Below are 268130 nucleotides of genomic sequence, written 5' to 3' on the forward strand. Positions count from 1 at the left end.
TTGTAACTTGCTTGACGCAGGTGAAGCTGGCGGTTGTTGCGGGCGCTTGGCCCGTTGTTGATTGCGATCCGTTGTCAGTCCACAACCGACAGACCATCATCCATCACCACCATCACGCAGAGACGCTTCCTCTCGTTCTCACACCCACGTCACTACCTAATTCTCTCTCTTTTCCTCACCCTTGGCATCGTGACTCCAAGTACTGATTCTTTTCTGCCCAAATCTGCCCTGCCACAGCCCACATTTCTGTCCGTCCCTTATCTCCTCCTTTCATCCAACTTTGATCTCCCACCATCCGGATAGACTCGCCGAAAGACACGTACCGAATCGATACCTCAACGATCCAAGAGAGAAAAGTCTACGCTTCACAGCCCTCTTCTATGGCTCCTTGGAGGTCATGACCCCATCAAACCTAGCGGGCTGCCTTCTCCAGATCACCCTCGCCTGAGGTTCCACGTCTGGACATATCAACTGGCATCCAGGTCCCATCTCGCAACCCGCATTGCTGGCACCAATAATCCTCACCGGGAGGTAAACGACCAAACCGCCACCAACAAGCAGCAGCGAACAAGCTTCAGCTCAACAAGCTCCCTCACCTCGATCCATTGTTTTCTCTCTCCCTGCCTCCCTTTTGACACTAATCTACACCGCCTCCCAATCCAAACCGAATCGTCAACTTCTATTCAGCCCGCAGAGGTGCTACACTCAATTGCCACTCGCTGAACAACTGGCTCCCTCTTCTTTGGGTCCATTTACATACTCCGTGTGTAACATCACCGCCCCTTCTTTGTTTGCACTACAACCTGCGCATCCCAAGTTGTTCTGCAACTACCCTTTCACCACAGCCCATCGCAGAAAAGCAGCTGCCAATCATTACTCCTTCCTCCCCCAAAACGAGGCAGGCGGACTGTTACTGTCCTGAAATTCTTACATTGCCCTCCAAGCTTCCACCGCTCCCCAGGATCACTACTCTGGGTGACGAGGCAGAAACACCAACCAAACCCATCTCATCAGTCTAAGGCATCGCCATGCCGCGGAATCCTTCTCCGCTGAGGCGGCCACGGGCGCCTACTATCACGCTGGATACTTCAGCCGTAAACGACCAAGGTATGACGCCATATTGCATTCCCTCCCTGGACCGGTCATGAAATAATCCTTCTCCCACCGTGGTCAGCCGGGCCAAACTAACCAGGATCGCGTTCGAATTACAGAAGACGACCAACATCAACACCAAATCACATCGTCACCGTCTTCCTCAGACCATGGCGACGAAATCAATAATACGTTATCAGTGCCCACGAGGAAGTCACGGTCCCAGTCTTGGGATTCGAACAACACGACACTAGCAAAGTCGAAAACAAATGAAGGCACTGACAAGGACGCTGCACACCTTTCGGGCTCTCCCAAAGGCTATGACGCAAATCCGGACGAAGCCCTGGCACCGAACCCAGGCGAAGAGGCGTCTTTCCGTGTTGACAACAACCCGTTTGCCTACACACCTGGCCAGGTTTCCAAGCTCATCAACCCAAAGAGTCTAGATGCATTCGTGGCCGTTGGAGGTCTTGTTGGCTTGGAGAAGGGTCTACGGACAGACAGGCGCGCCGGTCTGAGTCTCGACGAATCCCGGCTTGACGGCAGCATCAGCTTCGAGGAGGCCGTCGCTGCGGGAAAGAAGCTCCCGTCGTCCTCGGACGCTGTACCAACGGATGCGCTTCAGCAGGATGCTGCCCACCACGGCGACGGTGCCGGCAAAGGCTTCGACGACCGGAAGAGAGTATTTGGGCAAAACATCCTGCCAGAGAGGAAATCGCTGTCACTGTTGCAACTCGCATGGATTGCGATGAAGGACAAGGTTTTGATTCTTCTGAGTGTGGCCGCCGTCATTTCTCTTGCATTGGGATTGTACCAGACTTTTGGAGCAACTCATCACGGAGATGACACGGCCAAGCTCGAGTGGGTTGAAGGTGTTGCCATTATCGTCGCCATCACGATTGTCGTGGTCGTCGGCTCACTCAATGATTGGCAAAAGGAGCGTCAATTCCGGAAGCTCAACCAGAAGAAGGAGGACCGCATTGTCAAGGTGATTCGATCCGGAAAGCCCGCCAACCTCTCGGTTCACGATATTCTCGTTGGAGATGTCATGCTTTTGGAGCAGGGTGACATCATCCCTGTGGATGGTATTTTCATCGATGGGCACAACGTCAGCTGCGATGAATCGTCTGCAACTGGAGAGTCTGATCTGATCAAGAAGGTACCGGCAGACGCCGTCATGAGGGCGCTGCACGAGGAGGAAGTGAACCCCAAGAAGCTTGACCCTTTCATTATATCTGGAGCGAGAGTTCTGGATGGCGTTGGAACGTTTTTGGTCACTGCTGTCGGTCAGAACTCAAGCCATGGCAAGACCATGATGTCCCTCCGTGACGATCCTGGAATGACTCCTCTCCAGCTCAAGCTGAACATTCTTGCGGGCAAGTTAATCCTCTGATCTTGCTGGCCAGTGTGCTAACAACACTCTCAGGTTACATTGCGAAGCTCGGCAGTGGTGCCGGTCTTCTCCTTCTTGGTGTCTTGACGATCGAATTCCTGGCTCATCTTCCTAACAATAGAGACTCACCCGAGGAGAAGGGCCAACGCTTCCTGCAGATTCTCATTACATCCATCACCATCATCGTCGTTGCAGTGCCTGAAGGTTTGCCCCTGGCCGTCACTCTTGCCCTCGCCTACGCTACAAAGCGGATGACCAAGGAGAACAACCTCGTCCGTCACCTGCAGTCCTGCGAAACGATGGGTAACGCGACTGTCATCTGCTCTGACAAGACTGGTACACTGACGGAGAATGTCATGACTGTCGTCGCCGGCACTTTGGGTACTGGCAAGTTCCGCTTCGTTGCCTCTGACGATCAATCAACCGAGACCGGCCAGGAGGATGGGGAGTCGGACGTACGTGTTACTGGAGATGACAAGAAGTCCCAAGCTTCCACCGAAGTACCAATGTCCAAGCTTTCATCCGCAATCGACGCGGACTTCAGAGATCTTGTCAAGCAGTCCGTTGCGATGAACACGACTGCTTTCGAAACGGAGGAGAACGGAAAGCAGGTATTTGTAGGCACGAAAACCGAGACCGCCCTGCTCGACTGGGCTCGCCGATGCTTTGCCCTTCAGCAAATTGCCATCGAACGCGAAAACTGCCCTGTTCAGCAGCTCTTCCCATTCAACTCGAAGCGAAAGGCCATGGGTGCCGTTGTGCGCCTCCCGAACAACAAGTTCCGTTTCTTCGTCAAGGGCGCCCCTGAGATCCTTTTGGGACAATGCACCAGCGCCGTCTCCGACCCTACGAAGTCCCCTACGACTGCCTCAATGGCATCGGATCAGCAGGAGCACATCCGTCAAATCATTACCGACTACGCCCGTCGCTCCCTCCGCACGATTGCCCTTGGCTACCGCGACTTCGAGCAGTGGCCTCCCGAGAACGCTCGCAAGGAGGAAGGCTCCCAGAACATCGAGTTCTCCAGTATCTTCAAGAACCTGACGTGGCTCGGTGTTGTAGGTATCCAGGATCCCGTCCGTGCTGGCGTTCCGAAGGCCGTGGAGGACTGCCGGACCGCCTCTGTCTCCGTCAAGATGGTCACCGGTGACAATGTCGAGACGGCGAAAGCCATCGCCAAGGACTGCGGCATTCTGACAGAGAAGGGCAAGGTTATGGAGGGAATCGAGTTCCGCCGCATGGACGAGCGTGAGCGTGTCAACATTGTTCGAGATCTGTGTGTGTTGGCACGATCTAGCCCCGAAGACAAGAGAATTCTGGTCAAGGCTTTGCGAAGTTTGGGCGAGGTTGTTGCCGTCACTGGCGACGGCACGAACGATGCGCCTGCGTTGAAGTCTGCGGATGTTGGGTTCTCCATGGGCATCACCGGAACTGAAGTCGCCAAGGAAGCCTCCGATATCATCTTGATGGACGATAACTTCTCGTCAATCGTCAAGGCCATGGCGTGGGGCCGAGCCATCAACGATGCTGTCAAGAAGTTCTTGCAGTTCCAGATCACAGTCAACATCACTGCTGTCGTTCTCACCTTTGTCACCGCTGTGGGCAGCGAGACCCAAGAGCCCGTTCTGAACGCCGTCCAGCTTCTCTGGGTCAACCTCATCATGGATACCTTCGCCGCCCTCGCCCTCGCTACCGATCCTCCTACCGAGAGCATGCTCCACCGCAAGCCCGAGGCTAAGACCGCAGCGTTGATCAACACGCCCATGTGGAAGATGATTATCGGCCAGTCCATCTACCAGCTCATCGTCACCCTGATCCTCCACTTTGTCGGCCCCAGCTTCCTCAACTACCCTACTGGCCAGCAAAAGACGCTCGTCTTCAACGTCTTCGTCTTTATGCAAATCTTCAAGCTGATCAACTCCAGACGCATCGACAATAACCTCAACATTTTCGAGGGCATTACCAAGAACAAGCTCTTCGCTCTCATGATGTCCATCATGGCCGGCGGCCAGGTCCTTATCGTGTTCGTCGGCGGCGCCGCGTTCAAGGTCGAGAAGCTCAATGGACCGCAATGGGGCATCTCCATCGTCCTCGGCATCATCTCCATCCCCGTCGGTGTCCTTATCCGCCTCTTCCCCGACTCGTGGTTCGTCGCCATCGTCAGTCCCCTTGCGTGGGTGTGGTCCAAGATCCCCAAGTGGAAGCGCAAGAAGAAGACGGACGAGGAGGACAGCGAGCACCTAGGCGCCGGCGGCGTCAAGGATGCCCTGCTCGAGATCAGAGACGATCTCGCCTTCCTCAAGCGCATCAAGGGAGGAAGAATCAGCCAGATCAGCGAAGTTATCATGAAGCCCCGCGAGTACCGTGAGAGAACACGCAGCCGAAGCGGGTCCAGATCGTCGAGCAGACATAGCGCGTCGCCGATGAAGGCCGCCCTGGGCATGCCCGGTATCTTGGCGGCTAGTGTTGGAGGCTTGTCGCCTGTTGAGCGACCGGTGTCGCACGACAGCCGGAACACAGATGGAGAACGCGATCAGGAGGATAGTCGCAAAGACTGAGAGATTTGAGAAGAACCCGGGGTAGGTCCTGGCCACCAGGACCTTCCGCGGTGAGCCTCTCAATTTGCATTGGGTGCCCCTTCGGTGTGAGGGGCATCCAGCCCTGTTTGTCTATCTGAGCGTGTGTTGGCTTTTTTGTTTTCTTCTACCCTTCAATGTTACGAATGACCCGAACCGATCGAGATCCGACCTGTACTCTTGCCCTTATTTTCCTTGGACCGATCGAGAGATACGACATAACCACCCCCTGTACGATAAATTTTACCATCAAAACCAAAAGATATCCACACGCCTGATAGACCCGACGATCGTGTACGGTGCGAGACCGAGAGAAAGAGAAATAGTTAATCCAATGATACCAATCTTACATCATTCAATGACTTTATGCAAATCACGCAAGTGACTAAGTGTGTAGGGGGCAGAGAGGTGTCCCATCTACAATTATCTAGTCGAAATAATCCACTTGTATATAAAAAAAGACGTCTGGGGAGATAACATACAACGTCACCTCCAGCGAGTAGAGATGTAACAGATGTATGTATATTTACGTAGGTGGAAGGGAGAACAGCCGGCCCCCCTTATATAAACGACCAAAACACCACCGAAAAAGGATATCAACATTGACAGAAATAGCAAAAGAGTTCACCCCCCCGGTGCTGAACTGGGGGCTACATCTCTGGCGCTCATGCTGGGAGTTTTTCTGGGTGCTCAATCCGGGACTCGAACTCGGGTACTCGTATGCGCTTAGCCTGTCGTCGAGTAGGCTGGTTGGCGATTTTGATTGTCGACCCTAAACCACTCCACCACCCAGCCAGTTTGACCTGACCCGTCGACCTAGACGGGCGCCTGCTGGCTGGTGACTGGAATGGACTTGGAGGGGTATATGAAGGGCTTCTGCCTGCCTGGTGCGTATTCTGGTCGGGCGGGCGGGAATGGAAGATTATGGGATGAAGGTTTTGGGCAGGTACGGTTGGCTTCGCCGTGCCTGCCCTCCGGGTACGGTTGTCGGGAAGAAGTGGTCAGCCTATGGGTCTGAGGTTAGAACGTGGGAAAGACACCGCGGCTGTGTAAGTGCGTATTTGATTTACCGTGTCTTTCTTAGCGGAGAAGTGATGGCGTGGTGCTTTACAGAATTAGATATTTCCCCAGGTAGTAGTGCTCTTAACGGCCTACAATAAGACTGCCAAACAAACATCAAGTACTCCTTCTACTTTCATTACTAGCAACTCAACATCATATATACGCAGCTTCTTTAAGGTGCAAAGGGGCGTTCATTAAAGAGAATATCTTTAATATGACTATTGATTCTATGCTCTCCATATTTGAGAGGACTAGGTAGCTAGCTAGTACCTCTAGACTATAGTCCTGCTCCGTTGTGGTTGACTATATAAATCAACAGGATATCACAGGCTGAAGGATCTTTCTTACCAAACGCGTCATTGAGAAGTTCGAGTCGGTTCTTTTAAGATGGAGGGACTTGAGGTGATTAGCGTGGCAGGGAGCAACTATAGTTCTCTGCGATGGGCGAAGGCGGCAGTGAATCGAAGCATGAGTACACCCTGACGGTCTCAATTTGGATGTGATTCACCATGGAATAAGCGTCTAGAGGCGTCGGTAGGCCCATGGTGGCCAAAGGGGCCTACCTGTTTCGGTCTGCGAGAGATGCCATCCTATTCATAGAATCCCAGGCCAAACCCCCAGCAGAGATCCAACTTTTGTCATCCAAAACGAGGATATGCTTACATTGCTGTAGAAAAGATGGGTTCTGTGGTATGGCGGCTGGCTTTTATCAAATTCGACTGATCAGGCGAGAGGTCCCTCGGCTAGATATGTCATGTGAAAGCAGAATGCATATTCCGAGTGATGGTGTAGTTTTCTGAGCTCCTCCTCCATGCCGTCAATAAGGTCAAACTAAATATTTTCAAAACTCAAACTCTGGCCAACTTTGAATCTCAGCAACAAGATCTGCAAAATCCTCATCTCCCGCCTCTGCCCTCTCCTTGAACGCTGCGTAATTCTCCTCAGCCCACGCAAGCTCATCGCCAGCCGATGGTGTCGGGAAACTGGCTTTCAACCCGGCGATGAGCTCCCCGGTAATAAAGACCGACCTCAGTTCCAGATCCTGAGGCGGCAGCTTGCCTCCCTCATCTGCCGTCTCCGGGTGCACGATTTGAGCCCACGCGGCTCGGATCTCGTAGCATAACGAGCTGAAGTCCTCCTGCGTCCGGGAGGATCCCCGGCGGACGCGCCCGACGATGCGGTTTGATATGCGCTGGGGTTTGCGATTTGAGGATTAGTAGATGTGATTGTCTACATACGGAAGAATGGGGTCTCACTTGTTTCCCGCCGACGTAGGTTGGGGTATTTGATGAGTCTGTGAAGATGACGTTGATGAACATTCTCGGGACGGTGAACTTGGTGCTGTGTACTGCGGTGATGGACTCGGCGAGCTGATCCCTCTGGCCTTGGCTTAGAGGGGTGGCGTGAGATACCTCGTAGAGAGGCATTGTGTGCAAGTCCCGTCAAATGTTGCTGGATACAATCACGTCTTACTAGAGCTATGTTCTCTTCTTGGTTGAAGGGTTACGCTACTTAGAAAACTTCACGAAGAGGATGTTTTGGGGGAATGGGATAACGACTTTGGGTCTGTTTCGTTTGACACTAATGAAGATCATATGTAATCATCCATTGGGAATTACGCCGCGGCTGGCAGCTGACAACAACCCCGCAGAAACCCTTCCGACGCACAGTACGGTCGAATTCGGGGAGAGTAATCACAAAACCGCAAAAATGTGAAGATGTAGAGTGTTTCCATCGCAGAGATGATTTTCGCACCTTGAATATATGCACGATATGAGCTTTATTCCTGGCGACAGTGAACGTCATAGAGTGTGATGCCCCTCTTGTCCATAGCTGCGCGGTTGACTTGGATATCATATTTCAGGGCCACTTTCATTATAGCTGTATCAATAGTACTACAAACAACCAATATCCACGGAAATATAAGAGAGAAAAAGGATGTCAAGATTTCACTTCAGCCCACCACTCAATAAGATGCTCTGGCCAGTCAAATATCCAGTCTTACACAGCATCAACACAACATTAGCACACTCCTGCGGCGTCCCAAGCCGTCCGACAGGAATATTCTTCACATCACCAGGCGTGCCCTCCACGCGCTTCTCATCGGGAATCATTCCCGTGTCGCCAATCATAGCCGGCGCGACGTCGTTGAGCGTGACACCGTCCTTGGCATGCTTGGACGCGAGGTTCTTCATGAGGCCCGTCATGCCGGCCTTGCTCGCGGCGTAGTGACAGCCGTTGATGCCACCTCCAATAGCCGAGATGGACGACACAAAGACGATGCGGCCCCAGCCCTGGGAGACCATGTGCGGCATGGCGAGCTTGCACAGCAAGAAGGAGGCGCGGAGGTTGATGTTGATGGTGAAGTCGAACTCTTCGAGGGAAATGTTTTCCAGGTAGGGGTTGGCTTTGTTGTTGAATCCTGCCGTGCCGGCGTTGGATACAAGTATATCGGGGGTGTGGCCGTGTTCATCCATGATATTCTGAAAGAGTTTTTCGATGTCCGTGGCGGAAGACATATCCACTACATGGCATGTAACGTCAGTGTCGTCGCCTGTTGAGTTCCGAAGCTTAGTAGCGAGGTCTGTAATTTTGGCCAAGGTCTTCTCGGATGAACATGTCAGGGCTAGACGCGCGCCATTTTTGAAGAGCTCTCGAGCGCAGGCTCCTCCGATTCTGAGGTTGTCAGGTACGAACTCGCTGAAGGAGGTTGTCGCCTCAACTCACCCACCAGAGGCACCCGTGACCAACGCCAGTCTGCCTCTGACTTCATTATCCACATGAGCCATGGTGACCGATTGGCCTCCACTTGAGCGACTATTGAGGTCGAAGCCTCCTAAGGGATAAAATCCCCGAGGTATTCCACCGTGATATGCTGATGGCAGTTCTTGTTCCTTGTCGGTTGGTGTGGTTGCAGCTGGGAGGTTATGCAAGGGAAGCTGGATTGTACCCCGCCATCAGTTGCCCCACTGTAGCTTTATTACCCCGCGATCTCTAATGATGTGAACGGCAAAGGGAACTCAAAGAGCTTGTGTTTCCGATTTCGGATGATATCGAGGAGGGTGTTTGGTGGGAGTAAGTAGCCGTAATTAGTGTCAAGTGTGCAACGTCTTTCATATGAGAATTGAACTTCAGATTCTCACTTTAGTATGTGATTCCAGACTGAAACATTCAGATGGAGGCCCAGCATTCTACCTGTCAGCCAGGCCCTTTCACATCGGAAGTAGTATGCCTGGTCGACTCGGAATGGGCTGGCTGTCTCATATTCCTCATGGAATTTGAGCAACTGTCTTGTTGTAAGAAAGTCTGCCTTGTCTCTTATGCAAGTGCCCCATCCTACAAACAACTCCGATGTAAGACTGTCCTTTTGGCAATGGGATCAGACAGTATGAGCTGCTGGGGGACACTTGTCCACAAACAGGCCGATACTAACACGTTGGATCTGCGGTGACTGACCGCTCCGTGATGGTGTCATAATCCACGTAACCTTTAGGTAATCCCCAGTCCAAAAAGGTGTCCATGAGTTGCTTGGTCAAACAGGAATTGAAGATGGGAAGCTGGGCGTTGGCCCCTTTAATGTGGCTTGAGAGCACCGAGTGGATCTCAAGCCCCACTATTCTCGGGACAACTGCCACAAATCCCAGTGCTTATTCTTATCGCACCAATGGAAAGCTTATCGTGTGGTCAGCCTTGCATTTGGGGGGAGGGCGCCACAACTTTTTTTTCTTACAGCTGTCCTCTTCGCCAGGACAGGTAATCCACTAGAAGGTGCCCTGCCCGAGAACGACCTGGACCCAGTCTGGGGGGGAGAATGGTACCGAACCCAATAGAGGACACCTTCACGAATCTCCATTCAACGACGCTCCGTTGTTCATATTTGTGCTCCTGGGTCGCCATTGTCTCGAGGAACCTTTCCTTCTTTTTTTGAACTCCTCTTTTGTCTTTGGGTTTTCCTCGCTCTCTAGATTTACAATACTCCTGCGTCTCGAGTCTCATACTGGGACTTGTCTAACAATCCGTGTTAGTTTCGACCTCTGTCACTCCCACACGAACCTGCCTAGACGACCCTCCACAGCGCCATTGGGCGCAAACCATACACGATGGCGCAACGAACATTCTCGCCATTGACAGTAGTCCTTGGCTGCGTCTTCTTCTTTTCCGCACACGTCTTTGCCGTCTCCGCCGTCCTTGGCGTTGATCTCGGTACCGAGTACATCAAAGCTGCCCTCGTCAAGCCCGGTATTCCTCTCGACATTGTCCTGACCAAGGACTCGCGGCGCAAGGAAATCTCCGCCGTCACCTTCAAGCCTCTCCAGAGCGGCCCCAAGTCCGGATCCTACCCCGAGAGACTCTACGGCTCCGACGCCATTGCCCTCTCCGCCCGCTTTCCTCACGATGTCTACCCCAACCTGAAGACCCTCCTCGGTCTCTCCGTCGACGACCCAATTGTCCAACAATACGCTGCCCGGCACCCAGCCCTGCAGCTCGAGAAGAACGAGGCGCGAGGAACCGCTGCTTTCAAGAGCAAGGTCTTTACCGAGGAAGAGGAGGCATGGCTGGTTGAGGAGCTCTTGGCCATGGAGCTGCAGAGCATCCAGAAGAACGCCGAGGCTGCTGCTGGAGCTGGTACCTCTGTCCGCTCCATGGTCCTGACGGTCCCTCCTTACTTCACAACCGAGGAGAAGCGCGCCATCCAAGCCGCCGCTGATCTCTCTGGCCTCAAGGTCCTCAGTCTCATCAGCGACGGTCTCGCCGTTGGTCTCAACTACGCCACTTCCCGCCAGTTCCCCAACATCAACGAGGGAGGCAAGCCTGAGTACCACCTGGTCTTCGACATGGGTGCCGGTTCCGCCAAGGCCACTGTCATGAAGTTCCAGGGCCGTACGGTCAAGGATGTTGGCAAGTTCAACAAGACCATCCAGGAGGTTTCCGTCATCGGCACTGGCTGGGACAGGACTCTGGGCGGTGACACACTCAACTACCTCATTGTCGACGACATGGTCGCCCAATTTGTCGAGTCCAAGGGTGGAAAGAAGATCTCTGCCGATGCCGACAAGGTCAAGGCCCATGGCCGCGCCATCGCGAAGCTGACCAAGGAGGCGGAGCGTTTGCGCCATGTCCTCAGCGCCAACCAGCAGGCCGGCGCGAGCTTCGAGGGGCTCTACGAGGATGTCGACTTCAAGTACAAGCTCACCCGGTCTGATTTCGAGAAGATGGCCGAGACACACGCCTTTCGTGCTGAAGCCGTTCTCATGAGAGCTCTGACGGCTGCTCAGCTGGAGCTCTCTGACCTGACCTCTGTCATTCTCCACGGCGGCGCTTCCCGAACACCCTTTGTTCAGAAGCAGCTGGAGCAAGCCGTTGGTTCCGCCGAGAAGCTTCGCAGCAACGTCAACTCTGACGAGGCCGCCGTATTCGGTGCCGGTTTCCGCGCTGCCGAGTTGAGCCCCAGCTTCCGTGTCAAGGAGATTCGCATTTCCGAGGGCGCCAACTACGCCTCTGGCATGAAGTGGACCAACAACAAGAACAAGCTCCAGCACCAACGCCTGTGGTCTCCCGTCTCCCCTCAGGGCGGCGTTCCCAAGGACGTCACCTTTACCAACCACGAGGACTTTGATGTCACTTTCTACCAGTACATTGAGGCTGCCGAGAAGGATGTCAAGGTTTTCTCTACCAAGAACCTTACCGCCTCGGTCGCGGAGCTGAAGGAGAAGTACTCCTGCGTTGACAGCGATATTCACTTCAAGGTCGGCGTCAAGCTGAGCAGTGAGAGCGGCGAGGTTGAGGTCACCAAGGCTACCGTTGAGTGCGAGGCCGAGGCCCCCGAGAAGGAGGGCTTTGTCGACGGCGTCAAGAACCTGTTCGGCTTTGGCAACAAGAAGGGAGACCAGAAGCCTCTTGATGGAGAGGAGGACGAAGAGTCTTCAACCACGGGATCTGAGTCCTCTACTACCGCCTCGACTAAGACGGAGTCTACCACCGCCTCCTCGTCGCCCGTTCCCAGTGACGCAGCGGCCGATGGCAAGGAGCCCGCCCTCAAGAAGAAGGAGCTCGTCACCATCAACGTTGAATTCACCCTTGAGAAGGCCGGTGTGCCTGAGCTTTCCCGTGAGGAGCTTGTCAAGTCCAAGGACCGCCTCAAGGCCTTTGAGGCTTCAGACAAGGCCCGCCGCCTGAGAGAGGAGGCTCTCAACCAGCTCGAGGGTTTCACCTACAAGGTCCGCGATCTCCTCGAGAGCGACTCTTTCATCGCAGCCTCCACCGCCGAGGAGCGTGCCACTTTGGAGAAGAAGAACAGCGAGGCAAGTGACTGGCTGTACGAGGAGGGCGCCGACGCGTCCCGTGATGAGCTCAAGAAGAAGTACAAGGAGCTTAACGACCCCGTCACCAAGATCCAGAAGAGAAGTGAGGAGTCCGAGAAGCGCCCTGAGCTCATCAAGGCTCTCAAGGAAGCCCTCAACTCCACGCAGACCTTTGTCGGCACAATCAGGAAGCAGATTGAAGAGTACGATGAGTGGCACGCCTCAGCAGCCACCGAGTCTTCTTCCAGCACCTCTACCGAGACCCCCTCAGCAACTCCCTCTGGCGACTTTGACGGTCTCGAGGACGAGGACTCAACCGGCAAGGAACGCACGATGGAGGACGTCGTGAAGGAGAAGGGCCCCGTCCCGCCCCTGTACAAGCGTGAGGACATCGAAGTCGTCGAGGACGTCTACGAGACCACCAGCAAGTGGCTCAATGAGATGGAAAAGAAGCAGGACGCCCTTGCCGCGACTGCGGACCCCGTCCTCCTTGTCAAGGATCTCCAGGCCAAGCGTGACAAGCTCGACAAGGCGGGTATGGACCTGGCGATGAAGGGCGTCAAGAACATGGAGGGCAAGACCAAGAAGGCAAGCAAGGCTGCCAAGGCGGCTAAGAAGACAAAGTCCACCGCCACCGCCTCGACCTCAGCGACCGCCTCTCCCGAGGACGGCAAGAAGTCTACTACCACCATCCCTTCCAAGAGCTCAACCGCCGGTGAAGCCCCCGCTGGCCGGACCGTCGAGCTTCCCGGTGGCGGAAGCTACGTTCAGTTTGGCGGCAGCGACGGCGACACGCCCAGCGAGGCGGAGATTGAGGAAATTCTCAAGAAGTTTGACCAGTCTCAGCAGGCCCAGCAGGCCGCCGCCAAGGAGCAGGAGCAGGATGATGCGCTGGAGCACGACGAGCTTTAGAGACACTTGGATGGATTGTAGATTGGGGGAGAGAGTTGAAGTTTTTTTTGCGCATACCATACCTAGGCGTTTCTACAGATGAAATGAAATTACAGACAAATCAAGATGACTGTCAACTTGCCTTTCAGATCGTGACTGTCTTCTCGTGCGGGCTGAGTGACAACGAGGCGGACAACGTCATGAACGTCAGTTTCGCCTCAAATAGTACGTTTCTCCTACCTCGATCTCGACGGATCCCGCTGTTCACATGGTCCAGCAGCAGCAGCAGGAACCCTTCACATCGTGCCACATGAGAGTCGAGTCAGGCAGCTGAATATCCGAGGACAAATGGCCACGAGCAAAGCAAACTCGGCCATTGAAGCGCAGAGTTTTTGCGCAATCGCGAATAATCATCGGTAACGGTGAGCCAGTCCTTCAATCTTTTCAACATCATCAAACGTTCTACAAAGGATAGCACCGCCACCTCATCTTGCCACCGCCCGCGTCGTTCCCCGAGTGCTTTACGTTCGCAATCTCATGATCAGAAGGTTGTCCCAAGCTCGTTACTACGACAGTGGACGAGTAAACAAGACAAAACCGCGAGAGAAGCAACGGTAACACGACCAGCATCGCCCACTTTGCCGTCGGCAGAGCGCATAAACTGATCCCGTATCACCCGACATCTCGCCGAAAAGTCCAAAAGTCACATGGACTGGATTAAGCCTTGCTTGTATCGCTCCGGGGAAGAAGAGATGTGGCTCCCGAATGTAATTCCGTCAGCCTCACGCGATCCGGTGCAATCCTCGGACGTTTCCTTCCTTGTAGAAAGACTATTTCTACGTGGCCGAGGCTACAATTTGTTGTACATTACACCTCTCGCGTGGCTAGCTCCTTTTCCCCCCTAGGTCTCATCATCGCAGTCTGTCACCATCATCACCACGAATACATCGTGGCGGAGCCCCAAGTCTGGTGTTTGCCCTCTCACCTTCGACGTTCGGTGTACACCAGTGTAAGGCGAGACCCCCGCACCCCTTGTGATGAAGTCTCACTCCAAACTGCTCATCACAATCTCTCATTTGAGTCACCATGGGTATGATGAGGATGTAAGGGAGAAACTGGAGGGCTACTGGCAAAAGGTCCAAATACACAGAGAACGGAACCTCATGACCAAAAACTCGGTAACATCAACCCGTCGACTTTCTCTTCCTCCTGTGCTATCTTGTGCTTCTTCCTTGTTCTTCAAGACAATCAAGAAAGGTAAAGACGGGTATCCGCACAACCCGGCTTTTTCTACGTCCCCGGCCGCCGCCCCCAAGGTCCGCGGAGTGACACATGTTGCACTCTCATGTAAGGAACGGTAGAAGTAAGGCGACAAAGGGGGGTAGGAGAGAGGCAAAGGGAAGTACGCGAGAGAGTTAGAGAGGTTGAGAAAAGAGAGAAACAACAAACAAGATCGTGTTGCAACATCGTCACTGGTTTCGTTAGCACCAAGTCTCGGTACGAAACAAACATACCGCCTTGTCGACACTTGTCCCTGGAAAAAAAAGAGAATCAAACATTCGTAAAAGCAAATCCAGATGCATTCAAGGATAGGATATATATATATAGAAGGACAATATCCCTCTCCCCCGTTTCCAAAAGAGAACATCTCTGGCATCCTCATCCAGATCAAAGGTCTTCAAACTCTGAATTCAACACCCGCCAAACATCTGACAACACGCAACGATGATCCCCTCCCTTGCCGTCCCACTGCTATGGTCGACATTGGCACTCGCCATCCCGACCGGTCCTCAACAACAGCAACACGCCGAGCTACCAGACCTCGAACGCCGCAGCACCAGCACCCTCACGGTCTCCGCCCGATCGAACCCGGACTTCATACTCGACGGCCCGGCCGCCCTCGCAGCCGCCTACGAGCGGTGGGACATGCCCGTTCCGGAGTCCCTCGCCAACCACAACATGTTGACTCGGCGCGAGGGATACGAATGTAAGTTGCCCCCTCTCCCCGTTCTCCCCGTTTCTATCCTTTCCTATCCCTCGATGTCGGAAACGCACTGAAGGTACATGCAGAGCTGACCTGTACATACCCAGCCGCCGTCGTTGCCGCAAAAAGTAGCAATGACTTTTACTGGCTGACAGACGTCTTCGTCGGGTCGGCGATGCAGAAGATGCCCGTCATCATCGACACAGCATCTTCCGACTTGTCAGTCCCTTCCGTCCCTCGAACTCTTGAAATCCCCCCAACTTACACGATGAAACAGCTGGCTGATGACCTCCGACACCGAATTCGGCGACGAAGCCGTGAATGGCAAGCCCGCGCTCTACGACCCCGCAAAGTCGGCGTCGAGTCAAGAGGTCCCTGGCGCATCTTGGGAGTCATCGTACAGTACGTTCTCCCTTCATCCCTCCCCACCAAAAGATCCCAACTAACACGTAACCACTACAGTCGACAAGTCCACCAGCTCGGGCAAGGTGTACTTCGACACCGTCGGCTTCGGCCTGGTGACGGACAACAACCACTTCACCATCGCCAACACAACAATCCAATCCGCCGTCAACGTCGCCCCGCGGTGGGCCATCGAACCCAAGATCAGCGGCGTCATGGGTCTCGCCAAGAGTAAGCCCTCGTCCGTCAAGCCCAGCATGCCGTCCATGCTCGATCGTCTCAAGCCGGCGCTGCACTACGAATGGATCGGTATCGACATCCGAGCCAATTCGAACAAGGGCTTCTTCTCCTTTGGATATGCCTTGGGCACAGTGGAGACCAACGAGCCGCCCGTGGACGACGACGAGCACTGGAGCTTCGAACTCAAGGGAACGCGGACGAGCACCATGGACAGCAAGCAGTGGAACGTGTTCAAGAAGCGTACTATTGCTACCATCGATACTGGAAGTAGTTTTGTGCTTCTTCCTGGCGACATGGTTGCCAGTTACTACGCCGGCATCCCCGACTCGGCTCACGACCCAAAGCTGAAAGCCTGGGTGTTCCCCTGCGCCTCGGCCGCAAGCATTCCTGACATGCTCTTCCTTACGGCAGGTGACTACGTGGGCACGATTCTCAAGGAGTCTATCAATCTTGGCCCTGCGCCTGGGAGCTCCGACATGTGCTTTGGTGGGATCCAGAAGAGTGAAACTGATCGTTCCATATTTGGAGGCGTAGCGCTCAAGAGCATGTTCGTCCAACTGAATTATGGAGCTTCAGGAACCTTTGTCAGCTTTGGACAAAAGAGTTCGTATGATGTTTGCGCGACCACGACAGCCTGTCAATCATAGGAGTTCGAGGCAAAGGCTACTTCGTTAGCCAGGGTCGGAAGAGAGTCCAATATGTCATCCCAATGACGTTCGTAGAGATCCTCAAGGTGTCGGCTAGTTAGAATAATCAGTTCATCCATTCGCGTGCACAGTTCTGGCCAGAAGAGAACCACAAAAATGAGATGCCGCGTGCGCGCAGATGCACAACTCTTAAAAGAATCCGGAATTTGCACAAAGTGAGGCTTATCGTGTAGTTTGAAACCCCGAGGATACTGTGACTAGGCAGCCGTGGAAAATGCTCACTGTGCATCCCAAAACGATTGAGGCAATGTAGAGGTGAATTTCCACTTCTTCGTCTGGTATATACAGATATCCCTCTTCTCTCAGGGACGTGCCATCAATGACCAGAGGCAGCCAATCCATCTTGGATTGTCCGCTCAGGCATGCTCAAACTCCATAAACTTGGTGAAAAATGCGTAACCACTCAGGCTCGCAAGAGAAGAAAAGCCAACTGCAAAAACATATCGGGGTGCTGAAGAATCCATGCTTCCAAGTCTAGGAAGCGCTCTGGGAAATGTAGCGAGCGGCGCCCCGTCACGGGTTGTGGTAGCCGGCATGGGTACATGCCAAAGGTAAACCCCCTTTCAGTCATGCTCAAGCCGAGAGTGCAACATTGCTACTATAGCTTGGTGAAGGCGTTAAATCGAGGAGTGCGGGTATATGCGAGAATGAGCTCGAGCCAGTGCAAGTAGTCTGGTTGTGCAATCTGAAAGGGCAAGTCTACCCTCATGCCTGGTCACGGTCGCCGTCTGAGTGAGCAGAAAGAAGCAACAGTCAGCATTTCCATGATCTCAATTACATGTTTGGCTGGTGAATTTCTCGGTAGTGGCGGTGGTGCTGGAAGAAAGAGCAGAATTGGGCGGGACGTGGTATCATGGGTATTTATATGGGTTGTGTGGGAAACATGCAGCGATCTAGTGTCGGGGTGGGTGGTCGTCAAGGTCATCCTTGCCGACAAATTCGTATTCACCTTCGCTGGCAGTAGGCGTGGGCGGCATGTTCGCCGAAGACGGGGCATGAGGCTGGTTCTGGCGCGCCGTACCTGGTCGTGACCTGGCCTTCTCTTGGGCTTCCTTTGACAATGCTGGTGCAGCATCTCCCGCGGCAGCAGCAGGCTGTGTTGCGGCTTGCTTGTTGACGTTGTTGTTCTTCAACCGCTCCTCCATCTCGCGGATGCGACGCTCGAGAGCTTCAAGCTCGCTTGTCTGGCTCTGGACATTCTGCTTTCTGTAACGATTTTCTTAGTTTTCTGACTTTACGCCTTTTGGTGTAAAGCTGTATGTCGTAAGGTGAAACATGATTCAGGATGATGCGGCTCTACATACCGTTGATCAAGCTTCTCGTCTGTGACGGGTTCGTCGAGGCGGAAGATGTCGGCAAGCTCCTGGGAGAAGGAACGAGCAATGGTACTGCGCGACTGCGGGTCAGCAACGCATCTCGCACGGTTTTTGTTAACTGAGGCGGGCCGTTGGAACGCACGATTGAGGGCGGCGGCCATTGGGCTGCCAGTCGAGGTCGAGCTCAGCGTCGGTCATGTTGTGCGCCATTTCGTATGTAGGAAGAAGCTTCGGATAGGCAGAGGAGATGAGATTGTGAGGTTGCGAGTGGGAGAAAAGAGGACTCGCAATCAGGGACTGGAGACGGTTGGGTTCGTGGTCGACCAAAAAGGGAGGATGATCAGCGGTTAGTGGTTGACAGTGTCGACAGGGTGCTTGTCACACCGATGTGGTAATCCAAGTAGGCGGGTAGTAATGTATGGTGGATAAGAGGCGGTAAGGCGAGTTGGCTATGCAATGCTCTAGAAGCAAGATGGAAGATGTCGAACAAGTGCGTTGGTGGTTCTGTCGCGAAAGATGGATGGAGTAAGGCACAGGCAGAGAGGGGTATCTTTGATGCGCCGGAGAGAAAGACCTGAGAGCAGAGCTGAAGGGAGGTGGGCGAGTATTTGTTTCGTCTGTGGTTGTCTTGTCTGCAAGCGGCAGGGAAAGGGGGATCGGAGATGGTGGGAGAGGTGGAGGCGGGAACTTGGAAGGGGAGGAGGAACAAGGAAGTCAAGTCGGGACAGGAACGGCGGAGGCTTTTGGATGCGGGATGGACTTGGACTTTGTAAGGTTGAGGGAAGCAACAAGAGGAGAGGCGAGACAGGCGGATGTGGGCAAACCTGGTTTGGTCACGGTCCATTCAGATGGGGTCAGATCAAGACAGCGCAAGTTGGAAATAAGGAGGGGAGGACTGAGCAGGAGAGAAGTCAGAACGAAGATGTAAGACAGGGCAGGTGTGGTGCCTGACATCAGGGCCATCATCTGGTGGTGCGCATCATTTTTCGTTGGCACACATGGAGATCACAGGCCGGGAAGGGGAAGGGGCCAGGTACGGGCGGCACACACATGCGGACACAGTAAGGAGGGAGGGGCCTGGAGACGGTGTACCGGATAATTACCAATTATATCTGCTGCAGGTTCATGAGAAGGCGCAATGAGGGAGGGCAATGAACGGAAGGCTCGCCATATCATGTTTAGGTACCTCTGGTATAATTGTAGGTACCTACCTTCCTTTTACCTCACACATCTTAGAACCTAACGGGACTCTTTGAGATGATGACACTTGAGAAAGGTATCTCTCTGTACAAGTACCTCGCCTTGAGAATGAGGAACCAGTGTGGTTGAATTGCATCTAAAGGAAGGAGGCAAGCGGGTTGCGATTGCCCCAAGGTAAGTGGACGGAGTCAATCCGGAGGTTGGATAGACAATAGGTACGTCGGGGGCTCCGCAGTCTCGCATCAGGAAATCAGGTACCTCGAGTCCTGCATCTGCTCCTGCTGTCTTTTTGGGTCCTATGTCCTATGGTGGAGCGTGCAATTACCAGGTTGCCATCTGTAATCAGCTGCAAAGGGAATGGTCTCGAGACCCAGTCAATTGGGCGCAGAAGGAGTGTTCATGCGACCCGACCGGGACAGGCGATCCAAATCTAAAAGAGCACCTACCTTACGCTCCCACCCTCTACGTAGTGAGGTACGCAGTACTCCGTACGGATACACGCACTGCAAGTTGCATGGAAGTGCATAAACCAGGCTCCTGACACCTCAGCTCCTCTCTTGATGCTTGCTTGCCCACGCCTGGCCAGCGGCAAAGTTGGGAACAGGCTTGACAGGCGACCCCCGAAAAAGCCAGATGGTTGCAAAGCATGAAGTGGAGGGGGCATGTTTGAGACCATGTAGCAGCCTCGTCAATGGCTGAACTCTTGCGAACACTGACCTCGAAATACACCTCGAGGCTTGGTTTGGCGAGTACTGTCCATACTCCATGTCCTACCTGGATTGGAGGGCTCTCAAAGTAAAAGAACGCTAGTACATAGAGCACTTGCCACATGAGAGCAAGAAAAGATGGGCATATTCTATCTTGATGGTGAGGGTATCCGACACCACCATGCATACTGCAGAGTATCTATCCATCCCTTGTCTTCGGAGGACCTATGCACCTGCAGCTGGCCTGCATCCATCCATCCATCCGCCCACCCCGGCCACTAATTAAGATAGACGACAAAGGCACGCTATCCGTACCTGACGACATCGGCTTCCAGGTCGGAGCCAACTTCCTTCCTTCCTTCCTTGGAGGCTTAAGCCTTGAGCGCCTTCCATGTGCAGCTCTCCACGACCCTGGAAATCCCACCTTCACCACTTGTCACTACGACCAACAGGGCAAGGTCATTTGCTCTAGGCCCCTCGTTCACTTCCTCCGTTACTTTCTCCAAGATAGCTTCCCGTCTCCCTACCTCACGGATACCTAACCTCAAGCTAAGGAACCTGTGGAAGCAAAGAAAGGTGCTCATGATACCAACCGACTGTCGGTAACTGCTTCGCACCTTACCAGTACCTACTTACCTTAGGTACTCCGTATACGGAGTACAGTGAATGCCTATGCGGCATTACCTTAAGGTAGTGCACCTACCACCTAATGGCCGGAATGGACATCACGAACCAAGGTTCCTTACGATCCTTCCCTCCTCCACGAACTCGTCCGAGTCTTGACAGCTAATTTACCTAGCATTACGGAGTAGGTACATTGGCCTGCCGTGCCTGCCTTTCATTTCATCCCACCAACATACATACCATACCTTAAAACATGCCTTTAATCCCCATCCTACCACTTCTCCCCCTTCATGCCGGCAAAGTTACAAGCTTCTTGGGTCTACGCTCCAACTTCAAAGTTGAAACGAACCAAATGATCCGGTCCATCCCTCTTCACTTCTCGTCATATCCGTCTTTTTGGGGGGGTTCGTCAACCAGTCAGCTGTGTATTGAGTCTCTGGATCCCGCTGCCATATGGTCTGCGTGTTTCTATGGCTTGTCATTCGTCAGCCACCACATGACGTTCACGTCTGGCTTACAGCCGCATCATGTGCCGCTCCTTTGTTCAAATGAGACCCTGGAACTAACATTGAACAAGGCATTTCTAGCATTCTTCGGCTTCCCAATCAACGTTCGACCAAGTCATGCTCACTACCCCTCGAAAACTCGATGCACGCAAGCTCGCACGCGAACCGCGCTACCACCTTACGGACTAATCACTTCTCATCTCCATCAACCCCTCCAAAATCCAATACCAATTCCCCTTGTCGCAGAAAGAGAAGGGGAAAAGGGGCATTTCGTGACGCTGCCAATTTCGACATGACATCAAATTTCGGACCGCCCTAGTCAATTTGACTTCCTGGTCAAACACCCCCAAACTTGACCAAAGCGCCTGGGAAGTCCCGCCGTAGCGCCCAGCCGTCAACGACTGGTTTAATCTCATCAGCCCGAACCACTTCCGAGTCCATTCCCACTGCCAGCCCCTTGACGTGTCCGACATCTCGGGCTCCGGGCTTGGGCCCCGGCAAAGGACTCAAGAAGCTCTTAAACTGTATCCCCGCAACCGGCCTTTGCGTCTTCAAATTCATGTACGTAGTACGCGGGTTCTTAGGCGCAAGACCAGGGAATGGCGTATTCCTGTCAAAGTGGCAGCCAGAGTGACAGCGACATTGACGCTCATGCCAGTATCCATCACAGCGCTGACGCCGATGTCTCCAGAAACCAAGAGCGCGAGTAATTCATCAAGCGAGTGACAGATTAAAGGAAGCATCCACTCCGTATGCACAAAATTATTATTACGTTGTCATTACTACCGAAATACGATAGACGGCAAATGAGTCGACCGACGAGTATGCGTACCGAGTACAGACCGCGATATTGCATTCCATCAACGAATAATGATTTTATTCTAGCGTCAGCCTCTCTGGTGGCGGTCGACGAGGCTCAACTAGTGTTGCCATCGTCAAGACCGTAGGACAAAAGCCATCGAAAGATCCTTCTGTATTACTAGGGCTTGATGCTCAGGCCTTCGTGCGACGAGAACACTTCATCTCAGCCCAGCAACCGTTGCCCTCAATCTGCATGACATCGGGCCTTGAAGAGTGACCTCTAGGGCTGGATTGACTGCGGGCCAAGACCCAAGGCAAGCCGGTCTTTCGCTTGGCTCTCGAGCTTCCGGCGCATCATGAAAGTGGAAACACGGAGCGAACGATACTAAGCTGTGCGTCACAGCCCTACAGCATCAGATGCGGCTGTCTTCTTCGGACAGGAACACTATCTGTGGGCCTCTTGGCGGGCGAGAGTTGTTGTTGCAACATTATTGGGTCTTTGGAGACCGTGAATATCGAAGCAACGACCGCTTTGCTGGCGAATGAAATTATTCGCACAGCGATGACTACAGCAGTCGGGTTGAGAGCCACTTCCATCTCACAGTTCATACCCCCGGAGAACTCCGCTTGCCTTCGCACATGGGCTTCAATACCTAGTAGGCAAACCAGCATGGCAAAGACCATTAACTGGAGCAAGACGTGACTGGGCTATGACGTCTGAGGGAATCACAATGCCTATGGGCCACATGCACTGGGACGATAACCTTTGGGCCGGTATCATTGGGACGTCAGGACGTGATCATGGTCTATTTGACGACGCAGCAGATGTACGATCAACTCCGTTCCATTTGCGGTGCTAAGCAAATCCGATCCCTAAGGCCCAAGGTATAATGCTTCATTGAGCATCCGAAAAGCCTCCTGACTAGGCAGATATGACCAAATCCGTCCCTGATTCCCGTTGCTTTTTGTTTTTGTCGTCACGCGTTCCACGTTCAATGGCTGAGCGGGTTTAGTCAGTACCACCGACGGCACGGGCTGGTGGTGATTGTTAGCTTTGCTGCTCCTCCGTAGATTTCTCTCGTAGCACTATGGGTTCGACATACTGTAGATCTTCATCTTGCTGTGCTGGACAACGGGCTTAATGATGCCCTTCTCCTCGAGGTCGGCAAGACATCTGCGGGCCAGGGAGCCGTTGATCTTAAGACGATCGACGAGGACGGCGACGGTCACCAGGCGGTAGGACTGAACATCCTTGTAGAGCTTGTCGGAGGTGGCCTTGTCGAGGATGACGGCGTGCTGGGCCTTGTCCTTGACCTTTCCCTTGGACCTATAACGATGGGTAAGTCGGTTGGTCGATGGATGAGAGAGGCAGTGGCGTCCGAGGGTAGCGTATCGTTGGGGGATATTTCGACAAGTTCTTTGTGCGTGTGTGCATAGGATCATACGTACCACTATCGGGACGAGGTCAGCATTCTATCACTTCAAGACACATTCATGGGAACACGGGGTTTGCGACGAACCTTCTTCTTTTGCTTCTTAGCTCCTGCAGCTGGCGCCTTTACATCCAATTCAAGTCAGCATCGTGATCTGGCCAAGTCGCGAATTTGTGCGTCGCGCACACGGGAGGAGGGGCGTCGTTTCGCGTGCGTACCATTTTGTCTGATTTGTGATGTCGTCGGTCGGAATACCAAAGGCACCTAGGTCGTCGGGAGTAGGAATTTCAATTGTATGAGGTTGCGGGAAGAGGTGCCACTCCAGAACCACCCCTCCAGGCCTTTCGGTTGGAGGGTTGGCCAACCCTAACAAATTGCACGCGGGCGGGTCCACTTTGCCTGCTGTGAAGGCTCTGATTGGGTGCACACCACCACCATCGCGGGTTGAAAAAATATTTCGCCCAGTGGCCCAGCGAAGAGGACCAGAGCCCGGACCAAAAGCCCTTGGTGGTTCCGTTCCTTGTGCACCAAAGTCACGGTTTTCGAGGAGCGAGCTGGCAAAAATCGAAACCCACTCTGCGGCGTACTTTCGCACTTGGACAACTTCAACCCACGACCACCACATTTTCCCACCCCAAGCCTTTCTCGATCTTCCTTCCCAACAAGGTCTACTAACCCCCCAAAGGTCGAGCGAAAATGTCTGACGGCGGCGATATCGAGGTCGAGAGCGTGGGCAACTACGATGTCCTCCCCAAGGACGTTGTCAAGGAGGTCGGCAACGTCAAGCTCTTCAACAAGTGGGATTACGATGTTGAGGTCCGGGACATCTCTCTGACGTGAGTCCACCTCCCAGCACTTTTTTTTTCTCTCTTTCTTTGCGCAGGAACGCGATTTACAACGACAATAAGAGAAATACCATTCAACGGAGGACTTGCAATTGGAAACTTGGGACTTGGAGAATTCAGGAAGCTAATCGCGAACCGAATCGAATAGTGACTACATCTCCCTCCGCAACCCCGTCTATGTCACCCACTCCGCTGGCCGCTATGCTGTCAAGCGCTTCCGCAAGGCCAACTGCCCCATCATTGAGCGTCTCACCAACTCCCTCATGATGCACGGCCGCAACAACGGAAAGAAGCTCATGGCTGTCCGCATCGTTGCCCACGCCTTCGAGATCGTATGTCACCCACCCTACCGAGACCGCACCCACAAGCCAAAAAACCTCTTTGGCCAATCCGACCTGCAGACACAATGAGGAGGTATAACACACAAGACTAACACATGCGACTACAGATCCACCTGATGACCGACCAGAACCCCATCCAGATCGCCGTCGACGCCATCGTCAACTGCGGTCCCCGCGAAGACTCTACCCGTATCGGTTCCGCCGGTACCGTCCGTCGCCAGGCCGTCGATGTCTCCCCCCTCCGCCGCGTTAACCAGGCCATCGCCCTCCTCACCACCGGTGCCCGTGAGGCCTCTTTCCGCAACGTCAAGTCCATCGCCGAGTGCCTTGCCGAGGAGCTCATCAACGCCGCCAAGGGCTCCAGCAACTCCTACGCCATCAAGAAGAAGGACGAGCTCGAGCGTGTCGCCAAGTCCAACCGGTAAAGGGTTTTCGTTACTCCCTTTTGTCTATGGTGTTTTACCCCTCGTGGAAAGGGCTATGAAACTCTGCTGCCGGGATTTGGAGAGGCGTGTGTCTGGGGACTGTGGGTGGTTCTTGTCTTTCTTTCCCCGGGAAATAGTGGGATAAGGCAATAATCTCTCATGCTCGTTCCCCGTGAACACGCTTGGTTTGGAGAAATGAGAGAAAGGGGAGGAGGGAGCTAAGAAAGGGCGGGCAACAAAAACGTGGAGGAGACCTGTTGAAAAAATGGGGGTTCCATCTACAACCTCCCCCTTTTCCCTATTTCTCTATCGAGACGTCAAAAAACTGCTTTCTGGGGGACAAATCAAATCGGAGGCGTGGTATTACATAACAGGGCAATTCAACGTCTTTTTTCTTCAATTCATGAACGAAAAGAAAAGCGGTGTCTTGCGCTGGGTGACCCTTTTTGTTTTGCATTTGCGCGCGTTTCGGGGAAATGGGGGAACGCAGCTGCTACGGCATCTTGTCTCTTCACGGCTTAAAAGGTGGTTTATTCCAATAAAAGCCGAAGCTCGTAAGAGCAAATGAACAAAACCCAGGCGTTTCCCCACGGTGTCTAATGTGAGATGAGAATGATATTTCCCTTTGCTTCCTCCCCAGTATCGTCGCCGTTGACTGTATGAGATGCCCACCCTGGGTGACGTCGTAACGTCATAGCATGTCACTGCTTCGTCCTCCGCCATAAGTACCTTGTGAATGCATGGGCGAACTCGACATGTCCATGCCGTCTTGACGAAACTACCAAATAATATTAAGGGACGTTGGTCCAAAAGCAGAAAGCCATCATCATGGGGTATCGTAAACCATCAGAGATCCCTCATCTCGACTAGCCAGACCCCATCATCAATCATTGCTAAGCCAGGCGATGATGCCTTCCCAGCCTTCTGTTCTCTCCTTTTAAGCGGCCAACCTCCAGCCAAGCATCACTGTTTCATCCTTTCCTCTTCAAAGGATGGGCTTCTCCTCCTCGACATCCAACCGCATAAACATACCCTTGTGCTCGATCCCCTCCTCCCACCAAGTCCCCATCTCCTCGTCGACTCGGAACCCAAACTTCTCCCACGCGCCAACCACGGCCGCCTGCGAGTGCACGCAGACGAGCCCCCTCCACTTAGGCACCTCCTCTGCGCTGGTCGCCCCGATCGCCTCGAGTCCCATCTCCTTGATACTGGGATCGAAGTAGCTCGGGTGCGCACGCAGCCACGCCAGCGCCGTCGTGACCAGCAGCCTCGCGATCCGGTGTCCCCTAAACTCCTTGACCACGGCCAGCCGGCCCAGCTTCACGTACGGCTCCCGCCCGTCGTGCAGCGCCGTCGCGCGGTCCGGCGCAAAGACTTTGGTCGCCGACAGGCGCCTCTCCTCGCCCACGTGCTCCGCCGCGCTCTCGGCCTTTTCCTCCACGGGGTTGCTCGTCGACTCTGAAGATTCCTCGTCTCCTCCCGCTTTCTTCTCCCCGTTCGGCGCAGCCTCCCCCGCTGCCGCCGGATCCTCCTTCAACACCCCGTCCCAGTAGACGCCCCCGTCCTTGGGGTGCGGGGCGTGGGGAAATGGCACGAGGCGGATGGTCCCGATGGGCGTGCTGCGGGTGCTGCTGCGGCGGGGCCGGACGACGTTGCCGGCGTCGTCGAGGACCTCCTGCTCGACGACTTTATTGACGGACGCGTACGAGACCCAGTGGCAGGCGCGGCTGTCGTCGGCGTCGAACTCGTTCTCGGCGGGGACGCCTTGTTCGGCGACGAAGACGGCTTCGCGCACCTCCATGGCGTCGCAAATCTCCTTCGGTATCGTCGCCGGCTGCTCGTCGTGCGGCGCGCCGCGTATGTAGGCGTCGAGCCGGGTCGGCTCCAGGAGGGACACGAACGGTGTTCCCATTGTGAAATGTGGGGGTTTGAAGGACGGCTGTGGTAGAAGGTATTTGGTTGTGTGCGAATATAGGACGGTTTTGTTTCTTCCTCGGTGGTAGGTATGGAGATGAGATGGCGTTCGATGAGATGTGTTCTGGAAGCCGGTTCTTCTCCTCTCTCAAGTAGTGTTGCCGGTTGAGTTTGAAGTAGAGTTGTAGTCGGATGAAGTAAAAAGTGTCCGTTTTGACTTCAAGGCAGCAGCTGTATGTTTTGCAAAAGGTCGAAATTGCATTAGTGTCGAGAACTGCAACGCAGCGGTCTCATCTTTTGATGCAAGGAAAGGCAGACGTATTATGAGAGGTTCGGGCAGCTACCTAACTAAGGGTAAGGGTACGTGCTCTCTACGAAGTACTTCGTGCACCTCACCAAACAATTCGTTTGGCAAGACCCCGTGGAAGCCAAAGAAAAAACGGGGAACGGTACAAGCACCGCCACCCACTTTCGGGTCCGGTCGTCATCTGGCAGGGCCGGACGGTCATCTGTCTGTGTGACGCTTTCCCTTTTCACTTGTCTCTCCCACCTCCCACCATCCTAGACATAACTCAGGCGCGCAAAGCCAAAGGAAATACCCATGGCCAGACCGCAAAAACGTATCCAGCCGTTCATCGGCCGGCGCTTTGTGTGGGTTACCCCCCCGTGGCCCCCAGCCCTTTCCCATCGCCCCCCCCCCCACCACCCACGGCGCAAAATGACGTTGGTAGGCACTCCTCCCCGGCTCCCCGGGTGGCGTTGGCGGGTGTGGGTACCCTTGGGACTGAGGTGAGCTCTGGGTGTCGACAGCCACTTCCAGATCTACCATGCCACTACGTAAAATACCAGACATATGCTTCCCAAACATGCTGCACATCTCCTTTCTTTCAGGGTCCTTACTTCACGTGTCCTCCCGTCTCATGCTCGATCTAGAAGCTCCCATTGGGCAAGGCACCAAGATCGACGGTGGTAGATCCCTAAAGGCCCTTCTAATATGTCCCTTGATGAGACGGCGGCAAGCTTATAGCAGACCGAAGTAGGTAGCAACCCTGCCATCCATGGCAAAACTTCATTGAGGACAAGAGGGGCACATCTATCCCGGGCCAATAACGAAGTTTCTAGATAGAGGGGCAGCTTCTTGTTGTCTTGGTAGCCATCTGCGGTCCAACAAAGCTTCCAACCGTTCCATGTCAAGATGACATGTCAATAAAGCTCAAACCGATCAGATTGTTCATGCCGCATTATGCGTGCTGCTGCAGTTATGTAAAATCTTCAGAGAGCAGCTCGGAGCAGGCAAGGCCTTGTATCAATGTCACCTAGATGAGGGCGGGTTTTTTCATCTCCACTGCTATCGGCATGACCACCATCATTTGGAGAAAAGGTGATGGAATGCGCCGATAGGGATCCTGATTCTAGGCTGATATGGTGACATCGGCATCGTGAACTACAATCTAGGAGAAAACAGACATTGCCCTGATTCACCCAGTTCCGACGCCTTGGTTGCGAACAAAGTCCAAAGAGCTCCAGCAGTTGAATGTGTCAGGAGTCTAAGATGCCTGTTTTGTGGGTAGCGATGCCAGAATAGTACGTAGGTAGTACCGTCGTGTGAGTACCGTCGTGTGAGTACCGTCGTGTGAGTACCGTCGTGTGAGTACCTTCGTGTGAGTACCTTCGTGTGAGTACCTTCGTGTGAGTTGGCGACAAGAAGCCTGGATCAACTTACAGACACCCCTCGCTAGGCTTGATCTTACTCAGCTGCAGAGGTTCGAAGTCGACCGGAGATGCGCTGCGAACTATAACATGGAGCCACGAGGGGTGATGATCTACAGTTCAAAGACATTGTCGGGTCGGATGTGGCTTCACAACAAAAAGCGCAAAATGAGGCCAGAAGAAAACCCTTAAAGGATACTCATCCAGCCATTAGCATCCGGCCGTGGAAAGCTATGCACACGTAGTCGCAGTCAACCAACAATACAGTGACCGGGCCATGCAACTTTCGAGCCACTCGAATTTCGATGGCGGAAAGCACATAGGTACCTGGTAGACATAGACGTGTATGAAGAGTCGAAGCGACCATAGTATATCTATTTTTGATAATGGGTTTCGCAAGTGCGCAAAAGCAAAAAAAGTCCTCGGCAGCAAAAACGTATTGCCGTACTGCATTTTTTGTCGCAGCGGTCAAAACGTTCCGTATAAAACTCCTTGCCCAAAGAATATCCCGTTCGCTACTCAGATCGAGAAAAAGGCTGTTTATGCGGTGACCTCGACGCTCTGCTCAACGCCGTCGGCGCTGCCAGAGTTGACCTTCTTGCCAGTCTTGGAGATGGTCTGGAGGACCTTCTCGTAGGGCAGGCTCTCCTCGGCGATGACGGTGGCGGTCTGGCTCTCGAGGGAGACTTCGTACGACTTGACGCCTGTAATTCGGACAAAGCTTTGGTCAGCACGTGTTCTTTCGGCAACGGGGCGGGAATCTGTGGGGAGGGGACTAACCATCCAGCTTCTTCAGGACGCGGTCGACGGCGCCGGAGCAGCCGCCGCAGCTCATGCTGACGTTGAACTTGTAGGTGTGCTCAGCCATTGTGTCGGTTTTTGGTGGTGGTGTTTGGAAGGACGTCGAAAGATTGGAAATTCGGTGGGTTGCAGGTGGGAGAGTTTGCGGTATGGCGTTTGGCGGGGTACAACAGAGCTATTAAGGAGGGGCAAGGAAAGCTCCAGTCGTTTATAATCCTGAGTGGTTTACGGGTGATTCGCTTGTATTACGAGAACTTGTTGAAGAAAGGGGTATCTTTAAGTCAAGAGTAAAAACCAGAGAAAAGTCATCGGCAGACCGGAAGAGATGGTGGCCATCTGGACCGAATATATATCTGTCCTCCTTGGTGCTGCCAAATCGCATTATTAATTCCCATAGAAACCGCCCGTCGATGGCGCAAGAGAAGGCCGCGCAGCACGCTCACTGACATCCGAACCCCCCCCCCCCCCAGTAGCCGCTAGCGCCAAATTGAACCCGACCACACCCCAGAGGAAAGAGTCCCCGTCTCGCTTCTGAAACTTGCTCACCTTAGCCCTTTGCAACTTCCAAAATGCTCTTTTCTGATTCTCTCTCTCCGAATCACCCCCCTGAAACAGAGAGGGACCCCCCCAATTCCCGCCGTGAGGTACTGAGCGAGCGCATTTCATTTCAGAGCGACAGTGACAGTGATGCAGGTGCACAAATGTATTACAAAGTGAGGTAAGGATAAGTACCTTACGGATACAGACCCTTCACACGTGAGATGTCCCAGGATCCAGGGAACGTCTCCGTTCTCACTCTTCACACCTAGCAGATCGTCCTTGCTTCCGCCCCCTTCTCTCGTTCCGACCTTTCATGGATGTCGCGTGCGGTCGAACCCGCAAGTTAGTCTGCTCGCGCTAGGACAGGGGTCCGTGTACATGTTGAAGACGACTGCAAGTTGATATCGGGCTGATACGTAGTAGTATGGTAAGAATAAACGAGTTGGGCATCCTTTGTTCAATTCTCTTGTATGGGTATCGGTGCTCTATATCTCTAGGAAACCATCGAGGGCAACAGACCCTTTATCTAGATAGGCACACCCAGTTGATCGCTGCGGGCTACCTTAGTTCGCCCCAGGCTGTCGACGTGCCTGATCACCATCTGCATCCTCATCGCCGTCAACCAGAGGCGGCATTTCCTCATCCGTGCTTTCCGCCTCATCGTCGACGGTTGGCTCAGCCGGCCAGCCGCCGGGTATCATAGACGCCAGCAAGTCAGCAAGCCGCTGCACCACGCCAGCCGATGGAGGCTGCCCTCCTTCCCCCTCTAGAAAACCGTCATCGTCATCGTCGCCCTCACCTTCAGAGAATGCTCCCTCCCATGCATCACCAAAGTCGCCATCGCCAGCGTCATCGTCGTCTTCGGGGAACGCGCCCATCATTCCTGCCATAGCACCAGCTCCTGCGGCCGCGCCGGCTCCAGCGCCCCGGGCATCTGCTCGCTGACGCTGTCTGCGAAGCATGTTGAGGAGTGCTCGCTCTTGGGCGAGCATGCCTCCACCCTGCCCATTGTCTTGTCGCCACGGCATCCGGACTCCCTCACTCGTAAAGATGTTCTCATCCTCCAGAGGTGGGAGCGGATCGAAGGCGTAGTTTGGCTCCTGGGTGAGAATGGCCCTTGGGATGCCACTCAACAGGGCCGGAGTATCTTCCAGCCAAGTCCATCTCGCTGTACGGGTTGTTGCCGGCATATCCTCGGGGAGTGTCTCTGTCGGCTTCTTCGCAAGCTTGACGGCCTCTTTGAGCAAATCGATTGCTTGCGTATTGTTCCAAATGTCCTTGGCCTGGTGAACGTACAGCTTCGTCCAGAACTCGCGCTCGTCCGTGTCAGGTCGAACTCCCCACAGAGGAGGCGGCGCTTCCAGGTTCAGCGCTTGGAATAGGGCACAGTATAGCCACGGCAACCGCTCCATGCCGGCCACTGCAGCCATTTTTGCTCCCTCCGCATCGCCCACCTGAAGCTTGGCGAGAACCATTGTCTGCTTGATGTAGGTATCATCCGTCTCGTCCGCCACAAATTCGCCAGTGTTGAGAAACTCAATGAGCCACTGCGCTTGACGTGCTCGTATTGCCAGAGTATGAATGAAATACTTCATACCATAAGGATCATTAGGGTTGAGACTGAAGAGAAGCTTGGCCCACTCTAGAGCCGTCCTATACGTGCCCTTGCGGATGAGGCTCTTGAGATACGTATATCCTGCCAGCCAGAGTTCGCGGTTCTCGGGGCGGCGGAAGTCCAGTCGAGCCTTGCCCTGCTCCAATTTCTGTCTAAAAGCGGATGTCGTGGATCGACCGAATGTGAAGAGTGCTCGCTCGCAGAGGTCTGCAGCTAGTGACTGATTCTGGTCCTGAATGGCAACCTTGCTTACTTGGAGCAAAGTCGAGATGTGATAGGGATACCGCATCAATAGATTCACCATCTGCATGGGGTCGCCAAGCTGAACGCAGCTGAAGAACATGATCTGAACGTTGTCGTAGGCCTTCTCGTGGACAAAGGCGAACTCGGTAAGACCATCGGCGCCTTTCCTGATCTCCTTCATGACCAGGCCCACGGCAGTAGCGCGAGGCCACGTATCCTTGCCTTGAATGAATACATTACGTCGCAGCGATATCTCAGGCAGCTTCTTGCGTGGGTCCCCCCGAAGCGCCGTCTCCAGATCGACCTGCTGAGTCGGGCCTCGTTGTCGGCGCGCCGCCTCCTGCTCGGCTCTCTCCTCATCTTGGGCAGCTTGGATGGCCTCCTTTCCGAAGAGAGCTCGCATCTCGTGGATCGCTCTCAGGTATTGAGTGTTGATCTGCAACAGGTCGTCGATATCGCGGCTGCGTTGGGCAAGGTTGTCCGAGGCATCGGTGCTTGCATTGCGGGCTATATTGAGCTCCTGAAGAGCCCGATCAATCTCATCCTCCTTGTCGTCGGTTGGTTTGGGGGATTCGTTCTGGGTCGCAGCCTTCTTGGCCTTCTTCTTCTTTTTCTTGTTCTTCTTCTTCGCAGACTGCGGCACTACCTCCGGCTCGGGCTCCGGCTCGTCTTGCGCATCATCAGACTTCTCCTCGTCGTCTTCATCATCGTCATCACCGCCGAGAGCTGCAAACAAACTCTGTCGGGGCTTGATGGGCGCGGGCTCGGGTTCCTCTTCGCTGGACTCGTCTGCGGTGGCCTGGGCTTCTTGGAGCTGTTCGAGCTCCCGCTGCTTTTGCAGCTTGCGTAGCTGACGGCTTGACATTGCGCAATGATTCAATCGGCGCGAGCTTCTCAGTGGTGAGGTAAGTAATGGAGGGTAATTATTGTTGTCGTGGGGGTTTTTTCTTCAGAATTGTTTGCCGACAGTGGCAGAAGTCTTGTGTGCCTACTAGAGGTTTACAGGCAGAGTGCGTCACGCCGAAAACGTGTCTGACTGATGTGCATGACGTCTGGCGGGGTGTGGCGGGGCAAATTTTATACATCAGTCCACAACCTATCTCCAGTATCCGCACCAGCGACCTATCTCCGGCACCAGCAGGGCAAATACACTTGAGAGGTGTCCGATCCAATTGATGTGAGACTTTTTCAAGCCGGGTAGTGTAATGACCTAGCTTTCATGGCTTTGTCCGCATCCTTCACTTCAGATTCTGCCAACATTCTCACAATAGGTTGGGTGAATAGGTGCACTTGAGAATTGGTGGTTGGCGTGATTGCATTCGATGATGGAAGACCCAGAGTCTATCCATGTCGCCTGATTCTAGGTTCTACCACCAAAAGAAATCCTCTTATTCTCGTACCTTCTCCAATTCTGATCGCTTGAATTCAGGCCATCAGGGCACTCATGCTCCCTTTCGAATGCCAGGTAGAAGACCTGTCTCTGCTATCATATCGTGTTGTTCCGGGTTGTCCCCCGATCCAACGGGTAAACGAGAAGTCAATGCTAGCTCCCCACGCCTGATATTCCCTTTTTGTCGTCACCGCGCATTCGTGAGACCGCAGCTCCCATCGCTTACGGCTACCACTTGCCAAACTCCTTCCGATCCCATGCGTGTCAAAATAGCAGTCCTATGATTCCTGCCCATCTGGCAAAACCAATGCAGAGGACTTGCCTGCCCAGTGCTCCATCGCCAAGGGAATCCGAGAAAAATCGAGAATCGAGGAATGATAATACATCGTATAAAGTGTTGCATGATTGGCATGTCTTGAAAGGACGCATGCTCCATTCAAAAATCGAGTTACGTCCATTAAACTCGTGAGTCCTTCGCCCGATCCGAAATCGCAGTGTCCGGAGACATAATGCTCCAAGCAGCATGCGGAGCGGTTCGCGATGCCCTGGTTCAAGAGGCGTCTAGTTCGCAGCCGGAGACGGGGCACCTTGGCCACCACGACCACGGTAGCTGCCTCTTCCACCACGACCGCCACCAAAGCCACGGCCGCGACCACGACCTCTGCCCCGGTAGCCTCTGTATCCGCCGTCGACACTGCCTTGACCGAAGGTCTCCATATTCTTGCGTTGTTCCTCGCCGCGCCATTCACGGCCGCCGGGCTTCTGACCGTTGTTGTCTGCCCGATCTTTAGCCTCGCTCGAGATGTTGTCGAAGAATGATCGGGTCTTGTTGTAGGCAATCGGCGGGTTTGTGCCCGCGACCTCGGGAGCAGGCACTTCGGCTGCAGGTCCGTTGGTAGGAGTCTCGTTCAGAGGGGATCCAGCGATCGCTTCCTTCACCAGGTCGTCCTTGTTGAACTTCGCATTGGCTTGAGCAAAGTCAAAGTCCGCATCTGGGACGTCGACCTTAGCCTGGCCCTGACCCTGTGCCGAACCTTGGCGGCCACCGCGGCCACGGCCCCGGCCGCCTCCTGGCTGAGTTGTTCGGGCGGCGTTGACCCTCATTTCATTCACCTTCTTAGTCAAGTTGTCCATCGCATTGCCATTGCCCTGGGGGGCGGCCGGAACTGCAACGTTGCCAGCATTCATGTTCGCCATAGCCAAAGCGACGGCGGCCTTTGCTGCCTCAGTCGCATCGCGGACAGAAGCGGCGGTCGGCGCCGCGGCAGCCTTAGGAGCAGATTGCGCAGCGTTGCTATCGTTCACAGGCACTGGGAAGGCCTTCGGCATAGAGCCAGCCAGAGGAATGACGGGCTGGACGCGGCCGATGTTCTTCGGTCCTGTAGGCACAGGAAGCTCGACAGGCTTGGTGGGGCCAGCTGCGTTCAAAGACGCAGCAGTTGCCTTGACCTCTGCCACAGAGGGCTTCGAGTCGACAGGGGGCGTAGGAGCGGGTGCCTGAAACCCAGGCGGTGGTGCCGTCTTTGGTTCGCTTGGTGCACCTTGGGCGGCCGGGGTGGCGGGCTTCTGCTTGTCACCAGCAGCGCCAATCGGTGCAGGCTTTCCATCTTGAGGACCGGGAGTGCCACGGTTCTCAGGAGCCTGACCAGGTACACCACCAGGACCGTGAGGTCCGCCAGGGCCCGCAGGTCCACGGGGGCCGGGAGGGTAGTTGTTGTAGTTGTTCCACTGTTCAGGGCCGGGAGGGAAGCCTTGGCCCGGGGGACCGGGAGGGAACCATCCTGGCGGAGGAGGATAGGGCATGCCGCCCATGCCAGCGGGAGGAACGGGACCACCGCGGCCAGGACCAGGGGCGGGACCCCATGGGCCAGGTGGGGGATAAAAGTTGTTCTGGAAAGGAGGTTGACCGAATCCAGGCGCGGGAGGCGGCTGGTTGTTGGGTCCCTGGCCAGGACGAGGACGAGCCTGTAATGCGCATCATAATTAGCCATGTTTTGATACATTGTATCAAACAATTTGAGAAGAAGTGACGCTTTGATTCAGAAGGAAGGCAACGGAAATTTCGACATCGTGTAAGTTGCGCTTTTCCGACAAGACGATAAAGATTTACATCCGCAATATTTCATCATAAAATGCGTCTAGGGAGAGTAGGTACGCGGAAGTAATACTTACGTTGACAATGGCAGGGTCCTCAGGCATGGCAGGAGGCTTGTTCTCCTTGATGCCTGGGTGGTCTTCGATCCTCAAGTCTTTGACATCGCTGCCACGGAAAATGATGTAGTCATAAACCTGGTCGGAGGGTGCTATCTCTTCTTCGGGTCTGTTCCTTCGACCCTCGGTTCCGAAGGAGCGAACATTCTCGAGCGAGACGGTAGACTCGTCTGAGTTGATCTCGTGAAGAACGCCGACATATCTAGAGGCGATGAGCAAGGGGACTGGGGAGCAGTGCAGAGTCCTCCAAGTCCTTACCGAATGTCGCTCTTGGAGATGAGGGAGATGCGAGATCTATATATCCGTGTATGTGGTCAGCAAGGATGTCGAGCGAAATTGCGCTTGAGATTGGGAGGGTCCTCAGGTCTTCGTACCCTAAGAATTCTGACATCTCGGTTATGAGGGTTGCGTAAAAGACGCAACCAAGCTTTGAATTCGCGTCTTTGGGAGAATGGAAAGGAAACAAAAGTCAAGCCGCGAACCAATGCGCTCCTGGAGAAAAGTAAATACAATGCCGGGAAGAGGACGCGCAAGAGGAAGGAAGATGGTATTGAAGGTGGTTGGGGTCGTTGAGAGAAGAGGAGGAGGGAGGGCGAAGCAGGTAAGGTATTTGTGTGGAGGAAAGGTTTGATGGCGAGAGGTGGGAGGACAGCAAGCAGAAAGCGAGAGGCTGAAATCCCCACTTCTCACCGCATTGGGTTGGAGCCCTCCACCTTTGCTCGTTCCTGCCCTGCACCCCACGGCTGAACCTCGGTGGAAGAAGCTCCTGAGCTAAAGAGGTACATTTATCCCCTTAGGTACCTCAAGGTAGGTAGGTGGTAGGTACCTTACCTTGGAAGGTGGCCCTGGCTGTTGCTCCTGCCAGGAACGAGCTTCTTCTTCTTTAAGGTTCTTCCGACTCAATCAAAGAGGGGCATGCGACGTTAGTCACAAACAACCTAGATATTGCTGCCTCAACCCAGACATTCCATCTCAATCGTTGCATAAGGTAGGTTCATCGTATCACAGCATTCGGACCACACTTTTCTTACAATTAACAACGAAACTTGCCATCCAAGCGCATGCTGCAAGCTCTTTCAATGTCATGGACACTCCGAGGCCATTTTACTACTGTTAACATACAAACCTCACAAAGCACCATGGAACATCGGTTTGCTGCAGAAGTGCATAAAGAAAAGAGCTGACGCACACCTCTCATGGTGGATGGGAGTTGCTTGAGAAATTGTATAATTGCGCTAAGCCTATGCTACCCTTGAGGCTACTTGCTCTCTGAATAACCTCCTCGTATCTCTGTCCTTTGCGCAATACGGAATCCAAGTTAGACTTGGTTCGACAGCCCTAGCTACTCAAAAGAATTCCCGCTAGTCTTTGGCAGCCCAAAACCGGCAATGAAGGTCGATATTCTTCATGCATCGTACGTCTTTGTTTCCTTCCAGGTGTTCTGGCCACCAATAATGACCTCGTCGAAAGCCAATTCGGCGTATTCAATCCATAGTCAGCACTGGCTTTTACCAACTGCAAACTCTGTTCCAATGCAATAGAGACATATAAAATGTCTTCATTCCACCTCCTCTTTCTGCCCCTTATATCGATTGACTTCGACAGCATCTCTTTCTTCTCTTGTTCAACGCTGCCTAAGCTTTGTCTTCGTCCGTGATCGTTGTCTCGTCGCCCTCTATCTCAAGGATAATTTCGTCAATGATTTCTCGAGTCCAGTCGTTGAGGCTCTTCGGGTCTATGTGTTGATTTGGATCAGTCTCGGCCGAAGCATCGTTCCCAAGTGAGAAGATGCCCCTTCTGTCGTCCAAGCCGATAACATGTTCTTGGTGAACCGGTGCTCGCTCTTCCCACGCCGCATCTCCAAGTGCCATGTGTGTTCGGTCCTGAACGTTGCGCTGTCTTGGAGGAGGCAGACACTTGTTGTTCAAAGCCCTGCGACTCGCGTCCTTATACACCGAAAGCGTCGGCCATTCAGCATATCGATCTTGTGCCCTGTCCGTCGTCTTGGTGTACTGAATGTTCCAGCAAGGATCAGCTCCATACAATGGATTGGCAGTGGCTAGATTCGGCTTTGCATCGGAGGTCGGATCTTGAATCGAGGCTGGTTCTCTGTTGGAAGTATGGCCTGAGCCGCCGCCTTCCTGTCGCGCCTTCTTCTGTTGTTCTGTCTTCAACCTGATGACCTGTAACATGGCGGCGTTTAGTCGTATCTTGCGGTCTTTCTCGGCTAGTACAACTTCCAAGTACTCCTCGAATGTGGCAGGGGCAGCAGGCGACTTGCTGAAGTCAAGGCGTTGCATTTCGAGCTGCACTCTTGTTAACGCGTCCGTCAACTCCGTTTTGGGGCTCCGCCAGACCTTAGACTGGCAATGACTGAGTACGGCTTGAGGGGGCACTTGAAGAGGCACTGGGGCAAGCTTCGTTAGTTGTCTCCTATCGGCTGCAGGCCCCGTTGGTGCGTTCGGAGGGGGTCGAGTGTGAAAGACGCGACTGTGATAGACTGGGATATGATGCAGCTGTATCTGGCGTCTTCGGTCTGCTGCTGGAGCTGTGGGCGTGCCGGGGGGTATGTCGTTCTTTGATGAATGGATGTGGTCTTTGCAATTTTCGACGCCGTCAAAAGCAGAACTCGATGTCTCTGTTGAGTGTTGGCTTGTGCTGGATGAAGCTGTAGGGGAAGACGGGATGTTTATGACCTTGGGCTGGACTTTCCGGCTGCGTTGTCGCCGCAAGGAAAGTGTCTCTCGGTTGGAGGGCATGATGGTCCTGTTGGCGTTCGTGGAGCATTTTGCCAGTCCAAGGTGGAAAGGACGTCCCGGAATAAACTCCGGAGTGGCACCCAGACTAGTCATTTTGGACGCTTTGAAGGGCTCTGAGAATAAAGTCTGCTTGTCGGCAGTTGGGCGAGAGCGATGCTGCTATGCTGCTGAAAAGCTATTGTCGGTATGTGGAATAACGAATGGAAAAAGTGTTTTGCTCACGCTCAGAGAATGAAATTCTTTTAATCGTACTCGTAGGTGATGTGATGTTAATCGGCGATGTTGTGTAAATGCGTGAATGGATGGTGAAAGTGATTGAGTGCTCACTCTCTTGGGGAGAGGTGGATCACTCGAACCACTAGAACTGGGGGGATACTCGACGGTGAAGAGTTAGAAGGAGAGGTAGAAATCAAAGGGTTGGAGCCGGAGGCAGGGCAAAGGAAGGGAAGATTCGTGGACTGGAGTAGTGGGAGGTGGGAGGTGGGAGGCATGGTGTGGGTGCACCTTGACTAACGGAAGGCAGGCACCTTCTCACGCACCCTCTCTGTATCGACCAGGCGGTCAGCCAAAGGCTGTTCTTCTTGAACCAACTTTGAACAGTCGTTTTGGTACTACAAAATGCGATCACAATAAACAGGGCATGACCTGTAAAGATTCACTGGAAACTCAGGACCCAAGATCCTTCGAGGACCTCTCGACCTCTCGAGGACCATCTCTTCTTGTTGCGACCAGATACAAAGGCTCTCGAATAATTGTTTCGTGGGAGCACTCGACAGAAATTTCTCGGCAGAAGATGAAGTTGCGAGAAAAAAAGACCATGAGGAGACAAGCAAAGACAAAGCCAACAGCAACTCCAAACACTGCGGTGTAGCATGAGTTACACTCGGCTGGGTCATCAGTGCGGTGGATTTCTGAGTGAAAGGGGACTGTTTTGAATACTTGGCCCCCAATATCCTAGGGCAAATCAGGACCGAGGTCAAGGTTGTCCTGAACAGTCCACCTGGTCTCGAAGGCCGCATCTTCAAAGTCCGTGGTCGCACAACGAACCGTCTCGAGAAAGATCAAAAGTGACATGATTAAGGGAAACACCAGAGGCCCCAGAGTCAGCATGAACAGATCCCGATGCCGAAAATCTCCAGCCCCAAGCCCTATAGGGGGGCAAGCAAGGTCCTCAAATTCACTGTTAGTTGAGGTGCCATTTCGAGAACCCTGAAGGGACTGTGTCCAGGCGGCTTTGATACGAGAACCAAAGGTCTTGGAAACCTTAAGGCGTCTTCTCAAGATGTTAGAAGTATAGTAGAATTCTGTGAACTACTGGCTAAAATTTCTATAGCAAAGCCATTTGCCCCAATTCATAGACGAGGTGTCGTCACGGGCGGCCAGGACTGAATGATGTTAGTTATTTGTGCCGTTTAAAGTGATGCGCCCGACCTCCATGCATAGAGAAGCATTATGCACCTACAAGGTACAAACTCAAAATATGCCAATGCATCAGAACCCCACCCATCCCGAGGCACATCGAGCGGCCGTGCAGTAGCTTCTCAACAACTGCTCCGAAATCCAGCACCGTTGAAGCCCTTCCTATCCCAAGCTTCCCGGGCAGACACAAAAAGTGCATTTCGAAATTCCCAGCGACGACCCCTCGTCTTACTCAGGACAATCAGAAGCCATGGCAGCCAAGATCACGCTCAAGCTGAGCAACCGCTGTAAGTGATTCCTCGCAAGATACACTCCGTGTTGAATGCCCTGAGAAAATTACTTACACGTGTTTCCACAGCACCGAAGCAACCGATCAAGAAGCTTCCCGAGTCTATCGAAGTCCCTGCCGATGCCACCGTCGAAGATGTCAAGCACCTCATTGCTCGCCAGGCAGGGTTCAGCGACTTCAACCGCGTCGGTCTCTTCGACCCCTCGACCCAGAAGACTCTGAAGAACCGCAAGGCACAGATTAGCAGCGAGGAGGCTGTTATCTCTGCCGGCCAGGTGTTGGTCAAGGATCTCGGTACGCTGCTGTCCAACGCCCAGTCCCAGACAGAGGCGTTTGAAAAGAACATAGACGAGACATCGGAACTGACTCCTTTCTCTGCGCAGGACCCCAATTGGCATGGAGCACCGTCTTCGTGATCGAGTACCTCGGACCCATCCTCATCCACATCGCCGTCGTCGGCCTGCGGCCCTACATCTACTCGGGCCCCGGCGCCAAGAAGGCCCTCTCGCCGACCCAGCTCCTCACCCTCGCCATGTTCCTCGGCCACTTCCTCAAGCGCGAATACGAGACCCTCTTCGTGCACAAGTTCTCCGCCAACACCATGCCCCTCCGCAACATCTTCAAGAACTCCTTCTTCTACTGGGCCTTTGCCGGCCTCCTCAGCGCTTGGCACGTCTACTCGCCAACCTCACCCACCGCCCTCGCCCGCAACGACGCCGTCGACGTGATCGGCACAATCATCTTTCTTTTCGGCGAGGCCTCCAACGCCATTGTCCACCTCAACCTTGCCAGCCTGCGCTCCCGCGGCGGCACCGAGCGCCAGATCCCACGCGGCTACGGCTTCTCCCTTGTCACCTGCCCCAACTACATGTTTGAGATCCTCTCGTGGATCGGCGTCATCATCACCAGCCGCAGCTGGGCTGTTGCCGTCTTCATCATCATCGGCGCTGCCCAGATGGCCCAGTGGGCCAAGGGCAAGGAGCGCGCGTACCGCAAGGAGTTCCCCGAGACATACAAGAAGAAGAAGTTTGTCCTGCTGCCCGGCATCTTCTAGATCGTGGGATAGTCTACATTCAATTGTATAGCTTGGTCGCGCTGGCTGTACCACAAGCTGCCGACTCCTTTCACGAGATGATATCATGGCGAATGGTGACGTTTGACATGTATTAAAAAGAACCTAGAGATATTTAGTACGGAAAGGCGTCAAAAGAGGAGGGTAAAAGTTTCCAAATCATCAAACTTTGTTGTTCATATTTCAGTCCGTTTCGTGAATAGGTCATCATCGTCGTTCAGTCGTAAAAAAGAAAGGTATCATGTCTGTCAACCACCGCCAAAAGCAAATCACAGTGTCGAAATCGATGTCGTCTCAGACCCCTTTGCGCGGCCATTCGTCCCAGTGCTCGACTCCGCCTCAGTCAAACTCTGACTCTCCGAACAATCCTCATGCCCCCCATCAATCTCCATATCAACAAGCCCTTCATGCTGCTGCTGCTGCTGCTGCTTCCTCATCTTCCCCTTACCATCACCCTCCTTACTCACATCACCACCATGCCCGTCCTCTCCCATCCTCACATCCCCCTCCCCATCCCCGACCTCACTCCCGCTCCAGCTCCCACTCCCACTCCAACTCCCCTCGCTCCCACAACTCTCACACCCGCTCCCGCAACTCCCCTCCCTCACGAGCCGTAACGTCTCCTCGAGCACCAAGAAATCCCGCTCCAGCACCTCGGCCCAGTTCTGCACGTTCCCCAGCTCTTTCACCCTGCGCGCCGCGTCCCCCGAGAACTTTGCCAGCTTGTCGTTCTCTTTCCGCAGCGCCTCCGTCGCGCGCACGACGTCGCGCTCCTGCTTGTCGAGCGCCGCCGCGTTGGCGTGCAGCATCCGCGCGCGGGTCTGCAGCTCGCCGTCGAGCATGTTGCCGATGGAGGCGACGACGGCGGCGCGCGCCTCGGAGATGTGATGTTGTTGGTCTGGGGAGGGGAGGGTCTGGTGGAGGGGTTGTTGGGGCGGTGAGGACGCTGATGCGGCCGCCGCCGAGGTGGAAGAGGCGGGGGCCGGTGGTGATGCATGTTGCTGTTGTAGTTGGTCTTGTTGGGCGGCGCCGATGAGCACGTTGTGAGGGGCCGCGGGGCCGGAGACGGAGGTGTTGGAGGACTGCGAGTGCTCTGCGCGGGAGGCGCTGGATATGCTGGGGTGTTGCGATGTTGAGGTCGTTGATGAAGACGGGGCCGGGGGAGGCGGCGGCTGCGCGTTCCTCCCCGACCAGGATGACGATAGCGAGGCGAACATGACGGCGGTGAGTTGTTGAGTCCTTCTGGTGTACGGTATATGGTACACGCGCGTGTAAAACACTCACGCGCAGATAGGGCTGCCTACTTCTGGATGAGAATATAGGAATGGGCTCTTGCGTGTACCTTGTAGGCTTCCGGTTCCGTGGTGTGGATACGAAGAGAGCTCTCGAAAGGATCGTGAGCTAGGCAAGTGTGGGAGAATATGCGGGTGGCGGGGGAGAAAGGTAAGGTAATCTGCGCTTCTGCGTAGCCACGTAGCCTTGGATCTCCAAGACTTTTGCGCGATCTACCTACCTAAGGTACAGCAGGGATACACTAGAGGAATCACCGGCGGTGCCTCGATCAGGTAAGTCGTGGTGACGGCGAATCAGAGGAGGGAACGGGATCGGCTGATAGCTCCCCGCATGAGATGGCGGGGTAGTGGGGCCGGTCGGTCCCGGAGGATCAAGTATGAACTACACGACGTCCTATCCAGGCTATTCTTTGAGACTCGACAGCTAGAGTGTTCCCCTATAGAGCCTAATCTGTTGACCACATCGAGTCTCGCGCGCGGTATAGGAAGAACTTTGACTTCAAACAAGCCCATCCATTTATTGTAGTCTCACGTCAGCGCTTGAGAATCATAGATTCCCAATTCGTCTTTCTGTCCCACTTGAAAGACATGATGCCGGTAGCCGGATTACAAACGGGTCTTTGGTATGAGGCGTACCTGAAATTGGCAAGACTAGCAGCTGGACTACTATCACGTTGACGTCGAAATGTCAACCCAACGGGCACTCGCCATTCAGATAGACAGTTTTCTCGGGTTAGGACCTGATGTGGAATAAAAAGGACTCCTTTTCTCTACTCACATACCTCCTTGTCTTCTATCTTCTATCTTCATCGGCCTACCTTCTTTTTCGTTCCCATACCTGATCGAGAACTGTGAAGCTCATAGTCTTTCGAATCAATACCGCCAACATGGTCTCGCTTTACAATGCCTCCATCCCCATGATGCTCAAATATCTGGGCAATCTCAAAGTCATCCTCACAAAAGCTGAACAGCACTGCATCGCCAAAGGCCTCAACCAAGAAGAGATGATCAAGTTTAGACTCATCGAGGATATGCGAAGGTGAGCTTCAACACTCCCCAGCCCCTGTCTCTCTCACCCAACACCCCCCTTTTCCTCTAACACATCTCTATTCCAAATCCCCATGTCGGCAAACAGATGTCCCAAAAATCTCCAGCTAACCAAAACAACCCCCAAATGCAGCCTCGACTACCAAGTCCAATCGATCTCCAACACCGCAAAATTCCTCGCCACCCGCGTAGCTCGAGCCCCAGACACCTACTTCCCCGACGACGAAACCACCTTCCCCCAACTTCAGTCCCGCGTCGACGCCACCGTCGCCATCCTTGCCGCCCTAGACCCGGAAACCTCCATGCCCGCCGGCCGCGAAGACGACGAGATCCTCATGGAGACGAAAGCCATGGGAATTTTCCGCTTCACGGGCTACTCGTACGTCGTCCAGTACGCCTGCCCAAACTTCCACTTCCACCTCGGCTCCGCCTACTGCATCCTCCGCCATCTTGGGGTGCCCCTGACGGCCTTTGATTACCTCGACACGCAGCGGGACTTGTTTGTCAAGGTTGAGGAGAAGAAGCAAGAAGAAGCCTGAGGAGTCGTCTTCATAGAGAGGTGCAGGCCTGTTGTTGCCGGCGTCGGCGAGGATTGCATCTGGTTTGAGAAGGAAGCAGCCGGCCTGATGAACCACTTTCCCTGTCTCGTGATCCGAGGGACATGTGCCTACGCCGACTCCCAGAAGAACGATCGATGGCAATGCTACGCCTCGGCCATGGCCGCTGCGTACGCTCAGGAGCTCTTGACCTACGTGTCGGTCGCGGGAGTACAGGAGACCAAGAGAGCACTAGACGTGCTTCACTTGGGTCACTTCTTGCTTTGTTCACTGGGATCAGACTAGTAACGTATAAGATTGAATGATGGTGGAATACGTTCCGACTGTGAGTAGTTGAGCAATAGATACATGACGCGGAGAGATCACGATTGTAACAACAACTGCCAGAACATGGCATGGTTGAGTGCAGTTAATTTTCACTCGAAATTAGAGTTCTGATTAAACGACTTCCAGAATCAGACGTATTTCACAGCCAAGACTTATTTCCAAATCCAGATCGTTCTTGATGGCGAAATAGAGGTATTTCTAACTTGGGAAAATATGAGATCTACCTAGTTCAGTCACCACAGAAAACCATGATGGGTTGTGCCATAATCTCAAACAGCTAAGCTACATCGACTTCGTCACGAGAGCCTTTCAACCTCCTCAAGCAATGTCTTTGCAGCAAGCTTCCCGAGATTGTTTGACGCTAATGGCGAATCGCCAGTAAGAAGAAGACGATCTCGGTGAGTAGCACCAGAAATATCCTTGTTGAGGACCGTGACACCGAGATTGCGGAGACGCTCGCCCACGAACCATTCCATCTTGCCAGGGATATATCCAATATCAACATTGGCGCCCTGATCCAAAGAGTCCGGAAACACATCTACTGCGTAGCCGTTGTATATGAACTCACTTCCCTCTGGCTTACCAACATCGGCAGCAAGCATACTTGCTGGACCGTGACACAGAGTTATGAAGAACCTCTGACTGTTGTGAGCCCATCGTAGGACTTTGCCGACAGTCTCGGAAAAGGGGATGCCGTTCAGGACCCCGTGTCCACCGGGAATAAAGACAGCGAGATAAGGAGTATCCTTGGTGAACCCTTCACCCCACACGTCGTGGAGGTTGAGTGGACTACGGATCTTTTCTTTATACTTATCAAAGATCTCCTTCACCGCAACATCCTCTTCCGGGAAAGCCCACATCTCAAACTTGACTGGGTCTCCCGAGATTGTCGCAATATCGATATCGAAACCAGCGGCGTCAAGGTGGATCATGGGCAGAAGCATCTCTACGGGGTGGTTTCCTGTCGAGAAGAACTCGCCACCGGCCATCTTAAGATATCGTTCTTGAGTTGCAATGAGGAGTACTTTCCACTTGCCACCGTTATAGGCGTTGGGATAGTCGGCCCCATCAAAATCGGTCTTGGGCGATGTGTACTTGGTCAAAGAGAAAGGCGATGGAAACCAGGCATCCGCCTCGGCCCGATCCCGTATAGGAGCGCGATCTGACGCGTTTGACATTGTGGGTGGTGGGACTTTGTTGAGCTTGTGGGGGCAACTGGAATCTTTGGTAAACTTTTGAGATGAAGGCGAGAGACCTAGGAAACCAGGAACCAAGCTTGTTCGAAGGGTAGGAAGCCTGCTTCTTATACCCGATTACCACACAATTGGGTTTGCTTTTACGACCATGATCAGAAGGAATCACGATCACTACCTACCTTAAGGTTTGTAGTTGAACCTTATCATACCACTATGCCGATACGGTTGAGATAAGTGCCCGTAGTGGGCATCACGTGGTGACGTCATCGGCCACTATGTGCCGTAGTTCGAGAGAGGGGTGAATATACTGCCCGCTTACATTGTCATGTAAGTCAGATGGAACCCCCGCGTCTTCGGACTCTAAAGTCAGCCAAAGTACACGAAAGCCCGCAACCTCCGTCAGAACTATACATCACAACAGTACGGCGACCCTTCGAAAGCCTCAGAGAGTTTCATCAGCCTGCCAAAGACGTCGTCAGCGTAAACTTAGCGTATGTACATTGTTAAGGCATAGCCGGGTATTATTCTAGAAACTTAAGTCATTTAGGATCCCGTTCTTTTAAATATGCTTACCCTTACTGGTTTGTTAATACGAGAGCGGATAGGATCCCGAGTTGTCCGGTAGGTATGGTCGTATAATAGAGACATAGGCGTGTTTCGTCCATAATGCTTAGCTCGAGCCAAAAGACATACGGTAAAGGGCCACAAGCTGCCTGAATCACATGTTTTCTCAAAGTCAATCTCAGGGTGAACCTTTTGCTCGTTACGTTTGCCTATCTGCTAATAGGCCAAATCTACTATACAGCTGACAGCCATAGTTGATGTGTACGCGTGGCACATGAACTCGTAGCGGCCTTTTCTCTGGTGCCCGCGCTCCCCATATTCTGTATGCAGGGAGATGGCATCCACTTTGCTTCGTTACTATAACATTACATGCGCCCCTTGACCTGCGTAGTGGTCCGAGACGTGTTCTTTTTCAAATGAGTGTATGGCTACCATCCGTGAATGAGTCCGACCGTGACGCCAATGCTATGCGCGAATGAAGGAATGAGACAAAATGCGGTGCGGTTGTTGGTCATCCAGACCACCGTATAAACAAAAAAAACAAGATGGATCTACTTTGATTGCGATCCGTACTTTTTGCCCCAAAATGTCCGGCGAATCCAAGGTGTAGTGGCTCTGCGCTTCGACTAGAAGGCAACTTTGCTACCGTTGAGTCGGAGTGGCACCGGGCCAGGGCCGAAGCCGTTAGGGCTAATGACTGATGATGGTGTCATGGCACCGCCATCGGACGAGAGCGATGACATGGAAGACATGGTGAAACTAGCGGCCGAGCTGTTGGTCATCGTACCGTTGCGAGACATTGAGAGGCCACCCATAGATATGAGAGCGTCCGCGCGCTCAAAAACGCCGCCATTGAAGGCCGAGGCAAAGGATGCACTCTGCGGAGTGGAAGGAACTGTCGCCTGGACAGCAGGGCCCAAAGCTGCGCTCTGAGGGGTCATTGGCAACTGCATGGGTGCCAAGCCTGGGCCACTGTTCGGGCTGAACATGTTGGAGTTCGAAGACTGTCGTAGCAAGTAGCCCCAAGGCGACTGAACAATGGTATCCGTTGCTTGCTTCATGGCATGTTGGATAGGACGTAGTCGGTTCCTGGTATCGGGTGGAAGTGGAAGACTGACTTCACTGATCGCCTTGCGAATGTGATCTCCAAATTCATACCACGAGTCCATAAAGTTGCTGATCAAATTTCTGAAGGCAGGTTGGTTCATTAGACCAGGCTCTTTGAGTTTGATTAGTGACAGGCGACTCTGCAGCATCTCCGTCTGCTGCAGTGCCGTGCTGCATCTGCTAATAAGAGCCTTCCACCACTTCATTTCGTGTTCGGGTGCACGACGTCCCATTGCCCTCTTCGCGAGGACCGACATGTGATGCTGGAAAGCGGGTAAAGTGAGGGAGACAACCTTTGACGATTCCCGCAGGGCGAGGAAAATTCTCTCAAAGTGTCTGTCGTCCTCGGTGAAATCGGATATGCCACGCCCCCCCGATGAGGCCGACGCAAACGATTCTCCTGACCGTGGCGTTGCGGAAGTGAGCATTGCTGTACGGCTTGCTACGTTTCCAATCATACCGTTCATGCCATTCATACCGCTGATACCGTTCAGGTATGGAAGGGGCACGTCTGTCGCAACTCTGAGGTTGCTCGGGTTGTGCATAATAGGGCCGGGTCGTGGTCGCTGGGCCAATCCAAGCCGGTCAGCGGTAGGCGTTATGGAGTTGTCGCGCGAATGAGGTTTGATCGTGTCGCTCATGTTCATGGCCCGCGTAGGGGGCTTGGTCAAGCCAGCCTCTGGTGTCAGCGCGGCAAGAGTACATCTGATCTCCATAATGCTATTATAGATGAGCATCAGTAGAGTGCGGATGTAGCGCGGATCTCCGTTATCGATAAATGAGTCGATATTGCCGGCGAGAAGGGTGCAGACATGTGTATAGGCCCCAACCAGAGTCTGGCAAGCCCGGTGGACGTTCTCATTGTCGCGGCCCGCCATCTCGTCTCCCACCACCATGGGGTCGTGCTTCTGAATCTCCTGCTCCAGCTCCTCCACATGCGAATTCGTGTTATAGAAAACAATCTCGAGACTAGATCTTTTGGAGGAGCCATCGCTCGTCAAGCTCATGAGCATCTGGATCATGGGATGAATCTGAAACACGGCATACAGGATGCCCTTGGCGGCCTCGAGAATGGGGTCGTAGAACTTGGACTCGCGTCTGCGTTCAGGGAGAACAGAGAGTCTTCTGACGTAAATCGGACGCTGGAGAAAAGGTTCTGCAGGGCTGTTGGGGCTCTTGACCGACATGCTGGGGGGAGGCGGCTGCATGGCACTACCATGGCTCAGGCCTCTGTAGTGACTGAAGCGGTTGTTGGCCTGGGTCTCGTCCAAGGTGCCGAGCTGAGTAGCCTTCTGAGATACCACGCCCATGCGTCTTGCTCGAGATTCGGGGCGTTCTCCGCGAGTTGCCTGCAATAACGTCTCTGAGTTGCTTCGGAGTCGCTCGTTGACATTTCCTATGGTCAACGGCATAACACCAGGACGGCGGACAGCTGTGTTTTGCTGAGACAACCCTCGGTAATGCGACCGATTCGGAATAGGTGGAGGCCGAATCAGGTTCGGGGATCGAAGATCAGGCACATCGGTACCATTGACCTTGATAGGAAACCGACCGCTCACAACTCGCTTGATCGGTGGCATACGTGGGGTTTCCACGCCTTCGCTGGATTCTTCACCGGCTGTGTCTGACTCTGCACGACCGTTCATGGCATGTTGTCTTAGAAAGCGCTTGATGTGTGCAGTAACAGCCACCTCGGTGACTTCGCTTTCTTTCAGATAGCCCTCGTTTGGGGGGCTGCTTGCTTGCACCTGCAGGACCTCGCGAGGCGGAAATGTGATTGGGTTGCCATCGAATTTGAGTACCTGCAACGAAACCATGTCGGACAAAGCAACAGGCAGCTCTTCGATCCGGTTCTTCTGGACGGAGAAAACCTTCAAAGATGCAAGCTTGACAATGTCAGGGGGAAGAGCACGAAGCTTGTTTTTGCTCAGATCAAGAATCTCGAGTGATCTCAGATCGCAGAGCTAGTGGTATTGGTCAGAATCTGCCAGAGCCCCAATGATGTATTTGCCAATAGAGAAATACTGACCGGCAGCGGAAACTCCCTGATCTGGTTGTTCCGCACATTGAGGTATCGTAGAGATGTACATTCGGAGAATCGAGCTGGGAATGAATTGACCTGGTTGTGCGATAGGGCGAGACTACAGAAACGCGTTAGAAAAGGAGCCCAGAAAGACAAGAAGGCATGCGAGGTGTACGAACCGCTCCAACTCATTCTTGATAATATCAACAACCTCGTCTGGGAGTTTCTGAATGCCCTTGCGGCTCAAGTCGATGGTGACGCCGGGTTTCAGTTCGTTGCTCACGGCACTCGCTTCGGCGGCCTGCGACTCGTTCTCGTGAAGGGCACTCTGCATTGCATCGCGAGCGAGGGCGATGACTTGGGCTGAAGTCATGGGCGAGGAAGCCGAGAGGCTCGCGCCGGTGGAAAGATTTCGGAGATCCTTGGGCATCGGCGGGAGGGGAGGCGGGGGAGGGATGTTGCCGAGTGCTGCATCTTTCTGGAGTTGTCGTCGACCTTGGGCGGGATTCTCGGGCAAGCCGCGAGGCATCGGCGGCCCCGATGGCCTGTCTGGCCGTTCCATTCGTTCAACCATGGTGAACTGCCGACGATCGACAAAAGAAGGCTGGGAGAGGGCGAAGAGTGACGGTTTTCTATTGTTGTCGCAGACTCGAAGGTTTGGGTCGACTGCAGCGTTTCAGGGTCCCCTTTGAATGTTGGATGGTCGGCCGTGGGTTGGTCGGGACCCTCAAACAATTGGAGACGGAAGCCGGGAGTTTAAGCCAATGGACTTTTGGAACAGGACAGGCTGAGCTGCAAGACGCGCGAGATCATCATGAAGAGTCGAGCATTCGTTGAAGTAAGTCGCGACGAAATCGGTGGGAGCAATGATGTTTTTTTTGCGGGTAAGGTAGGCCAAGGTTGGGTAGGTGTGCGGTAGAGGAAGAAGGAGGTGGAGGCGGACTTGTGCGATTTGGAAGGAAGTCGCCAGTCGGGGACGAGCGACCGAAGATGGAGCCGAGCCTCCCAAGCGCGGTCAACAGGAGTTGGGCCCGGCACACCTCGCACAGCTAGCAGGCCAGACAGACGGGGGTATCCGTACCTAGAGGCTAGGGTACGAGTACAGATCCTGCAGGCGTGGGTGAGGCAAAGTTGGGTTTCTTCGAATGACTGCAATTCGGACTGGTAAAGTAGTTGGACGTAGTTGAGTACTGTAGGTACCTTGGGAGCCTGCGGTGTAGAAATGGCGACGATGGCAGAGGTACGGTAAGTCGGGGTTGGTTACAACTTGCTGGAGGCGTCGGCAAAAGGAAGGAGACATGAAAAAAAAGAAGGCAGGCAAGGGCTGGCTGGTCGGGTACGCGGGTGCCCTTTCCCTTTTCCTCCAGGCTGTGTCTCTCGTCGCTAGGATGGGTGTTTCCTTGGAAGCAGAATGGAAGAGGAACAGAAGACTGTAAAGGCAGGAACGTTGAACCCGACAGGAACGGAAAAGAAGAGTGGAGATGTTGTCAGGTTGTGCTACGATGAAACTGACATCTTGCCAACCGGAGCTTCTTTTGGGAGGTGGTGGTGGATGGGCAATTGGGGAGAAGGGATGAGGATTATTTCGAGGTCTACGGAGTACATACTACGTACGAGGATACGGGGTACGGAGTACCTAGGTGGTCACTGTTGTCATTCGCTGGCTTCACGCCCCCCTTGGGGGAAGTCTAGAGTCGGAGCCGCACGCCCTCTGATGTTATTTGGGGACCAGGGGGGAAACAACCTCAGCCAGTGGGAGAGAGAAACAGTATCCGTAAGGTGCTAAGGTGTTGTCCTCCCTCGACCAGTTACCAGTGACTCCAGTCTTCAATCCAGTACTCCGAATCTACCTGGTAACGTGCTAACCAATGACCACAAATGGCGACGAGAATGGGGGACCAGATCTCAGTCAGTTGGGCGGGAAGGAAGCCAAAAAAGGGGGCGGCGGGGTGGAACCGTGGTGGAACTGCTTCTTTCCATTTCTGGCTCCGGTCGTGGTAAAGATAAGCAGGCACGGCAGGGCACGCTGCAGGCACTTTCTGGGCCTCACATGTGCAGAATGGAAGACTAAGGTACTCCATACAGTCAGATATCCGTCTGCAGAATCCAGACCGAGGTGAGCAGAAGCTCTCCCGTACTACGGATATCTATGCTAAATGCTTAGCACCTTGCCTTAGGTCAGGTAAGGTCAGTGAACCAGCTGCTTTACACTTTGAGGGTCTCTTTTGGGGGTCGAAGCTTGGCGCACAGACTGCTGGCTTTAGCAGACTTCCATTGCAGAGGCTTGTGCTTGTCGGATAGATGTCAACATGAATAACCAATGAGGGGGGATATCAACACTCGAGTTTATGGTTGGGTATGGGGGAGAGCGGCTGTTTGGTGAAGGGCACGCGAAAGGAGAGGCACGCGACTGGCTGGAACCTGGGACATTGAGCACTGGCAGGAGGGAAAAGGAAAAGATGGAAGGAAAAATAAAATAAAATAAAGGGAAAGGCGGGGTGTGTAAAAGTGTAACGGGAGGCGAGAAGGAGGGGGCGTGGATTTGATACCTTGCCTTACCTAGTTTTAGTAGGTACTACGTACTCCATAAGGTACCTCACCCACGCCAAAATGCTTCTCCAAGTGAAGGCAGGCACGCCGCACTTCCACCATGAGCACCTTACTGTGAACGCAGTAAGGTAGGTAGGTAGAGACTTAGGTAAGGTACGGATACCTCCATAAGGTAGCTTTGTTTCGTAGCGCACCACAAATGCCAAAAATGCAAGGCACATGGACGCATCGCGGCTCGCGGTAGCTTGACTTTTCTTCCTCCCCTTCTTCCTCCTCCTCCCCCCAGATCTCGCACGTTGCACAGTGCTGCAGATGCGGACGGGCGGGAGGACTTGACCAAAGCGCATATGACAGTCTGACAGAACTCTCAACATATCCCCTCCCTCTCCTCGACTAATACTTTTGTACGTAGGACTGACTAACTTGCCTCATGCAGCACATTGTTCTTGTCCCTGCCGCCTCAACGAAACTTTTCCTGACGACATGGTCAACTCGGGCATCAACGTGACACGCCTCGTTTGAAATAAGGCATCGGGTGGCTACACACAACCACCAACTGCACATGGGCCACACACCATGATCGATGTCGAGGACTGTGGCCAGCTGTTCCAGGACACTCGGACGCTTCCACGAACGACTCTGCTGCGGCTTGATGTCACGCCGAGAAACATCTCTCCCAACTGTGCAGATTGTGTGTCACCCTATGATACCCAACAGTCAAGAGACCAGGATCACACCTCGCTCTTCAATGCTCCTTCATCGTACCGATACTCTGTGCGAGACGTATCGACTGGGCCTCTGGGAGAGACAGATGCGGCACTGGCACTGGCGCTGGTGGCCTGCCGCTTGCTGGTCAGAGGTCTAGAACAGATCAAACGGGAAACGACCGGGGCGCACACCCAGACAAGCCAGACTCCCCAGCCCCTGGGAGTATTTCTGGCGCAAAAAGGGCGAGAAACAGAAACAAAGCCAGGGTGCTATTACCGGGAAACGCAGTTTGCACAAGAAAAGTCTTCCGTGTCAGCGTCGCATTCCATTCAACCTCCCACGCGGTTTCTACAACATCTTCTCCAACCCCATGATTTTGGCTTGCTTCGTTGAATCTTATTTCCAAGGGCATGCGGCATGTCTTCGTTTACGGTTACTTCTTCCAAGCTACAGATACACTTACGTAGTACAGAGTAGCAGCCTCCGCACCTACAGGCTACGCACCCTGCCATTTTTCAGTCTCCGTTCGCCCCCACATTCACCCGCACTCAATCTCGCCATCGAATGATCCCTGGCGGCCAGGTTTTTTGTTGCTGAGATGAACTTTGAATCAAGAGGCGCGACAGGCTAGCCTAAGGACAATTGGAAACGAACACATCCAGTTCGCTACTAGGGTGTTACAGAGTCGGGATAGTTCGTATCAATCCACGGAACCCGAGAAGCGATGACGAGAAGGGGAGAAGCTCCAGTATTGTACAACGTGGTTTCGTACGTACATATCCGTACGGAATACGGAGTACAGAGCACAGGCACTTGGGTCTGTACTCTACGACGAGCTATTGGGCGCATCTATGTGTTGATCGGGGTGGTTCTGCTAATATCCATCCGTAGTGTAGGCATCTCTCTCGGTATCTGCATCTGCATCTGCATCGTTGAGATTTAAGCTAAGGCAAGAATAAGACTCCTCTTGCAGATCTGAGGCCGTGTGTTCCAACGGCCTGTCAGACATGCCGCCCAGCGTCAATTCCAAGGCAAAGTCTGCTGGGAATAAGCACGGAAATCCCTTCCAAGTTTGCCTTTCGCCTTGCCCTTGCTACCCACAGCGCTCCTCGACCACGGTCATGAAGACCATTAGCCCCGCGCTTCTCTTCACTACTGTGTGGAAAGATCATCGTCCGGAGGTAACGATATTGGAGATCCGGCCCTCGTTTCAATCCACCCAATTGGGTGGTTGCGGCATTCCCACAGAATGGGACCAAATTCACGACAGGCACACACACACCTTGGCACCGTGCCAGATACCGGCGAATGTTTGTGTGCGATTCATCACAACGTGGCCCTGAATCAGCGAGCAATGGCCCCCATTCCGTAACACTGACGCTTAGCCCGAGCGAGCCCACCGTGGGAGTCTGGGAGAACCTTCACTGCTTGGGAAAAGCGCGCCCGCTGCACAATGCGCCGTCTGTGATCCTACCGATGCTGGCCTTGGGGTCGACTGTTCGACAAAGAGGTAGCGTAGGTATCCCGCCGGCAATGATTATTTCCTGCTGAGTCCTGACCTCCTACGTGATTCCCGTTCCGTGCTATATCGAGTAATAGTTATGTTATACGGGGTCAAGCGTTTTTCTCTCCATCCCCTGCCTTGCCTAGTAGTCCTCAATGTCCCAGCTGGACGGGAAGGGGTGGCCCGGGTTGCGCAATGTTGACAGCAGAGCATCATTTGCGAAGCTTGCTGAAATAGGAAATGGCCGAGAAGTTTGGTCTGGAGACTGGGGACTGGTCGCTTGTTTCTCATTTTGTCTCTACCTGTGCAAACATCACCCCTCGAATCGCCTCATATTGACCCCGAGTGAAGCGGAAGCAAGTACGCGGAGCACTCCTGTCAATTGTATCCACAGCGGCAACGGTTACCCCGTTCACCTTCTTACTTTACCTGCTCCGTGTTCTGGTCTTGGCGACTCCTTCCTGCAGTTGTCCCTGCTTCTTGTTACGAGCCGGAGAAAAAGAAAGGCAATTATCCATTGATATTCAGGGAATCAGCCTACGAAGTATGTCACCCACGGTCCGATGATCTGTTCCGCTTCCTTCGCCAGGCCTCAGAAGTGGGTGATGAGTCCCGAATGCCCAAAAAAGTGGGGGCGGGCACGAGTACGGAGTATAGTACCCATATCTGTAGGTTCGTATGTGCCCTTGAGTCTCGACAACAAACGCAGCAAAGGAAATGTCACTTCTGCCACCCTTGCAGCCTTAGGCCTCCATGCCATTGGTCAGCCCTGAGATCCATTTCTGAATCTGTTGTCCGTTCGTAGCTTCGTTCCATGAACCCGGTCTGCATCTCCATGCCCTTGCTTGCCTCTCTTTTGAAGAAGCACAGCCACGCGTGACAGCAGCCACTTGGTCTAGGTATCCGTACGTCTATCAGAATCTTTCGGAATTCTCACATCGACCCAATTGATCGGTTTATGGTCTGCCTGTGCGCACAAGGTACACCCACTGATAAAGCCGAAGTTCTCGCTCCGCTTCCCGTCTGAGGGTATTCGGACAGGCCGGCTTTCCAAGGCCCACCAAAGGCCTGACGCCTGACGGACCACCTCCGGACCCGAGCTCGATCATGACCACATCCGGCCCTCTTCTTGGTCTAGTGCAACCTTATGCTTCCGTGCCCTGCAATAGAAGCAGTCCAGAAGCTCGGCCAAGCATAACCCCATCGAGACTAAGACACCAGTCCTGTTCACGTCAGGACGACACCCCTCATCAACTCTCGACAACGCATCGCCATCATGCCTCCTCTGTCGCGCTCCAACTCATGCGTTGATATAGACTTCACTCTCAGACGCCAGTTCAACAAGTCGACTTTCAGGTGAAGAACTATTCCTCGTCCCATCGCCGAGTTCACAAATTACATTCATGGCACGTACCCGTGATCACGCAACACCGACTGACAAATCCGCCACAGGCCCCAACAGCGTGAAATCATCGTTGCTGCCCTGGACGGTCACGATGTCTTCGTTCAGGCCGCGACGTCGTTCGGCAAAAGTCTTTGCTTCCAACTCCCTGCCTGCATTGACCAAGGGAGTAAGTACCCGAAACTGCTCCGAGCTCGCATGCACGCGTCGTCGTCAACTAACGTGATCTCACTGCGGCAGTCACCATTGTCGTTTCGCCACTGCTCAGTCTCATGGTGAGGGGTATACCTTACAGCCTTACTCAAGCGCGACAGCTGACAGCTCCGTCAGATGAATCAGGTTGAAGCACTGCGATCGGCGGGCATCGATGCCAGCTCCCTCAACAGCAACACGCCGCCCGCTGAACGAGATCGCATCAATCAGGATCTCGCTAGTGGCCATCCGCGCATCAGACTACTTTACGTGACACCGGAGCTATGCTCAGGGGATTCCTTCAGGAGACGGATCAAGCTGGTCCATGAGCAGTGTGAGTTGGCACGCATTGCAGTCGACGAGGCTCATTGCATCTCAGAATGGGGTCACGATTTTCGGAAAGACTTCAAAAAGCTTTCATGGTTTCGAGAGACGTTTCCCAAGGTGCCCATCACATGCTTGACGGCAACAGCAAATCCCACGGTTCGTCAGGATCTGCTTAAGACGCTTGGTCTCCTAGAGCAACCTGAAAGGCTGAAGAGTTTCGTCATGACTGCTCATCGGCCCAATCTACACATTGAGATCCGATACACCAAAGACCAGGAGGACGATCGCCTATCTAACTTTCTAGCTTGGATACGTGGGGTGTACGAGAGGAGAAAAACAGAGCCGCGCAAGTCAGAGTTGGAGGCCGGTGGAGAGCGCCTGGACAACGTCTCTGGAATTATATACACCATATCAAGAGATGAGTGCGAGTCACTTGCGGCGGCACTCAGAGACGAAGGTGTAGGCGCGATGCCCTTCCACGCGAAGCTTACCAAGGAAAAGAAGGAACAAACGCTGGCCCGCTGGGTAAACAATGAGCCTGGCTACGATATTATCGTGGCCACGACAGCCTTTGGCATGGGCATTGACAAGAACAATGTCCGGTTTGTTGTACACTGGCGGTTGCCCAAGTCGTTTGAAGGTTACTACCAAGAGGCAGGCCGCGCAGGCAGGGACGGGAACGCAAGTTTCTGTTTTCTGTACTACAGCCGAGAAGACTTGGAACGCGTACAGAGTATGATCAGAAAAGGGAACCGCGATGGATCGAACTGGGAGGCTCAGGCCAAGAGCCTGCAGAAACTCGCCCTTTATTGCGAAGACACAACGGCCTGTCGGCATGCGCAGATTTGTAGATATTTTGGCGAGAGCGAAACGCCAAACTGTGACTTTGCCTGTGACTGGCACAAAGATGCCCAGGCTCTCCAGAGGCGGATGATGCGCGGTTTGGCGGATGAGGAATGGGTCAGTACTCAGGCTCAGATTGGCGAGTACGACGGTTACTACGATGAATACTGAGGATGAGGATGGTTATGGTCCAATATGATACCCCGCTACCGGCTGCCGAACAGCAAAAGGAAACAATGAAATACATGATTGATGAGACGCATTTTACCGCTGGCCTGTGGCAGACTTACGGAGACTTAAATGAATTGGCGGTGGAAGTTTCACTCGATGGGCTTATTATCATGATTCTAATAATTCCCCATGTTTTGGGACCTACATATCCAAGCTTACAAGTGTTGAGCTTCACCCTGGTGGGAGTTGACGATCTAATTCTGAGGCTAAAGTCACTAGTCCGAGGTTGCGCTACAATTCAGGACCAGCAATTATTAATGACGTCTGGATGCATCAGGCCAATCACCTTAGGTGCCAGTTATTAAACTGGAAAAGGCCGTCTAGAAATCCGACAGAGCCACGGTTGACTATCCATATTCAGTTAGATACTAATGATTTTGGAGATATTGAATACCTTGTCTGCTTGGTAAGTTGGTAAGTTGCCCGGCTCAAAGTCATACTTTTTCCCACCGAAGCTTCCGGCTTAGCTCCCGTGCCGGGTCGAGGACGGCGAGGGAAGGACTGGGACTGTCGTGGATGTACCTACGTACCTCGGCCGAGGTCAGCTCCAGCAGACGGGGGTTGCATTTGGAATAATGACCCTGTTTACGTCAATTTGTCACATTTTTTTTTTATGACGGATGACGGACGATGGTTGATGGTTCTCTTCTTCATCATTCGCAGATTGGACACCGGAGAAAGAAAAATAAACCCTGCAAGCTGCAACAATTGCGTATTTGGGGAGATGCCCGCCGGGCTTCAGCTGTACGGTGCTTAGTTATCAAGCCCAATTCCACGGCTTTCTCCAGCGGGGACCCCTTTTTTTTTGTTGTGAACATGGGCGCTTGATTGGTGATGATTCATCCCCATGCATACCTATTCCATTTTCTGTTCAACAACGCTTTTGGACAACAGCACCACCTCACCACACTATTCCGTACTCCGTACACTACACTAAGCCTACAGATACAGATACACATGTCACACACACGCATCCATCCATTGTTCTAGAGCAGCCATAGGAATACCTACCCTGACGTGTCGCGCAACCGACCAACCCCGGTACGCTTAATTTGAGATCTCCCCCAATCCACAGACTCACTCCCTCCCGACTCGCCGAACAGCAACAAACGCCGCCGAGGTCCTGGACACGAGAGAGAAGAAAAAAACTTACATCAGCTCCATCCCACCATAAACCCATTTCCGCGTCCGTCGTGCCACACACGTGTACATGCACACACGCACCATACTATAAGCTGCATTTGTCAGATACCGGTAGCGTAGGAAGTTGCGCATCTAGAAGCATATAAGACGTCACTCAAATCGGCCCCACCACCGTACATATCGGAAATCGATTATTTACTCTGCCCCCCTCCCCCTCTTCCTCGCTCTGCTTCCTTCGCCCCGCGATTCAGCTCCCCATGCAAGCCCTCTACCGCACATCTACCGCAGCAGCATCACGAGCAGCAGCAGCAGCAGCAGCAGCAGCAGCAGCACCCACACGACTCGTATCCATACAGAGGCACCTCTCTTCCACAGCGCGCACCATGGCTCCCATCACAAAGGAGACCGACTACCTCGTCATCGGCGGCGGCAGCGGCGGCCTCGCCTCGGCGCGTAAAGCCTGCGGCCAGTTCGGCGCAAAGGCCCTCATCGTCGAGGGCGCCAGGCTGGGAGGAACCTGCGTGAACGTTGGGTAAGTATACCTCAGTCTCTCTCTCTCTCTCTCTCTCTCTCTCTCTCTCTCTCTCTCTCTCTCTCTCTCTCTCTCTCTCTCTCTCTCTCGCTCTCTCGCTCTCTCTCCCTGTCGGGGGATTCAAGCAGAAAAAAACAATAAACAAATACAAGCAAGCTCATGCTAACCCCCCCTCCTCCTTGCTACAGCTGCGTCCCGAAAAAGGTCACCTTCAACGCCGCCGCCATCGCCGAGACGATCCACCAAGCCAAATCCTACGGCTTCTCCGTCAACGAGACAGCCCCCTTTGACTGGCCCACCTTCAAGACCAAGCGCGACGCCTACATCAAGCGCCTCAACGGCATCTACGAGCGCAACCTCAAGAACGACAATGTAGAGTACCTCCACGGCTGGGCCAAGCTCACCTCCCGCAACGAGGCAGAGGTCACCCTCGACGACGGCACAAAGACCCTCGTCAAGGCGAAGAAGATCCTCGTCGCCGTCGGCGGCAACCCCACCATCCCGCCCACCATCCCCGGCGCCGAGCTCGGCACCAACTCGGACGGCTTCTTCGACATTGAGAAGCAGCCCAAGAAGGTGGCCCTCGTCGGCGCGGGCTACATCGCCGTCGAGTTCGCCGGCATGTTCAACGCCCTCGGCTCGGAAACCCACCTCTTCATCCGCCACGACACCTTCCTCCGCACCTTTGACCCCCTGATCCAGGAGACCGTCACAAAGGAGTACGAGCGCCTGGGCGTCAACCTGCACAAGAAGTCGCAGCCGACCAAAGTCGAAAAGGACGCCGACGGTAAGCTCACAATCACCTACAAGGACGCCGACGGAAAGGAGACCTCTGAGGGCGGCTTCGACCACCTCATCTGGGCCATTGGCCGCACGCCCGCGACAAAGGATATTGGCCTCGAGGAGATTGGCCTCAAGCTCAACGAAAAGGGATACATCCCCGTCGACGAGTACCAAAACACAAACATTGACAACATCTACGCCCTCGGTGACGTCACCGGCCAGGTCGAGCTGACCCCCGTCGCTATCGCTGCTGGTCGTCGTCTGGCCGAGCGCCTGTTCGGCGGCGCCGAGTACGCAAAGGCGCACCTCGACTACTCCAATATCCCCTCCGTTGTCTTCTCCCACCCCGAGGTCGGTAGCATTGGCCTTACTGAGCCCCAGGCCATTGAGAAGTATGGCAAGGACAACATCAAGGTCTACAAGACCAGCTTCACCGCCATGTACTACGCCATGATGGAGCCTGAAGAGAAGGGCCCCACCGCCTACAAGCTTGTTGTCGCCGGCCCCGAGGAGAAGGTTGTCGGTCTGCACATTGCTGGTCTTGGCAGCGGAGAGATGCTCCAGGGCTTCGGTGTTGCTGTGAAGATGGGCGCGACCAAGAAGGACTTTGACAGCTGTGTTGCCATTCACCCAACTAGCGCCGAAGAGCTGGTCACGCTGAAATAGAGAGATGCATAGAGAGAGGTCTAGTAAGACTTAGAAGAGGAGGAAAAGATACCAATTCGTAAAATTTCAACTTTAATCTCACGCCTTGTCCTTGAACGCCAACGCTCTTCGTGAGGTGGTTCATCAATTCCTTTTCATCCGAAACGCCGCCAGCTATGGCAAATGTCCATTTTCCTGCCGCCTAGCCCTGAAGTAACATTGGTTGTCCTGTGTTACCACAATTCATCTGTCGATATTTGGCCTGAGACGAATGCCTGAGAATTCGTGTGCTGTTTGACCACGAATGTAATGCCGAATTCCAAAGAAATCATATGCTCGCTTGTGTTTTGGCGCAACTTGGTTTCCCCTACAGGAATACTATGCTGACGAGGCCAGTCGCAGAAAGACCAAGCACAGTGAAGAGAACGGCATGAGGAGCAATAGCACCAGCAGCGCTGGGCTTGGACTCTTGGGGGCCATCGCTGTTACCTTGCGTCAGTCTAAAATTTCTAACGATAAGTCGGCAGGAAAGTACTTACGTCGGAGTGGCTGACGACGGCGCTGAGGTAGCATCAGGGTCGGGGCTACCTGGAGCCTCCGGGGTCGAGGCAGGGGTGGCGCTCGTAGTAGAGGCCGAGGGCAGGTCAGCAACCTTGACGCCGATTTCAGCGCACGTAGATGCGTAAGACTTGTAGGCCTCCTTGAGGTTGTCGCCCTGGCAAACGCTGGTCAAGTTGCCAAGCATGGCCGACATGAAGTCGGTGCACATGTCATCGATCGAAGAGACCTTGGGCTGCTGTCCAACGGCCGCGAGAAGGCAGGCAGGAGGGCTTGCGGCAGCCGCAATGTTGACCATGCCAGCAAAGGCTGCGATGCAGAGTGTAGGCTTCATTGTTGTTGGTGCAAGTGTGCGTAGCTAGGTGTCTTTTGGGTGTGAGGTGGTTTTCGTAGGAATTCTGGTCGCCAAAGGAAATTGCTGCAAGACCAAGAAAGAAAGAAGTCAGCGTCTACCCGCAAGGAGAGAGTGCATTAGACGGACTCTCCATGAAGATTGTTTTACATACCAAGGAAGCATACAATCTTTCTGTTTGTTTGGATCGATCTTAGGAAAACCCGAGGGTGAGGCAGAGCTGAATGAGGGTGTGATGAAGCAAGGTGAAGTTTGACGATGCAGTGGTGGCAGCAAACCGTGGTCGTGTAAGTGCTTCACCGGGCAATTCTCCAGGAAAGACGGAAGGAACCCCTGTGGGTGGAGAGGGAGATCGACGGGAATGGCTCCGAGGCAGGTGGTATTTCTGGGGAAGGAAGGGACCGGTGGGTGGGGCCGGCGCGAACTTCTTTCCTTCTGGAACAACTTCAAAACACCATTCTGAGATCGTCTCTTTCCTGTCCACAACACCAAGCTGCCAGCCCTCTTCGGGTGTCACGATCGACTCAGTCCTCTACATTGGATGGAGGAGGCATGGACGTCTTGTCTGCCAACAGCAGGAATGACTGGCCCAATTTCGATATAGAAGGGAAGGTAGGACCGGTCGACGTCTTGTCCCGCCGGCAACTCAAAACCACCCACCGACGGGCTCTGGCATCCACTATGTTGACACTGACGATATCTTCTGGACCGTTCTGGCCCACATCACCCGTTGCGTTGTCTTCATGATCAGTAATATTCGACAGATCAGAAGGGCCAACGACCGGAAGACCCTTCTTTTCCAGGGCCTTTCAGCCGCAGACAACTAGCCAACCGGCAGAGGAAGCCCTACTCCCTCTTGATGATCAATGTCAGTCTTATTCGCATCGTCTCAAACCCTCCCACTCCTGCCGCCAACCTAAATAGGTGTGCCGATTGTCTGTAGATGATTACTTGTACTGCTTGGCAGCATAGAAATATCGCCGGCAAGGCGGAATTAAGTTCGAGTCGAGGGACTCGTCATCTCATCAGACAATCACATTTGGTGGCCGTGTTTGTCCCATCCACTCGGCAATCATGACTTTGACTTTTGACGCAGACTTCAACACATGGATACGTTTTTCTCAGCCTCCAAGTCCGATAGCTTCCCGTCGGCCGACGTCTCTGAAGGCAACTGATGGCCCGGCGCCTTGGCTCGCCGCCGCTGTCAACAACTGCATGCAAACTCTCATCGCCCATCTTTGCAAACAAGCGGCACCTTGTCAGTAAAAGTATAAACGGCCTTTCCGCCTGAACGGCGGCTCTGTGACAAAAAGACTCGTATGATGGCTTCCTGAACGCCTGGATCCCTTGCATTGGCCCTGCCAAAACGAGATCTCAGCAACGTCTTCGTGAGCTGTGACGTTTCTTGTCTCGAAACATGAGATGAGTTTCGCTTCGTCCACAAATAAACAGCGAGTCAGTAATGCCGCCTCGAAGAAGCTGAGCCTCTCAGGCCACTCTTCGTTCTCGTCTACTGACCATGCACCAACAAGAACACATTACAGACATCAAAGCCGTGGCCGTTAAACAGGCTACCCTTTCCTGCCTCCCGGCGTGTGGGAGGGTATTCGAACCGCTTGTATTGTTCCATTACGACGATGCCGGCGCAACGGCGCAACGGCGCTTACTCGGCTCCCGCCCACTCACACTCAACATCGGGACTGCCCCGAGCTGTCGGGATTCACCGCGGCGTAGATACTGAAACCCACCACACGAAATGCCTCTGGCACACAACACGCCGCGATTCTAGCGGAGACCGCACTTTTCCCACATGCCGTTGTCCACTTCACCGGAAGATCCATCTCATCACGATTTTCCGTCGTTCTGCCGTTGTTGTGTTCGTCGCGGGAGGAGACTGAAATGTTTGGCAGTATCATGGCCAGATAGTCACCGATCGTGTTCAAGTTGCCCAGAGAGCACATCAAACAGCGGCTCGGGGAGCGCAAGTGCCTCAACCAAGCGGACCCAGAATGCAATGAGGCAGCGTTTCCTCCGTAAACAAACCGACCTTCTCACGATGAATCGTTTGCCTGACTAGTCTGTTCTGGTCATAACTAGTAAATGGGTCATTCGGAACATAGAAACCCGCACAGACAAGTTTGTCATAGCCAGCTCGTGGCTCTTCTGTTGTTTTAGACGACCAACATGGAGCAACACGGGGCTTGACCAATGGCCTCGCCGCTAGAATTTCCTAACGCGGCCTAGGAAGAGGCTCCCAAGAGGTCGGTGTTCTGTCGTCTCATGGCCACAGCGGCTACGCCTGGCCAAGCTTTCCTGGACAAGTCTCTCGAATATACGACTTTCGGAATGCTACACGGCTAATTAAGTTGGATGCTATTGGATCACACGAGCATGGCTATTGCACTGCTCTAGCATCAGGCTATTTGAGGTCCTTAGTAGAGTTTGGGGCTATAGCTGACTGGCAGATTCGGACATGAACAGCTATCCACACCTTTTCCGATGTACGGACGAGTCATTGATTGTACACCTCTCGGCAGGCATACACAGGTGTTCTCGAATTTCCTCTGGATTGCCTTGACGGGCAGAGAGCACGGCTCGCCAGCCCTTTGAAGGACATATGTATGCATGACCTAATCCACGCAGCAAGGCTCCGCGACCCGATTCGCCTTCCCCGGATTCCCCTGTGGGTAGTCGCAAGGGCGACCCATCGACGGGTTCAAGCCGTTGGGCTTCGCGTCTCGCCCTACCAATCACACCACTGGATCTCACAGATCCGTGGGCCATCTTGCAGCAGAGCCTGATGTTCTGAACGGCCTTCCTTGCGGCGATCAACCAGCCCTTGAACTTTGAAACTTGGCTGTTGGAAGTTTAACCTCCAAACAAGGGGCTCGCAAGTAGATTTCTTCACCAGTCCATCCGTGGAAAGTCTATGCTCGTCCCAGACAGCTGGCATCGAACGAGGTTCACAATGAAGCATGCCTCTGTTCGGGTGGCCATCCGCACCCTTACCGCACACGCATGACCCCGGGTGCCCGTTCTGGATGCCCAGTCCGTCTCTTTCTTCAGACTATCTCGACAAAGTCGTCTGGGGACATCGCTGAAGAGATCAGACAGCAGTGGAAGGACCGGGATTGGGTTCGCATTCGTAGTGTGTGTCCAATGCATCAGAGTTCTATGGGCTATGTCAAGCACATACATACGTAGGGGACCACCTATCAGTCATGGTCCATCCTGTCACCCTTCACTCCGGTCTTCTATGTCGGACTGTGAATATCTATTCCGCCCCCCCGCTGTCTTGAGGTCCATCGAGAGGCACCCACGACCTGAATGTAACCATCGGCAAAAATGGCGGACACAAAGGTCGCTCAAACGGCGAGCGTGACCATCATGCTGATGACTTTTATCACGCTGACAGTCGTGATGAGGACCTTTGTACGAAGTGTCCTACTACGGAGCTTGGGCTGGGATGACAGTGAGTATCAACGACTGATGAACTATCGCGACTATCATGCTGACCATTTCTAGCACTCGTGCTCATCAGCTGGGTATGAAGCCACGATAGAAATTGGGAGGAAATTGCTTGCTAAACATGAACAGGTTCTCGCCATGGCACTATGCAGTGCAATTCTTGCCAGTAAGTTGCCACCATTTTTGAAGGCTGGAGAGGAACTTCAAACTAATCTCGAATAGTGACCGGCGTGGGCTTGGGCTCCCACTTTCAAGACGTTTCGAAGTCAGACTTTGCCGAATTCCTAAAGGTAGAAAACACCAAAAGAGACTTTCCTCGATCCGCACTGACAAACCATCTGCAGTTCCAAGTCGTCACACAACTCACATACATCTGGGCATTTGTGACCGTAAAAATGTCTTTCGCAGTTCTTTACCTTCGGCTGCTCCCTGATCAGGTCTACCAGCGCATAAACAAGTTTCTCATCGTTTTGCTGCTCGCAGAGGGAATTGAAGAGACTGCCGTCGTCATCTTCAGATGCACTCCCATCGAAAGAGCTTGGACACCGTCCGTACCAGGAACATGTCTGGATTTGACCATCTTCTACTACTCTGCTGTAAGTTTGACTTGGAAGGGAGGTAATATGAAGTGGTGCGCGCCAGTCAGCTAACTCGAGCCAGTTCGTCATCAAACTATTGACAGACTTGGTGTTGTTCATTCAACCAATCCCGACTGTCTGGAAACTGCAACTTCCGATGGCAAAGCGAGTCGGGGTCATCGTTATGTTGTCCCTGGGTTTATTGTGAGTTCCTGTGATCGCCTCCATCTTCGGGACAAGCAACTAACAGGATTAGGGTCTGTGTCATTTCCGTCATCAGAGTGAGCTACATCAATGCTTTTGACCGCGACGTCACTTGTAGGTCATTTTCACTTCCCGTTATCATTCACTAGCTAATTCTCGTAGTCTTGGTCGCCGACCCCTTACTCTGGTCAGAAGTCGAAGTCTGTGCCTTGATCATTTGCTCCGGCGTTCCATCTTTACGACCGTTGATAGCCCGTTTCCCTGTCCTCAATAAGGCCCTCGGCCTGTCGACGGGAAAATACTCCAAAGTATACTATCCCAATCAGCGAACGACGATAGGCGGATCGAAGCCATACTTGGGCCAAAATGCGTATGCACGAGCAACGCAGGGGAAGGCCGGTGGAAAACTCTCCGTCAGCTCGAGTTCCTACGGGACTTCAACACGTGCGACTACTGAGAGTATGGAGAATATCCTACCCCTGGACCTCGACAAACCATCATTAGCACACAGCGTAGAGATGGGCATCATCAAGGTGAAGAACGACATTCCTTCATCGCAACTACAGATGACACCGTCACAATACGTGATGGAAGATCCATACTTCCCCGCGGGACGGCCAATGGCCAGGCGGAAAAGTCGAGGGAACATCGGAAACATCCGCGACGGCACAGGCTGGATATCTGATGATTGATCGCACCCGAGCGTGACGACGCTTGAGCAGGCTTCTTGATGGTTTTTTACCTAGTACATACGCAAGCCACTGGAAGAGCTTCGGCGACTACATTAATGTATATAAAACAAGCACTTGGCATAGAGGCACGCCAACTTTGGCTGTCTACGGCCCCCTTTTTTGAGGTCGCTGCGCGATACATTGCCTACAGTAGAATAGGCCAATTCACTTCTTCACGAGTTCAAGATTTTCAATTCCTGGTGTTTCCTAGTCCAGCGAATTTTATCCGTTTCTGGGCATTCTTGCCGCTACTTGGTGATCCGGAAACCGCACAAGGCACTGTCGGCGGATCGCAAAGCGGTCCGGATGTTCTATGGGCTGTCAAGAGCTTGGTGTGAGCAGTTTGTCTCTTCATGACACAGTCTATGCGTGAGAGATCCGACATTTTCCCAGGCGGGGCCGGGGGGGGGGGGGGGGGTGGGGGGGTGGTGGGTGGGGGGGGGGGGGGTGGGGGGGGGGTGGGGGGGGGGTGGGGGGGGGTGTGGGCGTGGGGGGGGGGGGGGGGGGGGGGGGGGGGGGGGGGGGGGGGGGGGGGGGGGGGGGGGGGGGGGGGGGGGTTGGTGGTTGTCAATAAGGCAGGGAACACGTATAGGCCGGATATGCCGTGAGGCCCGGCGTGGAAAAAAGCTCCGGCTATTGACCATTACAGAGCAGATCCCGGACCCGATGAACGCCGGCCTTTGAACTCGCGTCTTTGGGTGTTACAGATGCAGATGAGCCTTCCCTTGCCCTCTAGTGTGTGTGTCTCTGTTTGACAAGAAAAACAATTGCACAATTCTTGGCCAGAGATAGATAAACATGGGATGAATGAGTCCAAACCGATCGTAGAGTGCAATCTGCTGTCATGTTTGGTCATGTCTGACAGAAGTAAATGGGCGATTGGGTTGAGATGCCACAGTAAACCTTCCCATCTTTTGCCTGCCTCGACTATGAAGACAGGGTCGTAGGAACAGGGAGGTGATGATATGCAGACGCAAAGTCAGGCGCCGATCGCCAAGGTCCCCGAGGGTTACGTCTCTTAATATTGTCCATATCGAATATGGGTATTTGACGCACGAGAATCGGATTCTTGAATTGGTCTGGAAACGTGAGAAGCGTCAGACTTGTGGTAAGTCTAGAACACGGCCAAGAGTCGGATTGGCTGTCACGCCCCCCGCCCTCGACTAGATGCTCTCTAGCTTTCTTCCAATCAATTGCTTTGGTATGCCATTAGGCTTTCTGGCATCTCCGTCTTGGCGGAAGTCACGATCTGAAGCGCCCTCACCCGCCACCCGCGCGCATATCGTGAAAGGCAAAAGAAAAGGTTGGTAGAGATAGAAAGGCCTGGCCCAAGAACCTTCTCACACGTGGTGACCTATCCTCACAAGTGGCCGTGTACACTGCCGAATGTTCACAAGTCATCATGTTTACACTTCACTTGATTTTCCTATCGTGAGGCTACCTAGCTGCGAGAGGCCACCAAAGGCACGAGGAGAAACGATTCCAACATGGGGGCGTCTCGATTGAAGTGAAGAAGGATCCCTTGAGGTTCAGCCGGGAAGATTGCGTGTCGACCCTTTGATGCTGTGGAAGTAAGCTCTGCAATGATGCGTTGACACTACTAGCTTGCTTCAAATACTTGACCGGCAGTTGGTTTAGTTTTGGCCGTTGGTTCCGATGGCAGTCGTCGATCTCGAGAAGGCGCCGTGTTGTTTTGCCGATTAGAGTTGGAAGGCAAACAAACTCCAAAAAAGCAGTCCGGCATAAATTTTCTGTTGTCGATTGTCGGCATGATATCTATCACCAGGCAATCGAAGGCAAAGTCCGGTCGAGGTGCCTTATTAAGAGGAAAAGTAGAGACCTTCGGTGAAGCAACCTCGGTCAGAGTTCTTCACCGAGGAACTCCCCCGCGAGAAAGCCGCGACCAATCACAACCGGCCAATGAGAAAACCCCTGATTTCCATCAAACCTCAGGCCAAAAGCATGCCCTAGCCTGGACCGTGCACTTTTCCCAGCTTTTGCCAGTGGGGTTAGCGAGCCCGCACAAACTCCAAATTTGCCAGGTGCTGTTTCTCGAATCTCCTCAACCTCCCGAAAAAAGTTCATTCCCGACAACCTCGACAGTCAACCACCCAACGCCGGCCAGCCACCAGTCGATTGCCCCCTGAGGAACCATCAGGTTAGTTACCGAAGCGAGACAGCAACTGCGGAAAATTCAAGAAACCCTTTACCTCGACGACGATATCCCACGATCTTCCAATATTCTTTTCGCTGGTTTTCACCATCCGTCAGCGCAAGAAGAAAGGCATTTCGCGATATCCTCCTTGGTGGGCATTGAAGAAATACTTCGCACCCCCTCTCCCAATCCAGCACCCCTCTTCAAGATCATTCGTGGTCACCAAGTTTCTTCTTTGTCACTCGTCCACCACTTCACCAGAACCCATGGGCTAACTTCTTCTCCATGAGCAGCATAAGCAATCATGGGTATCTCGAGAGATTCCCGCCACAAGCGCTCCGCTTCCGGTGCCAAGCGCGCCTACTACCGTGCGTAATACAATCGAAAGCCCGTATGCTCTAATCAAGCATGCGTTCTGACCTTTCTGCTCAACAGGGAAGAAGCGCGCTTTCGAGGCCGGTCGCCAGGGTGCCAACACCCGTATCGGCCCCAAGCGAGTCCACACCGTCCGCACCCGCGGCGGCAACCACAAGTACCGCGCCCTCCGCCTCGACTCCGGTAACTTCGCCTGGGCCTCCGAGGGCTGCACCCGCAAGACCCGTGTCATCGGCGTCGCCTACCACCCCTCCAACAACGAGCTCGTCCGCACGAACACCCTGACCAAGTCCGCCGTCGTCCAGATCGACGCCGCCCCCTTCCGTCAGTGGTACGAGGCCCACTACGGCCAGAACCTCGGCCGTCGCCGCCAGCAGAAGCAGCAGGCCGCCGCCGGCGTCAAGGAGGAGGAGACCAAGAAGTCCAAGTCCGTCGAGAAGAAGCAGGCCGAGCGCTACGCCGCCGAGGGCAAGGTCGAGAACGCTCTCGAGAAGCAGTTCGAGGCCGGTCGCCTGTACGCCGTTGTCTCCTCCCGCCCCGGCCAGTCCGGTCGCTGCGACGGATACATCCTCGAGGGTGAGGAGCTCGCCTTCTACCAGCGCAAGCTCCACAAGTAAACGTATCGCCTTGTTTACCAGGGTGGTCCCGTTTGCTGCGTGAAAGCCATGTCTTAACGATACAGCGTCGCGCGTTGTGGGCGTGTGGATGTGGATGGGGGAAAAACTAGATAACTGTGACTTTCTCACGGATCACGTTTACGGGAATGAAAAAAAACATTTTATCGGGCTCTTAGGTTGTTCTTGGTGTTGAACAGGTTTTGCTTTTCTCGTCTGGCGAGCCATCACGGGGCGTGATTAGCTCACAATGAAATGTAGGCTCGGAAAAGCAACTGAGTCCACAGACGGATATGGGTTATTAGGAAGACTCAAAAAGACTATACCACCAAGTTTTTGCCTGCCGTAATCACTGTTCACCTGTTGTCATCCACTCTCCTGATTGCCTTGTGATGCTTTCTGTATTTGATGTTGTAGCTGTCAAGTCTAACTACGGAAGCTTGAGTATGCGCCTTGAACCCCTTCTCCGTGCTCACCTAGCAGCTGGTCTCTGATACGAGTCTTGTATAAAAAACCGGATGGCTATTAGCCAGTTTCTCCTGGCCCGTCTAGGCCGGCATGCTTCTGCTCACTCCTACAGCGTGTTGGTTCTCGGGATATCAGAAACCGGTGACCGCCTCAAGGGTCTGTCTGATTTATCGATGCCCGTACTTCTACCAGCTGGCTGCCCAGATGTGCATTAGGCCAGCAAACACACGCAAACCTCCATACTCAATGGGAAGCTATGATTACTTTGTACATTAAGATATTCAGAGAATTCTGCTTCTGGGTTACCAGGATCGTATTCCTCACAGACTGCCTCAAGCAAACTGTCGCTTGAGGTCTGTCCACTTGCGGTTGAGCGTCTCGTGCTGAGAATTGATCTGTAATAGAGTTAGTCAAACTATCCTTCATGGATTTCATTGCGGCGTGCTCTTACCTCGGCATACTGCATCTTGGTCTGCACAAGCTCCTCCTCCAGCTCCGCCATCTCCTTCTCCAACTTCTCGTTCTCCTCGTGAACCTTGAGGTTACGCTTCATGAGATCCTCTCGCTCAGCCTTCCATGCGTTCTCGAGTTCTTCAGGCTGCTTTTCGATGACGTTTCGCAGCTCACGGACCTGGCCCTTGAGACTCTCATTTTCGTCCTTGAGTTCTTCGTTCTCGACCTTGGTGTGGACCAGCTCAGTTGCGAGAGCAGCCTGTTCACTATCGTATGCTTCGACACGCTCCTCGAGCTTACGGACCTTGACGGCAAAGTTAATATTGGCAGTCCGCAGCCCTTCCAACTCGGCCTCACGGTCCTTCTCAGCCTTTGTCTTCTCCTCCCATTCGGTTGTGTAGGTCTTGAGAATCTCGGGAGTGATATTGAGATCACACGCATCTCTGACAAGTTGATCGGCGCGGTAGACTTCCTTATCCATGCTGGCGCTTGAGCTTCCAAAGAAGCCGTTCTCCAGAATGCTGCCTGCGCTCGGTGCGGTATCGATGTAGGCGTCAAAAACCTTGTCTTTGAGGAAGACCGTCAGTTGCTGCATGTCCGAGATGGCAAGCAAGTTGGAGGCGTTCTTTTGCATCAAGACGATACCGAATCGCAGAATAGCTGAGAGACCTTCAGACAGAATCAGGTCGTAAATGCGTAGTACCAGTTGCAGGGGGAATCGATAGGCGAATAGTGTCAAAAACCACTGTGTGGCGTAGAGGTGTGGTGAGATGCTGCGGCGGCGCAAATGACAGTACAAAGCTGGCTCGTAATCCTCAAGCAAGCGCTCAAAGATGTACAAGTTCTTGTGAAGGCCGGGCATGTCCTGAATAAATAGGTCGCGCAGGTGGTAGTGGTTCATCAACCGGACCAGCAGGCAGAAGGCTTCTTCCTCTGTCATGTTGAACAAAAGGGGCATAATCAAGAAGTTCATGCCTTGAGCATAGCCAACACCCTCGTCGAACAAGGCATACGCCTTGCACACGCCAAAGAGGCCCTCCTGAAGCCCGGCAGCGGCGGCGTACTTGGAGAAGCTGGTTCTCGCACCCATGTCTCGTCGAATCGTCTTCTCCAACTTCTGGAGCATGGCAGTATCCTCCTTTTGCTTCTTTTGTCTCGCCGCCGTAGCCGCCTGCTGCGCCTTTAGGACCGTCTCCGCACTCTTCTCATGAGGGGAAGGCATGCCATTCGCGGCTGAGTGTTCCGAGTGGACAGATGATGAGGAGGAATTGACAATGTCGTTCTGAATGCTGAGAGTACCGTTGCTGCTCGAGCTGACAGTGCTATGACTGTTCCTGTTGATTTCCTTGTCGGTTCCCCTGGCCACTAGCTCTCTGTACATGATCTCGAGCTCTTCATTGTTACTCTGGGCCAATACTTGCCAGACTACTCCACGGATAGCGTTAGGAATACCACTGGCAATGGCTTTGTTCAGTTCCTCGGCGCTGGTCCGCTGAACAACCGCCGGGCCTTCGTAAACAACGGACTGCCAGAGATCCCAGTCTACCTGGGAGTCTGACATGTCCGAGGGTCCAGCCGATACACCAGATACTGTTCCTGGTGCCAGCGCCGGGTTCGGGGTCGTTGGGAGAGGCGATTTGGGGGCTTGATCAGCTCCAAGCTCCTTGTCGGTTCCATTCTGGGCGGGAGGTGTGATTAAACCCAATCCCTTGGGGGGCGGCACAGGTTTATCGTCGTCGGATGGCAGCGTGACGCCGGCCTCTTCCCGTAGTCGAACCATCTTGAAGCGGTCCTTCAGACTGTGTCGCGGGATGCCGCCCTCTTTCTCTTCGTCTAACCTGCCCAGCGACATCTCTGGGTTACTTGTTAACGTTGCGATGGAGCTGGCTGTGTTTCGACGAGGAGAGGCCTGTGGAGGCGGTGAGGTCTCCTTCTCCTTGCTTGTGCTGTTTCGAGACAGCCAGGAGAAGGGGCTGGTGAGCTTCCTGGTCGGGGGACCAGGGGGTGGTGGTAGGGCGGCAGAGGAAGCGGCTTGCGGTGGGGGTGCAGCTGGGACTACGGGAGATTTGGCAGGCGATGGCTCGGCTGGCGGCGACCATGGCATGGATGGGAGGGCGCCGGTGATGCTGCTAATGGATATTTTCTTGGGCGGCAGTGGCTTCTCTTCGACCGGGCTAATGGCTTTCGTTTCTTGGGTTTAAAATTAGCATTACTGTCAGACGTCAATTAATTCATGCAGCCAAACAACAAACCTGGTTCCTCATGTGGGGCAGGGTGGTCGTCGTCGAGCTTGACGTCGTCCAGATTTGAGGTATTGGAAAGTCGATGGGATACGGGGGAAGCTTTGCGCTTGATATCCACGTCCTCATGGTCGCTCACAAAGTCCTCGTCGACAAAGTGATCGTCTGGTGTTGGTGAAGGCGGAGCTGCTGGTGCTTCCACCCTGTCCTCTTCAGTGTGCTCCTCCTTTTTCGGGGATTCAGGGTCCGTTTCCTCGGCGGGTGGTGGTTTGGAGACGGAGGGCGTTCTCTGAGTAAGAGAACGCACCTCAGCTACCTCGGCGACATCGACAACGGCATCTTCGAAGGCATCCTGCTGCTTATTCGGTCATGTCAGCGAGTGGTTCTTCTCCTGTTTGCACTGCGGTTGCGGCATGTGGTCGAGCTTGGAAGGCCCAAGCAGGTATGTGTGCATCAAGGGAGGATGAGGGGAGCGTTACATTCTCCTTATCAGAGTCGGAGTCGGAGTCAGTCGAGAGTCTCTTCTCCTTGGTCTCTTTGGTCTCCTTGGTGACTTCAGGAGAAACGGTCGCGACAGGCTCGTCTGGCTGGGACATGGCGAAATGAAGAATCGTAGGTCAACTTGCGCTGACCTATGTGGGTGTGTGCGGTATGGTGATATAGCTTGCGTCCAGGTCGAGGTCGGACTGTTTAGAGGACCTAGTTGGTGTCCATGGAGATGGGGGGGGACTGCAGCACTAGGCAAATCTGTAGACTGTGTCGTCTGTGCTGCTGAAGAACACCTTGTGATACGGGTGCTGCAGTCTGGATCTCGTAACGTATGATGCAGGGTTGGTTGCTGGGAACTGTTTTCGTCGTTGTGTGTGTGGTTGTTCGTCTCTGAGCTTGTCAGGACGGAAGACGGGGAATCGAGAAGGCGAGTAGGTCAAGGTCGAGGGTCGAGGATTGACAGTCGAGGATCGGTTGTGGCGCGCAAGTCGTGCCTCTCACTCTCCCTTTTTTTTCTTTCCTATTTCCTGGCTGGGGGGGCACCGGGCATGGGGGGATGGGATGGGGAATTGAATTGAATGAATGAAGCTGCCCGAGCCTCACCGCAGATGGGGGGGACCCCTTTCAGATGTATCTTTTCTCTGATTCAACGTGACACAGTACTTAAGCTAATCCACCTACCTGAATGGGACCTGGAAGTAGACCCCCGAACGGTGGCTGAGAATACTCAAGTCCCGTCCGTATTCGCCCAAATAATCGACCCTCAGCACTCCTCGAGGTCCACCACAGACGAACGTTCAATTCTAGCGTACGGAGTCCAGTCAACTTTTGGGGGCCAGGGGGAGGCAAAAGGTGAGGGACCGGGCCAACCACTGGTAGCTTAGCGCGCCGCTGCGGAACGGGATCGCTCTCTGTTTCGGGGGGGCTGCACGAGGGGGGCGTCTTGCAAAGTTGCAAGTCTGGATGCCGTGAGTTCCTGAGTTCCTCACCCGGAGCGCAGGACAGTGGGCTTGCCAGCCCCAAATGCCATCAATGACAGGGGGCTCTCCTCTGAAAATGCCAGCCAAAAGGAAATTGCTGGGATCGACACGGCAGGGAAGCTGATGTTTCTTAATGATTGCCCACCACCTCCCACACCTTTTCCAGCCTCTTCAACGCCTTTTGCTGCCTCTGTCACTCTCGCTAAGTCACTCTTATCAGGTGCGTGTCCAGAAAGACATGTCAATATGCGATAATAATATCAGATACGACGGCACTGTCCCAAAGCTTTCTATCTTGGGACGGGGAGTCTCCAATAGCATCTCGTTATCCGTTTTGGGAGCTTCAATCTCGTCAAAACGAGAGCTTGAATTGCCCTTTCTGAGTCATCCCGATTCTCGTCCGATCTTTGGAAGTTTGGGGCATCCTTTACCTCATCATCTCATGTGAGCAATAGCTTAGAATGATATGAACTTACTGTTCAGCCGTCGCTACACAGTATTATTTGTTTATCTGCCATCTTGGCTCTTTGTTTTGTGGATGTGTGCGCGTCTTCCGAGACGACCTTGTCTTTAAAGAGTTTCGTTCAGTCCAACAGCCGCTGCCCCTGCAGCACAAGTTTCTTGGATGGCGTGGAAAGTTGGACTGGCTTGATGGTTGGCCATCCGAGGCAAAGCATTTGTGTGAGGTGGTTACTTATTCAGTACTTGCTCTTTACCACTGTTTGGCTGTGTACACTGAGTAGACTCTTGGTAGCGCCAGCCTTTCCCCGTTGGAACGTTATGATCTGCGCATCTCTCGCGCCGTTGCAATCGGGGGTAGATCTTTTCAACCCCTGGTGCCCTTCCCCCTTTTTCCAACTCTAAGAAGGCCGGCCGCCCGCCCGCAGACCCGGCGTTACGCCGCCTGTTTGTTGGTCGGGTTGCACCCGGGTTCGGGGGACAACGACACCGAGGCCGGTTTCCTCACTCATCGTCGGGGCTCAGTAGTCACTATGCTTCTGATGCCTTCAGGTCGGGTTCGGTCAATTTGATCCGAATGTTAACATTGGCAGCTAGGTATTCATACTGGGTCTTCCTGGGTCTCAAATGGCTCGTCTGGCATGCCTGGCACGCTTGGATCCTATTTTTACCAACCTCGGACCAAGCACCGGTTGGTGTCTTGGTGTGGATGAACTGGAATGCAACCCAGGCCTTTTATATCGGCTGCCCCAAGTCTTCTGTGCAAGCTGAGCCACAAGCATAAATGTCGCAGGTCGCGGGACTCGTCGTAATGAGAACCTGATGAAAACAGATGGGCAGGACTCATCACATTTGTGACTTGACGTTTGATATTTTCGCGGTGCTCTACTTTCGATGTCGATCCAAACACTGTCCATTCATCCCTCACTTACCTAAAAAAAAAAAACACCGCTTAATGTCACTTCTGATATATCGTGCTCGAGACGGGGAGATCGTTGTTTTGCCCGGAGAGTTCAATCTGAAGAGCCAGATAGATACTCTGGTTTACATTTTCTCAAGCCCTCTATTGGAAAATGAGATTTGAGGCCCAGCGTAAATCAACATCTGCTCGGTCAATTGAGGCTTTAAAGCCCCAATACCTTACATTGACACGTGCATTCTCGGCAGACCAGCCACGTGGAGGAGCGACAGCCTCTGGAAATCAGCATGCCATGTGTTGGCAGTGACTGAGTTGTTTGACGTGAGCTAGAAGTGCCTTCCGGCCATCACAGGTCTATTACGAGAGGAGAGCAGTTGTTAGAGTTCTGCGTGAGAAATCTGTCGAGGAAGGCATTACTTCCCAAAAGGCGATGGAGAAATTTTCTTTCAATCTACCGCTGGCCAGACCCTCCGACTTTTGCGCATCATCAACACTGCACACGTTTATTGTCATCGTGAAGTGGGGATAATAGTCTAGTAAGGAGATCCAGACTTTAGAAGCCCCGTTGCTAAGGTATTAAGAGTCCACTTGTTTGACGCTGAATGCTGTCATAAATCTCCAGTACGTAAAGTGCCATCATGTAAGGAAATGAAATTTTTCCTTTGCCAAATGTACATTCGCAAAGGAACCTTATACAACCTTCGTGTACCAGCATGAGTAAGATTGGTGATTGGGCAAAATGAAATGTACATTATCTTGCGGATTGTAACTCATTCATGATCTGATTGTGTTGACTTTGTGGTAGGCATCAGAACAGCATTACGATTGTGTTGGCCTGCCTGCCTTGCCATGCCTTACCTTAGGTAATGGAAGGTAAAGGCAGAAACTGGTTCCAGAAGCGAGTAGAATATTGAGATTTATTAGGTACCTACGGAGTACTGTATGGAAGGTCACATCTGCCCGGTCGCCTTGCGGCGCGGTACGTACCTTTGACAAAGATGCTGTTGATGCCGCCTCCACACTACCGCCTGCGTCCCGCCAACAAATCTAAGTTGAACCGTGCACTCTCCTCCCCGCTATCCTCCCGTCATAGGTAAGGTAGGAACGAAGATAGACAAACAACCGCGGTCACTGTGTCTACAGATAATTAGCACTGCTCATGATGTGGATGAACACGGGTAAAAGACAGTGCGAAGCCTGGGGAGGTGTCCAGCCCAGCAACTGCCCGCCTGCTCCTCCCACCTTTGGTTGTCTGACCGCTCGCAAGGCGGCAGACCACCACCCGTACATGACCTCCAACCAAACAGTGAGTGAGCCGTGCCTTACGCCTAGCAAGCTGGCAAAGCTACCTCTACCTACCTTGCTATTACGCAAAGGGCCCACTGTAACCGCACCTACCTTTCCTTGCCGATTTGACATCTGCAACTTCTTTTTCCACCTCACTCTCCAACATCCCATCCCGCCTTCCACCTTACCTTCAACACTAGGCACTCGTTGCGATCGACGGCTTGATCTCACCGCCTGCTACTCGCGAGGATTTTACGATCTTGAATCTGAGCGACACGCACTTTTAACAGGACGACCCGAACATACATTGCTTGGCAAAGCTATTGTCACGGAAGCCCGTGAGGACGACCTGCACCCGGCCTCGCACTTCTGTGCCTTTCTACCCCAAGCTTTCTCGTCATCGCCTGGTCGATTTCTTTTCACGTTTTGACCACACACACCAGACCGTCGACCTCTTCCTCTACACGACTGTATAATACCGTAAAGGGATACCCTCTTTTGCGACGCGTCTGTTCCGTTCGCGCAAACGTCTACGAGATACCCGGCTGCGCTATCTAGACCTTCAAACTCCGACGCGGGCTAGCTAGCAAGGCTGCACATATGAACCTGCGGCCCTGCCGCGCTCGCCCACGATGGGGAAGATAACGAAGCAGATGCAGCCCAAGCATGCCGAGACTTTGGTAAGCCATCTCTCTGCCTGCTCTTCTCTTCTCTTCTCCTTCTTGTTGTACAAATCAGGCCAGTGTTACTAACCATTTTCCTAGTCTCCATGGCTCAAGGACTTTGTCACATCGGCATGCTCCACACCCTTGCCTCTCCTTCCAAACCACCTCCACAAGTTCCCGACAAGATGGCCCTACCCGAGAGGTGATTTATACCACTGGATCCCTCTTCTCAACCGATTCGACGACATCTTGGACTGCTTCTGCACCACCTACAACCTGGAACAGGGCCCCCAGAACCGCGATTTCGGCCGCGATCTGCTCCTCAACCAAGGCGCCAAGACTGAACAATATGGCGACCAGACCTGGGACAATGATGGTCTTGTCAAGCTGGGCTACAATGCAGATGGAGATAGGCAGCTGATCGAGGCTGTCCTCAAGTTCACCCGTATACTCCTGCAGCACTGCGGCAACCGAAGCATCTACTCTAGTAGCATGGTCCTGAACAAGCTGCTCAACACTACAGTTCTGTCGCTTCTTCTTGCAACTCTGCAGGTCAGCGCCGAGTTGGCCCAGCGCTACCAAGCTTCTGTCAAGAGAATAGGAAGCGCCTCCCGCACAGTGAGCACTGCTCTGCTGAGCAATCACTACCAGATCGACCTCGACCGCGTGAACAGCGTCGCTCTGCCCTTCGCCAAGACTCCGATCGTCAGTCTTTCAGACTCGCTGGCTACTGCTACGCCCACGTCGAGTGCCAAGGGCAAGGAAAAGCCTCAGGCCCCGAGCCATAAAAACGCCGCAGCCATGTTTGCCAACGACTTGGGGTCTATTCTTACACCCGACAATGGGCGCTGGAATGGATGGGGAGATATCAAGATCACCTATACCGTGGCGTCGATCGCAAAGGACCACCCTGTCTCGACGGCTCATGATCGCATTGGTTCCAACATGCCCTCTACACCGACCCCTCTGAGGCGCAGCACGACAGCCGGCTCTCAGCATAACACTCCAAGATCCGCTCGTCAGGCCGGCGTTGACGAGGCTTCGCCATTAAGTACACGAAGCCCCATCGTCGCCAATGACCATACCAAGTCGAGTCAGCGAATCTTCGATTTGCCGCAATCAGTCGTTGCCTCCACGCCCATCTACGAGCTCCTTGCACGATGTCCTGCGGATATGCCCGCCTCAGCCAAATATGAGATTCTCAACCGTCTGAGAGTAGCCAAGGCTCTTCTTGGGGGTGCGGAGTCTCGACAGGAAGCGCTTGCCGTCCGTCTACTCGCCATCACAAACCTGGCCTTCATCCATCCGGAGACGATCTTCGTCGAGAAGGTTCTGCGTCATGACAACGACGAAACACGACGCTATCAGTTGGCTTATCAACTGGCGGAACTAATTCACCCGCCGGCCGATGGTTCCATTCAAGTACCGCTGTGGCTTCAGTCAATTGTCTTGGGCCTCCTTGAGGTCATCTCAAACTATGCTGCAAGATACCAAGATGTTTTGTCGGCCCTGAATGCGAATGTCAACCACGGAATTCTCTTATACGTCATCCGAAAGGCTGTCGCAGGGATGAAGACCAGTGAACCCGACCGCGGTATTCATACCACGGAAGTCGACGAGTGGCGTACCAGTCTTTTCTCTTTGACGACTCACCTGGCCATGTCTACTAGAATAGGAGCTGAGATGGTGACGGCCGGACTGATGGATATTCTGGTGGAGATTCTTAAAATCAGGTCTGACGTCGCCCAGCGCAATCAGTCCATGATTCTGGCTTTCCTCGACGGACTGATTTGGACGTATCAGAATGCGTTCCAATCGTTCTTCAGCGGATCCGGTCTTGATGCCATCTCCGAACTCCTTGTCACAACGGTGGCCGAAGCAAAGCAACTTGTGCAAGCTGGACAGGGCAACACACCTGAACACTATTGCCAGGTTGTTGACTATGAGATACCCTACAATCAACAGCAGACCCTGAAATGGGTTCTCAAGTTTGTCCATCACATGATGACGAACTCTTACACCTATGGCGGAAACACTGATCGACTTCTCCGTAACCTTGTTGACAAATCGGAGCTGTTGGCCAGCTTGCGAGACATCATGCAGAATACTAAGCGCTATGGATCCGTCTTGTGGACGACTACTGTCACGGTGCTCAGCGACTTTATCAACAATGACCCTACAAGCTTCGCTGCCATTTCTGAATCTGGAATCATCGTCGCTTATTTGGAAGCCATCACTGGCCATCCAGTTACCTCTCAGCCCACCATCGCACCTTCGCAGGACGCTGAGGAGCAAACGGCAGACACCGCTGATCCTGGTGACAACAATGGTGAGAACAACACCGATCGAGACAATAGAGACCGCGACGAGGATGACGAAGGCAGCCCTGAATCCTCTAATGCTTCCATTCAAATCGACGCTGATACTCGGCCTCATCCGCCTCCTGAGGAAGAAATTGCCCAATCACATGAGCGTCGCCCTCTGGCTCAGGGCATCTTGCCAACATCCGACGCCATCAATGTTGTCCCACAAGTTCTCAACTCCATTTGCTTGAATAATGCAGGAATGAAGATGGTGGCCTCCTCTCGCGCTCTTGAGTCGTTTCTCGAAATCTTCGAGAGCCCTGCCCACGTCAATACCATGGAAACCGACCCTCATCTCGCTAGCAATGTGGGCGCCAGCTTTGACGAACTCGCCCGGCACCACCCTAACTTGAGGCGTCCGATCTCGAATGCTGTGATCGACATGGTTGCTAGGGTCAGATCCTTCGGTATTTACAAAGCCAAGACTGCTGGCTGGGGCGCGAAACTGTACATCAGCGACGGTTCACAGAACCCTCCTTCAGCGGATGAGAAGTACAAGGACCTGGTACTGCACCCTACCACTGAATTCGGTACAGAAGGCAAAGGAAAGGGGAGGGGCGACAATCTTGACGTCGAAATGTCAGATGCTACGGAAATTACGGCGCAGAAGGGAGCTCTGGGTTCCGATGAGCCGTCCACGTCTGCGACAGCTTACAACGACATAACGCCCTACGTCTATGCCTTGTCAAGCTTCCTCTCAGCTTACCTCAACAACAATACGCTCAAGGCTTACTTCATTACCCATGGAGGGCTTGAGCTACTGCTAGACGTCGCAGAACTGCCCAGTTTGCCGCATGACTTTTGCGACTCTCACGCAGCCCGAACCCTGCACCTGGTCATTTCTCAGCTTGTCGAACAGTCTCCGGTTCTCGGCTTGCCCTCCCTACTCAGGCGCGCACAGGCTTCGGTCGATACACTCAAACCTTTGGCTGAGTACAAGAATGACTCTCCCTACTTTCACCCTTTCCTCGGCCTCGACGGCAGAATGACCCTCGATGAAGTACGCAGCCTTGACCCGTCGGTGCAAGAACGCATTTTCAATGGCAACAAAATGGTCAAGGCACTACTTACTGCGCAGTCGCTGATCAAGACACTGTATGAATGTTTCACCTCTTCGCCACGCTCCAACTCAGTTCAGCTGTATCCCATCAATGTCTTTGACTACTATCTCGAATTAGTCAAATCACTGGGGCCGCTTCTGAAGGCTGTGCTGGCAGAAGAGGGTGCTGGGCATAACGTGCTTCCTCAACACTGGTGGGCTAAGCGGCCAGCTCCTGGGAGTGACGTTATGGTTTCCATCACCGGGGCCGCTGGAGTTCAGAGTGTTGGCGAGGGCGAAGGCGAGAACGAGGCGGCATCAGCCCCGGCCGAGCCGTCGGATTCTGCGCCTAGTGCTGCTGTGCCTGCTACAGCTCCTGGCACCCAGCTCAAGACACCAACAAAACAAGAACAAGCGACGTTCCGATACAAAAACTACGAGACCCTTCGCATCCTACTCCACTCAATGGTTCCGTCGACCTTTCCCTTCTTCCAGCAACTTGGCAAAGCTCTCTTCCCAAGACGTGAACGCGATGCTTATTCACGTCCAAAGCACATTGATATCGCCAGAGAATTGTCAGGGACGATCCTGGCGCAGCTGGCTCCTTCTGTTGACCCTGCTGAGCCTACAGGCAAGGAGTACCACTACTGGATCATCATGCTTCACACATTGACAGAGATGTTGATGGACAATACTCGAGCATCAGGGGAACGTTCATCGGTCCAGGTCGTCATCCCGGTGCTTGTTGCTTTCCTTGATCAGGGTGGTTTCCAGGTTCTCACGACCATGGTGCGTCGGTTTTCGGCCGAGATCTGCAAAGACGCTGGAGACTCAGACGTAGGGGCCACTGCTAGCGCTCGTGTTGCCTCGTTCGGCCTCGGAAAGATCTTCGAGTTCTTTGCTGCTCTTGTCAACGGTAAGAACATTTCCGACTCGACCGCACAGTTTGGCCTCCTGCCTCGTTCAGCCGAGAGACGCCCAGACACGCCGATATCTCATCAAATTGTTGTTGAAGTGCGAATGGCTGTTCTCCCGGTCATCCGTGAGATTTGGGAGTCAACACTGATCGAGAAGTTGCGACCGGAGGCAGTAGCAAAGGTGATTGAGATCCTCAAGATCATATCTGCGGGTGACCAAGAACCATCTCGGAACACCCCGGCTGTCGAGCTGTTCAAGAAATCGACAGTCTTGTTCAACTGGCAGGCCCATACCCCTCTGATCGGTCTGCTTGAAGAGGATGGGGCAGACGTCGAGTTGGCCCGCGAAGCTGTCTTCAGAGCCAACTGGAATCAACCTTCTGCAACGGAGTACTGCCGTTCTCACAAGGCTGGCAAGGCCGGTCAAAGGAACCCGGTCCCGCCCGAAGATGCTTACAATCCCGAACGCCCTGAGCCAACAAACCAGACCAGTCAGTCGGACAACACAGCGCCAGTACCTGCTGCACCCGCTGATGTCGATGCTATGGCGGTTGACGTGGCGCCGGAATTCGTCACTCCGGAGCTGGACCGTCTGCTCGGTGATGCCGTACTGGGCGACCTGGGAAACAGAGCATCTGAGTGGAATGGCAACAGCGACGGACGTCCTGCTATAGCTGGCGAATCCCAAGCGAGGCCCGATGCCTCCACGCCAGCAGCTACCACCGAAGAACAGGCCCGCGCTAGCACCGAAACTCAGACGACAAGCAAGGAGAAACTCGACGAAGAACGATCAAAATTGCGAGGCAATCTCATCGACAGGTCTCTCGACGTTGTCAGGGCTCATCCCCACTCGGCCATCGAGCTGTCTGAGCTAATTAGTGCCATGGTATTCCGCCAGCCGAACGACGATGCTCGGGATGAGGTCGGTGCGACTCTGGCAAATGCGTTGACCTCCTTGTCATTCGACGACAGCGAATCAAAGTCGAATGGCACCAGCATTGCTGCTTATGCCCATCTTCTGGCTCTGCTTATGCAAGAGAAGAGTTTCTTCAAATGCAACATTGACACTCTGAGAGAGAAGGTGGACGAGTACATATCTTTCCTCGACTTGAAAGGGTCGTCGACTTCAAACAAAGAGCTCCCTCCCTGGATTCCGTATATCCTGTTGATCGTCGAGCTTCTGCTGTCATACGATGAGCAGCCTATTGAAGCGCAATGGAAACCTCCAAGCAATGATAGCGAGACGATTGCGCCTGCTGTGCTTCCTCAACGCAACTTGATTGTTTCTGCTGAACAGCGAAATAGGCTTCTGGATGTAATTCTGGAGCTGCTTCCCGGCCTCGGGAAGGAGGAGACACTCGCAACCTCTGTACTTCGTGTCATCGTCATTTTGACACGTAAGCCCGCCATGGCGCAAAAGGTTGGAGACAAGCACAACCTTGGGAGGCTGTTTGCCATGGCCAAGCAGCTTGCGGGTGTTGGTTCAGCACGATTGAAAGAAAGCAAAACGACTGGCAGCATCATGTCTATCCTGAGACACATTGTCGAAGACGAGGAGACACTGAAGCAAATCATGCGAGCTGAAATTCGTAACCTATTCGACAACCCTCAACGAACTCAGAGAAACCTGGATCTCAGCACATACCTGCGTAACATGGCGCCTCTTGCTTTGCGGTCCCCGGATCTATTTGTTGAAATTACCAATGAGATGACCAAGCTGTCTCGTTGGACTCCTGGGAGCGAGGGTAGCAGCCGTGCCCAACAATTGGCACTCAAGGAGCCCGACTCTGGTTCCAAAATCAAAGCCCACGAGGAAGAGGCGAGCGTCGAGCCCGCTGTGCAGGCCACGGAGGACTTGTCTATCCATGATGTCAAGCAATCCACAGAAACGGACGACAAGGAAATGGCAGACGCGCCTAAGCAAGTAGCTGAGCTGAAACGGCCGGTGGTCGAGAATCCCCACGGCATCATTTACTTCCTCCTGTGCGAGCTGCTCAAATACAGAGAAGTGGATGACAATGAGCCTCCACAGGTCTCGAAGGACATGGAGAATATTGCGCCATCAGGAAGCGCTCCCACAGAAAGCGCTTCTAAAGAGGCAACGCCAGACAACCAGGATGCAGCCGATAACAAGGACAAGGATAAAAAGTACACAAAGCCGGTTTTCAGGGCCGAGGATCATCCTCACTTCATCTACCGGTGCTTCCTGCTCAACTGCCTCGCAGAGCTCCTCCAGAGTTACAATCAGACCAAGGTGGAGTTCATCAACTTCAAGCGTAGCATCTCGTTGCAAACGAACACGCCCGTCAAGCCTCGATCGAATGTACTCAACTATCTCATCCACGACCTCTTGTGCCAAGGCAATCTCAGCGACAATGCAGACAGCATTGTATCAAAGAAGAAAGCCGCCACCTCTGCCCAAGCCCAACAAGTTCTCGTTGCGCTCGTAGCCAAGACAGGGGAAAAGGTTATTGACAAGACACGAGATCGCTTTGAATACGACGACGAGCCCGATCTGCTTTTTGTTCGGAAATTTGTTTTGGACACTATTCTCAAGGCATACGAGCGCGCCGCCACACCCGAAGAGCCTGTTGACACTCGCTACCTGAAGATGCAGTGTCTCGCCGAGCTGATGAACCATATCATTGGCGAGAAGGACAAGGAAACGACATCTCAACGGGCACTTGACTCTCCCCAAGGACGATCGCAAGCACAGTTACGCAGGATGATGTACGAAAAGGGCTACCTCGACAAGTTGACTTCCTCTATCGCCGAAGTCGACCTGAGCCATGCTGGCGTCAAGAGGGCCATTAAGTATGTCCTCAGAGTTCTGCGCGTTCTGACAGATACCGCCAAAGAACTGAGCCGCTCCCATGTCCTTCCCTCGACATCTCTTCCCGAAAACGCCGAAGACGACATCATCTCGACATCTTCAATGTCTGACATGGATGACGATCGCGAAGAAACGCCGGATCTCTACCGTAACTCTACTCTTGGTATGCTCGAGCCTCGTGGAAGCGATGACGAGTCCGACGATGAGGACGGTATGTATCATGCACTGGACTGAACTTGCATGCCATTACTAACTCAAGTTGTAGAGGACGACGACGAAGAGATGTACGACGATGACTATGGCGACGAGCTTGATTATGGCGAAGAAGAAGTATCGGATGATGGTGAAGATGGCGTCAGTGACGAAGACGAAGAATTGGGTGAGATGGGTCACATCGAGGGCCTTCATGGGGATCCTGGTGTCGTTGAGGTCATCATGGGAGACGAAGATGATGACATGGATGAGGATGACGATGACAGCGAGGATGACGAAATGGATTCTGACGACATGGATGAGATGGAAGAGCACCTCGACGTTGTGGAAGAGATTGTCGACGAAGACGGCAACCCTCTCGAGGACGATGGCGCCTCGGATTGGGAGAGTGAATCAGAGGAAGAAGAAGAGGAAGACGATGAAGACATTGATTATGAGGCGGAAGCCCAGGACCGCGAAGAGGCTCACGTTCATGGCATGGAGTCTGAGGACATGATCGAAAATCTGGCCCGAGCAGTCATGGACCCAGAAGACTACGACGGCGACGACATGGATGACCTTGGAGATCACTACATTGATGATGGTCGTGATGAAGATGGTAGGTTCAGACAGCTTGGCCTATTCTTCTGCAATTTTCTAACACAAGCCGTAGACGATGAAGACGATGATGAAGACATGGAAGAAGACGAGCTCATCTATGACGAGGCCTACCCTCGTAAGTTTTTTTCGCTGTCCACGAATGCTACGATTGCTAACACTCATCTAGATGACCACCAATCCTCCAACCTCCCTTCTGCTCTCGGATGGGATACTTTGGTCGTCGAGCCATTCGGAGGCCAGCCTCAACACGCTCATCGCCATCGTCATGGACACCGTAGCCCATTCCCCCCTGGTTTCATGGTTGGCGGTGGCCGCGATCCTCTGGGCGGTATGGTCTCCTCCATTGATGCAGTCTATCAGCAGAACGAACAGCTGACAGGCCCTGCAGATTTCCGAAGCTACTTCTCTCCCCGCCACAGACCGAATGCCGTGCCTAACAATGCCGACGACGGGGTCAATCCTCTTCTGCGCCGAAACGGCCAGGGCCGTGAAGCATCACCCCGCCCTGCGCCGGGTTCTGGTATGATTGGCTTGCGCCTGCCTCCTGAAATTTTTGGTCCGGGTGTACAGCATTTGTCTAACAGCCCAATCGCTATCCTCAACGATCTCGTCGCGTCTCTTCCGGTCATGCGACACGGTCAATCTGCCGTCCACTTGTCCATTACTCAAAATGGACGCGGCGAAGTCAGGGAGTACCATGTTGCCCCTCGCGAATCTCGGGCAGACAGCCGTCGTGAGACGACTTACCACGAGCCTCAACAGGCCGTCGCCTTTACCCCCGAATCGACATTCGAGCGTTACCAAGAAGAAGCTCGCATGGTTTTCGGCGGGGCTCACTTCATCGAGAAAGCACAGAAGCTTGTCAATATCCTTCTCTCCAAGCTGGTTCCTCCCGCAATGGAGTATGAGAAGAAGCTCAAGGCCGAAGAAGAGGAGCGACGTAAAGTGCGAGAAGAGGAGCGCAGAAAGTTTGAAGAGGAAGCTCGGAGGCTCTTGGAGGCCAAGGAAGCCAACGAAAAGGCAGCCCGTGAAAAGAAAGAAGCGGAAGAGCGCGAAGAACAAGAGCGTGCCGCTGCGGAGGCCGCTGCTGCTGCCGGAGAGCGTGATTTGGCATCAACCCAAGAAAGCCACACTGACAGTGCTGGCTCGCAAGCCATGGAAGGGGTCGAAACACAAGAGCCGTCTGCGACCCTGGCCGAAGACACGGCAGACGACGCTAGTCGCGTCATGACAACTATCCGTGGAGAGGAAGTCGACGTCACTGAACTCGGTATTGACCCTGATTATTTGGCGGCTCTACCAGAGGAATTCAGAGAAGAAGTCATCGCACAAACGGTCAGCACCAGGAGATCTCAAGCTCGAGAGGAGGCTGCCACTGGCGAACAGGGTGAAGTCTTCCAAGAGTTCCTCGACGCTCTCCCGGAGGATCTGCGACTAGAAATCGTTCAACAAGAACGTCAGGATGCGCGCCGGCGAGAGAGAGATGAGCAGCGCCGCCAGGCGACAACCGCGGGCCAAGACCAGATCGCAGTGGACATGGACCCGGCAAGCATCCTCTTGACATTCCCTCCTGAATTGCGACAGCAAGTTCTCATGGATCAAGGAGAGGACATAATGGACCACTTGCCTCCTGAAATGGCCGCTCAGGCCCGTCTGCTTGCCCAGCAACACAGCGCTCACCCTGCTGTCACAGGCAGAAGCCCTCCTGTCGTTGCTCGACGACCAGGTGCTCCACCTGTCGAATCGGGAGAAGCCAACGAGAACAAGGTACAGCGGCGGACAGTTGTGCAGATGCTGGACAAGCCAGGAGTTGCTACTCTGCTTCGGCTCATGTTCATTTCCCAGATCGGCTCCATCCGCAACTACCTCTTCAGTGTTCTGGCCGATGTCTGCGAAAACCGTCAAAATCGCCTCGAAGTAATCAGCACCATTCTCTTGATTCTACAAGAAGGAAGCACAGACATGGAAGCTGTTGAGCGCAGCTTCAGCCAACTCTCTGTGAAGGCCAAGAAGTCTAAGGATAAGGACGCAGACCCCAAGACCCCTCAGAACCTTAAGCGGACTCTGACGTCGCTGAGCGCTGCTGTGCATCAGCAGTCCAACTCGGAGATATCACCACTCATGGTCGTCCACCAGTGCTTGGATCTGCTGCAAGATCTCTCCACCAAGAACCCTCACATCCCCATGCTCTTCCTGACAGAGCATGAGGCGGTTGGATCTTCCCTCAAGCGTACACTCAGCCGCAAGGCCAAGGCCAAGGACTCCAAGGCCCACAAGTATGCAATCAACTCACTCCTCACTCTTCTCGACAGAGATTTGGTGATGGAGAGCTCGGTGGTTATGGCCTACCTCGCCGATTTACTGAATAAGATTACGGTACCATTGGCTACGATGGAGCGACGCCGTCGGGAAGCTCTAGAGAAGGCTGCTCGGGAGGCCAAGAAGAAGGCAGCGGAAAGTGCAGCGGAAGCCAATCCCGCTTCGGCCTCAGCCGCTCAACCTGCTGAGAACGCAATCCTCGAGACTGCCGCCGACGTGGAAGTCCAGGAGCCCAAGGGTGAAAGTGCCGAAAATGCGAAGACCACCGACAAGTCGACAACCCAGAAAGCGCCTCGCCAAATGCAGGTTCCGATCATTCCGCCGCACAATCTTACTCTTGTGATCAAGATCTTTGTTGCTCGGGAATGTAGCTCCAAGACGTTCCAAAACACCATCTCAGCTATCAAGAACTTGTCTGCTATTCCAGGCGCCAAGGCAACATTCGGACAGGAACTGGTCCGCCAAGCTCGTGTCTTGAGTGAGAACATTGTCGCGGATCTCGATGAGCTGCTTCCTCATATTGAGAAGGCTACGTCGGGAACCGAGATTCAAGGTGTTGCGCTTGCCAAGTTTTCTCCCGGTGCTTCTGAGCAGAACAAGCTCCTCCGTGTTCTCACGGCGCTCGACCACCTATTCGACAACAAGAAGAAGAGTGACAAGGCAGATGAAGATGCCGAGACCAGCATCAACGAAAAGCAGGATCTCGTTACTTCACTGTACCACAACTCGACCTTCTCCATGATGTGGGAGAAACTGAGCGCCTGTCTCAGCGCTATCCGTGAGCGGGAGAACATGGTTAACGTAGCAACGATCCTTCTGCCACTGATAGAATCGCTCATGGTCGTCTGCAAGAATACCGCTATGAACGACGACTCACAGACTCAGAACCAGACAAGCAAGGAGATGCTGCTATCAAGCCCGCCCCCGGAGAATCGCATGGCCGGCCTCTTCTTCACCTTCACCGAGGACCACCGTCGCATCCTCAATGAGCTAGTCCGCAACAGTCCGAAGCTCATGTCCGGAACGTTTTCGCTTCTGGTCAAGAATCCAAAGGTTCTCGAGTTCGACAACAAACGCAATTACTTCAACCGTAGTGTGCACAGCCGTTCCAGTAACAATCAACGGCCGTCGTTCCCTGCGTTGCAGCTCTCAGTACGTCGCGAGCATGTCTTCCACGACTCCTTCAAGTCGCTTTACTTCAAGACCGGCGACGAGATGAAGTATGGCAAGCTCAACATTCGCTTCCACAACGAGGAGGGTGTCGACGCCGGAGGTGTAACCCGCGAGTGGTTCCAGGTCTTGTCCAGGCAAATGTTCGATGCCAACTATGCACTCTTCATTCCGGTCTCCTCTGACCGTACCACATTCCACCCCAACAAGTTGAGTGGCATTAATGACGAGCATCTCATGTTCTTCAAGTTCATTGGTCGCATCATCGGAAAGGCCTTGTATGAGGGTCGGGTTCTCGACTGTTACTTCAGCCGCGCTGTGTACAAGCGTATTCTCGGCAAGTCGGTATCCGTCAAGGACATGGAATCTTTCGATCCGGATTACTACAAGTCTTTGGTGTGGATGCTCGATAATGACATCACGGACATCATCACAGAGACGTTCTCGGTGGAGGACGATGAGTTTGGCGTGACTCGTACTGTTGACCTTTGCCCCGGCGGTCGTGACATCGCCGTCACCGAGGAGAACAAGCATGACTACGTGAGATTGGTGGTGGAGCACAAGCTGCTGTCATCTGTTAAGGAACAGATGGAACACTTCTTGAAGGGTAAGTCTGATTACCCAAGCAAGACTGGAAAAAGAAGACATTTTGCTAACTATTGTACTAGGATTCCATGATATCATTCCCGCGGATCTCATCTCCATTTTCAACGAGCAGGAGTTGGAACTTCTCATCTCCGGCTTGCCCGACATTGACGTTGACGACTGGAAGAGCAACACGGAATACCACAATTACACTCCGTCATCACCGCAGATCCAATGGTTCTGGCGAGCGATCCGTTCATTCGACAAGGAGGAGCGCGCCAAGCTGCTGCAGTTCGTGACTGGAACCAGTAAGGTGCCTCTCAATGGATTCAAGGAGCTGGAGGGTATGAATGGTATCAACCGCTTCAACATCCATCGAGACTATGGCAACAAGGAGCGCCTTCCCAGCTCGCACACATGCTTCAACCGTACGTTATCCCTTGGAACCAAGTTTGAAATGCATCCACTAACCAATTGTCACAGAACTTGATCTCCCTGAATACGAGAACTACGAAATGCTTCGTCAACAACTCATGAAGGCCATCACAGCAGGAAGCGACTACTTCGGCTTTGCATAAGAAGGGAGCGAGCAAAGATAGACAGTTTTGCGGTCACGTCAGCATTTGCATTATGGATGGTAGGCGACACAGGACATTGGAATGGGGGAGACGGGCGTGATTTTTGAGTGGGAGGGCATTGTGAATAAATGCCGAACCACATGTACATACTTATGGCGACTCTCTCGGCCTTGGCTTAGGAAGTACCAGGTCAGGTCTGCTTGCGTTATCCTCTTTCGATTTTGAGGCCTTCATATTACGAATCGTCGGTTGGTTCTTTGCGGAGTGCAGGCCGCTTGGAACTTCAGCTGGCTGATGATGGTATGGAGGTCCAGTATGTAGAGTATCCAATTCGAAGCTCGTCAGATGATTATGAACACACGAATGTTCAGGGGAAAGTCCAAATAAACACTCTGTGTTGGTTCCGTGACTTATTCTTGGGTTTCAGGCTGTGGGCCAAAATAGAAATATTCTATAGGTAGTTGGCAGATTGAACAATAGACAGCACGAAACTGATGCATCCGGGTCATGCATTGCAGCCATTATCGGTGATAGTCCGATCCTTGATCCACTTCGAATTCTATCGTCAAAATGGCTGAGTCTAATTCAAAAGGTGCTCTGGTCGTTACATAGTAGAGGGAAGCATTCTTCTTTGGGTATGCATGTTGGCTAATCGCATTCGCCCATGGATCAGGCAAGGTAGGCAGCTAATACAGAGGCCTTGAGAGGCCAAGGTCTGCCAGTAAAGCAAGAGCCGAAGACGGATCCATGCCTTTCTCCACATAATATTGACCTCTCAGGGATTGCGGAACACTGCCGACAAAGCACTAAGTTTTTTTTTCGTACTTTTTTTCCCAAGCAGTCTACTCCGATCCCAGCCGGTGCGAATACTCAAGTGGACAGGCACACGATAGACCCGACCCGGCCATTACTCACGGTAAAAGCTGTTCACATACTCTTTGCTCTTGCAACCCCACGTAAAAGGCAATCCCGCTGTCTCACTCAACCGCATATCACCACCAGAAAGGCCTCCCCAATCGACCTCGACCATAGTGTGTGTGACACCGCCACACCGACCGACCGATAGCCATACCCCTCCATCGTGACCCCGCGCTGCGATTCGATTCGTCCAGACAGATCCGACAGTACCTTAGCCTGCCAAACCTCAGCAAGGTGCCGCAGCAACAGCAGCAACTCCTTTATAGTCGGCCGATTGCCCCTCCTCGAAATCCTTCTTTCCCTTTTTCTCCCCTTGTCGTCACACATCGACCGGTCTCATGGGGGATATGACAAACGACATCAAGCTCCTCAAGGGCAGCAGCCATGGGGAATTGTCCGAGAAGGTCGCTCAGCGGTATGAATCCTCCGTGGTATAGAGGAACGAAGCAAGCAGAAGCGGTCGCTGACGTAGGGTTGCGAATAATGCAGACTGGGCATTCCCCTTGCGAAGACCATGAGGTAAGCTTTTGCCTCTATTCAAGACCTGGTGCCCTTCCGGCGCAGGCGCGACATTCTTTGGAGAACAAATCTAATTGACCGCTTTTTTGCGCCTTTACAGCTTGAACTACTCCAACCAAGAGACGAGGTTAGCGAACGATCCCTCGAACCCCGGCAGGCTCCGGTCGTTGAGTGGCATGTAAAGCTGACTTCTCTACTGTGTCACCGTTGGCGAGAGCGTCCGCGACGAAGATGTCTTCATCGTCCAATCCAGCGAGCCCGGCAACATCAACGACGGGCTCATGGAGCTTCTCATCATGATCCACGCCTGCAGAACCGCGTCTGCCCGCCGAATCACCGCCGTCATCCGTCAGTCTGCCCTCCGAACGATCAATAGGGATGTCGCATTGTTGGGGAAGGACGCTCGCTGACTAGAGATACACACACAGCTTGCTTCCCTTACGCTAGACAGGACAAGAAGGACAAGAGTCGTGCTCCGATTAGCGCCAAGCTTGTCGCGAACATGCTGCAGGTTTCCGGCTGCGTAAGTCCTCCGAAATTCTTGAGGGGGAAGGAAAGAGAGACGAAGCACAGAGGGAGAGAGCATCTTAAGCTGACCTCATGGGCGCAAACATAGAACCACGTCATCACGATGGACCTTCACGCCTCGCAGATCCAGGGATTCTTCAACATCCCCGTCGACAACCTGTACGCCGAGCCGAGTGTCCTTCAGTGGATCAGACAGAACATGAACGTCGAGGACTGCGTCATCGTCAGTCCCGACGCGGGCGGCGCCAAGCGTGCCACCGGTATTGCCGATCGCCTGGAGACCGGCTTCGCCCTCATCCACAAGGAGCGCCCGCGCCCCAACGTTGTCGGCCGCATGATTCTCGTCGGAGACGTCACTGACAAGATCGCTATTCTGGTCGACGACATGGCTGACACTTGCGGCACCCTCGCCAAGTTCGTATAATCCTCGTGACATGATGTTTTGGCACCACTAACAGTCGCCACAGGGCTGCGGAGACTCTCGAGACCGGCGGTGCGCGTGAAGGTACGTCGTCTTTAGTATCCATAACGTGAAGAGCCATGCACTGACAGTGAACGAAAAAAAAAAACAGTCATCGCTATCGTCACCCATGGCGTCCTCAGCGGTAATGCCGTCGAGACGCTCAACAAGAGCTGCCTGTCCCGCGTCGTCGTCACCAACACGGTGCCCCTCGGCGACAAGATTGAGCGCTGCCCCAAGCTGCGCGTCATCGACATCAGCCAGGTCCTCGGCGAGGCCATCCGCCGCACCCACAACGGCGAGAGCGTCAGCTACCTCTTCAACCACGTTCCCGTCTAGAGAGGGGTTCCGTGATGAAGGGTTTAAGAGTTTCAGTAGCAATTCTAGCAGCAGCAGCAATAGCCTCGAGGATTTTCACATGGCATATTGGGGGAGGGGTTTCCTTTTCCAAATTGGGGTGGGCGTACGGTACAAACGGGCATTTTGCGGGTTTCCTTTTTCAATCCGGCAGGAAGACCTGCTTTTAGAGAAAAGTTCGGCTTTACCGGCAGATTTAAAATAAAAGAACGAAATGGATTCTCTACGAGAACGCTTACGTGTACATGTGATGTCGCTAATTTTCCATACATGAGGCGTGACATACCTTGGTTCTGCGGTCATTTGGCGGCGCAAAAGATTCACAGGGTCCGGTGGGTCTGCCTTGATACCAGCTCTAGACCAAACGTTGACAGCCCCCGCTCCGGAAGAGAACGAAAATCTAGACAGTCCAACCCCAGAATCTTGTGCGGGGCAGGGCTGAGATTTCTTAAGAGGCTCATAGGTACTCCAGTAGTGTCTTCCGGAGATGGATAATGAACATCAGAGTAACGATAGGCTGATTGGTAGGTGGACATATGGCACGAGCAAGTAAGGTATCAATCTTGTTTAACATCATAAAACAATTGCTGGTGGTATTTCGCGTGTCAAAAGGATGTGCATTTCCATTTTTGAATGCCCTATTACATTCATGATGTTGACTGAAAACTTGTTTCATGACATGAGTTCCCAGTGCCCCATTTCCCTTTTTCCACGCCAATGCAAGAAAACCAGAAGACCCGAGTAATCTTTCACTTTTTTCATGATTCCCAACGCAACACCGCCGCCATGACGACAAGTTTACTTGCGCATGGAAGAGGCACGGCGCTTGCGGAGCTCGGCCTTCTCGGTCTTGCGCTCGGCAACACGCTTGGCAAGGACCTGGGCGTATTCGTTCTGGATAGGGGGTTAGTATGACTTGAAGCATCAAGATAAGATGTATAATGGGCAAACGTACGGCCTCGTCCTTGACCTTCTCGGACTGGCGGCGCTTGAGGGCAATGCGGTGGCGCTTGTGCTGGAGACGCTGGGGGGTGACGAGTCTCTGGATCTTGGGAGCCTTGGTGTAAGGCTTCTTGCCCTCGCCCTTGGGCTGGACCTCGCGGCGAATGACGTACTTGCGGACCTATAAGTTGCAGCAAAGAATGCCTCATTAGCCACTTGCAAAGGGTATCTGTGATGTGTATAGCATTGGGATTAAAGCCCGACACATGCTCCCACCTCTTCCTTCTCTCTCCCTCTCTCGTTTTCTGATATATCTGGCGCACTTTCTCAAGGCATTCAACAGATATCGTCTGATGAAAGAAGTAGTTCGAAGGCAGAGGGGAAACACGGTCCCGTCTCTCACACTCTACCTGGTCCGCTCGACCCTCCGCCGCAGAACCAGGTAGGCGATGACGAAGTGGCTGTTGGAAGGGTGGACCGCAACAGGGAGCACACATACATCGTCATCCTTGGTGAGGCTGAAGAACTTGCGGATCTTGGTGGCACGCTTGGGACCGAGGCGCTTGGGGTGGACGACGTCGGTGAGGCCGGGGATGTCGGCCTCGCCCTGCTTGACGATGGAGAGGGCAAGGACGGAGAGGTCCATGCCGACGATGCAGCCGCGGACGGACTTGCGCTTGCGCTCACCGGTGCGGCGGGGGCGGTAGCAGGAGTGTCCCTCGGAGAGGAGGAGGCGGACACGGGTAGGGTGCATGACACCCTGCTTCATCGGGAAACCCTGCTTGTCGTTGCCTCCGGTGATGCGGAAGATGTAGCCCTTGAACTCGTCGCCGACGGAGTCACCGGGGACCTCAGCGCCCATGCGCTTCTCCATGAAGACGCGGAGCTTGCGCTCATCCTCAATGTCGATGAGCTTCTGGCTGCCATTGGCAGGGTAGGAGATGTTCAACTGTGGTCAAGAAAAATGGTCAGCAACCTTGAACGTGACTTTTCCACCCCCTCCGAATATTTCCAAATATTCGGCGCGGTGATCAGACCGCCAGCGATTTCGAACTCGACGTCGTTGATATGGCAATTCCATCGCGTTCGATTGTATCGCTCTCGTCTGTCGGGATATAGTGTTATCGTACCTTCATCTTGCCGGCGTTGGGTGGTGCAAGTGTTGTCGACTGCGGCTGGGCGTTGGGCGTGGATTGTTCAGTGGGAAGGAGGAAAAGCGGAAAGTTACTCTTGAATTTTCGAGAATGTGTGCGTCGCTAGAGCCCTGCTGCAAAAAAAATCCCTAGGCCAATCACAGGCCGCGGGAAGTTCTTTCGGTAAGTTTTTCCATGGGCCGTGCTTAGACAGCCCCGTGTCACGTGTCTATCCTGTTTAGGAAGGTACGCGGGCCGGGATACGTACCCCCACCACAGCCTCCGTTTTCTGGGCAGGTTCAGATGGACGACTCCACACTGTTGTAGCGTCGCGCTTCACGATTCGCGATCAAGACATCCGTATATCACGAATAAACGTCGTTGCTGTCACCCAGGCAATCTCCCAATTACGGCTCTGTATCATTTATATCGCCAATTAAATCAACACACGACATCTACTCTCGACAATGTCATCGGTCAAAATCTATCCTCCTAAGAAGGGCTCCTCAGCTTCAGAAAGCCCATTGCCCCCACTCATCAAGACACCCTCTGGACTTGCGCTGCTTGAGATGCAAGGAACTGTCAACGTGCCTCATTTCAATCCCGACGAGGAATCCAGCAAAAAGGAGCCCGAGATTTCCATTGGCAAAGTAACATTCCCTGACTATCACCCCGAAACGCAGGAAGAGGGCAGCACGGCCTGGATGAAGCGCGTCTTCCTCTATGTCGGCCAGCATCAGAGACTACAGGGCGAAGTTAAGAAGCTTCCGAAGGCCATGGCTATTATCCGGCGGAGGGGAGGTGCCACTACTGGCGATGAAGGAGAGGCTGAGGAGGAGCTCGAGATTGCTGAGATCGTCAAGTACAAGATCATGTTTGGGAACCGACCAGAGCCCGTTGGTACGGAAAACACATAAGAGACGTCTTCGTTATCGACGGTTCGAGGCCACCGGAGCGATCTTTGAAGAATGACACCCACACCGACGAGGCTAGTCATGATGTGGTGAGAGGGCAATTGTTGCCAAGGACGATAGCGGTTGCGGCGTTCATCCTGTCGTGTTGCTACGATTCCGGACCAGGAGAACTATGACTGGCACGGCAGATCCCTTGCCGTCTATATTTCCGTGACGCTTGTTCATTGCGGCGGCTCCGGTGCCATCATAGCCGGTCATCAAACGTAAGACTGGTATGCCACCTTGGTCAGTCTGTGGCAGATCACCTTTGACTCATGAAGCTCTCAGCAAAGGTCGCCAACCTCACATTCATCCCCGCTACATCTTGGTCAGCGTGATCATCAGGGACGCATCTCTTAAGCTCATGTGTCTTTGCGACAGAATGACAACTACGGCTCACAAATCATACTGCTGCGGTTCGAGGCATTGGTAGGCTGCGGTCAAAGCGACGAATGAGACGCGCATCAGCTTCCCCGGATCTTCGGCAATTGCATCTTTCTGAGCAACATCATTCGAGTGCCGCATTTATCACTGGTTGTTTGAATAAGTCACGTTGGCTCAAGTAGCATCAATGATTCGAACGTGTCGACTTCTTCTGCCTAAGTACCTTGGTTGGCGGTGCTTCATGGTAGTTATTCTCATAATCAGCACCAGTTGTTTGCTTGTTGGATAAGTCACAACAGGTAACTGGCGCTTGGTCTACCAGTCTGCGAATTTCTTGGTCGTTACCCGTCTCATCCATTGGGTTGCGTGCTTGTTGGTCTCCTTTAGAGATGCAAGTCAACACGGATCGCTCTGATCGCAATTTAGTCGGAAGAATGAGACCCTACTTGCATTTAGGCATCTCTCCTTCAGAACCGCATAGTCAAAAGTCCCTGTGTCATCAAGCAATGAGGCGATGAAGGATTTTGGAATGAGACGAACAACCGAACAGAATGTAATTCGCTGCCGCGAGGTTGTGAGGCGACGGCCCGTCGCAACAAACACCTCCAAACATGCGTCGGCAAACAGACAATTTATTCCAAGGCATGATTTTATTGGTCTCGCTATTCGCTTCCGGAAGCATTGCGCAGCAGGCTTAGTCGCCCTGTCAACTTTACTCTGGTTTGAGTTCAATTATGAGGGACTCCGCGGGTTATACAAACCAGGCTGACTGAAGTGGGTATCAACGCTAGTGTTACTATGCCCATTGTCTTCGTCACTGTCGATGAGCTTTCTTCACATCGATGACCAGTTCAATTTCTAACAAACATGCGTTCCAAGCAACCTCATCCCAGTCTGGCACCATCGCCTTCAACAAGTGTCATGGATAGCCTCGGCTCTCGCCGAATGCTCGGCCAAATCAATGGACTTAATAGCGGCCTCGACAATATTCGTAGAGGTCGAGGTTGTTCTGACAGTCAGGGATTCTCCACGCCTCCGCACCGGCCGTGAGGGGACTCTGGAGACTACCCGAGGAGGCTATTAGGATAAATGCTCACAATCCAACTCTAATTTAACCGCAGACAGCCTGATTGAACGGTTCCCCATTCTGCCCCAGCAAAAGATGGAGAAGGTCATGCCAGGGACGATCCCTGAAAGCCGCTAATTGAGAGCACCATTGGTTCTATCCAACCGCGACCACCGCGTCTTTGGTTCTCACCGGAATGAGCTCCTCTTCCAGCGCACTTGTCCCGGTACCCACATCACGGGACTTGACCTTTGAATCCCGAAGCCCTTCTCTCTTCCAACCAACGCCGTGTCACCTAGGCTTGCAGGTCTTGGGACCAAGGCGCCGGTACATGGTCAAGCCGGGTTCCTATCCCTTAGAGGGCGTCACCCCACGGCGGCAGTCCTTGCTAGCTTAGTAGCTCGGCACTGTTGCATTGGATGATCTGGAGATTGCTCTCGTCCGTTCGCCTGGAAATTTGGGGTAATCATGGGGAAACGGAATCGCATCGGGGGCCGGATCTTGCATATATGAATTGCGTCGCCCTCGTTATGGAGTGTTCCTATTGATCTCACCTCGTCCACGCCGGCCTCGGTCTTCCAAGATAGGTCCTCTCGTTTCTCGTTCAAGTTTCATTGTTACCAGACGGTCAAGATGCATATCCAATCACTCACCGTTCCCCTCCTGGCGGCGTCCTTGCCCCTAGCCTCGGCTCAGCTTGACTACTACGCGAAGAAAGCAGGCTTGCTGTACTTTGGTGCTGCAACTGACTCCCCAGGACAGCGCGAGCGCGCTGGTCTGGAGGCATCCTACGAGCAGTACGACGCCATCCTCGATGATATCAACGAGTTTGGCCAAACAACCCCGACAAATGGGCAAAAGGTTGGTGTTGAAATGACAGCTTGTTAGTAAAGGATTCAAGTTAACGTCTCACTCAGTGGCTTTTCACCGAGCCCTCGCCGGGTGTTTTCAACTTCACAGAGGGCGATATCGTGACCTCCATCGCCGAAGAGAACGGCCAGATCCTCCGTTGCCACGCCCTTGTCTGGCACAGCCAGCTCGCCCCCTGGGTTGAGAATACAACATGGACGCCCGAAGAGCTCACCGAGGTGATTGTCAGACACATCCACGAGGTTGCTGGCCACTACAAAGGCAAGTGCTACGCCTGGGACGTCGTCAATGAGGCTCTGAACGAGGACGGCACATATCGCGAGTCCGTTTTCTACAACGTTCTCGGCGAGGAGTACCTTAAGTTGGCCTTCCGCACCGCGGCCGAGGTCGATCCGGCGGCGAAGCTGTACTACAACGACTACAATCTCGAGTCGGTCGGCCCCAAAAGCGAGGGCGCCAAGCGCATCGTGAAGCTGCTCCAGGACGACGGCATCAAGGTTGACGGCATTGGCATGCAAGCTCACCTCGTAGCTGATAGGGCGCCTAGCCTGGACCAGCAAGTCGAGGTCATTCGCAGCTACGCCGAGCTCGGAGTCGAGGTTGCCCTCACAGAGCTGGATGTCCGTGTCGAGCTCCCGGTAAATGAGACAAACCTGGCGTGGCAAAAGGAGGCGTATAAGAACGTAGGTTTACCCAGTCACCCACCCCATCTTCGGATGCATTCAAGACGCTAACTAATTCGTCTATAGTCTACCAGTGCCTGTCTTCAAGTAGCGGCTTGCATTGGCATCACGATCTGGGATTTCTACGACCCCTTCAGCTGGGTTCCCGCCGTCTTCCCGGGTGAAGGTGCTGCCCTTCTCTGGTTCGAGGACTTCAGCAAGCACCCGGCCTATGATGGCGTTCTCGAGGCATTGAAGAACACGACTGCGGCTCCCTGTAGAAGGAGGCGGTCCTTAGGGTCTGGCAAGAGCAAGAAGCTGTTTTAGTTAGTTGTATAGGCGAAGGGGTGTCGGGTGAGCTTTGTAACAAGCGTTATTGTCGAAAGCGTAGCTGGAGCAAGGCAATGAAGGCAAGAGTCGGTTGGGTACGCGATTAGCATAGCGTTCTTGGCATCAGCAATAGCTAACTCCGCCATAATGACAAGCCTTATCGGCTTTGAGAAATCAGAATGCAGTGTTTAGTCTGATGTGGACAATATCCAATAAGAAAACACCTTATTTCAGTCCATGTGGTGGCTTTTCCCCGGCTTTATAGGCGCAAAAGATCGACCTCAAGGGGGTCAGGTTTTCGAGAGAAACTCCACGATGCGATGTACTTTCGAACCATGCGGCACACGCAATGTGCCCCAGGCACGCATTCAACTCAATATGGTAATTTCGATACGACAACCGCGATGCAATTAATTCAGCCCACACTTTGTGGACATTTCAATCACCCGCCTGGGTCAATTGACTCCGATCGCCTTAGTCTTACATCAACAACAAGCCAACAGATCCAGCTCCGTACTGTTAAGTGCCAGCTACTCTTATCATTGTGTCAGAGAGCTCTTGGGCAGGGGCACAAGTTTATTTTTCATGTTTCTTATTTATTTTGTTCATGTAACACCTTCGCGGGCTATGGGAAAAGGACTGCCCCTATGTGCTCTTGGCTCACATCGTCAGACAGTTGAGGGTCCTCTTCAAATAAGGTCTCGGGCCGAAGATGGATCTCGCCGCTCGCACTCCGCATATATAATTGAGCCTTGAAGCCGCGTACTTCGTGGCCGTTAAAGTTCTTTTGTCGTCCACTCACAAATTCAACGTTGAATTGTTGTATCCTCGTCGTCTCCGGTGGTAGGCCCGGATATTTAGGATGTACCCCTGGCGTAACCCGACCGTCCATATTCAATTCCACCCCGTGTTCTATTTCGATGATTCTCCGAGCCAGAGCGCACATGCCGTCCCTATCCCACAAGTTCTCTCGGGGCGCGGCGAGAAGTTTGAGAAGACGCAGGGCCTCTAGTCGGCAACCCAGGTCCCTACACCGCTGTGCGCAGAAGAAGAGCGGCGCGATAAAGCCCATTTCGAAGGCGGGGGCCGTTTTAATTCCTGTGCTGTTTTGTTCGGCGGCGGCTTGCGCTGTCTCCTCGACGACTTTGCGGAAGTCGTCGAGGAAGTCATCGTAGCCCATCTCGGAACGTACGAAGGCGTTGTTCAACCAGATCAGACAGATCCGATATCTCGCTAGAGCGAATGCGCGCGCGAATCCCGAGATTTTGGATGTCGTTTGCCCCCGTCTGGCTTCGAGGTCTGTGAACATGCCGTACCACTTATTTAGTTGGTTTAAGACTGTGTCCTGTTCTTCTAGGAGTTCTGACGGTACTGGAACATCTTTCTTTTGTCCTACGCGATATGTGTCACCGCGGCGGATAGTCTGCAAGGCTTGGTTGAAAACGTCGTCAATCATGGCTTCGGCTTCGGAGAAGGTATTGAACAAGTCCGGTATTGGGCATCTCGAAATGCTCAGATCGAGCATATCCGATGGTCCGCTCCCAAAGAAGAAGGGCAACGCGCTCAATCTTCGAAACAATGGCGTGAGGTATTGCCTCACCCACTTGTACGAGGTAGAGTCGGAGCTGGCGAGTATGGCAGTGCCGTGAGCGCAGTGACGGAGGGCAGTCTCCCGATTGGACTGCAGGAATTCTATGCAAATGAAGAGGAGACAAACCAGCAGCACCAGCCCCTGGTTCTCCATGACGGTCAATTGGTTAATTGCGGCGTTGTAGTGACGCAAAGCGAGGGCGTTATCCTGGATCTGCTCGCTCCCCACGTCAAAGGGGCTACCCTTAGCCCCGGTGACGCCCTCGTACAGCGAGCTGATGGCGAAGATGGAATGCCTCACCGCGGGCTCGTACCGGCTGAATTGAATGACAAGATGCGTCCAGAAGTAAGGGTCGGTGGCGCCGGGCAGGTTCGGCCCAACAATTTCACAAAAGAAGTGCAGCGCCCTGCTCTCCTGTCTGGTGATGCTCGGGAACATGCTCTGGGCCCTGAGCAGCCGGGGCTGATCTAATTCGGCGACTTGGGCCGGGTCCACGTAGCCATCGCATGTACGGCCGGTGCTGGAGCACCGTATACACTCTGGCTTGGCCTCGTCACACTTGACTTTTCGGACCCTGCTCCGGTGGTGGTGATTGTTAATAAGGAATGCAAACCTTGCCGCATGGAAGGGGGGGTATGAATCTATGCGGGGTGCCTACTTGCAGGTAATACAGCCGGTCCTTGTCTTGCGACTGCCTTTGCGGGCCATCCTATGATGTGCGGAAAAGAGAAGACGACGTGCGCGATCTCGCTCCTCGACGACGGAAGCCGATTGAAAACGAGATGTGTTCCTCTTCTAGTTCCTTCCCCTCATTTGACTTAGGCAGCGAGCTGTTTGACGTGAGTCGGGAGCTGAAGGTTGAGGCTAAGCAATGCCAATGTAGTAGTTCTAACAGAAAGTTCCGCGAACCAGTCGACAAGAATGAACCAATCAGCAGAACGCATACAAGACATGCCTGTTCTTGGCGACGTTGCGCACCAACGTAAACGGTGCAAATGGCCCTACTCGGAAGGGTGCGGTGGTATCCTGGAGAGTGCTGGCGCTCCGGCCTCACCTTATCGCAAATAAGGTGAAGGAGAAGAGTGCTGGTGTGGGACTTCCAGGGATAAGTACGAACTCGCCAACGATGTCACCCCTGGAACTTTTGGGGCACAGTAATGAATTTTGAGTGGCAAGATTTCTGACCAGGTTTGGGTATAGGGAGGGTATCGTTCGCCAAGAATGATCGACCAACGAAATAATCTGAATCTTTGTAGGAAGTACGCATTTGGTTGGCAATTTCAGCCCTACCGCTGAAGACTCGTGTTCTCGAAAGGAGGTGGACAAAGGACACGGTTGAGATGCCCTTACCGGCACCGCATGCAGGCGGCGTAGCGAGGTATTTAGCGTAGAATCAGCTGCCAAATGTACCGGCTGCAATGCGAATGAGTGAATTAACTAGATGCAGCAGGTCTCAGAAAATTTGAAATGGCCATCAATCCTCTTTGTGATCTTCTTTCAACGTCTCGATTTTTACCAAGAGGTGATCGCAGGCGAGACAGCCCATAAACTCGTTTGGGGACGATTTTTTATTTGGTTGAGATGTACGGAGTAGATTCAGTTCTTTCGACTGAATAAAGGGTGAGACTCGAAGGACCTGGGACAACAAGAAAGCGAACCGCAAACTTTGACGGCTCTAGACCTCGAGTGCGTTTACACATGTATAATACCTCAAATACCCATCAATATGCAGGCTTAGATAGACACGAGCTCTCTTAAATTTTCGGCGAACAACACCTTTCCGAACGGGCAAGGTACATTTATAAGGGAGTCCGGGTTAGTTGAATTTGAGCTACCAAGCCTGTAGCAGTGATTTGAAGGACTTCCTTGTCCCAACGGCAGGAAAGCAAAGAAATATCGAGTGCTTAGTCGTGTCTGGGACAGTTTCCAGATTATATCGAAAGAGGTATCATTACGTGCTCCTATATAAACCATAAGCTTTTGTTCTCGTTTTATTCTTCCTCCTCATCCTTCCCCCTGAAGATGGTTATGCCGATGCCTCAAGCTGGCCAGGCTTCACGCGTCCCAGACCATCCTTTCCATAGTAGTCCATGGGATACACCCCTTTACCCCAATCATCGCGCACCTCTAGCGCAACCAAGGCCTCGTACGGCGTCAACAGCGGCCGCGGGAAAGCGTAGCCCCAATCGATGCTCAACCGCGGGCACGCGACCTGCACCCAGCACTCGACGTCGCTCATCATGGCTAGCTTGCCCGGGAAGATCTCGCTGAGCAGCAAGTTCACCCACGGAATGCCGCGGTCCTTGAGCCGCTTCTCGATGAGGCCCATGGTGTGCGGGTTCCCCTGGCGGCCGAGCGAGCCCAGGATGAGACCCCACTTCTTGGCCGTCTTGGCCGTCCGGATGGCCGTCCGGCGCAGGTCCTGCATCTCGTCGTGGCCGTACGTCTCGCGCGTCAGCTTGCGCGAGTACGGGTCGTAGCGGTAGGCCGGGATGGTTGGGTTGTGGATCATGATGCTCTCGAGATGGAAGCGGCCGTCGCCGAGGTAGAGGATCATGTCGACCTTGTCGTCGTCGTGGAGCTGCGGGCTCGTGCAGCCGAGGATCTCGCCCTTGCTCAGGGGCGCGATCTGCGGGACGAGGACCTTGAAGCCGGCCTTTTCGAGGGTGCCGCGCACGCCGTGGATGGTGGCGTTGAACTGGATGGTGCCGACGACGGCGACGGTCTTGCCCGAGGCGAAGTTGCGCTCGAGCGAGGCCAAGAGGTGGGAGGTGTCGATGCTGATGTCGACAAAGACGTAGAGGGTCTTGATCTTTGTCACGTCGACGGGGATGAGGCAGCTGTGGGCGTAGTGGACGAGGAGGTCGCAGCCCATGGCGCGGGCGGTGTAGTCGTCGATGCAGCAGGCGCCGTAGGTGACGTCGCCCATGATGAGGGTCTCGATGCCGGGGCAGAACTCGGTGAGGATGTCGGAGATGGTGGTGGCGAAGAGGAGGAGACCCTCGGGCATCTGCAGAGCGACCTTCTTGGCGCCCGAGGAGCGGATGCGATGGATGGTTTTGGGAATCTCGAAGCTGTAGTTGGAGGGGAGGATAGAGATGGCGGACTTGAGTGCCGGATCATTGAGAATCTCAGGGGGTACTTGGTTCAGGAGACGCGGGCCTCTTCTAGGTTGTGCGACTATGAGAGGTGAGAATGAGAATGATTATGCTGTTGCTTCTCATATGAGGCGTCGTGCGTGCTCACCTTGGATGGACTTGCTGTCCTCGATAGACCCGTTGGGGCTTCCATTCTTGGCCGCAGTCTCGGCTGCTGTTCTCCTTCCGACGAAGCGCTTCTTTGGTTGCTTCAAGACTGGCTGAGCCGCAGCCTCCTCCTGGCGATGAGCCTCTTCAATATCGGCGGCGATGCCCAAGTCGGTTTGCGCCCGATCTTCCTCCATGGCTGAGACACTTATTCTGCTTCGGCTTGCACTTCAAGTAGGGGTCCGCTTTACAGCAAATTTGATATTTTTGTGACAGGGGGCTCTCATATGAAGCCAAAAATCATCAGACAAGACGCAGGCTACTTTTAGTACAGGGCTGTCTGTCGTACCGTGAGTAAGTGAGTCTCGTTGAATTTGCCCCGCGATCTGGTGCTGTTGCCCCGCGAAAAATTCAGTTAGAAGAATGATACGATAAGATGGTGGGCTAAAAGGGTACATGCAGGTAGTGAGGTGGCCAAACGTCCTCACGCCTATTGGCTATAGCTCACATGTGGATTCTCACTGGCTTTCAGTGAGCTCATAAGTCTTGAGAACTCTGAGAACTCATTTGAGAACTCATTCTCACATTATGAAACCATTCCACCAGCTAGATATTTCATTTTAGTTCTCATGACTAATCGGTGTTGCGAAAGGTATGTCTGGGTCCAGTCTTTCTCAACTACCTCAAGCAACAGAGGCATATATACATGCCTCGCAGAGCGTTTCGAGGTGTTCAAAGAAAATGGAAATCATTATTCGAAGAGTTCATTGTCCTCGTACGAAAGAAAAGGTATGTTTTCGAAAGTGTCTCTCCACCAATGTCGAATCAACAGCGAAGAGTGTATCAGATCAACAAACATGAAAATGACGGGAGATATCTTGAATATTGCAGCATCCTTGCCTTACCTTACCCCGCTGCATCCCACCATCAGATAAGGTAAGCGGTAGCAGGCCCACCCGTCGACGCAACGAATGATGCCTCCTCTCCCACTCCCGTCCGACGTCCAACCCATCCAAGAAACCATTATAGCTTGCATGAAAGATCGCCAACCTTTCACACCCTACAGTCCTCACGAAAAATCATCCGAACGGCTTCATCTGCTCTGCCACGTGGCCAGCATACTTTCTCCCTCCCTCTCTCCAAGATCAGTCCACACAACCAACCCCTACCCAGGGTTCCCGCGCCTACATTGCATAAGTTTCTCATCCAAATCCAAACATATCCCTCCCCCAAAAGGTTCCATCTCACCGTATCTTCAACAATATGGCGATCGCGGTATGGCTGCCCAACACACCCCCCAAAAAAAGACCACGTGTCTCTGCAGATGACTTACTGATGCGGTCCCCTCTTCCTTTCGGCGTGAACAGGCTGTCGGTCAAATCTGTTCCACGGCCTCTCTGTCCCACAACCTAGAGCAGTGCGTGAGGCTCGTCGCCAAGGCCGCTGTCGGTGGTGCCAAAGTACGTCCCATCTGTCCGTAACAAAGGGGGCGTCGATATCAAAACACTCGTCTTGTTCCTTTCCTCTCTCTCACCGCAATCCCATCCTGCTGCACATGAGACCTGCAATGCAAATGCAGCCTGAAGCACAAAAATGGCTTCATGTCTGCCTCCTGCCCACCCCCACAGCAACACCACCAACACCAACAGGCGCCGCTCACTGTATTCTTCCTAGGTCCTCTTCCTCCCCGAAGCCGCAGATTACATCGCCTCAAGCCCGCAAGAATCCCTCTCCCTAGCTCAACCGCAGTCCCAGTCCCCCTTCGTCCTCGGCCTCCAGGAAGCAGCAAAAACCCACTCCGTCGCCGTGAACGTCGGCATCCACGTCCCCACAACAGACGCCCAGAAGCCGGCCGTAGCCGTAGACGCCACCACTACCACTCCAAAGCTCCTCAACCGTAGCCTCTGGATCAACGCAGACGGCACCATATTCCAAGCCGCAACCTACGACAAGCTCCACCTCTTCGACTACGGCGCCCTCCGAGAAAGCGCAACAGTCCAAGCCGGCCCCTCCCTCACGGCCCCATTCCCCACCCCGGTCGGCCGCGCCGGCAGCCTCATCTGTTTCGACCTCCGCTTCCCCGAACCGGCCCTCGCCCTGACGCACCCGGGACCCAAGAGCCCCTTCCTCCCTGACAACAACGGCGGCCACGGCCCCGCCCAGATCCTCCTCTACCCTTCCGCCTTCACCATCCGGACGGGCCAGGCGCACTGGGAGACCCTCCTCCGGGCCCGCGCCATCGAGACGCAGAGCTGGGTCGTCGCCGCGGCGCAGGTGGGCGCGCACAATCCGAAGCGGAGCAGCTACGGCCACAGCATGGTCGTTGATCCCTGGGGCCGGGTCAAGCTGGAGCTGGGCGGCGTGGACGCCGATGGCAGGGCCGAGGAGGGCGCCGAGGGGGCCATTGGCTTTGTCGATGTGGATTTGGACGAGTGGGCTAAAGTCAGGGAGGGTATGCCGTTGGCTAGACGGACGTGAGTTGTGTTTCTTCCCTATCCTTTCCTTTCTCTCTCTTTCTCGTCATCTTCCCCCCCCCCTCGCCTCCTTCTTACTCACACCGACCTCCATCTCTTACACGCCCACTTGAGGCTCAAAGTTTTCTCCATGTGAATAACACACCCCTTCCCCCTAACCCCTCCCCTGGAGGTGCTGTCATTTTTTCTCTCTGGGCAATGAGCATTCCCGTCCCCCCCCCGTCACCTAGGATGCCGGGCCCCTCTCCCATCGTGTACCAGCGGGATGGTTTAGCTGATGACCTGAGAGCAGCGATGTGTACCCTGAATTCTGAAGGTCCTCCTTGAGGGTGGGCGTGTGAGCTGTCACATTCCCGGAAAGCAGGGTCAAAGCTGGGATCGCAGGTGTATCCGTAGAGTTACTCGTACTCCGTACATACGGAGTACGCAGTACAGATAAAGGTATTACAGTACAGACCGGTATGGAGAGGGCCGCGGGTCTCGGGAGAAGGGAGGGGGAGTCTAGCAAGCCTCGCCGCCGGGGAGAGGCGGGAGGGAGAGAAGAAGAAGCACGGGTGACCGGTACGGGCGAGTCGAGACGAGCCCTGAGTCCCTGACTGTCGGTAACACCGCAGTGCAGGTCCTTGAGGGCTTGAGGCTCTTTGTGGGAAAGGAATGCTGCAGGGATGAGCGTCCCAACCACTCGGCGCGTCTGTGGATATTCTAGAAGGGTAGCCGCAATGTTCCATAGATTGGGGGCGCCGCCGGTCGAAATGATCAATAGAGATTAGTGTGTAGAAAAATTCAAAAAAGAGGTCCTGGGCTGTATGGGAGTATCCGTACGCACTTTGGCACGAGAGACCGCAAAGGTTACCTTGACCTCCACAAGCAAGACAGGGCCCGTGTTTCGCAGGGTAGAAAGATGAGAAGAAAGAGAGAGAATGACAAACCCACCCCGGTGAGACCCTCACCGAGACAACAATCTCCCTTGGGAGATATGATATTCTGAATCGATATGGGCCCCGGTTCCAGCGAAACAGTCAACCTACGGCAGAGGCTAGACCGGGTCCCTTGACGGGCTGGGAGGATCGGTTGCATGCCACCGGCAGTTGGCAGACCGAAAGGCCCAATTTCCCAAGAATCCAAACGCCCATGTTCCCCGGTGACCCGGTGAGTCAACATCCCAGGATGAATTGTGTTTCCCTGTATCTGTACGGAGAGTACAGAGTATCCGTACACTACGGTCGGTACTGTGGTATTCTGGACTCTCGGCCTTTCCAGCGGGGTTTGCCCACATTGCCAATACCCTTAGCTCACCGGGGGAAGAAGGGGAAGGACGAGCCGTCGGCGGCTTGAGTTGGATCCGTCCCAGCCCTTTGCATTTTTGTAGCATTTAACTCCTCGGCGATGGGGGCGAGAACCCCGTCCGGGTAGCGTACTCCGGATTGCCTATGAGTAGCGTACGGATACACACTAGAGCCAAGGAACAAGAGAAGACCCAACGGTTTTTGGGACTGGGGGTTGGTGTGTCTGTCGGTGTGCCTGCCCGCTCCCCATTTCCTGGTGCTGCACTGGTGATCCAGGCCTGGCTTTGTTCGTGTCGTAACTGCTGCGCATGGGTAGTTTCGGTCAAGAAACTCAGGGGTGATGGGTAGACTGTGAAAGTGAGCAATGAGCATTCTCCTCGCGCCGGAGCTGGACCCGTGGTTTGGGTTAATTTTGCCCGGGCACGCGATTTGGGCCCATTGGACGTTAGCAAGGGTTACTGTGTCGGCCCCACGAGAGCGAGAGAGAGAAGGTGAAGAAGGAAAAAGAGGGACGCGCTAGAAGGAAAATCTGAAATTCGAAATAACGTGGTAAAATTAAGAAAGGCAGGAAACGAGATCCGCCTGCTTCAGTTATCCTTAGCTGCCCGGGGGGGGGAGGGAACTTGGGAGGGCGTCAGGGCGTATCCGGACGGCGTAGGTACCTCAGTACGTGGCTCCGTTGGGTTCGTCCAAGTCACCGTGCCATTCCCTCCATGGGTATCCATGCGTGATCCATGCAAGATGGATACCGGTGGAGACGGAGCACACTGACGGCAATGTTTCCCACTGGATGAAGACTTGGTCAGGGATCCGATGACGGTTTGAGGGTGTGTGTTGAGTGAAGAAGGAAAAAGAGGGACCTTCTTCCTCCTTCTTTGCTTCTTCCATTTTCCTCCCCTGTCGGCAGCCCTTGGGGCCTTTCAAATAATGCCTCCGGGGATCCGGGGGCCATGCCCCGGCTACAGTGTCCGCATGGCTTGGTGGGGAGAGAGAAGAGAGGCGAGAGAAATGGCGATTTTTGGCAACGGCTGTCCGTTTGTTGCGGGGACCTTTTGTCGGCGGAGCCTCTCTGATCGGCTTCCTTGAACCTGGGAAGAAGTGAGCAAACCAGGAAAAAGGTCCCAAACCGCGGCCCCGGGAAATTTGGCAGTTTGAGATATGCAGAACCTTGCCACTCGTCTTGGCTCCCCGTGAGATTTTCTGCTTCTCCCGGAGCCCCGTCCCCCCCAAGGAGTCCCAGGCTTTGTGGTCAGGCGGTCTATCAAACAGGGCCAAGGCTTTCACTCACCGAATTGGACCCTCATCATCACGCCTTGCGTCCCCATCAAAAGGAACTTCTCGAAGGACAAGCCCTTGTAAGGATAGAAGGCATGGGGAAGAAATTTTTCCAGAGGTTGGGGACGACGCGCAGGGAAGCCGGGCACGGGGAAGGGAGTATATCGCACCGGTGAGGGAGTTGATGTCCCGGACAGCCTTGAGGCCTGGGCGGTGCAGAAACGGTTGCTGGAGAGAAAGTCGGGATGAAACGTTGGAAGGATGATCTCTGCTTGTCGAAATATCCTGACCCTCTTCACAAGACGGTACCTACCTCTGCCCTATCTCACTCACCTACCTCTCGGTGACGAAGGCAAAGGGGGCGGCGGGGTGGGGGTTTCGCTAACCAGTCGTCTCCAAAGACATCGCGGAGTCAAGTATCGGCGAGACAGAAGAAAGAGACGTAAGGGGACCCGACTACTCGGTCGAGACGTCGCATTTCCCGAAGGGCATGCATCGATATGCGCCCCCGCCCATCTGCGCCTCCTCGGCCCCCTCCCCCTTTCCCCCCGTTTCGCAAGGCGTAGACCAAAGCCAGACGTGGGATGTTGCACGCGTGGGATGTCCAAACCGAACCGAGCCGGGAAACTGGCACACTGGATGAGGCTCTTTTCTCCTTCCTGGGTTAGAGGGGGTGCAAAGAAGGGTGGTTCACGCTGTCTCATCTTGCTGGGCCGTTTCGTTCACGATGTGGCGTGTACTCAGTCGGGTGGTGGTGTGTCTGCCGCGTGATGATGAGGGCTCGGTGAGCTGAGGCGTGGCCCATGATATCCGGAATTGGGTATGAGGGGCCGCCGTCGTCGCTATCTCGTCTTGTTTCCTATGCAATTGCCATGCACTTCAAATTGGAAATCAGTTGCGCATACTCCGTACGGAGTACCCACGGCGGATTTGGATGCGCGGCAACGCAGCACAGCGCAAACACAGCCATTCTTCGGCTACGGCCGAGAAGCGTCGAGGAGACAAGCAAGTGGACGAGAATTTGTTGATGACTCGGCAGCTGGTAAACGGCTATTTTGTGCGCGCCGTACGGGTAGCACCGTAGTGATCCGTTTGGCCCGGGAGGCATATCCGGTACGTCGTAGAGATACCCATATTTGATAACCCGGGGAAGGGGGAAAGCTGCAGCAATGACAATGTAGCCCACCAAACCCGAGTTCGTGTGCCAAATTGCCGGTACGGACAAGGTGGTGTGTACTTTGTATCCGTAGAGGAGGTTTGCCTTCCGAATGTCATTGGTGTGTGTGTGTGGTTCAATCTCGCGCCTTGCAGATGGCCAATGAGAGACTGGGGGAATGGGATGAACTATCTCGTTGGTGGAAAACCAGACGCAGCATGGGCGTGTTTGCTGCATATGCGGGTGTATGTCTTTTGGTGGTTGTTGACATTGGGCCGTTGGACGCTATTTGATGGCTAGTTATTGACACATACAGTTGGTACTTGAATGACAGGATTGTTGGTTTGCGCCGACCCGTCAGTTGTCACAATGACGGCAAAGCCAACGTCCAACCAGCGCGATGGAGACATCTGGTGTGATGCCATGCCCCTTTTCGAGTAGTTCGAGGGGCGCAAACAACGCGGGTTGTCAATCTTGCGTTTGTACGCAAGACGTGGGTTGTTGACTCGTTGGTGATTGATGATGCAGGGGAAGCCAGCAGATAGACAATCCTCGAGTCAAAACAAGATCAATTTTGAAAATTTTGTTCGATGTGAAAGCCAAAAAAGGAGATCGACAGTTAGCCCCCCTTTTGAGTGTCTCACAAGAAAGAAGAAACAAAACGTTCCCCCTTCCTTCCCTGCATTGCAACTACCGGAATAGGTCGGCACCTTCTGCAGGCCGCGCAGTTTAGCCGCATGTTCTCTGCAACCCTCTCTTTCCGCGTCGGGTCGGAGCTGAGGTACTTCCCCAGGTAGGTAGGCTCCTCCTGCTCCTTCACCTTGCGAGTCAAGGTGTGAGTGTGTGGGGCCGTTCGTCCCTTTCCTCTCACCTGGACTTCACCGACCGCTCAGCTTTCTTTCGTCCGAAAAGAAAGTGGATACCCCACCGAGGAGCCCAAAAGGGACATAGCGCGGAGTTCGGTCAATGATAGGCCCGTTTCATCCTCCCTCCGGCCCACCGCGGGCCACTCCCGAACAGCAGCAAAAAGGGAAAGAGAGGGAAAAAAAAAAGAAGGTCCCAGCGCTTTGGTTCCCGGGACGCCGCCGCTGCATTAGCGCCGTGCGAACACACACCCCCCCCCGGCCGATACCTTACAGAGAGCTACAAACGGAAACGCAGTCAGCTCTCACACGCTCCCAAACAGCCTGAACTCACACCACCCCCTTTTTCTTCTTTTCGCTCTAGGGTTTCCACATTTCTTTGGTCTTGACGTTCCCCGGGGCAGGCACGGCACGGCAGGGTGGTGTAAGTGTGTGTGTCTGTTCCTGAAATTTCCCCTATTTCATCTTCCAACAATTTGTTGTAATTTTAGTTCATCAAACCCAAAATTTTAGCACCTTGCCTGATTGCGCAATGGGTTGACCACATCATACGGAGCTGCTGTATTTCGGAACTTCCTATCACTTTTGGCACTTGCGCGTCGTCGCGCAGCGCTTCAGCCAAGGCGCGTGTTCGTCCTCCTCCAAACGCGATTGTTCCTGAAGTAAACCCGTCCCAACGTGTCGCCTCCCCGTGCCACGCGTGACTACAGGATAATGTAATAATGTATGGTGTTTCCAATAATACAGACGTATCCGTAAATACTACGTACATCACACAGCGTCGGACCAGTTCAACGTTACAGAACTGAGCGCATCCGGGAACCATCGTCTCGGGGTCGTTGTGTATGCTCTCGTATACGGTATCTTCCCTACGAATACACTCCCAGTATATTGGTTGGACGACGTACGCGATGCGACAATGATGGCAACCAAGCTACCAGGCAACCTCTATCAGCTGTCACACACCTGGGCACCGGGGCTCCTTTTCGGATGTCCCAAGTGCCAATCTACTACTGCACGCACTTTCGCATCGTACCCAATAAACAAATTCCCATTCCATTCATTCATTCATTCACTCACCCAACCCTTTTCAGCTCTCGCGGCTCTCTTCCAGTCTCGGCACATCGAAATCTCGGGGAACCCTACGGCAGTGCTTCCACAACGTCGCATCCGTATGTTGAACTAGCGATGCCCGCAGAGGACGGTAGTGTCACGATAGCGTCATTGTTGATTTGCCCATACACTACACCCCCCCCCCCCCTTCTTCTCGAATCTCTTCAGGCTCCTATTCCCAGTTCTCTCTCTCCCGCGCCCCGGCCCGTACGCAGCCCGGCTCGTAAAACCCATCTTCCGCGTGAGACCGGAGGAAAGTCTAGAAAGTCTACTCCGTAGAAAAGACAGGGCATCACTCGAGAGTCGTAGTCTCCTAGGCTACACAGTACAAAGCCCGCCCCCAAGATAGGTTTTTTTTAGCAGAAAATCAAAAAAACTCCAACGTCACATCCGAACATGCAAAAGGTCTTGGCAAAGAAAGTGGCAGCACTATTTCCACATGGCCAACATCCCATACAGACCATAAAGAAAACTTACACGGCACCATCCATGCCATCCGAACGAACCCTTTATCCAAACTCTTTCGCGCCAGACTACGCATCCCAGTACGAGTAACCAACTTGCTTTTCGTCGCTTCCTTGAATACTGAATGAATCCTTCACCTGGAAAATTTTTTTTTTTTTTCAGATTTTTTTTCTACTTATCTGATTGATCATCACCTTGTTCATATTACACCCATGTTCGATCCGTCTTCCCCGGCTGCACGCGCACACGCCCGTAACGCACCGCCATGCAAACCACGATCTACGACACAGCTCAAGAAAAGAAAAGCAATGTGGACTGTATCACCACCATCGCCCGTTTTTCTTTTTCTTCTTTTTTTCTTCTTGTCTTTTTTGCTTTGCCTAGCTTGCCATAGTCCGAAAAGACGACTGCTCAAAAAACAAATCACACACCACCACCACTATCATGACCCCCTTGCCTCCCCTCGCTCCTCCTCTCAAAAAAATCAAAAGTCATCCTCGTCTTGTCTCTCGCCATGGTTTATCCCCCGCTAAATCGATTGACGCTGCAGCGCATAAGCGCCCGGCCGGTTCCCCTCTCTCCCTCGACTAGTTCCGCGTTCCTCAAAGGTCTCTGATCAGACAAAAAGGGGGGGGGGGGAACACTAGTACCCAAGGTATCCGTACCCAGACACGCCAGAGGAAGACCAGTCTGTCGTAGGTGTGTGGCGGCAGAAAATGGCAGAGGTAGCCGTCACGGAGCAGGCTCCTTTGCTTTCAAAAAGTCTCATTCGACTCGTCCTGTTCGAGTCGCCGGCAGGCACAACACAACGCACGCGCATACATACATACATATATACCTACCATACATACACACAACGTGTCGTCGGCACGCGTCCGCGTCCCCCGTCGATCATGTAAGTCGTCGTAGTTCGCATGCCCCCGTGATGTGTCGTGCCGCTGCTGCTACCTCATGCGTCTTTGCCCAATTCGTTGTCACGCCCATATAGGCATATGATACCAGTCGGTGGTGACCGAATCACCAACTTTTGACTGAGACCCTTCCTTCGTCTTGGCCGAGCACCCGAGGGGGAGGTGTCTAGGTCTAAAGTGAGAATTCTTTCCTCAAGCATGACGATGGGCGGATGGGCGAGAGTCGTCGCATTCCCCCTTGGCCTAGAACCCCTCTCCCGCATCCCGCATCCCGCATCCGCATCCCGCATCCGAACCCCCCGGCCCCCCGATCTTGTGTGGCTCTCCCCCCTCTCCATTCCCCTCCCCTATAACACTATCCGATCCTCTACTTTGGGTATTCTAGATACTCTACCGTGACTACCTACACCAGACTAAAACCGAACCGCTCTCTCCCTTCCCTCCCGGATAGACGTCCCGTTGTGTGGGTGACTAGCTCTCTCCCTTTGCCCCCTTACGGCACACCAAGTTGGGGGGAGCCCCCCTGCGATGGGGGAAAACCCTCAGCTACCTATCCTTTAGCTTTCTTTTTGCCATGTCTCGCCGTCCATCGCCTATCCCGAATTCTCCTCTTCTTCCTGAACTGAACTGAATTACTCGAGCATCTCACAGAAGTTCTCGAGTCGAGTCGAATGTGTCGAGCCGCATGACATGGCATAGCATAGCATGAGCTTCGAGAGCAACCGCCGCCGCCCTCATACGGGGGGTTAAGGAATGCTCTCGTCCAACAAACACCCCTGTCCGTCTCAGATGCATCCTGCACACACTCACACACATCTGCTAGATCTGGAATGTCTCCACGTCAGATTGGGCACTCGCCTAGGTAGGCAGGATCAGATAGGGCTTCAACTCAAATATCGGTGTGCAATGCAAAACAAAAGAGAGAGGTGATGTAATATGATTTTTAAATGTTTCATTGTTTCGAATTTGGATGTCTCCTTTTCCTATGCGCTGGCGCTGTGTAGCTATCTTGGCTCTTGTAGATGGCAGTACTATACATATGCAGTCTAAAGAGGGCTAAACCCGCGGGGTATCTTCTTTTGTCAATCCCAGAGTCCATCCAAGCCCGCATCGCCCACATATGGACGATCAGCTAGCCATGGAGCCTCCGGTCTCGAGCACACCATGAGAAAGCAGAAAAAAAAAAGAAAATGGGGGAATAATAAAGATGTAGTGGTAGTAAATCCGTCATCGCCATCGCCTTGTTGTTCTGACAAGGGAAAATGAAAAAGTAGGAAAGCGTTGCTGACATATCCTTGGTGCTCTCGCTCAAACCAGGACCGCGAGGTAGCTGGTTGTGCGTAAAAGTCGACCAAACCTAGAGAATACAGGGGGTAGTTGGTACAAACAAAATGAAAGAAAATCAAAAGTCTATATGCGAATCAGTTCTTTTCCCAGTCCAGTTCCCAGATTTTTTGTAGCCCGTCCCAGAATCGCATTGCCCGAAAGGTGAAAGCAAACAGAAATGAAAAAGGAAAATAGAGATGGAAAAAAAGGAAAACAGGCGCTTGAAGCTGCATGTTTCTTTTGTGCCCTTGTCCGAGAAACCCCATGTAAAAGGAAGATTGTCGTCTCACACCCTCGAATTTGACGGTTGAGGCGGCTGCGAGCCATGTGCGTCGAGGATGGTGGTTGCGTTGTCATGCGTTGCTGCCCGACCAAAGTGCCTGCGAAGCACTCACCGACAGTTTGGAATGGATCCGCCGGGGATATTGTGCCGTCGCCGAGTGTCGTGTCGTAGGACGTCGAGGGCCCAGATGAGGTATGTGAGAGCTGACAGGAAACAAAACGTTTTTGAAAAAAAAATTCCCGTCGAAAAGGAGCCAAAGTTCAAGAAACCCAGATCCGTCTATGTTGTAACGCCATGCCCTTTTTTCTTCTCCCTGGTGCAGGTGGGATGAAATGATCCCACAAACACACAAAATAAAATCGATGCCACATCATGAAAACCGTGTAAGGCGTTCCCATTCGCCTTGCTGCTGGGAAGCAAGTTGTGGCTGCGAGCCGGTATGTTCTAGTCTTCGACAGATATGCGTATTAAATGGTGTATGATGAAATGTTGCGAAAAATCGGCCAGGACGTTTTGGTTGTACAGATGAGGTAGTACAGGTGGAAATGGACCGCCAGTATTAGTAGAGTTGTAGAGGATAAGTATGGGTTGGGTGTGCATGATCGAATAAGACACGCGGTAGCGTAGAGAGTAGGGGGGCGGTTGGATCCTCTCGAGATGTCTCGCGTGGGAAAAATCATCGCGTTGGCCTGAGCCCGCGGACCAGTGGAGATGTGGAATTCGTTCGTCGGATCGTGCTCATGGCACGTCAATTGCGTGTCGCTCATCATGATAATCAGCACGAGGCTGATTTATCGAGGCTTGGGGCGAGGAGGAGGCTTGGGCACTCCAGTCGTGTCGTAGGCACCACGGCCCATGTTGGAGGCGGGAGTGATCTCTCTGACACCCATTTTGAATATTGGAGGTGCTTTCGAAAGCGAGAACTGGTTGGAATTGAGTTTCTTTGAAATCGCTTGTTAGCCATGATTCGATCAAATATCTCTCGAGGGTAGCGAGGACAGAGCGTCAACTTTATACAAGCCAGACGCGACATGACGGTGAAGATGGTTACAGGGCAGTCCGGTGTAGGACATGGGAGTATGCCGCACAAGGTGTAAAAAAATTGGCTAGTGGATGCCGTTGCTGCAACTCTGACTCACAATTTAGAACGTCGTAGTGCGACGTGTTGGAAAGCGGCCTTGAAGACTTGGGTGCGAGTGTCTTCAGGAGATGGGATTGGTGAGAGTTGACGGGGATAAAGAGGCGGTGATGATGCAAGGAGGCCTGGGTATGTTGCCAAATTGGGCGTCACCAATGCTGCTCGGTTGTTTCGCAGAAAATAGGAGGAGCTGAGGCAAAACAGGCGGTCCGGAGGAAGCGAGGGAGTGTATTATCGGCACCGTTGCATGTGGATGGCTCGAGCAGGATGGGCTTTGCGCAGTTGCAGACGATCAAGTCTTTTCTGTCGTGTTGTGGGTGTGCCGTCGGGGGGTTGGTTGGATATCGAGACGGTTGGTTGCGCAGGTCTCGGAAAGTCGCTTCTCAATGGGGAATTCCCTTTTGTGTTTTGGTGATATTATTTGATTCGGTTCGGGATCGGGGTCTTGGAATAAACGGGTTCCCTTCTTCTGATCCTCTCTGTGAAGCGCAGGTCGCGGAGAGTATTGCCAGGTATGGTAGGCGTGTAAGGTGAGGTGAGGTGCTGTACGGTGCGGAACGAGACGAGACGAGAATGGCTTGCTGCAGGTTCTCTCGCTAGTCTACTGAGCTGAGAAACGGGCAACAACTGCTTTGCTGGTGGGTCGCGCGAACTGCTCTTTTGTTTGGAGTGTTGGCAACGTTGGTGGTCCCAGGGACTGCGGTGAGCGTGCAGGAGAAAAGGGGGGCGCGTCTATTGTGTGTGATGGAGCGCGCGCTGAGAGCTGGTGCTGCTGCTGGTTTGATGCTTGTGCGTGGTGGTAAAGCTAGTGGATGCTGGCAAGTAGCGCAGAAAGATGTAGAAGACTGGATGTCGAACGTGAGAGATGTAGAGAGACCAGAGCGATGCGCCGTTGAGGAGAGGGGGGAGAGGATGGGAATAAGAAGGAGGATGGTAAGTGAGGATAGGAACTCAGAAGAATGGAAACAGGAGATGACGGATGGGAGGGAGGTGATTAAGAAGGTCTCTCTCTCACACACACACTCTCTCTCTATCTTATTCCAGACGCCCCGAGCGAGAATGGGAAATTTTTTCTCGTTCGCAATGTAAAGTAGGTAATGTAATGTCAGGGCGGGAGCGCAGGGAAGGGGGAGGAGGAGGGTTCATGGGCTACTGGCGCTGGACTGGAACCATGTAAGGCGACTTGCAAGGTGAGGTAGGGCCAGGAAGAGGTAGGTACCTTTTTTTTCCCTTCGGGGCTGTCTGGTCAGGTCCAGGACAGGTCTGGTCTGGTTCTGGTAGGTAATGTTCCTCAGGTTTGGTGGTTCCTTTTTTTCCTTCTCTTTCCAGTTTCCACCCAAAAATTAAAGGGCAAAAAAAAGGGAACCAAGGGAAGGGATGGATGGGGACCAGCATCTTTGGTTGCTGCCGCTGCTCATCCTGCAAGCTGGAAACCGCACCCTCCCCCCCCCTGGGCGAGACGGCTAGGTCCTAAGCAAGGTACCGTGGTACCCAGACGGTAGACCCCAGGCCCCAGGCCCTCCCCTTCATGTTGTCCAGGGGGGGGGGAGGGAAAGAGGGATCATGGATGGAGAGAAAGGAGGACTAGGGGGGGGGAGTGTGGCATTAGCCAGCCATGAAAGCCACGCCAGGCCCTGGCCTTCCTTGCAAGATGCCCCGTCCCATGCCACGCCACGCCATGCCATGCCATGCCTATGCCAGGTACCCGTACTCCGTACCGGGCCCCAAAAAGTGAAGAGGCGTTTTGGGTACGAAGCAAGGTACCTTAGCTAGTCCTCTGCAATGCTGCATACCTGTAGATAGTGCGTACCCAACTTTAGCTACCCGTACGTAGCCCGTTCTGTGCCTGGCACCTTGCCTTACTGCGTACCCGGCCAAGGTATCTATTTGCTGCTCTCAGAGGATGAGCAAAGTGAACACAACACACTTCAGGCAAGCCAAACGGGTATCCTTGCTCCATGCCGATAATCAGGTACGTATGGATGATCTTGACTGCCCCTGGATATATCCGTACATAGCATGCAAAGAACGAGGGAGAGCAAGAGATCGAGATACCTAGACAGCTGAACAATTCCGCTTGTTCCTGGGCTCGATAATTGTGCGTAGTAGTTGTTGCCCAGAGGCGAAGGCGAGGAACGCAACAAGATCAAAGTACAGAGTAGAGTTAGGTTAGGTAGCGGCTACCTCACACCCGCTTCTTCCTCCTTAGGCTATCGGGGAGCTCCTGGAACTGCACCAATCGAGACTAGAGCCGTGCCGTGGCTTCTCGCCGGTGGTGCGCACTGCGTGACTGCGCAAGCTTTGGTGTGGCAGCAGAGAGAGCGAGAAAGAGTCAGGTCTCAACGTCTCAGCGCATTTGGTCTCCTTTTGCCTTTCAGGGAGAGAGTGACTGAAATGATGAAATGCCCTAGCCCGACCAACGTGAGGCGGCGAGGTGAAGCAACTTGTATGGTGCTTACCTTACCTTACTTACCTCACCATACTTTTCCGTGTCCTATTTTCAGGTCCAAGTGTCTGTCTGTCTGTCCACTACCTACTCGTCTCGCCGCTTGTCCCCAGTCCACCTATCCCGTACCTAGTATTAGCTGCTGATCCTACTTTGCGCCAGCTGGTTTTCTGCCAGCACTTTACTGTTGAGGCCCAACCAACATGGTTCATGTCTGCACAACTGGCGCGACCCGGGGAGAAAATTCAATGGCGAAGCGGCCAAAATCGCGGCCTTGGAAAGGAAAGAGATGGTACGAAAAGGAACCCGAGAAAGAGAAAAACAACAACAAGAAGAAAAGAGAGAAAAAAAGACAATGCGCCAATGCAAAAGGGTCTGCGATGACTGCTTCCCGGTACATTGGGCTGGTCCACTCATGGAAGCATGAGAAAGAGTACTTCCTACAGGGCTCCTCATGTAACAGGGCACCTGCACCGCATCGCCGGTACGGATACCGTGTCTACTCCGTATGTACGCAAAGTATCAGTCTATGAGGCATCCTGACCACAAGAGCATCCGCAATGGAAGTGAATCACATCCATCCGCTTGGGGCAGCCAGACCACTGACCAGCAACTAAGGTAACTTCTATCCCACAAGAAGGACCGCCGAAATCGAAGATGGGGAAAGGGAGAGAGTACGGAGTACGCGCTACGCAGCAAGAGAAAGATACTTACCTTGAGCCTGGTGCCCCGTATTGGACGGCAGTGAGGTCAGGTATCCACCGCTAGGTGCATGGAACGTCAACGCCGAGGTTCCTTTTGCCGGTACGTATCGCTCCATCCGTCCTCACCTTAGGCTCACCGGAACACTTGGTTTTCGTCCCCGTCTCCATCTTTGCTAGCAGCTTGCGGCTTGCCCTTCTGCTTGTCTCCTGCTGCGCATCTGCACTGACGGTTGTCGCCCCTACCAGGGTCTTCCTGAGATACCACGGAGAGCAGGGGTCATTGGCCTCCAGGGGTGCACTCTATCCGACCAATTCATCCATCCGTCCACCCATCCACGCATACATGAATGGTGACGGACGACTGGCGGACGAGCCTCGACGTTGCTTCCAATCCACGTTGCCATGCTGCTGATTGCTGTGTGTGTGTGTGCGTGTGTATGTACCGATATTCGTATGTGTCCCTCCCATGCATGCTTGCATGCCTCTCTCCCTCCATGCCTCTCTCCCGCACTTCACCTCTCCCAGGCTTCTACTTCCACCTCCAGAGCCTTTACTCAAACGTAGCGCCTGGAGAGAACCCTTGTTCTACCTGCTGCCGACCTGTCATTCTGCCGCGATCCTTAGCGCATGTTTTCGCTGCAACCCGATTCAAAACGCTGCTGTCGCATGCTTTGCCAAAGACTTTCTGTTTAGTCAGTCGCATCCTTTAATTAGCTTCGCCCTCACGGCTCACTTCAGCTCAGCTCAGCTTGGCTGTGTATGTGTGTGTGTGTGCACAGCATTCATCGGAGCCGGTGCTGCGGTAAACAAAAATAGCTACTGGCCATGCGTCATGTCGTGTTAGTTGGAGGGGGAAATCGCATTCAGGAGGAAAAGGGAAAAGAATAGAGAGTCTGGATGCTTTTGCAAGCTTGGTTCCCGATATCCCTTCACACGCGAAGAGAGAGGGGGGAAAAAACTTGCTCGCTTGCCAAACTTGCTGCACACCCTCTCTTTCGCTTTCTCGTCTCTTCTTCCGCCCATTCTTGCTTATTGTTGCAAGGCTCTCCCATCTTTGCATTCTGATGAGGGCTGCACGTCCCGTCTGACTCTCACGACTCGGGCGGGTGTGGGCTCTAGCTGCGGGACAAACCGAAGCAGCAATGTGAACGAAGGGTCGCATTACACGGAGGCATCCATGCCGATGGTTCTCGGTGATTACAACTTTGTGTGTCGCGTTCCCTGTGATGCCTTCGTCGGTCATCCATGGCCAGGCCCAGCCTGACAGCACCGATATGCTGCTATTGTCCATGTGTGACTGTCCGACTCAAGATGCTGAGCGTCAATCCTACTGCCTCGTACATTCCATCCCTTGGTTCCTCGAGCAGCTTGGGCGGGCGGCCGGCGACGACGACCCGGGCGTGTCACACTTCTCCCTGCCGTGCTCCTCATTTCGGGAGGGGAATGGTAACAGCGATCCGTTGCCCATCGTCACGCCTCCTCGCGTCGCTGAGCCCGTGCCCTCTCGGTGAGCACCGTCATATCCAAGCACTCGACATTAAACATCCTAGCTGCTCCTTTTGCTTCTTCCGCTTGCTAGTTCCCATTGCTTCGCTTCAAAAATTTCTTCCCAGCTGTCATTCGGGGACAGCTTGTCGGGCAAGGAAAAAGGCGTGACCAAAATTTCGTCCGTATATTCGCTTCGATCCGCGCCTCTTCCGTCGGCTGATTCATCATAATTGTTGTTGTCTGCAAAGTGTTCATTTGCTTCTTATATGCGGAATTGGTGCTATTACGCCGGACACGAGGACAGGCCGCGGAACTGACCTCTGTTGTTTGAGCCTTGGGATTGTCCCGTCGGACGAAACACCTTGAGAGGCGGCTAGATCCAGCATGTTCCGTCAATAACCAATCCATGGCATGCAACCAGCCAATTCCCAGTTCATTTTCGAGGCTAGTGTGCGACCTATCCGTCGTGCCTCGCGATGAGCCACAGCATCTTATAATTCGTTCCCGTCCTGGATCGGTGCTTACAACACCATCCTGTGTGTTAGACCCACGTTTTTGCATTTTGCACCCTCCCAGAGCCGACCTTTCGCGTCCCCTTTGGCCAGTTTGCTGGCGGGAATCAGATCAATGGCTCTGTCAAATTCACGCAACCTGGAAACCTCGTTCTACCACAGAATAGGGAGGTTCTGCGCGCCATGGCACACTCGGGATCGGGGACAAGACAACCGCTGACAGTGAATTGACTGTCGACCACGCTGCAGTGTAATGTTGAACCTGCAGGTTCCAGAAAAGTTTAACCATGTGTCGTCATCATCGCGAAACACGAACTCAATATCTCGCGATCCAACAGGAATTATTGACGGCCGCTCGGAATCCTCCAAAGTTTTCCCAGCGGCCGCGGAACGACGGCTGAACGGGCGACACTCGGTCAGAGGTACACGGGCAATATGGGACTTTGCCAATGTTTCTTGGACGGTACGCAGCTGTGCACCAACATATCAACGGATGGCAACTGGCATGCGGTCCAAGATCCGCTTAGCCAAGACATTGATCAACTTACTGAATCGTCAGAAACCTGACGGTCCGCCCGTCCTAACGTGTACCTTCTTGTCTCTTCTGACTAGATAGGTGACGGGTTTTCCGTTCCGGTGCCGGCCGGTTTAGAGATGTAAGAATGAGCTTCTGCCACAAAGCGATGCGAGGATTTGCGTCAGTTCTCATATCCGCAAATCTCTAGTATCCGGAGAACCGACAGCTCCTGTGCGATTGACAGTGAGAAAGAGAGCATTAGATAAGGTAATCGGCCTCCCTGTCAGCCGATGCGCAAAGTAGGCACAAATGCGTCAGATGATTGGGCACATCGTCTGAACTCTTCGGGCTCGGCTTGTCTAGTCTGTGAAACTCAGTCGATGATTCCGATTGTCAGTATCTCTTTGGGAGTGAGGCAATTCTGATTTCTCAGGGACATAGGGTGCAAGACGGGATGAGCAGGGGGACTTGGTGGCGATCTTTTAACGGTGCATCCTTGAGCATGCTTCCGAGGCAAAAACAAGAATTCCCAATGTCCTCTCTTGATGGAGGCGATCGCTCGGTGATACGGTGGTTAGGTGGGTAAAAGGCCTTTAGGCCAGCGACCTTCCGTGTCTGTCACCTCCGAGTAGTAGGTGAGCATCGCGTCAGGAAGATCCGCGGCGGATTTCTCACTAGCCTCTCCCACCGTGAAGCCCCTCAGACGAAGATCAGTCCGCGGTAAGACTGTTTCATCTAACAACGATCGCCACGGCCTCTGTTCTCAATACGGCATGTAACAGACTTGCTGGCAAGCGACCAAACACTGACCGCTCGCCCAAAGGAGACAAGCAGGCGACGGGCTTCAGTGGTTGCATGGAGCGAGCGGATCGCTCCCGTCCGCTCGCGCAGCCAATGTCATCGAGGTGGCACACCAGTCTGGTGATTTGCAGAAACGCCGATTTTGTGAGTACTTGGCGACTTCACTATTGCAAAGCACAGATCCGTTTCCTATCGCTGATTGCTTTTTGACTGCGCCTTTCTTGGGAAGAATTCGCTTTGGCGCCGTGATAATACATTGCCTTTAGTATAATCGAAACTGATGCGGTGATGAATCCGTGGCTGTGACATGGATTGGCCACAGTAATGAAAAGCTTTGTCGCTGGAAACACGTTTCTCATCTCATGTCGAATTCGCGGCGATTGTGCATGCAAACCAACGATCTCCCTGTCACAAATGATGATTTAGGGAGAGGGCGAGGCAGCGGCAGCGGCAGGGTTCCCAGTTACCGGGCAGAGTATTTTGTACGGTAACTGCAGTCTCTCATGCCAAGTGAATCGTTTGGTAGATGGTGGCCTACACGATCAATCATCACCTCTATCATTGTCAGCATTCCAAAAATGACAGGTGAGCAAACCTCTCGTTCAAGACGGGCTTGGCTTGCTGGGGAACGAACAGCAGCCGCAAACAACCATGTTTCCACGGGAGGCAAGGTACGACAACGTCCGTCGCCTTTGTTGTCTCTCGTCTCGGTAGCCATCTCGCGTAGCGTTGTGTCCCCATTGCTCCAAATCGGCGGACGAGACAACTTTCCCATCAATCAATCTGGAACCCTGCAGACGTCGCCTTTCTCTATCGTAATGTATTCGTAGCTGTCATTGCGCTGCGGTCGTTTGTTCGCATACCCCTCGGCCCCTTCCATGTCGCGCGGCCAAGGCTTCCCTGTCTGACGTCCTATTCAGGGACCTTTGTTCGCCCCTAGGGCTCGGTGACAGGGACCTGAGCACTGTCCTTACAGTGAACTTCTGCTGCATCGAAGCCTTCCAGAAGCTGTGGAAGCATGGAAGCATAAGGTAAAGTAGGCTTGGAAGCCCTGCAGTAGCCCTCGCCCCTTCGGGAACTGGCTCAGTACAGGAAACCCGCCGTTGGGGTTGAGAACCCCCTGGTAAAAGGGTGGGTAAGAAGTGCCTCCTCCACCTAGCAAGTCCACTCGGTAATATGTACTATGGTACTTCGCACCGTGTTGTCTTTTCCCCGGGAATGCTGATTGCACTGTGTGTTTCAAGGATCCTCGCGGGATCGTGGCCCGGTCTGTTGGAGCTCTCGACACCGGGCCCTGGAGGCTGGTTGGTGCTGGTATCCAAGACGCCCTGTCGATGGCCTGGAGAATAGGTATCCGGGCAGCTGGTTCTCGGGGGAGGATACCTTGCGGCCGAGAGCAAAAGATTGATGGCCCGCCGGGTGTGGTCTGAGATAAATCAGCGTTTGCTGAGAAACAGGCCTGGTAAAGCAAGTTGCGACCTGACGAGTTCCTACAGCACCCATATCCATACGTAGGATGACGGTTTGCCATAGGTGGAGGAACCTGCCGCGGCAGGGCAATGTCATGGTACACGTGTCCAGACAAATGCGGTACGTACTGCCCTGTTGTTCCCGTACCGCTCAAAGCAAGGTAATCAAAACTGTTGGCACCGCCGTTCCTGCATTAGCCCATTCGCCGGCTCGGGTCTGCTGGGGGAAATATGCGATGAAACAGGGGTAAAATTGTGACCCTCCTCGGTTGGATACCGAGGAACCGGTCATCCATCATTAAGAAGCTCATGCTTCCGCCCCCTTTTCGGCAGACCAGTTGCTGTTAAACGTGAGCCGGTGGCTGCAAAGCTTCTCGTCTTGATGACCGCCTCGATGTCCTCCAGACAAATGGTCGCAATAGGTGTTGCTTTCCGATTCATCGTTCGCGAGCAGATGACGCCCAACGATGCTCGCGTACTCATGCGTGCAAGTCCCGTTGCATTTGAGGTCAATCATGTGACATTTGTGGCAAAGAGGGTGGTGCCCTTGCTGGCCGGTCAAACGGTATCCCGAGGTCTGATGAGGTTACACCTTGTCAAAGCCCAACCCAACCCAACGGTGAGGACCTGCCACCACTTCGGCTAGCTCCACCAAGCCATGTGTAACGCGCCTCCGTCCATAATTCCGCATGCTGGGCTGGCGGATGAAGCCGTGATCCTTTGTGCCCACCTTTCGTGGCTTGCGATCCCACGACCAGCGGCAGACGCCGACTCAAGGTGATCAGATTGGAGCGAATTTCAACGTCCAGGAACCTTGCAGACAAGGCTTTCGTTGCCGGGCACTTGGGACCAACGGAAAATTTGAAGGAAAACGGCCCTTTTGGCGACCCCAGCCATGCTGGTATGGCGACAGGGTGTGTAGGGAGCATGAACTTCATCGCTGGTCGGGTTTTGGTGGGTGCCACGTTTGGTGAAGGACTCTGCGGAGTACGAAGCCTGCCCCGGAGCCAGTTCCGACCAATTGCCCACAGCGTGGATCTCTCTTCAACGGGGCCAGCGCCACGTACGTACTCTAGCCGCCGAGACTGAGTTGTCGGTGAAGGTTACCCCTAATCTCTGTAAAAACTATGCTGTGTTCAAGCTTCATAATGACCCGAAGGTCAAGGTGTCGAGTTGGTGCAGGGCCCCTAGTCTGGCTGAGGGGGTACGGAGATCCCGTCTCGATCATCCGGTGAAGAGCTCGTATACTAAGGGACACCGAGACCACAGTGGATATTGATAGCGGATCGAGTTGGCTATTGAAAATTTGATCTCCAAACTCTTCTGAGGGCTGTCTCGGTGAGCAAGACCGCGACGTAGCTGTATTCAAGCGCGGAGACTGAGTAGGCGCTGCCCAGGAAGCCCTAGTGCTGCGGCCCGGGGACTTCCTAAGGCAGTAGCGCAAGTTTGTTACAAAAGACAGAGATTAGTGATGGACATTCTGTCGCTCACCGCAGATGCTCGTGACCTGGCCAACTGGTTCGCGAATTGCTGAGAGGCGTAAAAGAATTATAGAAGTGTCGTATATTCGCACTACCCGTACTGCGTACATACTCTCGAGAGTCAACGGGAACCGTGCATCCACTTTTGCGATGCTGAAAGATGGGTCTAGCGAGGCTATGGAAGGGTTCCAGAAGCTTTCTCCTTGGGCGAACGCAGAGAGTTTGAAGCGACAGGTCATGACTCAGCCCTGTCGTTTGAGCCTGTAGCGAAGGTAGTTATCCGTGTCTGCCTACAGATAGGGATAGTGTTGCTGAGTATGGAGTGGCATTGGCTGCACAGACCACACGGCATTTTGGAAGTCTCGAACCGGCTGATTGCGACTGGCCCAAGTTGATGAGGATGTTCGGAGACGAACTCTATGGCGAGTCAGACCGGGCACCTACGTGCTGCGGCTGGAAGCGAGTGAACGTTTCTTCGCATGGCCAGTTCGGTCAGCTGCATCGGCAACGTTAGGTATCCGTAGTGGCATCCTCAAAGACATGCGGTGAAAGGCTTGCATCCTTGACGATTCGAAAAGGTCCATCATCCATTATCCATGATGAGCTTGCTCGTCTGGCGTCTGTGAGCGTCGAAAGCCAGACGGTGTGAAGGGCTTAGGGCACAGCAATCAAAGTTCAACAACAAGCCACTTGCTTGCTGAAGTTGATTGCCAAGTGGGTGGTTGGTGCTAGCTGTATTCGTACTGGCTGTGGGCTGTCACAAAGGTGCCGTTAAAACCTAGTCGGGGATGAGATGGGACGGAGGGATGGGGATTGACCTCGTGGCACCGGGGAAGGTGTTCCGCCTGGTGAGCGCGGGAGTCTGCCGGTGAGGGATCCATGATGCATCTCAGAAGCGGTGCGTTGCGATGCGGTTTGGTGTGGAAAGGGTGGAACCAGAAGCAGCAGCTCAAGCTGTGACCATGACCATGTGGTGACAGCATTGCAATGGTGATTGTCGTGTTGGCCCTTTGGGACCCTGGGCGGAAGCGTATGCAATTTTAAAAATTTTCTCGTCTTTTTTGATGACAACAACCCGGGGATCCTCAAGCTCAGACGGCAGACCGAACTTTGCTGGGTCACAGGTGTGGTGGTGGTGGTGGAGCCCTGTAACCGGCTCTCGTTTGCGTCACCCCCCGTCCCAGAATTGTTCGCTTGTTCTTCTGGAAAATAGGATCTGCGGTGTCACCCTGCCCGAGGGCATATGGATCATGTTTGCGGGGCCGAGAAAATGTGTCTTCTGTTTGGGACAGATTGTCGCGTCGGCGTCGTCTGGGGGAGGGTTTTGAGATGATGGATCTTTGCGGATTTCCCTCTCATGGGGATGCGAATGGAAGTGAGGACAGGAGGAGGGAAAAAAGGGGGCAAGCCGACAGCAGCAAATGTGAGCAAACAGCATGTGAAGATTGCCCTAGAGTAAGGTATCTGATGGATAAGGAATGGAAAGGAAGGAGTACACCGTACCTTACGGCCACGGATATTCAATCAATCAAAGAAAGGCGCAAAGGTGTGACGGATACCCGCCCACACCTTCCTCTAAGGTACCACTTCACCGAGGGCAACAGCCGCACACTTACCTAAGGCACCTACCTACCTCTCCAAGGTAGGTTCCTTCCACTTCTCTACCTTCCATTTGGCTTGCGTCACCTCTACGGAAGCGAATGAGAAGGTGCTACGTAACCGTCTTTTGCCGGGCCGTGCCTACCTGCAGCCGGTTGTTGTTGCTATTCCTACTATTGTTGTTGACCTCAAGGTTGCCTGCCATTGCCGGTTTTGTTGACTTCCATTTACCCAACAGAGGACGGGAGGGACACCTCGCGGCTCGACGTCGGAAGGAACCCATAATCGAAACACTTGGAGGCTGGAACTGCGCACTTTCTTTTTGGGACCAAGGTCAAACATCTCTGAGTACCTTGTTATCGAAGAAAGTTAATTCTTTCTAAGTCATAAGTACAAGAATATAGTTTTAATAAAATAGTATAGTACCCACCCAGCACTTAAATTAAAATACTTTTTTAAGCTTATTATAAAAGAAAAATAACTATATTACTAACTACCTATTATCGAGGTTTATAAGTAGTACTATAGCTTTAATCGCTATAGCTTTAACTATAATAACTTCGCCCGTAATAAGTAAAAAGTCTAGTTATAAGTCCCTTAAAAACCTCTTATTAAGAGCTATAAGAGCCTCCGAGTTAAGTTAAAATACTTACTAAAATACTAATAACTAAACTAACCCTACGATAATAACCTTAATAAAAGACTTAAAAAAAAACGCTAGAATTTTCGCCGTTATTAAATACGATTTACAAAGCATAGTAACGCGGCCGTAAAGTATTACTAATATATCCTATGCTAAAAAGGGTATTATTAATATTAATAAGATAGATAGGGCTATATTAATATAGTACCTCGGCTTCCTCCTATAGCTCGAGAATAATCGCTTTAAATAGTATTAGAAATTTATTAAAAAGCTCTTTCGAATATTTTAATATATTTATTATTATCTCCGTAATAATAAAACTCCTAGCGCCTACGTATAAGAGTAAGTTACCTACCTCTAAATAATAATATTAGCTTATTAATAAGCTATTAAAACTACGATTCTAGCGATCCTTTAACGAGGGAGAGGGTAGAATAGAAGAAAGGATAGGAGAAAAAAGGGTTAAGGTTAAATAGTGCGGAATTCGAGGGTAGGGTAGCGTCTACATGTACTACGGCAATCCTCTAGTAATGCAAAACGATGGAGTTAAATAGTGAGGTCAAACATCTCGCTCTCGTTGCCTCACCGAAGTAAGGCAAGGCAAGGTGAAAAGAGATTGCTCGGCATTCCCTGCAATCTGTAAACCCATCGTCACCGAGGTGAGCCCGTATACGGAGTACCGTGTACCAAGTATTGAATATACACGCGAGGTAAAATCGGTGGATGGGGATTCGATCCTGTTCTCCACCACCAACATCTGCTGAGAGTGTGCCGAGGATCAAAGACAAGTCTGACAGGTGCTTTCTTCTTCCATCGCTGAGCATGCCCGATTCCCAAGCACTTGCTTCGATGGATGGAGAAAAGAAAGAACCGAGCTTGTCGTCATATCCCTCGGCTGTGAGCCCACATACGAGCTCGTCGCCGGCCGACTCAATCTGACCTTCCCCCCGTTACTGGTGACCACCGTACCCACCGCCGCCAACCACTCAGTGGACAAATCGTGGTGTGACTCCTTGTGTGTTTCGACGTCTACTGCCTAGAATAGGAAATTCAGAAGGCAATTTTCAGATACCATTGGCGTGTGTGACAGTACATCTCTGGAATACCTCAATGGAACAAAAATCAGCCTTGAGTTGGTTCACAGGATGTGGGTTGAATGTCTTGTTTTTCTAAAGACTTGGATACCGAATCCTCGAAATATGGTATTTATCTTTCGCAAATCAAGACCCTAAAACCTGTATCTACCGAGTAAATTAGCCCAATAGAGGATTTAAACATATCCTCACCTTCACCCTACCCCAGCTAGTGTTCTGCTTGCGATGTTCTTGAAATGCATCGTAAGGAGCAGCCCTATGCTTGAGAAGCGGGGTTAAGCCTTCAGACACAGGGTGAATGTGGATGAATGTCTACGGAGAAGAAGAACCGGGATATATAGATATATAGATATACATTGTGCCATATGCGTGTAGTCACACGTTGGACGGGAGAGTCTGCCTCATCTGGGATGGCTTATGAGCTTTTATAAACTGGACTCGTCTACAACCACCTGATTACACTGTTAACGACAATTAATTGTTCATCATCAGTTTCAGTCCATAGGCACAAAAGCTGCCCACATTGCTATCATGTGAATGGATGCTGGTGAAGGTCTGGCATGATATAGGCGGTTGGCGGACTTGGACTTGAAGGGGGGGGGGGGCTATGCTTCGACGAACATGAGATGAATTAGAGGTTGTGATAGACCGCCCAGAAAGTAAATCTATATAGCCGCTACGATGTGAGCGTTGGGGCCATCGCAGGATGAGCAAGCTACGGATAGGTGAAAGTGGCTGTTAGTGAGAGCCTGGTTCCGTTGGTTCCAATATCTATACATATGTCAATGTCTTGTTATAGAGTCGAGTAGAGATGTCTAAACAAGGTATACCAATGAAGAAAAGGAAAATATACTCATCTTTTCACGTTTCATTTTGCATAATCATCAGGTAGTTATGACAAAGGTAGACGAGAGTACTGAGTGTATACCTTCAAATATCTCATATAGATTCCTAGTTTTGACGAGATGAGCCGCTCAAGTGATTGACTGATCAACTAAACTTCAAAGGAATCGTATAGTTCGCCAGCTGTCTGAAACAAAGTCCCTAGGAAAGGAAATGATCGCATGGAATCTTCCACAAGTGCTTCTGGATGACGAAGCTCAGTCGGTCCATAGAAAATGCGAAGCCGTGGTTTCATGGTCTGGTAAAATGGCTTACGACTTGCTTTTCTTTCGGCCGAAGAAGCACGTCAACCTCATTTCCGTGATCTAGGGAAGAGGACATGAAGTCATCTTCGATAGAAGACGGTGTAGGTCAATTCGTACTTGGATCCCGACCTGTTCCACAGGGTAAACGGCATTTGAATAATACTTCGATAGAAGAGCAACGAGACGTCGCAGATTTGTCAACAGAATCCATTATAGAAAGACGCCATATCAAAGTAAGCCGTCCAATTGCAATGTGCAGAAACTTCTTCAATGATGAATGCTCATCTCAAATCCACATTCAGCGCCGTAGCAACAAGAATAGATTTGTTATTACGGTGCCTTAATTCAGCTGGCAGCTGAACAAGCTCTCAATAAAGCGGGAAGGAAGCTCTTGACGATTATGAGTACCAGTGAAAGCTTTTCTGCAGAGACAACCGACACGATCGAACGGTGCCTTGGCTGGCTCCTTGATCATGACCTGATTCTGGCAGGTTTATTTCGTTCGATAGCTGAGAGCAAGCAAGGTTCTCACATCTCTCGTACCTACAATTCATATTGTTTTGGGTAGATTCCCCGTTGTATATCTTCCACTGGTCACGAGACGGTGGATGAAGCACTCTCTTGAGGGAGCCAAGACGTGATATGGTGTCTATCTGTTACATTTGTCCGTCTGCAACTTCAATCTGCAATCTGCTTACTGAAAGTTGGCTTGAAATACGCACCGTAATGATCTGTCATTACATTTGCGAGAGTTTCTTGCTAGGTGCTCTGGAACTACCTTGTCTATACTCCGCCAATGTACTCTGTCATTCTGGTTTTCTGCTCGCTTGATCATCCTTGTCTCAACCTCAACGAAGGGTCATCCTCTTGTGTTGCGATATGAGGGCCGAAAAGAGGTCATTGGAAGGCATCAAGGGTCACGACAACGGGCCTTCCACTGACATATGAGTCTTACACTCCGCGGGGGAATCGCGGGCTATCCCCACAACTTCCCCCGTCAACATACATAACGTACACAGGCCAATACCGGATTTTTGAGCTTCGTATCGGCCGAAAGCCTTCCCACGCTGACGCGTACACCAACATCTAGAGACTCAAAAAAGACATGAAGGATGTTTACTAGTACAGAATAGACGGCTCGCGGAGACCGTCTCCCTTCTCTGAAGGGCATAGGCCACAACGTCTGAGAATGTACGAACTCCAGTTGTGAGGATAACAGTAGAGGTGGTCTCATGGATCACCCGTTGAACAGTGCCGTTGAAATTCGAATGTGTCTTTCCGACTCGTCTTCGGTGATACTAAGATCGACTAACCTGCTTACTCGGAAGAGGGGAGGGTTTGCGTGCGTCAGAGGCCAACTTGAGCTGTGCTCTAAGGGAACGAGTAGCTACTCGCCCAAGACATCTGTAGTGCGGTTCTGTAGCGTAACGGTAGTCAATATGAATGTTAGAGGTAGTTTCTTCCCCATCCTGGGTCCGGGTATTTAACGTTGGATCTAATCTCCTCCTTACGATCTCTGCTGCCAAGAAGGTATGAGAGGAAGAAACGTATTCACCCTCAAGTCATCATAAGCTACTGCAGTGTGTACGTGAGAGAGAGCTTTGGGGCAAGTACTACCTAATTAATCGGTAGTCAACCAACGTGGTGAAAGCACCGCCTTGTGCCGCTACAACGTTGACACTGAAGAGAGACACTAAGAACATACTGCGGCAGATCTTGGATGGGAAGACGCTTAACATACCTAGTAGCAAGTCCAGCGAGCGTCAATGTCATTCTCGCCAGTACTGCACTATTCATCTAGTCTTGGTTTGACCGCTTCGAAAAGCCAGACCATTTCCACTTCATGCACTGCTCGAATCATGGTCAGCTGACCAAGTGCACCGCACAAGTTCGTTGCAGATAACGGCATCGAGCTCATGTCCGGCGCATATTTTGTGGAGACCACGGCCGCAAAAAGACGGCCAACAGATCCTACTTCGCCATGAGCTCCAATAGCTGTCCGACCTCCATAGATACCGTGTGATCCGGTCGTCGAATGGAGTTACCGAATGAATGGTTCGCAAGTGACATGGCAGCATTGATAGTTGCCACACGAGGTGGCCACCCATTCGGGCGACAGAAAGACAAGCTGGAGCCGCGCTGAACCACTCGCCACGTGGCTTGGGGGAAGTCTGTCAGAATGAAACCCTGCTTGCATCTCACTTGGGGTTTTCAAGATTCAGCGACCCGAAGTTCTGGTTCGGAGGATGGTGGTACCGAGGGGGAGGCTACTTGAATGTGACAGACAGCTTCGGCGCCGACAAATGGTAGGCTTCGATGAGACGTACGTCGCTTATGAGCTGAGATGGCTTGTTTTCACCTTGATCCGTTCAAATTATAACTGAGAACGACTTTATGGGATAGAATTTGAGCTACAGACTGACATGGATACGAGAGAGAACAGAGAACTAATTACGCCAAGGTAGACCGTATAAGCGACGCAAGAAGTTGCTAGCCTCAAGCTGCAGCAATAGGCTCACGGAGAACACATAGTCTAGTCTATGGATGGGCCTGGCCAAGTTCCTGTGAAGTCGCTTGTTCAAGATGTCGACTGTGGCTTGCATGTTTTCAAAGATTGGGTGTACAAAACATCTTTCTTTGAGATATCCGCATAGAACATTGCATCACCAGTAGTCGTGACAGCTCCAGCTCCACGTGCCACACAGCTGACTTTTGGTTCTGCAGTCCGGGGGTGTCCCAGGAGGTTGGCAGATGTGTGTGTGTGTGGCTTGCTTTAGGCCAAAATTGCTTCCCGGGGTGGTGTGGACGATGCGTGCCAATCAGAGCCAGTTGCGCAAATGGCATTGTTTAGTTTCATTTGATCTTTTTTACGGCAAAATTGCGAACTGTTCGTTTAGACTTTTTATATTGATATGACCATGGGGTCTCTATATTATCTACGAAAGAAATACCCATGAGGATGGGAAAAATGAATTGTAGCCATATATCCTGATTATAGGTAGTCAACCTCATTCTTAGTCGTCAGAGGAATTACAATTGATCACAATAACAGCGAGGATAGGTTTGGACTTGTGGATAGTTCAGAGTTGACGGAAGGGAGGAGGTGCCTCGGAAATGCCGTCGCGGCGGCAGCCTTTGACCTGCGTGCCTACAAGTATGATGCTACGGGATACCCTGACCTTGCCAGGCAACTCGTGACGGATTGTTGGTGCAGCTGCAGCATCGGCCAGAAAAAGCTTGACTTTGATCAGAGAGGAGAAGTTGAACATCGAGTGGCGCAGAGCGGGGAAGCAGGGAGAAACATCTGGGGAAGTGGCACTAAAACCCCGCACCTCAATTTCTCCGGCAAACTTGAACCGTTCGCAGCCCAGCGTGATCAAGACCAAGAAGCCATCCACATCCGTAGAAACTGCAGAATACCTTGTACCGTACTCGGGTCATCGGGATAATGCGCACGCGCGCCAATGAAACACGCATAAACGCCTTTCCCGACACCGAGCCGTCCCCTGTTTCTCCATTCTCTCTCCCCAACTCCCCACCCCCGGCATCTATGGACCATGGGGAATCTCTCCTCTTCCCCCAAGTTTTTCCCAAGGTCCCAACGTCGTCATCGCGTCCGGTCCGGCAACCATACCCCGGACTTTGTGTCTTTTCTTCCTCATTGCTGTTGGAACGTCGATCCAACCCACCAATCCAAGAAGGAACTTTTGGCCCGTTGTCCTAGCCGGCCCTGTTCCTGAAAGCTACCCAAGCACCAAACGTAGCCAACCACGCGCCAATTGTACCCCGCTCGTCCCATTGGAGAGGGTATCATCGCCGCCATTCTCGACCTCGCCGTCGGCCCAGCCTCGCCCTGCCCTGCTGCTTGTCCGGAGCTGGCTCCCCTGCACCTCACCTCAATTCATGAGCAATTGGATTACCTAGCTAGCTACCTTACACGGATACGCCTACCTTGGGACTTGCTCCGCACGCTCATACCCCGGCTTCCTGCATCTCGGCTCGCCCAACGTTACTTGCCATTGACCGCGAAAGAAAAAGCTTTCTCACGCTACGACTAGCTAGCTAGTCAGTCATTAGCTCGGCCCAGCTTGTTTTGTTTGTCTTCTTCTTGCCGGGGCCAACCACCAAGCACCAGACACCAGACAAGCGAAAGGATTCCACCACCACATGTTCGTCTAGACGCTCCAGTAACATCATGCCGTCGCATCCAATCCGTTGATCGGCCCTTGCTACTGCTTCTTTCTGCCCTCGTCCTTCTCTTCTTCCCACGCGTCCGGGATACGGTGTACCTCTCCCCGACCCGTCATCCCCCTCACCCCAGAGTAGAGTGGAGCTGGTTCTCTGCACTCTGCGGCCCTGCTCTGCCATCCTCGAGCTGCATAACGTAGCTTCGTTGGTCCGATGATCAGAATCGTCCCATTCTTACTGCCATGTGCAAGTCTCTCCGCTCCTCCCGCATGAGGGGAGGAGCACCATTGCCATTGGGATATAAGCTCCCGCTTCATCCCACCTTCCCCTCTCACAGGCTCTGCTGTCCGTCCTCCTGTCATCATCCTCTGTTCTGGCCCGCCGTCCTCTGTGCTTCAATCCTCTGTTACCTTGCCTGGCACACCTACACGATGCGCTCAACATTCCTCCCTGTCGCCGTCGGAGCTCTGCTCGCCCCGGCCACCTCCCTCGCCCAGTTCGTTGGCGGATCCGGTGGTAATACCACGGCTCCCTCCTCGCTGGGTCCTGACAAGGACGGCAAGTACTGGATCTCCAGCGAACACATCAAGGCCGCCTTCATTCCCTACGGTGCCTCCGTCTCCGACTTCATCATCAACGACAAGTACGGCATCCCCCGCGACATTGTCGCTGGCTGGGACAACGCCACCTACTACGAGACGGATCGCCAGCACCCCCATTTCGGCGGTGTCCCTGGTCGCTACGCGAACCGTATCAAGAACGGCACCTTTGAGATCGACGGTGAGAAATACCAGATCGACCTCAACGACAACAATGGCCTCGACACCCTCCACGGAGGCTCTGACGGATGGGACTGGCGCAACTTCACCATTGTCTCCCACACCAACAACAGCATCACCTTCTCCTTCACCGACCCTGACGGAAAGGAGGGTTTCCCTGGCGAAGTGGTGTCGCTCATCACCTACACCCTCAACGGCTGGAACTGGGACTTCAAGATGATCGCCGTCCCCACCACCAAGAAGACGCCCATCATGCTCAGCTCTCACACCTACTGGAACCTCGATGGCTTCTCCAACAACGAGACCAGCTTGGCTCTCAACCACACCCTTCACATGCCCTACAATGGCCAGAGGGTGGGCGTTGACAACATTCTCATCCCCACCGGTGAGATTCTTGCCAACGAGAAGGGCTCCGTCAACGACTTCTGGAGCGCGCCCAAGCAGATTGGTGCCGACTTCTCCAAGCCCGAGCTCAAGAACAACTGCGGTTTCAACTGCACCGGCTATGGTAAGCATGGACCAATTCTTATCGCAGAGTGCACACATGAAAGCTAACCACACAAATATAGACAACTGCTGGATCGTCAACCGCAACGACCTGGGCCCCTACAACTGGCGCACCGAGGGTTACGTCGCCCGCATGCAGTCCGAGTGGTCCGGTATCCAGCTAGAGGTCTACACCGACCAGGACGCCTTCCAGATGTACAGCTGCAGTCAGCAGAACGGCTCCGTGGCCCTCAAGAAGAGCCAGGGTCTCTTTGACGACGCCAAGTTCCCCCGCATCATCCCCAAGTACGGCTGCGTCGTGCTCGAGGTCCAGGACTGGATCGACGGCATCAACAACCCCGCCTGGGGCCGCACCAAGAAGCAGATCTACGAGCCCGGCGGTGACCCGTACGTCCTCCAGGCCAGCTACCGCTTCAGCATCAACTCCACTTCCAGTTCGTAGGAGGACTGCGATTGAGTGATGCTTTGGGAGTATAGTGCTGGAAGGGGGGGGGATGCGTGAAGAAAGCAGGATATTCTATTCACCTTCACATATTTAATGATACCATGAAGAGGGGATTTAGCATGAATGGCGGAATACCCGTCTGGATTAATGAACTTTATCGTAATCTACCTGATCGACCCGATGATTGTGTCTTATGTATGAACTGTTGCTGTAGCGAGGCCTCACCTCGACAACACCATGCTCCTACCCCCACTTCAAAGCCCATATACTACCCTTTTGTGCTGCCACCAAGCTGCCGCATCACCAACACCAGGCCCTTTAATACCACTCGTCACCCCCATACCCACCATCCAACTTTCCCTCCCCCTCCAACAGCCCCAACTTCTCCCTCACCCTCGCGACCATGGCCTTGCCGTACTCTGGCCCGGGAGGCGGCGCGGCTTTACTCCCGTCGTGCCTCAGCCACGGAACCTTTCTCGACGCAGCCGCAACCCCTTGTTCGACGACGGCGTTCTGAAGGGATTTTACGGCCTCTTCATCGAATGCGCCACCCAGGACAATGGCGCGGGGCGGAGAGGCATAGTTTCCGCTGCCGATTGTGCTGGTGTCTGGGTGCTGCGGCGGTGGAGAAGACGTCAGGAGGGCTGGGATGATGAGGGCTCCTGAGGCGGGGGTGGTGATGAAGTGGATTACTATTTGGGGGACTGTGAGCCTCAATTCTTCAGGACTCTCTCATCAATTCGGTCTCATAACTCGATCTCTCACTCTTTTTTTCCTTCTTTTTGTCCAATTCCGGGGGTTGGAATGCGCTGTCTTGGGAGCTTACCTTCATATTCCGGCTTCAGGCCCTCGATGACGCCGCGACCAATCGCCTCTGTCTTACCGCATAGAATGATCGGTATCGGGCCGGATGAGTCCTTGTGATCACCTTCTGTTGCTTTGGACTTTTTGTCGAGCATCTCGCGCAACGAGGGCTGCTGACGCCGCTCTTCGTCTGATTGGTTTAGGGCGTCTTGTTTCGCCTTGTGAGACCACAGCTGCATAGTTGGGGGAAACAGAAGAAGGTGCACCTCTATACAATCGGGCAAAACGAATGGTGCGGATGTGTCTGGGACTTGGAGATTTGGTCTCAGATTTGAATGGAGAGGGGGAGAGCTTTCTTCAATACCTATAAGAGGTTTTGCTTTCTCGTGGTGGTGTGGTTTCTGTTGTCTCACGTCAGACTTTGGGGTAGGTACTTCGGTAGTTTGATCCTACCGCGTTGAACCGTTCGGATCCGGATCCGGGGGCTAGTGAAAGCCGACGTCATTTTGCGAGTAGTGCTTTGAAGGACGGATGTACGGACGGGGGAAAAGGTAAGCCAAGCGGGCTCTTTCGGGTATGGTTATAATCCGTCACTTTGCAGGTAATGTGTAGCATATGAGATGACTTGGTTACGGCAAGTTTCATCTCTCAGTATGCTCTCGTTCATTGTAGTTTAATGGTTACTGAGCAGTGATGAATGCAGAGCACAATTTAAATGTGTTAAATATGTATATTAGTTGTCTTGATATCGTGAAAAAGAGAGTGCACTAATTCGCTGGACGACTTTTGCTATAGGAGAAAGACCAGATCTACGACATAAAACCTGAAGCAGGTCCAATCCAACATTAATTCATTACGAAAGATGATTTCGAACCCAACCTTTAGTTGGCAAGCCCATTCTGCGCAAGGAAATCCTGGATCTTGCTAGTGACCTCGACGTGGGAGTAACTCTGTCATGATATGCGTTAGAAACTTTCTCAAAATCATTTCAGCTCTACAAGAGAAAAAACTTACAAATGCCAAGCCGTGGCCAGCATCGGGAACAACATAAGCCTCAAAAGAGCTCGCATTCTTGATCAGCGGTGCAACGCCGGCCGGAATCGAAGGTAGCTTAGGATTGCCAGTTGCAAGACAATCACCACCGCAGAAAGGAACGTCGCGTTCTAGGAAGGTCCAATCGTTAGCTTACACTGGGCTCTCCTTCCTATGTCAAATGGATAGGCTTCCGCATGTGCTCTCGAGACTTACCACCCGTGATGACAAGAACAGGCTTCTTGAACCCGCTCGTCGTGCCAGCCTCGCCGCCAATGGTGAGCAGCTCACCCACAGTCACCGGCTTGCCCGTCTTATACGCCGCCGTCAGGATGGCAGGGTCAAAGTTATCCGGCGCGAAGAAATTAATGTGCGCGCCGCCCTCGTACGCAGGCGCAAAGTAGCCATCAACGTAGTCGCTCAGCGCGGGAATCTGGTTCGCCTGGATGAAGGCCCCGCCCAGCAAGAAATCCGGGAGGAAGGTGGCGTTGGCGGAGAACCCCGTCAACACCAGACCGTCCGAGGCGTCCGGGTACATGGCGGACAGCGCGTACGAGTGGACGGAGCCGAAGGAGTGGCCGACGTGGACGTACTTGTCAAACGTGCAGGGAACACCCGGGACGGCGCCCGCGCGGAGCTTGTCAGTCAAGGCTTTGAGGGCGGCAAGCTCGAGGAAGCCCTGGATCTCGTTGACGGGTTCGCCGCGGGAGGACTGGGCGATGCCGAGGCGGTCCCAGGCGAAGGTGGAGTAGCCGTAGTCGTCGACGGCGGGGCCGACGTAGCTGTAGTTGTAGTTGTTGGCGGAGAAGTCCCAGTAGCTCCTGTCGAAGCCGATACCGTGGGTGAGGATCTGGAGGACGGAGCCCGGGCCGGAGTCTGGTTGGCAGTAGGTTGAGGCGAGGTGGTATGTGCCTCCGACTGTTGCGTACTAGGCGATGGACAAATCATGTTAACATCGTGTAATGTCTTTTGGTGTGTACTATGAGCTATGGGTGGTGGGGGAGTCCTTACATCTGTGAGATGGGTTGCGGAGAAGTTGTTGCCCTGCTGTGCCAGGCCTAGCATGATATTTGTGACATCGATGTTTGTCTTTGGTGTTGAGACATTGAAGACGCCGTTCCGTGATGTGATTGACACTTCGACTGTGAGGTTCTGACACGACTTGGCCGCGGCAAGGGTCGCAAAAGCAACCGGGAGGGTTGCTGAAAGTAGCTTGACCATCTCGATGCTTAAGATGAACGTTGTGAGACTGTATAGACGGAGTGTAAGGGGGCGTCTTAGATTGAGTTGTCTTGGATCATGTCTAATAGCAAAGGGATGTGGACCAAGCCAGGCTGTTATACTTATACACTGGCAAACTGAAATGTTCTAATACCAACATTTTTCCGGGTACTACTCCATCCGCAACGGGAGCTGCGATTGTACGAGTGGAAAATCCTCATTTGCTCTCGCCCGCATACCCATCCACCCAACAAGGTAGCTTCAACCATGACCAGCACCATTTCCATCCACCTGGCACCTGCAGCCCATGATGTCAGCAAAGTAATTGTAATTCACGCCGTCTTAGAACTTCACTAGCGGGCCGCAACTCGCATAAAAAAATGGTGGCGTTCAGCGCACACATAGCCGCCCAAGCAAAGCCAAGTTTGGCTAAGTAAGCCTACCTAGCGAAGCGAGTTCGCGCGAGATCCCCTCGATCTTTCCAGTCCTTCTTTGGAGCTTCCGGGGGTTAGCTCGATGTGCCGAGCTAAGGCAAGAAAGCAATAGATAGCGTGGCGTGGGTTGTGATGTGTAAGGTACCGTACCCTCTTGGGTGCTTCTTCCTCTGCGATCCACCCAAAACGTTTGCTCCTCCACGACCGGAGTCACGGAGTTGATACATCCCATGGGCCGGAGCCCAGTCCGGCTCACCGCTAGGCCTCATGCACCGTTTCCGAAAGGGGCATTAGAGGCATCAGAGCAAGGTCCGAAAAGAGACCTGCATTCAAAAAAAGTCTTTGATTGCCCCCCAATCATATTTGCCGCCGATCTCAATTGATGTTGGGCGGAGTTATTACACGCAGACACACACGGCAGAGAAGACTCGATGTGTGTGGAAGAGAGAGAAAAAGAGAACCCCCAGTCCCAACTCGTTCTACGTCCGTCTTAGCGGCAGCCCCAACCGAACGCCATCGATGTCAAGACATTGCGATCCCCGTCCCATGTTTGCCGGTCCTGTCTCCACATGAGCTTACGGATAGGCCCAAAACATGCAAACAATGGGCAAGGGTGTGGATGAGAGAAGGTCCAAGGAGAAGAAGCTTATGCAGAAGCTTCAGTCATCCGTTTTTTCCCTCCTCACTGGGGGTCAATTTTTTTTTCTCTCAAGCTTGGAGTATTTGTCAGTCATGTTGGAATCAAATAGTGTTATGTATGTCTGATGCCAACCATCCCACGTTGTTCGTCCACCGCCTTTGCCTCCCAGCCTCCCCCTCGCCATATCCATCTTCGGTCAAAGGCAAACGATGATAAGCGCCCGTGAATGGTGCTATGCAAGTAAGTGTAGGTAGGTATTTGGAAAACACATGGTGCCGAATGTTCCGCCACGACGCCACCACTGAGTCGATTTAGCTTCTCGGAGCGGAAACGGCTACTAAGCATGGCACATACGGGGTTAGCAAGCAAGGCAGATTCAGAATCCCATCGAAATGGAATACCTATCTCACCTTCGGTAATATGTGATAGCCCATCACCGTGACGTGACGACATCGAAGAAGGTGACGAGTCCAAGATACACTTCCACTCGCACACAATCACAATCTTTTGCACACCTTTTACCGATTTGGAACGAATCGCTGGGACCTGGCTGATTCAGCAGACGGCTCGGTTACAATCTCACGAGTGAGGTCGCCGCTTGCGTACACCTCGACGAATGAGAGTCCCATGTGCCATCCGAGAGAGCCCCGAGACATGCATTGCTCGCGTACCGTGATGGGCTTGCTGCCGGCGGTCGCTTACTCACGTTGTCCTCTCACTAACCATTTTTCGGGGAAGGCTAGTCTGTGAAAACCCTGATGTGTACTGGCAAACGATTTGTATTTGACGATTCTCAGTGAATCCCCCTGTTTGAGGACGAGACTCTGAGCGGATCTTTCTGACTACCCGTCTCCCAAGCGACTGAGGAAAAGAGTCCTTCCATCCTTTCTCCTGGATATGTAGGCTCGGTCGTCTGGCATCTTCGTGGCCTGACTGGTGTGGCCGCCCATTTTTAAACCCCCCTTAAAGATACTATGCAGACCGACCGCGATCCCATATCCATGCTGTCTGCGTAACGCCATGCTAATAATAAAAGTACATAACTGATTTCGACTTCGACTTTTCGATTGGTTTTTCATCGCCCTTCCTCTATTTGGGCTCCGACGTATCCAGCTTATCGTAAGCCGCCTGCATGGCTCTCAGTTCGATTTCGTCACCCTCTAGGGCTGCCACCCAGTCTCGTACTTGGATGCCTTTGCCCTTTTCCTTATCCTCTCGCCAATTGCCAAGTCGTGCTCGGCCCTCAACGGTAAGCGCGTGGTTCGCCGGAGCAGGAGGACCCGAAGCGGCTGCGGCACCCGCCTTTCCGGGCGTGCCAAGTCTCGGCGTGCTGGCCCCACTGCCGCCTGTCATCCAAGAGTATGACTTGCCGCCTTTCTTTTTTCCGAAAAGCGATCCTGTCTTGGGCATTCCGACGAACATGCTACTCGTGATGTTTTGATTTGCATGGCTGCTAGCCTCTGCCTTCTTCACAGCATCAAGTTTCTTCTGTTCCTTCTTTGAGATGGCCTTCTCTGAGTCAGGTGCCGAACCGCCAGGAGTTCCAGGCGCAACGGATCCGGCACGTGATGGCGTCGATGCGACCTCTGCGGTTCCATCCTTTCGGGCGTTGCGCTTCCGTAGTCGTCTTTCCTCCCAGTCTCTCTCAGCCTTGCCTACTTCGCGGACTGTGTGACTCATGGTATTCGTAGCAGATATCTTCTGCACCTTGCTCGCCTGGCTGGAAGTAGCATCTTCAAGAGGGCCTGAATAAGAGTCAGTATATTATATTGGCACGGAACACGTGTACACGAACGTTTCTGAGCGCTCGGGCGAGGACTGGCGCCATTCTCAGTCGCACTCTGCTGAGTTCCATCCTCTGTTTGCGTCTCCGGCGCGCTTTTCAGTGGTGCAGCGGCCACTTGCCATTCCTCCGGGACTTCACCATGCGACGAAGTCTGCCGGTTTTTCGCAATTCGGTTGGAATCTTCCATGAGCGTTCTGAGACGCTGCTTAGTAGCCAGTGACAGCAGTGCTAGCTGATCGACCAAGAAAGCCTCCTGAGGTATCCAGGTTCCTGTTGTTGTCACCATGGTCGAGTCCGGTCCTTTCTTAGTGGTTACCGTCACAGTAGGCGCGGGAAACTCTTCAGGAAGACGCATACGCCCCATAGGCTGGTTGCTGTTCTTGGTCTCCAAGTTGAGTATCAGGCCTTGATCTCTGGCAAACTTCTCCGCTTTTCGGTAGACAACAGGGACTTGCAAGAAAGCGTTGTTCAACTCCATGGTCCTGGTCTGAGCCAGGCGCTTTGCGGATTCCTGCCATGCCTTCTCCGCCGCCTGTGCTACCAACTGGTTCTGGGTATCGGTGCCGGCTGGCTGAGCAGGCTGGTTCGCAGGACCCGCGCCGTAGAAGCTTCCCTTGTTGCCTTGGGGGTAGGGAGCGAAGCCGGTTCTTGATTCCGGAACATACAGTTCGGACAGGAACTGCTCTTCAGCTCGTAGATCGATGCCCGTGCCTGCCAGCGAATCCGTGACGTCGTATTCGTACTCTTTTTGTGGTCGATCAGGAGGTCTCGAAGGCGGACCCATCGCGCCGGGAGTCGAAGGCTGCTGCATGACGGGTGTGCTAGGTGAATTATTGTTGCCGAGAGCCAGAGTGGCTGAGGTGTATTGCGGCAGAGTGGGAGGCGCTGGTGGCTGCGGGGTTGACACTTGCGGTGGAGGAGTCGGAGCTGATGGAAGGGCAAGAGCTGGGGTGGTATTGCCGTTTGTATGTTGGTATGGTCCCGTGTAGGTCGGCGTCGCGGCTTGCTGCTGCTGAGCGTTTGGAAAGACGGGAGATGCAGCAGACGTCGTGGCGGTGGAAGGAGTAACCGGTGCGCCTGGGCTCGGTGCGTAGGGTGAAGTAGAATACGGCGATTCGGGTTGGGGAGTTGCGCCAGGGGAAAGTCGCGGTCTTTTATTAGGCGGAGGCGCAAAGCCGGCTTGCGTCGCAGCAGGAGATGATGTAGGTTGAGGAGGCGAGAATGCCCTCTGAGGCATCTGAGGCTGGGGCTGCGCCATCTTGACAGCTGTTATTACAAGTAGTAGAGATAGGTTGCGATCGAATCGAGAGATTGGTCAGAAGCCGCTCGCTCTGGTGAAGCTCAGCAAGCCGGACAGCCTGAGCAATCCTCACGCGACTCTGCCCATCTGACGTGCCGGTCTAGTCGGCCAAAAGGACAAAACTTCCAGATCGCGTCGAAATCGCAGGACGTTGTTTCGGCGACAGCGTGACGTTCGGGCGTGTATTGCTCTGTCGTGTTGGTCGTCTGGTGATGATCGGAGCGACGGGTTACTGAGCAGATGGAAGCAGGAGCTGTCGCCAGAAAGAATTGAGGACCGCGTTCATTTAAAGTCACGTGATAGCGCAGCCTTGTCCCCGCCCAAGTGCTACATGGTCCAAGCGTTTAGGCTGGAGCTTGGTAGCGGACCGGACAGCTGCCGCCAACTTTTACGCGACCCTGTTGGCCCTGCGCGTTGCCCGCTGACCTCCTATCACTTGCAATTCAACTTCTCTGCTTCAGCCTGTGGCAGTATTGTCACCGCCTCACCGACAACCCATCTCGCGCCGACTCGTTTGCTACAGATGATCTAATCGGGAACTGACCGCCACCAATCGGTGCGATATTAACAAATACAGATTGATCGACTGTTTGCGACTTGCGGCACTTGCGACACTTGCAGCTATGGCGTCAAAGAGAAAGGCTTCGGCCATGGCCGCCACCGTTTCTGAGGAACCGGTCGACCCTGCCGACGAGCTGATGTTTCTCTGCCTTGGAGGTGGCAACGAAGTCGGCAGGTCATGTCACATTATCCAATACAAGGGCAAGACAGTGATGGTACGAGCACAATCTTCCTTCCTTGATTGAATAGGCAGGTACTAACTACCATTCCCATAGCTTGATGCTGGCCAGCACCCAGCATACGATGGCCTTGCAGCGCTGCCTTTCTTCGACGACTTCGATCTAAGTACGGTCGATGTACTTCTAATCAGCCAGTAAGCCCCCCTTCCCCCTCCCAAATGCTGTTGGATCGCAGGGCAAGGCGGTGAACGAACTTGGAAACCAATATCTGGGATCATACCTCTGGCTCAGGAATAGCGAGTGCCTTTCGGCGACTCTCGCACCTGATGGAGCCCATTGCTACGCCTTGTATGCTATTTCATTCTTGTACACAGAAACAATACAAAGACCTCATTCTTCCCACCTGCCTTGCCTTGTCGTCCTCGCCATTGTGATAGCTCTTGGCGTTGTCGCCCTAGAGTATTTGGTGTTGGTTGTATGACACTTTGGTGTTGAACATGCTAATAAGTGGCAGTTTCCACGTAGATCATGCGGCTTCATTGCCATACGTCTTATCAAAGACTAACTTCAGAGGCCGGGTCTTCATGACCCATCCAACAAAGGCCATCTACAAGTGGCTCATTCAAGACAGTGTCCGTGTTGGAAATACCTCGTCCAACCCGACGTCACAACCAGTCTACACGGAAGCAGACCATCTTAACACTTTCCCTCAAATCGAGGCCATTGATTACCACACCACACACACCATTTCGTCCATCCGCATTACGCCCTATCCTGCTGGCCATGTCCTCGGAGCTGCCATGTTCCTCATCGAGATTGCGGGTCTCAAAATCTTCTTTACCGGAGACTACTCACGAGAGCAAGATAGACATTTGGTCTCAGCAGAAGTTCCCAAGGGCGTCAAGATCGATGTCCTGATCACGGAGTCGACCTATGGCATTGCCTCCCACGTACCCCGCCTGGAGCGCGAGCAGGCCTTGATGAAGTCCATTACCAGCATCCTTAATCGCGGAGGCAGGGTCCTGATGCCAGTCTTTGCCCTCGGCAGAGCCCAGGAGCTTCTGCTCATCCTGGATGAGTACTGGGGCAAGCATGCAGACTTCCAACGGTTCCCAATCTACTACGCCAGCAATCTCGCCAGAAAGTGTATGGTTGTTTATCAGACCTACGTCGGCGCCATGAACGACAACATCAAGCGCCTCTTCCGCGAGCGCATGGCCGAGGCCGAAGCATCCGGTGACGGATCCGGCAAGGGCGGGCCCTGGGACTTCAAGTACATCCGCTCCCTCAAAAACCTCGACCGCTTCGACGACGTCGGAGGCTGTGTCATGCTGGCCAGTCCTGGTATGTTACAGAATGGTGTGAGTAGAGAACTTCTCGAGAGGTGGGCCCCCAACGACAAGAACGGCGTTATCATCACCGGTTACAGCGTCGAGGGCACCATGGCCAAGCAAATCATGCAGGAGCCCGACCAGATCCAGGCCGTCATGAGCCGGACGACAGCTGGTGCCCGACGCGGCCCCGGCGGGGAGAGCGAAAAGGTCTTCATCCCCCGTCGGTGCAGCGTTGCCGAGTACTCCTTTGCAGCTCATGTTGATGGCACGGAGAACCGTGAGTTCATCGAGGAAGTCGCAGCCCCAGTGGTAGTAAGTGAACCCCTTTCTCCCTCACTCCCCCACCACAAACCTCCGGGGAAGGAATCAAGCAGACTGACACCTTCCAAAGATTCTCGTCCACGGCGAGCAGCATAACATGATGCGCCTCAAATCCAAGCTCCTCTCCCTCAACGCAAGCAAGACGGCAAAAGTTAAGGTCTTTAGTCCCAAAAACTGCGAAGAGCTCCGCATCCCCTTCAAGCAGGACAAGACGGCCAAAGTCGTCGGCAAGCTCGCCACCATCCCTCCCCCGACATCCCTCTCCGACCCCACCTCCCTGCCGCAACAGCTCGTCACCGGTGTCCTCGTCCAAAACGACTTTAAGCTCTCCCTCATGGCGCCCGAGGACCTGCGCGAGTACGCCGGCCTCAACACCACCACAATCACCTGCAAACAGCGCCTCCGCCTCACGGCTGCCGGCGTTGACCTTGTACGCTGGGGTCTCGAAGGCGTCTTTGGCAGTGTCGAGGAGCTCCCCGAGATGCGCAAGGGTCACCCGGCTCACGACAAGGCCGTTGACGGTGCTGCAGTCGCCAACGGCAACGGCAACGGCGCCGAGAAAAGCGAAGGTGATGATGTTGACCAGGAGATGGGCGAGGAGGTGGCCGACGAGGAAGTCGCCCGCCTCGTGGCCGCGTACCTGGTCATGGGCTGCGTCGCCGTGCGGTACCACAGCGACGGAGAGGTCGAGCTCGAGTGGGAGGGCAACATGCTCAACGACGGTATTGCCGACGCCGTCATGGCGTGTCTGTTCTCCATCGAGAGCAGTCCCGCAGCAGTAAAACGTACGCCCCCCCCCCCCTTTTTCTACTTGATAATTATGGATTTCCACGTCTGCAGAAGTTTCTCTTACAGTTCGCTAACCACTCACTTACACGTACTCAGGCTCCGCGGCTTCCCACAGCCACGACCACGACCACGCCCCCAAACCCCTCCCCAAAAACCCCCACGCAAACGTCCCAGCGACAGAACGCCTCGAGCGCTTCCTCATGTTCCTCGAAGCCCAGTTCGGCGCCGACAACGTCAACCCAGTCGCCGAACCCCGTCTCCCGCCGCAGCCCGAGGACGAAGCAGCAGCGGTTACAACAAAGGCAATCAAGTCCGACGACGCCAGCGACGCGTCCATGGACGTGTCCGAGGACGACGCGGAGGCGGAGCAGGAGAAGAAGCTGGAGGCGCGGCGCCGCGCAGAGATTGAGCGCCTCATAAAGCTCGGCATCCCCGTGCCGGGCATTCGTATCAAGGTCGACAAGATGGAGGCTGTCGTCTGGTTGGAGGATCTGGAGGTGGAGTGCAGTCACAAGGCTTTTGCCGACCGTGTGAGACGTGTCTGCGAGCACGCTGCCGAGGTCACGGCCCCGCTTTGGGGTTAAGAGTTACTACGAGGTTTTTTCCCATGTTGGATGCAGGGTGTTCATTCCACGGCGTTTAACACGCTATCATGTAGTATAATAACCATACTCACGACAATCACGCGGGCAGCCTAGCACGTTTAAATACTTAATGCTCTAGTGCATTGAGCTATGTTACAGAGGGACTAAGGTTACAATGAAAAACAAAATGCAGTAAATCACACTCTTGGAAAACCTCCAGCTGAAGTTTCTTAACCGAGGTACTCCTTCAGCTCTTCCGACTCTTCTAACGTCGTAGTGAAAGAGAACGGCTGGAAGGCCCAACCGGCAAACTCTGCGAACTTGGAGAAGGACTCGACCCAAGCCAAACGAAGGGAGTGCAACATGGCACTGGTACCTTCCATCATGACCAAAATGGCAATGGCTGAGTGTGCTGTTAGTAGATGTCGAGAAGAGAGGGGAGTATCGCAACTTACTCAGGAAGAACCACATGTAGAAGACCACGACGATAGCGATAGAACCAAAGATGCCAGAGAAACCAAGAGCAGGTCCAAGGGTCATGGACCAAAGGACGGAACTAAGTTGTTGATGGGCAAGTGACAAGGCCCAGAGACGAAGGTACGAGGCTGTGTGGGAAACGCAGTTCAAGCAGAATTCTGTAGTCATCGTTAGTTTGATTTTCATGTTAGGTGTTGTCTTTCGTATTCCTTACCGATGGTGTGAATAATCTGGTGAATCATCACTTCGCTGAACTCAAATTCCTCGTGCTCGCCATCACCGTGCAGGTCCTGCGTGATCATAGCAACGCCCTCGCCATCAGACTCGAAGCTGGGGCGGCCGTTGAGTCCGTGATCCTCGTCATCGTCGCCGTCGAGGGCACTAACGCGAGAGCTCTCTCCAATGCCCCTATAACCCTTGGCGCGAGCGTGGTTGTGCTCCCAGCGGAGCCAGAAAGGCTTCAGGAACAACAGAATCGGGACTTGGATGACGGCCAATAGCAGGAGGAAGACCTGAACAGTGGCCTGTCCGGGGTAGAGCTGCGCGCCTTCCTCGAGCTTGCCGGGCTGCAGGAACATGTAGATCAACATGTTCAACAGTCCAGGAGGGTTGCGGGGGTTCTGAGGGTCGCTCCAGTTGACGGACCACTTGTAGAGAATACACATGACGAGGTAGCCAAAGATGGACTGGAAAAAGATCATGCCAGGGACGAAGTTACCCCAGATATCCACCGGCTTCTTGAAGTGCTTGGCGTTGACGTAGGCGAAGATGAGGGAGTAGGTCATGTGGGCCCAACCCAGAACGATACTCATCTTCATCTTGTAACTGTTGCTGAAGAGAAGGTCGTTGTCTGTCTCATGCCATCTCCAGTCCAGACCGAAGGGGTAGCGGTAACCGTGGTCATTGAGCTTACCAGTCAGAGTCTGAGGAGGCTTGTAGTCGTCGGGAACATCCCACTTCCAGGCACTGTCGAACAGCGTCAAAGACTTGGAGAAGACATCGTTGTAGATAAGACCGGTGAAGAGGGAGAAAAGACCCATAACCAAGGCGATGTATCTTCCGTAGTAGAGCATAGCGAACAACTCGAAAGTGACCTTCTTGAGAGGCTTTTCCCAGTAGATCATGGCGAGGGCGGCAGAAACCATGATGACGGCGTGCCCAAAGTCACCGAACATGACAGCGAAGAGGAAGGGGAAGGTAACAATAACAGGGAGTGCCGGGTTGACCTCCTGGTAAGTGGGAGTACCGTAAGCGTTGACAATAGTTTGGAACGCCTCAGTAAACTTGTTCGTCTTGATGTACGTAGGCGGAGTTTTGTTGGTGCGGATTTCGTTGATGATGGAAGGCACCGAGAGTCCAGCTTGGTTCGTAACGTTTTGCAACGTAGAACGAATCAGCGGCAGGTCGTTGGTCGGGCACCAACCCTCGGCAATGAGAGTCCTGCGAGCACGATCGTACGAGAAGTTGTTAAGCGTGTTGTAAACGGCTTTCTCCTTGGTGACCAAGACCATCCAAGCTGACAATGCCTGAGAGATCTGGGTGAGCTCAGCGTTCAGGGTTTGCTGGGTGTTGCGGAGAACGTTCTGAACGTCGTTAAGGCGAGCGTTGACCTCGTGGATCTGGTCACGACGAAGGTCGCTGTTCTCGTCCACGTTGTACACCTCAGCACCCATGGACTCGGAGATCTTGCGAATCTTGGCCAGGATCTCCTTGCCGTGGGCGAAAATGACGAACACGTTCTTGTTGATCTCCTCGTTGTTGGTGGGGTCGACGAGCGGCTCGGGGATCTCAGACTGGTTCATGTACAAGTTTCCGCGCAGCGTTCTCCAGAGAATGCGTTCGAAGGAGGCAACACGGTCCCTATTGATAACACCGGCCACGAAGCCAATGTTCATGCCAGAGAAGGACCGCTCGACCTCAGGGGCCGAGTTGTGCTGCTCGACATCCTGGAGGAGAGGAGCGTCATCGTTATCGGTGGAAGCGCGAATTTCCTCGACACTGCCGTGGGCTCTGTCAAAGAAGCCGCCAGCCTCGCGGAGAACCCAGCGCCACTCGGTGAGCTCGACTTCGCGCTTCTTCAAGGTCTCGTAGCTGTCGTTAAGCTGGAAGACGCGTTGCTCGAGGCTCTGGCTTCGCTCGGCGAGTTCGTCAATCTCGGAGGTCGATGGGTTGGCAAGTCTTTCGGCATCGACGTCGAACTTTCTGAGAGGGATTCCTGCCTTCTCCATCTGGGCGTAGAAGTAGCCTGCCTCGATGTTAGTCTATCCCAACCCGAGGGTTCGTGATGCGCGGTTAGGGGAATGATGACGTACGCAGCTGGCGTTCGACATTGTCGAGTCTTCGAATCTCCTGAGTAAAGGTGCGCTGGAAAGCACTGACATCGCCATTGAGCTAAATAGATTACGGTCGGTTAGCTTCGATATTCATGTCGACCACGATAGTTTCCAGGAAGGGGGTTGGCGACGTACATCACGGAACTGGAGAAGACCAAGCTCTCCAAGGGCTGTGACAACCTCGCGACCGATTTCATTCGAAATGTACAACTGCACCATACTCATGTTCGCCGAGCGAAACATGGTATCCTGTGCCGGCGCCATCTTGATGTATGGCGGGAGCTCCGAACCGTTCGATGGGGGTTGTTGATCAAGCTTGTCGATGCAGGTACTAAACATAGAGCTGCCAAGTTGATGTCGTTGCCTCCCGGACGAATGCACGATGGGGCTGAGCACGGTCCTCGGCTGGTGGTTAATCCGGAAAATGGGTCTGTCTGGCAACCTCGTAGTGTGGCGCGACCTGAAAGTGGGCTGTGGCGGTGCACCTTTCCAGCAGATATTTTCTTGCGAAATATCCAAGGCAGACGCGTCAACTTTCCTTCCTCTTCATTCACATCAAGCTCAAAGTACGAGATACAGCAAGCGATACCTGCAATTACAGGTTGTTTTCCCTTGGGAAATCGCTCTGCCACTCGAATGCTTCAGATGGCAACATATTGTGGGATTCAGAGTTGCTATTGCCAGTAGCTTTGTTTCATGAGCTCCAATTTGCTACTACCAGACTAACCAACAGCTCTGTCTTTTGCAAGACAAGGAGATCAATCCTACGTGACGATGGCGCTTTCGAAGCTTTGTTGGCCGTCCGCAAGGACTCAAATGGTCACCAAAGTCAATATGACGCCTAGAGCAAACCCCAAATGCCCTGCCAAGGGTTATTCTTGATCGTGTTACAAAGTCTTAGCCTTGCAATTAAGAACTTTGCGTCAAATTTAGACGAGATACATTCTATGAAAATTTCCTTCCTTTATGATATGCACAAGCACGCGGCCGTGACCCTTAAACTGGCTATAGCGTCTGCATGACTTGCTAAGAGTGCCGCAATTTTCCTCTGCCTGCTTGATTGCGTCATCTCTGGTATTTTTGTTCCCCTGTCAAATTTCGAGATGATGCCGGTGACAAAAGCAAAGGCTTCCAGCGTCACAATGTTGGAACCACTCCTTATGAGCCAAAGACATTTACTTTATTTAATATGTGCTTGCCTAAGGTCCTCGCCACGGCGGCACAGTCGCCTAGCCGCATTACAACTCCTTCTTCTCCGTCTCAGACGAACCAGCCGCGGTCTTGGGCGCCGCCGTCTTACCTGACGCCGCAGGAACCTTGACCGGCTGTCCCTTGCTCTGTTTCGTCGCAAACACGAGTCCCACAACCGAGACAATGAGCTCGGTGAGGAGCGTGACCATGCCCGAACACGCCAGCTGCCACGAAGCGATGCTGACGCTGCCAATCGGGGCCTTGGGGAACGAGAGGATCCATTCGGCGTAGTAAGGGAACCAGCCGTACGGCAGCCAGAACATGGGCTCCTTGGAGAACCAGAAGGGGAGGCCGTATTGAGGGACCTTGGTGAGGGCCCATCTGAAGCCAGTGAGGTAGGTATCGAACTTTGATCTCGATGCTTCCTGGGTTTGCTCTGCGTGTTGGCAAAGTGTACACGTTAGCCATCACGATCTCTATAGCCCGGCATGAAAGCCACATCGTAGCCTTGTGTAACATACTGCTCTTCTCTAGCTGCTCCAGCTGCTTGTCGTGCGTCCGACGGAGCTTGGCCCACTTGGCGAACTCATCCTGACTGCTAGTCGCATTCAGCTCCTTTCGCGTCTTGAGAAAGTCGGCTTGCAGCTTTCGATGCTGCGCGGCTGCCTTGGCGGTCGAGATGGGGAGGTAGTTGAGAGTTGTCCAGAGCTGCTAGGCTGTTAGCAAACGCGGCGATCTTTCCGTGACCGGCAGGGCGCGAAGTCAAAGGGAGGTGAAAGGCAGACTGACCAGATTGTTGATGGCTGCAGCTCCGACGGTGTTGACCAGGTGGGAGAACACCTCCAGCACGAGGATGATGACGAGTAGGGAGGGCATGGTAGACACCCTTTGGTAGATCACAGACTCGCAAGCGGTGGTTCCGGTATCTATCGGCACATGTCTGTGATGTGCGAGGCTGAAAGGTTGTCGATAGGTAGGTGTGTGACAGGGCTCGAGGGTGCCCTTGGGTGGGCGGGAAAACGTGGTCCTATGTCATTGCCCCGCGAATTGCATCTTTAGCGGGAACCTTAGCCACTGTAAGCCACTGGCCGCCTCGTCCAACAGCAAGAACCAATCACCTTCAACTCCCGCGTTTACATTCCATCGGAGCAAGATTTGAACGGCCTCAACGTCTTGACCTACCTACCTAGGTGGCTCTGGGTCCATTCCTGTGGTTCGGCTTGCTACTCAAGAGCTGCCGTTAAAACGCCAAATCACTTTTGTCGAGCGTGCTTTAGTGAGGCTCACAGACATGCTCAAGGCCAAGACGGTCCCGTTCAACAACCCTTCAATACAGCAATGTCGAGAGCTCTGAACAAGCACATCATAGCTGCCCTACAACAAGGCGACCACGAGAAAATCTTTAACGACATCTCTGGGCTTTTTGCGCAGCCGCAAGATGATAATCTCCTCGAGATCGAGATTCTAGGCCAGGGCCATCCAATGGGTCCAGACGAGATCTTTCTACGAGACGAGAACGCAGTTGCGATTCCCAAGCTGCGCATCGTCCAAGCCTTTCTCTTCGCCAGACAAATCCTTCAGAAGCACAAAGCCAATGATTCTTCTGCGGTGGGACGAGAGCAGCTGATAGCTGCAACAAGCGTCCTACTTCTGATGGACCCTGAGCACCTCACAGCCGCCAACACCAGAAAGCGTCTTCTTTCCGATGTGATCTCCGCGGGTGACACCGTGAAGGTGAATCTAGCACGGGAGAAGTGGTTCGTGGATAGTCTACTCACCAGCCGACTGCATCGACACACAAAGTCACCAACGTTGTGGAACCATCGACGCTGGCTGTCGGAGCGGTACCGTGATGCCGGGCTTCCCGTCGTGGTTCAACAGGATGTCGAGACGGTTGTCATGATGGCTGGAGAACGACATCCTCGTAACTACTATGCATGGACCCATGCCCGGTGGTTGACAAAGACGTTTCTGGCCGTTTCCGAGCTCGACGTGCTTGTGTCCCTCATTCAGAGTGTTAAGAAGTGGTCCTTCAGACACCATTCAGATATATCTGGCTGGTCCTTCCTCGCGCATTTGATTGATAGGCTAGGGAAGGACGACAGAGGGACAGTTTCGTTGGTCTATAATGAGACTTTGGGTTTGGCGGAATCTCTCCGGTGGTGCAATGAGTCAGTCTGGTGGTTTCTACGCACCATAGCATCTCGGCCAGTATTGGGACAAATCGATAGAGATAGGTTTGTGAGTGTTCAAGAGCGGCTGGCAGCAACCAGCACCGACGACCCTCTCGAAGCCGCAGTACTGAGGATGGCACGGACATGGTGGGATATGTACGGTCAAATGGCCAGACAGTCTGTATAGAAGACAAGTAAAAGTGATGTTGGTGAGATAGAGGAGGAGGAGAACCGACGAAACCCCGGTACCAGTGCTGATTACACAAGTACAATTTTAGACTTCCGGAAGAAGCATACATCATGCTCATTTCTCGGATTCAATGAGCTTCCAGGGTGAGCCTTGAACATTTCTCTCATAACGGTTCTTGACGTTTGTTGCTTTATTTTATGGGTAAGAAAAAAATGGCGGCATTGCGCTTAGCGTAGAGCATAGAGCACCGCAGATGAACTACTGAGAAGAATCATGCCTGGTTTCTTCATACTCGGAAATAATTGCACTCATTAACGTTACCTTAGTTGGCAATCCTCAAGGGATCAACAAGATCAAAAAGCTCCGGCCTTCCAAGTTACAAATCATATTAGTGCAATGCATCTTGTAATTGGGAGCATTCTGGGAGCAACGAATCGTCCAACAGCCGAAAGCCACGCTGATCTGATCGAGACTTGGTGATTCGCGGCTGAAACCCTTCGTGGCCGCGACCCCTGTCCATCACATCCACATTCGGAAGCCCCTGTCCGCCTGCCACATCCGCATTAGCAGCTCATTAAAGAAGATCAGGACGACGGCTGAGATGGCGACGACTAATTCGCTGTGAATTATTGACAGGGACGCCTCTTACATATGCAACATCATCGGATACAGAACGTGGACTTCACCATCGATCGTGACGATGCACATCGTCTTAAACAATGATTAAAAGATCAATTGCAAACAGTATTAGCAAACGTATGTACGATTTGGCGCCCGCGCACCATGTTGGCTTGTTATTACCTGTTGCGAACCGGCTGTGCTGATGCTCGTGCAGCGCTGCAGTCGGGTCAAGAAGCCGCCAGCCGAAGGCCTCACTACGGGAGAAGACTGAGTATTGACGCGCCTGTTGATTGAATTCCATGCTGTTGTGGAAGGGGCTCTAGGCGCTGTAGGCGGTAGAGTCTGTAATTGTCTTCTTTTGTTCCCGAGGACTGTCAGTCGACTTAAAGGGAAGAAGCTCTGACCAGCAACGACAGGGCCGGGTAATTAGTTTGAGTGTAAAGCTCAGGTGGCTCGAGGCAAATTGGACCCTGGAGTAGCCCAGGGTCCTTGACGGCGATGATTTCCACCGTGAATTGAGCATTTGCCGCATGCATCTCTTCTTTGATCTCATCCGGTCCAGTTGGTTGATCATTTACTGGACCACGGTTGGATGTTGGTCCAGACTCTAGGAGCTCTCAAAAGCTGCTGGGGGTCCTAGAGGTAAGGGCCAAAACGGCTAGAGAGGCTCCGGGTTGAAAATGAGTGTTGGAAGACGCCCGTAGAATGACCGAGGTAGCCAGTCGTGCCATTCTACACAGGAGGCGAACACAGAGCAGCGAGCTAGCAGCACTGGAGATACGTAAGATTGCGGTGCACTGCAACTTGGGAGCTCCATCCAACATGGGCTTCGAGCGTGGCCCATCTCAGTTCGAGTACGGACTATGGAACATGTCCACGGTCCTGAGCATGGAAGATCGGATATCCAAATGACATGAGGAGCATGAGCCAGCCCCAGCGCCCGTCAGTCCGTTTGATGGTTTGATTGACGTGGATGCGCGGTCGAGCAAGTACCGTGCTCGAGTCCGGCGACAGACGCACGTTCCCGGCCGAAGAAATGGTCTCGACACAGCGCTGGTAGTCGCATGCAGTCGTCATGGAGCTTTTGACAAAAGAAACGAGAGCTGTGGCTTGGTTGGTTGACCAACTTCCAAGTCCATGGACAAGAAGTGGGCGAGAAGCGGGCGAGATTCGGGAGAACGTCGACAGTGAGACAAGAAGCAAAGATGCCGTGTCGGATGGTGGTGGTGATTGGTAGACAGGTGGATGGGTGACGGGCCAATGTCCATCACATTTGGACTCATTGAATTGGTCCCAAAAGGGCCGGTAGCCACCTTTGGTGCAAGGGAACAGCCTGGAGAGAAGCTGGAGAAGATGGCCCGAAGCAGCAGCGAGGCGACATTGGAAGTGGAGATGGTTGAGGTGCCCCTTGTTTTCGAGGCGCCAATGCCGCTAAGGCAGGTTAAGCGTCTTTTCTTCGGTGGCTGCGGCTAGCAATTGCCTGTTGGACTTTCGTATCCCACCACACACGGTAACGGTCGACGGCCGAGGCCACCGTGACGAGCGAAAGCCATTTTACCACGAGGTAGTGGCTTGCTGAGGTGGAGATGGGACGCGATGCCAAATGCAAACGGCGAAGCGATTGAGTTGGCGGTAGTGTTGTTCCGCCTGGTGTTGACTTGAGACCGATCCAGACGGCGAGTCGAGATATAAGGCGAAGGAATTTAAGACAGAAGACAATGACGCCGCGAGGCCTCGAATACTGGAAGAATCAAGAACAACAGCCGCATGCGTCGGCAGACGCCAGAGAAGTCATGGACGTGGGTGGGATTCCGGCAAGATAAGGGACCGACCAAGCCAAGGCACTTGGCATGGGCACATGGGCTGGCGGTCCCTAGGAGCAACAAGCAACAAGCAGCCTGGCAAAGAAGCTCTGATTGACAGCAGCGCCCCTGAGACTGGAGACTGAAGACTGGAGACTGAGAAGCGCAGACCCGAAAGAGAAAAGAATCGACAGCTGGGGGTCGAGGACGCGTGAAGCAGGGGGCCAATCAATGTCGCATGTTGACCTGAATGGACGGTCGAATTGGCCAATGGATTGCCCATCGTTCATCCCATGAGCGCACAAGGAAGAGACTTTGTTTCTCGGTTGATGTTAAGACTCAATAGAGAAAGGCAATAAGGTGTCGCGGTGTGTTTCCCTCGTTTCTCGGCTCTTTCCTTTTCGTTTTGCTACGTATTTCCTGCCACTTTTCTCTCTGGGAAACAGCGAGCTGCATGACGCCACGGACCATGTGGTCTCCACACAAAGCATGACCCAATCGCCCAATGGAAGGTAGGTACGGAGGAAGGATAGGTACAAGCGTAAGGTGCCCAGGTACTTGCAAGTCAGGGGTGGCCTCGACCGTGGCATGGCTTTCCGTGGTAAGACATGAACAGAAAGAAAGAAAGAGGAAGGAGCAAGAGAGAAACTGGCAGGCCGTGGCTGACAGGAAAGACGGAACGACGCGGCAGAAAGAATTCAAGTCCCGAAAATGGAAGATGGAGGTGCGCGAGAAACGACGCAGCCCAGAACATATGCCAGAAACAACTGACAAGTTTGACCCAATGGCAATCCAAAGGCAATGAACAACCAACCGATGGCAACCACAGGTCCACAGTCCACAATCAAGCCAGAAACGCCCGCCCCCCCCCCCCCCCTGTGCAATTGCATGCATGTGTGCAGATCTGACTAGCTGCTGTCCATCCCAACTACCTCGAGTCTAGAGCCATCCACTTGGGGTCATTGATGGTTGAGCCACCAGTCCAGCACAGGAAGCCGTCGTCCGCCAGCTCCAAAGTATTCCCCCGGCCGGTTTACTCTCTCAAGGTACTCTGCACCCTCATAATCAATACTACCTACGGAGTATGTAGCTATCTACAACGTGAAGCTCCTTTCAATGGCAAGCCATGTCTGACCTTCTTCTGTAGCGTCGTCCAGAACTCCAGTTGCTGTGAGGTACCCGTACTCCGTACCCCGGCCAGCCCGCCTATTCGCCCATCACCATCCATGGCGGTTTACCCTGCACCTGCACTTCCACACTTCCCAATTGCGACCCTGGACCAGCCCATCGTCGCTAGAAGCCTTAGCTCGCCTGGGCCTGGCAACTCAGCCGGGGCTCCTCGCTCTCCGATTCGCAAATCTCCATATCTACTCCCCACGATCCCCTCCTCGCCTCCTTCTCTCTCCTCTTCACCTCACATCATCACTTTACGTGACCTCACCGACCTCCACCCTCCTCCTCTTCCTCCTCCCCCGGGGTGCATCTCATCCTTTTTCAAGAGTTGCTTTCCCCTTGCTCGCCTTTTCGTTTTTGTCTTTGGTCACAGATATAGACAGACAGCAGAACCTCTCATCGCCTCTGCTAGTCCATTGTCCTCGGCTCTTCACCCTTGCACTTGTCTCATTGTCTTGCATCGTGTCTCTGCAGCTCCACGCCGCCGCCGCCCTCGATCATCCGCCCCTCTATTCCATTGTCTCACCCTTGGTTCAACCGGCCCGCCTACAGCATTTCAGAACCACTAGCCAAGCCTACTATCAAAAGATTACGCATTCCTCTCGTAAACGACCCGACTCCTGACGGCTCTCCGTCCAGCTTCTACCAGCCTTCAATGCGCTCAACTTAATCCCTAATAACATAATCTGTCCGAAATCGCGGAGTCTGGTACCCGCTTGCTTGCTCGAGCTTACATTTGCCGAAATCGTCTGTATAGCGAATCACTTAGCGTCCAGCGTCTTTCGATTGTCAATCACCTGTCATAAGCTGCCTTGAGTTTATTCACCACGTCAAGCACTGTTGAATCACCACCAGACTCAGACTTGAAAACGCCTACCTTACTCCTCGACACCTTTACGTTTCGCATCGCCCATTCGTCGTATCCGTACCGAGTGTCACTTCGACTTGCCAGCCACAGCCAAGGCATAATGCGTTCTACCTTGGTCCTCGCCCAGCTGTCCCTGTTCTTGACGTCTGTTCACGCCTTCTTTCCCTGGGACGTATCTGAGCATTGTCCATTCGAAGGTGGATGCAGTTCCCACAAGAGGGACTTGAAGGATCAAGATGCCCTTGGATCTGATGTCGTCGATGCCATCAAGGCCATCAACTTTCCCGGCTTCCATGTCGGCCCTCAAATTAAAAAGGAATCTTTGGTAAGTCGAAATATCCTGATGAATACTCAGAAGTGGCTTTGGGATCCTGGTCAAACCACTCACCAAAGAACAACATGAAACTTTGAGCCCAGGGTCGCTAACGTAAAGCCTTGTAGACTGAAGAGTCCGAATCCGAACGAGTTGCCCGTGAGGTACAACGTCTTTCCCGCAAGTATGCGAGATTCCAGTCCGCTGCTATCCGAGAAAGGGCATCCAAGTCTAAGAGACAGAGCCTGTATCGCATTGTCACAGCGGCGGACACCACTCTCAAGACCGCAGCCGCCGTCGCTCAGGATGGTACCGACTTTTCCTACTTTGCTCAGGTCAAATTAGGCTCCAAGGAGAAGCCTCTATGGATGCTCATCGACACCGGAGCTGGAACTAGTTGGGTTATGGGCAGCTCCTGCACATCGTCGGCTTGCGAGAAGCATGGTTCATACGGCCCTACGGACTCGGACACGTACAAACCAAAGGGGGAGACCTTTGCTGTCGCCTACGGGTCGGGTTCAGTCAAAGGCGACAAGATCACCGACACTGTTTCCTTCGCGGGCATGAAGTTTGACTTCCAATTCGGCGTGGCCAACGAGACGTCGGATGATTTCAACCACTTCCCTTTCGACGGCATATTGGGACTTTCCATGGCGGGTGGCGAGACCGAGAACTTCATGCAAGTTGTCAAGAGTTCCGGCCAACTTCCTGCAAACATTTTCTGTGTATATCTCAACAGAGCGGCAGATGGACCGAACACGAGCGAAATCAGCTTTGGTACCTGTAACACCGAAAAGTACACTGGCAACATCACTTACACCGGAGTTGGAAACGACAACGGAGACTGGGCAATCCCTCTTGATGGCATTCAGTACGACGGCCTCAAGTCTGGCGCAGCTGGCAAGCTCGCCTATGTTGACACCGGTACCTCTTACGTCTTTGGACCTCAGAGCGACGTCGCTGCCTTCCATAAGAACATTCCTGGATCTACCTCGGACGATGGCACGACGTACAAGGTGCCGTGCGACAGTAACAAGGATGTAACATACACATTCTCGGGTGTTAGCTATGTCATCTCCCCTAAGGACTGGAGATCCAGCCCTGCAGCAGACGGTACATGCACCAGCAACATTTACGGCCATGAGGTCGTAGCGGGAGCCTGGCTTTTAGGAGACGTCTTCCTCAAAAATGTCTATGCTGTATTCGACAAGGACCAAAAACGCATAGGTAAGTCGCCACTATCATGGTCATCTCATCACCCTCGATACTAACCGTTATCACTTTAGGATTTGCGACTAGAGTCGACCCTCCACCAGTAACTAGCACCGCAATTGCTTCGGCCACACCGGCAGTGGTTAACAACCCTGGCCAAACGACTGTTGTGTCAGCTGTTCCGACGAGCGGTCCCGCCCTTGGTCTGGGAGGCCATGAGACTGCCACAGGGAGCGCCGCTGCGCAGACCTCACCCGCAGCCCAGTCAGGGGCTGCATCATATGCCTCTACCACTCACATCAATGTGGCCGCTGCAGCATCTTTATGCTTGTTCGCTATGTTGGGATTCTTCTGAGGAGTTTAAGTTTTGTTCAGGCGCGGCGATCTTGGGATTGCAGATATGGATGGGAAATTGGATGGTTATGTGCACATGATACCCCCTGGGGACCGACACAGACGGGCCCCTACAATTCGGCCATTGTAGATATAGATATAACTTGTAATGGTAAATAAAAGCGTCTGATTCTTTGCGGCTATATTTTGTTTCTATTTCATGCTGCTTATTCAGGTGTTGAGTCTCTCTATGCCTTTATGCTCCCATGTAGATGTCTTATCGGCCGACACTACGAAATGCTTTCTTATTTGGAGAGAGCGATTTTATGTGTGAAGATCTTCATCTCTGCTTGCGGGGAGTTCAACATCCGAAAATGGCTAAACCAGAAAGTAGCGTCGATACCATTTCGTCGATGCTCCGTAGTGCATACATCACTACGTGACTGTGTATACCTCGTAAGTCATCACGTTTCGACAGAGAAAAAGTTGCGAAATCCGTCTTGTTAAAGAAAAATACTGTTTTTCTTTTGGCAATTCCCACGCCAATCCCAGTTGTCGCGTCTACCAAAAAACGAAAGAAAGAGAACACCATAATGTTTAAATACCCTGAATACCTTACTTGGTCTACCAAAAACCACGGTGTTATACAACGGTTCCGGGGTTTGTCTATAACCCATTCTCTCCCGTCTCTCCACAGCGCGCCTGGAACGCGATGGGGGCGGCCAGCTGGTTTCCTACTCTTACTCTAGACGATACAAACAACCCGTCTTCTTCATCTTTTTTGTTCTTTAATCATACAGTGGTTTACATGCACTTTGCAGGTCCGCCGTCACCTGAGGCTGTAGTTAGTTGACCAGATGATCCTGAGGAACGGTGTGATTTTGGTCAAGGGGAAGGGGGGTTACAACATACTGCTAATCATCTTGGCGACCGCCTGTATGAGACTAATCACCATGACAACGGTGCCAAACACAATAATAGCGGCGGCGACGTACGTCTTCCACGAGCGGGTGGTGAGCTTGATGTAGCAGAGCGGGGGGAGGATATACGCAATGGCGCAGGCGGACGTGGCGCCCACCAGCTCGAAGACGGCGCCGACGTCGCAGGTGAGCAGGCTCATGACCATGGCGGAGACGACGAGGGCGGAGCTGAAGATGAGGTGGAGGTGCATGTTGAAGGGCTCGCCGGGGAAGAAGTAGTTGAACATGACCTCGCGGCAGACGAAAGCCTCGAGGGGTAAAGTGGTGAGCATGTTGAGGCCGAAGCAGAGGCGTGCGATGGTGACCATGACGTTGTCCGAGGGGAAGTTGTTGAGGACGTTGCCGAGCGTCTTGTCGCCGAAGGTGACGAAGCCGGCGAGGGCGACGAGGAGGCAGGCGACCATGGAGATGCCGGTCGAGTAGTGCGTCACGCGGGAGAAGCGGTCTATTGTGGGGGTTTTGAGGGAGCCGTAGATGAGGAGGGAGTTGTGGTGGCATACGAATGCTGATGATCATTTTCATTGCCCCGTTAGCTGAAGAACAGAGGTTGTGTGAGAGACATGCAAAGGTGGACGAACCGAAGGATATCACGCCAATGGCTTCAAATATGCCAGTGTTTACGGTCAGAAGGGCGGGTGTGAAGGAACCCCGGTCAGCCTTGGGAGTGAGAGCTCCCTGGATAATGACAGTCGCTACGATGACACCCATGCTTATGAGAGCTAATGTGCTTGCCTTGGCCAGCTATCAACGAGGACGAGTATCGTGTCAGTATTCTTGTTTCTGGCCCCCAGTTAAGATGCAACAGGCGACTCACCTTTGCAATATCACGGTACAGGGTCAACGGGTAGCTGATTCCCAAGATGAAGATTACAATGACCACCTGCCGGTTCGCCAAGAGGTGGAACACGGGCATTTCGCGTATGTCGGGCCAGATGGCCGTGAAGACGTGGGGTATTGAGTCGCCGACAATGACGCCAAAGGCGACCATGCCGCCAAAGGCAAATGCCCACTGCGCGACCGAGATGGCGATGAGCCCCGTCTTGCCAAAGCAGTGCTCGACCGTCCCCTGAAAGCTGTTGCTCCCCGACAGCTTGCTATTGATGACGATGAGGCAGATGGTCCAGTCCACGACGACGGTGAGGCCGACAAGGAGGACGAGTCCGGCCAGTAAGCCGGCCTGCTTGAAGGCGTAGGGCTGGCCGATGATGCCGGCGCCAATGATGGAGTTGGCCATGTTCATGAAGGCCATCTTGAGGCCAGACTTGGGCCTTGCGCGCTCCTGCTCGGCCCATTCGTGTACGTCGTCGGCATCCTCGCCCCAGGGACTGTTGGCGAGGGCGACGGAAGGGGCCTCGATGTCTGTGAGGAGGGGCAGGCGGTGGTGGTCGTCGTGGTCGTCGGCGCCGGGGGCGTGGTGGAAGAGGTCATCGTCGACGTCGAAGCTGTCGCGGCTGGCGCGGGCGGAGGAGCCGCCGTTGCTGTTGGTCATTGAGGCGCGGGGGGGCGGGGGCTCGACGATGGAGGGGATGGGGTTGAAGCGGACGCGGTTCGGGGTCCGGGGGGTGCCGGGAGATCGGAGGGACGTGGCGTACTGCTTTGCTGTTACAAAGTACCCCTCGTCACCGGTGTTGGCGGTGGTGGTTACGCCGGCGCCGTGAGATTCATGGTGGTGCGGAGAGAGGGGGTCGTCAGCGAGGAGGCCTCTGTCCTCTTCGCTCGGGCTGTGGTGGAAGTGGGCGGCGACGGCGCCCGGGAGGTGGGAGTCAACTTGGTGGGCTCCATGATTTGGGGCCTTGGCCATTGTAAGTTATTGCGATGTCATCTTCCGTGGAGACAGAAAGGGGGTTTGGCGAGGAGAAGGCGAACGGAATCGCGAATCGTAATGTGGTTTGGAGGCGGTTGTTGGGTATAGCGGGTGCTAGTTGTCGTCGTTCTGACGTTCGTGGACTGTGGTGAGCTTGTGAATAAGGTTGTAGATATCGTGTCCCTTTCGCTACTGCCGGTGGTTCAAACTTCCAGGTTGGAGGGAAAATGAGGCAGGCGTCTAGAGTCGGCTCTCGTTCCGTCGACGTTGCGAGCTGGAGCTTACCTGACCTCAGACGGGGGTACGTACCCCTAGTGGCAGTATGGCACCGTGTTCTCGAAGTTTAGGGGACCGGGAGCTGTCAGCAGTCCGACCAGTCCGCGTCCGCGTAGCCGGCAACGCCGCTGGCAAGGCCCGCAGGGGGCATGGCAATGGGGCTACGGGGAATTGCACTGAGCAGTGTTGTATCGCTATGTAGCCTTTGCCTGTCTAGATGTATGGGTGTACTCGTAAATACCTCTCGATGTATCCGGCTAGTCTTTCTCTGCCTCCCCACCCCAGTTTGCAGTTATCCCGCACAGCATTCGGATATCTTATCTTATCCGTAACTTTGTACCTTCACACCACCGCATGGGAGACTTATCGATGAAAAATATTCCGACCAGGCTTTGCGATAACAGCAGCGAGCAGCACGCAACCGCTCAGCCCAGCCGAATCAGACGACACACGACCCCGGCGATAAGCCATTGGACTCTGGAGAGCTTGTCTCACTGTCCGAGTGTTCGAGACCTTTGAGCAGACTATCAGTGTCGACCCCGGATTCGAGTATCTAACCGTGGGGTCCATTGGAGGACGAAGACTGCATTACGTGCTTCCACATCTCACTCGTCCCAGACGCACAGAGACAACCACTCGGCCGGGTCCAGGTACCTTTTACCGACTGACAGGTCCATGACACTCGCTTGCAGCTCAGCTCAGTCGTGATTGATCAGCCTCATGGCTACCGTGCCATAGCCGCTCACTCAGTCTAAGTACGTTTGACGTATCTGAGAGAGAGGAAACGGGGGGCACTCACACGAAAATCTTCCCTCATCGGCGGCGGGGAAGTCTTCCCTTTTATTCCCATTCTGGCAGCACCTCACGCATCATCGTCTACGACTACCGGTCCCCCCGTCTTTCATGCCGTGTGTCACTGCTTTTACGTGACCACTTTCCCTTCCACCAAACAACCTTCCTACTCCATACTACGTACCTTACCCAATCTCGAATTTCACTTCTCCCACAACTCGGCACTATCTGTCGCCTGACACAACCCAATTTGATCACAAGCATTTGCGTACCCTTCCGCCCCCTTATCTTTATCTTACACTCGCGCACGCAGCGCACGCACGCCCCCGCGCTCCTCGGCTCGGCTGTCGCCCGGTTCCGCCCGCCCGCCCGTCATGGACATGGACACCACACCGGCGCCCTACGGCGACCCCGCCACCGCCGGCCCGGGTTCAAAGACCATGCCGGCCTCCTCGCCGTCAGCCAACATCCCTTCCTTCGAGTCACACCCCTCTGCAGCAGCCGCCGTCGGCCAAACAGCGGCACAAGCAGCACTGGGCGCCTCCAATGCCGCAGGCACCGCCCAGAGTCGACCATGTGACATATGTCGTCAGCGCAAGACGCGCTGCGTCCGCGAGGAGGGCCGTGATAAGTGCGTCATGTGCTCCTTTCACGGCCAGCCGTGCACATATCTCCGCGGGCCGCTCCCGCGCAAGCGCCGGAAGGCCACCGATCCCCCGGAACATCGCCCCTCGACCAATGGTTCCGTCTCTGCAACCTCTGGTCTTCCACCTGCTCCCGTCCCGTTGGATCCCCAGGATGAGATAACGTAAGTGATGTGACATTCCTCTTATCGTACCTTCATCTTCCCGTCGTCTTGAACTGCCCTCGACGCTGGTCTAGACTCTCCAGCCTACCTCACCCTACGATACCTTGCCTTTCCTTTGTCTCATTGTATCACGGTACCTCGTCCTTCCTGAATAGTCTCATTGCCCCCTTCTCATTGGCTCATGCCATCAACCTTTTCCGGCTGTCCAGTGTCACGGGTCCGTCCTCATACACCTATTCGTCTCTCTCTCTCTCTCTCTCTCTCTCTCTCTCTCTCTCTCTCTCTCTCTCACTCTCCCTGGCCCAGTAAAGAATCTCACTTTCTCCCTCTCCGTCTCTCTCAAGTCACCCAGTCTAACGGACCCACAGGCATCCGTCTCCCGAACTGCTTGAGGCCCTGTCACCGTCTCTCGCCGGTTCAGAACACCACGTAACATTCAACCAACCCGTCTCCCTCCTAGACGGCACCCTCGGTCTCCATCTCAAGACCCATTCCCAATACGTCGGCAACACAGACTACCGGGAACCCTCCCTCCTAGACCTCCATCGTCCCCAAGACCCGGCCGTCAGGTTCGTCCGCCGCCTCGACGACTCAACCGTCTTCCTCATCCACCGCGACCGCGAGACCTCGTCAGAACCCCAACGAATAGCCGACCTCGACGCCATAGAAAAGGTCGTCCACCCACTCGGCTCGACCCTCGTCAACCTCTACTTCCGCATCGTCCACCCTAGCTTCCCCATCCTCCACAAAAAGGTCTTTCTAGAGAAATACGCCCGCTCTTACCATGAGTTCTCACCGCCCCTCCTCGCCGCCGTCTACCTCCTGGCCCTCGACTGGTCCTTGTACGACCGCACTCTCGCCACCTCATCATGGCAGCCAGACCAGGCCGCCCTCGAGGCCCTCGCCCTCCGCACAATGAGCGACGACATGAAGCGCCCCAAGATCTCCACCCTCCAAGCCGGCCTCCTCATCCAGCAGCGCTTCCGCAATAACACCTGGACCTTCACCGCCCAGCTCATCGCCCTCGGCCAGGGGCTCGGCCTCCACGTCGACTGCAGCGACTGGGCCATCCCGGACTGGGAAAAGGGCCTGCGCCGCCGCCTCGCCTGGGCTCTGTTTATGCAAGACAAATGGGGTGCCCTCGTCCACGGCCGGCCCTCGCACATCCGCCTCGACGAGGACTGGGACGTCCGGCCGTGCTGTATCGAGGATTTTCCTGAGAACGCCGCCGATGAGGAACACGATCCCGAGGGCAGTGCCGAGGTCGTTGTCGGGCGTGAGCTGTTCCTGCGGCAGATTGAGCTGTCGCTCATCCTTAGTGACGTGCTCGGCACCTTTTACACGGCCAAGGCGACCCGCCGCGGTGGCACTCTCGACCAGATCGGCACCGTGGGCGTCGCCGAGCTCGCGAAACCTATTGTCATGATGCTACGGGAGTGGTACGCGAAACTCCCTGAAGCCCTCCAGCTCCAAGAGACACGACTCAAAAAGCTCTCTGCGAATGGTAAGTTCACGCTCCCCTCCTCCCCATGAAAAGCATTCACTAACCCATTACAAAGGCTCCCTCCACCTCTCCTACATCTCAATAGACCTCGCCCTCCACCGCTCCCTCGTCCGCAACGTCTCCTCCAACGCGCCCGACTCCCTCCGCCACGCCATCCGCACCGGCGCCCGCGCTCGCCTCGCAAACGCCTCCAACATCATCTCGAATCTGCAAATGGAGCACATCCAGTCCTTTTGGGGCTTCGCCGCCTCCGCCCAGCTCGCCGCCATCGGCTCCTTTGCGGGGCTGCTGTGGGCCACTTCGGACGACGACGCCGAGGCCATGTACTACGCCGACCGCGTCGAGGAGTACCTCTGGAGCCTGCGCGTCCGAGCCCAGGCGGCGCCGTTTGCGAGGGAGGCGTTGAGGATGTTGGAGGCTGATGTGGGCGGGTTGGGGGCTGTGAGGGCTTCTGCGGAGATTAAGATCTAAGAGGAGCTGGAGGTGAGATTTCTGACCTGGTCCGGGAAAACTCTTCTTCCCTTCTTACGGTCATGAGTTTATGTAGAAAGTGGAAACATGTACAATGATTATGGTCATGGCTGGCGAAATCTGGATTTGGTATATCAAAAAAGGGGGGGAGGGCGGCGAGGTGGGGAGAACACTTGCTTTGGGGTGCTTATGTTACTTACTCACATAGTCCGCGTGTTGTTTGCATAGTTTTGTCTCTTGGATACCCGTAAATCACTTCGATAGAAGAAACAAGAACCACGTTTGTGTGTATGTTTGTAACATCATTGCGCGTGAACCCTGGCGAACGCTCTCCAAACTACGAGTATCTAAGTCTATAAACCAACGTCTAGTCAGCGCTTGTAAATCCAGATTCAAGTTATCAATATGGAGCTAGACATCACTCAAATACGAGACCGCACTCTACCCCTACTCCACGGTGCCTCTCTCTCTCTCACTCAGTCGCAACAACGAGCAAATCATCAAACGGCCCAACTACATCCCCCTCCGCAACCAACATCCTGACAACCCTCCCCTTCACGGGACTCCCAATCTTGATCTCCATCTTGTTCGACTCAATCCACACGAGCGCGTCCCCAACCTCGACCTCGTCCCCCGCCTTCACCTCGCACTTCCAGCACCGGCCCGGCATCTGCGCCTTGATCCTCTCCCCTACAACCCCACCGTCGCTGCTACCGTCACCATCCTCCCCAAAAATACCGTGCCGTTCGCGCTCGCTCTCTGGCGGGTTATAAGGCTGCAGCAGCTCCTCCATAAGCGGCACGTTGCGAATCGCCTCGGCGCGGAGGTTACGCGTAGCTTCAATATCGGCTTCGTTGGCCGCCAGCCACGATTCGTATTCTGCGAGGTCGAGGCTGCCTTCTTCGATGCGGACGAGGTCGGAGATGCGGCCCTGTGTAATGGCGGCGTCGAGGTCGGGCTCGGGGATGGGATAGTAGGATATCCGGTCAAAGAGGCGGAACATCCACGGCTGCTGCTGTTGTCGCTCTCCCGCGGTATCCGTCCTGCTGCCAGTGCCGCGCGAACGCGATACTACAGCGGAAGCGGCAACATCATCCCAGATCGGGACCGTCCGCCCGACGAGCTGGTACCCGCCCGGCGAATCCATGCCGTAGATGCACATATACTGCCCACCGATCCCCACGGCGCCGCGTGGCGTAAAGGAGCGGGAGGGGTTATATTTCGTCCCGAAGAGGCGATGGCGCGGGTCGAGGGGCACGGCGCAAGGGGACCCGAGAAACACGTCGCCGAGGCCGAGGATAAGGAAAGTTGCGTCGAGGAAGATGCGCTCGACGTCGGCGGGGGAGGGCAAGGCGTTGAGGTGGCGGAGGAAGTCGACGTTGCTGGGCAGCCAGGGGGCCGTGGCGCGGATGGTGGCGGCGTAGCGGGCGACGGCGGCGCGGGAGACGCTGTCGTCGAAGGCGAGGGGCAGGTGGAATGTGCGGGAGGGAATGGAGGGGGGGATGGCGACGTCGCCTAGGGAGGCCTCGTGGGCGCGGAGGACGGAGAGGATCGTCGCGGGGGCTTGTTTGGGGGTGTATTGGACGTGGAGGGTGCGGACGCCGGGAGAGAGCTCGAGGACGTGTGGGATCGGGTGCGTCTTGTGGCGGGCGATGAAGGAGAAGATTTGGAAGCTTTGGCGGAGGGAGAAGACGTCTTCCGTGCCGAATTCTAGGAGCATCGCGTTGTCGCCGGCCTGGCGGACCGCGATGCGGCGGCCGGCGCTGCCAATGTCGCCGAGTAACGGGTTTGAGTCGGGCGTGGTCGGACTGTTGGCGAGCGGAGTGACGTCCACCACTAAGGGCGTGAGCTCGGCGATGGAGCGTTCGAGAGCGGCCTCGAGAAAGAGTGCGTCGTCTACGCCAATGGGCTGGAGCTTGACCTTGTCGCCGGGGCGGAGCTGGCCGAGCTTCCACATCTCTGCCGAGGCGACGACGCAGAAGACGACGAAGCCGCCGAGGCTGGGCCCGTCGCAGGTGAGGATGACGGCCTCGTCACCAGTGAAGCTGACGCTGCCGACCGAGTAGGGGCTGTCGTGGATGTTGGACGGGTGCAGGCCGGCTTCGCCGCCGGTTTGGCGAGCCCACTGCGGTTTGGGGCCGTCGAGGCGGATGCCGACGCGGTTGCTGTTGTAGTGGACGATCCACTCATCGGCGAAGAGGGTGTTGAAGCCTTGCTCTGTGAAGTGCTCGGGTGCCGAGTGCTGTCCGGGGACGACGCCGATGGACCAGTTTGCGTTGCCCGGGTCGGATGGGATGGGGGTCGCGGGGCCGGAAGCGGTGGACGGCAACGTGGCAGTTAGGTCACCCACGGGAAGCAGATCGCCGGAGCGCAGGTTCCGTCCGTTGTGGCCTCCAACCTGGCCCAATGCGAAGGTGGAGCGGGAGTTGAAGATTTCGGGAACGGCGACACCCCCGCGGATGGCAAGGTAGCTGCGGTACCCGGACGTTGCGCCGCCGATGAATAATGTCTGGCCCCTTTTGATAGAAAAGACGGTGTTCTGTGAAACAGACTCCTTGTCGATCTTGACTTCGGCGGTGGCGCCAGTTACGGCTACAACGGCGTCGCAGTGGAACAAAAGGCTGGGACCGTAAATGGTGCACTCGAGCCCGGCGGCGCGGGAGTCATTCCCAACCAACCTGTTTGCGAGTCTGAAGGAATAGTCGTCAAAGGGCCCGGACGGCGGAACGCCCACGTGCCATAACCCCTTGCGGCCTGGGAAATCTTGGACAACGGTGAGGGTGCCGGGGTCAACGACCTCAAAAACGGAAGATTCGAATGTGAAGGTGTTCAGGGATGTCGTTGTGAAGTGACCAAACTTGAACATTTCTGACGCGACAATGTGGCGAACGTAGTTCAGATTTGTCTCAACGCCAGTAATGACCGTCCTCTCCAGAGCGTCAGCGAGCTTGGCGATCGCTGCTGTTCGGTCCTCGCCCGTCGCAATGATCTTGGCTACGAGCGGGTCGTAGGACGATGACATCTCCATGCCTGGCTCAACCCATGTATCGACGCGTACATCGTCAGGAAAAGAGATATCCAGAAGACGGCCTGGTGAGGGGCGGAAGTTCTGGAGCGGGCTCTCAGCATAAATACGCACCTCGATCGCAGCGCTGGTCACCTCGAACCCTTCTGGCTTGTCAAAGATGTTCTTGCTGTCGCCAGACGCCACGCGGATCATACACTCAACCAGATCAAGACCAGTCACAGACTCCGTGACGGGATGCTCAACTTGCAGGCGAGTGTTGACCTCGAGGAAGTAGAATTCCGAGGTATCCACGTCGTAGATGAACTCGACGGTGCCGACGTTGCGGTATTTGACAGCAGAAGCAAGACTGACAGCGGCCTTGCGCATCCTTTTGCGCACATCGAGTGGTACAAACGTGGCAGGACTCTCCTCAATCACCTTTTGGTTCCGCCGCTGCAGGGAACAGTCTCGTTCGCCGGCAGACGTGACGTTTCCCTCTCCGTTGCCAATGACTTGTACCTCAATGTGCCTAGCACGCTCGATAAAGTGCTCCACAAAGACTCCAGCGTCACCAAAGTTGGCCTGCGCCAATCTCTGGACGCTTTCAAATGCCTCGACCAGTGACGCAGCGTCGTCACAGCGCTTGAGTCCGATACCACCGCCGCCCGCAGTACTCTTGAGCATTACGGGATACTTGATGCGGTCCGCCTCGGTGAGCGCCTCGTCGGCACTTTTGAGCAAGTTTTTGCTGCCCGGCACGACGGGTACGCCCGCCCCAATGGCAACTTCGCGAGCGAGGTGCTTCAGGCCGAGCTGCCGCATCTGTTCAGCAGTCGGTCCGACCCAGACCATACCCTCGGCCTCGACGGCTGAGGCGAAGTCGGCATTCTCTGCCAAAAAGCCGTAGCCCGGAATAATAGCATCAACGCCGGCCTCTTTCGCAAGAGAGATGATTTGAGAGCCGTTGAGATAAGTTTCCGAGACGGAAGTGCCCTCCAATGGAAGCGATACATCAGCGTTGCGTACGTGAGGTGAGCGATCATCTGTAGAAGAGTGAATTGAAACAGTCTTGATGCCCATGGAATGCAAGGTCCGGATGATTCGGACGGCGATCTCTCCACGGTTGGCGATAAGAACGGTCTTGATGTCGCGAGTGTTGGGATTGCTGTCAAGATGGGAATTCTCAGGGGACAGGGACTTGATGAAAGCACGCCAGCCTCCAAACTCTGTGATGTCTGTGGCACCTTCTAACCCATAGGGTTCACAAATGAACCCAGGAGCCCAGCTTCCATCGACCAGCTCGACAGAACCAATGCCCAGAGGTGAAGGCACAGTACTTAGAAAACTGCCGACCTCCGTCGTGGGCATACTCCAAACTTCGACCTGAATGGCGCTGCCGCCGGCTTGAACGCGCTTTAGACCGGGCTTCTTTACCGTGCCGCCGGTATCAAGGGAATAGAACTTGTAGCTTGGGGATGTCGTCGTGGCCGTCTCTAGTGTTCCTCCACGAGACGTCAGGTCTTTGTTCAAGGGAAAGCCCGAAAGGTGAGCACCTACCACCACAAGACGAGTCGTCTTTGGCTCGCCCGCGGCAACGGCGTCAGATTTCCGTGCCTCGAGTCTCTCAATCTTGGTAGCTCCAAGAGGTCGAGGGGCAGTGCAAAGCCATTCCCGTGCCAGCGAGAGCAGTTTCGGCTCGTCCCACGTGGATGAGATCAATGTAATGCCAAAGGGGAGTCCGTCGGATCTGAAGCCAGCAGGGATTGCCAGGGCGGTCCAGTCCATGAAATTGACAAAATTGGTATATGTGCCAAGATAGGCGTTCTCCTTGATCGGCTCCCTGGCGAGATCCTCAATGGTCGGGAAGGTAGGAGACGTGGGAACCAAAATGGCGTCGAAATTGCCGAATCGGTACTCAATCTCGCGGGTCAGCTCCTGTCGCAGGTACTCTGACGCGAAGAGGTCCGCGGCGTTGAAGTCCTTGGCCTTAAGGATAATCTCCCGGACGGTAGGGTCCATCTTGTCTCCGTTTTCCTCGATGAAGTCCCTGATGGCGGCGTAGCGTTCCGCGACCCAGGGGCCCTCATAAAGCAAGCTAGCAAGTCTGAATAGCGGAGAAAAGTCCTTGGGCTCCAGCGTCCAACCAAGGGTCTCGGCCTTCTCCAGGGCCTTTGCGTAGGCTACAGACTGTTCAGTCTTTCCGAACCATGGAGGATCATCACAGATGGCCATGCGATGTCCCTCAACCATACTTGGACCGTCTGGCCGAGCCCTTGAGAACGAGTCCTTGGGGTCGAAGCCCTCGGCCAGAGCCAAGACCGTCTCGGCATCATCGACTGTGAGTGCAAAAATGGACACGCAGTCGAGGCTGCGACATGCGGGCAGAACTCCAGTCGTGCTGAGGGCGCCTCTAGTGGGCTTCACCCCCACAAGGTTATTCAGACCGGCAGGTACACGACCGCTGCCTGCGGTATCTGTACCAAGAGAAAAGGGAACGACGCCTCTCGCAACGACAACGGAGCTGCCAGAACTCGAACCGCCACTGACCCTGGCGGGATCAAAAGAGTTGCTCACTGGACCGTACGGTGATCTGGTACCGACAAGGCCTGTAGCAAACTGATCGAGATTCGTCTTGCCGAGGACGATGGCACCGGCAGCTTTGAGACGGTCGATGATTGCGGCATCTTGGTCGACAGGGCCATTGGCAAAGCTGGGGCACGCTGCGGTTGTGGGGAAGCTGGCGACGTCAATGTTATCCTTGACCGCGAAGGGGACGCCGAAGAGCGGTAGGGAAGCACCGGCTAAGCGTAAGGATCCGGCGTAAGCCCACTGCTGCTCGATTTGAGACGGAGTGGCCAGGGCTATCCAGGCGTTGGAGTTTAAAGTAGCCTCAGACTCTCGAAGCGACAAGAGTCGGCTAAGGCCGTCCCCGGCTTCTTGAGCATCTCTCCATTCCGGAATAGTGAGAGGAAGGGTATCTTGGGATGTGGAGCCTATAAGAGAGTGTAAGCCCATGTTCATACGTCCAAAGTAGCCATGTACCCCTTAAGCGATCGGTATGACCCGAACCAGAAGCACAGGGCAGGAGGATGACATCAACGCACCCATAATATTATATACCAAAAATGTCAAAATAGATTAGAACGATGTCGTGTGAAAAACAACGCTCAATGCTGCTCGTCTCTGGAGCAAGAAAGTACCGGTGGGACTGAATCTTAATCTCGTTTTATGATGAAGTTTTTCTCATCCACGGTGTAAGTTCATGAGTGAGGCCGTCGTCCTACTCGGATGTACTCATCGGCGAAGCCTGCGGGCAGTCATAAGGGTTGCCGGCGGGGCCTGGTATAGTTGTCGTTGATCCATCCAGATCAATCAAGACGGGCGTTTGAAGAAGATGGCCGAACCAATGATGAGAGCGGTATCGGCTTATCGAAGTGATTATGATAGTGCGAGACAGGCGTGTACGAATGACAAGGGAGAAGTACTATGGGAGGCGTTTCGGCCGAGTGGACGGATAACACAGGCTTTGGAAAGGTGGTGATGCGTCGTGGGGGTATCATTCGTGATCTTGGCTATGGCATGTATCTGTATCTGGAGATATTCTATTTTCTGGGGATATTTGCGACAGAGCTCGGCCAGCCCGGCGGCTGTGGGGTTGAGAGAGGGCCGGCGGCCGGTGAAGTTGACATTTGGATGTCATTGTTGGGAGACAACAGGTTCCCACAGCTGGCGCCATCTGTTGTGATGAAGTTTGGGTCAATTTGGGAGGCCCTGCAGGATTACCTAATTTTGGACGCTGATTAATTTGCGGGGCGGGTCTCGGGGCGGGGGGTCCGCGTTTGGAGATTGCCGTGATGCTGTGGCTTGGCATCGTGGCGTCTAAGAGAGGGAATAATCCTCCCAACTTCCCACCTCAAGACTCGAGTCCCAAACCCATTTACCCAATACGATGGCCCACCCAGTGTTGCCACAAAGTGGCACAGTTCTGTTTCTGACTTCTGCGCCTGTCAAAATTCCCCGCGTCCACGGCGCCATCGGCTGCTGCGTCTCTTCGCTTAAAGTTCGCACGGATCAAAGTGGAGGCCGAGACGGATTTCTCGCTTTCGCTGGCATGACTCCTCCAAAGAGGCTCCAACAAGATCCATCATCCATGGGCTGTGGGCGGGAAGCGGAGACGAGACGAGAGTTCGCTTCCTTCCGATACACTCAGCCCTTTTTTTGGTCCTGGTCAGTGTTCCTTTGCCCCTCTCACTCAAACAAAAGCTTACGTCGTCTCATCTCACTCATCTCAACATTTCCACGCCAACGGTGCTAGGTCCTCACGGCAGTGTAGGCTTCTTTGGCTTTCAACACCTGCTTACAACGGCTGCCAAGACCGACTTGAGGATTCACAAGTGTGGGTTCCCACTTCCCAGGCATTCTGTGACGAACTCTCGCGTGGCTTGGGCATCTATCGAAAGCGAGAACGGGGACTGGGCGACCGCGTCTGAATAGCCGCCTGTGGACCAGGTCTTGGATGTTTCTCAGACCAACAAGCGCACTCAATCTTTGGTACCAGTGTATCACCACCTACTACCGACCTACCATCAACTGTCTCGTGACTACCAAAGTCCTCTCTTTTCTCCGTCTATCCGCCAGTCTGCCTACCAAACTCCGTACTGCTCACCGTCTTTCTTCTCGGAAATGGCGAGGGATTCATTACGCCAAAACGTCCCCGGTCGTACAACCAAATAGACGCCGCTTCGGGCAGACAACCGACGCCCCCCGCCATCGTCATTGGCCAATCTGCAGGGGTGCGACTCGAGTCGACAAGGATCCCATCTGAGCCCGGCGCTTGCGCCTCTTCCCCATCACATATGGCTGCCCAAAATAGCCAACCATAACTGGAGCTGCCTGCGACGAGGGGGTGTCCTCCTGCGTGCGACGCATTCCTTCCTTCAATCGCGTCTATTGTCTGTTCCTCCAGTCACACTGCATTGCATATATGTCTGTCTAGCGGCGCCTCTTCAGACGGCCACCCAGAGACTCCAGTTTGAATAAACCCCTCTCACAAAAAACCAGCAACTCTAACCGTTGCACCACTTGCAACCTAATCTATATAGCCGCCATCCCTCTCTTTCCTACATCTCGTTGATTGCTGGTTTCCCCCCTCTTTCTGAACTGATTTGTCTCATCCCGGTGATTCCAACAGTTCGGGAGGCTAAGGTCGTCACTTGACCCCTGTACGACCCAACCTGCTGGCTATCTAGGCTGAGCCGCAGACTCATCAACTTATACCACTCTTCCGGGTCCAACATTGGCACATCACGTGGTCACGATGGCTACTCAGACTGGAACCGCCTCAAGAAGGCCAAAGCTGTCGTTGAGCATCAAGACATCACCGGCACCTCACACAAGAATCAACAAGTCCTTTTCCGTCATCGATCCCAAGGACCCAACCACCTTCAACACCCTCTCCAACGTCTATGTTACCGCCATTGAGAGGTCGACACCCACCGCGTCAGAACCGCTCACGGCCATCAATACCTCCCAGCCACAGCCCTCGCGCTTGCAGAATGGTTCAAAGACACCCCAACTACGCATCCAGACGCCCTACGCAGTCTCCTACCCCGAGACGCCGTTGACCGCACACCCTCTCTCGCCCGGCGTCGCAATGGAGATTACCTTTCCAAGCACCATGACAGCCACCCCGCCTCTCTCTGCGGGCCCCGTAGAGCCCAATCAAGGTCCCCAAATGTTTGGCTTCTCGCCAATCGACACCAAGACGCCCCTTACAGCAATCGGCTTCATCACCAACCAACCGGAGCCGCGCTCGCAGAGGAAACGCAATAACAACCTGACCCTCGTTGGCTCAAAGCTGCCTTACACGCATCCTCGCTCCCTCCACAGCATCCTCCGCAACTCGCCTCTCCCTCCGCCGAGTGCCAAAACCCCCATCTCACCGCGCCGGCAGTCCTTGCGCTTGCAAGAAAAGGCGGCCCGCCGTGTAGCCTACAACAGCCCCATCGAGCAGACAATAACAACGGAAACGTACACAAAGTCCCACATTGACCTGCTCGTCGAGGATGTCGTTTCCCCGGCATCACCGGCGGCAGCGGCAGCAACAGCAGCAGCAGCGGCGGCGGAGACGGCACCGGCACCGGGCCAGGAGGAGGCCAACACGGTGCTGGACCTCGCCATGGCGTTCACGAGCGACGAGACCCGCGACGGCGGCATGACGCCGGGGCCGTTTGAGGAGATGCGGCGTCGGATGGCGGGGCTGGCGGCTAATTCGCCGCCAGTCAGCCCGTCCGGCGGCATCAGGAAGCGGACCAAGCGCAAGGAGAAGAAGAGGCGGTGGGTGTGGACGATTGGGAACCAGGAGGAGGATGAGGAGAATTTGGGGGGTGCCGTGGCGGCTTTGCGGGCGGCCGAGGCGGCGGCGGCAGCACAGACGCCGGTATTGTCTATCCCTCAAAGGAAGCCCGTGGTCGCTCCTCCCCCTCCCATTGTGGAGGTGCAGACCTACGGCGATCTCCCGACGCCTAGCGTCGAGACGTTTGAGAAGGCCGCTGGGGAGGCGGAGGACGTTGAGATGTCGGATACAAGTAGCGTCTCATACTCGTGTTCCGATCGGGGTTTGACGCCTGGGGATATGGAGATGGACCTGACGACGCCGACGGTGCCGAAGCGTCTCGTTTCACAGTGCGACAGGCTGGGGTCGGCGGACCTGATTAACCCGGATACTGGGAGTCGGCGGGACACGCCTATACCTCCGGATATGGTCGTCCACTGATGGGAGTGCGAGCTGCTTAGAGGAAGAGGAGCTGGTGTGGGATCTAATTTGGTTGAGGTTGGACTGGACTTGACAAGAGCAAATTGCATCTGCGTGGTGTTTAGGGAGCGTCATTTGATCAATGGTGGTTTTTTATGTAGGATTATGTACATGTACTAGTGGAGGTTATCATGAGAAACACGACGCACTATGAACCATACCCTCGGTACTCTCTGCTCGATGACTGACGTTCCTCCGCGTGTTCCAGCCATGGCCTAGCAAGACTGGGAAGAGCCAATGCTGAGGTTTTCGGACACCAGAACATGCTTTCTGGTAGCGGTATACAAATGGGAGCTTGGACGAAAAGTGGCGCGAACTTGTGGCGGCTAAAAGACCAGTCTGGCCAGCGATGAATTCACAAACCAACAATCTTCCCTGTCTGGGTATCACCCACCAAGATCCTATATATTAGCGGCCGACAACGAAGCGATGAACGGAAAAGTTGAAACGACAAAACGAAAGATGAGCCTGGCGACGTGAACAACACAGTGTTGGTTGTGTAACAGCAGAGGTGATTGAAAGCGGGGGGGAATCAATGATGAAAATGTGGACTGACGGAACGCTGGAGCTTGGCTTGCGTAACATCCGGCAAGGTGGTTTATTTTTGCTGCTGCTGTTACCAAAAAAGACAGGCCCTGTAAACGCAATCGTCGCTTCTCTCCTCCCGCCGGCCGGGACAAGCGGCACCCCATGTTCCATGCCCTGTCAGGTCGTGGCTGTCCAGTGAGCCGCCCGGAAGGTTTGCGATAGACTGACCTCACACTTTTTGACAAACCTGGACGACGATCAGGAGCCGCCTCGGGTACGATGGTATCTACTGTACGCATATGTTGGCTTATCTGTGTTACCTGGGATAGAAAGATTGATACCGTTGATAACAGTTTCTCCAAGAAATAGGTAGATATCTCCTGAGTCCTCTCTCCATCTGAATACGAAGAAGATGAGCATATGAATCCACATTAAATCAACCGACCATCATGAGCCGGACCAAACGTTCCCCTCATCTCCAGCTGTCAAGCAGCACAAGCTCGACGAGGAGTGAGCTAATCGCAAAAGCCAAGAGGCCGGGGTGAAAGGCCAATGAACACGCGGCCCAGGCCATGTTGTTTTCCCTTTGCCAGCCATGTACGCAAGCACATTGTGCGATCCCTACTGCAGATCGGCCACAGGCTTGTCGCATCGTCTTTTGTCACGCAGTCCATTGAAACATGCGGGAAAACAGGAAATTGAGCAACTCTGATGAATAGTAGTGTAGGGCTGGAAAGCTGGCTTTTCGCCTAAAGCCATCCCAGTCCAGCGTGTCCCATTCAATACTTTTAGGTAGGTAGGTAATCCAAAAAGGGGGCTGCAGTCTGGCTAGACCTTGGGGCCATTGAGCGTGGAGCGTTCCAGCCACGGTGGCAGAGGGACAGTCCTACCGCGTCTCTAGTCCTGGCAACTTGACCCGGAGGAATGTTTGTGGCTGCGAATTATCATGAACATGTCACTTCATCGGGATGTATACCAGTGATACTAGGTGTCAGTGAAGCGACAGCGCGCAATAGGCACGGAAGGTAAGGGAAAAGCGCAGGGCAGGCCGGGGCAAGAAGATGGGAGTGACGGCTACGCTTGGACCAGGCCAAAGTACCGGAAACTTCTTCCGTCATAGGGGGGCCTGTAAGGAGCCGGGGGCTTGCTTCGGGGGTGGGGCCGCGCCTGGCTGTTAGTGGGCTTTTTTCCCGCCATCAAAGTCGCAAGTTCGCAAGACACGCTACGTCATTGACCATCACAGCTTCCCACCCAGCCTGCTCTGTTGCTGCACCCACAAGCTGCAGCTGAAGGGACAGAGGTGCTAACCCAACCTGAGGTAATGTACACTATGTACTAAGTAGGTAATCATGGTGAAGCGAGCTAGCTGGCTAGAGCTGAAGGGGAGCTATGAGGCAATTGGAGGGGCTCGTTTCCCACCTCGTCCATTTCATGGGATTGCCGGTTGGTTAGGTTCCCTTTTCCCCCCTTTGCCCTGCTGGTCTGCTGGATGATCTGCATCCCTATGATTATATCCCTATCCCCCGAGACCTTTAACCTCCGCACATTTCGATCTTGCCTGTGTGGTCTTCCTCTGCTCAATTCTCTTTGCCTTTTTGCTCTTTCTTGTTTACCCAAACACTAGGCAACTGATTTCGATCTTTGACAGCGTAGTCTCAGCTACGACTGGTCTATAATCTCCATCCACATCCCAGACAATAACACCCTAGAGAATCAGGCGTTGTCCATGGTAGCAAGATGAACTACGACGAACACACGGTGCCGACCGGCGGCCAACACTACAGCGGCCGAAACCGCATCCCCAACATTCACGAATTCGTTGCCCAGCTCGACAAGGAGAAGCGCGAGCGCGACGCTGCCATTGAAGCCGAGGATAAGGAGCACGCGAGGATCGCCAAGGAGGCTGCCCGCCAGCAGCAACAGAACGGCAACGCCACACGGCAGCAACAGCAACAGCAACAACAACAAAATCTCCAAGACACAAAGGATCATGTCCCCGAGAAACCAAGAGGTGCTCGCAAGAAGACCAAGACCGTGCGGGATCCCGTCACTGGCAAGGATGTCGAGATTGAGAACCCAAAGGAAAACTTCAAGGACGTTGTTGAAAACCCTCACGTGAGATCATCCCAGAATCCTTCGTTTCTCGCCGGGCATCAAGTCCCGCCCGCTCTGGAACCCGTGCTAACACGACAATTGGCAGATATCCGTCCCCAACAAGAACCTCGGAAAGGACGCTACAGTCTCCACCTCCCCTAACCAGTCCGGCGAGGAGTACCGATGGGCCCAAGATGTCACGGCACCGCCCGACCCCGTCGAGCCCGGTAGCACCACCGACGTGCCCATTCACAGCGAGAAGACCAACGTGAACTTTTTCCACACCCCCAGCGTCAGCTACGAGCCCATGTTCGAGCACCTCGAGAGACGCGGCAACATTTTGTGCGCTGGTATCTTCTTCGCCATCGTCATTGTCGGCAAGTTCTTTGGCGGCTCGCTCTATGGCCTGCTTCCTCTCGGAGCTTGCGTCGCCTCTGGTGTCTTTCTGTGGATAAAGGACCTCATTACGCAGGGGAGAAACACCGAATGGTCTAGTGAGCAGGCGCGTGGCGAAACAGCAACCGTCAACCTGGTCCCCGAATCCGTCGAGGTGCGTGGTACTCATTTCTGCACAGCGATGACATGAAGCTAATAAAGCTCAGTGGATGAACACCGCCGTCGGCATCATGTGGAATCTTATTAATCCCGAGATGTTTGCTGGCGTTGCCGATACGCTTGAGGATGTCATGGTTGCTTCAGTGCCCGGCGTCATCGAGAACGTGCGCGTTGCCGACATCTCTCAGGGCAGCAACCCGCTCCGTATTCTCAGCTTGCGCGCCCTTCCCGATAGCCACGTCAAGGACATCAAGGACGAGGCCCACAAGCAGAACCAGAAGAACACTGACCCCAACGAACTGGCTGCCATGGAGCAGGCTGGTGACTTCTACAACCTGGAGGCCTCAGTTGCTTACCACGCGAAGCCGTCTGGCTCTGACGTTTCGTCAAAGGCTCGCAACATGGGAATGCAGCTTGTCTTTTACCTCGGTATTCGAGGTCTCTTTGGTGTCCCCCTCCCAATTTGTAAGTACACCAAAACAATCCATATCTCTGGCTTCATCTGACGACTCGTAGGGGTTGAACTTCAGGGACTTGTCGCAACCGCCCGTATCAGATTGCAGCTTACCCCTGAACCGCCGTTTCTCAAGACCCTCACTTTCACTCTGATGGGTATTCCCAAGGTTCAGGCTGGTTGCACGCCAATGATTGAAAAGGGAGTCAACATTCTGAACCTGCCTCTCATCTCCAACTTTGTCAACTGGGCCATCGGCACCGCCGCTTCAATGTACGTCGCTCCCAAGAGCATGACTCTTGACTTGAGCAAGATGCTGCAAGGCGACGACATCAAGAAGGAGACGCTTGCGCTCGGATTACTGTTCATCCGTATCCACAAGGCAACGGGCCTCAGCAAGCAAGACCGCCGGGGCAGTGAGGGTGGAGGCTCCGACCCCTACATCACCGTCGCTTGGAGCAAGTTCTCCAAGCCCCAGTTCTGTACCCGTGTCATCCAGGATGATCTCAACCCCGTCTTCGAAGAGAGCTGCGGTCTGTTGGTCACAGCCGATTTGATCAAGGCGGATGAGCAACTTTCGGTCGAACTTTGGGACAGCGATCGCTCGTCCGCGGACGATGTCGTTGGCAAGGTCGAGTTGAGCATTCAGAAACTCATTCAGCACCCCGGCAAGATGTTCCCCCAGGTTTCCAAGCTTGCTGGCGTCAAGGCCGAGACCTCTATGCCTGGCGAGCTGCACTGGGAGGTTGGCTTCTTCGGCAAGACCCAGTTCCGCAAGGCTCTTCGTACCGATGGTAAGGACGTCAATCTGCCTCCTGAACTGAGGGACAAGAAGGAGCTTCAGGACGAAAAGGGCACCATTGAAAACGACATGGAGGATGCTGTCGAGCACACTCCTCCCGACCCTCTCTGGCCCTCTGGCATTCTCAGCATCGTCGTCCACCAGATTGTTGGATTGGAGCTCGCCAATGTGAAGGGTTCCAACGGCAAGCGCAAGGGACGCGAGTACGAACCTGCGCGCCTCGACGCTGGCGAAGTCAAGGAGGAACAGGGCAGCAAGCTGCCAAGTTCCTACTGCACAATTCTCGTCAACGATGAACTTAACTACAAGACACGTACAAAGGCGGTCTCCTCGCAACCCATCTTCAACGCCGGTACCGAAAAGTTCATCCGCGATTGGAGGTCTGGCATTGTGACAATCACTGTCCGCGACTCCCGCAACAGGCAACACGATCCCATCATTGGCGTGGTCCCTCTAAAGCTTTCCGATATTTTGCGATCTGGAAGTGAAGCCACAAGATGGTACCCTCTCGATGGCGGGGTTGGATACGGAAGAATCCGCATTTCCCTTCTCTTCAGGTCTGTTGAACTGCGTCTGCCTCCTGCTCAGCTTGGCTGGGATGTGGGTACATTCGAGTTCACGTCTCAGCAAATCACTGCTGCTGGCTACGGTAAACTGAAGACCAAGATTCGCCTTCGTACTGGTGGCAGCTCTTCTAGCATCAAGCGAGACGCTTGTAACAAGCTGGAGGAGCAAGACGGCTTTTCCTGGGACATTAGTGGCGATGAGAAGCATGACAAGATCCGTCTTCCTGTTCGCTACCGCTACAGATCCCCAGTCTTCTTCGAGTTTTACCCTCCCGGCAAGCGTCATGCCGACGCCTTTGCGTCACTGTGGCTCCAGGACTTCCCGGATTGCGAGGAACGCGACTTTGATATTCCCATCTTCAACTGCGACAAGGGTCTGCGCCTGTCACAGAACTATATCACCCAGGACAACTTCAAAGACATCCCTGACATGAAGATTGAAGAAATTGGTCGACTTAGATTCAAGGGTCGTTTCTCCACTGGTACCGATGGTGATCACGTCAAGTTTGTCACTGACAACGATTCGCGTGAGACAATCGAGACCTGGGAGGCCTGTTTTGCAGAGGGAGTACGAGGCGAGGAGGTCCGAGCCGAAGTGCCCCCTGCTGTTCAGAAGCTACATGACGAGTCTCTTACACAAGGCCGCGATGTCCTAGCTCAGACCGACCCGAAAGAGAAAGAGAAGTGGCTCTCCAAGGACGGAACCGATTGGAGCACTGCATTTGGAAAAGATCCCACGCAGATGATGGGTGGCGATAACGAGAATCAGGAAGACCTGAACTCGGAGGGACGTGATGATTTTGATACGGATTACGACGATGATGATAACAGCAGTGAGCCGGATCTCGGGCTCACAGACGCCAGCACTAAAGACACCAGAGCGAGCAGCAACGGCACACGTCAATCGACAGACAGCAACGCGAGTGCGGCTCCCTCAGACGCATCTCAGCAAAGCAACGGAAACGGACCTGTTGCCGCCTACAAGGACTACAAGAGCAGGAGCAGAGACTTGCACCGTCAACATCGGGGTCTGATGCAGTGGCGTCCGATGCGTAATGTGCAGTTCGCCAAGGACGAGGCCAAGTTTGCGATCCGGAAGATTACCAAGATGGGTGCTCTCAACGGTCGCAAGCCCGATGTCGAGACCGAAGTCTAAGTCCGTTCTTTTTGTCGAGAGAAGAGAAACATAGGGGCACGCGACAACGGCTAGTGTTACAGGAAACAGGGTACAGCCCGTTTTTTTTTTTTTTTGATAGCCTTGGTAATGTTTATGAAGTATACCTACATGAAATAAATTGCGATGAATGAGAGGAAGGCGTTTGGAGGTGTATCAGTAGTCAAAGCAGGCAAATAACAGTTTTGAACAATTCTCGACCGTGACTCTGTGTAAGTCATGTCTCCGGAAGAACGTTTCGAAAAAGTCGAGTTATCAGTAGGCTAATCTACCCGCGTCTATTGTGGTCTATCTAACAGAGTCTAGGGGCTTTCTTCTTTATCACTCACGTCTGTCTTCCCCTTTCCACGCCCACCGAACCCCCATCCAATCTGGTTCGCCATCTTGACATGGACCCCAAGCTCATCGGCATACGCATACACCAGACCGGGATTCTTCTGGAACCACCGACCGCACATGATCACATCCAACCCCTCCTGAAGGAACCCCTCCGCCATGGTCCCCGTACTGATCCCACCCACAGCCGACACAAGCATCCTCTCCCCGACAACCTTTTTAATCTCCTTTGCGAAACCGGCCTGGTACCCGGGTCCGCCCTTGATGCTCGTCGCCTGCAGCGGATGAATCCCGCCGGAGCTCACGTCCAGCAGGTCGACGCCCCGCTCCGCGAGTAGAGGCGCCAGCCTACACGAGTCGGCGAGCGTCCAGCTGTGCGGGACGAGGTCTGTCCTGTCGTCGAACCAATCCGTCGCGCTGATGCGGACGAAGAGCGGCATCGTGTCCGGGATCGCGGCGCGGACGAGGGAGGTGATTTCGAGGACCAGACGGGTGCGGGTTTCGAAGGAGGAGGAGCCGTAGGCGTCGGTGCGGGCGTTGGAGATTGGGCTGAGGAATTGGTGGAGGAGGTAGCCGTGCGCGGCGTGGATTTCGACGACGTCGAAGCCGGCTTGGACTGCGCGGCGGGCGGCGGCGACGAAGGCTTCTTTGAGGGATTCGATTTGCGGGAGGGTCATTTCCTTGGGGAGGGGGTATGCGTCGTTGAAGCGGAGGGGGGAAGGGGCGTAGACTTCGTCTGGCCAGCCGTGTGCTTCGGGGGGGGAGGTCGCGTTGGCGTGGACGAAGGGGGCTACGGTGCTCGCCTTGCGGCCTGCGTGGGAGAGCTGGATGCCGATCTTTTGGGACTGGGAGTGGGCGAAGTCGGTGATGCGGCGGAGGGGCGGGATCTGGGCGTCGGACCAGAGGCCTAGGTCTTGCGGGGTGATGCGGCCTTCCGGGAGGACGGCGGTGGATTCCATTAGGGTTAGGCCGGGTCCGCGTTGGAGGATGCCGCCCAGGTGGGTCAGGTGCCAGTCTGTTGCTAGGTTTCCGGCTAGGGGCGAGGCGGAGTATTGGCAGAGGGGGGCGAGGAAGAGGCGGTTCTGGAGGGTGAGGGAGCGGATTTCGAGGGGGGTGAAGAGTTTTGGGAGGGGGGTGGTGGTGGTTGTGGTGGAGGGGAGGATGGCTGTTCCGGAGGGGGGAGATTGGGATGGGGTGTAGTAGGGTGTGTTCTTTGCTGCTGGGTTTTCGATGAGTGAGAGGGGGAGAGGGGTTGGTGATTTGGTGGCGTGGGAGGCCATCTTGAGAGCTGGGTTGGATGGTTGGAGGTGAGGATGTAAGACGAGGTTGGATGGCGGGATAAGGGGCCTATTGGAATGGAAATGAGAAGTTGGCACTTTTATACTGAATAGCGAATTCGATTCGACTTCAAAAGCTTCATCTTAGACTTGGTAGATCGTGTGTTTTGTCAGCACCGTGTACTACCAAGGTCTGTTGCCGACATCTTCTCGGCGCGTGTCGTTGATGGCCGAGTGGTCCGGCCCGTACTGTGGGGCTTCGGCCGTTTGATCCGTGGTGTCAACGGGCCGGGCACGATTCGGTGCGCACCGGAGCACCGTGAACCATCAAGTGAAGGTCTTCCTTCGGGAACTTCTTCCGCTAGGTAAAAAGGATTCTACGTGGTAGCTTCTGAAGAGTGGCCGAGAAGCTTGGCTTGGCGGCTATGAGAATCTGTTGATGGTGTTCGGCACCGGACATGATTCACCGTCGGCCAGATGGCTCATCTTGCCGAGGGTTGATTCTGTACGATGGGTTTTTGCGATTTAACGTAAGCAAGACTCAAATTGCAAGCCAAATACCTCAAGCACAGAGATAATTATTTGAAATTCCTTGGGTTTGGAGAAAAAAAAGTATGCTGATTACTTTACGCCTACTTGGCCACAGTCTTGTAGATGGAGTTATACCCACAAAGCGACTCCTCCTCCAGCGTCGCAAAATCCCGCCCACCAAATCTCTCCGGCTCAAGGGCCTCCAACGTCTCCTGATCTACCCCCTCCCCATTCAAAAGTTCCGTCAAAAACTTGGCCGTCCCAGCAGCGTGAGTAACCCACACAGCAACAGCCATGTGCAACCCAGGCACCGACCTCACCGCGCCAGCGAGCGGCATGTTATCAGGCGTCATGGAGAAGATCCCGTTGAAGCTCCTGCTCTTAGTCTGATCCTCACTCACATCCTCCTCAAACTCCGCCGCGGTTGCGGGAGGTAGCATCTTCCTAGCAGCCTCGAGCGTCTGCCGGAAATCAGGGATCCAGACCCCGATCGCCGTCCCGTCTTCCGCGTTCGGCGCGCAGCCTACGGGCGGGTGGTCGTAGCTTCCGATGCCGTAGCGGGTGCCGTGGTCTCTGGCGTAGACGTGGTGTTCCGGCCAACGCACAAAGGGCAGCGACGTCGATTTCGATTTCGAGTATGAGTTTTCTCGGGGAGGCAAGGGGGTTCGGGTGCGGGCGTGCATGTAGGGGTGTCCGACGGGGATGACGGGGACGGGGAAGGGGAGGTCGCGGCAGAGGTCGCGGGCCCAGATGCCCGTTGTGAGGATGACTTTATCGGCTTCGAGTTGCTGTGCGGAGCCGAGGTCGAGGACCTGGACGCCATTGATGCGGCCGTCTGGTGTGAAGAGGAGCTTCTCGACGGAGCTTTGTAGGAAGTTGACGCCTGCTTTCTTTGCAGAGTCTTGGTAGAATGATGTGATTCTGCATGCGTCGGCGGTCCCGTCGGTGGGGAAGAAGACTGCCGCCCCTGCCCCTGGCGAATCTTTTCCGTCTTCTTCTCTGACGAGTTCCGGCGCGAGTGTATGTGCTTCTCCCAGGCTCAACATCTCAGCGGCTAGGCCGCGCTGTGAGGCGGCTGCGCACCTGGCCTTGAGACGCTCGCATCCTGCGGGCTGGAAGGCGATTTCTAGGCCGCCGACGGTGTCGAAGCCGCCGGGGATTTTGGTGTATTCCGATACGGAGTCGATGGCTAGTTTGGTGAGGACTGGGGACTCGTTGAATTGGCCGACGAAGCCCGGTGCGTGACCTGTTGAGCCGAGGAGGGGACCGAAGGAGCGGTCGATGAGAGTGATTGTTCGTGGAGTGTTTGATGAGGATGATGATGAGGAGGAGAGGAAGTGGGCTAGAGCGGAGCCGACGATGCCTGCTCCGACTATGATGATGGTTTCGCGAGGTTCAGACATTTTGGAGGATTTAGGACTGGGTTGGATGTGTTTGTAAGTGATGTTGTGTGGTACTATGCGAAGAGCTCTTGGGAAAATGATGGGATTATATACTTTTGGTCTCGAATTGAGTACATCCCATGTTGTCATATCATTTTCGCAGTATTCAATGGGCGAAGTCTTTACATGTCTGCCATTGATTCGGGAACCAAGACTCAAGACTTCCGTGTTTGGACAAGGGCGATGGCTTTGACCAATCACATGAAGAGTTCCTTACTCACTTACACCACGAAGCTGAGACCCGCAAGCTTGTCGACACGCCTTTGGATGTGGGATTCAGACAATGCGGTCTAGCGAGGTGGGGCAAACTACTCGCTACAAGCAAACCATCTAAAGCAACTTAAGTTAAGTAGATGCATTGTAACAACTGATTCACATGTAGGTATGTATAAAGAAGCAGAAACTCCCTTGAGAATGCTATCACGATAGTTCAGCAGGGCGGCTACCCTCCACTTCCGCAGCTCTCGTATAAGCCGAAAGCTCAACGGGAGGCGGCGTGGCAGCGTCGACTTCCGTCATCTCTGTTCCATGGCCGGGTAACTCTTGCTTCGCATCGTACCCGAACCCTTTCTGCCCATATCCTTCATTGCCCGTATTGCCCTCATTCTGCGCGGCAATGACGGCCCCAGCCCTCTTTTGCTTCCTCTTCCAAAGGCATATAAGTATCCCGGCACCGAGTAGCAAGAGAACCAGCACCACCGCTCCAACCGCGATCCCCGCAATAGCACCAGTCGAAAGACCTGCCCCTCCAGCAACACCAGAGGCTTGGGAGGAGGGAACACGACCGTAGAGCGGAAAGACGGGGTGTTTGACCGAGAGGGGTCCCCCGGCAACACTGGGGAGACCGGTGAGGGAGATTTCCCTCCACGAGCTCCAGAGCGTCGACTCCCGCCCGCCGCTCGTCGCGATATTGTTGATCCAGATCTCCGTGTTCGTGCTCAGGAGACTGACGCAGTCCCGGTAGGGCGTCCCGCCCGGCGTGGGCACGAGGCAGGTGTACGAGCTCGGGCAGCACCACGTCTGGGTGTACGTCTGCGCGCTCTCGAGGGTCAGGGTTGTCTCGCACGCTGTTGTCCAGCCGGAGATGCAGGCTGTGCCTGGGTAGGCTACGCTTGCGACGTCGCCTAATTCATCGTCTTGTCAGCGTTGTTTCAGTGCTTTTTTCACAATTTCATGGTTCTCACTGAATGTATTCCCGGATGGTCGCCAGATTGCGGCGTAACTCTCGGGAAAGCATTGCGTTGGTAGGCTGGCTGTGGTCTCGGCCACGACTTGGTCTCGCAGGCACTCGACGTCCCCCGTGAGATCTTCCATCTTGCCCACAAGGCAGCGAATGTCGACGGGAGAGCAGAGGTCGTTGGGTGGTGTGAAGGGGGTTGTCTGCGGTGCCATAGAGAGGATCTTGGTCTGCTGGAAGCCGCCCGGGGTGAAGGTGAGTGTTACGAGCAGAGGCTCGTACGTCGTTTTTGAGGCCATCGCGAGGTATCTGCCTAGTGTTTGCTCGCTTGGTCGTGAAGGAGTATGCTTTTTTCTTTTTGCCTTGACCACACAGGTTGGGGTGAAGGAACACAGAGGGTTCCAAAATTTTCTGCTTGGTTTGTGGGTGCTGGAGAGTATTGGCATCTTTGATGTATGTGACTTTGCTAGTGGCTCAGCGTCCTCGTGGCAAAATTGTCTCCCATCACACAAGGCTTACTCTACCCTCTGTTTGGAGAAGTTGGTCCTGATTTTGGCTGCGCATATCGCTCAGCCTGCTTACGGCCAAGGACCATAGTTATCTAGTTGCATATGTTGTGTTTCCATTACGATAGGCCGAACCTTTCAGAGTGTGGGACGAACCAGTCTGATATTATCAGTCTCTGTCGTGATCAACATGACCACGGCTGCCTCAATATAGGACTTCAGTCATGTAATTCAGAGCGCACCAAGATCGTGCGCACTTAAGGTGTGCTCCAATGCTATGAAAGTAACTATCAAAAAGTCTAAATTGATTAAAGGTGCTCGACTAAAAACGAGACAAGTCCAGATAAGACAGCATTTGCTATGAGACTGACTCTAAGACTATTGCATTCTTACTGTACTCTACCAGAGAATGTCTACGTCTATATTAGAGCAGAGAAAATCCTTCAACGGGTCAGGAGGCGCCGGATCATTTGACAAGCTCATCTGGAACTCAGTCCTCAACTTGGTCATTGGCTGTAATACCCAGGTGTTGAACGACAAAATGTCCGATTCCTCCTTTGGGTCCCTGACGGTGTTAAACAAGTAAGGCGACTCGAGCCGACCCGACGACTGATTGACTTTGGGTTCCCAGACGAGATGCAGCTTCCAGTCCTTCCATTTGATCGCTCGCAGCTCTTCTTTGATGTAAAACAAGAAACCCAGCCTCTCGGATCTGACGCTGGCCGGGTCCTTGAAGAAGACTGTCTGATCGATGCCGTCGATGGGGCGATCGTCTGGAACTCCAGACTTGGTGACGGACAAAATTGTTGTGAAAATGTCCGTTACGTGAACGATCTCGTTGGACGTGACACCTTCTGGAACGTGACGCGGCCACCGTATGATGAAGGGCACGCGCAGGCTGCCTTCCATGGCAGTGTGGTATGTCCCCGACCACGGCCCCGCCGTGCCCCTGTACGGCTCCCTGAACTCGGGACCGTTGTCGGAGGCAAAGATGACGACTGTATTTTCCCGAATTCCGAGGGAGTCAATGTGGTCAAGGATTTGGCCTAAGCGGTGATCCATTTCCGCCATGGAGTCGGCAAAGTCGCCTTGTTTGGTAGTTGCCGCAAAGTCCTTGTGAGGCAGCGTCGGGAAGTGAAGGTGGACGAGAGGGTGATAGAGGAAGAATGGCCGTTCAGCCGCAACTTGACGAGACAGCCAGTCTTTAGATTTCTCCACCAGCATCTCGTCGATGAGTCTCCTGGCCTCCAAGTCGTAGACGCGGACATTCTCTGACTTTTGCCCAGCAACTCCCTTCATGATGTACGGCATTTCCGCCACTTCGGGAGTATACCCAATCGCAGACGTAAACTGCGTCTCATCCGTCGTCCGCGGGATCCCAAACCACTCGTCAAAGCCTCTGTCCGAAGGATACCGACCGGGGACATCTCCCAGATGCCACTTCCCGTGGTGCGCAGTAGCATAGTCGTTCTCCTTGAGACACTCAGCCAGCGTCCGCTCCCACGGAGTCAGACCCTGCGGGAACCCCGCGGGGACGGATTGTCGGCAGCCGGTCCGGATCGGATGCCGGCCCGTCATCAGCGCGGAGCGGGTTGGCACGCAGTCGCTCTCCACGTTGAAGTTGTGCAGCAGGAGACCTTGCGTCGCGAGCTTGTCGATCCGGGGCGTTGCGGCGCCGCGGAGGGCGCCACCGCCGTAACAACCCAATTCACCCCAGCCGAGGTTGTCGGCTAGGATCAGGACGACGTTTGGATGATCTGGGTCTCGAGACATGATGTATGTGCAAAAGATGAAAGATTCGAGCGGAAAGGGGTTGCCTGCAGACAAGAGTTATGAGGAAGGTATCGATGTTGAGCCCCACGTTCGTCTGATTCGCGGGTTGCGTACCATCACGCCATAGACGGAGGTGACCTCCGTCTGCAAACCCCCGTCTACAACTTCATATGACAACAACTTTTTAAGACGCCAACGACGACCCTTAATTGTATCGACTGTAAAGCAGCATTTCAACGTGATGTTTCTTTTCGCGATGAACATGTTCAAAGATAAACTTAACTCGCTTCGTATAATGAAACCTACTGAAAGACACTTACTACAGTTTGATACGATGGAAAGGAAGGGATCGAATTGGCATTGTCTCGAATCGTTGTACTAGTCCAAAACCATTGCATTTCACTTTTCTACTTTTATTCTATAATCTCAACCGATGAGACAATCATTCGCTTAGACGCTATACCATCCTTCCATGCCCCGTGCTACTGCTACTCATTCCGTAGCCCGTGAATATTGGTACAGAAAGAGGTATACTTCTACAAAGTCAGTATGTAATCAAAAACATTGAGCAAGTATAGAAACCTACTTAAACGCAAACGCAGTTGTATCTAGGGTCAAGGTTGAGACCGCAAACGCAACCGCCAACTCCTCCCAAGATGTTTGTGCACCGATCGCCTGCCTTTGGGCACTGCTGCCAATTCTCGCGCTTGACGGCGGGTTGCTCTGATGCAGGCGCGGCCGAGACCAATCCGATAACGAGGGCTACGGCTCCGAAGAGAGTTGAGAACTGCATTGTGGTGTAAGTTGAGGAGGTTTAGTCAGAGGACAGTAGAGATGAGTTATGTCTGAATTATTGAACTGAGGTCTATCAAATGAGTGTAGTACCATGCGGGTGCAGCAACGACGCTTTATGAACACACTATCCTACCGTCGGTGTCCTCGGAATTCGATGATACGAATGTCCCGGGGACTTAAGGCACATGGCCCTTGAGGTAAGGGGAAGATCACGACTGCCAGGTAGATAATTGCCGGGCTGGCCCACGAGGGAAGTCAAGCCACGAACTACGACTCATTCAACCGCCAGATGTGGATAGACATTCGAGAAATATTTAATTAACTTTGGCCTACATTGACAAAAGATGGGTCCGGCTTTCGAATCCCGAACAGTGAGATTCATAAACTAGAACTTGTCAAAGGGCTTAGCTTGGTTAGTTACGCTTTCTTGTAAACCGAATCAACGTCCAGGCCCTTGAAACTGAGAAGCGAAAGCTTGGGCAGGTCGAGCATTTGTGAATAAGTAGGAACTCGGATAGCTCACTTATATCGTATGCAGCTGGCGGTGGGAAACCTTCCCTCACGAGTCATGACGGACGACGAAGATAATGATCAGAGTTGAAGAACATGGATCACTTGATTAAGTTTGCGAACGGAATTACTGAAAGGACCGGCGGGATACGGAATAGGCGTGATGAAGATATAAAATGCCGGTGGGAGGAGAGCTGGGAACCTGGCACGGGGACGAAGGGCCATTCTTGTCTTGTGAATCGGGCTTCGCCGCTTACGTACTTTGTACACGAAGCCATGCCCGATCAATCTCTCCCATCTACAGCCTTGGAACGGGAAACAAGGAGGAGTCTTCAAGATGATTGCGTTCTGGCATGTGGTCCCGTAGTAAAGAATCCGAAAGTACGAGAATATACGAATACTCAAGGTAACAAATACGGTTATAGTAGCTATAAAGGCCGACGGAATCCCTACCAACTGAGGGACGCCCAGGTAACTGGTGAGAACTTTCGCAATAGTCCCATCCTGTTGTACGCGCGGTGGTATGTGTCAGTTGTGTAGCTTATATCAAGGACTCTCTATTGGAGAGAACCTAGATACATCCAATTTGAAATACGGTTATTGAAAACATGAGAAACGAAGTACTCATGGTCCATGGAGACTGCAATTGCCATTCCTGAGCTCGCAACCTGCTGACGGCGATTGTGGGGGATTTCAACGTTGGAATCCACCACCGTTAGAGGACCGTGCGAGACGTACAAACTTTTGGCCAAAGCTGTCTTCCGACACAGTACGTACACTTGTTAAGCGAGTCTTATCGGGGGCGGGGTGGTTCGATAAGGATTTTTTTGCGCCAGGAAAAATTTGGGACACTGAGAGGACGGGATCTTCGACCACATCGGCTTTGACTTGCATCGTCTCTTCCACAGTTGGTCCCCGACGGAATTGGAATACGACAAGCACAATGTCGACTCCAACTCTTGCCGAGAAGCTGGACAAGATCCGCTCCCCGGGTCTTCAAAGTCAAAAGAGGGTAGGCTTTATCGAATGTTTTTATTTCGGCTGTTATCCTTACTAACATGGTTCAAGACTGCCGTAGTCCTCGAGGCGGTCGACACAACACTGAAGGAGCAAAACGCTCAGCCCACACCGACTGGCTACTTCGCCGCCCTTCTCGGCCTCCTCACCCAAGCTGTAGAGAGCGGCAACATCAGCTCCGACACGACGACATCCGTGGTTTACCTCCTCGATATCGTCACCCCGTTTGCGCCTCAACCTATCCTTCGCGCCAAATTCACCCAGATCCTCACCTCGCTCGCACCCGTTCTCCTGCAACAAGATGCCGAAGCCCTCCTCCTTCGCTCGTCTATCGGATGCCTCGAGTCTCTTCTTCTCGCACAAGATGCGGGTGCTTGGGAGCTGGGCGTGACCCAGATCGGCCCGCGCAGAGCCGTCGCCGGTCTGCTCAACCTCGCTCTCGAGCAGCGCCCGAAAATCCGCAAGAGGGCTCAGGAAGCGCTCCGAAACGTCCTCAAGAACCCGCCCCCGAGCCCCTCACTCGATCACCCGGCTGCGGATATGTGCGCTCACACCGCTCTCGCTAACCTCGAGGATATTGCTGGAAAGGCCGCGGCGGCAAAGAAGCAGAAAGGAGCCGAGTCTGCCCACGATCCCGCTCTGATCCACGCTCTCCAGCTCATCAAGACCATTGCCTCTGCAAGTGGTGGTTGGCCCAGCAAGAAGATCGAGGCTCTGTGCGACCTCCTCCTCGGAATCTCAAGATCCGGCAACGAGTACATGACGATGGCGACTTTTGAGATTTTCGAAATGATTTTCGAGGGTATGGCCGACGACGTCGCTTCGTCCAAGCTCCCACGACTGATGGAAATCATTTCGGAGCTGCGCCCTGCCGCAAACGACACGCAACTTATTCCGCCATGGCTGGCAATCCTCTCGAGGGGTTACGATGTCTCTGCACAACTCGACCCCGATGAAGTTTTCCAGAACCTGCCCGAAATTTTCTCAATGGTCGCACAGTACCTCGAGTCCCCCGCACACAACATCCGGATTTCCGCTTCCGAGTGCTTGGTCTCATTTATGGCGAACTGTGTTCCGCAGCCGGTCATTCTGGAGCCATCAGTTTATGACGAGAAGACTTTGGACAAGATTGCCAAGATTGCCGAGTCTCTGCTCAGCCTCAAGTACCAACAAGCCTGGATGGAGAGTTTCAACGTCTTTGGAGCCATGTTCGACTCCTTGAGGTGGCGGGCAAACCCCATGATGCTTAACATCACCAAGGCTGTTGGAGAACTCCGCGGCAGTGACTCTTTCCAAGGCAAGAAGGAGGCCGACGAAGTCATTGGCAAGGCCATCCGCGCCATGGGTCCCGAGGCTGTTCTGTCCATCTTGCCCCTGAACATCGCGAAGCCCGCCAAGGGTCAACAGGGCCGCGCCTGGATGTTTCCCATCCTGCGTGACTACCTCAGCAACACCAACCTCGCGCACTTCCGTCAAGAGATGGTCCCACTCAGTGAGCTCATGTTCCAAAAGGTGCTTGATCACGGCAAGGCCGAGAAGACTTTGGAAGTCAAGATCTTCGAGACCCTTGTACAGCAAATTTGGGCCACCTTGCCCGGTTACTGCGATCTCCCGCTCGACGTTACCGACGCTTTCGATCAGTCATTCGCCGAGCTCCTGGCAAACATCCTGTACAAGCAGGTCGAGTTGCGTCTGGAGGTCTGCCGTGCGCTCAAGATTCTCATCGAATCCAACCAGGCTATTGCGACCATCGAGGATGACGACGAGGAAGATCTCGTTCTTCAAAGCCGCATCTCCAGGGCTACGGCGAGGAAGAACCTCGAGCACTTGGGTAGCTTTGCCGGAAACATGCTCGCCGTTCTCTTCAACGTCTACACCCAGACCCTTCCTCAGTCAAGAGGACCTATCCTCCTCACCATCAATGCTTTCCTCAGCGTCACCCCCAAGCAGGAGCTCATCGATACCTTTGACCGGGTCAGCAAGATGCTCGCAGCGGAACTGCAGCAGACCGTCGACCAGGAGAAGCCCAAACAACAACCCAAGCAGAATGCTATGCCCTCAACTAGCAACACCTTGATGGATCTGATCATCTGCATTGCACTCTACCTGCCTCGCGAAAGCTACACGGCTCTGTTCGAAATTGCCAATGTCATCATCTTCAGGGATACCGAGCCTCAGTTGCAGAAGAAGGCTTACAAGCTGGTTCCCCGCCTTACCGAGTCAGAAACCGGCAAGCAGGCCCTCGCTGCACGCAATGACGAGCTGCAGCAGATGTTCCTGTCGAGCGCCGAAAAGGTTTCCGCCCCCGCTCGCAGAGAACGCCTTGCCGCTCTCTCTGCCCTGCTGCCTTTCATCCCCGATACCTCACTCCACTTCATTCCCTCCATCCTTAGCGAAGTCGTCATTTGCTGCAAGGAGAACAACGAGCGCGCCAGAGAGGCTGCGTACGACCTCCTAGTGCAGATCGGTCACCGCATGGAATCTGCCAACGACGCCCCTATCGATAACAGCAAGATTCCTCATATGCCCGCAGACGCGCCCGCCGGTAAAGCCAACGTTGAGGAGTTTCTCACCATGGTCAGTGCCGGTCTCGTCGGCAGCACCCCTCACATGATCTCAGCGTCCATCACCGCCCTCAGCCGCGTGCTGTACGAGTTCAGAAGATCCGTCAGCACTCAGACCCTGGCCGACCTCGTGCAGACCATGGACCTCTTCCTGACCTCCAACAACCGCGAGATCGTCAAGAGCGTCCTGGGCTTCGTCAAGATCTGCGTCGTCAGTCTTCCCTCGGAGCTCGTCATCCCCCGCCTGTCCTCCATGGTCCCCAACCTCATCATCTGGAGCCACGAGCACAAGGGCCACTTCAAGAGCAAGGTCAGGCACATTCTGGAGCGCATGATCCGCAAGTTTGGCTTCGACCTCGTCAACCAGAACTGCCCAGAGAGCGACAGGAAGCTCATTGTCAACATCCGCAAGACCAAGGACCGCGCCAAGAAGAAGAAGGACGCGGCCAAGGCCGCCGGCGAGGAAAGCGACGAAGAGGACGGCCGCCAGGGACGCAAGTTCGACAACGAGCTCGACCAGGCCCTCTACAGCAGCGACTCGGACGATTCCGACGACGGGTCCGACGACGACGAAAGCGGTGCTGCGGCTGCCGGCGCCAAGGGCAAGCGCGGCAACAGAAAGGGCGGCAACACCTACATTGTCGAAGACGAGGACGAGCCGCTCGATCTGCTCGACCGCAATGCCCTGGCCAACATCTCGTCCACCAAGCCCGTCAAGATGCGCAAGCCGGGCCGGACCAAGGCCAAGACTGACCTGGACGGCAAGCTCATCCTCGGCAAGGACGACGACGAGGCGATGGAAGTCGACGGCGTTGAGAACGACGGCTCGGGCGTCAACGCCTACGTTGCCGCGCTCAAGGGCAAGGACGCCGGCAAGAGAGGTCTCCGCGGTAAGCTCAAGTTCAGCAACAAGCGCGGTCAGGACGATGAGGAGATGGAGGACATGGACGAGGGCGACGCCGCCGCCGTCAAGGCTCAGGTTGACAAGAGCCGTGGTGGTGGTAGACCGCCCTTCCGTGGCGGACGAGGTGGCCAGGACCGCGGTGGACGCGGAGGACGTGGTGGACGCGGCGGTGGTGGTGATCGTGGCGGTCGCGGTGGCAAGGGTGGTATTGCTGCCGGCCGCAAGGGACTCGGCGAGGATAGGAGACGGTCAGGTGGCCCGTCGGGCGGAGGTGTCAACAAGGGGAGAGGCGGCCGTGGACGGAGATGAGATCATTTTTGCGAAGGAGGGGGTTTTCTTTGAAGATTTAAAAGTGTGATTATACCCATTCAATGAGGTTAAAAGCGACCCCGAGTTGAAAAGGGAAAAAGAGGGTCTCTCAAACATTGTCATGTCGGCGTCTTGTCGGGTACGGTAAATAGAGAAAAAAGAAATTGACATTTACAAAGGAGCGATTGGTAATACATATTCTCATGCATAATGGTGTCGTTAGACTGTCAATTGTCTAAAGCACCTTTGGTCATGATGGTTTTCTTGTTTTTTGTTACGTCTTGTCTCTGTTTGGACTCGGCCTCTTGCTTTCAAACCCAGACCAGGGGCTTTTCCCCAATCGTTATATGACATTGCACTCGAGGCCCTTTCTCTCTCTCTTTCACTTTGCTCGCAAAAAAAAAAAAAGCACACATAAGAAAGAAAACGTAATGAGGTTCCCGATGGGAGTGATCAAAGTACAGTCGTGGTAGAATCCTTATACAACCCAAAACTCCGGGCCCCGCACTCCTGACGGGGATAGTTGTTACTGCTGCTGCTGTTGCTGCGTTTCTTCATCTGAACTTGCTGTAAATGACGGCGATAATGAGAAGAACCAGGATGGTGATGATGGAAATCGTAATCACCCGGTTGGTAGCCATCCTTTGAGTATGTCAGTCTGGATCTCTCACCTCGTAGCTTTGAACAACCAAGGGTAGTAAGGGACGATATTTACCTACGTGCCATCCCCCGCAACGTCTTGACGCTTCGGTCCACATATCCCTCGCTCTCGAGAAGGCGCGATTGGGTGTGCAGGATGGTTTCGCGCTGGGTGTGCAAATCGCCCAGAATACCAGCCCCGATGCCCTCCGTCTCGTTGGCGAGGGCCTGGCTGGCCTTGAGCCGCTGCGTGGAGCGGTCGAGGCGGTCCGTACCGGAGAGCAGCTGCTGGCGCTGCTCGAGCTGGACGTCCTGGCCGCTGCCCGAGGGGTTGTCGGTGTAGCGCGCGCCGAACAAGGCCGCGCGGTCGTCGGCGAGGGAGCGCAGCTTGCGCTTGTGAGCGTCGATGTCGGACTCGTGGTTGCGGAAGCGGGCGTTGATCTTGGAGCGGAGGGTGGTGGGGATGTTTGCCTTCTCGAGGCGCATCTGGGCGAGGAGCTCGTCGGCCTCCTCGAGGGCGCGCTCGGCGGAGGAGAGGGCGGCTTTGCGGGGCTCGCCTGAGAGTTCGGGGATCTGGTCGAGTTTCTGGACGAGGTCGGCTTGGACGAGCTTCAGCTCTGCTTCGTAGTCGCCGAAGCGCTCGGAGCCGGGCTCTGTTTCGAGTGGGTTGGACATGGTGGCGGCGGGATTGGGGAGGTGGAAAGGTTCGTTGGTCGGGTGGTTTTTAGAAAGTTGGCGGGAGATGTCGTTGGTGACCTTTCGCCTTCAGGAGGGCGATAAAGGGATGGAGTGAGAGGATGGGGGCACTCCTCGTCGGGAAGGCTGTAGGCGAGCTGTGAGAGTTTGGCTTCGTTGGGTATCACAAGATTGATAGTCGTCACTGCGGGTTCGTCGGGGTGGTAGTTGGATCAATGCCGAAAACGGTCAAGGGCGAGTGGATTGTTGGTCTTGATGAATGTACTTGGTCGCATGGAGTACGGAGGTGTATGCGTAAGTCAGGACCGGGCTTGGCGACATCATTCCTCCCGGGTGGCTGGTGCACCAATCGGATGCAACGAGACGCTGGGCTCCAGCCACTGGGCCTTGAGTGGACACACACTCATTAAGGTGTCGTGGTGCCTTACCTCAGCACAGGCACTCTGTACTACAGCAGAATAAGGTAGCCATTCCAGTGAAGAGACACGTGATAGGCATGGCCCATGCGCCCGCTTTCCGCGTCCCCCACCCGCAGGCTGGTCTTTTTATGAGAAATCGGTCGGCGCAAAACTTCGTTTTCCTCTTCTTCTTTTTCTTCTTCAAAGTTGAAACCCCCGGCTCTAGAAGAAACCGGCTCCGCGTCGCCAGTCTGGAAATGCATTTACGTGTCTCTCGTACTTGGACGTGGAGTTGAACTTAAGCCGGGTAGACTGATGGCAGTTGAAAAACTGTCACGGCGCTTTTAAGAATTGGGGACTCGTACTACCGTTTTCCGATCCCGTTGAGTGCTCGACATACTTTCGTCGTCTACCATTCGCCTTGTGATAACTTGACACTACCTTAAATGGCCTACTAGGCTTCAACTGCACGCTTTTGGCCTGCTCTGAATTTCTGCGCGCTGCCCATTTAAGTACAATCCGAGGTACTGTACCTTGGTACTTTTCTGTCCAGAGAGCCGTATCAAAAGACCTCGTCTATGAGATGTTATGCGGCTCAAGCACATCCATAATCCATATGAATGATGCCTAGAAGCCATGATTACTCGGTACGCCTCTGTCTGCCTTGCTCAGATAATTCCGCAAGCAGCGCGTCAGCAGATGAAAGCCTGAAAATGGTACACGAGACAGCTTGCCGTATCTTAAACTGAGGTGCTGAATGGCAACAGATTTCAGGCTTCGGCTGCTGCACTCGTGAAGGCTTGGTGCCTGCCGGTTTTTGCAGTCCGATGCGTCTCATGTCCAGGTACCTTACATGAGCAACCTAATGTAATATTGCCCGAACCACGAAGACACACTTGACCGCGCGTCGCAGGCTTCCATGTGATTTTTAATGCGTGTTCACGTGAGCAACGAGGTATCTCAAAGTAGCTCCGCGAAGAGATCGGGATGTCTGCCTAGCACTGAGTGCGTCTACCATGCCTTTGTGGAATAATATTCATGCATATTGACAGGAGAAGCTGAAGCCGTGGGAAAAGACCTCTCTCTAAGGACCAAATCTACGAAAAGCTCTGCGCGCAAGTCCTTATTGCGCAGCGCCCGCGAGATGAGGAAGGAAGTTTCTTCATGCAGACTACTCCTTCAACGAAAAGCGGCAAAATCACAAAAAGTTTGGGCGGTGACCAGCCATTTGTCGAAAATTTCAGCCGTCGTCGCCCACCGCAGGCAGCAAAGCCCACCAAAAACCCACTCTAACGGCCCCTGGCCCGTGCGCCGAACCTGTCGTTGGGGAAATCTATATAAGGGTGACCTTCCACCGCGAATCTTAGACTTTTCTTCTTCTTTTTTCTTCATGTCGACAATACTTCAGAGAATCATTTCTATAGTATTCGACCTACTCTTGGTTCCCTAAAGGAGCTACAGATCCCACCCTGGTTGATGATTGATATCCTCGACACCCTAGAGTGAAGAACTCTGGTTGCTCTCGCACCCTCCGCAAGGAGGGCGGCCTCCTGTAAAGGTTGCTGTATAGAGAGCGGTGATGATCTCGTCCCTGATCGTGGTCTTGCCCTTGGGCGCACGGTCAGGGTGGGTGTCGATGGACGTCTGACAGGCCTGTTTTTTCTCTTTTTCATTGCTTGCTGGAGCTGGTCTCTGGCAGTGAGGAAGAAGTTCCACCCGTTATCGTGGAAAAATCGAGGAGTGGCGCCATTGCGAAGTTGAATTCTGCTGAACGTCCTCGCCCATATCGGATTCAATAGCGACGAGTTGATTTTGATTAGCATTTTTTTCAATGCGTCGAAATGATGCTTTGACTGGTAAAGCTGGCCGACAGATCCAAATCAGCTTTTCATCGTGAGAATAATGGCACGCCTTTATCGGGGCCTTCTTCTTTCCGCAAAACGATTGCCTTGATGAACGGCAAGTTGAAAGCTAGATACCTGGAACTTCAGGAAAGGCCTTCTCGTCTCTTGTCGCCAGCCTCACTTTCCACGAGCATGCGTTCATCCAAATGAAGCGTCTAAACCATCAAATTCCGAGCGTTGAATTTGCAGATGTCGTCTCGAATCTTCAGCCTCTTTTCGGAAAAATGAAATAAAATGTCTAGCCAGCCACTTGTGGCGTTTTGGATCGTGAACCATCAAGCGATAGTTGAAGTCCGGCAAGACAAGGGGGGCTGGGGAAAGAGCTGGGGACGCAGCAGACGCAGAAGGATCAGGTGCAGGGGTGTCCCAATGCAAGCGTCATTGCGCGTGGGAACTCCGGCAAGAGCTGAGTTTCGTTTCATCGCATCGTGATCAGCCGACCGAACACACCTGCCGACGTCTTCCCAAGCCCGTCTCACCTTTTTTTCCCTCCCTTCTTGTCACCGATTTTCGCACCGGAAACTTATCCCAAGGTTCAGAAAGGGTCCTATCTACTCCAGCTCCAGCTCCAGCTCCAGCTCTATCTAATACCTTGTCTCCTGCGCCTCGCATTACCTATCTCTTTGCGGTCCTTGCTACCGGCAGCCACGTGTCGATCATTGCTTGCTCCAGAGCTGAGCTCCCTCTCGAGAGAGACTCCACCAGACTCTCATCACATCCTCAGAAACAGAGACCAGAGGTCAAGATGCCGCCAGGTCAGCCGCTGTACGTTTTGTTTCTCCGCTTGTCTCACTGAGCTCTGGTTTCCTTCGCTCTCGGCCTACACACCGCATTCATCCCTACACCCACATACCTCGTATGTTACGCACACACAGCTGCTGCCACTACCACAGCCCCAAAGAACGCTACCTGTTTGAACCCGTTCCATCCCTTCAGCTGCATGAGTTGCAGCACTAGTAAGCGCACTGGTCCGGAGCCCAGCCCAGCCAAGTGGTGGTGGTGCTACAGGCGCAGATGTACCCTACTTGCGTACCAATGTTGCCTCCGCCAACTTGAGACTTTTTGTGCTCCCCTTCCTGAACCTGGGGCGGGGTGTCAGTCACAGAGACAAGGTGAGAGTTTGGCTTGCTGGAAGCATGTGCGAACCATTGTTCTCTTTCCCCAAATCGTCGTCCGTGGCTTGCGTCTGAAAATTCCCCTCTTCTTGCCCGCCGCCATTCCATCCTGGATAGAGAGCTGTTACCGGCCTCCCCGATTCTTCTTGCCGTATCTTTATATGCTACTGTAGCATTGTAAATCTGCGCCCTCGCGCGACAGACGTCCAGTGGCTTTGTTCAGGAACATCCACAAACCTCACATTTCCCAACGTTCATCCTCGTATCTCTTGCATAATGTCCCGACGACCACCGTCGCTGGAATCAATAGGCTCTCGTGGCTCCGTGGGCTCTCCTATTGACCCAAGGTTTAGGAAGAAGGTTGCCGTCGTCGGCAGTGGAGCCGCCGGTATCGCGGCTCTCTGGGCTCTCAACCGAAGCTACCATGACGTTTATATGTACGAGGCCTCATCAAGGCTAGGAGGACACACAAATACGGTGACTTGGAAGAACGGCAAATATGAGACTCGCGTCGACACCGGCTTTATCGTCCTCAACACCGCCACATATCGTAGGTCCTCTACATCAGCCATCATGAGCCTCTGACTTACATGAAGCTCAGCAAACTTTATCAACTTCTTGAAGAGGGTCAAGGTGGACACCGTCCCGACCGAGATGACATTTGGCGTCACTCGTGACCATGGCTTATTCGAATGGGCTGGTAAAAGTCTAGATTCCATCTTCGCTCAGAGGAAAAACATCTTCTCGCCGCGGATGTGGAGGATGATCTTCGACATCATTCGTTTCAACCAATTTGCACTGGACTTGTTGATGGCGGAGGATGAGAACGATGCCGCTGCGATGAACGGATATAGCAAAGGAGGCAAGAGAGAGGAAACGATCGGCGAGTACCTCGAGAGAGAAGGCTACTCAGATGCATTCAGGGACGACTACCTAATTCCTATGACCGCCGCCGTATGGAGCACAAGCCCGGATAAGTGCACGTTGAACTTCCCAGCTGTCACTCTGGTTCGCTTCATGTGAGTCTCATTGTCCGCGATCGAGGCGTAGTACTAATAGAGGCTAGGTGGAACCATCATCTCCTGTCAACGGTTGCGACAAGACCGGAGTGGCTCACATTGAAAAAGTGCGGCAAATCCTACATTGATGCTGTCATGAGCGGATTCCCGTCAAATCACCTTTTCCTTAACACGCAGGTCACTCAAGTCACCAGCGAGGAGGATGGCAGAGTTCGTGTTCACACCCACAACGGCAAGTCCGACGTTTACGACCATGTTATCTTGGCGACGCACGGAGACCAGGCCTTGAGAATTATCGAGGGATCAGCCACGCCTGAGGAGAAGGAGATTCTTTCCGCTTTCCAAACTTCCGAGAACTCGGTCATCCTCCATTCCGATATTTCACACATGCCAGCGTCTGAGAAGGCATGGTCTAGTTGGAATTACCTGACCCTGTCATCGCCCTCCACTGGCAAGCAGAACATCGACCAGGTTTCGTTGACCTACAACATGAACATCATTCAGCATATCCCCAGGGAGACCTTCGGAGACGTCCTCGTCACGATGAACCCCTTGCACCAGCCGAACCCAGACACGATCCAGGCGTCATTCACATACCGTCATCCTCTCTACACACCTGCCGCCGTCCGAGCACAGAAGCTTCTTCCACGCATCCAGAACAAGAGGGGTATCAGTTACGCGGGGGCCTGGACAAAGTACGGTTTCCATGAGGATGCCTTCAGCAGTGGACTACATGCCGCACAGGACCACCTCTATGCCAAACTCCCATTCCAATTTGTCGACTCTACGTATAGCCGAGGGAGGAAACCGTCTTTGGGGCTTGCCGACTTGCTGGTACGACTCGTCATCCTTTTGATTCAGGTGTTTGTCATTAGAGTACTGGAGAGAGCGGCAGGCGCAGCTGAGACTGCAATTTACGGTCGTCGAAATGGGTGGAGGAGGTCTTTGAAGAGTGGCAAAGCTGCCTGAACCGGCGTGATGGCACTTGGCGTTAAACTGCTTCGTATGGCTTGACGAGATCAACAGCATCAAGCCGGTGGAAATAATAGTAAATAATCAACAAAACATCTAATACTAAGGCAAACCCCATGGACTGCAGCATTCGCCCATTCTCGTTGACGTTGAAACTCCTTACGGCATCCAAATGCATTAGGTTGTTATTGCTCATTGAACAGGGGCTCTTCAGCGGGAATAGAGTGCAGAGACCCCTATAAGTCAGCCAACCATTGCCCGGGGGCGGAACAACCACCCCGCCCGTCCCGGCCTCTCGGGGACCGCCCGCTGCCAGCAAGCTAGAGCTAGGTCGGTTCCCCAAATCCCGATGAAATGCGAAATAGCATGACATCGTCGAACGATTCGGCGTAACATTCCCGGCAACAACCTCACGGTCTCAACCCTCAACTTTCGCCCCCGCGTTCGCGACCATGAACGCCCTCCAGCGCCTCCCGTGGCGTATATCCTCGCAGTCGACACAGAAATGGAGCTGCTTCTTCTGCCAGCACGCTGTCCGTCCAGCGCCGCGCAACCTGCGGATGCCCCCGGCCGGCCGCCGAGCGGCATCGACGACGCCTTCGCCGAAGCAGCAGCAAAACGGGTCCAGCTTCGGCGGTGCGCCTTCAATGGAGCAGATCCATGCGCACTATAAACGCAAGAATGCTACAACAGCGTAAGAGAGCAATTGGTATTGAGACTCAAGAGTAGCGTTGGGCTAAAGTGGTTTTGCGATCCAGGTACTACACACTCAGCGTCATTCTCGGGACAGTCGCCCTGTCATACGGCTCCGTGCCTCTCTACAAGATGGTGCGCTTCTTTCCCTCCACCCCGACCCTCAGCGACCCCTTCACTACGAGGAGAGACATTGCAGACGGCTAACCCATACTCTTCACCCCCTCCACAGATCTGCCAAACAACAGGCTGGGGCGGCCAACCCGTCCGCGCCCACGGCCCGGACGTGGACTACAGCGAAGACGGCCTCGCCGCGCGCCTCGTCCCCGTGACGACGGCCCCGCGCATCCGCGTCACCTTCAACTCGTCCGTCTCGGACATCCTCCCCTGGAAGTTCACCCCGCAGCAGCGCGAGGTGCGCGTGCTCCCCGGCGAGACGGCGCTGGCCTTTTACACGGCGACGAACAACTCGGACCAGGACATTATCGGTGTCGCAACCTACAGCGTCACACCCGGTCAGGTGGCGCCGTACTTCAGCAAGATTCAGTGCTTCTGCTTCGAGGAGCAGAGGTTGAATGCGGGCGAGACAGTGGATATGCCGGTTTTCTTTTATTTGGATCCGGATATTGTGAATGATGTCAATATGCGTGGTATTGAGACTGTGACGTTGAATTATACGTTCTTCAGTAAGTTTTGCTCTCTGCTTCTTCTCTTGTCATTCTTCTGCGGGAGATTGGGGAATGAGGATAGTAGGTGATTGGGTTGCTGACCGTGTGATTACAGAGGCCAAGTACGACGACAACGGCAAGTTCAAGGCGCCTACGCCGTTTGCGAGCAACTAAAAAAGAGCAGTCCATGTTCACTATACACGGACGAGACGCTCTACATCTACACACCATACACACCATGTTCCCCACTCTGACGACGTGTTCTACCTCAAATCCTACTTGTATAAAAAGGCCCCTCTAGACCTCGTTGGTCAAGCTTGTACAACTACTACTGTATACCCCATTGGGGGAGAGCATACCACCAGGCGTTGAAAAGAGCTATTGTATTCCCATGACTGTGGTAAAGGCGGCATATAGATCTATTGTACAATGTTCATTCTTCAGTGGCTCGCTACTGTCACCTGGTGATGAAAATGTATCTGTACAGAATAAAGTTTAGTGAGTGAGGTACCTATTCAGAGAAACCTCGCTCACTACCTCACATGAGGTAAAAGGGGGGAAGTATCAATGCCTCAATTCCGCACTAGAACGGCCTGGTATCAGTCTAGAACAAGAGACAATGGTTCTTGGTGCCTGGGCTAGGGATATAGGTACTCCCAGATTTGTTCACTATGGTCATCGGTTGAAGGGAAAGTAACAGGAAGCTTGATTACTTGAAAGCCCTCATTTCTGACCACGTGTAACATCGCCAAATTATGTCTTTTCGGGCCTGCCGATGCCTTTTGCTTTTGTTGCAAACTTCCTATGCAATTTCCCCCTACCTTACCTTGAGCATCGCGGAGGATATCTCTCATGGCTTTTCAGAGATGCGACTTATCTTATCAGCAACACCGCGGAATCCCGGTCTCGGCCGATTGAGCTCCAAATCCGCCCGGCCTTTGAACTTTTTCCTCTCCTGCAGCCCGGCAGGAGCTAGGATCACCTCACCAGTGTGATTTGTTCAACCAAGACCTAAGTCACGTGGGTCTCTCCAATTTGCAGCCCACAACGGCCGAACCACCCCATCCTGCCAAAACTTTTTTTTCGCTGGACGTGCCTCTGCTTCCTCGACTTTTCTCTGCGACGCCCAACCTTAGCGAAATTCCCTTTCCAACCAAACGACGTTTGTACTAACGCAGCCAAGATGACCAAGGTTAACCAGAGTGAGTGTTCTTCTTAACGTTTTTGATGATGATAATTGAGACGGTTTACTGACTTTGCTGCGAAACAGACATCTCCTCCTCCCGCCGCAAGTCGCGCGCGGCTCACTTCGGTGCCCCCTCCAGCACCCGTCGTGTCATCATGAGCGCCCCTCTCTCCAAGGAGCTCCGCGAGAAGTACAACGTTCGTCTTCACTCTCACGGTTTTCAATCCTACTTCAGACTCTTTTGTTCTAACACCCCAAAAGGTCCGCTCCATCCCCGTCCGCAAGGACGACGAGGTCACCATCGTCCGTGGCGCCAACAAGGGCCGCGAGGGCAAGGTCACCTCCGTCTACCGCCTCAAGTACGTCATCCACGTCGAGCGCGTCACCCGCGAGAAGACCTCCGGCCAGTCCGTCCCCCTCGGCATCCACCCCTCCAACGTCGTCATCAACAAGCTCAAGCTCGACAAGGACCGCGAGTCCATCCTTGAGCGCACCAAGATCGGCCGCGAGCTCCGCGTCAAGTCCAAGGCTACCGCCTAAATTTCTTCTCCAACTCTTGATCCGGTCTCAATCGCCATGAATCAATGGCTTCCTCCTCCTTCTCAAGTGACGGGGGCTTGATTACAATGATCGAGTCTTCACTCATGACGGGTTGGAGGAGCAAAACGACCAAAAATCCTAAAGCGGCAGTTCAAGGGAACCGGTACAATCTTCAATAAAACGGCGGCGGCGGGACATGACAACGATATCCACATCTTCGACGGCGTTTTTCACGACAGGACCTATTGACGCGTTTTGGCAATGGCAGATGACCACATTTTGCCTGGAAAGGGAAAAGAAAAGCACGAGGGAAACAAGGCTAAAAAGGCAACAAAAAGTTCTAGAAAATGAAATCGAGAAATTTCGTTTTCTCAATGGCCACCTCACGTCTTCAAACCCGTGAGATGCTCCATGGGAGGTCCTCCCGAAGCCACCACCGTCCCCTTCCGCCCTAGGGAGGCGGTGATGTCTCTTGCTACATCATCCCGTGACCATGCTAACCTATTTGTTGCTGTTGACTGGCAAGAACATGAGTTCCCCTACATGAATTTGGAACGTTCTTCAACGGTAGGTCGCACATGTGACTGTATAAATCCCGCTAGGATATCTCCGCGTTAACTACAAATCCATGGTTTTCGAGGTATACGACTGGCGAAGAGTAACCCCCGGAAGAGGTGGAATCACCGCCTCTCCACTCGCCCGAAGATTTTCACTGAGCTTTGTCCATGAGGCTGGGAATTTGATGGTGAGATACATGATATCTCCTGTTCAGCTTTTTATGCTCAGTTAGCAGTTTCTCAATATATCAAGAATGTTTAAGCATCACACATGACTAAAACACATCGAAATGTCACCTCACTAATGTGAAAAACAGTGTGTGAACCGTGTGTGAACTGGGATCATTAATGCTAACATAACCTGACTAATTCGGTCTTCATGAACCATGCAATCAATCCTCCACCTTCCTTTTAGAGAGTACTGTACCAAGGCCGAGTTGCACAAGCTGTGTATTGAGAATCACTTTCTCAAAACATGACGCCGACGGCTCCTGAATACTCGGAATCGATGCCTTGATATTGGAAGCCGCCATAGCACTGAGTGTCTCAAAATAATCCGTACAAGTGTTTAAAACGCGTTTTCGTAACCATAGTAGAGTAAGAAGATGCCAATGGCGTTGTGGCCGAGATGCTTCACTTGATTCGCTAGAGTTATTCAGTCAGCTTTACCACCATTACGAGCCCAGTCAGTGGACTTTACTCACAATGGAAAGGCCGGGAGGTTGATTCTCAACGCGACCATCAGCCGATGCGACAAGCAAGCTCTGACCAGCATCTAGTTTGCCGTTGTCATTCAGCTTGGAAGGTGACAGGCGGGTAGACTGGTTTGCAGTGTTGGCGATGGCGGGCGACAAGGAGGCTGCGGCATGGCCGATGGCATACTGGGGAAGATAGCCTTGGGCATTCTCCGAAGTGACAGCTCCCGGAAGAGCAGTCGCAGACGCGGTGACTTTCTCCGACCAAGTACGAACGCTGCTGTCAAGTTAGTAAGTATGATGCATGAAGCTTGGTGAAGGTTGCAACTGACCACGAGTTGAAGTAAGCTCTCTCGGAGTCGGACTCGATGGCGTTGTCCGACGAGATCGTGCTGTCCTTCGATTTGTCAAGGCCTTGGCTGTTGAAGTGGGCAACAGGGCGAGACTTGTTGCGGCGCTTCATGGGCGAGGTGATGTTGTCTGACTTGGTGTCTCTCTTCAGCTCCTTCACTGCTTGCTCCATGTTTGGGCCGGTCAGTCTCTCCAAGGCGGCAAAAGGATTCTTGTCCCCCTTGATCGCGCGGCGATACTTTTCCTCGAGCCGTGCAGCTGAGCGTCCATCGCTGACTTCGCGATTAGGTGGCTTCTCGGGCGACGGCAAATAGAAGCTCCTACCGTCGAAGAAGGGGAAGTTGACTCGAAGGTGTGCAGGTGCATTGCTCCAGAAGAGATGCTTGGCCATCTCCTCCTCCTGGTTGAGAGGGCGGTGGTAGACGTAATCTTTGATATCAGGACTGGGATCCATGCCGAAAGGCACCTGGCCAACCAGGTACGCCCTTGTCAACTCAGGATTCTCACGAATAATCCTCTCGAATTTCTCGTCAAGACCGGGCGTGAGAGGGGCGCCTGAGAAGAGACGATCAGACTCTTCCTTGTTTCTCGGCAGGATACCACGGAAAACATTGTCGCCAGCCTCCTTGTCTGCCTTGGGCACAGCCGAGACAGGAGGAGTGTTCTCGTTAGAACGGCGAAGGTCAGAGCGAGGCTGGAAAACCGGCGCCAAAGCAGCAGAGACAGGAAGACCGGTAGATTGTTTACGGAAGTGGAGTGAGTCGAATTCTCTGGTCTGATGATGTCCCTTAGGGTCGAAGGGAACAGGTGAGATGGTCGCGAATACGGTGGAATTGATGTATGGAGCAGACGCCGCCGAAGTGTCCACGGCAAGCTTGAGCTTGTCTCTCTTACGATGGCGAGGGTTCTTGGGCATCTCGGTCACATTCGAACGAGTGATGTAAGCTGGGTCGTTCTTGGTATCTGCATCGCCTGAAGAGTCAGACATGAGCGTCTTCCGAGACTCGGCAGCGGCCGGCTTTGACTCCTTCGATGTCTTAACCTCACTGGCGTCCTTTGCGTCGCTGCGCTGAGAAACAGTGCTGTCCTCGAGTGCGAGTTCACCCTTGAGCTTGATCTCGAAGTGCTCGATGTCGGAACGAAGCTGACGGGCGTACTCTTCCATATGCTTCTCATCGATCTGGTGGCGATTGTAAGCCAACTGGGCCTCTGCTTTCTTGAGACTGGACCGCAGGCCTGCAAGCTGGTTCTTGGTGATGATGCTAGGTCGAATGGATGAAACTGGGCAACTCTCGACCGGCGCATTGGGGGTGAAGGACCTGGCGCCTACCGTAGGCATAGGCTGAGGAGGTTGCTGATACATCATGGGCTGGCCCATCGTTTGGCCCATCGGCTGGCCCATTGAACCAAACGCCATGGGCATCATTGGAGCTCCAGAGTACGTTGGACCACTAGCGTATTGCATACCCATCGGCATCATTGGATGAGGTGGGAGGAACCATTGTCCACCAAATGGAGGCATGGGCATAGCTCCAGTGTTGGGGACGACGCCACAGTTCTGATCTTTCTTCTCATTCGTATTGCCGACAGGAATCATGCCGCTATTCAGAGGGGCAAACTGTGCTTGCGCCGGAGCCTGGGCAACGCTGAAAGGGGGCATCGCAAATCCGCTGAAAGAGACCATGGGGTTCGGGCTTGGTGCCATCATTGGGAAGGTAGTTTGCATGGCCGGATGAACAGGGCCCATCAGGGGGGGTCCTGGCATGAACTGGCTGTTGAAGGCTTGTCCCAAGGAAGGCTGTACACCATTGATGTCCATACTGGTTCTCTCTCTGCTGCTCTTTCCGGTAGGAGAAGAGTGGGAACTATCCAGGGTATTGGGGACAATTCTGCCTCCGGCAGTGACGCGGACGTGAGTGGGAGATCGGACGGCTTCGTAGAACTGCTCAAAACCCTTGCGCTTCTGGTCAGGGAGAACAGGTCGCTGAGAAGGCACTTCAGGCTGGAGTTCGGGCTCGGCATCTTGTCCATCGAGCTGTCTACCGGCGGGTCCATCAAGCTGACTGACGTCTGCAGTGACATGACGAAGTGTACGAACAGGTTTGTCACGGAGCTGAGCAGTGACTTGAGGTGCCTGAAGCTTGGCCGGTGCTTGATACTCCGAGTCACCGGAAGAGGACTGTCTGACCTCCATGTTGGCACGAGAGACTAGAGGAGCTCTCTGGTGGGGAAGGGGTCGCTTGTGACGAATGATGCCTGCTGTGGAAGAGGTTAGCAGTGTCATGGGCCTGGAAGGCCGGAAAGGGGAGGATAGCGCACTCAAGATAGGGTTCTCTTTGGCATTCTCAAGCAGCCTCTGCTCGAGCAAGCATTGCAGCTTGGTGCCACGGATGGCCAAGAGCTGGCTGATGCTGTAATGAGTCGATTCCATTGAATTGGTCTCCACAAGCATGTCTTGGAGCAAGTGAGGTCGTTCACTATCGACGTACGATTAGCCAGGCGCCGATTGGACGCGGGAAACGACGTAGCCAGGTGTGAGAAAATTGCTTGACACTGCTCAACTCCCCGTAAGCGCTGATTCAGAACTCCAGGTATTTTGTGTGAATCGCTTCTCAAAGTGATGATGAACAGCATTCGGAAAGTGGTTGGTCGGCAGTGATAGGGCAGTTCGTGATTGCGTCAATCTCGCTCGTCTGGGCAATAGAAAATTTGAAAAGAGAAATCGTCTGAAACCGAGAAACAGGAACAGTGACGTGAACGAAAAAAACTTACCAGAGTCAACGGGGCGAAATCGCCGGTCGGCAAGCTTTGTGAGGGCTGATATGCAATATTAGAATCTGCTGGGTGGTTTCAGCACGACCAACCCGACAGAAACGAGTGCTGCACAAAGGGTTGGAGTTGGAGATGAATCGGTAGACTTCCAAAAGTTGGGCGCCAGAGCAAAGTGAAGCTGGGTTGGCGATGGTGAGCTTGGATCGTGTGGTATGACAGAGGGAGGATCGAGGATCGACCGAGTGATGTTGTGGGGAGAGAAGAGAAGCAAAGTGAAATGTTGGGGAGAAGGAAAGGTCCTGGGCCGGTTTGGTCAGTTATTGGAAGGCGAAGAGAAATTTTCGACAGGCAAGTTCTGGGCAAGATAGTGGCCTAGAAGTGGTGAGTTGGAGGGAAGGCGGTCACTCAGGTGCGTGGTGATGTGCAGGAAGGTGCGAAAGGGCTTTGCCTCTCAGCAAATGATATACCTGAGGAAGGAATTCCCTCCAGATGTAATGATGTTTCTGGTGGAAGATGGAAGTACAGACTGCAAGACCAGCAATTTCACTCATCTGTGAGCATGTAAGACTGAACAACGCTCTTTCAGGGAACTTCAATACATGCCAAACCTTCGCATGGGCAACTTCTAGATGTGAAGTTCACATAACACAGACCACAAGTACTTGTCGGCAATAATTCATATAAGGATGGAGTGAGGATGCGAAATCCCTCGTGTCCCATCGTATAAGGTATGAAAACCAGGTGTTATATCTTTCTCTTAGGCGATGCCCATTTCTCATCTTGAAGACTGCACTCATGCATTATTCGTATCTTTCATTAGCCCAGTGGTTTTGCCTAAACCATTCACCACTCTTTCATTATTATGGCCTTCCACAATGACTTCCTGCCTGGTCAGTAGAATATTCTTTGTTGTTTTGTAGTGTACTGAGTAAGGTATGTTGACGGCAAGCCCAAGTCAAAGGCAGTTCCTGAGCAGTATGGATCACGGAGAATGAGTGCCTATGAAGTAGGTTCCGTGCAGTGCACAAAAGTGTGGACGTGAGGAAGCTACAAGTGTCATTGTATTACAACGTTGCTTTGGGACACAGCACTGTCCTTCTCGGTTCCTATCGTATGTGCGAGCCTAAGGCAAGGTACCTTCGTGTTTTCTCTCCTACCACCTTCCCAATTCTCCCAAACCATTTGATCCATTAAAGCTGAACATCGCTCCTTGAATTCCCAGGACAAAAGAGACTGCTATCCATATCCGGTGACATTTTACAACGTTGGCTGACATTCTCGATGTGGGAAGAGAAGCCAAGCTTCAACACCCCCAGAGGCCCAAGAACCTGCCAAACCTCCATTCCAAGGAAACGGTCGCGACTCCAATGAGCCTCCTCCGCTGCCAGTCCGCATTTCTATCGATGACCCTCCCAATCTGAAGCATCTGAAACGGTTTTGCGATGCTATAGAGAGCTTGATGTCCACCACTGAAGCTCCTAATGGAGGTCCGTGGTACCCTTTCTACGGGAAAAGGAAAACCGCGCGGTCCAATCGATCATCAAATCAGAGCGCCAAGATGAGTTTGTGAGGCTGTTTGGACGGTGGATTGACGAAGGAACTGTCCCCATCCTTTTCGCTCCAAGGCACTCGTTGCTGAAATCCTCAGCGACTATGTACAACTACTGTCGTCTACCAGAATGTTGAGACAGGAGCTGATCATTCATACGAGTGAAGGTGTCTGAATATTCGACCTTGATATCCAAAGTTTGGATGTCGTTCTAGATTCAGGATCGCCGCCGGTCATCTGGGTTATCGGGGACAGGTACTGGAGGGTCAGGCTGAGGCTTGGGATGCGGCTTGTTGTTCTCTTCCATGAGAGAAATACTCCAAGTCGATCGCATCTTTATGTCGATGTTTTGGATAGGATGGTACAGTCCTCTTGCTCAGAGTTTCCGATCAATTCGTACCGTTGTCAAAATGCTAACGTGTGTCCAGAAGAGTAGGGCTGGCCAAACGAGGCAATGAATTTAAATTAGGATGGTACTGTCGGCAGTTCAGAGGGACGAAACCTGAATGATCATAATGACAGAGACGAGCTAGAGAGGACTCAAGAAAACGGACGGACGCCCGACAATTTACATCTTTTCGAAAAGCTTCCTTCGGGGCCTGCCTCGCCTTGCTATACCTACCACCCCGCCCCACCCTCATGAGCAGGCGCTCGAGCGGCGGGATGGGTTGGGTGCGGAGCACGCAAGCCCATTCGAGGACCTCCCAGGTGACTCAAAGACAGGGACATGAGTACATGGTCTTGGTTCTCCTATAGGAGTGTTTGCCGAAGGGGGAGCACGTGGCTTTGAGCAATGAAACCCCTTGATAGTTTGATCAACGGGAGGAAGAACGAGAAGAACGTACATCAACGGGCGGCGGCAACGGGCGCCTCCCAAGATGCCCCTCAGTGTTCTGCCGATATGACAGGCCCGTCCTGAAGTCTACCGATGGCGCACAGGCTCTCCTCTGTCACACTTTCTTTTTATATACCAGGGAATTATCACGGAAAATCATGGGCAGGGGCAGGGATACAAACCCTGCTTGGCCCGTCCAGCTGACGACGATGACAAAACACGAGACCGAATATTGGGAGACAGCGGAACACAAGATATTCAGGGCAGTCCGGGTGGCGTGTCGGCGTGAGTGTTGCCGCGTATTGAGGCTGCGCGTGTGCTATCTCCGTAGTCCTCCTATCGCCAGCGACACGCAGGTCGGTAAGATTCCTGCTCAACAAGGGCATTCAGGGAACACGTCCCGGCCTAGCCGTCAAAGTTGGTTGGGTTCGTTCGGTGAGCGGCAGATCGACTTGTGCGGGGTCCTCGCACATTGGGCTTCGACAGGGAAGGTCTCGAAGAACGGAGGGCAGTTCCGGACATTGGTCAGGATTGTACGGCTTTGACAGGTTGTTTCCCGCAACGCTGAGCCTTCTTGGTCGCCATCGCTGCCCCTCGACTGGAGCTTGTCACCAAGCTTTTGCGTCCTGAAACGACAGGGTCGTGAAAACGGTGACAGGGGTCCTAGCTGGGACTGTGCGGCCCGTGGAATGGATGACAACTACCTCAACAAGAAGACATGGGCTCACACAGCTTGAGGTTTGGAGGAAGCAAGATAGGACTGGGGCCACCCTTTGTTCGAGACTCGTTTGGGGTTGCGTTGTGTAAAGCAAAGGGTGGAATATCGCGTGTCCCTTGCTGTAGTAGGACCAGAACCGATGCGGCGGGTCTTGCATCCGGAAGTTGGTCCGAGAGCCACAACCCGCGGCCCCGTCCCGGTAGCTAGGCCCGGCCACAGGCCGCCCGTGAGCGTCGCAGGCCTCCCGATCATGGCTGTCACGTCCCGCCTTCATCTCTGTGCATCTTCAGGAATGTGAAATTTCCTATTGCAGCCTGAAAACCGATCACACCATCTGATCTGTGGCACAAGAAGAGCTCCTCTTCTGCATGACATCAGCCCAATTTGGAGAAAAACAAGCTGCGGTCTGATGATTGTGGCTGATCAACAATAAGCGGCCGTGCCATTGAAGCATGCGAGCGCGGGATGTCAGGACGGCCCGAGCAACGGACGTTTGCAACCGTCGTATGTGTTTGGCGTTTAATCCCTGGTATGGGCCTTTAATCCATCGAGATTGCTTACAAAGCCGCAGTTGAAAAGCATCCTAATCAATGCCATTGGAACCATTGCCGAGAGAATTGAGACCATTGTCGACAGCAAATAGGGAATCAAGAAGGCCACTACAGCTTGAGCTGAGACTTCGAAGCCGCGCTCCTTGCACCGCCAAACTGCTCCCCACGGAGCTTTCCCACCGGTGAGAACACGATGTCGACGGGACAGGATCGGACACTCTCAAAAGCTTGTATTGTTATTGGGGGACTAGAGACACCCAAGACCAGAAGACTGCAGTAAACGAACGGACATGCGGGAGTGACATCAACGGTCAGACAAAGTCAAAAACAGCCCAGATCTTCACAAATAAGATGTTACAGCCAAATTTACGGCGACTTGGGTTCAGCGTTCCTAGAGCACAAAACAACAAATCTGCGGGAACAAACGTGTATCCATATAATTGCTGGGTTCTGGTGTACAGCGTGCGGAACGCCGCATTGCGTACCTCAACTCACCCATCGACGATGCCCACGCTTCAGCCTCGGTCATCGGGCGAAAGCACCGAGGAACAAGGAGGACAATAATAGGGGCTGGACCGGCTGTGGCAGGCCGGAACGAAAAAACCCCCCAAACCCCCACACTGGAACCCGTTCGAAGATTCCCAGAGTGACAGAGTGTGGACTTGTTTTCGCCAGAAAGTTGTCGACTTGTCTGTCAAAAGAGGGGCAGAGTCGCGCAAATGAGGGGTACTCGGAGCACCCGTGGCACTCTCAACCTCATCATGCAGAGTTGGGAGGAGAGACGAACGGTGAACCCCCAATCCTCCAAGCCACCCCGTACCGGCCCTGTATCATGACTTGCAGCTAGACTAGTCGAAGACTAGCCGATCCATGTATTCCGCACTCTTTCTGCACCGTCAGGGGCTCAGGATGGACCGTCTTTGACCGGATTCGTCGGCGAACCTCCAGCCATTGGTCAGGCGGTGGATGAGCCTCTCTTTTACCGCAACAACCGGACGGGCGCCGGGGACGACCTGCACTGTTTGGACGGGATTCCACAAGTGTTACCTATGAATATGCACTTGCTGAATTGGCTTCTCTCATCGTCCATCCATTGCCCCGCAACCCTTGCCTGCAGGAGCATTGCGGAACGACGGTCCCCCGCAATTGGAATGCACAAGAGGAAATGCATGTGAGGCGGGCGACAATATGAGCGATCCAGAGACAATTGAGCTCCCCGACTGGCTACACCAGCTAGACTGCCGCCTGTGAAACCTTGGACAATCTTGGACAACCTAGGACACCCGTGGAACAGCTCGGCACATGTTGATGTCAGATGGTTTACCCCTCCTCTTGTACAAGAGATGAGGGTATTCCGTATGGTCACTTCGGCCTGAACTCTGGTCTCCCTCTTCTCCAACCTCTCTCCCGTCTTCCATCCATACTTTTCAAATACCAAACCCCTTTGCCTGTATTATCTGTATTAAACATCAACTCTAACGAAAGACCCTTTCTCATTTCCTGTTCAATCCTCACAATTCGAATCCTGCCCCACGTTAGTCTAACTCCCTTCCAATTTCAACATGTGACAGCAAGCTGACCCAGCGAAAAAGGGAAGAGTCCAACCACAACCCGTTCCAGGATTTAGACGAGACGACGACGACGACCGCGACACCGCCAACCTCGACCCGGAAATTCTTACAATGGCACCACTTACGCCCCATTGGACCCAGCCGTCCCACCCGGACATCCAGGATATCGTCAAGGCGAGCGAGACAGAGTTCCTCACCAAGAGCTTCTCTAAGGTCTCTCTGCCGCCTTTTGCAGTTTACGCAAAGATGTCCTTCCCACCGTGCGATCTGGCCGACGAGCCAACCTATGCCACCGTTCAGTGCGGCAAGGCTAAGCACTTGAACCTCAACAGTGACTTGCTGTACATTAACCACTCGTGCGAACCGTCTCTTGTTAGTCATGCCACTAAGAAAGCACAAATGTCTACTTCCAAGTTCCCCCAGAACCTACCCCGGGTCGGGGACAGGGACATCCTGGAAGACGTGAGATTGACAGGTGCTATTAATAGATTTTTGACACGGGCAACTTTAATGTTCTGGCTGGGCCGAAAGGACTTCAGCCCGGCGATGAACTGACGGTGAGTTGTCACATTTCACCCACCGACTCCGGGCAACCTTTGGGCCCGGGGGGGGGGGGGGGGGTTCTACTGTCTCTGAGACTTGGAGAGAGCAATCGGGAAAAGCATCCATTAACGTCGTGTGTCACCCAGTTCTTCTACCCCTCCACGGAATGGCACATGGCCCAGCCGTTCGATTGCTTCTGCGGCACCCCCTCGTGCCGTGGCAAGATCGGCGGCGCACGCGACATGTCCCGCGCCCAGCTGGAGGGTCTCTGGCTCAACGGCCACATCCGCGAGCTCCTTGAGGAGCGCGACTCAGGGGCTCGCTCTGAGAACGACGACCCCACGGCCCAGGCGCTGAGAGATGCCCTGAAGGCCGCCGAGCGCGTCGTCGAGGCAGCCCGCTCTGCCCTGAGGAGCTACACCGAGTCCACCACCGGCAACGGCAACGGAACCCAGCAGCAACAGCATCAGCAGACAGCCAAGAACGGCGTCAATGGTTCCAAGGCCGGTCGTAACGGCGCTAGTGCCAGGGAGTTGGGAGGCGAGTTGGGCGGCGACACGCGCTCTGCGTAAAGGGATCGGGCTCTTGTTCTCTTTGCATTCCATCCATCCGTCCGTATGGGTTTTCCTTGAAATCAAAACGGTGATGGGGGGGCGGCTTTGGCTTGGCCCGTGACGTGTAGGAGGGACAACTCAACTTGTCTTCTTCGCACTCCTTTCTTTGCGTTGTTTTTTCCTACCTTTTTCATGCGATATTCAACACTCGCTTTTTCTTCTAAATGCAACTACGATGCAAATAAGAGGTCCGGATGGGAACCTGAAGATGAAATGAGATGGCGGAGTTGAGAATCATAGAAATTAGTATGGGGGACAAGAAAAAACAGAGGGTGTTGGTGGAAGACATGGTGAGGTAGCCGTTATAAATATCATTCCTACAACCAAATGTCTTGATGACCGCGAATGTCACAAATGTCGAAGCAAACACCATTTGGCCATTTCCCATGATCTTTTGCTTGCTTTTTTTTATCATGTTTCTTTGATTCTGGACTCTACACGGGAACGAACATAATTCTCTAAAACTCCAGATGCCCTCATACCAGACCCGTACAACCCATTGGGAAAAAACAAGTACACCGCGAATACAGTCATACATAGTGTCACACGCCGATTCCCACGGCGTTTTATACTACAACAATCCGAGTACCAGTTTTCTCTCTGGTAGAACCACCACTTTCGGTTTCTGTTTTTGACCCTTCTCGTGAGGACGTCATCCGTCCTTACGGCTTCTTATCCTTATCCATCCAGCGATCACCCCAACTCGTACGGCGTCCCTTCTCGGTACCGACGCCGCCGACGTACTGGCTCTCGTTCTCCTCCCACTCCTTGCGCTCGACGATACGACGAGCCAGGAACGCACGCGCAAACTTCCACGACTCGGTGTCCGCCAGGTTCCACGCCTCGACGGCCCCACGGATAGAAAGCTCGCGCGCGTCCTTGGTCTTGCCCATATCGCGGGCTCTCTTGAGCAGGGGCTTCTCCTTGTCTAGCTCCTCGGCGGTCGGGATGGATCCGTCGGCGGGGTCGTGCTTGGGCTGCGGGCGGCGCTCGGGGCCGGGGACGGGGGTCTGCGATGTGCCGTCCGTGGCGTTGTGGGGGATGGCGAAGCCAAAGTGCCAGTCGAGGTCCTTGGGGAGGTCCTTTTCGGCCGTGAGCCAGAGGGAGTGGGCGGTCGCGAACTCGCCGGCGACGGCCTCCTTGAACTTGAGGACGCGCGGGGCGCTGCCGATGCCGACGCCAAGGAGCTCCGTGGTTACGGCGCCAAGCCAGGCATCGCGCTCGGATTTGCGGCGGAGCCAGGGGATCTCGATCGTGTCCTGGAGGTTGGCGAGGAGGGCGGTGGTGTAGGGGTGCGGCACGGTGCCGATGGTGTAGAGGGTCGAGGTGTTGCGGTAGCGGGGAGGGGTCGAGACGTGCATGGGTTGCGCGGGGACGCAGGGCTTGCACTTGGGACTGTTGGGCGGGCAGGAGGACGGCATGGGCGAGTCGGGGCACATGGAGAGGTCGCCGGCGAGGTCCCAGGCGTTCTTGATCAGGTTTGTCATGTGTTGAGGCAGAGGCTTGAGGACGGCTATGCCATCTGAGAAGACGTTCTGCCAAGTCGTGTGCAGGTGGCCGTTGATGAGGTTCTTGAGGGCCTTGAGGCCGCCGGCACGGTCTGCGGCGATGGCCTCGCCGACCTTGGGGTACTTGTCCTGGATAACCGCAACATCATAGTAGGCAATTGCCTTGGGGTAGTTGTCAATCTTGAAGGTGTCCTCGGTGGCAGCAGCGATGAAGTCCTTGGCCTCCTTGAGCTTGGAGCCGGCCATGGTAGCCTTGATGGCGTTTGTCACCTCCTTCTCGCCGCCGGCAAAGAGACCGTTGTTCAAGTTGTTCCAGCGGGTGAGCTCTGGGTACTCGCCACGGCGAAGGTAAGAGAGGAGGGGATCCTCGTGGGAGCCCATGGGTAGGGTGGTGTGGTAGGCGAGCAAGCCACCGCGCATGTTGTCCCAGGCCAGCCAGCGCATCAGGTCGGTCTTGAGTTCAGCGTCCATCTCCTTGCGCTGAAGCTCGTCGTAGAGCGGGTTCTTCATAGCCTCAGCAGCACTAAGGATGATGGGCTTGAAGCCGCGGGCCCACCATGCGCGGCGCCAAAGGAGAAGGAGCTCGCTCTCGGCATCCTTGCTTGCGGCGTCCTTCTTGATGGTGGTGTCGTAGTAGCAGTAGATGGCCGGGCGAGGCTTGAGGGGAGGCAGTAGAGAGCGCTCCTCGTCGAGGGTCAACGAGGAAGAGAAGGGCACTGAGAGCCACTTCCAATCCGCCCACCAGGAGGACTCGCCGTACGTATCATTTTGTTGACGCGGGGGCGGGTGTGATGGAGACTTGAAAGGGTTCAATCGGCTCGAGGCGCCGAATGGGTTCTTCAAGGCTGAGGGTATCGAGAACTTGTGGTCGGTGTACTTTGATAGGCTCGGGCCAGCGGGGATGGCGCTCGGGAGGGTGAAGATAAGGGAGAAGACGGCGAAGATGGAGATGCTGACGAGGAGGAAGGAGATGCGTCTTGCGCCGATGCGGGGGAGCGGCCGCCCAAATATCATGTGTTGCTTAGGCATGATGGGCGAGCTAGACGTAATCGACGATGAGGATTCGGGAATTCGGGGCCTTGAAGGGCCGTAGGCCGAGTGGGATGGATCAATTGAGGTTATCGTGGGTCGATGGAGTCAAGTCGAGTCGGTTCGGTTCGTAATGGTCGAGCTCAAGGGTATGACATGTGGACAGGGAGCTCCAACACCAAGCCAAGCCGAAGAACAGACACCTGGCTTGATAAATGAGAGGATGGAGATCAAATCGATCGGAACTACGATAAGGAAAGAAAGTGCAAAAGCGGTTGAAGAAGAGGAATTGACCCTAAGCGAAAGGCGAAAAAAAGTTTAGTTATCAGAAAGGGCCAGGGAGCTGCCCGTGTGAGAGGCGAAAGGTGAAGAACACGCGACAATCGTGGTTGAAGGTTCGTCGTCAATTCAGGCCTCCTCCTCCTTCATCCCTTTTTTTCCTTTCCTATCTCTTTCTCGGGATTGGGGAGCTGACGAAGACACGGTCGGCACACGGCATAAGGCACAGCAAGGGGGAACCTGAAGGCAACAGCAGCACGGCAGGTATCAGCCAACCAACATGCCGTGCAAAAATGACATCCCGTCATCCCGTCATCCCACCCTCCGATCCCCCCTGGAATTTCTGAACGCGTAACTTTACGTGAAGCAAGGATCCTAATGTGGCCGATAAGATAGGTAAGCATTGCTCGTGCCTTATCCGATAGCGATAACAAAGTGGCTAGAGCTTGTGGCGGGGCCAAATTGTCTCATTCGTCTGCTTGCCATCTTCAATGTTCCAGGCATCGCGATGCTTCATCCACCTAATGTCTATTCTCATGCCCATATGCTCATTTAATCCGTAATGAGCGCTGTATCTTTCTTCAAATGAGTCAGCTGTTTGCAAATCATATGCTCTGTACAGACTCTTCGCGACCTCGACTACACAAAGTCTTGGCTGGCGCGTTCGTATTGCTGTAGCCCAGCGGCACAGCGTACCTATTCTCAGCCAGCATCGTGTCTACCAACCATTCAATTAGCCTAAGAAGCGTTCATTTCATTGCAACGTTCTTTCTAGCACCCTTGCTGAGGTACATGCGTCTCAGGATTGATGCCTCAATCAGGCCTAGTCAAGGCAGATTCGAGATGAGTCGCAAAGCCCCAAAGTCCCCTGAGCAAACGGCACAGTAATCGTTGGTCAAAATGCATATCATGAGGCGTTTGTTTCCTCTGGCAGATCCTGTTCGGTTCTGTTGCTATTTTCTTCATCTCTCGTTATGTTGTGTCTCTGCCAGCTTTCGCTCTGCCGAGCGCTCTTTGGAATACTTTCTTTCACGATACTACCCGTCCAAGCTGCCTACTTCACCGAACCGCCAAGTTTTGAACTTGACCGAAGTGGTGGCCGTGTGACGGTCCCGGATCTCAACAGCACTTACGTGCTGGGACAAAAGGTTCACATCACATGGGAGGTCCCAACTGTGCCATGGATCTCTCTGAGTCTAGTGCACTGGGGACAGGATGCCGGCATAGCTGTGGCGTCGTTTATCAGTAAGGACGATGTTGCGAGGTGCTTCAACTTGGCAATACTAACTGAAACCTTGCGAAGCCAATGATAGAAACAATGGGTATTATACCTGGTACATTGGAGAAAAAGATGGCATCACGGAGGAGACCATAGCCACAAACCCCAACTTCGCTCTAAGACTCATCGACCCAACCGGCAATTACACTCAGACTGATGCGCCTGCGGGCTTCATTGGCAACGCACTGCAAAGTCGCGGCTTCGTCGTCAAAGCGAACGCAACATCCGAGCCAGCGACGGAGTCGGCCGTCCCTTCAGCGGGCTCATCGAGCCTCTCCACCAGCGCCGTGGCCGGCATCGCGGTAGGATCCGCAGCGGTCGGAGCTCTGCTTGCAGCGGCTCTCTGTTTCTGGTTCCTGCGCCGACGCAGCCGGCCGGCCTATGCTGCAAACACGGGAAACCAGGCTCGCCATCCCACGCCGACGCTCTATCCCGTTGTACACCAGCAGATGCGCCATGATTCGGCATACGCCAGCCCAAACTCGTCCGGCGACCACATGTTTGTGGTGCCGCCGGCGCGTCAACTGTCGCATCAGACTAGTAATGTGAGTCCGATCAGCAGGCGGCAGACTCCTCCGCCGTCGTACCCGTCGCCTGTGGACGAGTACCAGCATCCGAGGACGGAGCTGTCTGGTGTCCGGGAGCCTCAAGAGGTGCCGGCGACGAACTCAAGGGGCCGATCAGAACTTTCGGGATCTCAGAGAGCTTGAACTAGTAGGGCGAGACATGGTGATTCTTTGCATGATGGGTGCGGACAGGGATTTCACCTTCAAGAGGACAGCAGCGACGATCTGTGAGAGGAGCTAAATGGACGCAGGGGTTAGCAGCATACTAATGAGAGTTTCAATATAACATAGTCACTAATACTAACTTAATTCTTTCCAGCTGCCAAGCTGCCAAGCTGTCCTCCAGCTAGTATAGTATAAAGGAGTGACAGTTGTCTAACCTCACGATTGAATGACTTGAGGAGACCAAGGGTTTTCGTTCAGATTTTGACCCTGGGTTTGTGAAGTGAAGACTTTTGTCGACAATATGGATGCGATCATCTAAGATATCATAGAATCCCACCAGAATTCATTTCCCACTGATCATCACAAGAGCGATGCATTTTAGAAGTTGATTAATCTCACCTGCGAAGATACGCTCTGACGTCGCCGCTCTTCAGTCTGAGTGTACTCCAAGGAACAGCCAATCTTTCAAATGGGATTCTTCTAAGGATTATTCAGATCAAAAAGTTCACTCGAGTTAGCTGAATTCGTGACAGTGAAGAAACCTCTAAGTGACAAAAGACAATCAAGGTTGTTGAATGAGTCTAAGACAGGGGAGTAGACTCTAACTCCATCTCCATTACTCCGCACTCTGTTGCGCAGATGGTCAGCCCCATATTTGTTAGCGCAACTATGGCCCGTCTCCGAAGACGCTGGCAGTTCAATGACTCTGCAATTCAACCTCACCTCAACTTTCATAGCCAAAAACTCCGTACCTCGTCTCACCTCACTCACTGTCTCATTCACAAAGCCCTTACTCATCGATACGACGACCCCGGTAAACCCTGCAATGACCGACGCCCAACCTGAGATGAAGATTGATCCCTCGAGAGCAAAGGCTCTGGTTTCGCAGCTTCAGTCTGTCCAGGAGCGCGTGACCGCCGTCGCTGCGGGGCGAAATGTGAGTCGTCACTCTGTATACTTCCCGGAAACGCTGTCGGGGAATCAGGGAGAATCTCTCTTCACAACGATGTGGAGTATGTTTTGTGCGAGATGGATTCTGATTCAGTGACAATAGGTTCGGTTAGTGGCAGTCTCAAAGCTGAAGCCAGCCAACGATATCCTGGCGCTGCACCAGCAGACCACACCGCCGCAGGTGCATTTCGGCGAGAACTACGCCCAGGAGCTGGGCCAGAAGGCGGAGATGCTGCCCAGGAGTATTCAGTGGCACTTTATCGGTGGTTTGCAGTCAAGTAAGTGTTTCCTCAAAGACTCATGCGCTCCTCGCCCTCCCCTACGTAGTTCTGAGGTAGTTGACGCTTTTCCAATAGCACATGCAAAGAAGCTGGCCAAGATCCCAAATCTCTTCTGCGTCTCCAGCGTAGACACCCTTAAAAAGGTCCAGCTCCTCAACGCCTCGCGCGCGGAGCTCATCTCTTCTTCATCAGGCGAAAGCCCCGTGGAGCCGCTCGGCGTGCACGTGCAGGTCAACACCTCGGGAGAGGAGTCCAAGTCCGGCGCCGAGCCGGGCCCGGATACGGTCGCGCTCTGCCGCGCCGTCGAGGAGGAGTCGCCCGCGCTCAAGCTGCTCGGCCTGATGACCATTGGCGCCATCGCGCGGAGCAAGGCGACGACGCCCGAGAACGAGAACGAGGACTTTGTGTGCCTCAAGGAGCAGCGGGATCTGGTTGTCAAGGAGCTGGGCTTGCAGAGGGAGCTGGAGCTGAGTATGGGTATGAGTGAGGACTTTGAGGGCGCGGTGAAGTTGGGTAGTGGGGAGGTTCGGGTGGGAAGTACGATTTTTGGAGAGAGGGGGCCTAAGAGTGAGGCAAAGATTTTGGTCTAGTGGAGTTGGTGTGAAGAGTTTTGGATGTCGAATGACTTTTGGATGAGGCTGGATGAATGTGATGGAGAAAGTTGATACACATTGGCTGTGGGGAGGCGAGGTGAGTTCTGGGCCAGGAATGATGCGGTCTACAACCTGCCCCGAAGTAGTGTTCACACGTATTGATGACGAAGATAGATATACAAACCAAGTCACTAGCGTTATGGCGTTCATCCACCCCCTTTCTTCTAGAAGGGAGGCGAATAACTCCATAAGTCTGCTTCGAGTAGTAGCTGACTTGGAGAGAGGAGATAGATGTAGGCGCTTTGCACCATCTCCATTTTTACTCGTCCTCAAGCTTTCGGAGTACGCGGCCTCATTTTTCATATGACTCTGGAACTGTTCTTGCCCTCCACTCTCGCTCTTGATTGCTTTTCATCACTACGAACGATTTTCCTATTCATTTCTCTCCTCTCATTCATACAAGTTCTCCAGTGCCATACCGAGCAGCATGAACGCGCTAGATCCTCCAGACACATGCTAGGCCTGTCATTCTCACGGCGTCAGGGAAGTCTCATATTTGAGCCTCTGAGAATCAATAATCTGCCAAGTGGGCGGCTGAACAAGAGAAGCAGCACAATAGATAGGATTGAGGCTAGCTATGACACTCAGTCACCTCACGACAAGGAGACGGACAATAGTGGGGGATAGGATTCATCCTGTGTTAGCGGGAAAGCGTGTTAGTACACCGAGGATCATTTTTTTAATGGGTTTATATTGAGTATATAAACCCGAACGAACGAAGTAGAGTTAAACCGATCGGCCTAACTCGAAATGTAGGAACTCAAGCGAGAACCCAAGACCAGAACTCCTTTGAACGCCCTCCGACCTGTGGTGTCTTATTGCACCGGGTATATCATCCAAGGAGAATCCAAACTCCAGACAATGCTCCCGAAAGCATGGTGCCTTTTTTTCACCGGGCATTCATGCCGTCACTGCCCTCCCTTCTTTTGGGAGTGGCTTTCTCTCTCCACTCCTCATACCAGAGAACCCCACACCCACAGACTCCCCGTTCCCAATACCTTCCTTCGCTTAAAGGTGTTGGGCAATGATCCCATCGACCTCATCTGCCAGGACTTGGTAGATGTAGTCTTGCATGTCCGTAACGAACACAGCGTTGATCTTGGCGTCGAAACTGGGGAACTCCGGATTGCTGTCGAATAGTTCGTCGGTCAAGCGGCAGCCATCACACCAGAGATAGTAGTCTTGTTGCGTGAGCATCACCATGAGCTTGGCCAGAGTGTTCGTCATTTGCTTGGCCTGCTGACCGACTTGTACCAAGCGACTTCGGTATCCCGGAAGCTGGTTCGTCGAAGGATCACTTGTACGCAGGATATCCTGAATTCGCCAGGGCTCGATCGGGATGCCCCTTCTGCGGTGAACTTCAAGAGTTGCAGCGGCTCCAGCCGCGACTTGGCCGAGTTCTTCTGGCCCGTTACACTTCTGACGGAAGTGGTGGCAGATCTGAGCGAGCCTGACGAGATGGGCGTTGAGGGCAACACGAAGGCTCTCGTACTTGTCGATGGTGGTCTTGCTGGTGCGGCCATCTCTCCCGTCAATCTCGCACGCCGTTCCGCTCTTTTGGCACTTGGAACAGGCGTGGCCGGGGCTCCCGTCGCACTTTGTCTTCTTCCTGCGGCACGACTTGCAGGAGAAGGCCCTGACGGCGCGAGCAGGCTTGTCTGGCGTGGCCCCCTTTGGCCTGCGCGGGGCTTTGGCTTTGCCGTTGCCGTTGCCCTTTCCTCTTTTCTGGACTCTTGCGTCCTGATTGTTTGGGCCGAGGACGTCTCTAACGACATTGTCGTCGCCGAAATCCACGTCGAATTCCTGAGCGAATATGCTGTCGGCGGCGGGAGCTTCGGGCGCGAAGAAGGGCCCAGGAGGGACAGGGACAGGAGCGGGGAGAAGAGCAGGGTCAATTGAATATGGCATTTGCTCTTGGAAGTTAAATCCACCGCTGTTGCTGGCGTCCATGCCTCCTGCTGGGCCTGATTCATTGGCGTATACTCCGGCGCCTTGGACGATACCAGAGGTGACAGTTCCGTCCAAACCTTGTGGGGAGGTCGAATTAGACAGGCTGGAGACCATCTCGCTGAATTGGTTTTGGATATCCTCGCTCTCCCAATCAATGTCAATGTCTTGGGAGTTATGAGGCACGACCTCGTTAAGACTTTCGTCCCAGACGTGAGTGACCGGGTAGTACGCCGGATTCATCTGGTAGTCCTGGGGATTCATCTGGTATTCCTGGGAATTCATCGTGTTTGTTGGTTGTAATGAGTATATGATGAGAGGAGTTGTAGTTCAATTGGATTGATGAATGTATGCCAGATGAACTGTAGTGTGATGAAGACTAGAGAAGCTGACAACCACAAGACAGAGGAATGCTTGGCACTTTATAGGAGACAGGAAGAAGCAGAAGCTACAGAGGTTCACGATGCTCCCGCACCCCGGGAAGCATAATTTGAAGAGGATGTATCTCCGGCGATGTCTTTTTGGCTAATGTACACGTCCATGAAGCAAAATGGCGGCAAGTAGAGGGGTTCAGGAGTGTAAAACAGCCACTCGGTGACTGGATTCTGGAGGCAAATACCCGGGCGTCCAGGCACAGGAAACACAGTTCGGAGTGGGAGCGGTAACCTCGAAGACATTTCTGTCCGGGTAAGTGTTCTGGGCATAAGTCACTTGAGGTACCAAAGAATGGTAAGAGGGGATTGGGCACGGTCTGAGGAGTCTGGTGGCGAGTAGAGCAATTGACGCGGAGATAGAGTGAGTTGAGAATGTGAGGCTTGAGGATTCGAGAGCTTGAGGATTACGGACATTGCGGTTCGTTGAGGGAGGTGTACACGACTTCAGAGCATTGGATATATTTCTTGTTAGTATACAGATGCCATTGCTAGATGCTGAAACACAACGGTATTAATTGATTCTCTGTTCTGCCAACTTGGACGAGATTCATTGCACTTTTATTCGTTGTAATACCAATTTCAAGACGATGGATTGACATCAGTCACACAGGAGTGGGCGATGGTCGAGGCAATGAGCATCCGGACTGCCCGCACCTCTTTAGACCATTGAGGGCTGGAGTCATTGTCGTTCCATGGTTAGACACGCAGCCACTCCGGGCTGCCAGACGCAAAGACCAAGAGTACAAACTACTCTAGGTACTAATTGACCGTCCATGAAGTCTTTACTGAGCCAATCCTTAGATATTTCAAAGTACTTAGACCTGGAAGACCTAGGCACGGGGTTGCCGAGGGCATTTCATGCTTCCTTTTCTTACAGATAGTTCCACGGAATCCTGGGTGAAAGTCAAAGGGACTGAAGAGCTTGATGTCCAGTTGACCAAGCCATCAGCACTGACACTTAACCGGACTTTGAATGTGTTCGCTTCTGCGTTGGTCCTACTGTGCGGCTCAGCAGAGGAAAACGAAAGTCCGGTTCTCAACCGTGTAAGTCGGTGTAAGTGGTCCGTGTAAGTGAGCCGTGTAAGTGAAAAGTCAATAGAGTGTCGTCGAATGGTCGCCTGGGGCAGCGAAAATAAGGTTTCGGTTGAGTCAATTGGGTGCGCTGTGCCTGAAGATCCGCCCCACGAACACCCATAGGGCCGGCCGTCTCACTGGGTTGGCCAATGACATCTCCCCTACGCCGCCTGACAGATGCACCAAATGCCTGGTTCAACTGCTTTTCGCCTACTGCCGTACCTTAATTCTACTTTCGCTGTTCTCGTTTATCGCAACTTTCTACGTCCTTTCCTTTTAATTCTACGCCGTTTGAAGCGTAGCACCAAACAAATCTCCTCATATCGTCTATGAGAGGCAACCTGAAGAGGAGTGTGAAAGCCAGGGCCTCTTAATTCATCGGAGATAGCAAGAAGAATCTGCACACCATGTTGGCCTGCACTGTTGCACTGTGGCTATGTGAGCAAGAAGGCGGCGATAGAGCGGAAGTAATCTTGGCCACTGTGTTAAACACACTAAGAACCGAATTCTGAGGAACCCGGAAGGGTAGGTACCTGGACATGGAGGGTGTCTTTCTTCAGGTACCTCACGCTGGAGCGTTCGTCCAGGTATGAGAGTAATTTTTTCGAAACTTCACTTCCCGGACGGAGAAGTGGCGGCGTTGCTCCTCTCCCCGGCGGGAAGCAGATGCCAGATACTGGAGCGGAAGCAAATGGCCGGCCAGGTAGCCAAAACTGGGATACCCAGCTGCGCCCCCAAGTGTTTTGTGTCTTCCATGGGCTCTTAGATGACAGAAAGACTGGAAAGCCGATGCCAAAGCTATGGGTAGAGAGGTTTCATGAAGGCTATTGTTGGAATCTCGTGATTCTGGATTAGCTTTCGTGGTGATTATTGCCTTGATCAACAGCCATAGCTCACATATACAGGGACAGGGGAGGAAGTGAGCTCTGAAGTCTACTGTTGGAGGACTCTGCTAGCATCACACGTCCGGCAATCAAACAATCGGCGAATATCGTCTACCTCACCTGGAATGATGTTGAGAACGGTTGTAGAATTCTTCCTCTTACAGCCTGAACACCGTCACCAGTGGCATAGCCAAATGATAAATGACATACGGAGCACACTAGGACTGTCCATGAAGCCAAGAGCATTGCCCATATCCTCAACCACTGGTCGACACTCTTTTGTTGGTGATGGGCGACAGCAGAGCATGAGTATTAGACGGTAATAAAATACTGTGAGTCTCGCTTATGTCAATGAGTTCTAGACCAGTACATATTTGATACGGAATGCCAATCGAGCCCTGTTGCTTGCCATAATTCGTCATCCTCAAGGCCAATTGTCTATCCAACCCAGGCTGTATCCCACTTATGGAGAGGTAGTTACAGCCCGTTCCGATCCCGTCCCGATGTTGAAGGTCAAGACTCCTCGGCGGCAGCCTCGCTGTAAGATGGGCAACGGTCATAGTCAGTGACGATAAGGTTATCATGAGGAAGCTCATGTGGAGTCTGAAAGTATTGACCCACAATCCTTTCCTTACCCTTACTGCTTGACCAGCAGCACAGAAGACCCGAGTCAACGATAATGGTTAAGGAGTCATGGAAGTTTCCTAAATGATGTCTCTAGATGCTAATTACATGTCAAACCATTTCAGAATCGGATGGTTTCCAGAAGTGAAGACTCTGCAGTCGCCAAAATGAGCATGAGTTGGGTGTTCTTTGGATAGTGGAAAGAGATGTCGATGTTCTCATTTACGGTGCGAAGTATTGAGATCTGGGTAGATCAGTCAAGCTACGTGTAACTCAATTGACTTGGAAGTATGACATGGCGTCACTTGAACGCGATTCAATTCGTTTTCGTTTCGTTATTAAGCTATGGAAGCAATGTGATGATTGTGCTGATATTAGATCGAACTGATTCCTTCCAACAGCATCCCCTTATCTCATAGCAAGGGTAAAAACAGGCCAACAGCGACAGCTACAATCGGAAAGGCCACTGGAACTCTCAACGCCCCCGCAGCACCATCAGGACCGCTGCCCCCCGAAGTAGCCGTTGTAGTTCCCTCGGCGGTTGTGGTGGCCAAAGTCTGGAACGGGTAAGAAAAGTTGACTACAGCCGAGATACCAGGGCAGACACCCTCGAGAAGCTGCTTGGTGTACAAATTTTCTGCCTGGGATGGACAGACAAGAGACAAGCATACGCTAGCTTAGGCATGAGCATAACTACTACTTCGCAACACATCGTGGAAAGTCGAAGAATGGGAGGGATACTCACCGTGCGATACTCTTGTGTGCTGGACATAAGCAATCGGTCAAGACTCCGACGGCATCCGATGCGTCGTTTCTTTGAGGGTTCTGGTCACGTACGGTACGCAGCTTTTCGACCAGAACTGGTCCAGTATGACGGAGTTTGTGCAAGAAGAGTAGAGTCTGGATACTTTCGTTAGTCACTTGCTTTTGGTGACTGAGTAAATTGGAGGATATCATACATCCATGGCCTGATTAGGCCTCTGGTGGTACACTCCTCGTCCCAGGGGGTGATCCGCGGTTTTGATGGCCCGGCCAATGTGGGCATGATACCAGGCACCGACTGCGTCTGTATCGCTGTCTGTCCCGAGACAAGTTGAGGCATGAGCCATATGAAGAGAGTGAGAAGAGGCAGGAAAGCCCTATTTACTGGATGGTTGAATTTTTCCATCGTGGGCATGGAGGTTTGAAGCATGATAAGGTGCAGATTGCATGTAGGCGTTTAGAGAAGGCTCACGCAGAATGACTACCTTACTGCAAGACGCCTCGAGAGAGTAGTTGCCCTCTACGGCGCAGCTCGCCACGCGCGTACGCGATTATTGAATGAAACACAAACATCTAGACTGCCCACGAGACTATTAGACTACCTGGGGAAACCGCACTCGGTCCAATACGCTACACTCTGCTTGCTGTGCCGCCCAGTTGCATCTCAGGATCATGGCTAAATGGTGTACGCCAATCTTGAGCGCGAAAGGCCCTGGTCTAATCTCGTATATTGATTCATACTGAAAGATGATGCAGACTTTGACAAACAAACGTAGGCGACTGGGAGATAGTAGAGATTTGTGTTTTGCAATACGCCATTATGCCATTGAGATGTAGGAATGCGGTTGCGCTTGAGACGTTGGGCTAACACGGGTATTGACCAGCTGGGTCCAGGCGGCGCCACCTGTCCCTGGCCGAGGCATTGTGGAAGCCGACGATATGCGGCCAAGCTCCCCATGCCCCAGCTCTTCTCCAAGGTCTCTGTAACTTGCCGATCGACCCCTCGTTGCCATTCCTCATTCAATTCAACCTCAAAATGCTTGCCATTCGCCCATCAGTCTGTAGGGCGTGCCGAAAGGCCCAGATCCGCCCGGCGAGAGCGTTCGCAACCGCCAGCGGTCCCATCCAGCAGCCGCCCCGCGACAACTATGTGAAGCTCGTCGAGGTCGGTCCTCGCGATGGCCTCCAGAACGAGAAGAAGACGATACCCCTTGCGACCAAGATCGAGCTGATTGAGAGGCTCGCCAAGACTGGTGTGTCTACAATTGAAGGCGGCTCCTTTGTCTCGCCGAAATGGGTTCCCCAGGTAAGCTTACCCAAGTGGCCTGATGAATCTTGGGATCAGTGTTACTGACGGTTGAACGGTTACAGATGGCCAATTCAAGCGAAATTCTCGAGCACCTCCTCACCCGAAAGGTCTCCTCTCCAGCCCAAACATCATACTCATTTCTTGCACCGAATATCAAGGGTCTGCAGAACGCCCAAGCGCTGCTGGCCAAATACCCCGGCGCATTCGCATCACAACTCCAGCCCTCAGCTGATGCTTCGACCCCCGCCGTCGAAGTTGCCGTTTTCGCGGCAGCGACCGAATCTTTCTCGAAGAAGAACCTCAACTGTGACATTGCGACGTCACTAGACCGCTTCCGCGAGGTCATTCGCGAGTCAAAAGCGGCCGGCCTACGCGTTCGCGCATACGTCTCCGTGGTCCTCGGCTGTCCCTTTGAGGGGTACGACGTTGACCCGCACAAGGTCGCCGAGATCTCGACGGAACTGCTGGAGTCAGGCGCCGACGAGGTGTCCCTGGGCGACACCACCGGCATGGGAACCGCTCCCCGGACCAAGGAGCTGTTGAACTGCATGAGGGCTGCGGGAATCCGCAACGAGGATATTGCGATGCACTTCCACGACACGTACGGCCAGGCCCTGGTTAACACGGCTGTGTCTTTGGAGCATGGTATTCGCACTTTCGACAGCAGTGTTGGCGGTCTTGGAGGATGTCCTTACAGCCCCGGTGCGACTGGCAATGTGGCTACGGAAAACATGATTTACTTTATTGAGAGTCTGGGTATGGACACTGGCATTGACCTGGATGCGATGTCTGATATTGGTGCTTGGATCACGGGCGAGTTGAGCAAGGCCAACGACAGCACTGTTGGAAAGGCTGTTTTGGGCGCCAGATCTCGTGAAGCGGCGACAGCGTAGTCTTGAGTTTCTTGAGAATCGAATTGGAGTTTGAGATGCATTTTTCAGTTCTTGTCTTGATCTGTATTATCGCATGAGTTCATTCTGCCCTGAAATGCCCAGGGAAAATGCATTGGAAGAAGGTGAGGTACCTCGTATTACCTTCAGGTTGGAGTGCGGGCAGTCATGTGATGTCACTGCCACAATTCGTGACTGCTAGCGCCCAAGCTGACACTGAGACCGATAATGGCACACTGGGAAGCTCCCAGGCGTCCAAGGCCCGCGCCCCCCAGTCACCAGTGATCTTATCGGCGCCACCTCAGCTTGCCGAGCAGGCTCCACCAAGACGAAGCAAGCTCCAGTGCAGTGCATTCGACGACACTGCACCGACCTGCCAACCTCCTCCAGCTACGTACATCGCAGCGCCTCGCATCGTCTCCATCAATCCGCCCGCCCACGCCCTTCCTAATCGCCCCCCCTCCGACCCAACACGCATTGTCTTCTAATCCGGCGCTGTCTCGCTGATAGTCAGAAGCAATGAGTGACCCTCGGGAGCCCTCTTACTCCATCGTGCCGAGAATTCGGTACAACACCGTCGGCGGTGTCAACGGACCCCTCGTCATCCTCGAGAATGTGCGTCGTCGCCCAGTCGCGCTGGAGTTCCCGCCAGCGAATTATCTGAGTTAGGCACTGATTCTGCATCTAGGTCAAATTCCCCAGATACAACGAGATTGTCTCCCTGACCCTGCCCGATGGAACCAACAGACAGGGTCAGGTTCTCGAGGCTCGAGGTATTTACACAACGTCATTCCTCTGCTCAATAACATGCGTGCTAACGAACATCTCTAGGTGACCGAGCCGTCGTCCAGGTATGCGAAAACGAGCGATCACACGAGAAACACCGATTGACGATGGAAACAGGTCTTTGAGGGAACATCAGGCATCGATGTTAAGAAGGTATGAGATCATCGCATCTCGACAAATATGACGAGCGCTAAAACTCTAGCCAGACGAAAGTCGAGTTCACCGGCCAGAGCTTGAAGCTTGGTGTGTCGGAGGACATGCTGGGTCGTATCTTTGACGGTTCCGGACGAGCTATCGACAAGGGCCCCAAGGTCCTTGCTGAGGACTACCTCGACATCAACGGCAGTCCCATTAACCCCTTCTCCCGCGTATGTGACGCCCCCGAATATCACACCATGGTCTTGGGTTCTGACACGTTGTAGGAATACCCCGAGGAGATGATTTCGACCGGTATTTCTGCCATCGACACCATGAACTCCATCGCCCGTGGACAAAAGATTCCTATTTTCTCTTCGTCTGGTCTGCCGCACAACGAAATTGCCGCCCAGATTTGCAGACAGGCCAGTTTGGTCCAGAAGCAGGGTGTCACCAACAAGGGTGTCCACGACGGCCACGAGGAGAACTTCTCCATTGTCTTCGGTGCCATGGGTGTCAACTTGGAAACCGCCAGATTCTTCACCCGCGATTTCGAGGAGAACGGCTCTTTGGAGCGTGTCACCCTTTTCCTTAACCTTGCCAACGATCCTACGTGAGTTTTGATATCAGAATGTACCGTAAAGGAATGTGCAGGCTGACAACCATGCCAGTATCGAGCGTATCATCACTCCTCGTCTCGCGCTTACGACCGCCGAATACTACGCCTACCAGCTCGAGAAGCACGTTCTCGTTATTCTTACTGATTTGTCCGCTTACTGCGACGCTCTTCGTGAGGTCTCAGCCGCCCGTGAAGAAGTCCCGGGTCGTCGTGGTTACCCCGGTTACATGTACACGGATTTGTCCACCATTTACGAGCGCGCCGGTCGTGTGGCGGGTCGCAACGGTTCCATCACCCAGGTTCCCATTTTGACCATGCCCAACGAGGATATCACTCACCCCATTCCCGACTTGACGGGTTACATTACGGAGGGTCAGATCTTCGTCGACAGAGGCCTTTACAACCGTGGTATTTACCCGCCCATCAACGTTCTGCCGTCTCTGTCTCGTCTCATGAAGTCTGCCATTGGTGAGGGCATGACCCGCAAGGACCACGGCGATGTTTCCAACCAGCTCTACGCCAAGTACGCCATCGGTCGTGACGCCGCTGCCATGAAGGCTGTCGTCGGTGAGGAGGCTCTGTCAGCTGAGGACAAGCTTTCTCTGGAGTTCCTCGAGAAGTTTGAGCGCCAGTTCATCAACCAGGGCCAGTACGAGGCTCGCACCATTTACGAGTCTCTCGACCTGGCATGGAGCTTGCTCCGTCTCTACCCCAAGGACCTGCTCAACCGTATTCCCGGCAAGGTTCTCAACGAGTTCTACCAGCGTGCGGCCAAGGAGGCCAAGGACAAGGGCAAGCAGAGACAGCAGGTGCAGCAAAACGAGGAGAACCTGATTGACGCATAAGCGGGGACGCTAAATGCGGGTGCTTGATATCCCCCAGAAGTCGGCAACGTAGTAGGACAACCAGTCGACGTTGTGTATACGTATGAGGGGGCACGAGAGTGTGAGATGGGCAACTTTTGGACCTAGACAATGGCATGCAATTATTAGTTTCTACACATGCCATGTCTCAGTGATGTTCTTGTGTTTGCGGGAGATGTGCGCGAGATTTGCATCATTTACAGAATTGTTTATTGCATTTGCATTCCCGGAGGAACAATTCGATGTCCAGCCAGATAAACCAGCGTGGACCCATGAGAAGTGACATCGAGGCTTTTGATGGCCAAGATCCGGTCTACAGCGGGTTAGCACGAATGAACCATGGCACGGACCAACGTCGTCAGCCAGGCGCACCGCCTCAGTGAACCCCACATCATCCACACCGAGCCAACTCCCCACCATGAGCATGCGGCTACCTTACCTTACCTCACCTCCCGACCTTACCTGACGCAAGACGAGAGTTCCTGCGCAGAGCAATCCGACGAAGCTACCTACTTTCAACCACACCAGCGACCGACGGCATATAGAAACCTTGCCGTAAACACAACCTCACCTACCGATAAGTGAACCGAACCCTTTGCGTATACGGCATAGCGAACGACCATACCCACAATGTCCATTCACCGGGAGCTCAACGCCGCCTCGCTCAGCGACGCCTGGCGGACCATCAACATTGACGCCCTGCAGGAGGACTCGGCGTGCAACTTTGACACCAACACCCTGCGGCCGCCGCAGCCCGAGATTGGCGAGGATGAGGTCCGGCAGCTCGCGGGCCAGGTGCGGCAGTTGCTCCGCGGCGGGGACGCCGAGGGGGCGTTGAGGGGATGTTTGGAGTTTCCTGTGTACAATGGACCTGATGGCGCCAAGGTGAGATTTAAGACCCGGGGTTTCTGATATCTAGGCATTCGAATGGAGCTCAGGAGGTTGCTAATCGAGTTATTCCGCGAACAGGATGCCCACCTCCAGACCATCACCGAGGTCCTCCAATCCATCAAGGCTTCCGAGATGACGCCCCTCCTCAAGTCCATCTACGGCGGCGCCGGCGGACCCGAGCTCCTCGACGTGCTGATGAAGTACATTTACAAGGGCATGGCCGGCTCTGCGGCTTCTGGAGGACTGAGGTCGCCGCCGCCGCAGGCCGCGCCGAGCGGGTTCAGCCAGATGGGCGGTCGCCCCGGAGCCACCAACGAGAACGTCGGTAGCGCGATGAGCGTGTTGCTTAGCTGGCACGAGAAGGTTGTCGACGTGGCTGGGTTGGGAACTATTGGTCGTGTCATGACGGATTGGAGACGGGTTTAAGGGGGCGAGAAGGACGAGGAGTAGTGAGAGAGAGGGGGCGGAAAAGAAAAGGGGGTGTAATGAACTTCATGACGAGTATGGGCATGCTCGGGGTTTTGGGCGTGTCTTTTTTTACTGAATCAAATTAGAAAAAGACTGGGCGTGCCGACAAATGAAATCCATAGAATTTTTTGTTTTGACTCTGATTTTACAGGTTTTACAGTTGATTTCTTACAAATGTGCCAGGTTCGGCATCATATCTAATTGGACTCTAAGATGTCCTTGAGGTTCACGTCTCCGCTTCCTCTCGGCAGCGCCGTGGGCTGGTCGGCGCCCTCGTGCCACCCGATCATGTAAATGATTCTAAACGTGGCGGGGATGCTCCCGTCCTCGTTGCCGTGGAGCTCCCTGTAGATGCCCTCGTTGGCCAGCAGCAGCTCCCTCCTGATGGCGCCCATTTCCCTGCCGAGGATGGCGTTGCCCTCGCCCATGGCCTGCAGGTCTTGCATGAGCGCAAAGGTGTCTGGGTAGTCTACGACAATGTCGTCCACGTCGACGGTCAGCATCTTGAAGCCGGCGCGCTGCATCAGGCCGCCCACGTCGCGGACGTCAGCGAGGGGAGACACGTGCGGGGAGATGCCGCCACGGCGCTCCTGTTCCGCGAGCTGGAGGGAGGTGCGCAGCTCAAAGAGGCTGTCGCCGCCGAGCATGGCGCCGATGAAGGGAGCGTCTGGCTTGAGGACGTTGTTGATCTGCGTTAGGACGCCCGGGAGGTCGTTGATCCAGTGTAAAGACAGGGAGGAGAGGACAAGGTCGAAGGAGGCGGGCTCGAAGGGGACGTGTTCCTCGTCGACGAGGACGGTGCGGGTGATGGAGATGTCGTTGTTGAAGGGTAGGTCGGCGTCGCGGTGAAGGAGGGTGTGGGAGGACTCCGCGGCGACGAGTTCGCCTATGCGGGTGGCGAGGGGTTCTGAGATTGGTTTCGAGGGGTCCGGGTCTGGGTTCTCGCGGGTGAGGGCGCGGGCTACGTTGCAGGAGTTTGCGCCTAGGTCGAGGGCGCGGGGAAAGCTTCGTTTGATGTCCTGTTGGAGAGCAATGTATTAGTGTCTGGTTTGTCTCTAGAGGCATTGGCCATCGTGGATGCTGTCAGGTTGAGGTCTGCCGTAAAGCAATGCTCTGGGAGAGGGGGATCATGGATATGATGGTGGTGATGTTCTCACCAGTAACCTCTCGCACAGCCGGTTTGCGACTTCATCTTTGAGGTAATCTGCTTGCCGGCTGGCCTCGGGATTCGATGCTGCGCGCTCCTTTTGCAGCCATTTTGTGCGACGGTTGAAGACCTGAAAGGCAGCAGAGCCGCCGCCGGATGTTACGGCGTAGGACCGGCGTATGGTTGTGGAGGGGGATCCGGCGAAGAACCGGGAGCTCGGTGCGGCGGCGAGGCACACCACCCGTCTGGTCGTGGAGTTCATCACCGGCGCCGCATATCTGCACCGGAGTGCTGAGACGGACATGGGGGAAAAGGATTGTGTGACTTTTTGGAATTGAGAATCCTGCAGAAGAACAAAGAGACGGTGGCGGCTGTGGTATGTGGTAGGATTTGGGTTTTTTGTTGAATAAAAGAAGGTTTTCTTATTATGGATTGACAGACGGGAGGGGAGCTCTTTCCTTCTGCATGGGAATTTCAGCAACTTCGATGATGCAGTACTTTGGTTTGGCTTGTCAGCACACTTTGGAGCTTGCCAATTGACGGGAACCAACCGAGTTTAGCGCGCATAGTTACGTACCTTTCTGACGGGGAAGGTGTCGCTCCTGCACGGGCCTGTAGCGTGCGTGCCCCCCCGGTCAAAGTCCCCTCTCTTGAGTTTCTGTCTCCCCAACTTCATCAGTCAGCAACGGGGAGCATGTTCAATGGCTTGAGAAATTGGTCGATGGAAGTACCTTGCAACACCCCTGACGCGCCCAGTCTTCAAGCAGCGGGCACACTGGGCGCACAGCAGCAAGGCCGCCCGCGAAGAGCCCAGTCTATGGGGGACAAGTGTGACAAGCAAGCACCTGATAGACGCTGGGACGCTTACCTGACTGTCCTGACGTTCAACTCGCAGCAGCTGTTGATGCCCGTGTTGCGTGTTGTAGACATCCAGGATGCTTTCGCTGAGGTGAGAGGTACATGACCTGTAAAGAAGTACAAGCAGAGGTACCTCGGAGTGGTTTGACGGGCCCGTTCAGACGTCCAATGTGCGGGTGGCACATCTCCACACATTGGCTGCATTCCCAATCCCAAGCCTTCCGGGCTTCTCTAAAGTGTCGTTTTCTCCCAAGCCCGCGAAAGCCCCTCGAACCCCTTTCCTTGGAGTTTCGTTTCCCATTTCACAGTTCCGCCCAGTGCAACATCGCGAATCGACGCCGAAACCCTTACAAGGCCGAACTCAATCTCGAGTCAACCATCAGCCTCTGTCCATTGTCGATAACCCCCTGGTTGCGTCTTCATTACTCGACGGGAACACATTGCTAAGACACGCAGCGGCACTTGCCGGTCGGTTTCGAGTTCGAGTCGCCGAGTCCACAATCCCGCCGTCCACCGATCCGACCGTTGATCTCCCCAAAAACTCCACGCGGCTATCAGCAGTTCAGCTGGGGTAAGCGAGCAGAAATACGAGAAGAAAGGACCCTCGCGCGCGCATGGAGTGATTGCCCAACGCTCGCATCGGAGCAGACAACAACACACGACCCGACGCCAAATACACACCACCCATCGATTTCGCATCCGCGACGCTCTATTACGAAACTCTCGTAGCGAGTCCAACAACATCCGCCAGCTCAACCCCTTTCATCCCGCGCAGAAGAGGGGGGAAGGCATTTTGGAGGGCAGAGGAGACAGCTTCAAACAGATTGCCCGTCGAACCCGGCAAACACCGCAGCCATGTCGTCCTCCGCGAGCGGCTTCCTCGGCCGCTCGACTAGCAACAACTCCAACATGCGAGGGTTGGTGCAATTCATTGCCGATTTGAGAAACGCAAGAGCTAGGGAGCTGGAAGAGAAGAGAATCAACAAGGAGCTGGCCAACATTCGGTGAGCACGCATCTCCCGGCATGTCATACTGCGCTGTCTCGCGACGGAGTACTAACAAGAGTTCCCACGTTTAGACAAAAGTTCAAGGGTACGAATCCGTTTTAGCGGTCAGTCGGCGCGATCTTGTTGTGCTAACTCCTTTGCAGATGGCAACCTGAGCGGTTATCACAAGAAGAAATACGTGTGCAAGGTACGGACTGTCCTGAGCTGCATTGGCTGGTGTTTCGTGCTGACAATCTATGAAGCTCCTCTACATCTACATCCTCGGATGGAATGTCGACTTTGGCCACCTCGAGGCCGTCAACCTCATCTCGGCGAACAAGTACTCGGAGAAGCAGATCGGATACCTCGCCATGACCCTGTTCCTCCACGAGAAGCATGAGCTGCTGCACCTGGTCGTCAACAGTATAAGGAAGGACTTGCTGGACCACAATGAGCTGTTCAACTGTCTGGCTCTCCACGCAATTGCCAATGTCGGTGGCAGAGAAATGGGAGAGGCCCTGAGCGGAGAGGTTCACAGGCTTCTGATTTCGCCGTACGTTTGGTTGACCCCAGAGTATCAGGCCAGTGACTAACAGCAGCGATCCAGAACATCCAAGGCGTTCGTGAAGAAGAAGGCCTCACTTACCCTCCTCCGTCTATACCGCAAGAACCCCGACATTGTCCAGCCGCAATGGGCCGAGCGCATAATATCGCTTTTGGATGACGTAGATGTCGGTGTGGCTCTGTCTGTCACGTCTCTCGTCATGGCCCTTGCCCAGGATAATGCGAATGCATACAAGGGGGCGTATGCGAAGGCCACAGCAAGAATCAAGAGGATAGTCATTGACGGGGAGTACACTCCGGACTACCTTTACTACAAGGTCCCTTGCCCCTGGCTCCAGGTCAAGCTTCTGCGTCTACTGCAGTACTTCCCTCCTTCAGGTGAGTTACACATGAGAATTAGGCTAGCTAGCACAAGCTAACCGCCTTAGATGACACTCACGTCCGCGAGATGATCCGAGAGTCGTTGCAGAAGATTCTGAACCTCGCGATGGAACAAACGAAGAACGTCCAGCAGAACAACGCACAGAACGCTGTGCTCTTCGAAGCTATCAACCTCATCATTCACTTGGATAACGAGCAAGCCTTGTTGAAGCAGATCTCATCTCGTCTGGGCCGATTCTTGACCTCAAGGGAAACCAACGTTCGTTACTTGGGTTTGGAGGCGATGACACATCTGGCAGCCCGCATCGAGACCCTGGAACCGATCAAGCAGCACCAGGACGTCATTCTTGGCTCACTTAAGGACAGAGATATCAGCGTGCGGAGGAAAGGTCTCGACCTTCTCTACAGCATGTGCGACTCGTCCAATGCCCAAGTTATTGTCGGCGAACTTCTCCACTACCTCCAGAACGCCGATTTCGCCATAAGAGAGGAGATGGTGCTGAAGATTGCTATCTTGACTGAACGATATGCCACTGACGTTCAGTGGTACGTGGACATCTCGCTGCGTTTGATTGCCATGGCTGGTGATCACGTCAGCGATGAGGTGTGGCAGCGAGTCATCCAGATTGTGACGAACAACGAGGAGCTGCAGGTTTATGCGGCTCAGCACTCCTTGCAGTACGTCAAGTCGGATCACTGCCACGAGACTCTGGTCAAGATCGGAGCCTACATCTTGGGCGAATTCGGCCATCTCATCGCCGACCAGCCTAAGTGCAGTCCCATTGAGCAGTTCATGGCTCTTCAGAGCAAGGTTGCCGCCTGCTCATCAAGTACAAGAGCCATGATCCTCTCATGTTACGTGAAATTTGTCAACCTCTTCCCCGAAATCAAGCCCCAGCTTCTCAAGGCATTCCAGGTATTCAGCCACACGCTTGACTCTGAGCTTCAGCAAAGAGCATGCGAGTACCTGACGCTCGCCACACTGCCGACAGACGACCTTCTCCGCACTGTATGCGACGAAATGCCACCTTTCTCCGAACGACAATCCGCACTACTTGCCAGAGTGCATCAGAAGCATGCCAACACTAGCGATAAGAGAACTTGGATTGTTGGTGGCAAGGATGCGAACGCAGATGTGGCAGAGATGAAGATGGCCAAGGAGGGTGGCCTCAAGAGGACCTTCAGCACAAATACAAACGGCCATCACGCGGCTAACGGAGGCACGAACGGAACAAACGGCCACGGCAACGGTGTGAACGATTTGGCCGGCCTGGACATGAACAATCTCGGACCTGCCGAACCCAAGACGAAGGCACCAAACCTGGCCAGTGCCGCCCACTTGTCTCCTAACTGGGATGTGGGGTACAACAAGCTCCTGCTTAAGGGCGAGGGCGTGTTATATGAGGATGGGCAACTCCAAGTCGGCGTACGTTCCGAGTACAGAGGCCAGATGGCGTGCTTGATCTTGTACTTCAAGAACAAGACCCCTACGGCCCTGGGCTCATTCACCACAACACTAGATCTTGACGAAAACGAAAAGGGCAAGCTTACATGGGACGTGAAGAACCTGCCAGAGAGCACAATCTATCAGAATGGGCAGTCTCAGCAGGTCATCATGTTCGAGTCGAAGAAGGTGTTTGACAAGAGCCCGACAATACGTATCAGCTACCTTGCTGGTGCCCTGCAGGCTGTTACCCTCAAGCTTCCCCTCACCGCACACAAGTTCATGGACCCCGCGGATCTCTCCGCCGAAGACTTCTTCAGGCGCTGGAAGCAGATCGGCGGTGCCCCTCGTGAGGCACAAGCGATCTTTGGTCTGGCACCTGGAAAGTCGGATAGAGAGTTGAACGAGTTCTTTGTACGCCAGACAGTCGAGGGCTTCAGATGGCGTGTCCTTGACGGTGTCGACCCTAACGCGAAGAACTTCGTGGGTGCCAGTGTCTTGCACACCTCAGAGGCTGGCAAGTTTGGTTGCTTGATGCGTCTTGAGCCGAACTACGGAACCAAGGTTTGTTTTACCCCTGATATCATACTAGTTACGATTACTGACTCTGCCTAGATGATTCGTCTCACGATCCGCGCCACAGACGAGAGCGTCCCTGCTGTCCTCCTCAAGGTTATGCAGGACCGTCTTGCTGCTGGCTTCACGCAAGAAAAATTCCAAGCCCCGACACCATCCGAGATATCGGACGCATTTAGCAACATTCTGGTTACATAGCGCAAAAAAGGGAGGCAGTCCACACCACCGTTGTAATACACATTTTCACACAAACCAAAATCACTTTCTTCGTAATGACACATACCCCACAACACTTTTTGCCTTTTCGTACCCCTTTCTTGTTTGCCTTGCTGTCATCTCTTGATTTTCGGTCCTGAAAGTGTTCCCTTTTTTATATCTGCATGGCAAAGCTATTAAGGGTGGCGTCGGGAGGCATCGTGATAGCAGTCGTTTCCGTGTCGAGGTAGTTGAAGAAGCCCCTTTTGGGTGGTGGGAGGTGTTGTCGTTGGGGGACTTAATGAAAAGTACATGTTTGTCAAGATTGATCTTCATGATGTGCCTATTGTCTGTGCTAAAGCCTCCCAGTTCGATTCTCTCGCACAGCGCCTGCCTGCTTGATCTATGCGACACCCGCCCCGAGATGAAGATGCTGTTGGCGTCAGTCATTGTCGAACCCCTTACGTTTTCTCCTGTCGAAACAAACAACGCCTTTCAGAGACAGCCAACGAAACCGGGTTTCCAGTCACCGCATCCGCATGTCAGCCTCTCGATAGTTGTCGCCCATCAGCATCAATGCTTAGTTCAAACCGTCTTAATCACGAGATTCCCCAAGCATTAACATCTAGCTCTCCCTCCCTTCAGCTCGCCGGCGGCGTGTGAGTAGCATTCTCCGTCAAGCGCGAACACCGCTGACTGTTTATGAGCCTGCTTCGTGCCGCTCGAATACCCAGGCCCAACGTCGATTAGCGATCAGGTACCTGAGCGGTCTGTATACCTCACGTACTGCGGTCAAGTTTCTGTGGGAGAAAACAAAGTAGCCTTTCGCCTGCTATTCCGTGTCGGGCTCCTACTCTGGCGCCACCAATAGCTTTCTTATGCTGGATGCCGCTAAGATTGCTCGAACCATCATAACGTACGCGTCTCTCATATGTGACTATTGTAAACAAATCTAATATATTATCTCATAGCAATATGTAATTGTAGTCTCTTGCGACCTTTTGTCAAGTTTCGGTGGCGGTTCGTTTCTCCAAACAGGCTCGATCTCGGACTCCATCTCGCCCTTGGACTTGAAGAAACTCTCAAACTTTCTAAAGCCCGGGGCTCGTTATTGCAATTCTCGCGTGTTCCTTGTACCAAGAAATACAGTTCCATATTCTGGATCATCGATCGGGCTTCTTCTGGTGCTCAGTCCAGGTTGAAGTGTAATCGTCATTGTTAGGAAGGGCGAACAATGCTAGCTCCTGTTGGTGCTTCCCTACATGGACTTCGTAATTCTCCAAGGGCATCTTTTCGAGGCAAAAAGGGCACGAAAGTTGGACGTCATTATCCACGGGATCAGACCACATTGTGACGTTGGTATGGTCCTTATGCATTCTAGATAGTTCATCTGAATGCCGTGTTTTCAAATGCGTTCTGCACTCGGGTTCTGACGAGAATGTGCAACCGCATCCGGAATTGCAGTAAAATGTGCTGAAGTGATGGTCGACCATGTGCTTCATCCAGTCGCGGCTTCTGAAGAAATCAATATCTGGCATCTCGCAGTCTTTTGCCAAGCAGCTATATGGGCGCAGGTCGTCGTACACATGTTGTCTAAGAATGATTAGCGGCGATAATCAAGGCTTTTATGACTACTTGAAATACCTCCATGTGTGATAGTCTCGTGTCCTAACACGCATGTAGCAAAATTGGCATTCGAACGGCCCGTCTTGTGCTTCCTCCGGCAGGTCTGGGATCGGCCTTGATGTGGGGTCGTTTGCCCTTGTTTCCCACGGGACGAATTCGTCTGAGGAGAAAACTGATAAATCATAGCAGATGGTGCTCTCTGAGACTTTTTGAGAGCGATCAGAGATGGAAGATGCCATCGTATCCTGCTGAATGTTTGTTATGTTGTACGCCTGGTCGTCTACAGGTTGCGAAAGCCTTTCGTGAAGAACCTTCCTGTACTTGAAATACTGACGCCTCCTTGAAAGTGCTTTTCCTAGCCGTTGGGCAAGGTAGTCTTCAATTCCCTTGAACTTGGTGCTTACGTGCTGGATATCGAATGCCTCATATGCAGAGGTATCTATTAGCTCTGAGCTGAGGGATGCGTACCATGGATCTGGGGTTTGAATAGATTTTTCTAGACTCCACAGAGCAGAGCGTCTTTTGCTAACCTCGCTCACGATTCTGGCTAAGTCTGCGAGGAGGGGAGGGACGTCGTCAGGGTTCGCTTCTAAATAGACCTTGATATTCCCTTGAGTCAAGCTATTCAACATGTGGCCATCAGGCGAACTCAGTGCCGTCTGCAGATCTTTAACAGATTTGGAGGTATTGCTAAGGGTCTGAAGGTAGTCGTTCACAAACGTCAGAGTCTGATCTTTGATCTTCGACGCGTCTCGCAGCCGGTAGTCGAGGGAGTTGCGGTTAATTTTGTGCGCGTTAAACAATCTAGCCCAACGTCCGAATGTGAATTTTTCATCCGCCAGGCGCACTCGAAGATATTGGTTCAGTGGATGAGGCTCAGGATCTTGGGCGACTGGTAAGACGCTAGAGAATCGGTTGTTCGTCTCCAACACAGCACTCATGATACTCTTTGCCATTGCATCGACGTGAGGTCATGAAATGAAGGCTGACGTAGGCTGAAAAGGCTGTGTCTGATTGGTGTTCATGCTTTTTTTTCTTTCTTTTAACTCACCAGAGATTGCCACTAGAGACACATATTTATATGTCAGTTTTCCACATGAAGAACAAAGGAGCCCATCGATACTGTTCTGGTTCAGCTGTGACGAGGTCACGTTCTCTAGCCGAATGCTGCATGTGACAGTGAACAGAGTTGCTTTGTCTTTGAGAAAGCGATGATCACTCTTTGTGCACCAAAAATATCAATCGATGGTGTGTAGGTCAGACTGGCTCATCCCAGGAACATGGTCCGCGGAGCTGTTTCTTGTCGCTTCCCTCTCAGTCGTTCGACACGTTTAAGCACGTAATAGAAGCAGCCATAAAATCTATGAAGAGACATCTTGGCCTTTGTACTCAAAGGAAAGTGAAAAGAATTCCACCTTTTAAGCCAAGTTCTCCTGTTCGCTACATTTAACTCGAAGAAGGGCCAGATAGACTGAAGGGTCCATGATTATGAGGGAATTTAAGCGTGCGAACTCTGCTCTCAAAGCTTCCAGCCGCGGACAAGAACGTAGCTAGACTATCCGGAAAGACATGACACCCCTGGAGTCCATGATTTACTAGAGTCGCAACCTTGAACCTGCCTAAGAACAGCGGTACATAGGTATTGAACTCGAAGCAACTGTGGTATTTGATCGAATTGCTAAAGGTGGAAGATTTGCGATAACATTATACATCCATAGACAATATTTGATCATCTTGAGGCCACTGCAATAGCTCTATTGCTCATCAATATGAGGGTTGCTGTCATATCTGGGTTTTCGGTTCTGGAAGTGTTGTCCTTCTTTTTAAGTACCTTATTACATGGCAAAGCTACTAGGGGTGGCATCGGGAGGCATCGTGGTCACAGTCGTTTCCGTGCAGTTGAAGAAGCTCCTGTTAAGGGGTGGAAGGTGACGTCGTTGGGGGACTTAATGAACAGTACATGTTTGTCAAAATATAAAGGCCATGGCAATGCTGTTCGGAATGTGCTGATGCTATGAAAATTTCTATTTTATTCACTATCAAAAGAACGACACTACTTCTCCCCAATCCGCCATGCGGTACGAACCAAATCGTGGTATCAGTCACAGCCCCCAGCCCACAGATTCTCACTCAAGTTGCGTCGGTCTCTCAGTGATGGGTTTCCAGCCTCGACTGGTCGGACCCGTCATTATGGGCTTGGTGTTCCAGAGTGGCGGCCTTGGCGACATCTGGCTGTCTGGCCTTTCCAAGGCGAGCCGCTAAGACCGCTTCTTCTGGAACGGATTGCTTATATTGACGGTGAACATAGACGGATCATTGTCAGGGCGCCGGCCCTTGGGGTCAGTTTTGACCCCGCTGTCAGAGTTAGCCTCGGCCTCGGCCTCGGAGTCAGAGTCTGAATCTTGTTTCTTGTTCGAGGCCTGGTTGGCTTGGCCTTGTTCAGGCTCCGGTTCATCAACATGGGGGAGGGCGAACAGAGCTAGCTGCTGTTGATGCTTCCCTGCATGATGCCGATAGCTCTTCAACGACGAGAGCGTCTCGGAGCAAAGCTCGCATGTTACTTCCGCGTTCTCGTCCAAGGGCTGAGAATTCCGCTTGACCAGGTTGTTGACATGTTCGTCACGTATCGTATTACGATGTTGCGTCTGTAAGTGTTCTGCAGACTGAGACGCAGACTTGAAGGTGCAGTCGCAATTGAAAGGGCAATACCATATCCTCAGGTGATTTTGAATCATGTGATGCATCCATTCATGCCTCTTCCCGAAATCTTGATCTGGCATGATGCAGTCTTTGGCTAGGCAATTGTACGGACGTAGGTCGTCGTACACATGTTGTCTAAGAATACAGGTTAGCTACGGTACAGAGAACGTGTGTCATGGGATGGTGGATTACCTCCAGGCGCGAGTGTCTCTTATGTCCACAATCATGAAGCAGAATTGACATTCGAATGGTCCATCGTATGCTTCCTTTGGTAAGTCTGGGACAGACCTTTCTTGAGCATCTTCTAAGGTCGAAGCGTCGTATGAGGTCACAGAAGCCACGTCTTGAGACTCGCTAAAGTCGTAGATTTGCGGGAGTGGCTTCGAGTGATTGTAAAAAGAAGATGCAACGGTACTTGAAATGGTGTCCGTTACGTTGGCGTCTGCCTGTTCATCCATTTGACGCGAAAGCTTCTCGTGACGAAGCTCTCTGTACTTGAAGTACTGACGCCGCCTCGAAATTGCCTTTCCCAAGCGCTGCGCAAGTTGACTGTCGATTCCCTCGAATTTTGCGCTCACGTGTTGAATGTCATAAGCTTCAAACATCGAGGTGTCTGTACGCTTCGAGTCAATGAAGCGGTCCCATGGCGCTGGGTTCTGAATCGTAATAATGAGTCGCATGAGACAGTTGATGATGTCAGGAAAGCTTTCTATGTATACGTCAAGATCTGCGATTATGTCCTCCTGATTGCCATCCTCGCGCGCATTTGATTGTAAACCTAAATCATTGAGAGCTTTGACGGCGCCGTCAATGGATTTTATGAGACTTATCAGGAGCTTCCCAACATGAAGTCTTAATCCTGACGCATCGCGGAGTCGATACTCCAGGGAAGAGCGGCCGGTTTTGTGCGCGCCAACATTTCCAGCCCAGACTTTGAATCTGGCCTGCTCATCCACAAGCTTCGGGTGAACGTCCAAGGATGGGCGATGAACGATGGGATTTTGGGTAGTGTTTAGAAGATGAGAGAAACGAGCTATTACTCTCGAGACAAGACTCGCGATACTGTCTGCCATCTTCTCGATGTGATGGGGTGAGGATGAGGACTGAGGCAGGTTAGCGAGACCATGTCCGGCTGACTTTCGCACGTCTTGTACTCACAGAAGTTGCCGTGAGAGACGCGGAGACGTCGGCCAACATTCGGGACAACGAGCGAATGAGCACGCGACTCCAAGCGCTGTCGAGGCCAGCGGCAGGTTCCAACGCACGTTTCCAACGCACGTTTCCAACCGAAGGACATATTTAGCAACATTGATAAGATTTTCGACCCTTTGGACAAATGATGAACCCCGTGTTACGCACGTATCAATAAACATATGCTGGGTAGCTTAGGCTGGCCAATCCCAAGGAGATACTTTTCCGGGCCAAGTGTGACACTGCTTCCCATTGCTCGGGATGACTTCCCATCTCTCCTTCCTCTTTCCCTTCCTATTTCTCTCATGTTTTGTTTCTGTTTCCCTCCAACCTTCCTCTCATTTCATTCTCAGCAAGTTCCGAAATCAGCCCCAGCGACAGCCCTCTCAGATACTGTTCAATTGACCATGTCTGGCTTCGAGATAGCCGGTCTCGTTCTGGGCGCCATTCCCCTCATCACGAAGGCTTTTGACGACTACAGGAGAGTTGTTGCGTCGGTTCAGGTCTGGCGCCATTACGAAGTTGAAGTGAGTTGCCTTATTTTGAACCTGAATTCGGAGTATTACAGGCTGGAGAGGATCTGCGGGAAATATCTCTCTAGTCTGGATCCAGGCACGGACTTCGACAGCATGACCAGCGACCCATTCGGTCCGCTCTGGAAGGACGAAGTAGTGCAGAGAAAGATCAAGGCGCGACTTGAGAGCTCATATGGCAAATTTCAGCTTGTCATGGAAGAGTTCCGGAAAGCTATCAACTTTATCAAGGATAAACTTGACCTAGATGCTCAATGGAAAGTGAGTACATGCTCTTATTTATAGCCCACCTCCGTAATTCGCTAACTTCAAGATAGGTCAAGTGGACAGAGGAGTCCAAGATTAAGGCAGAATTCAAACGCGCAAGCTTTGTTCTCCAGAAATCGGTATACAAAGATGCACTTGAAAGTCTTCAAAAGAACCTCTCGATTCTAGACTCTATGATGAAAGACGACATGGACGCGGAACCTCAACGGCAAAAACGATACAAGGGAAGGCTGGTCGGTCTGATACGTCAGACATCTGGAAACATCTACTATGCGTTACGAGATAGCATGCCCTGCAAAATTGATTGCAGGCATCAAGTCCACATGGACATAGCGCCTGATTCCGAGGATGCCACCCACGAGCTGGACGATGCTGAGATCATCGAAAAGCTAGGATTCCAACTCGCCATGACATATCACACCAATACGAGCGAGGTGATTCCCGAGAGACCTGGTCAACAAATCATCTTGGAAGAAGTAACTGTCAGAGCTTCCGCACCACAAGTCGCCTCCCTCTTGGAGCCAACGCCAGCAACCCAGTCGCCTTCTCACCCTCAGCGCAAGGCTGTAAGTTTTGCTTCGTCGCGGAATACCACCGTCACCACAACCTATATCAAACAGCCGAGCACCACAGCAGCGTTGACAAGCACGATGTCAACTCTGAAGCTCACTGCTGGGGCAATCAACCTCCCCAGACAAGTCAATATGTGTGAAGAGTTGCGCAGAAGTCACGAGAATGGCATATCGGGCACGATATCTCACCAAAACGCAGGAAAGTCTTGGAACTTCACCATTTACCCCAAGAAAACCACAGAAACTCCAAACAGCAGGTCCGTCATATCTCTGAAGCAGATCCTGGAGAATCCTCCCAAGACCAAAATGCCCTTCATGGCCAAGATCCATCTAGCCAAGATGATATCTTCGAGTTTCCTCCAACTTCATCAAACTCCCTGGCTACCAAATATCCTGACAAGCCAAGATGTATACTTCATCACGGATGGCTCACGGCCTTATCCCAACCTTAAACAGGCCTTCATCAAGAAAGAACTTCCCGGAAAATTTCCGAAAGATCGTTCCATGAACATCGATGCCCGCGGACTCAGCAGCTCCCCGCTTCTCTCACTTGGAATCTTATTGCTAGAGCTCGAGCTTGGTACTACTATCGGCAAACTGCGGCGTCCGGACGAACCCTCAGATGCTGATGTGGTAGAGAGATTGCTGGAAGAGACGCCCTTAGATGCCTTAGGTAGCGGACGTTATAAGTCTGCCGTCTTCAGGTGTGTTGGAGGAAACTATTTCCGGTCCACGCAGGACTTTAACGATGAGAATTTTCGAAAAGCTGTATATGAACGTGTAGTCGCACCGTTGGAAGCTGACTTGGAGGAGTTCACCCTGTGATGTAAGAACTGTGCTCCGGCGAGAAGGAAGTCAGTGCCGAGCAAGATTTCGCCGGAACCCTATTCTAGTATAATGAGAAGAGTAGCCTTAGCGCGATACGCACAAGGCACTCAACTCGAAGTCCTCGGGGCGTCTGACTGAATTGTTGAGGTGGAAGACTTGCTATGGCATGTCATCACCATAGCCAGAAGTCGATCATCGTCAGGTCAATTTTATGTTTGTATTGCTACACAATATTGATGCGACTCATTAATATCTTGTGACTCCAGACCCTGTCCGTCCTGTGTATAGAATCATCACGAGCATTCGTGCCTTATCCGAAAAGTGATCTCGTCAGACTCCCCGATTCGCTGGCCCCGCTGGTGACCACTCTCCTCCGAACAGCGCTCCGAGAGTTCTTCAAGCTGGCATCAGGGGTGAAACGTGCGAATTGATATCCAGAAACCATGCCACGACCTTGTTAAATAATCTACCATCGAGTCTCCCATGCTAATTCCGTACTAACGAGCTGGAAAATGGGTATCTTCCATGGCGCTTGGCGGTATGATATGAACTCGAGTCTCGTAAGGCAGTTGATAACGTCGTTAATATCCTCCAATGGCTCTGAAATTGCTATGAAGATGTCAGATACATCGTCCGCGATTGAGTCAAACACTACGGCAATTGCGACGAATAAACGCACCCTATGCCCACGCCATGACTACCTGCTCAATGAACTTGACAGGTTCTCTAAGCAAGGAATCAAGTTGATTTATCAAAACACTTGCGGAGGACGATCTACATCCGACGTTGATCCGGTGTTCGAGAGAAAATCTGTCGGTGTTGCGCGCTCCATGTTCCTCAACCCAGACTTTGAATCTAGCATGCTCATCCCTAAGTTTGAATCCAGTGTAAGAAATACCATACAAGAAGACGTTAAGGGGTTCAACTTTGTAAGTCTGCGACAGGTCAGAGAAAAGAGCTTCTGCTTTCGATACGAGACCAGCTAAACTGTCTGCTTTCGGCTCGGAGGGACGATACGGGAATTCCATGGTAAGGCTGTTTCTGACTTGTTCTTTTTTCTTTTCAATTCATCGGCGAGCTCTTGGGTAGGCGTATTTATATGCTGTTGTCCCGGATAACGAACAAAGGAGCGCAGCGACACTGTTCAGTTTCAGTTGCAACAAGGTTCTTCCCAAATGACATCTAACATTGGACATATTTTTATTGTCCTAATCCAGGTGATTATATCGCGTTCTTCTTGGACTGGGCTGGATCATACTGATTCGACGAGAAGGCACCTCATCGTTGTTCGCGTGCCTCTCCTCCACACCGCCCTCTTGGCCCTCGCTTTCGATCAGTATGGAACGTTTGCCAGAAGATCCATCTCTTTGCAAAGTCCCTACCACACCAATTTCGATCTAGTCGTCTCCTAAAATGAAAATAGGAAGCAACCGCCGTGATGGCATAGAGACGACTCCATTGCACCTCAGTACCAAGACACCTCGTCAAGATCTTCCATCCTTACTCATCCGTAAAGCAGCGGTATTCCAAACTTCTTCAAAGCTGCTGTCTATCTTCAGCCACCAGTCTTGCTGGTTATCACCTTCCTCCGAAGATATTTCGAATTCGGGGGACCAGATCGATGAGCGATGAGAAGACACTTTACCACCTTTTTCTCCCTTTTCCCTGCTGACCTCCTGGCCCTCGCTCGCGTTAAGGATTGAAACTGGGCCTGAAGAGCTAGATTCTAAGCCACGGCCTTGCCATAACATTTTCCATCGCCTTCCCATGCGCTCCTCATAATCTTTCTGGGCTTCAGAATTCCGCCGCTCCCCACACATTTCTCTCTCCGCTTCACGCTCTTCGCGTTCTCTCAAATTCCGAGCGGCTTTTATTCGAGAGGCCTCTGCAAAAACTTTGCGCACCATTTTCCTTATCATCATTTGTTCTCTTGCCTTCTTGTACTCTGCCTGTTTTCTTCGTTGTATGTCAACTTGTGTTCTCAATAGAGGCTCACTTAGGAAAGCAAACATAGCCGCTTCCCTTTGGTGTTTGCCCACGTGAGATTGATACTGAGCAATAGAGCCCATGGTTTGAGAGCAGAAGGGACAAGACGTGTTTGTTTCCTCCTTCATCGGACTAGAACTGAGGCTGATCAAGGTATCTAGTTGACTCGGGGGTATCATGTCAGGATGCCGTTGACTTATGTGGGCAGCTGACGCGATCGCATTTGGGTAGGTCTCATTGCAGCCTAGTGGGCATTGATATGTTCTCAAGTGGTTGGCGAGCATGTGCTGCATCCAACGAGTCTCTTCTGAGTACTGCTGGATAGGAATTATGCAATCCCTGGAAACGCAAACATATGGTTGTAGATCACCCAATACGTGATGCCTTTAATTTTTTGAGTTAGTCTAAATCTGAAGTGCATGAATGGCAGCATTGAATTGCTATGCTATCTTACTTACATCCACTTATCTTGGTCACTGTGACTGAGCATCAGCGTCATATTGCAATATGGGCACTGGAATTCATCTGATGTCGACTTGTGAAGCACACTCTCCACCTGGGCCTCAATGCCCCGTAAGATATCGCGAGCTCCTTCGGACAACGTGGATTCCTCGTCTGGATTTCTTATCCGCTCGAAATCGTCGATCAATAGCTTTGATATTGCCAGAGGGGTTGATTCGGCGGCTATCTGATGTTTGCTACTAGCGCCTGAGAGTTGTTCGTTGAGAGGTAGACTTGAATTCGTTGACGTTCGATCATATGCTCTTTGACTCAGTGTTTCTCGTCTTTGGAACACTGACTTGCCCAGGCGGTCGGCTAAAAACTCTTCGATTTTATCCCATGTCTCTTGAAAGAAATTGACATAAAAGCTATAATCTTCTGAGTCTCGTCTCAGTTTGGCAGACATGATACGGTTGTGAGGAGCGGGGTCTCCGGTCGCGACACGGAGTCTTAACAAGCAGTCGATCAGTCCACGGATTCCCGTCGCTATCTGTTGGAGTTCCGTTTGTGGTTCCGTCATGAAATCTTCCGAGGTGTTTTCTTGGTAGCTCAGCTTATCCCATGGGACTATCTGTCCAGTAAGGATCTTTTCTGCATCGCCTATTGACTCTTTAAGGCCGTTCAGTAATTTGAGGAGTTGGCGTTGAATATGCGGTGCGGTGCGCAGATGGTGGTCAAGATATCCTCCGTCCAACTCAGTGACATCGCGAGTGGTGAAGTCGGCATGCCACGTCTTCAACCGGAATAGATCGCTTTTTAGACTCGGAAGTTGGGATGCGACAGAAGGTCCTCCGTTGTACGGTCGCCATATTCTGATTAGCTCTTCGAAAGAGATAATAACTTCGAAGGCGACATCTCTAAGGAATGGCGCCATGTTGAGACGTCAGCCTGGTGTGAGAAGAAGCGATGTTATCCTGTCTTTGGAATCCTATGATGCTGGTTCAGTTTTGTAAGTATGAAATACGTCCCGGCCGAGGACGGCGATAAAGAGGCTGGCTAAGATTCGTCGAATCCGTTTCTGAATGGGAACCGAACGGCATTGATATGTATCTGTTTCAAAAACCAATGAACAACCTTGTACCTCGAAGATGTATTTACCGACGTGTAGAATGACGCTAGATGAGACGATGAAAGTAAGGCACGTATGAAGGACATGGGCGCTGTTGTTGTGGTCCATGTATGTGGTGAGAAACGCGACGAGACGATTCGAGTCTATCCTGAAGGTCTCCTGCGATTGATTATCTGGAGTTTCCCCGCACCGACGAGAAAACGCCGCGTCGGGCTGGCCTATGATAGTTGGGCGCTTATCTCCCCTCAATGTGCAAATAACGGAGAGGAGTCGCCTGATGTGCTGACATCTTCCGGATGTGAATCTTAACGACTGAACATGAGAAATTAGGCTATGGTGACCTTTGAAGGTTTCTGGCCAGCATTGAACGATGTCCGGTATCGAGGTGGTGGGCGTGGTCCTTGGTACCATACCGCTGCTCATATCCGCCCTGGAACATTATCGACACGGCGCCTCAGCGATACGGATTTGGCGGAGGTATGACAGAGAACTCAAAAGCCTAATAACCGACCTAGAGAACGAAAGGATCAGGCTTCAAGATGTGAGCGAGAAGCTTCTCACTGGCATCGTTCCGGACTCCAAGGTCGATGACATGGTCAATGACCCATTTGGCCCCGCGTGGCATGAGGATGCCGTTCGTAAGATGATCGAAGCGAGGCTTTGGAACTTGAGACCCTATCAGATCTTGCTAGAGAAGGTTGGAGAAATCAAGTTGGCTATCGAAGATATAGCAAAGTTAATCGACCTGCCGTTAAATGAAGAGGTAAGGACAAGTCTTGCATCCCAAAAGTATTTACGTGCTCATCCTGTTTCAGCATCCATCATCGAACGGCGCACCTTTGGCTACAGCACTGAAACGCATCATGTTCGCTGTCGGAAAGTCCACGTACACGGGATCAATAACGATCATAAAGAACAATATCACCGACATTGAGTCGCTGATTGATCGAAGTATCGAAATGGCCCCTAAGAGAGAATCACGAGCGAGAGGCAGGACAATGCAGTTAGTTCACGAACTAGCAGGAAGCCTTCACCAAGCGCTATTATCCAGTTTTCCAGGCAATTGCTCGCATGAGGTATACATGCAAGTTATGCCGCAAACGCTAGGGAGAGTAGCTCGCCGGAGTGACGAGGAGATTCTGCAGAATATTATTGTTTATATGTCCATGAACTTCGGCATTGCTGACCAGGCTGGCGGCTTTCATCAAGGATCTATGTGGGAAGAGATCGTCATTCGCTACCATCAACTCAAAAAGCCCAGACGCTCAGTCGACACCAACAAAACAGTGGGTAATGACGTCCTTCAGGCCGCCCCGGACTCTGATTCGAAGGTCACTATCGCTGCTCCAAACCCGATAGTCAACCTTTGCGAAGAAATACACAAGCGACATATCCAAGGCGGGACCGGCTCTTATGGAGAAATCACAGACAAGACTTCGGAAAAGCCCAGAGAATATCATGTCTACCCTGGCAAATGCCTGCCCGGTCGTGATGCTTGGAGTGCTGTAACTCTGCGGGAGGTTCTCGAGGACCCGAGCAAGTATTCCGGTTTACACGGGCAATACGTGGCAAAGAGGAAATTGGCTGCCTCTGTTTCTGTCGGCTTCCTACAACTACATCAGACGCACTGGCTACCGGATATGATTACAAGTCAAGATGTCTTATTCTTGAAGAAGGACTCTATACTTCGCTATAGCGACACCTTTTTCATGGCCACCCTACCAAGTCTAGACGGAAGATTAGGGAAACAAGCGGCCCCCTTATTCGGTTGTCGGAACCCAGCTTTAGTTTCGCTCGGTATCCTCCTCGCAGAACTTGGGTGCGGGAAGACCATGGAGTCGATGCGAAATACCGACGAAAAGGCAATGCTCGACGTGTCACGGCTGCTCTGCGATAGACTGGCGGCGCATCGAGTATTACGCCACGAGCTTGGAGGTACAACTTACGCCAACGCGGTCAGATGCTGTATTGAGGAAGAGTTCATCAGAGAACACCTGGACTTGACTGATCAGGATTTCAGGCAAGAAGTGTATGAACGAGTTGTGAGGCCGATAGAGGACGAGCATACCGCATACATGTAATGGATTTATGGTCGTCAGGTCCGGTACCAGTTGCCTTGAGGAATGCTCTTTGCTTGGAGCAACGCTTGTCCTCGGAGCTTAGAAAGCTTCGAGTCTATGGGGAAGAGGGGTAACCCAATAACATTGAGGTTTCTTGGCCCGTGCCCAACAGAGCAAAAGCCAAAATCGCCCACTCCTGTCAATGTTCAGTTTCGCAGTCTCTCATAGACTCAGAATAGCCACAACAACCTATTTTTCAACTCTGACAACCCAAAAGACCAAAAAGTGAACACAATAGGTGTTCAAGGTGCAAAATAATTGACCCCCACCCGATTTGAACGGATAACCTTTCGATAGCATCTCGACGAATGTCGAACTGGAGTCGAACGCGCTACCGTTGCGCCAGAGGGCCAGATGCTGATTGTTAAGATTTGGGTAGAAAATACCGCAGATCAAGGGCCGCAGAAAGACGACCTGCGGCTTCGGAATTGGGGGACTGCCCGTCTGCGGGGTTCTGCTCCACCTGAGCCACTGAACGCCCCAGTTCGGCCACAACCTTAACCACCACGTGGGCGCAACAACTCGACGTCGACGACGACGAACGGGAATTCTTCAACGAACGGAGACTCTTGGAGTGGGCTGACTACTTGGAGATTGAATCGATAAGCATGCTGCCGACATATCCGTCTACTCCACGAGTTCGTCGGTAATACGGCGAGTTGTCAAAGCTCTTGCGAACCAGCCACCATCTGTTTGTGCATGGCATTTCCATTCAAGCGGCGTTCTCAGAGCCAGATTTCAGCCCGAACAACTTGTGACAGCGGGTGATCGGCATTCCATCTCGATTTCGATTCAGTATTACAAGCGCTTATCCCGCTGCCCGTTGATTGTGATATGCGGTTTGGGCTCCAGCGATTTGAGTTGCTTGCATCGGAGCTCGATTACCCTCTTCGGCAGGCGGCAAGAAAACTGCCCTGGCACGATCTCCAAGCGACTCCAAAAAAATCCCAAGCCTCGGTCGCATGCACAGTCAGCAGCGTCCATCCTAGGCCTTGGGGTCGATGGCTTGTCAATTATGCTTTTGCTGGTTGGCGGGATTGCCCGTTCAATGTCCGAACCGACAACCTTCAACTTGGCAATGGCAGACTCATGAAACGAGCTGGCTTTAGATTTCTTTAGCTGCCTCTTTCAGCGAGTAGCTTGTACGGCGATGATGATGTTCTGTATTTGTTGTGGAGGTCGCCGCCAGTCGAGACTTCCGTATCTTGCGTACGAAATGTGTTATCGCAGACGTTCCCCATCAGTGTTACGCATGATTTCGAGGGCAGAACAGTGGGTAAGAGGTTTATGTATTACGGAGCCATCGTTAGAGAGCTTCAAGGGCCCTCGCTCCTTAGTAAGACTAAAGTATATGCATGAAGTCATCCACGAGGCTGGCCAAATAGCCAGCCTCACAATTAAGTAGTAATCATGGTCTCAGCCACCATCTTCCGGAGCTTTTCGCCAATGCGCAGAACACTAGCAATGAGATACCCTCTTACAAGACAGCCTTGCCGAGGTTGGTGTTGAAGTTGGCATCCTTCATGGGCACGTTGGCGCTGCCAAAGTCGGTGTTGGTGAGCGCGGTGCGCGCGGCATCAGTGAGAGACTCCCACGCGATGAGGGGCTGCTGGCCGCCGACGTCGCTGGTGAAGATCATCTGGTGGTTGACGGGCCAGACGCTCTGGTAGCCGATACGGGGGCTGGTGCCGGTGTAGTCGATGCCCGAGGTCTTGGTGTCGTACTCGCCGTGCGCGGAGACGGCGACGCCGAGGACGGTGGCCGAGGTGGAGGCAGCGGACAGCCAGACGACGGCGTTCTCCCAGTCGTGGCGGTGGCCCAGGCCGGAGGAGGGTGAGTCCTTGGGCATGTAGTAGGAGTACATGATGGCGTAGGCGCCGTTGTAGGAGGCGCCACGGGCGTAGACCTGGCCGGTGCTGGAGGAGCATCCCCCGTTTGAGGAGCCGGAGGTGGCGAGGCCGCCGCTGTGGATAACGGGTTAGAGATGGACTGAGTGAGGTGCTTGTTTAAGTGAGGTGAACATACCCAGTGTCACCAGCAGCGTTCACGGCAGGGAAGGGCACGCAGCCGTTGACGACCTTCAAGTAAGGCTTGTACTTGAGATACAAGCTACCGACGGTGCCTGAGGGAACGGTCTCGGGGAAGCCAACGACGGCATCGTGAGCAATGACGGCACGGCGTTCGAGAGGAGCGGCGGTGACAGTGCCGGCAGCGGCAGCGAGCCATGCACCGAGACGGAGGAGAGAAGGCGCCATCGTGAACCGAAGATATGATTGGGTATGAAGAGGTGGCGAAAGAGGTGTGAGATGAAGAGGTAGATAAGTAGTCTCTCAGATGAACCGGGAGATCGTCTCTAAATATGTGTATCCGATGTCTGAAACTGTCACGACTGCAGATGATGGCTGTGACGTGGGGAATCTGACTCGGCGGAGGGAAAGAATACTAGCAAACTTGGATGTTGTGATAGACCAGGCCTCGTTCCTGCGTCCGATCAGCGTCGTCTTGCATCTTATAGCTCCTCCCCCGACTCTCGTCGTCTTCTCGGTCCTCTCACGACATGCCATTCATCCACGCGGGCCAGAGAGAGGGTGTCAGCAAGGGGCCACAGCAACCAGGGCGACACGAACCAATACCCCACAAAGCTCATCATCTCCGAGGCTACGGCGCCCCCCTCTGAATGTTAGATGGTTAATCATTCGAGTATCTGAGCTTGTCTATGACCTCTTGACCCCGCCCGTGGCATGGCATTGCGACGCAATTGGGCCATGTGAGGTCTGTAAGGACAAGGGACAAATGCCGCGTGCCAGTGCTAGCAGCCCGAAGCCCCCCTCACCAGCTTCATGTTCTACCGTTCTCTATAGCAGGACCCTTGAAAGGGAAAAACGGTCGATATCGTGGAGTTAAGGGAACCACTGCGGCCAGCTGCCCGTTGGGGGCCACAAAGGAGAAGGTGGTTGGAGAGAAACTGAAGGAATAGGTAGGGGTGGTCATGTAGCGTTGCAGGCCACACTTGAAGGTGCCGAGCTGATCCCTGTCACGGTTCCTGGATCTGGCATCTTGTCCGCCGCCAGTGGGAGACCATGTAACCTCGATAATCCCCTCCCAGTCACTTTCCACCCCCGCTCGAGACGTCAAGTGCCATCAATGCTTCTTGGGTTTTCTTGGGGACAAACGCTTTGGCGGTGACGGGAAATCCACGCCGATAATGATACAGAGTTGAATAGCTGTGGAGTAGAATGAGTCCACGTTTCTACCGCTGGAGAGAAACTCATTTCTTGGCTCGGCCGAGTGGGATGGATCGAGAAGAGTGGAAGATTTATTGATGACAATATCGATGACTTCGCATATCGTTCAATGACGACAATTGACGAATGGCATGAAAGTCGCTTAAACCCAGCCTGCTTGCCTCAGCCGCAGCACGCGGGTAACGTTATGCGTCTTGCGGGGAAAGATTTCGCCACACTCTGCGAATGATCTCAACTGGTAACAACAAAGGGAAACCGGGTTGCATCTGGTCGAATGGTAGGGCCACGCTGAATGATTGACCGTTTTACAACGGTTTCGATAGACGCTGGGGAAACCCACCGTGCCCGATTAAGGTCGTCGAACGAGTCACGAACGACTCGTTGCAGCGAGGGATATATGTCTACAGATCGTATAGGTGGAGCCGCATTGGTCGATGGCGGGTCGATTGGGATATTTCTTCTCTTTTAAGCCTCAGACAAGCTTCAAGTTCCACATGGCAATTGAAGGCGACTGGAAGCTATCGGGGATATGAGGGGGACTGTAGGTTCTTTTGCTGAGGAGATGAGTTGGTCCGGTCCGGTGACTTACTAGATGTGGTCCAGGCGTCGCATTGCCCAATATTCTAATCTACTCGAGTCATGGTCTTCGGGTCCTACCGAAACGGCGGGTTCTCGGGGGCCTTCCGATGGGTTTTGATGAGGGCGACGAAGCGTGGTGAGGCGAGAATGCCGTAACAAAAAGCGTCTGCTAACCCGGATGGACCATCTTGAGGCTGAAGATATCTCGAACCAAGACGAAAGGAGAAGGACAACAGCTGACCAGGAAAACTTTCAAAGACCTCGTGTTCAGATCGTGAGTCAAGACCGACATGACTGTATGTATAGTATATTACACATCTAGATCTAACGAGAAACAGAGATAGAGAGAGGAATTGAGATGGGTATCACAAAGCTTTCCGAACATCGTAACAACTGTACGTGATAAATAATCGCCCTCCATAATACAAGTCAAGAGCAATTCGCCCTTTGGGGCTTTGTAACCCGGATCAAACAACCAGCCCAAGTTCGCTTTTCTTTTGAGTAACCATGAAACACATCAAGAAAGACATCACAAACATCGCATGCATCAACTAAAGTCCCACGATTCTCCCCACAACTCGTTCAAGTTCAATCCCAGTGCTTCAAGATTAAAGTCGGGATTGTATGACTGCGCCTTTGCCAACACACTGTCAGCGACGAGTGCTGGGAGTGCTGGGGAGAAGTCGTGGAGACTCACCTGCGGATCAATGGATGGTGGCATCCACGGCAGGGGTTGAGGCAGGAGCCCGTCCATCGCGTTCTGCGACGACGGGTAGCCCTGGAAGGAGAAGGGCGTCACCGACTGAGGAGGACGAGTTAGCCACTGTTCGGTTCTGAACGACGAAAACGACAACGGATGGGCGCGGTTGCTTACTTTTGGTCTCTCGGGAACTTCCAACCCGGGAATCTTGGACAGCTCTGATGGCTGGCTCGATACCGGAGGTTCCTGATTCGCCAACAGCTTGTAGTGCAAGTTGACGAAACGTTCCGCAGACGATGCTTTGGCTTGTTCGGTGGTCTTTGTACCCAGGTGGGCTTCGAGAAGGCCGAGTGCCGAGCACATGATGGAGTAACCCCAGGGCTCGTTGTTGCCGCAGCGGAGGATCCTGTCTTCCTTCATGTGGAGGCACTTCTCGAGGAGTTTGACGGTGTGTTGCGAGTTGATCATGATCATGTTTGTCGAGCCGCGCGGCTGCAGCATGGTAACGCTGCAGAGGTTGACGGCCGTGGTCAGCGCGTCCTCGCGGAGGAAGTTGAGGCTGCGAATCCCCTGTTCGTAGAGCTTGTCGTGGAGCAGGACAATGTCTCGGGCGGCGTTGTAGTAGATGATCTCGGAGTACTGGTACTTGGCGTTGGATTTGCGAAGCTTGAGGAAAGGTTGGTGGAGGGGAACGATGTACTGGCGGAGTTGGATGTGGAGCAGAGTGTAGGCGAGAAGAGGTCTCTTGCCGCCGTGTGTGTTGTTGCTGTTGTGCTCCCAGGAGGGAAGGGAGTCGATTTCGTGCGTGATGTCGTTGGTGTAACGGATGACTTGGTCATAGTCCAGGTCTCCTGGCGGGCCGCAAAGGAGGCGGCTCAACTCCATGCGCAGCGGCAGACTCTGGCGGGCCAGATTCTGGTAGGAGGAGAAAGTGTACTCCTTGCCGTGCTTGGAAGGCGGGAGCTGCGTCGTGTCTTCGTCAAAGTCCTCATCGTCCAAATTTCTTGGTGGCTGCACATCGTAGTGTAACTGGCTCACAAGCGTGGGCAGTCCGTGATCGAAAGAAGCTTGCATGTCAAACTCTTGCACCGTCGCCCAGATCCTCCGTCTCATCTCCTGGTTGTAGACTGAAATCTTGCTGGCCCCCATGATGCCGGGTTCCCGGTGCAGTCCGACGGAGATGCCGTCCTGGATAAGAGCGCCGGAGTTCGTCCAGAAGCGCTTCTTCTTCACGGTGTTGGCCCGCTTGGCGAGATACAGGAGGCAAGCAATCTGGTAGTGGATGAGCTTTCGGTGCTTCACACTCTGGTGATCTTGCCAATTTTCAACGGCCTTGATCCACTTTTCAGCGGCATTCTGTGCGTTGGAAATCATTCCAGTGAACCTCAAAGATTCGTGGGTGTGGATGCAGTTTGCTACTGCGCAGATGGAAAGGACGAGAGCGGTAAGTGCTGCGTAGCGGGATTCGGTTGGGTTCTCCCAGAACTCTGAGTACTCTCTGCGGAAGGTGGGAATGTGAATGATGCGGTGCATTTGCTCGAATTGGTCAATGTAGACCTCGAGCAAAGCATCGCAGTGCTCCTTTGGTGGCAGAAGAGCCTCAAGCTGGGCGTCAGGCTGAAGGTAGAACTTGTCTCTGTCATCCTTGCGCTTCTTGCGGTCTTTCCGGTCATGAGCCTTCACGGGCTTGAGCCACTCATCTGCTGTCTCCTTCATGAAGGGGCACAGACCAGTCAACTGTAATGCAGTCAGACGAGAATTCTTCATTAGGATGAAAAAGGGCTCATATGAGCGAGAGAGACCTACCTCGATGAAAGCCATTGTGGCGTTGTGAGGGCCAAAATACCGCGTTCGGAATTCCTTGCCCCTGAAAAAGCGGAGCTCTGACTTGTCCCCATCACCATACTGATGCCAGCATGACTGAAGCTCTGAGTTGTTTGCGCAAGGGTCGGCTGGTGCTTCATTGGTCTCATCCTTTTGAGTGAGTGGCGAGTTGGTGCCGGCAATTGTGCTTCCATCGAATGAGGACATGGCCTGTCGTGTGAGCTGAGTCTTGAGCTGAGCGACCTCGAGCTCGAGACGGCGAATGCGGTCGTGATCCTTGGCCGCCTCGCGGATAAGAGAAACATCGGCTTCCTTGCCGGGAACAGCCAGCTCGCCATTCCTCCGTGAGTCGAGCTGGGCAAAGGCAGGCGGGACGCCAGAGCTGGCGTTCAACACAGCACCCGACTTGGTCTCATACGTGCAGCGATCCGGCGTGCCGCTCTTCAGGCACCGCTGGCACGGGTAGCCTCTGTCACAAGACAGCTTCCTCCGGCGACACTCCAGACAGCTTAGACGCACTCGTTGGCGCTTGCGGGGGTGCTGTGAGTTCTCATCGTCTTCGCGTGAGTTAGCGGGAGACAGACTCCCACCGTCATCCACTGAAGGAGACATTGTATCGTTGGCTGAATTCATGGTGTTGATGCGGCTCAATCTTGTAGCGCGGGAGGCGAAAATGATCAAAAACGAAGGGAAAATGTACCGCGCGTGAGACACAGGCCACGGCCACGGTTATATCAATCAGTACCGAGTTACAAATGGATTAGCCTCCGGTCCGGAGTGGGCACATTCTACCCGCCGCTCGCTGTCAAGATGTGCTCGAAATCCAAGGGAAGAAACTTCCCCCTGTCAGTCAGCGAACGCTACCGCCGAGCGAGCGTCGTCAGTGTCTTAACAGTTTTTGCATGAGAATTGTATGGGACGATGTTAAGCCTTGGCAGGATAGCTTACATAAGGCCGACAATTCCGAGCACCGAGGTGCTAGAACCGAGCCCCTCCGAGTGATGCTTTCCACTTTTATGGCAGTCAGATGTGGGGCATCTGATAAGATTAGATCGGCCCTTCCCCTCTCAAAGGTCCCCATTCTTGACTCACACGACAGGGATTAAGATCAGATAAAAATTTTGTTCACTAGCACCCACCTCAGCTGCAACCCACAAGCCGACCGAACATGGGGATGAGCCGACGCAAGACGCGTTGTTCCCACCATCTTTACCTAAAATGAACAAGGCCTTCATCTTCCATCATCCACGCAGATGTTCACGGCGATCCACGATCACGAGAATTACACCGACCGTCCCTCTCTTTCTCTCTACCTGCTGGCCCTAATTTTACAAGTTCGTTCACCACGATAGACAGCAGCAAGACACGACCTTGACCCAGCAAAAGACGCGACGAAAACGCGGCTTGGCTAGGCTCAGCAAAGTCAATCTGTACTCGACGATCGATGTCTCGTGACACACACCATTGAGCGGTAAAGGGGGCCGTCAATGCCACGCGAGTCACCGTTGCATCCTCCCAAAAAATGCCTCTAATGTCGTCAGAACGTTTCCAGGAATACCTGCTCTATCCGTACTGGCGGACCATGCAGAAATCAGGGCTGTGCCACACCGACTGCCACTAGTCCTGCCGACGAGCCCGGTCTTCGCGATGGACCTTCTCCATCAATGGATCTTTTTTGTCATTCAATCCCTCGGGAATGCCTTGGCGCCAACCTCTTTCATCAGGTCGAAATATCCGGTTCAAGGTTGTCTGCACTGTGCACTGCAAGCCTGCATCACAACGAGGGATATTCGAACCTGAAGAAGACAGACTCTGGACGTGAATGGGGGAGACGACGAACGAGATCGACAGGTCACAAAACACTAAATCTGTCAAACATGACAACTTGACAAGCATGGAAGTTGCTGGCAACAACACATCTCAACGGGGAAAGTGTCAAACAGTGTTCTCCCCAGCTCCAACGGACAACGTTGTTGTCGGGTCCCGAATCCCGAACCCTTCCATCCATTCTGGCCATTCTGGTGGGATGTCCCCGATTCTGAACTTTTGAGGATTCTTTCCTGTCCAAGACATGGGACTGGGGCCAGCCATGCGGGCCAGTCGTTAATCACTTGTGGAGAAAAGTCTTCCCAGCTGCAACGAGTCGAGGCCATTCACGTTCCCTTGCAGATTGGGGACCCCATCCGCTCCAGTCGACACGAACGGACACCCCACACCAAAAGGCCCAGAAACCTTTTTGCAGACCTGCGGACTCTGCACCACATCGCGCGATCGTCCACGCAGCGGCGGCTACGCAACCGCAACCTTCAATCCTCGCGGCGATTTTTCTTCAACCCACAAGTATTTTCTTATCAGATCAAGACATCCCTGTCACCACGGATCATCGCTCCGAGATCGGTGCATGGGCCGACGTGAGCTAATGTGCCACATGGAGGCGTTCAAGCGTTTCAAGGAGATCGACGTCAAACACTGCACAGAATGCTTGCTTAACTGCGCGACACACAGCCGCCATGGCCCCGGTGTATTGTAGCACACTGAGACGTGAACCGGGGCGGATGCGAGCCCGTGGCGATTGTTTAGTTTCTTCTGCTTCTCGTCACGAAGAGTCGTGGCTTTTTCGCAAAATAAACCACCCGATCGTTGGGATTTCTTTCTTTGAGGTTGCCGATTGATGATTGCGATGCAGTAACGGTGTTTGGCGGACTTTGTACGATGCTTCTCTCTTTCTTTACTCTGACCGGATTGCTGGCGATCGTCGGAGCCTTTCACATCCCTGGCAGGGGCTTCGATCGGTTTATTTCCATCTGGCTGGAAAACCAGGCGCGTCTGCCCACATCCCTCGATGGCCTACCCCATTCGCTAACGTTGGTTACTCAACAGGATTTCGCCAAAGTCGTTAAAGATTCCCACATTGCTGATCTCAAGAAGGACGGGATTTTGCTCACCAATTACTACGCCCATACCCACCCCAGTCAGGCCAACTACATTGCAGCTCTTGCTGGAGACTACTTTGGCCTGAACCATGACGAACCGGTTCGACTGCCGTTAAACATATCGACCATCGTGGACCTTCTCGACTGGAGGGGTTTGTCATGGAAGGCGTACATGGAAGACATCCCTGGCCCAGGTTACTTGGCTGCTGCCAGCGATGGCCAAACGGGTGATGGAAAGTGGGACTATGTACGGAAACACAAGTTGGTTTGCCCAGGGTCCTGCTGGATCCGCCGATGCTAATATCGTATCAGCCCCTTCGTGTCATTTGACTCCATCAACCTGAACGGATCCCGCCTGCTCAATATCGAAGGGTTTGACGACTTCAAGACCGACTTCGAGAAGAAGAAGGTGCCTCAATGGGTATTCATGTCTCCCAACCAAATGAACGATGGCCACAATACGTCTCTGGAGTATGCCACAGAATGGGCACAGGATTTCCTGAAGCCAATGTTAGTCCCGGGCGCCTTCAAAGAGCGCACGCTCATCCAACTCACCTACGACGAGTCTGACGATCACGGAAAACCAAACAAGATTGCGTCACTACTCTTGGGCAGCGCACTCCCCCAAGACAGGAGAGGGACGGAAGACAAGACCTTCTATACACACTACTCAATGTTGTCAACAGTCCAGTTCAACTGGGAGACGCCAAATCTGGGCCGGTACGACGTTGGGGCCAATATCTTTCAGTTCGTGCAAGACCTCGGTAGCAGAGTGCTTGTACCGAACAAAGATCCACCCAATATGGCCTCCGTGAACAATTCGGAATCGTACTTTGGACCACTTAATGGGGATGCGAGCAAGTTCCGTCCCTACCCACCCCCGAATCTTGCTCTCAATGGCTCCAGTGGACTTCCAATTCTGGAGCACACTCGTCTACAATGGGTCTTCCACAACCAGCCGACTCCATACGACGGGAATGGTACTCTTTACGATGCCAATTCCCAACCTCAGTACATCCCACAAGCCGTTCAATAGACTTGGTCGGATGCGAGGCCGAAGCTCATCCCACGGGCTCGCATATGGGATTGTTCAAGGAACAGCCATAATATCATATGGGACACACGCAAGGTTGAGACGTCTTGCCTGATTCGGAGGAATTCGAGTCCGTCATCTTCCACCCCCATGGGCACTATCAACCAGATTAGCGTCGCGAGAAAACGATCTTTCGATCCATGTTGATACAGCTCAATATCTTGAACATAAACGCGCGATGTGCTCTGCGATTTGAGCTACTCGACCATCTGATAATGACAGACGTTCCCAGCTTATCATAAAGACGCTGGACGATCTCCCAAGGTCCATCAAAGAATCTTTGCGCGGGATACCCCAGACGGTCAGCGGATGGCTATTTTAGAGCAAGCCACCGGATGGTCCTCAAGCATAAAGTGTAGGAGTCGACACCGATGAAATCAATGAATTCGATGTCTGGGATGCACTTGGCGCATGTGGTACTCTCCAGAGATACCGAGCTGGGAGTCGGCGCTCTAGTGTCCCGGGTCGATGATGATGGGGAAGCAGATTTCGATTGTCGACAACTCAGAGTTTGGAAATGCCAGTCCGTTTGCGTCACGCCTTTCGGAGGCTGGTTGGCCGACGGTAGGCTTGAGACATCTTTCAAGCTTGGGAATGTGATTGTTTGTAACACCTCGACAGCCTCCGCCACAGTCCTGCTTTTCGGCGGTCCCATATTGCCCACGTTATACCATTTTGCCCATGTTACACAGCCGGGCTTGTCGCCAACGGCGTCATGGCCTGCGCCTCGCGGCATTTGAGCAGCAAGTTTCAACGGCGAGACGAAAGGATGGCGGACATATGTAGTCGCAATCAATCTATTCCATTTTACTATCGATCCAGATCGATCTGGCTTGTCGCCTTGCCTGAAGCGCGAGAAGAAGGCATTTCATTGTAGTCCGTACCTGCTCAGATGCCAGCTCGAAAGACCCGTCAGCGAACTGTGTCGACGGACCAGCCTCCGGAAGATGCGGAACGTCCGGCAAAGAGAATGTCTTGATCTCGCGGTCCGTCTCAAGATGGACTAAGAGCTGGTCAATCCGTAGCAATTTCGGTAGACGGGAGATGCACACTACCCGCAGCATCGCCCTTCTCATGAGTCGTCTATAATCCTGAGACGATCGATGGAGACATGGTCAGAGAACAACGGGAAGCGGGAATTGATTCGGCACAGAAGCGGAATCAGAACGGACGGACTCGCAAGAAGTGAGCTAACGGGAAAAGCTCCCGTGTCTTCATATGACTCAAGGTTATTTGAAGCGTCAAAACAGTAGCCTGATTTAGATGGATTCCTCATTTAGAAGATGCTTCTGAATCGTGGTAGTTCTTCTAGACGCAGGCCGAGCACAAGACTACCATCGTGAACTATGTTGACGTGCTCATTCAATCGTGCCTACTTTCTTGACATCCAAACTGATTCAGTCTGCCCAATCGCGCCGACTCGCCGATCCATGCCAACAAAGTTCCACGCCAGCCACCCGCTGAGCCATCAATGATGCGACTTGCAGAGCATAATACCATCTTAGCGTTCTCCAGGTAGAGCCGTCCTCGCGCTTGCGTACTAGCGCCAGGAGTTGGAGGGAGCGGCGCATCACTAACAACACGAGGGAATCTAGTCCCTGATCCGTCGTGGAATGTCTATGGAATGAATATGCCGGGTTTTACGCACGAAATTTTACTTCCCTCCATATTGTTGAAGGCCGATTCTTGCGCCCGGTGGCTGCCATTGAGCCACCGCCAGACACGCCCAAATCCCCCGCTCTCGAAGCATTTCGACGTCACCACGGGAAACCCTCAAGGTGGTAGTCTAGTTTGAACCGTATGCTACGAGAAGTGCCGGGCCTGCAGATCCCCCGCAGGCAGAGAGACATGCATGTAGCCGTGGGGCGTGGATGCCGACACAGTTCTGGGAGAGACATTTCCTCCTCTCATCAAGAGATAGTTGACGATCACGCGTCGGCACAACCGAAGCACAAAAAGAAGCGTTACCCGCAACGGGCATGCTGCTATTTGACTTGCTGACGGGCACTTTTGGCACGTTGGAAGCCGTCTCTGTACCACTGTTTCGTATCCAGCTTGCCATCGTGTAACAAAAGCCTCCCGTTGGACTCAAGAAGGGAAGCCAATTACCCAATATACCAACTATTGGCGGGTGCCGCTTGAACATCCCGACAGACTGCGCGATGCTCGATCAGATGTGAGTGCCGTGTCCACTCTTGCGCTAGCAATTTCGCCTGGCGTTGCGCTGGTCTCTGGTTCTCCCGTGCTAGATGCATCTGAAAGTCTGAGAATGATGGCCGATGCCAGTCTGTCTGGCTTGGCCCTTTGGCCGAGACTCTTGTATCCCTGCATGGATCGACGCTGCATTTTGATTACATACACCATCCCGAGGCACGGACATACACTCAAGGCCTTCTCAATTGCCGCGATTGTTCATCCTTTGTTCCTTCGGGTGGGGAGGCACGGGAGGGCACTGCACAAAGAAGATTAGGAAGCTTTTCGCAAGTGGGAGTGGGGATAGAGGTAAGGCTCATGATTCGAGGCACCGCGTTTTCTTCTCTAGCCTCATGGTGTTGTCCGTGTTGTGCTGAGGTTTCTCCGCAAATTCGATGAAACTTAGCAAGCCTGCCGTGCAAAAAGGCAAACATGATCAGTACAGCCACAGAGCACAATGATTTGGGCTCTCTTCAGGTCGGCGAGCATCATTACTTTTTGGAGTGGCTTTTAGAGAGACAGGGGGGAGGGGTAGTCTCATCCCACCGGCTGGCTTTTCATCTTCGCGGCAGGCTCATGTTCCTGATCCTGCTCCTCCACGGCAAGACCATGATGGCGATGGGTGGAAAACCCCCGAGAGTCCCAGAGGAGCATTCCTGACCTCCGGTACTACGGGACCTGCACAAAATCGTCGCGCCCGGAACAACCTCAAGCAAATCACCACCAAACGCATGGACGCAGGACCCACTGCCACGAGGTCCGATTGTCTCTCCCGTCGATCCTTGGCTCCGCAACCACAGACTGGGCTCATCGACCAGTTACACCCGCACGAAAAAGGGTATCACAGACTTTTCTCTGAAGGTTCGACGGGAAGAGACCCCTGATCCATGACACAGCTGTATCTTTCCAGTTCCTCCATGCGCGTGTGAAGGCTTCATCTGCGTAAGGATGCTGGGGGTTTCTTAGAATGGGTTGTTGGAGAACGGCTTCGCGGAGCCAAGTAAGGTAGGCTGGCTATCTACTGGTTTTGTTATTGACTCTCGAACCCGTTACCCGTACCCTCCTCCCCGGCCGGACTGTCTTGGTTTACCCAGATGGGCTTACTTCACTAGGAGTTAATAGGCCACGAACTAATTAGCACACTAAGACCGGATGTGCCCAACTAACCTTAGAGTTTGCCCTTGTCATTGGCTTTTTTTTCCCGGCAGCTTCCCCTGAAGAAGTGGTGCCTGCTCGGACGGCAGCCCATGCATCCGCTGCCTTATATCGTAGATGTCCTTCCCACGTTGGCCGGCCCCCAATCGTCCTAGTTGATATGACAAACGTCTGTGGTTGTCCGTCGAACCATTTGAGGCAGATTCGTCCTGGTCACGACGATCGCTTTTCTGTCTCTTTCCGTCTTTCCCTTCTCTACCGCCCTCTCGGACACCATCACCAGCATCATTCGCCATGAGACATTCATTACTGCTCGGCGTCGCAGTCGCCTTCCTCGGTGCTGTGCAAGGTTCTCTGTTGGAGTTCGCGGCCAAGTTGCCCCAATGTGGGGTGGGTTTTCCCCCTTCCATTGCTCAGATTTATGAGACCTGGCTGACATCATTCCCATCATCTAGCTGGAGTGTACACTCGAAAAGTTACCACTATCGGCGTGTAAGGTTGCGACAAACGATACTTGCATATGCAGTGATTACGACCTGCGGATGAGCGTGCAAACATGTCTCGTCCAGCGGTGCAAGAAGCTAGAAGCCATAGGTAAGGCTTTCCTATCAACTAATCACAGATGCAGAAGATGAACTGACAGCGAACACAGAGGTTGCAAGGATAGAAGCTGAAGCATGCCAACGTCCGGTTCGTGAGCGAAAGGTGGACATCATGGTACCACTCATCCTTCAGATTACCGGGATACTTGTGGTTCCGTTACGGTTATACGCGAGGTGGACGACGATGCATCGATTCGAGGCCGACGACTGGATCATGATGTTTTGCGGCGTACGTTGCATCGATCATAAATATTGAGTGGGCATATTCTGACAGACTATAGGCTATGTTTGTCGTTTTTGTCGTCGTCGGACAACTTGGTAAGTCTAGCATTTGTTCGATCCTATGGTCCTTACTAACAGCCACACAGCCGGT

At 53.5% G+C, this 268130-nt stretch overlaps 93 protein-coding genes across 93 annotated transcripts in view; 44 read left to right on the top strand and 49 right to left on the bottom strand.

The window, feature by feature from the left end:
- Window positions 1-1028: 1028 nt before the first annotated feature.
- Window positions 1029-5043, top strand: CTAM01_07088 (calcium-translocating P-type ATPase; the record flags this gene model as incomplete). Its single annotated transcript, XM_060523113.1, has 3 exons — window positions 1029-1107; window positions 1212-2417; window positions 2519-5043. 3 exons carry the CDS (start codon window positions 1029-1031, stop codon window positions 5041-5043), a joined length of 3810 nt encoding a protein of 1269 aa, XP_060382244.1.
- A 1921-nt stretch (window positions 5044-6964) lies between these two features.
- Window positions 6965-7550, bottom strand: CTAM01_07089 (uncharacterized protein; the record flags this gene model as incomplete). The annotated part of the gene is made up of 2 exons (XM_060523114.1): window positions 6965-7315; window positions 7380-7550. 2 exons carry the CDS (start codon window positions 7548-7550, stop codon window positions 6965-6967), a joined length of 522 nt encoding a protein of 173 aa, XP_060382245.1.
- A 353-nt stretch (window positions 7551-7903) lies between these two features.
- Window positions 7904-8912, bottom strand: CTAM01_07090 (short-chain dehydrogenase; the record flags this gene model as incomplete). Its single annotated transcript, XM_060523115.1, has 3 exons — window positions 7904-8004; window positions 8129-8799; window positions 8851-8912. The coding sequence occupies 3 exons, from the start codon at window positions 8910-8912 to the stop codon at window positions 7904-7906; spliced, it is 834 nt and encodes a 277-aa protein (XP_060382246.1).
- Window positions 8913-10223: 1311 nt separating this feature from the next.
- On the top strand, window positions 10224-13337 carry CTAM01_07091 (uncharacterized protein; the record flags this gene model as incomplete). Its single annotated transcript, XM_060523116.1, has 1 exon — window positions 10224-13337. The coding sequence occupies one exon, from the start codon at window positions 10224-10226 to the stop codon at window positions 13335-13337; it is 3114 nt and encodes a 1037-aa protein (XP_060382247.1).
- A 1704-nt stretch (window positions 13338-15041) lies between these two features.
- Window positions 15042-16589, top strand: CTAM01_07092 (eukaryotic aspartyl protease; the record flags this gene model as incomplete). The annotated part of the gene is made up of 4 exons (XM_060523117.1): window positions 15042-15303; window positions 15408-15519; window positions 15578-15702; window positions 15763-16589. The coding sequence occupies 4 exons, from the start codon at window positions 15042-15044 to the stop codon at window positions 16587-16589; spliced, it is 1326 nt and encodes a 441-aa protein (XP_060382248.1).
- Window positions 16590-17542: 953 nt separating this feature from the next.
- Window positions 17543-18175, bottom strand: CTAM01_07093 (uncharacterized protein; the record flags this gene model as incomplete). The annotated part of the gene is made up of 3 exons (XM_060523118.1): window positions 17543-17855; window positions 17954-18037; window positions 18108-18175. 3 exons carry the CDS (start codon window positions 18173-18175, stop codon window positions 17543-17545), a joined length of 465 nt encoding a protein of 154 aa, XP_060382249.1.
- A 1432-nt stretch (window positions 18176-19607) lies between these two features.
- Window positions 19608-19841, bottom strand: CTAM01_07094 (uncharacterized protein; the record flags this gene model as incomplete). The annotated part of the gene is made up of 1 exon (XM_060523119.1): window positions 19608-19841. One exon carries the CDS (start codon window positions 19839-19841, stop codon window positions 19608-19610), a length of 234 nt encoding a protein of 77 aa, XP_060382250.1.
- Window positions 19842-20749: 908 nt separating this feature from the next.
- CTAM01_07095 (uncharacterized protein) lies at window positions 20750-21298 on the top strand (the record flags this gene model as incomplete). The annotated part of the gene is made up of 1 exon (XM_060523120.1): window positions 20750-21298. The coding sequence occupies one exon, from the start codon at window positions 20750-20752 to the stop codon at window positions 21296-21298; it is 549 nt and encodes a 182-aa protein (XP_060382251.1).
- A 1514-nt stretch (window positions 21299-22812) lies between these two features.
- Window positions 22813-23861, bottom strand: CTAM01_07096 (S25 ribosomal protein; the record flags this gene model as incomplete). The annotated part of the gene is made up of 4 exons (XM_060523121.1): window positions 22813-22838; window positions 22907-23130; window positions 23324-23359; window positions 23455-23861. The coding sequence occupies 4 exons, from the start codon at window positions 23859-23861 to the stop codon at window positions 22813-22815; spliced, it is 693 nt and encodes a 230-aa protein (XP_060382252.1).
- Window positions 23862-23932: 71 nt separating this feature from the next.
- CTAM01_07097 (40S ribosomal protein S5) lies at window positions 23933-24847 on the top strand (the record flags this gene model as incomplete). The annotated part of the gene is made up of 3 exons (XM_060523122.1): window positions 23933-24072; window positions 24230-24413; window positions 24530-24847. 3 exons carry the CDS (start codon window positions 23933-23935, stop codon window positions 24845-24847), a joined length of 642 nt encoding a protein of 213 aa, XP_060382253.1.
- Window positions 24848-25112: 265 nt separating this feature from the next.
- On the top strand, window positions 25113-25415 carry CTAM01_07098 (uncharacterized protein; the record flags this gene model as incomplete). Its single annotated transcript, XM_060523123.1, has 1 exon — window positions 25113-25415. One exon carries the CDS (start codon window positions 25113-25115, stop codon window positions 25413-25415), a length of 303 nt encoding a protein of 100 aa, XP_060382254.1.
- A 417-nt stretch (window positions 25416-25832) lies between these two features.
- CTAM01_07099 (acetyltransferase) lies at window positions 25833-26759 on the bottom strand (the record flags this gene model as incomplete). The annotated part of the gene is made up of 1 exon (XM_060523124.1): window positions 25833-26759. The coding sequence occupies one exon, from the start codon at window positions 26757-26759 to the stop codon at window positions 25833-25835; it is 927 nt and encodes a 308-aa protein (XP_060382255.1).
- A 2252-nt stretch (window positions 26760-29011) lies between these two features.
- Window positions 29012-29339, bottom strand: CTAM01_07100 (heavy-metal-associated domain-containing protein; the record flags this gene model as incomplete). The annotated part of the gene is made up of 2 exons (XM_060523125.1): window positions 29012-29175; window positions 29252-29339. 2 exons carry the CDS (start codon window positions 29337-29339, stop codon window positions 29012-29014), a joined length of 252 nt encoding a protein of 83 aa, XP_060382256.1.
- Window positions 29340-30375: 1036 nt separating this feature from the next.
- Window positions 30376-32535, bottom strand: CTAM01_07101 (uncharacterized protein; the record flags this gene model as incomplete). Its single annotated transcript, XM_060523126.1, has 1 exon — window positions 30376-32535. The coding sequence occupies one exon, from the start codon at window positions 32533-32535 to the stop codon at window positions 30376-30378; it is 2160 nt and encodes a 719-aa protein (XP_060382257.1).
- A 1086-nt stretch (window positions 32536-33621) lies between these two features.
- Window positions 33622-35662, bottom strand: CTAM01_07102 (uncharacterized protein; the record flags this gene model as incomplete). Its single annotated transcript, XM_060523127.1, has 4 exons — window positions 33622-35025; window positions 35233-35473; window positions 35530-35565; window positions 35646-35662. 4 exons carry the CDS (start codon window positions 35660-35662, stop codon window positions 33622-33624), a joined length of 1698 nt encoding a protein of 565 aa, XP_060382258.1.
- Window positions 35663-36905: 1243 nt separating this feature from the next.
- CTAM01_07103 (uncharacterized protein) lies at window positions 36906-38123 on the bottom strand (the record flags this gene model as incomplete). Its single annotated transcript, XM_060523128.1, has 1 exon — window positions 36906-38123. One exon carries the CDS (start codon window positions 38121-38123, stop codon window positions 36906-36908), a length of 1218 nt encoding a protein of 405 aa, XP_060382259.1.
- Window positions 38124-39699: 1576 nt separating this feature from the next.
- Window positions 39700-40792, top strand: CTAM01_07104 (3-oxo-5-alpha-steroid 4-dehydrogenase; the record flags this gene model as incomplete). The annotated part of the gene is made up of 3 exons (XM_060523129.1): window positions 39700-39736; window positions 39808-40032; window positions 40122-40792. The coding sequence occupies 3 exons, from the start codon at window positions 39700-39702 to the stop codon at window positions 40790-40792; spliced, it is 933 nt and encodes a 310-aa protein (XP_060382260.1).
- A 287-nt stretch (window positions 40793-41079) lies between these two features.
- On the bottom strand, window positions 41080-42027 carry CTAM01_07105 (uncharacterized protein; the record flags this gene model as incomplete). Its single annotated transcript, XM_060523130.1, has 1 exon — window positions 41080-42027. The coding sequence occupies one exon, from the start codon at window positions 42025-42027 to the stop codon at window positions 41080-41082; it is 948 nt and encodes a 315-aa protein (XP_060382261.1).
- Window positions 42028-42989: 962 nt separating this feature from the next.
- CTAM01_07106 (uncharacterized protein) lies at window positions 42990-43991 on the top strand (the record flags this gene model as incomplete). Its single annotated transcript, XM_060523131.1, has 3 exons — window positions 42990-43141; window positions 43283-43648; window positions 43715-43991. 3 exons carry the CDS (start codon window positions 42990-42992, stop codon window positions 43989-43991), a joined length of 795 nt encoding a protein of 264 aa, XP_060382262.1.
- Window positions 43992-44329: 338 nt separating this feature from the next.
- Window positions 44330-45211, bottom strand: CTAM01_07107 (chaperone hchA; the record flags this gene model as incomplete). Its single annotated transcript, XM_060523132.1, has 1 exon — window positions 44330-45211. The coding sequence occupies one exon, from the start codon at window positions 45209-45211 to the stop codon at window positions 44330-44332; it is 882 nt and encodes a 293-aa protein (XP_060382263.1).
- Window positions 45212-46419: 1208 nt separating this feature from the next.
- CTAM01_07108 (RAM signaling pathway protein) lies at window positions 46420-49497 on the bottom strand (the record flags this gene model as incomplete). Its single annotated transcript, XM_060523133.1, has 3 exons — window positions 46420-48864; window positions 48930-49041; window positions 49103-49497. The coding sequence occupies 3 exons, from the start codon at window positions 49495-49497 to the stop codon at window positions 46420-46422; spliced, it is 2952 nt and encodes a 983-aa protein (XP_060382264.1).
- Window positions 49498-52049: 2552 nt separating this feature from the next.
- CTAM01_07109 (uncharacterized protein) lies at window positions 52050-52574 on the top strand (the record flags this gene model as incomplete). The annotated part of the gene is made up of 1 exon (XM_060523134.1): window positions 52050-52574. The coding sequence occupies one exon, from the start codon at window positions 52050-52052 to the stop codon at window positions 52572-52574; it is 525 nt and encodes a 174-aa protein (XP_060382265.1).
- A 2387-nt stretch (window positions 52575-54961) lies between these two features.
- On the top strand, window positions 54962-56620 carry CTAM01_07110 (RecQ family ATP-dependent DNA helicase; the record flags this gene model as incomplete). The annotated part of the gene is made up of 4 exons (XM_060523135.1): window positions 54962-55041; window positions 55138-55256; window positions 55328-55362; window positions 55418-56620. 4 exons carry the CDS (start codon window positions 54962-54964, stop codon window positions 56618-56620), a joined length of 1437 nt encoding a protein of 478 aa, XP_060382266.1.
- A 1460-nt stretch (window positions 56621-58080) lies between these two features.
- On the top strand, window positions 58081-59804 carry CTAM01_07111 (glutathione-disulfide reductase; the record flags this gene model as incomplete). The annotated part of the gene is made up of 2 exons (XM_060523136.1): window positions 58081-58355; window positions 58544-59804. 2 exons carry the CDS (start codon window positions 58081-58083, stop codon window positions 59802-59804), a joined length of 1536 nt encoding a protein of 511 aa, XP_060382267.1.
- Window positions 59805-60150: 346 nt separating this feature from the next.
- Window positions 60151-60675, bottom strand: CTAM01_07112 (uncharacterized protein; the record flags this gene model as incomplete). The annotated part of the gene is made up of 2 exons (XM_060523137.1): window positions 60151-60265; window positions 60323-60675. The coding sequence occupies 2 exons, from the start codon at window positions 60673-60675 to the stop codon at window positions 60151-60153; spliced, it is 468 nt and encodes a 155-aa protein (XP_060382268.1).
- An 877-nt stretch (window positions 60676-61552) lies between these two features.
- Window positions 61553-61959, top strand: CTAM01_07113 (uncharacterized protein; the record flags this gene model as incomplete). The annotated part of the gene is made up of 2 exons (XM_060523138.1): window positions 61553-61561; window positions 61666-61959. 2 exons carry the CDS (start codon window positions 61553-61555, stop codon window positions 61957-61959), a joined length of 303 nt encoding a protein of 100 aa, XP_060382269.1.
- A 1166-nt stretch (window positions 61960-63125) lies between these two features.
- Window positions 63126-63320, bottom strand: CTAM01_07114 (uncharacterized protein; the record flags this gene model as incomplete). Its single annotated transcript, XM_060523139.1, has 1 exon — window positions 63126-63320. One exon carries the CDS (start codon window positions 63318-63320, stop codon window positions 63126-63128), a length of 195 nt encoding a protein of 64 aa, XP_060382270.1.
- A 718-nt stretch (window positions 63321-64038) lies between these two features.
- On the top strand, window positions 64039-65635 carry CTAM01_07115 (uncharacterized protein; the record flags this gene model as incomplete). The annotated part of the gene is made up of 8 exons (XM_060523140.1): window positions 64039-64165; window positions 64219-64238; window positions 64291-64327; window positions 64384-64451; window positions 64506-64757; window positions 64822-64943; window positions 64996-65057; window positions 65106-65635. The coding sequence occupies 8 exons, from the start codon at window positions 64039-64041 to the stop codon at window positions 65633-65635; spliced, it is 1218 nt and encodes a 405-aa protein (XP_060382271.1).
- Window positions 65636-68133: 2498 nt separating this feature from the next.
- CTAM01_07116 (40S ribosomal protein S8) lies at window positions 68134-68821 on the top strand (the record flags this gene model as incomplete). The annotated part of the gene is made up of 2 exons (XM_060523141.1): window positions 68134-68197; window positions 68265-68821. The coding sequence occupies 2 exons, from the start codon at window positions 68134-68136 to the stop codon at window positions 68819-68821; spliced, it is 621 nt and encodes a 206-aa protein (XP_060382272.1).
- Window positions 68822-69618: 797 nt separating this feature from the next.
- Window positions 69619-72575, bottom strand: CTAM01_07117 (TBC domain-containing protein; the record flags this gene model as incomplete). Its single annotated transcript, XM_060523142.1, has 4 exons — window positions 69619-69681; window positions 69738-71929; window positions 71992-72334; window positions 72459-72575. The coding sequence occupies 4 exons, from the start codon at window positions 72573-72575 to the stop codon at window positions 69619-69621; spliced, it is 2715 nt and encodes a 904-aa protein (XP_060382273.1).
- A 1006-nt stretch (window positions 72576-73581) lies between these two features.
- On the top strand, window positions 73582-73896 carry CTAM01_07118 (uncharacterized protein; the record flags this gene model as incomplete). Its single annotated transcript, XM_060523143.1, has 1 exon — window positions 73582-73896. One exon carries the CDS (start codon window positions 73582-73584, stop codon window positions 73894-73896), a length of 315 nt encoding a protein of 104 aa, XP_060382274.1.
- A 2089-nt stretch (window positions 73897-75985) lies between these two features.
- CTAM01_07119 (uncharacterized protein) lies at window positions 75986-76400 on the top strand (the record flags this gene model as incomplete). Its single annotated transcript, XM_060523144.1, has 2 exons — window positions 75986-76132; window positions 76314-76400. The coding sequence occupies 2 exons, from the start codon at window positions 75986-75988 to the stop codon at window positions 76398-76400; spliced, it is 234 nt and encodes a 77-aa protein (XP_060382275.1).
- Window positions 76401-76745: 345 nt separating this feature from the next.
- CTAM01_07120 (HECT-domain-containing protein) lies at window positions 76746-89395 on the top strand (the record flags this gene model as incomplete). Its single annotated transcript, XM_060523145.1, has 7 exons — window positions 76746-76793; window positions 76878-84141; window positions 84196-84741; window positions 84796-84858; window positions 84910-88839; window positions 88901-89245; window positions 89301-89395. The coding sequence occupies 7 exons, from the start codon at window positions 76746-76748 to the stop codon at window positions 89393-89395; spliced, it is 12291 nt and encodes a 4096-aa protein (XP_060382276.1).
- A 1256-nt stretch (window positions 89396-90651) lies between these two features.
- On the top strand, window positions 90652-92159 carry CTAM01_07121 (ribose-phosphate diphosphokinase; the record flags this gene model as incomplete). The annotated part of the gene is made up of 8 exons (XM_060523146.1): window positions 90652-90728; window positions 90803-90832; window positions 90933-90959; window positions 91050-91180; window positions 91261-91355; window positions 91449-91774; window positions 91828-91865; window positions 91933-92159. The coding sequence occupies 8 exons, from the start codon at window positions 90652-90654 to the stop codon at window positions 92157-92159; spliced, it is 951 nt and encodes a 316-aa protein (XP_060382277.1).
- Window positions 92160-92975: 816 nt separating this feature from the next.
- On the bottom strand, window positions 92976-94255 carry CTAM01_07122 (ribosomal protein S6e; the record flags this gene model as incomplete). The annotated part of the gene is made up of 4 exons (XM_060523147.1): window positions 92976-93071; window positions 93133-93300; window positions 93619-94068; window positions 94250-94255. The coding sequence occupies 4 exons, from the start codon at window positions 94253-94255 to the stop codon at window positions 92976-92978; spliced, it is 720 nt and encodes a 239-aa protein (XP_060382278.1).
- Window positions 94256-94719: 464 nt separating this feature from the next.
- On the top strand, window positions 94720-95169 carry CTAM01_07123 (Ctf8; the record flags this gene model as incomplete). The annotated part of the gene is made up of 1 exon (XM_060523148.1): window positions 94720-95169. The coding sequence occupies one exon, from the start codon at window positions 94720-94722 to the stop codon at window positions 95167-95169; it is 450 nt and encodes a 149-aa protein (XP_060382279.1).
- A 2119-nt stretch (window positions 95170-97288) lies between these two features.
- CTAM01_07124 (glycosyl hydrolase family 10) lies at window positions 97289-98514 on the top strand (the record flags this gene model as incomplete). Its single annotated transcript, XM_060523149.1, has 3 exons — window positions 97289-97516; window positions 97573-98208; window positions 98275-98514. 3 exons carry the CDS (start codon window positions 97289-97291, stop codon window positions 98512-98514), a joined length of 1104 nt encoding a protein of 367 aa, XP_060382280.1.
- A 628-nt stretch (window positions 98515-99142) lies between these two features.
- On the bottom strand, window positions 99143-100816 carry CTAM01_07125 (uncharacterized protein; the record flags this gene model as incomplete). Its single annotated transcript, XM_060523150.1, has 2 exons — window positions 99143-100682; window positions 100767-100816. The coding sequence occupies 2 exons, from the start codon at window positions 100814-100816 to the stop codon at window positions 99143-99145; spliced, it is 1590 nt and encodes a 529-aa protein (XP_060382281.1).
- A 1318-nt stretch (window positions 100817-102134) lies between these two features.
- Window positions 102135-103550, bottom strand: CTAM01_07126 (diphthamide biosynthesis protein 1; the record flags this gene model as incomplete). Its single annotated transcript, XM_060523151.1, has 2 exons — window positions 102135-103288; window positions 103355-103550. 2 exons carry the CDS (start codon window positions 103548-103550, stop codon window positions 102135-102137), a joined length of 1350 nt encoding a protein of 449 aa, XP_060382282.1.
- Window positions 103551-104616: 1066 nt separating this feature from the next.
- On the top strand, window positions 104617-105831 carry CTAM01_07127 (carbon-nitrogen hydrolase; the record flags this gene model as incomplete). Its single annotated transcript, XM_060523152.1, has 3 exons — window positions 104617-104628; window positions 104721-104813; window positions 105028-105831. 3 exons carry the CDS (start codon window positions 104617-104619, stop codon window positions 105829-105831), a joined length of 909 nt encoding a protein of 302 aa, XP_060382283.1.
- A 1945-nt stretch (window positions 105832-107776) lies between these two features.
- On the bottom strand, window positions 107777-108438 carry CTAM01_07128 (uncharacterized protein; the record flags this gene model as incomplete). Its single annotated transcript, XM_060523153.1, has 2 exons — window positions 107777-108201; window positions 108402-108438. The coding sequence occupies 2 exons, from the start codon at window positions 108436-108438 to the stop codon at window positions 107777-107779; spliced, it is 462 nt and encodes a 153-aa protein (XP_060382284.1).
- Window positions 108439-109247: 809 nt separating this feature from the next.
- On the bottom strand, window positions 109248-109954 carry CTAM01_07129 (uncharacterized protein; the record flags this gene model as incomplete). The annotated part of the gene is made up of 2 exons (XM_060523154.1): window positions 109248-109649; window positions 109859-109954. The coding sequence occupies 2 exons, from the start codon at window positions 109952-109954 to the stop codon at window positions 109248-109250; spliced, it is 498 nt and encodes a 165-aa protein (XP_060382285.1).
- Window positions 109955-114306: 4352 nt separating this feature from the next.
- CTAM01_07130 (uncharacterized protein) lies at window positions 114307-114579 on the bottom strand (the record flags this gene model as incomplete). Its single annotated transcript, XM_060523155.1, has 1 exon — window positions 114307-114579. One exon carries the CDS (start codon window positions 114577-114579, stop codon window positions 114307-114309), a length of 273 nt encoding a protein of 90 aa, XP_060382286.1.
- Window positions 114580-115296: 717 nt separating this feature from the next.
- On the bottom strand, window positions 115297-126865 carry CTAM01_07131 (uncharacterized protein; the record flags this gene model as incomplete). Its single annotated transcript, XM_060523156.1, has 3 exons — window positions 115297-115446; window positions 118117-118137; window positions 126806-126865. 3 exons carry the CDS (start codon window positions 126863-126865, stop codon window positions 115297-115299), a joined length of 231 nt encoding a protein of 76 aa, XP_060382287.1.
- Window positions 126866-132993: 6128 nt separating this feature from the next.
- On the top strand, window positions 132994-133269 carry CTAM01_07132 (uncharacterized protein; the record flags this gene model as incomplete). Its single annotated transcript, XM_060523157.1, has 1 exon — window positions 132994-133269. The coding sequence occupies one exon, from the start codon at window positions 132994-132996 to the stop codon at window positions 133267-133269; it is 276 nt and encodes a 91-aa protein (XP_060382288.1).
- An 895-nt stretch (window positions 133270-134164) lies between these two features.
- On the top strand, window positions 134165-135461 carry CTAM01_07133 (aldose 1-epimerase; the record flags this gene model as incomplete). Its single annotated transcript, XM_060523158.1, has 2 exons — window positions 134165-135020; window positions 135082-135461. 2 exons carry the CDS (start codon window positions 134165-134167, stop codon window positions 135459-135461), a joined length of 1236 nt encoding a protein of 411 aa, XP_060382289.1.
- A 321-nt stretch (window positions 135462-135782) lies between these two features.
- Window positions 135783-136507, bottom strand: CTAM01_07134 (uncharacterized protein; the record flags this gene model as incomplete). The annotated part of the gene is made up of 2 exons (XM_060523159.1): window positions 135783-136156; window positions 136291-136507. The coding sequence occupies 2 exons, from the start codon at window positions 136505-136507 to the stop codon at window positions 135783-135785; spliced, it is 591 nt and encodes a 196-aa protein (XP_060382290.1).
- Window positions 136508-137149: 642 nt separating this feature from the next.
- CTAM01_07135 (uncharacterized protein) lies at window positions 137150-138521 on the bottom strand (the record flags this gene model as incomplete). Its single annotated transcript, XM_060523160.1, has 4 exons — window positions 137150-137218; window positions 137283-137431; window positions 137517-138228; window positions 138312-138521. 4 exons carry the CDS (start codon window positions 138519-138521, stop codon window positions 137150-137152), a joined length of 1140 nt encoding a protein of 379 aa, XP_060382291.1.
- A 2163-nt stretch (window positions 138522-140684) lies between these two features.
- On the bottom strand, window positions 140685-142639 carry CTAM01_07136 (uncharacterized protein; the record flags this gene model as incomplete). Its single annotated transcript, XM_060523161.1, has 2 exons — window positions 140685-141340; window positions 141391-142639. 2 exons carry the CDS (start codon window positions 142637-142639, stop codon window positions 140685-140687), a joined length of 1905 nt encoding a protein of 634 aa, XP_060382292.1.
- A 665-nt stretch (window positions 142640-143304) lies between these two features.
- Window positions 143305-146449, top strand: CTAM01_07137 (metallo-beta-lactamase superfamily protein; the record flags this gene model as incomplete). The annotated part of the gene is made up of 6 exons (XM_060523162.1): window positions 143305-143457; window positions 143518-143598; window positions 143657-143769; window positions 143936-145067; window positions 145147-145861; window positions 145962-146449. The coding sequence occupies 6 exons, from the start codon at window positions 143305-143307 to the stop codon at window positions 146447-146449; spliced, it is 2682 nt and encodes an 893-aa protein (XP_060382293.1).
- A 230-nt stretch (window positions 146450-146679) lies between these two features.
- On the bottom strand, window positions 146680-149523 carry CTAM01_07138 (uncharacterized protein; the record flags this gene model as incomplete). The annotated part of the gene is made up of 5 exons (XM_060523163.1): window positions 146680-146852; window positions 146905-147084; window positions 147141-149171; window positions 149239-149317; window positions 149395-149523. 5 exons carry the CDS (start codon window positions 149521-149523, stop codon window positions 146680-146682), a joined length of 2592 nt encoding a protein of 863 aa, XP_060382294.1.
- Window positions 149524-150497: 974 nt separating this feature from the next.
- Window positions 150498-151326, bottom strand: CTAM01_07139 (CHD5 domain-containing protein; the record flags this gene model as incomplete). The annotated part of the gene is made up of 3 exons (XM_060523164.1): window positions 150498-150886; window positions 150972-151158; window positions 151240-151326. 3 exons carry the CDS (start codon window positions 151324-151326, stop codon window positions 150498-150500), a joined length of 663 nt encoding a protein of 220 aa, XP_060382295.1.
- A 462-nt stretch (window positions 151327-151788) lies between these two features.
- On the top strand, window positions 151789-152811 carry CTAM01_07140 (uncharacterized protein; the record flags this gene model as incomplete). The annotated part of the gene is made up of 1 exon (XM_060523165.1): window positions 151789-152811. The coding sequence occupies one exon, from the start codon at window positions 151789-151791 to the stop codon at window positions 152809-152811; it is 1023 nt and encodes a 340-aa protein (XP_060382296.1).
- Window positions 152812-154140: 1329 nt separating this feature from the next.
- CTAM01_07141 (uncharacterized protein) lies at window positions 154141-154347 on the top strand (the record flags this gene model as incomplete). The annotated part of the gene is made up of 1 exon (XM_060523166.1): window positions 154141-154347. The coding sequence occupies one exon, from the start codon at window positions 154141-154143 to the stop codon at window positions 154345-154347; it is 207 nt and encodes a 68-aa protein (XP_060382297.1).
- A 3031-nt stretch (window positions 154348-157378) lies between these two features.
- Window positions 157379-159158, top strand: CTAM01_07142 (eukaryotic aspartyl protease; the record flags this gene model as incomplete). Its single annotated transcript, XM_060523167.1, has 3 exons — window positions 157379-157603; window positions 157720-158818; window positions 158878-159158. 3 exons carry the CDS (start codon window positions 157379-157381, stop codon window positions 159156-159158), a joined length of 1605 nt encoding a protein of 534 aa, XP_060382298.1.
- Window positions 159159-159940: 782 nt separating this feature from the next.
- On the bottom strand, window positions 159941-161917 carry CTAM01_07143 (transmembrane amino acid transporter; the record flags this gene model as incomplete). Its single annotated transcript, XM_060523168.1, has 4 exons — window positions 159941-159969; window positions 160049-160621; window positions 160695-160857; window positions 160931-161917. The coding sequence occupies 4 exons, from the start codon at window positions 161915-161917 to the stop codon at window positions 159941-159943; spliced, it is 1752 nt and encodes a 583-aa protein (XP_060382299.1).
- Window positions 161918-163362: 1445 nt separating this feature from the next.
- Window positions 163363-165771, top strand: CTAM01_07144 (fungal specific transcription factor domain-containing protein; the record flags this gene model as incomplete). The annotated part of the gene is made up of 3 exons (XM_060523169.1): window positions 163363-163796; window positions 164165-165300; window positions 165356-165771. The coding sequence occupies 3 exons, from the start codon at window positions 163363-163365 to the stop codon at window positions 165769-165771; spliced, it is 1986 nt and encodes a 661-aa protein (XP_060382300.1).
- A 472-nt stretch (window positions 165772-166243) lies between these two features.
- Window positions 166244-171799, bottom strand: CTAM01_07145 (urea carboxylase; the record flags this gene model as incomplete). Its single annotated transcript, XM_060523170.1, has 1 exon — window positions 166244-171799. One exon carries the CDS (start codon window positions 171797-171799, stop codon window positions 166244-166246), a length of 5556 nt encoding a protein of 1851 aa, XP_060382301.1.
- Window positions 171800-174095: 2296 nt separating this feature from the next.
- CTAM01_07146 (uncharacterized protein) lies at window positions 174096-175553 on the top strand (the record flags this gene model as incomplete). The annotated part of the gene is made up of 1 exon (XM_060523171.1): window positions 174096-175553. One exon carries the CDS (start codon window positions 174096-174098, stop codon window positions 175551-175553), a length of 1458 nt encoding a protein of 485 aa, XP_060382302.1.
- A 2304-nt stretch (window positions 175554-177857) lies between these two features.
- On the top strand, window positions 177858-181747 carry CTAM01_07147 (C2 domain-containing protein; the record flags this gene model as incomplete). Its single annotated transcript, XM_060523172.1, has 4 exons — window positions 177858-178235; window positions 178321-178764; window positions 178817-179234; window positions 179286-181747. The coding sequence occupies 4 exons, from the start codon at window positions 177858-177860 to the stop codon at window positions 181745-181747; spliced, it is 3702 nt and encodes a 1233-aa protein (XP_060382303.1).
- A 320-nt stretch (window positions 181748-182067) lies between these two features.
- CTAM01_07148 (uncharacterized protein) lies at window positions 182068-183381 on the bottom strand (the record flags this gene model as incomplete). The annotated part of the gene is made up of 1 exon (XM_060523173.1): window positions 182068-183381. One exon carries the CDS (start codon window positions 183379-183381, stop codon window positions 182068-182070), a length of 1314 nt encoding a protein of 437 aa, XP_060382304.1.
- Window positions 183382-184010: 629 nt separating this feature from the next.
- On the bottom strand, window positions 184011-185312 carry CTAM01_07149 (FAD dependent oxidoreductase; the record flags this gene model as incomplete). The annotated part of the gene is made up of 1 exon (XM_060523174.1): window positions 184011-185312. One exon carries the CDS (start codon window positions 185310-185312, stop codon window positions 184011-184013), a length of 1302 nt encoding a protein of 433 aa, XP_060382305.1.
- A 459-nt stretch (window positions 185313-185771) lies between these two features.
- On the bottom strand, window positions 185772-186827 carry CTAM01_07150 (uncharacterized protein; the record flags this gene model as incomplete). Its single annotated transcript, XM_060523175.1, has 2 exons — window positions 185772-186475; window positions 186536-186827. 2 exons carry the CDS (start codon window positions 186825-186827, stop codon window positions 185772-185774), a joined length of 996 nt encoding a protein of 331 aa, XP_060382306.1.
- A 606-nt stretch (window positions 186828-187433) lies between these two features.
- On the bottom strand, window positions 187434-188807 carry CTAM01_07151 (arylsulfatase A; the record flags this gene model as incomplete). Its single annotated transcript, XM_060523176.1, has 1 exon — window positions 187434-188807. The coding sequence occupies one exon, from the start codon at window positions 188805-188807 to the stop codon at window positions 187434-187436; it is 1374 nt and encodes a 457-aa protein (XP_060382307.1).
- A 586-nt stretch (window positions 188808-189393) lies between these two features.
- On the bottom strand, window positions 189394-189600 carry CTAM01_07152 (uncharacterized protein; the record flags this gene model as incomplete). Its single annotated transcript, XM_060523177.1, has 1 exon — window positions 189394-189600. One exon carries the CDS (start codon window positions 189598-189600, stop codon window positions 189394-189396), a length of 207 nt encoding a protein of 68 aa, XP_060382308.1.
- Window positions 189601-191055: 1455 nt separating this feature from the next.
- On the top strand, window positions 191056-194906 carry CTAM01_07153 (uncharacterized protein; the record flags this gene model as incomplete). The annotated part of the gene is made up of 2 exons (XM_060523178.1): window positions 191056-191124; window positions 191181-194906. The coding sequence occupies 2 exons, from the start codon at window positions 191056-191058 to the stop codon at window positions 194904-194906; spliced, it is 3795 nt and encodes a 1264-aa protein (XP_060382309.1).
- Window positions 194907-195460: 554 nt separating this feature from the next.
- On the bottom strand, window positions 195461-196220 carry CTAM01_07154 (vesicle transport V-SNARE protein; the record flags this gene model as incomplete). The annotated part of the gene is made up of 2 exons (XM_060523179.1): window positions 195461-195548; window positions 195622-196220. The coding sequence occupies 2 exons, from the start codon at window positions 196218-196220 to the stop codon at window positions 195461-195463; spliced, it is 687 nt and encodes a 228-aa protein (XP_060382310.1).
- Window positions 196221-198057: 1837 nt separating this feature from the next.
- CTAM01_07155 (uncharacterized protein) lies at window positions 198058-198312 on the bottom strand (the record flags this gene model as incomplete). The annotated part of the gene is made up of 1 exon (XM_060523180.1): window positions 198058-198312. One exon carries the CDS (start codon window positions 198310-198312, stop codon window positions 198058-198060), a length of 255 nt encoding a protein of 84 aa, XP_060382311.1.
- Window positions 198313-199934: 1622 nt separating this feature from the next.
- CTAM01_07156 (amine oxidase) lies at window positions 199935-203184 on the top strand (the record flags this gene model as incomplete). The annotated part of the gene is made up of 7 exons (XM_060523181.1): window positions 199935-200208; window positions 200260-200677; window positions 200761-201511; window positions 202015-202343; window positions 202408-202477; window positions 202575-203028; window positions 203126-203184. 7 exons carry the CDS (start codon window positions 199935-199937, stop codon window positions 203182-203184), a joined length of 2355 nt encoding a protein of 784 aa, XP_060382312.1.
- A 1009-nt stretch (window positions 203185-204193) lies between these two features.
- On the top strand, window positions 204194-204736 carry CTAM01_07157 (ribosomal protein L24; the record flags this gene model as incomplete). Its single annotated transcript, XM_060523182.1, has 3 exons — window positions 204194-204212; window positions 204281-204393; window positions 204458-204736. The coding sequence occupies 3 exons, from the start codon at window positions 204194-204196 to the stop codon at window positions 204734-204736; spliced, it is 411 nt and encodes a 136-aa protein (XP_060382313.1).
- Window positions 204737-205861: 1125 nt separating this feature from the next.
- CTAM01_07158 (uncharacterized protein) lies at window positions 205862-208791 on the bottom strand (the record flags this gene model as incomplete). The annotated part of the gene is made up of 4 exons (XM_060523183.1): window positions 205862-205924; window positions 205998-206265; window positions 206321-208598; window positions 208659-208791. 4 exons carry the CDS (start codon window positions 208789-208791, stop codon window positions 205862-205864), a joined length of 2742 nt encoding a protein of 913 aa, XP_060382314.1.
- Window positions 208792-211900: 3109 nt separating this feature from the next.
- On the bottom strand, window positions 211901-212080 carry CTAM01_07159 (uncharacterized protein; the record flags this gene model as incomplete). The annotated part of the gene is made up of 2 exons (XM_060523184.1): window positions 211901-212021; window positions 212058-212080. 2 exons carry the CDS (start codon window positions 212078-212080, stop codon window positions 211901-211903), a joined length of 144 nt encoding a protein of 47 aa, XP_060382315.1.
- Window positions 212081-214335: 2255 nt separating this feature from the next.
- CTAM01_07160 (uncharacterized protein) lies at window positions 214336-215450 on the top strand (the record flags this gene model as incomplete). The annotated part of the gene is made up of 3 exons (XM_060523185.1): window positions 214336-214707; window positions 214824-214892; window positions 215025-215450. Coding segments are annotated over 3 exons (867 nt in total), but the record flags the coding sequence as incomplete, so codon positions are not given.
- A 704-nt stretch (window positions 215451-216154) lies between these two features.
- CTAM01_07161 (uncharacterized protein) lies at window positions 216155-218029 on the bottom strand (the record flags this gene model as incomplete). Its single annotated transcript, XM_060523186.1, has 1 exon — window positions 216155-218029. The coding sequence occupies one exon, from the start codon at window positions 218027-218029 to the stop codon at window positions 216155-216157; it is 1875 nt and encodes a 624-aa protein (XP_060382317.1).
- Window positions 218030-219282: 1253 nt separating this feature from the next.
- Window positions 219283-220297, top strand: CTAM01_07162 (uncharacterized protein; the record flags this gene model as incomplete). The annotated part of the gene is made up of 2 exons (XM_060523187.1): window positions 219283-219553; window positions 219612-220297. The coding sequence occupies 2 exons, from the start codon at window positions 219283-219285 to the stop codon at window positions 220295-220297; spliced, it is 957 nt and encodes a 318-aa protein (XP_060382318.1).
- An 847-nt stretch (window positions 220298-221144) lies between these two features.
- Window positions 221145-222140, top strand: CTAM01_07163 (YggS family pyridoxal phosphate enzyme; the record flags this gene model as incomplete). Its single annotated transcript, XM_060523188.1, has 3 exons — window positions 221145-221255; window positions 221373-221547; window positions 221626-222140. The coding sequence occupies 3 exons, from the start codon at window positions 221145-221147 to the stop codon at window positions 222138-222140; spliced, it is 801 nt and encodes a 266-aa protein (XP_060382319.1).
- Window positions 222141-223211: 1071 nt separating this feature from the next.
- Window positions 223212-224435, bottom strand: CTAM01_07164 (uncharacterized protein; the record flags this gene model as incomplete). The annotated part of the gene is made up of 1 exon (XM_060523189.1): window positions 223212-224435. The coding sequence occupies one exon, from the start codon at window positions 224433-224435 to the stop codon at window positions 223212-223214; it is 1224 nt and encodes a 407-aa protein (XP_060382320.1).
- A 3144-nt stretch (window positions 224436-227579) lies between these two features.
- On the bottom strand, window positions 227580-228275 carry CTAM01_07165 (uncharacterized protein; the record flags this gene model as incomplete). Its single annotated transcript, XM_060523190.1, has 3 exons — window positions 227580-227838; window positions 227912-228066; window positions 228126-228275. 3 exons carry the CDS (start codon window positions 228273-228275, stop codon window positions 227580-227582), a joined length of 564 nt encoding a protein of 187 aa, XP_060382321.1.
- Window positions 228276-228964: 689 nt separating this feature from the next.
- CTAM01_07166 (uncharacterized protein) lies at window positions 228965-230615 on the top strand (the record flags this gene model as incomplete). Its single annotated transcript, XM_060523191.1, has 3 exons — window positions 228965-229234; window positions 229300-230126; window positions 230330-230615. The coding sequence occupies 3 exons, from the start codon at window positions 228965-228967 to the stop codon at window positions 230613-230615; spliced, it is 1383 nt and encodes a 460-aa protein (XP_060382322.1).
- Window positions 230616-230646: 31 nt separating this feature from the next.
- CTAM01_07167 (V-type ATPase) lies at window positions 230647-232512 on the top strand (the record flags this gene model as incomplete). Its single annotated transcript, XM_060523192.1, has 7 exons — window positions 230647-230742; window positions 230816-230900; window positions 230959-230978; window positions 231031-231066; window positions 231120-231281; window positions 231336-231661; window positions 231720-232512. The coding sequence occupies 7 exons, from the start codon at window positions 230647-230649 to the stop codon at window positions 232510-232512; spliced, it is 1518 nt and encodes a 505-aa protein (XP_060382323.1).
- A 648-nt stretch (window positions 232513-233160) lies between these two features.
- Window positions 233161-233847, top strand: CTAM01_07168 (ARP2/3 complex 16 kDa subunit; the record flags this gene model as incomplete). The annotated part of the gene is made up of 2 exons (XM_060523193.1): window positions 233161-233415; window positions 233500-233847. 2 exons carry the CDS (start codon window positions 233161-233163, stop codon window positions 233845-233847), a joined length of 603 nt encoding a protein of 200 aa, XP_060382324.1.
- Window positions 233848-234086: 239 nt separating this feature from the next.
- On the bottom strand, window positions 234087-235340 carry CTAM01_07169 (methyltransferase; the record flags this gene model as incomplete). Its single annotated transcript, XM_060523194.1, has 2 exons — window positions 234087-234908; window positions 235047-235340. The coding sequence occupies 2 exons, from the start codon at window positions 235338-235340 to the stop codon at window positions 234087-234089; spliced, it is 1116 nt and encodes a 371-aa protein (XP_060382325.1).
- Window positions 235341-236749: 1409 nt separating this feature from the next.
- On the top strand, window positions 236750-240043 carry CTAM01_07170 (uncharacterized protein; the record flags this gene model as incomplete). The annotated part of the gene is made up of 7 exons (XM_060523195.1): window positions 236750-236898; window positions 236973-236986; window positions 237045-237088; window positions 237144-237433; window positions 237488-237822; window positions 237873-239833; window positions 239885-240043. The coding sequence occupies 7 exons, from the start codon at window positions 236750-236752 to the stop codon at window positions 240041-240043; spliced, it is 2952 nt and encodes a 983-aa protein (XP_060382326.1).
- A 1160-nt stretch (window positions 240044-241203) lies between these two features.
- On the bottom strand, window positions 241204-242622 carry CTAM01_07171 (uncharacterized protein; the record flags this gene model as incomplete). Its single annotated transcript, XM_060523196.1, has 2 exons — window positions 241204-241633; window positions 241685-242622. The coding sequence occupies 2 exons, from the start codon at window positions 242620-242622 to the stop codon at window positions 241204-241206; spliced, it is 1368 nt and encodes a 455-aa protein (XP_060382327.1).
- Window positions 242623-243924: 1302 nt separating this feature from the next.
- Window positions 243925-245563, bottom strand: CTAM01_07172 (uncharacterized protein; the record flags this gene model as incomplete). Its single annotated transcript, XM_060523197.1, has 3 exons — window positions 243925-244501; window positions 244559-245469; window positions 245525-245563. 3 exons carry the CDS (start codon window positions 245561-245563, stop codon window positions 243925-243927), a joined length of 1527 nt encoding a protein of 508 aa, XP_060382328.1.
- Window positions 245564-245964: 401 nt separating this feature from the next.
- CTAM01_07173 (uncharacterized protein) lies at window positions 245965-247754 on the top strand (the record flags this gene model as incomplete). The annotated part of the gene is made up of 2 exons (XM_060523198.1): window positions 245965-246351; window positions 246408-247754. The coding sequence occupies 2 exons, from the start codon at window positions 245965-245967 to the stop codon at window positions 247752-247754; spliced, it is 1734 nt and encodes a 577-aa protein (XP_060382329.1).
- Window positions 247755-250197: 2443 nt separating this feature from the next.
- CTAM01_07174 (uncharacterized protein) lies at window positions 250198-251118 on the bottom strand (the record flags this gene model as incomplete). The annotated part of the gene is made up of 1 exon (XM_060523199.1): window positions 250198-251118. One exon carries the CDS (start codon window positions 251116-251118, stop codon window positions 250198-250200), a length of 921 nt encoding a protein of 306 aa, XP_060382330.1.
- Window positions 251119-251683: 565 nt separating this feature from the next.
- CTAM01_07175 (uncharacterized protein) lies at window positions 251684-253394 on the top strand (the record flags this gene model as incomplete). The annotated part of the gene is made up of 2 exons (XM_060523200.1): window positions 251684-252076; window positions 252129-253394. 2 exons carry the CDS (start codon window positions 251684-251686, stop codon window positions 253392-253394), a joined length of 1659 nt encoding a protein of 552 aa, XP_060382331.1.
- A 1516-nt stretch (window positions 253395-254910) lies between these two features.
- On the bottom strand, window positions 254911-255688 carry CTAM01_07176 (necrosis inducing protein; the record flags this gene model as incomplete). Its single annotated transcript, XM_060523201.1, has 2 exons — window positions 254911-255397; window positions 255459-255688. The coding sequence occupies 2 exons, from the start codon at window positions 255686-255688 to the stop codon at window positions 254911-254913; spliced, it is 717 nt and encodes a 238-aa protein (XP_060382332.1).
- A 2116-nt stretch (window positions 255689-257804) lies between these two features.
- On the bottom strand, window positions 257805-260414 carry CTAM01_07177 (uncharacterized protein; the record flags this gene model as incomplete). The annotated part of the gene is made up of 4 exons (XM_060523202.1): window positions 257805-258059; window positions 258132-259694; window positions 259764-260234; window positions 260301-260414. 4 exons carry the CDS (start codon window positions 260412-260414, stop codon window positions 257805-257807), a joined length of 2403 nt encoding a protein of 800 aa, XP_060382333.1.
- A 2079-nt stretch (window positions 260415-262493) lies between these two features.
- On the top strand, window positions 262494-263750 carry CTAM01_07178 (phosphoesterase; the record flags this gene model as incomplete). Its single annotated transcript, XM_060523203.1, has 2 exons — window positions 262494-262975; window positions 263027-263750. 2 exons carry the CDS (start codon window positions 262494-262496, stop codon window positions 263748-263750), a joined length of 1206 nt encoding a protein of 401 aa, XP_060382334.1.
- Window positions 263751-265593: 1843 nt separating this feature from the next.
- CTAM01_07179 (uncharacterized protein) lies at window positions 265594-265953 on the bottom strand (the record flags this gene model as incomplete). The annotated part of the gene is made up of 1 exon (XM_060523204.1): window positions 265594-265953. The coding sequence occupies one exon, from the start codon at window positions 265951-265953 to the stop codon at window positions 265594-265596; it is 360 nt and encodes a 119-aa protein (XP_060382335.1).
- Window positions 265954-267449: 1496 nt separating this feature from the next.
- CTAM01_07180 (CFEM domain-containing protein) overlaps window positions 267450-268130 on the top strand; it is a gene marked incomplete at both ends in the record, with an annotated part of 1779 nt that continues 1098 nt past the window's right edge. Inside the window, 5 exons of the mRNA XM_060523205.1 lie at window positions 267450-267545; window positions 267611-267749; window positions 267808-267986; window positions 268039-268075; window positions 268126-268130. The exon at window positions 268126-268130 is cut by the window's right edge and continues 63 nt beyond it. Coding sequence (XP_060382336.1) covers window positions 267450-267545; window positions 267611-267749; window positions 267808-267986; window positions 268039-268075; window positions 268126-268130 — 456 coding nt within the window. The remainder of the gene's footprint in view (window positions 267546-267610; window positions 267750-267807; window positions 267987-268038; window positions 268076-268125) is intronic.

Source organism: Colletotrichum tamarilloi, assembly GCF_030869305.1.
Source record: "Colletotrichum tamarilloi strain Tom-12 chromosome Unknown Scaffold_21.1, whole genome shotgun sequence".
NCBI lineage: Eukaryota > Fungi > Ascomycota > Sordariomycetes > Glomerellales > Glomerellaceae > Colletotrichum > Colletotrichum tamarilloi.